Consider the following 288358-nt stretch of genomic DNA (forward strand, 5'->3'; position numbering starts at 1 on the left):
GCTGCCCCAGCCCATCCAGGTAAGGCAGCCTGGACAGCGGGTCCCCAGCCCTCCAGGTGCTCCGTAGAGGCCGTGGGTGTCCCTGGGAGCTGCGGGGACGAAGGCCTGGGCACTTCACCCCCAGCGAGGAGCCAGGTCTGGGGCAGCGCTGTGGCCGGCGCTGCTGGAAGGCAGCTCCGCAGGCAAGCAAGCATCCTCCTGCCTCTCCTGCAGGAGCTGCTGGCTGTCCTGCGGCACAAAGGACCAGCGACGGAGGGGATATTCCGCCAAGCTGCCAGCGGGACAGCGCTTCGGGAGCTGCGCGAGGCCCTGGACCGCGGCACGGACGTCGACCTGGGGAGCCAGCCTGCGCTGCTGCTGGCCGTCCTCTTGAAGGTGAGCGCCTCTGACCTGCTGATGGAAGAGCTCCTGGCTGGGCTGGGGCGTTCCAAGGCTCACCTGCAGCCCTTGGCGTTGCAGGACTTCCTCCGCAGCATCCCCGCCAAGCTCCTCGTGAGCCACCTCTACGAGGACTGGATGGATGCCATGGAGAGGACAAGCCGGCAGGCAAAGGTGGAAGAACTGAAAGCGTGAGTATGGCCAGCAGCCTGCCTGCTGAGGAGGGACTGGCAGAGGCCTGGCACTTGCCGGACAAGGGACGGTCTCCTTCCAAAGCTGTGTTTTCGGGCAGCTGGCCGGGGCTGGGGCGGGGTTGGGTGTCGGGGCAAAGGGCCTGGACGGGGAGCCTTCCCTTGCGTGGGCTTGGGTGAAATCGGGAGCTGCGAAGCAACGCCGTGCTGCCTTCCTGAAGCGCGGGAGCACTGACCGCTGGCCGAGAGCACCTGGAACGCTGCGCAACGCAGCCGCTGGCTCCCACCTGCCTCCTGCAAGCTTCGGGGACGGCTGCGGGCAACGTCTGCTTGATTGCCGTTGTCTTCCTGCTCCCTCAGGGTGGCCGAGAAGTTGCCTGCGGCAAACCTCCTCTTCCTCAAGCGGCTGCTCTCACTGCTCCAGCACATCGGCCACAACGCCTCCGCCAGCAGAATGACCTCCAGAAACCTGGCCACCTGCCTGGGGCCAAGCCTGCTGAGCCCTCCCAACGAGGACCTGCTGCCGCTGGAGGCTGCACTGGAGGTGACTGCCAAGGTACGCTGTATTGAGCAGCCGGCTGCAGCCTTCCCAGCCCATCAGAGAGAGCCTGGCTCTTCAGAGGTCCCTGGCAGACCCCTCTCTCCAAATAATGCCGGTGGGGTGGCCGCCTCGAAGAGCAGCCCCACAGCCACAGCCGCCTTCCGCTGCGCAGGGGCAAGGCTCAGGCGTGGGAAAGGCTGCTGGATACATTTCCAGGCGCCTGCAAGTGTCGAGACCAAGCCTTTGATGTGTGCAGGTGAACGTGCTGGTGGAGTTTCTCATCGAAAACTGCGCTGACATCTGTGCGCAGGAGATGCCAGGCCTCTCCTGTCCACCAGCTGAGGAGTCGCCAGCACCCCTGGACAGATCCACAGGTAGGAGGAGGCACAGAGGGTTGTCACAGCCTGGCCCTTTGGACACCGGAAACCTCCAGGTGGAGAAGACAACTGGTGCAGGGCTTTGCTTGAGGTGTTTGGGGCTTCCAGCTTGAGGTGTTTGGGGCTTCCAAGAAGTCACTTTGCTGCACATGCTTTTGCTTTCTAGAGCTGCATTTGGAAGAGCAAAGTGGCCCCGCAGGCAGAGCAGAGGAGAACCATCAGGCAAAAGCCTTGCAGGATGCGGCCCCCTCCCTGCTGGAGGTCCTCCAAGAACCCGGGGGAGACACCGCCGTGGAGCGTGAAACGGCAGAGGTATGGCAGCCCCACAAACGCTGTGACAACGTGTCTCGGCTAGGAGGGCAGTTTCTGATGAGGCCAAGGAGCTGCAGTGCCTCTTCCGGGCAGCCCATCTCTTCTGCCTTTGGGGTTGCTCCTCCCCTCCCTCCCCCCCGGGAACGACACCTTCTAAGAAAACTGCAAAGGTGGTTTCTCCAATGCATTAGGGACCAGCTTAATGAAACAAAAATGTGCATGATGCAAACCAGCATCTTCTCTGTAGAGCTTCAGGTGGCAATTTGGCAATCGGTGGCTGACTACTCCAGGCTGTCTCTTGCCACCTGTGAACTCCAACACTTCTGGTTTAGGCACCTCGAGCTTTGCCTCCGAGCACCCCCGAGAGAACAGCAGAGTCCCTGGTATGCCCGGAACAAGTGACCCGCCTGCCAGAGGAAAGCAGGTAAAATGAGCTCGCTGGGGTCCAAAGAAGAACCGACTCCAGCGGGTGGTGGCTCTACCTCTCTAATCACACCGTGGGGCGGAAAGGCTTGCAGGCTCTCCTCAGGACAAGGAAGACCAAAGAAGCGAAACAAGAAAAGAGGCCTGGGCAGAGGAGGCGGGGAGCCAGCCAGAAATAAAAAGGACGAAGAGTGAAAACGTTCTGGGGGGACAGCAAACGGAGAAAGAGCAGGAAGGTCCAGCAGCTGAAGAAGCCCAGGTGTGTAGCAGGCTCCGCCGCCCATCTTTCCCAAATGTCAAGGCCCGCTGGCAAGGGACAGTGAGGGACGGTGCTGCGCGGGCTTGGCGAATAACTCCCTGGCAGCTCCCCAGGGGCTCCCCACCCAGCCCTGCTGCGGGACACAGGGGCACCGTGCATCTCTGCACACGCACAGGTCTCTAAGGGCATCGCCCGCGGGCATCCGGCGCCAGAGCCAGCCCCTACTCAATGCCAGCAACGGCTCTCTCTTCTGGGCTACAAACAATTCCCTGCCAACTGTCTTCCCCAAAGGAAGGGCAGACAGGTCATGCCTGCTCCTGCCTTCGTGGGGTTAGCGCTGCCTTCTGACTCTGTCCTTGTAGGTGCCGATTTCCTGTGACCAGATGAACCCCGGGGACTCCTGCTGCCGCCCCACCAGCCTTTGATGTCCGCAATAAAAGGATCTTTTCTCTCTTCTGACCGTGTCTGCCGTACGATATTCTGGACTGGGGAGGTGGTGTTTGGGGATGAATCCCAGGGCAGGAGTTTGGGGTCACCCCTCGTCCCACAATCCTTGCCAGCGGGCATCAGGGCTGAGTGGAGGTGCTTTGGCAGTCCAACCGCAGCACAGTCACACCGGGCGCTGGAGGCCGGATGGGAGCTCTGCAGGGGTGACGGGTCACTCAGCTCCTGCTCGCATTTTGGCTGACGCACAGCTCGTGCGAAGGCCCGAGCTATGCTGGGAGCAGCGCCATTAGCTCAGAGCCAGGGCAACACGTAGGCAGACACGGCGGCCACGGAGGGCTGAAGGTCCTTATGCAGCCACCGTCGCCGCCTGCAGCTTGCTGTCCTCTGCGGCTGTCACCCTTGCATACTGATTGTCGGGCGCTCTCTTCAGAATCCCTTCACGACTCACGGCAAGGGCAGAAACCAAACTTCCACACTGGGCAGTACAAATACGTCGGCTCACCCAAACAGCTTCAGAAGCGGCTCCGACAGCAGGCGGATCGCTGAGGCTTTCGCGCGTCCCGGTGTGATACAGGGGATGCCCGCAGCCTGACGGAGGAGGAAGGACGAGCACTCCCACCCTCCACCAGCTAACTACTTTGCTCACAGGTCGGCGCGGTTTAACCCTGGCCGGCAGCTGAGCACCACGCAGCCGCTCGCTCACTCCCCCTGCCCAGGGGGACGGCGGGGAGAATCAGGAGGGCAAAAGCAAGAAAACTCCTGGGTTGAGATAAATACGGTTTAGAATTAAATAGAAAATTGTAAACTGAAAAAAGAAAAGAAACAAAAAAAAGACCAACCAAGAGTGCTGGGGGAAGAAGAAGGAAGGGAGGGATGTTCAAAGTGATGGCGTTTGTCTTCCCAAGGAACCGTCACGCGTGACGGAGCCCTGCTTTCCTGGGGATGGCTGAACACCTGCCTGCCGGTGGGAAGTGGGGAAGGAATTCCTTGCTTTGCTTTGCTTGAGCGTGCGGCTTTTTAGGAAACTAAAGCCCAGGAAAACCAAGGCATCCAAAGGAAAGCAATTGCTCACCACTGAGCGACTCATGCCCAGCCGGTCCCTGAGCAAGGGCAGGCCCCGCCAACCTCCATCCCCGCAGCTGTATTGCTGCTGAGCACGGCGTCCTACGCTGCGGGATACCCCTCTGGTCAGTGGGGGTCAGCTGTCCCGGCTCTGTCCCCTCCCAGCGTCTTGTGCGCCCCCCGCCTGCTCGCTGGCGGGGCAGGCAGAGCAGCAGCAAAGCCCTTGACGCTGTGGAAGCGCTGCTCCCCAAGAACTAGCGCATCCCTGGCTTAGCAACACTGTTCTCCGCGCCAGTGCAAAACACGGCCCCATATGAGCTGCCAGGAAGAAACTGAACTCTCGCCCGGGCAAAAGCAGTACGCAGGGGCAGGAGTTACAAGTTGCGAGTTTGGAAGGAGAGAACTTGTCCGTTCGAAACCTCAGGAACTGAGCAGTGAATGAGTGAGATCATGTGTTGGAGTGCTCTGTACAAGGGGGACTGAGCCCTCGTGGGCTGCCGTTGTCTCTTTTCCTTCCTAAGGAGCTCATAAAACCCAGGCGACGTTACAGAGTACGCTGTCCTGTCAATGGGAGAGCCCTGGCTGGGATGGGCAGAGCAGAGATGCCCGCTCGTGTGACGCGATGCGGTCCTTACGGGATGCCCACTGAGCAACGCAGAAAGCACAGACGTGGAGCTGGAGTTAAAAAGTTGGGGTTGAGGAACAAAGCGGGAGCTCTGGGCAAAGTCCGTCTCTGGACTCTGTCTGTCACCAAGGCTCGTCCTCTTTCTCCCTGTCCCCGGACAAGGGGCAGCCTTCCCATTTTGGAAAGAGGTAAGATGCACTTGTCACCCTCATCGCAGTGGCCCAGGGAGAGCTGCAGGCAGAGGCAGGGAGGCAGGCTGGGAGGCACTGTGGATGCCCCAGGCACGGGGAAAGCCACGCACAGCCCTGACCCGGGCACAGTGCCTTAGGGACCTCCTTGCTAAGCAGCTGGCCACATGCCATTCGTGCTGACTGGAAGCCCAGGCTGCCAGTGCTTCCCCACGGAAAAGCAAAGACCAGCGCTGTTGAGCACCGCAAGGCAGGACCGCACACAGGACAAGGAAACGCCAACAGTGGCGGTGCCCGCTTCCCTGCTGCCACAAGAACTCATCCAACGGTCACATCTCGGGACTGATTCTGCTCCCTCTTCAAACTCTCCTGGCCTTCACGAGGAGGCTATGCCAGCACTTCAGGCTGCTCTAGGTTCTGCCCATGCTCCTTGGGCATGACGGTCCTAGCAAGACCAGCCTTCAGACATCCCAGGCCCTCGAGACCTGGGGGAAAGGCTGGAGCAAGGTCGAGGTACCCTTAGCGCAAGAGGATCTGCTAGGATGAGGTGGAAGACGAGGAGATTAGAGAAGACTTCAGCACAGTGCCAATGCACAACTCCCTGATGGGCTGCACTCTCCAGGGCTGAGCGAGATGGCAGACGGGCTCCTGAAAGGGAGATGTGCCTGAGGACTGGAAGAAAGCAAACACCCCGTGGGCTGAGGAGCAGGGCACTGCATGGAAAAGTGGCTGAGCGGCCGGGCCCAGGGGCTGCTGAGCAGTGGCACCACGTCCAGCTGGAGGCCGGGAAGCCGCACTGAAGCCCAAGGCAAGGGGCAGTGCCAGCAGGTGGAGGCAGGTGGTCCTTGCCCCGGGCTGTGCCCTGCTCTGGGCTCCCCGGTGCAAGGCAGCCATGGCCATCCTGGAGAGAACCCTCAGCCCAGTGCCCCCCCAGGGCTCCTCCCACTTTCCGTTGGGCTCCCAGCGTTGGTCAGTTGGAGCCAACGGCCCGCACAGACAGCAGCACGGAGCCGTGCTGGCACGCAGCAGCGCTGCGAGGAGGCAGGCTCTGGCCGAGCAGCCACTAGCACCGGCACCAGTGTCCCGCTTCCCATCCCGGTTGTTGCCGCCTCTGACGCCTCCTCTGTGCTCCGCGAGGGGCCTCCTCTCCCGGGCAGGATGGGCCAGGCCAACTGCTGCTGCGGCTCCAGGTAGGCTCCCCCCACGGCTCGGGGACACGCGGGCACGGCCATGCCCCGCAGCAGCCGCCTTGCTCATGCCCGCCGCTCTCTGCTCCGCAGGGAGGCTCTCAGCGAGGCCGAGGCGGTGCTGAGCGTGGACGTGCGGCTGAGCCGGGGCCGCAAGAGGAGCGAGAGGCGCCTTCTCCTCCTCCAAGAGGAGCTGGTGGTGGCCAAGTTGCAGTAAGAGCCTCAGCGCCCCGCTGCCTTTGCCCCATCCCTGGCCCCGGCACCACTGCGGGGACACCTGGGCACCAGCCCCAGGCCCCGGGACCTTGGTGCTGCACGCACCAATGTGCCTCCCAACGGCGGGTAGGGGACAGGGCTCTGCGCCAGCAGCACCCCAGGGAGCTCCCTGCCTGCCTCTCCTCTCTGCAGAGGTGGCACCAGCGTGCGCCCACAGCTCCGCCTGGCCCTGGACCAGCTGTGGGTGCTGAGCCACGGGGAGGAGGCGGCGGGGGAGGAAGAAGAGGAGGAAGGCAGCCGTGAGGACAGGACCTCCATCATCCTCGCCTGGCCCACCGGCTCCTGCGTTGCCATGTTCGGGTGAGCCGAGGCGCCACATCCCCTGGCAGCCAAAGGCAGGGCAGGAGAGGTTCCCAAGCATGCCCCTGCCATCCTGTGAATGGCCTCTGCCCTCCGTCCAGAGCCTGGCCACGGAGCAGGCAGCACGCCGGCAGGGACGGATGGGGGGCATTTCCACATCCTGCATCCCCTGGGCACCTTCTGGCCCCCACAAGGGAAGGGCAACTGCAGCTGCTCTGGCAGGACAGAGGGAGCCAGCGCTTGGGCAGCGCCTCTGTCCCGCCCCACGGGGCGTCCTCCTGCCCCTGTGTCCTTCCCCACGGGGCAGGGCTGTGCAGGCGCCCGACTCTGCCCACGGGCTGGGGGGCAGTGGGGCCTGACGCTCGCTCTCCTCTCTTTCGGCAGCTCCCGGGCGCTGAAGGAGCTGTGGCTGGGCGCACTGCTGGGGTGAGCCGGGGGCGAGGCGGGGGGATGCTCCAGGCGCAGCCCGACGGGGGAACACAGCTCCCCAGCTGGGGACAGATGCCCCTGCAGCTGCGGGCACCTCTCGGGCAGAGCTGCCTGACAAGACAGAAGAGGCAGCTTGGGGCTCAGGCAACTCTCTCCCCATCCCTTCCCGGTGCACAGGACAGCCGAAGGAGCAGAGAGAGCCCGGGTGACCCGTCTCCCCACCATCAAACCCCTGGAGAAGCAGCTGAGCCGCCGCCATGCCGTGAGCGTCTCTCTGGTCGGGGCTCTGTCCCCGAGCGCTGCATCTGCAGCCGAGGAGCAGCAGAGGCATCGCTGCTCACCTTCTGCCACTCCTTCTCTCTTGCCCAGTGGAGGACGTGCAGCGCCAGGAGCCTGGAGAGGCTGCTGGAGGGCCAGGCAGAGGTGAGAATGGCTGCCTTCCCCCCAACTCTGGCTGTGCCGGGGTGCCAGGGATGTGCGCCGACTGGGCTGAGCTTGTGCGGGAGGGAGGGAGGGAGGGTGCCGCGGTGCTACTCAGGGAGCGGAGAGGTTTGGGGAGCCCCCAGGAACGCCGGCACGTCCTGGCTGTTGGCACTGGGAGGAAACCCGCCACGCGGGGCAGAGAGCCCGGGAGGGCAGAGGGTCCCGGCTCTGCCGCGCTCAGGCTGCTGGTGACGGGAGGCAGCTGGCCGGTGGCCCTTTCTGCTGCGGGGCTGCCCTCTAAGCACAGCCTGCTTCTTGCAGCCTGATCCCAAGCAAAGGACTGCGCCGGCCCCATCTCGCAATGGAGGGGCACTTTCCTGCTCAACAGGTGAGTTTTGGAAACAACGGCAACCTCCTGCAACCGCTTCAGCTCTGCTCACTTGTCCCCTGAGTGTCGCCATGCAGGTTGGGCAGCCCAAGGGACGAAGGACGTCAGCGGGAGGAGCAAGGACACCCGCTGGGCAGCGGCCTCTGGACGTGCTTCTGCAGGGACACCCGGGAGCCTCTGCTGCTGCTGCCCACGGCTTGGAGGAGGGCAGGGCGAGAGCTGGGACGGGCTGTCCCGGTGGCACACCGCCTCTCAGGAGCCTCCCAGCCGCAGCCGCTGAGCTGCAGCCGCTGGCTCCCCGCCCGTCCTGCCGCACCGCTCAGCACCGCGCTGCGGCCATGGCAGGACAGGCTCCGGGAGCGCTGGCCTGGCGGTCTCCATTGAGGGGCTCGTGCTCTCTTCTCCTTTGCAGCAGGAGGGAGCAGCAGCAGCAGCAGGAACAGGAGGAGGACACGGCTGCCCTGGCCCTTTGCTCTGCGGCGCAGCCCGGCCGCTGCCCAGGCGCCAGGGCAGGCGGGCTGCGACTGCAGCAGGGCGCTCTTTGGCCAGCCCCTGGCAGCCGTCTGCGGGGAGGAGGGCACGCTGCCCCAGCCCATCCAGGTAAGGCAGCCTGGACAGCGGGTCCCCAGCCCTCCAGGTGCTCCGTAGAGGCCGTGGGTGTCCCTGGGAGCTGCGGGGACAAAGGCCTGGGCACTTCACCCCCAGCGAGGAGCCAGGTCTGGGGCAGCGCTGTGGCCGGCGCTGCTGGAAGGCAGCTCCGCAGGCAAGCAAGCATCCTCCTGCCTCTCCTGCAGGAGCTGCTGGCTGTCCTGCGGCACAAAGGACCAGCGACGGAGGGGATATTCCGCCAAGCTGCCAGCGGGACAGCGCTTCGGGAGCTGCGCGAGGCCCTGGACCGCGGCACGGACGTCGACCTGGGGAGCCAGCCTGCGCTGCTGCTGGCCGTCCTCTTGAAGGTGAGCGCCTCTGACCTGCTGATGGAAGAGCTCCTGGCTGGGCTGGGGCGTTCCAAGGCTCACCTGCAGCCCTTGGCGTTGCAGGACTTCCTCCGCAGCATCCCCGCCAAGCTCCTCGTGAGCCACCTCTACGAGGACTGGATGGATGCCATGGAGAGGACAAGCCGGCAGGCAAAGGTGGAAGAACTGAAAGCGTGAGTGTGGCCAGCAGCCTGCCTGCTGAGGAGGGACTGGCAGAGGCCTGGCACTTGCCGGACAAGGGACGGTCTCCTTCCAAAGCTGTGTTTTCGGGCAGCTGGCCGGGGCTGGGGCGGGGTTGGGTGTCGGGGCAAAGGGCCTGGACGGGGAGCCTTCCCTTGCGTGGGCTTGGGTGAAATCGGGAGCTGCGAAGCAACGCCGTGCTGCCTTCCTGAAGCGCGGGAGCACTGACCGCTGGCCGAGAGCACCTGGAACGCTGCGCAACGCAGCCGCTGGCTCCCACCTGCCTCCTGCAAGCTTCGGGGACGGCTGTGGGCAACGTCTGCTTGATTGCCGTTGTCTTCCTGCTCCCTCAGGGTGGCCGAGAAGTTGCCTGCGGCAAACCTCCTCCTCCTCAAGCGGCTGCTCTCACTGCTCCAGCACATCGGCCACAACGCCTCCGCCAGCAGAATGACCTCCAGAAACCTGGCCACCTGCCTGGGGCCAAGCCTGCTGAGCCCTCCCAACGAGGACCTGCTGCCGCTGGAGGCTGCGCTGGAGGTGACTGCCAAGGTACGCTGTATTGAGCAGCCGGCTGCAGCCTTCCCAGCCCATCAGAGAGAGCCTGGCTCTTCAGAGGTCCCTGGCAGACCCCTCTCTCCAAATAATGCCGGTGGGGTGGCCGCCTCGAAGAGCAGCCCCACAGCCACAGCCGCCTTCCGCTGCGCAGGGGCAAGGCTCAGGCGTGGGAAAGGCTGCTGGATACATTTCCAGGCGCCTGCAAGTGTCGAGACCAAGCCTTTGATGTGTGCAGGTGAACGTGCTGGTGGAGTTTCTCATCGAAAACTGCGCTGACATCTGTGCGCAGGAGATGCCAGGCCTCTCCTGTCCACCAGCTGAGGAGTCGCCAGCACCCCTGGACAGATCCACAGGTAGGAGGAGGCACAGAGGGTTGTCACAACCTGGGGCTTCTTGTTCTAATTTCTACTGTGCTTCTTGTGGATATGTGTGCAAATGGAAGGAGTTGCTTAGCGTTCAAGACTCGAAAGCAGTGCTTTCCTACTGGTTGGCTTCCCACACCATCAGAGTAATGGGATTAATACAGCAAATGTTACTTTTTATGTTCAGCATCTGACCTTCATGTCCACCTTCATCAAGGAGATGCTTTGCGAACGCTGTTCCTACCTCATTGTCATTTCTAGTGGGGCTGGGTATCAACTTCTGCCCTCTTAGTCCTGCTTCTCCCATGGCCTCTCTTTGGCCACTGCCTCTTGGGGTATGACTGCTCTGCTCTGTAATATGGAGTGAGGCTTGAGGGCTTGGTCTGTGACTTCAGAAACTTGCTGACAGAGATGCCCTTTTGCAAATTGTTTCTGTTCAGTGCAGCAGACATGACAGGAAACAGGGCATCAGAGGTCCAAGAAGACCGCTGGTGTAAGGCTTTGGATGGGTTTTGCTTTAGCTGTTGTCTGCTTCCAGGAAGTCACTTTCTTGCATGTGCTTTTGCTGTCCAGGCCTGCCTTTGGAAGAGGAAAGTGGCCCTGCAGGCAGTGCAGACACAGAGCATCAGGCAAAAGCCTTCGTGGACACACCACCCTCTCTGCCTGTCCTCCACAAAGAAGCTCAAGTAGATATGGTGGTGGGATTGGAAATGGAAGAAGTATGTCAGGTCAACAAACTCTGTGACGTTTCTCATGTATAAGAGCAGTTTCTGATAGGTCCAAGTAGCTGCTGTGCCTCTTCATGGCATTAGATGTCATGTGTGTTTGGGTTTTTTTTCACCCTGGAATTATACAGAAGAAAACCCAGAAAGGTTGTTTCTCAGATTCATTAGGCATGTGCTTATTCAAACTAAATACGTACAAGAAATCAAATATGAAAAGACAGATTTAAAAAGAAAAGTCTTCCACCTCAGAAGGCAGTACTGCTGCCAAAAGGATAACAGTAAAAATATGTCTCAGGAGGGCAGAAGAAACTCCAGCAGAAAGAAGCTGGCAAGCCTTTTCTTGCTTTCTTTTCCCAGCATTTTTCTGAGCTCTATCCTACCCTTGAAGGTCCCCCAGTCTGTGGTGCCTCGGCCTGCAAGGGGCAGCCCACCAGCTCCTTCTGCACATCAGCATGCCAGGGCTCAAATGTCCAGCTGCTGCAGCCCCTGTGAGCCCCAAGTGGGACTGCAGCCTCCTGGCTGAATGGCCCCCACAGATCAATTGAGTCATACACCTGTGTGAAAACAGTGTTCAAAAGAAAGGCCCTTTGAAGAAGGGATGTCATTCTTGCTGTAGACTAAAATCCTCTGAAAGTAACAGCAAGGTCATCAGCCTGCAGCTCTGCAAAAATTATGGCTAAAGCTAGTGTAGGTTTGCCATTGCACTTTGTGAGACAATCTCGTTTTAGAATTTGCTCAGCTGAGCAGTCATGGGTGTAGCTGTCAACTTCAGAGGAGTTTTGCTAATATTGCTTCATGAAGTCTATTTTGGGTGAGGGGACCGTGTGAAATGTGGGTAATGCAAACCAACCAAAGGGATCTTATTTTAAGAGCTAAGGTAGCAATTTGGAAAACAGTAGCTTACTACTCCAGGTGTCTTGCCACCTGTTAACTTCAACATTTCTGGTTCAGGTACCTGTACCTTTGCCTCCAATCACACCAGAAAGCACTACAGATGCCCAGGTATGCCCAGAAGAACTGATAAGCATTTCAGAGGAAAGAAGGTAAAATGAGCTCACTTTGGTTAAAATAAGAACTAATTCAAGTTGATCACGGCTTTACCTATCTAATAACACTATGGAATATAAAGGCCTGCAGGGTCTTCCGTGGAAAATCAAAAACAAAGGAAAAGAAAGACAAAACCGGCCTGTGGAGAGGAAAGTGAAAGCATACCAGAAGAGAAAAAGAGGAGGAGAGAAAAAGAGCTTTTGCGTATCAACAATTGAAAAAAATCCAGGAAGGTCAAGAAGCCCAGGTGTGTAACAGACTTTGCTACCCATCTTTCAAAATGTTGAACACTGGACTAAGTATATGAACTATTTCTATGATGCATAAAGATGACTCTGGATAGGAAGCATGCACTTGCCTTTTGGAAAAAAATGTATGTCGGGAAGAAAATGTTGCTCACAGTTTTGCAGTTTTTGTTTTGCACTTATTGAAGTGCTGTTTGCTCACGGGTAATCAGACACCCTGGCAAGCTCACAAGAGTCACAATTCTTAGCTATTTAACCTGCTACCTAAATAAAGAGGCAAAGTACGTCCCACTTTTTATCCATATTAGCTGGCAATCCTCACACTGTGCCTTGTATCGTCTGAATCCCAAATATGCAGCAAGGATTTGTTCCAAGTTACTTTAGGCACTAAGATATTGGCACTTTTAAAGATCAAATTTCACCTGAGGTAATTTAGAGGGGAAAAAATTAAAAAGAAAAGACAAAAACATCTGGTCCCTATACAGAAGGGCTCTACTCTGGTTCCTTCATATTTTTTTCCATGCACGGCCACTAGAGACTAAAGCAGTCTGGGATGGCTCAGTTTTGCAGAAAGAGTGACTTAAGTCCTGGAAGCAATGCAATACCAGCCAGCTATGTCACTCTGCCCGAGGGACCATGTTTTGCCTGCAAACCTGGGTTGCTTGCAAGGGACAACGAGGGATGATGCTGCACAGAGTTGGAAATAACTACATCGTGGCTATCCAGGGGCTCCCTATTGAGCCCTGCTGCGTGGCACAGGGGCACTGCAAACCTCTGTAATCATGCAGGTCTCTAAACAGGTTATTACCCACCCAACAGGTGATTAGGCACCAAAGACCATAGTCAATGCCAGTAATAGTTGTCTCTTCTAGGCTAGAAACAATTCCTTTTAAACTGTATTTCCCGAACAAAGGGGAGCAAAATCATGCCTGTTCCTGCCTTTGTGGGTTTATCAGTGCTTTCTTGACTGTTATCGTTGTAAATGCCAATTTCCTATTACTGTTTGGATTTCCTGGCTGAGCCGCTGTGACTCCTGGAATCTTGCAGGTGCTCTCCATAATAAAATTATATTTTTTCCTTTTATGACTGTGTCTGCCATAAGATATTCTGGAATACGTTGATTTTGTTTTGTAATGAATCATACTGGAGGAGTTTGGGATCATGGCATCATCCCAGAATCCTTTCCAGTGGACATCAGGGAAATGGACAGTTCGGAGACTTTATGAGTAAAACCAAAGCACAGAATCACAGAGAACAGCTGAGGTTGGAAGGGACCTCTGGAGGTCACCTGGTCCAACCCCCCTGCTCAAGCAGGGCCACCTAGAGCTGCTTGCCCAGGACCATGTCCACACACTTTCTGAATATCTCCACGGAGGGACACTCCACAGCCTCACTGGGCATCCTGTAAAAAAGTGTCTCCCGATGGTCAGAGGGAACGTCCTGTTTCACAGTTTTTGCCTATTGTCACCGGGCTCCATTGGGAAGAGCTTGGCTCTGTCTTCTTTACACCCTCCCTTAAGGTATTTACATACATTGACAAGCTCCTCCCTGAGCCTTCTCTTGTCCAGGCTAAACAGTCCCAGCTTTCTCAGCCTTTCTTCATATGAGAGATGCTGCAGTCTCTTCATCATCTTAGTGGCCCTTAGGAGGTGATCCTTTAATACTTAACAGCTTTCTCGGCCTCCTCAACCCTCCAGGGCTTTGACCCTTTAAATCATCAGAATATTTAAATATTCAAGAGAGTCTTTTAAATTGCCTGGAAATTATCTCTAACTAAAGGAGAGTGTCAACAACAAATCAAAAAGCTAGACAAGCAGTGACTCAAATGGGTACAAAATGTTCTCTCTGGTCTATCTTCTTACTGCCTGCATCAAAAAAAACCTTGCAAATTTAAGCCTGTGATGACTGAGGCAATACTCCTATTTCAGATTTTTTTTTACTCAAAGTATTTACAAATTCATAATGGATATTATATATAAGTCAGGAAAAGTAGGGAAAATGCTACTGTTTCACTACCTGATGGTAATAAATATAAGACATTTTCCAGGGATGTAAGCTTATTTGTATTAGCAAGAAAACTGAGAAATTCAATGTATTTTTCTCCCTAGCACATCCACTAACACTCCTGCATCTTTCCAAATAACTACATACCAGTAGCCTATACAGGAAAATCACTGATGGGGACTTTGTCATCTCAAAGTAGAGTGGTTTGGGTTTGTTTCTGCTGACAGTCTCTCAGCACCCTCAGGAAACAAAGGACTGGATCATGTAAGCCTGAACCAAACATGCTACTGAAACATCTATCTTATGACTCAAATGGGAATACAGTGGCATATTTTGACTATTTCTAATTTACAAGAGGGTATCATTTCTTCACACTAAATATAATCAAAGACAGAATACAGAATGCAATAATAGGACTGCAAAACCAATTCCTAGTCTGTTCCTTCAAACTTTTCACAGTGTTGAAATGGCATGGAGGCTTTTCAGTTTTTCATTTATTTTCTCCTTCCCATTAACTAAGGTATATTTCTCAAGATCTTGCAACTTGGTCTTCTGCAATCTATCCATCCATCCATCCATCCATCCATCTATCTATCTATAAAAATTATGCAGTACCTGTTATAAAAGGTTCAGATTTGTTTCTATCAGGGTAATTTGCAGAACTTCCTACAGCAGATATCTTCTTCCTCATGCTCCCAGGAACTCCACCATGTTAACCATCACTGCTACCAGTTGCTGTTTTCCTTGGTTCTTTGGGTAACTTTGATTGGGGTCTTTGTTGTGGAAACATAGAGCGCCATAAAAAACTTACAAGGGTAAAGTGAAGTACAGTTTACAAAGATTAAGCACTGGAAATTTCTAAACAGAGGGTTTCCAAAAGGGGAGAAGAGCATAAAGCTGGAAGTCAATCAGAGTCTCTACACAAAACATGCATACCTGAGGTCAAGAAAGAAAAGCTCAAGAAAAAAATTGTATTTTATTCCTGCCACTACGGGGACAAGCACAAATTCAGGATTGTAACAGGAGATCACTGTCTTCTTCAGACTCCTGCAGGATGCAACCTTTAATTTTTTTGCCCTTATGTATCTACCTCCAAGCAAAGCTTGAAAAGCTGGCTGTATCTCTGAGGGTTGCGGATTTGTTTCACTACTGCTTCTGCTGATTTCCCCAGATGGGGAAGAAAGCTGGAAAAGCCCTTGGCCCTGCTGTTTCTTGCTTTCTGATGTGTCTGACTCTAATCCTGAGTAAGGGTGATGCTCATGAACATGGTATGTGCCTGTAATTCTTATCATTTCTGTTATGACTCAGCACTCTTCAGAGCTGAAATTAATCTACTGCTGCGCAGCATTAAACTACCCAAAACACCAGGAGGTGCAGTATTGTGTGTCAGAATATTGCTGAAACTACAAATCAGAAGACAGCCTTAAGCAAATCTGACTTGGAGAGATTCTACATACTCCAACGTACTAGTGTGATGAAATTCAGCACATATGAATACTTAGTGATTTCTCTGGGGTTTGGGTTGGTTTGTATTAAATATAAACAACCAGCAGCATCATGTTGGCAAAATCAATTCGTCGTAGATTGTACTGAACCGTTTCCTATTTATGCTGCATCAATCTGGATTTTATCTTTCTGTGTATCACTTCGCACAGTTCATAATACAAGTCTTTTCCAGTGGAAAAACAAATCCTGGTGTTTTCCTCCAAGTATTCATTAAAACACTCAAATAATAGAGTTCAGTTACAAAAAAGTGCTAAAAACTTAGAACTATGCTCCATAACTGAAAAAAGGTGTTCTACTTAACTGTTTGACCAAAAATATTAATGTATATTTTAGCTAATTATTAATACTCCTTTCAAAATAGCCCTACGTTGGCAACGGAAAAAGAGTAAGTACTAATGACTGGTCAACTGTCCTCAAAGCAATATACTCAGAAAATTACATCTAGAACCTACTCATAGAAAAAATGGAAAAAAAAATTCCACATGTATGACAGTATCTGATTGCACTGCTTTTGCCCGGGCGAGAGTTCAGTTTCTTCCTGGCAGCTCATATGGGGCCGTGTTTTGCACTGGCGCGGAGAACAGCGTTGCTAAGCCAGGGATGCGCTAGTTCTTGGGGAGCAGCGCTTCCACAGCGTCAAGGGCTTTGCTGCTGCTCTGCCTGCCCCGCCAGCGAGCAGGCGGGGGGCGCACAAGACGCTGGGAGGGGACAGAGCCGGGACAGCTGACCCCCACTGACCAGAGGGGTATCCCGCAGCGTAGGACGCCGTGCTCAGCAGCAATACAGCTGCGGGGATGGAGGTTGGCGGGGCCTGCCCTTGCTCAGGGACCAGCTGGGCATGAGTCGCTCAGTGGTGAGCAATTGCTTTCCTTTGGATGCCTTGGTTTTCCTGGGCTTTAGTTTCCTGTTTCTTGCTTGGGTTTTGTTTGTTTAATTTACAATTTTTTATTCAATTATTAACCTTTATCTCGACCCACAATCTTTCTCGCTTTCACCTTTCTGATTGTCTCCCCCATCCCTGCAGGGGAAAGTGAGCGAGCAGCTGTGTGGTGCCTGGCTGCCCACTGGGGTTAAACCACCGATGTCTGATCCAAGAGAAGACTCCAATTCATTAAAAGAATTAAATGCAGATTGTGATGCTATTGCTTAAACTGAGTAATGCCCTAAGTCTCAAGCTATCATTTGAGCTACATTTGGTCAAACACCCCCTCAACCCCCCCCCAAAATAAAACAAAACCAAAAAAACCCAAAAAATAGAAAAAAATCTAAACCCCATTTCTGACCCAAGGTTATATTAAGCGTGACAACCAGAATCCATTCTAAGCATTACATTTGCAGTTCAGAAAGCCATTCAGACTTCCACTTAAAGTACATATAAATGCTCACTTGATTGTTTATGGATTTAAGCACAGACTGAAGCCCTGCTACCTCCCATTGGGCTTGCATACATGATTAAAATACATACTGAACTCCATTTTCAGTAGCACTTCTGCTCTGAATCCAGGCTGTTAGTCAGTCCTACATCAGATGGAAGACATTGCTGAAATATCTGAGGGAAATCTGAGTCAAAACTGTATGACTATATGGGGTCTATTCTTACTGATAAAGAAATTATAAAGGTTATTGTTCATGCCTTTCCTTGTAACAGCATAATCTTTTTTGATGTGCAAAATACTCTGCTTCTATCACACAGAGAACTCCAAAAGGAGCTTCTTGCTAAAAAACTCAGCTATTTGCAACCAGCTTTATTTTTAACATATCCAAAAACTATAGAGAACTGTGAGCAAGAGACATACGGTGTGTTCTATAAAGAGCAAGCAATCGCCTGCCAACAGAGTTGTTATGATTAATTGCCAGTTCAACAGAAGGTAGGAAGTTCTGAAGTGAAGGAGAAGGAAAAAAAAATGGTCTGGGAAAATTTAAGAGGGTCAAGCAATTTAACTGGCTTGAAAATTATTTGGTAACCAATTAAGGCAAAATAGAGTATGATAAAGATGGGTTAATTCACAATGCTGGGTGGATAATTACAAGTAACTGATGTACATTTCAGACTATGAAAGGTACCTTAAATTTCTTGTCTCTGTAGGTCTGAAGGTGAATAAGCAGACCAGGTAAAATCAGACTAATCCATAATTAACAAGAATTACCTATATTCACTTATAAAAGTAAATGCAGGAGAATTAATATGAAACTAAAAAAAAAACCTTTAAGAAATCAACTGCTCTTCAGTTGTTTCAGTTCACACACACTCACATTAAAAGCATATCTAGCCTACAAAATTAAAATTATAGTCTCAATTCATCCCACCCTTATTCATATGTGCTGTGATCTAGTCTGCCAAAGCACTTTACTTCTTAAGTTCTCTGCTTTTATTCCCTGCACAAGGTCTATGATAGCTTTTGAATAAACAGTTAGACAAGACTTGTTCTTTCTCCTCAAAGCAGCCCTGAGGACTTCAAATCACAGAAAAATTTAGGTTGGAAGGGAACTCAAGAAGTCATCTAGTCCAAAGCCCTGCTCAAAGCAGGTTTGATTAGGGTACTCAGGGTCATGGCCAGACAAGTCTTGAACACCTCCAGTGATGGCGATTCTACAACCTGCCAGGGTAAGAGGAATTGCAGACAACTAGTAAAGCCCCACTGAAGCATTTTCTTCTTGAGGTTGAACAAGCCCAGCTCACTCAACTTTTCCTGATCACATTTCAGGCTCCTGACTATCCTGTTGGCCTACTGGACTCCCTCCAGTATGTTAATATTATTCTTGTACAGGGGAGCCCAAAACCAGACACAATATTCCACATGCAGTCTCACAAGTGCCAAACAAAGGGGATGAAGGACTTTCCCAGACCTGGCTAATAACAATGTAAGCAGTTAACTGTCCTCAAAACAATCTACACTGGCAACTGCATCTGCAATTTACTCAGGGAAACAGAAAAAATATCTACCTTTCTTACTAACACAGCCCAGGATGTAGCTGGCCTTTGCTGCAAGGTCATGCTGTTGGCCCACGGTCCACTTATCCACTAGGACCTCCAGATCCATTTCTGCAGAGATGGATCTTTTTCTTACCCAGATAGACCCCAGTCTGTACTGTTACATGGGATTATTTCATCCCTGATCCAAGAGTTCACATTGACTTTTATCAAACTTCATAGGTTTCTGTCTGCCCTGCTCTCCAGCCTGCCCTGCTCTGTAGCCTGTTGACCACTTCTCCCTCAATTTGGTGTCATCCACAACTTGCTGAGAGGGTACTCCCGTCCCATCAGTCAGGTCATCAGTGAAGAGATTAACTGGAACTGGGCTCAGAACTGACCACAGGGGGCCACTGGCTGGTCTTTACACCACTGACTATAACTCTTTGAAGCACTGCAGCCTGGTCAACTTTCCAGCTTTGTTGCCTATTTATTCAGCCTGCATCTCACCAACATGGTGATAAGCCTACGGAAGACTGCATCAAAGGCCTTCCTACAGCTTTAGTATAGAACACCCACTGCCTTCCCCTTCTCTACAGCATCAACCACCTCATCACAGAAAGTAAAAGGTTGGCCAGGCATGATCTACCTAATTTGCCCTGCCTAAACTAAATCCATGTTGGCTGCTCCTAGTAACAGTATCACCTTTCATGCATTTAGAACGTCTTCTGAGAGTATTTGCTCTCTAACCTTCCCAGCGGCTGAAGTGAGGCTGACTGACCTCAGAGGATCCCATAGTCGTGGAAGCCAAAGCCCTGCCTGGGACTACAGCCAACAGCGCCTGGATGAGCTCACTTCTGTTTGAGCCTTTCCTATGCACTGGAAGGATGAAGGCCACCAATTGGTCTCCCTGTCCATCACCCTCTAGAGTAACTCTTGCAGTACCACTGATGCTCACATAGAAGAACAGAAACTGATACTAGTCCAAGGGCTGGACAAGCCTTGGCGGCATCACTGCAAAATCCCAAACCCCAATCCCTGGCAAGGGCCAAACATTCCAAGACATCAGATGAGCATTGGTGCCTCTGTCCTGCACAGCATGGTGTCTCCTACAGGTATCACCTGCCTTTTCCCCCAACACTGGAGGCTGGGCATAGCTGGCTGTGTGTCCCCTGACAGGTCTTGCTCATCCTCACCAGGCACTGTATCTATTCTGCAGTTACAGCTCTGCAGACGCAGCAGGAACCTTCCTCCTGTTGCTGGAAATCAGAAGCTTCCAGCCCTCCCTGCTCTGACAGCCACCCTTCACTACCTGTCTGGCCACAGCCTCACGCTGAGCCACTCTCCTAGCTCAGGCTACTACAACTGCCTCTATTCCACACAGGTCCCGTCAGTCTCCCCTCACCCTCCGCTGTGCTAAAGGCATCAGCACTGGAGCACACACTCCACGGTGTCAGGAGGCTGCACAACCCCCAGGCAGCCCCACACGGCTCCAGCGGGGCGGCTGGCCCCCGCTGTAGGAGCTGCTCCCTCCCTGCCCGCCTGCTGCGCTACGGGAGCCCGGCCTTCCCCCATCCGGAGCCTGCCTGCCCCAGCAGAGCTGAAAGGAGACCGAAACGAGAAAAGGAGACCGAGACAGCCGCGCGTACTCAGAGCGCCGGCCGCGGGCGGCCTAAGAGAGGCCTAAGACCGCCTCAGCGCCACTCGCCCCCGAACCGCCGCCGGGCGCACACTGCGGCTGCGCGCAGGCGCCATGGCGGGCAGCCCCGCTCCCCCCTCCCCGCGCGCGCGGGGCCGCCTGAGGAGGCGAGGAGCGCGCCCCCGCGCCCCGCCCCCTGCCGCCGGGAGCGCGCGCCAGGCGCGGTGCGGTGCGGCCCCTGCGGGGTGGGGCGTGAACAGTGCGGAGAGAGTCCTCGCCTCGCGTAGGGCGGTGTTGCGTTCAGGTGAAACGTCACGAGTGCCTGCCTCGTGTCCCGTGAGGCGGAGCAGCATCCTGTTACAGGAAGGTAAACGTTATACACCGTGGATATCCAGAGAGCAGCTGTGATCACTGCGGAATTAACTCGTGAGTGGCACAGGTGAAGATACCGCGCTGGTAAAACAGCACACTGTAGGCATTTGTGGAGGAGCGAACCATGTAAAGGCACAGCAATGTGTGTATTCCCTCATAGACAACTGCAGAATTGGCACAAGCTGTGAACGTGAACTAGCATATTATTGTTTAATGCTGGCCCTCTTCCACATTCATCCTTGAGCTGTTAGTGCTGTGATGGGCTTATACTTAACTTTTAACTTTGTGAGACCTGTGTTTCTCCAGAGGGGTTTTGGTATCCTCAGCTCCCACGGCCATCACCCACTCCGTATGCCACAGGACTAAGTCCGTGTTCAGCAGCACTGACGCACGCTTCTTTTAAGGTACTGTTTAGGACTTAACGTGCTACAACATAGTCCTGCTGCTACGTGGCACAGTTTTCTTGGATAATCCATGTCTGCACACGTTACAATCTATTCATCAAAATACAGTACAAAATCCCAGTCCCATTGCACCTTATGGGACAAGGTTTTGTCAAAAAATTGTCATTAGACTTTCCTATAAGAGGTTTACCTTCAGAACCTGGTGTAGGTTCTACCATGGAGAGGGCTGGAGTTTGCCTTGTCTGTAAGTTCTCCAGCTCTCTGAATCCAAAGGTAAAATGTGAGAGAGGAATGTGCTATTCATTGACAAATTACCTGTTATAAAAGATGAAACTGATTATCCTGTCATTTAACTGTGACGTCCCCATAATTTAGACATCTCTTGCATAGGAGTAGCACAGTTAGGAGTTGAGGATGTAACTAACTTTCTCTTCAATTCACTGATGACATTTTCAATTTCTAAAGGTCTTCTCCCTTGTTCAAAAATAGTATTAGTGATTCTAAAGAAATATAACAAGGCAAGGCAAACCAGCTGAGGTGGAGCATGAAATTACATTTCTCAAATATCATTAAGAGTGGGTTAATTTTGTACCACTGGCCATTCTTGACTTCAGTCACAAGAGTGGATTCATTTGCTGACTTCTTGGTCAGTGGGTTAAATTTGGTCATGATGACTTTAATCATTACTTTACTGTGAAAGGTTGTTATTAGTCAAAGGTGATGAGAGCAGCAAGAATAAATAGCTTATTACTAATTTGTGTCAGTTATATATGAACTCAGTGCTTTCCTACTTTTTCACCCATGTGAACTCAAATTGCTTTCAGCAGGCATGCCCCTATTTGCCTTTTAACATGGCAATTACTGTCTTTTGTCTTCCTTTCTCACAACTGTGCCTTTCTTTGCAGATATCTCTTTTCTTCCTTCTCTGCTGCGTGACACCAGAGATGTGTCTATTTTACAGATGAGAAGGTAGGTCTTTGCCAGAAATTCACTATCTTCTCCTGTCAGTACTTACCCTCTGTTTTAAGCTTCTCCAGTAACTTCCTACTTTTCTACATTTGCCTTGCTTATACACATATATAGTAAAAAAAAGCCCAAAACTCACTCAACTATGTACATGACACATTTTACAAACTGATTCTTTAGAGCTGAACAAAAATGTTATTATTATGTTGTCTACTTTATGTCAGGGAAAGGACAGCTGCAGTTGCATGCAATGTGCTGACCCTGACTGTCTTTCAAGGACATACTACTGGTAGTAAAGGCAGCAGTTAATCACTGGAAGGTCTTGCCAGGTTAAGCAGAGGATTTTTCATCACTTAGAAAATTTAAATCAATGTTTGGTTTTGTTCTACCACTGGTTAGTTGAGGAAGTGACAAATTTACATTATCAAGCGTGTAATTTGCAAGCGGCCAGACACGCTACTTACAGTTACTCTTCCTGGACTGAAAATGTCTACCTTTAAATGAATAAGAGGAATGTACATAGATAATATAAAGCAGCAAAGTAACTATTCTTACCATGATTATATGTATGTTTGATTTATAAGTGGTGAGAAGAGTTCCTGAAATTCCTTTTAGTTTTGTTAGGAAGATAAGAAATAACAGTTGAAAAACTTTCCCAGGAGAATTAGCATTGCAGAAGAAAATTAATTTTCTTTTATTTTTTTCTAGCTAAAGAAATAATCAGCTAATACAGAATGATGGATATTATTTTCTTAGTAAATACAGATCAGTACAAATCTTTGAACTCCAGACCTCTTATAAGAGAGAGCTAAGACAGATTCTCAGAGTGGTCTATTTTAATTTGTTCTGGATCAATACAAGTGAAGACTGAGTATTTCTATCCATTTCATCTTAATTAGGAAGGAAAGAAGGACCTAGACACTTTGCTCAGAAGTCAGATAAGATTAAATTCAAAACTGCTTTCAGATCTGACAAATTTTGGCAAATATTCTCTATTTCTAATTTTGAATGGGATTAGGCCCAGAAGCACAACCATAGTACAAGACAACCAACTTTCCTATTCAACTTATTCCTCTGAAACTATGGAACATTCCAATTTTAAAACAGAAGCCTAAGAACATATCAGTCCATTTTTCCCAGTTCTGTTTAAAGAGCTCTTTGAAAAGCATAGTTAACTGCTGTTTCATATGTTAATATTGTATTAAATTGCCTTATTGCTTTGTGATGTACAGAAACTTTGACGTTGGCTTCTCTATTTTATTTCAAGAATTCTTTTTTTCTTGTAAGATTGAAAAAAGAATCTTCCACTTAAATAAGTTGATTGCAAGCAGTTTCAGTAATTGAATCCCTAGATATTTGTCTTTATGCTGGGAGGTTTTGTTTAACTTTTAATGTTTTTTTAATGCTGAAACAGTTTCATTTAAAACTGTTGCCATAAAACATGTTAGAATTTTCTATTTTTGTTGCAGGATTTTTTTCCCCAAAACCTTTTTAAAAGCTGAGGTTTAAGATGATATTATTATACTAAGAAATACTGTAAAACATATTCTGAGAAATGAGAAAGATTTCTAAGACTATCATGCAGTCAATCTGTTGCAGAGTGTTCACCAGTACTAAAATTTTTGCATTTAAATAATATTACTAGTAACTGGAGCATATTTTGAGTGGGAACAAAAATCCTCTGTGACCAAAATGTATAGACTCTAAACCGAAGGTCTGTCTACTATAAAGTTAAGCAGCCAGTGGCTGTACAGCTGCACAGGAGTATCTTACCTCAGCCCACCACCTGTTAAAGGAGGGTAACATACCTCTGCCCCTTGCTTGCTTTAATTGCACTCCCTGTAAAACTGGTCCCAGTTCACCCCGCACTGTTCCCCGGCGTGGGGTGAGCAGGATGCAGACAGCATCCTCCTGTGCTGTGAATCGAGGTCTAATAGGCGAGCGGTTCGCAGAGGGGCAGGAAGGGTACCAGGAATGACAACCTCCGCCTCGCAAGCCCAGGGCACGCTCGGTCCGAGGACAGGTGGGCCCCATAAGGTACCATTTGGGAACCAGAGATGCTGGTGAGGGCTTCCTGCACAGGGCTGTGCTCCACTGTCTGTGGAGGGAAGAGGTTTGACGACTTTGGTGTTTATCAAGATGAGTGCTTTTTAAGTTCACATACCCAAAAAGTACTACTTGAATGCATTTTCTGGGTGCAGAGTGCAGGAATTTAGTTGGTGGTCCTAAACCACCAAGCTAATGCAGCTTAATAACGTATTACCTGTCAGCTGAGCTATGGTAACAACAGGCATGTTCTGATCAGCCTGAGTTGCAAAGCAGCTTGGCTAGAAAAGTGTCTTCTGACAAAAATAGTTTTAAGGGTAGGACAAGCCTTCCATGACTGTCTCTTGTAATTAGTCATTCCCACAGATCTTCTTTTTGACATAGTTTGACAAAATTTTGAAGTGTTCCCAAGACACAGGACGAGTGACTGCATCATAAGAGTACAGATAGTTCAGATCCGGGTAGGTAAATATCCGAACTACTTCAGTTAGCATAAAACTGAATTTTTGCTCCTCACAAGCCAATCACAGAAATGAAAAGTTACTATTATTTTAATATGACGATAGGGAAGTCGGTGGCTTTGTTACTCATATCATCTGGTCCTTAAAAAAAAAATCCTGTTTTCATCTTTGTTGCAGTGAAATTAATTGTTCTCTTTACACATCTTTCAAACTCTCATACATCAATTAGTGTAAGATCAGACTACAGTAATCTTCAAGGAAGAGTTGGTAGCTCATTTTATGCAAAGTTGAAAAATGGCCAAATCAGGACTTCTACAGACATATTGACAAGGATTTTTTTTTTTATTTTGTGTTTTGTTGTTTGTTGGGTTTTTTTTAAAGAAGTCATTCCTAGAGGACTCTCAGCTCTTCCTAAGCTCATTTCCTCTGAAATCAATCCAAGACATTCAACATCACACAAAATGTGTTCTTAAGATCCCGTAATCTGTTCATCCATTATCCTATGTCTTGCTTTGGAGCCATGGGAAAGTTGTTGAGCGGAAGGAAAACCTGTTTTAGCTCTTGCTCGTACCATTCAGCTAATCTTGTGATCATACTCAGGAAGGTCCTTCACTGAAGTCAGAGCAGGTACAACGAAATCAGAATTCTGGTTTTGGCTTCATTGTGCAATTCAAACAGTGTCTGGAGGATGACTGATCATTACAATGATGCATAGCCATTCTGACAGTTTAGCATAATACATTATTCCAAAATCTTTCCAAAATACCAGCTTTTGGACACTCATAAGGTTTTTAACAAAGAACTCTCTAAATGCATTTTAAAACATTTTAAGCCTTATATCAGTAAAAAGGAGACCCGAAAAATTAAGTCATTGTGACTTTGCAATAGTGGCCATGACAGCATACAGTTATTTCTGACATTTACTGTTATTCCCATGAAACCCATAAATATTGCAGACAGCTAACTGGTTGATCAAACACTGCATAGCTTAGCTTCTTCTATAATTTAGGGGTTTTTAAGTTAGGATTTGAAAAAGAAAAACTTTTTGAACATTTCATATTTATTGCTTTGCAATCTTCAACAGGAGAATCATGCACCTCACCCTGTTCTGCTCCATCCAGTGAACAGTTCTTCAAAGAGCAATGATTCCTTTTGTGGCTAATTGGTTCTATAATATTACAGATTAATGTGGAATATATTTTTCTGACTCCTATTTATGGCCCTTCCCATATGATTTCCTTCACACTGTTTTGGGATGTATAATTTAATCATTCAAGACCATCACAGACATTTTGCCTCCTGCAGGAATGAATCCCACAGATTACTTATACATGTCAAATTTATTTCCCAATAATTGTAAAACATGCCTTTTCCTTCCTTTTCTTTGTCTCCATTCACACTGCTAAATACTACAGTAAAAGGACTTCTAAACCTTGTTTTTCCTGCTAGCATTTTAGGTAGTCCCTACATCTTAAAATCAATGAAAAGACATTGAGCAAAGCATGTCAAATGCAACAATAGCATTGAAGAATATAAAGATGTCATATGTTTGATTTTCCTCCACTCGTTTAAAAATATGTTATCTGTATTGTTAACTTCTGGTGGAGGCTCGGCAGAAATTGAGATTGCTATTTATGTTTGCTCCTATGGAGATGTTCTGCCTTCTCAGAGCACAGTAATTGTGCTCAGTAATTGAAGTATGGGATTATTTTAGGCTAATGTGTGTTTACTTACTTCAAGTTGAATTTAATCTCTGCTACTTCTGTTTTCCTCTGAAATATTTCTCAATCCTCTGTGATTTGCACCATCACTGCTGAAGCACTCTTCTCCTGACTCTGTCCTGTTTCTGTCTTCTTCCTTCCCCACATCAAATGTCTGGGTTTGTTTGGGTTTATATTAGAATTTCAGTTTGTATCTAATGCAGATATGGACCATTATATCAGATACTGAGCCAACGTCATGTGGCTTTTGTGATGAGCAGTCCTGTCTCACAAACCTGTAGTTTCTAGAAGGACTTGACAAGTATGTTGGTAAGGGCTTGATTACTGCTTTTCCAGGTGGCTTTTGACAAGATCCTTCACCTAATGCTCTTAAGGAAATTAAGACAGTATAAGAAGGAAGAGATTTGCATGGGTAAATAATTGGGCAAAAGACAGGAAACAGAAGGTAAGAGTAAACGGTCAGTAAGTGGTCAGAAGGCTGTTCGTCACCTTCATAAGCAATTTAGGAATAGGTATCAATGAAAGGTGAGGTATCCATGTTTACAAATAATATTAAGTTATTCAGGATGGAGCAACTGTCAAGAATTGCAGAAGGTGTTTACAAAACTGAATAACTGTTTAAATGAATTTTGCACCCAGATGTTGCATATGTAGTTTTATTTGCCTCATCTCAAAAAGACAGAGCTGGAAAAGGTTCAGAGAAGAACAGAAGGATCACAGGTATGGATTATCTTCCAATGAAGAATGACTATGCAGACCAGGACTCTTCAGCCCGGAAAAAAAAAATTATGTGACACAGCCATATAAAACCATAAATAGCCTGAGAAGGTTTTTGTTTATTTTCTTTCCCAATGGAAGAACCAGGGCTTATCAAGAGAAGCTAGCAGGAAGCAAGTTCACACTGAACAAAAGAGAGTGAATCTTTATACATTATGTAGTTAAACTGGTGGAAGCCTTTGCTATAGGATGCTATGAATGCTAACCCTTTACATGATCTCAAGGGGACACTGTACAAAATCATGGAGAAGAAATCCAGCTGAGCTATTAAATACAAAGGTTTATCTAAACCTCTCTGGAGAAGTCCATAAGCTGCAAATTCTTAGCAAGAGTGCATACCAGGAGGTGTCACTGGAGGCTTGCATCCCCAGGCACCTGCTGGTGGCCACCACTGGCAACAGGAGGCAGGATGAGACACAGTGCAGCACCTCTTATGTTCTGCTCCCTTCAGTAGTGGAGTTGTCATGCTGGTTGTTTGGAACAGCTTCTCTTGTTAAGTGACAATGGATGTTGTGCCTAACCGATGATATAGTAGTCAGCGAAGTTACAAAAAGACCCAGCAGCTGGGAATTGAAGCCAAGTTCAGACTAAAACACAGCTTTTAAACACAGAAGGTAATTTATGTTTGAAAACCTTTATTACAGCCATAGCGCACTCCTGCTTATTGACAGCATTTGAAGAAACATATGGCTTTTCTCTAAGCCCAGACTTGTGTGCACACACCCCAGGGGAGCCCCACAGACAGGTTGTAGGTTGGATGTGCAAGTCCCGACGAGATGGATTTGCTTTCTAGCCTAGAGGCTGGGCACAACTTCGGTCTGAGCCCCTGTCCTAATGTGATTGATGAAAGACAGCTTAAAGAAGTGCCATCGTCATGAACTGCATTCAGAGAGGCATTTCCAGTTGGAGTCAGGCCTGTGTCTTTAAGATATTAGCGTAACTATTTGAAGTATAAGTGTAACTTCACAGGCTTGTGTATTAAAAATGATGTAATTCTTCATTGAGAGTCAGCTAATATATGATGATCCACACCTTTAATTTCTAAGAGCCAGCTTTTCCATAGCAACAAGTAAAGCAGAGTAATTTTTTAAATTTTCAGCTGCTAGGCATTTTGAAAGTTGCATTTATTTAGGCTCTTCTCCCTGATGAGTATTAATATATGGGGTTGCAAGCTCAGCTTTCTGGGTCTTAGTCCCAGTAAAATCAAGAGGATTGTGTGTAGAGTAACTACAACTTCATATAAATCAGCAAGGCAGAATTGTGCCCTGAGTATGTTTTATTTCTTACTTCTTGAAATAAATAGATCCAGATTATGAAGAGTTCCAAACCTAAAATTTTTCAAAAAAGTTGAAAATTAAGAACTGCTCTTTTAGCCAAGTCATATCAATTTCAATATCATCAACGTAACTGAAATTTTACACTATCCAGAAAGGCCCGTCCTAACTTTGCAGGAATGAAATTGTTGGGAGACAACTTCTCAGTATATTTTTTGCCATGAATATGCTTTAATCTCTTAAATGACTTATTTTTTCCTTTTACAAAAATAATAAGCAAAAGATAACAACAGAGAAAGAACAGGCTGTCTTTCATTGAAACAAATTAGTTGACAATTTTTGTGTTATCCATTGGGATCTTTGTCATGTTACATTCTTAATGAGTTTAATAATTTTAGCACCTCAGTATAAATACAGAATTAATATATATTAATCCTAGTAAAGTACAGATCACTGCCAAACTACTATTTAGTTCCCATTTCATGTACTGTATTGGCAAAATTGTGAGCTCAATGAGCTAATAGAATCTGTTTTGAAATATGGCCTTGATTTTGTGAGCAGCTACTCAGTGTTGTAATCTTACAAAATCAAATTCAGTCTATATTTGTCTCCCTGTCTGTAACAAAAGGATAATAATTTACTTCACAGGAGGGGTATAAGGATGGGACTGATCCTGTCAGTTCCTATATCTGTGTCTTGCTCTATAGACAGAGGAGTTCAGTACCTGGAGGAATGCATGGCTGAGCCCAGTATTAACAAAAGGCTTTGGAGATGAAAGCATAGAGTACTATTTTTAAAAGATACATTATTCAGCCTTGAACTGTGAAATCCCTGCTGCTATGTAAAGAAAACATTAATTTTCCTTTAAAAGAACAGTATGTGGGTTAAGCATTTCTGATGGCAGGACTATGCACAGCATGTGGGCTTAAAGCACAGATATAAAAACTAGCCTAGAATACTGTTTCCCGTATAGTGAGAAAACTTGTACTATTTGGTTGAGCTAAATACTTAACGATGAACTTTGAAGTTGACATCTACAAATGTACCTTGACATCTGACTCCTACTGCAACCAGTGGGCATTAAGCACCTAAATACCTCACAGGAGCTGAACCTTATGTCTTGTGGTTGGTGCTCAGCTGGGATTTAGATTTAAATGACCCAAAATTGCCATCCACAGAAACTATTCAACTGCTGTCCAACTCTGGAAGTGCCTCAAGTCCCTAGTGAGATCAATTTTTAACAGTAGAGCTCCAAGGAGACCTCCAGGCATGTGCAGAAATTTCTTCTTAGCACTACAAGGTAATTCAGTATTTTCCCCATACAAGTTCCAGCCAAGTCCACAAACTGTCTCACCTTTTTTTTCCCCATCCTAATCTGGCAAGCAATAACAGCAAATGAACCAGCTCATACTGTCAAAAATATAGTCTTTAAGTCAAAGCCGATGGAAGGAAGATGGTGATGTACCTCATCCCATCCGCTGAAACAGCAGATTCATTTTTAAAGCTTTTATCCAGGAAGACCAGAATTCAGATCTTCCTGTCTGGTGGCATCAAGCCCGTCTCCTCTGATTTCAGTAATCAGCCGGAATATTATGTGCAGTGAGGAACATGTATTCTCAATATTTCCATAGAAGCTATTCTCATTAGCATAGAATACATAGTTAATTGGGACAGTGTGCACCTGGCTCTCTAGCCTAATACTAATGATGTGCACCTGGAGGGGGAAGTCCGGGGGAGACCCTGTTTCATTTCCAAGGACGAGGTCTATATTGTGCTTGTATGTTGTAAAATGCACTGACATTCCTTGGATCTAGGATTTAGACCAAAGATTCCTCCTCCCAGGAGAAAACAGTAACTGTGTACCATGTTTCCATGTTTTGAAAGCAAAGAGCATGTAAGAGTACATAGACATCTACTTGTAGGATAATCCTGTGTGCAGAGCTATTTCTAGATACCATTCAGCAAAATATTTAGACTCCTGCTTGAGATATACTGAGGATTTAAAATTCAAAACAATTATTTTTTTTATTAGCAAATTAAATGGTTTCCTGATCATTTTGGTAGTTCTCAGGTACTCTTTCCAGGGCTGCACAGGGAACCCTAGCACTTAGTGAAGTCCTCTGGACTTTGCTTTAGCAAAGAGGTCAGGGAGGTCACACATATACAAAGGAGGTATCGAGGCATTCAATTTTCTTTTGATACTACTACCCAAAAAAATCTATCTAATGTTCACATTGAAGATCCTGGAAATTCCCAGAGACGCCCATACTCCATTCTCAGCAAACTTCTTTCATTAAATAGTGGTCTTATTTCTGGGCAGGCTGCTTTCCTTTTCTCCTCTGCTAATTCAATGAACACCTGCCCCCCTAAACCTTCACCCTGTATTTATTCTGAACATAGAAGACCATCCCCCAGTCTCAAATCCAATTCTGTCATTGTTTTTCTCTTACTGACATGAGATACAGTGAACCATGAGTCACGGGAGAATCCATATGCACACACTGTGGCTAAGGGGGAGGAAAAACAACTGTTCCTAATTTTCATCTGTTATCAAGTTGATTAACTTTCTTCCAGTCACAATATCACTGACCTCAGAGGAAGGGGAAAAAAAATAGCAATGTAAAAGCACATTTACATTTCATTAATATAGTCATGCAAAAACTTTGGGCATGAATACACTGCAGACAATCAGTGGCCTTTTTCAGCAGAGACAAATCATGCTTTGGGCTGCCGTGGCTACATTGCTGTCTCTACCAGGGCTAGCCCACTCAAACTACATCCCCAGGTAATCCTACCCATGGCCATTGCATGATTTTTTTACAGCCCATAAAGGGTTGAATTTTTTTCAAGTATGGTTTTTTTTTTTTCAAAGATAGAAAAGCAAAATGCAATCAAATTCTCAATCGGATCATTTTGTTCTCCCAGTGTTTTGTTCTGTACGTCCATGTTATACTTGAAGTAGAAGTGACCTGTCACTTTTAATGCTAGAAACATTCGAAAAATCGATGAGAGAGAGAGACGTTCATTCTTCTCTCTGCGGCTGTCTTGCTCCCATTTAGGTGCAAAAGGACTGCTGGTACTAAGTACCAAAACTCCTCTCTATTGTTATATTAATGACTGTGTGATCTCTTCTTCTCTGGTCAAATAGCGTTCCTCTGTCTCAGACTTTGATTATTGTGCTATAATTTCCCCATAGGTATCACTCATCTGACAGCATGCATTCAAATTACATTTCAGTTTCTTTTGAATGAAAAAAAAAATCTTGATTCACACATAAAATATTCATGTCACAATCTCTGGAAAAGTAATTGTGTCCTTAAAGTTCAGACATTGCCTCACCCCTGGGGGTTGTATATACCAGTTTAGATGGTATACACTGTTTTCACCCACCGCTGTGGATCAAATACAACTGCTGGTTTGATTTCTAAGCACTGTCACTATGTACCATATGAATATGTATCAGTAATGTAAATTGTCTGAAAAGCTGGTATAGCTCGTTACATAAAAGGGGTATTTTTTTATTAAAGGAACAATAGAAAATTTAAATGTCTGGAAAGCTTTCTTGAGAGCTGGCAGGTAATCATCATACTCATGGGGAAGCTGATGCAAAGTCTTCCTTCTATGAAAATCACTCCTTTTGAATCTATTTTACCTATACAGCTCAGTATGGAACCATACATAGCTGCCTGGAACCGATATTGCAGTCACAAGCAACATGATCCAACCCCACCAAATCCAGCAGCAGTGGTCTCCAGACCTCATGGGGACTTCAGTCAGGTCTGTGATGGACCAGGTGTGCCAGTGGGTCGGGCTGCACCTGACTATTTAGGAGGGCACGTGTGGGAGGCCGAGTACTGGTGGTCTTCTCCATCTGAATTGTGTGCAGAGGTCAGCTTTGCTTTAAGGACCATGGCTTGATCTGAGCACTTGGATATGGTAGGCAGGGCCACCATCGCCTGCACAAGCCAACAGAGGACAACACATGCAATACTCAGTCCTGCCACAACAAGATGTTTTTGATTCGTTGGCTTGTTTTCAGTGCAGCGGCTCCAAAAACTCCCTTTCCCATGGCTGGCAGATCTGCCCAAATGTGAAAATGTTGGCCCTGCTTACATTTGTCAAACCTCCCCAGTATTGCCTTAGCGCAGTCTGGGACATTTTGCTACCCATCCTTTAACCATCATCTCTATGTCATTGTCTCTATGGCACAGTTTGTGTCAGTGGTTGGTGATACTCTGGCTGGTTAATATTTAAATTCTGTCCTTGCAGCCGTTCACTTCACTGATGCAAATAATCCTGCGTGGCCTGACCCACTGCCCCGAAACCTTTGGCTCAAGCCTGTAAATGCTGCAGTTCACTGAGCTATGCTTCTCTCTCGGGTAACACCCACAAATGTGAAGAAGGAGCATGCTACAGCTCTGTTTAAAACCTTAAAATCAGTATTAAAAAGTATTGACACAATTAGAGCCCAGCGGGGTTTCACTCTATACCAACTCCTATGAATAACAGATACCTTTAATTCATGTGTCTGGTTTCTAACCAATTCCTTATCCATCTTAATAATGTATTACCTCACCCACATTTAGAGAACTTTTACAATAATCTATCAAGGGAAACTTTGTCAAATAGCTTTCTATAAATCCAGGCATATTAGATCTATTAATTTAATTTAATAGCTACTCCACATTGTAGAAGCGACCACTTCCTTTTTCTGTAATGGTGAGAAAAAAAAATGCTTAAAGTCATTACATTAGCCTCACTCTTCTCAGATTATATGATGTGACTGCTTCAAAGAACATTTTTTAATAAAAACTGCCAATTTGCACTTGCAGAAAAACTGTGCTTTGCTGGTTGGTGTCCTTACCTCCTACAATGCACATTCCCATTGAAGCTACAAGTCCATCACCTTAAATAGCTCCTTAACACCAAAAAGAAAAATTGGCGAAGAAAAATACCACTATCTCCACCTTCTTCTTTGTGCCAGAGAGATCAAACTGAGGGAGCTCATGGATCACTCTTTTTTTCTTAAAGTACAGCCCATCAGAAAAAAGTCTCATATTTTATTACAAAAAAAGTATATTCCAAAACCCTGCAGCTGCAGAGAAAAGTTTTAAAATGTTACCCATATGTTTTCAAAACTCACAATATGAACAAATTTGACTCTAAATTCATTATATTTCTTAAAACCCAGGTGTATGGAAATTGGACTCGTATTTAATCAGCTGAGCAGTGGTATTTTTCATCGAATGGGAACAACTGTTGAGATGTTTTGTTTCAAGAGGACAAGGAACCTATCCTTGAAGAGCAGTATTTGCTTCAGCTGAGTATTTGGCTGGTGTTGATTAAAAGGATAGTATCTTGCATTTTTATATATGAAGCCATTTATCTTGTGAATCTGGAGTTAGCAGACTCAGTATTGCCGGCAACTGAGAACTGAAAAAAACATCAAGCCTTGTAATACTGTTAAGAAGGCTTGATACATATCACGTTGAAAAATGTCTTAATTCTTGTTCTCTGTTTAGAGTGACAAGATGCAAGGACAGAGCAGCTCTTCTTTCATCTTGAAAAGCCTGCCGTACACTTTTTCTATCACATACTTGGAATTGTTGACTAGTACTAATCCAGATTTTAAAGGGGAGTTTTTGCCCTGAAGAAGTTGGTACAATGATTCAAATTTCAAAGAGATCAGAGCAAACTCTGTTTTCTTCTTTGGTTGACTTTGCATAAAATGTTAAGATGTGTGAGTCTAATTTCTGATAAATGAAAGCAGCTGATGTTTGAAAATGTACTGTGGAAATGGCTGCCTGGCTGTTCACATCCAGGGTGAGAATCAGCTATCAAGCTTGAAGGCAGTTTAATGACGCTAATGTTTTAATGTTGACTGTTAAATGAAAACGGAGTTTTCATTTTTAATGTGGAATATGGAACTGCTCCTAATGGTTTGTCTAGGACTTCTTGTTATATCTCATAAATTCATACAATCAGATTAAGCTATGAAAAATGAACTATTAGACCATATTCATTTTTGATGTAGTAAATCCACCTGAAGTCAGTGGAATAAAATGGGGTATAACTTTGACCCAACAGCTATATTTATTATAGTTAAGTCTAGGTTTAGAGACATGGTCTTTTTTGTTAGCTGTTCTTTTTATTCTGACAAAGAATTACAGATAGGGCTTCATATTTCTAAATAATCACTATTATAATAAACTAATGCCTGATCCTTTTCTATTATTAATATTGAATGAACTCTCAGAAAACATTCATGGTTGTTTATGATAGTGCATAATTGTTTAAGATAATATTGATGTGCTTTATTAGGAGCCCACACCCTATAGAAGATTTCTCCATCTATTTCAAGGAAGATCAATTTCTAGGATTTAAAGGAACATTGTTAGCACCTTTCTTTTCCTTTAAAAATTGAAGAACTTTTAGACTACAACATTATATATGAATAACTTTTTATGGTTTTTGTATCATCATTCCCTTCCTTCCAACAGGTTGAATGGTGGGTTATATGTACTTATTGTTATTAACTACTCAAAAGAGTCCTGGGAGTTCAACCAAATCTCATATGAGCAGACTTTTTCCTTGAGTCTATGCTACTTTGCCTTGAGTCAGGAATGAAACAAGACAGGAAACTTACATGGCAAAAAGAAGTAGCATTTGAAAGAGGAATTGTGTTGCCCTCATGGTCTAAGACTGATGAAGGCTGGGTACTTTTCCCAGCGACTACTGGTTTAACTCTGGAAAAATCACTTATGTCTTCATGCTACCGTTTTCCCTCCTATGAAATAGGAGCGTAATGCTTCTTTCAACTACCTTCTGTCTCTCACACCCTTGTTAGAGCGTTAATTCGTAGGACTCATCTCAGACTGTATGGCCAGAGGAAAATAAAGGTCTTGATCTTAATCAGAGCCTCAAATTGGTACCTGAAATGCAAACAATGAATGCTAATTCAAAAGGAAAATCCGTGGACTTTTTTTTTTTTTTTTAACGTGTTCAGGTCAAGATTAAGATCATTCTTATTTTACCTGAATGACTTTGTGTGGTTTTGTAGTTCCAGTCGTGTCTGAAAAATATTTGGCACTGTAGTCTTTAATGTTGCTCACCAGGGCATTCTAGGATCATTATGAGGCTGAATACGTCCTAAATTCAAGAAAATAAAAGAAAGATTTTTTTAAAAAATTGTTGTTCTTTCTTACAGGCTGCTGTGTTTAGGCAAAGAGAATACTTCTCAGCTCTGTGTCTTTCGTTTGGTTGTTCCAACTTCAAGCTTAGCAGGCAGAGTCTTTTTTTTTTCATTTAATAGGCCAACCTCAATGTATTGTAATTAAAACAGATAATCTTATTTTAGCATGAAGTATAAATCCGAATTTTGTTATCCTACAGTACATAATGTCACATATGATTTATATGTGGTTGACAAACTGCAAGTTTACAATTTAAAAGACTGAGGTGTTTTTATTCTTTTTTCATTTTTACTCTTTCATTAATTGGGAAAGGAAAGTAAGCAAGAAGTAACTGATCCAAGAAAGAGAAAGCTTATGGGTTTGGGGCATCAGAAAAAGATGCTGTCCTTTTTGCCACTTACTGTTTCTGGTCACTCATGTTTGAAAAGTTCATACAAGTCTCTATTGTAAATCAAAGTTCCTGCCTTGTGATTTAACATTATCATAAATGAAATCTGTAAGACCAAATTTCTCAGGCCACAAGTGCATGTGGCTCTGTATCACTTCCAGGAAAGGTTTTTTTTAACAGCTGCTCTTTGACACCTGAATTAGGATGCTGGTCTTTGCATTTAATGGATGGAGAACTGATGAGATGATTGATTCAGACTCAAGTTGGATCCTGCTCTGAATCACTTCCAGCAGAAGACACACTTTAGATACTAAATAAACAGAAAACCTATGATGAGCAGGTCGGTAGAATACATAACTAAGTTAGGTGCCCAGTAAAATAACTTATTCTGTAAAGTGTTCAGCCTGAGCATAAACTGGTGTTGCCTGAAATTGAGTCCTCAGAGGAAATGATGAGCGCTCTTGGACATCAGTGTTGCATCAAAGTATAAACTAGCTAAAGAAAATGTAATTGCTTGGTTCAAAAATACATGTATGAGAAATAATTTTTTAGAGAAAATAGGGAACAACTTAAATGAGGAATGGACAGGAGCCACAACAGACCAAAATGTCTATTACATTTCGACCCATAGCAGAGGAGTCACAAAGTGTAGAGATGATTTTCCCTGAAATCTTCCTCTAAAACAAACAAAAAGAAACCCAGCAATTTTTGAAAGAACCAAAAAAAGCTTATTTTAGCCTTAAAATCCAAAGATTCCAGGAAATCCTGTGCTTGTTCAGCGCTGCAGGTCAGCTATTCCACAAGTCATATCTTTTATAGTAGGCAATACATGATGCTTCAGAGGAAGTGTAAAGTAAATGACTTGCCCAGAGGGATTTTTTTTTTTTTTTTCCCTAACATCAGAATTAGCGGGCTAGGTTGTATTTGAAGGCTTCACGTTTCCAGCCTATAGAAATAGTTTATCTTTTGCTTCATTCTGTTATAGCTCTATAGTTCTTCTGGGAGCAGAATCAATACAAATAGCAAAGTAGTATGAGAGCCTGCAACTAGGCTGGCTGGCTGAAGTTTAAGTACTAATAAATTAAGCAAAATCTCTTCAGATTTCCAGATTAATTCATTGACAGGAAAGCACTGGAGAAGCACAAGATGACTGACATTTGACCTCCAAAACAAGTCTGCATTCTTCCTCTTACTATATCCACTCCTGCTGTACTCTGCATCACCAACGTAAGCGAGAGAAAGCAGCACACCAACATTTCCTCTCCATCTATTCGCAGCAGTGGAATCACATTCTTCTCAAGTGCTTTTAAAGTTATATTTTTAGCAGATGCTCTTTCCTTTTAAAGTAATTCTGCTAGGAGTGTATCAAGGGTGCCATGTTAGCAAAACAGCTATTTTACTAAATGTCAGAAATGTACCAACAACAGCTATGGCAGCAGGAGGAAAGGCCTTTGTCTGATCGTGAAAGCTGGGGATTGTTTTGACAGAGCAAGATTAAAAGTTCAGGAAAACACTGGGTTGTTTTTATTTCTCCTATTTCTCTTCTTAATGCTCTTGGAGTTAAATGACATCTTTATATTTCCTTTGTTATTTCCTTTTTTTTTTTTTTTATTTAATAAAAATGAACAAATGAAGGCAAAGAAAATACTCTGCTTTTTGGGGTAGATTTCCAGAGGTGCAAGGATAGAACTAAATTATCCAGCAAATAGGGATTTTTAACATGTGCGTATTGATTGAAGTCAACAGGCACATTTGCTGAATTATTCGCACGCAGGAGAACTCCCAGCAACATCAGCCAACTCACACACGCACACATGCAAACACGCAAAGAGCTTTAGGTAGAATAAAAGTCCCTGCAAAGGATGGTACTAGGACTTGGCTTCCATAAAAATTCATCTCTTACAAAGAGGCTGTCCTCCTAATCAGTTCTCATCACTTTGCACTACGTTGTGACCCTTAAGCCATATCATCCATCCATCCATCCATCCTTCCCTCCCTCCCCACGGGTGCAAGATTTCAAACATCCCCTACTGATGCCTGTGGCTCCTGTACAAACCTACAGAATGCAGTCCCACATTACCACACAGATCCCTTGCCACTACAAAAAAGTACATGAGAAAGCCCTAAAGAATTTCAGATAACAAGAATTATACAAGAGAAGCTTCAGAATGAATTGCCACAACTCAGAATGTGGAAAAACTCACTTGCTGCCCCTGCCCAGTTAGCCACCTTGTCTATCAAGTCTAAAAGGGGAAAAAAAGAGACAAAGAAAAGCAAACACAAACTATTGCAGTATGAGTCTGTGGTTTGGGAAGAAAAAAAAACCCTGCTAAATCCCCTCCCGGAGCTCATATATTTCTATAAATATACAAGTATTTTGCACTGCTTTCTAAATAAAAAAACTAAAGCCCATGATGAACCAGAACCACTGCTAAGAAAGCAGAACACATATGAAAAAGAGGAAATTTCTACTTCAACAGGAATTTAACCCTAAGGAAAGCATTTCTGAATGTAAAAGCACTAATCAAACAAATGGTCTGACCTTGCATGACAGAAGATTTGTGAACAAAAATCATTTTAAGCTCCCTGACTAAGCCAATCAATTTGCTATCCTGCTCTTCCTGTGTTTTTTGGAGATGCACTTCCTTGTTAAAAAGTAGGGCCAGACAAAAAAAAATTATTCATAATCTAGGAATCCTTTAACGGCAACGCGTGTGTTTTTCTAGCACAGACACAGAAATCCACTTGACATCCTATCAAGAATGGAAGAAAGGTAAGTTCTTTGTGTTTAGTCCACCCAATTTTACAACAACAAGATCTTTGGGGGATTCAGCACTTAAACTTGGCACAAAGAGCAATTCACATTTCTCATTTATTCAAGTCCTTCTCTGGTGTGCCTTTGAAAAGAGAACAAACATTTCTCATTAAGGAAGGCCATACAAATATTTAAAGTTCTGTTTGGATTAAGATTTTGCAACATGAATGTAAAATGAAATTGTTTTTTTCTCTTTCAGCAGCCGAGTCCTGAAGAACATCAGTGAATGAGTAGCAGCTGACACTGTAGCACTAAATGGAGAGATAAAGGAAAGATACCAGGACAGCCAAGATTGATTCTGCACGGATTTAGATGCCACAGATTTTTGCACTGATGCAGCAAGAAAGCTTGCTCTTGGTTTCAGGTTGGCTAATAGAAAACGATTATTTAGATTACAGTTCCAGTAGAGATCTCACCCCTAACTAAAGTCCTATTGTGCTAAGCATTGTAATATAGTACTGAGTTCCTGTACTGAAAACTTGCTACAACAGGGTTCCGAGGTATTAAGTGAATCACTGCAAATCACATAGCACAGCCGATGCAGGCTCCAGTTCCCTGGAGTCACAGTTCAGTGTCCCATCCAACAGGCTACTCAGGCTTGTGCAAAGGTTTGGGATTGTTGGGGGGTTTAGCTCCTTTACTCTCTTAGGATTTTTCCAAAGGCTGAACTTGTGCTTATTAAAAGTTTAAAAGAAGGGTGTTCATGTGAGCTGAACAATGAACTGGTTGGTCAGTGTACCAAGGCAAGGTTCATTCCTATGTGAGAATAAGTTACCCGTACAGATCCAATTATGTAAGTCATGGTTCTTAAACAGCTACTGAGTTTGGATGTACAAGTGTGTGGTACTGGAATAAACCCCTCCATCATTTCCTCTGCATGACCTTCAGCAACACTTTGCTGTTACTGCAGCTTATAAATATTGAAGAAGTAGTACTAGTTAGAAATAAATTCACTGTTGCAATTTCCAGATTTAAAAAAAAACACAAAAATTCTGTAGCAATAAGGACACTGTTTTTTGACACTGTGTGTCCTATACTAGAGAAGAAAATTAGCTCATTTGATAGAAAGAGGCAAAATTTAAGTTTATGAGTTTAGATCAAATGTTATGAATCAACATAAAACTGAATTCAACAAATAATTTATTGTATGCCAGCACTGTTATTTTAGTCCACTCCTCTGGTCCCCTGCCCACATTTCTCACTTGCCTCTTCAGTCCCTGCTCCCACGGGGAGTGAATCACTGCTCCAGGCAGTATGGCTACAGACCTTCTGCTCCCAGCAGCGCCAACCTTGAACCGTACAAATGCAAGCCAGTCCCTTTAACTGGCTTTAGCATCAGTGTTTTGCTTTGATGTAGCTAACTAATATGGCAGAAGTAACCATAGCCATGCAGACACTTCACTAAAAGACAGTGCAAATGTCTCTTTAGATAATGGTGTCAGGATAATAAATCCCCTAAAGCATCAAGAAAAAATACCTGTTTTTTTTAATGGAGAATAATATATGAGAAAGCTCTCTGTGAAAGGGAAAGTGCCACGAAAATAGCTAAGGAGCTGATGGAACATGTCCTGTACTCCTAAGGCCATGTCCTCAGCTGGTATGAACAGCTTTATGCTGAAGATAGACTCTGAGAACACTTAGATCCAGAAAAGGACTGCACTGTTGTAACACCGAGCATAACTTTTAGGGGCATTGCTGCCTAATTTACCTTCATACCCAAGGTAGTCCTCAAAGTTTGTTTGTTAAAACAAGGCTATTGAGATGCTATATACAAGTTATTATATATGGCAGGGCAAGGGGGACATCAAATATAGTCAGAGGTAATATGCCACTGTAGTGGTCTAAAGCACACATTGACTTTTGACGTGAGGGCCAGATCCCAAAAAGGACATAGGTGTTTGCAGTAGGAAGAATATAAATGTCTAAGAACAAATAAGATTGAAAGGGGTGGGAGAGTGGAGGGAGCAAGTATCTGAAGAGCCACAGGCATCCACGTTTTCCTCCAATTAAGTTACATAGTGGTCAAATTTCTGGTGCTGATCAGACACAGTGATGTTGTCTCTTTGGCTGAGCTATGGTCAGTTTTCCTTCTCCACCTTAGAGATTTGCAGTTCAGGTACCAGCTGCTTACATATCTAAAAGCTGCTAGGGATAGCTCATTGAGAAGGAAAAGACACATAATTGGGAGAGTTTTTTCTGTGCTTTTTGTTCAGTGTGCTTGTCCTACAAGACTGGTAGTGGTCCTACAAGGTTCTGACAATGGGCATCCTTTGACATGCCACCAATTTCATGGAATAAAGTGGTGTTGTTCTTTACACATGCATCCCCTCACGTTAATTCTATCATTAATCCAACAGGATTCAAAACTGGGAAAAGAGTTTGTCTTTCTCCATCACATTTGCTTACACACTCTGTTGTCAACTATTAAGCGTTTAACGGGTCTTTCTCTATTTGTCTCCTGGAACCGTCCTTCTAAACAGTCATGTGGCAGTTATTAAAGTTACAATAGGGAATACTGCACCCTTGCACCACAGACATAAAACACAATTCGAGTTCAACATTGTTTACAGAGAAAATCAATAGATCTTCTAACAAAGCAAAACCTTCAGCAGTTTCTTATCCAACTCACAAACCCCTTTGGTTCAGCAAGTACAAGATGAATGACAGATAGCACTGAGCTAATTTCAAGAAAACAGCGCCAAAGCAAAATCCTCAAATGGCCTATTATTCCTGAAACCATTCAATTTACACATTAATTTGTCATTGTATGTGGGGCTGTGTCCTATGGTTAGGACAGTTATTCTACTGATTAACTAGTACATCAATAATGCCATCTAATGCATCATTATCAAAGCTTAACCTTGCAAGTATGTTTAAAATATTGTTGTTAATACATTCTAAATGAATTAATATTTTATTAGGACAGTGGTTTATAAATGTACTTTTTTCCCAGGCAGTCCACACTTCCTTTTTGATTCTTTCTTTCCTTTAACTTTGCTTTATTGCCCCAGTAATGCAAGGACATACCCCCTCCCAAGCCCACAATGAATCATTGCACTGCCACTTTACACTTATTATCCATATAAGAAGACTTCTTTAAAAACTTTGTTAAGACTTGATTGCTTTCTGCTTACATATGTAGAAGCTCTAATGTTGGCAAAAAGTACAATTGCGTGGTTATGGTAGAAGGCTTAAGCAATTACAGTATGTCAGTCTCACTGACAGTATGTTTCAATACTTAACAGAATCCCAGACCACAAAATTTCCTCATAAGGAGTTGCAGCCAACTAATACCATCATTGCTGGCGTCTTCTGATAACTTTCTCTTCTTCTTCATTTACATATTTCTTCTGTTCTGCTAGCAGACTGCAGAAACTACTTATTGTAGCATCACAGAGGAAGGCTTCACTATGATTTCTGAATCTGTTTTCTTATGAAATAACTTTTTAAATCCATGTAGTAAAGGTGAAGTAAAGGTGATGCTGGTTTGTTGATTTCACTGAGGTACATATAAATTGTTTATTAGATGACTACTCACAACTAGATGTTACACATGAATCTAGCCAGCACGTATCACTGAGATTGAATTCAGCAAGAATGGCAGTACCGTGAAGACAGGATGCCAAGGAGAGTTCTCACTTTTCACTGCATAGCGGAGAACTATGGTTAATATAGCAAGAAGTTGTGAAGTAAAACAGATGGAAGAAACATTCCGAGTGTTAGAGAGGAAGCCAGAGCAGCAAGTAGTAAAGGGAGATGACTTGTTTTGCATGAACAGTCAGAATTCTGGTCAGATTTCTGGGTCAGATTTTATAAATATTAATTTTCCAATCCTATCTTTTTTACTATTAAATCAACAATATGATTGTAGTCTCAGAGAGATTAGTTCTGAGAATGGGTGTTTGTCACTTGTCTGGTTAACCCAAAACCTGAACTTTTTAAAAAACAATTCCTTTTTTAATTTTTTTTTCCCCACAAACAAGAAAACAAAGCCTAATAAGTCTACATGAAAGACAGCTGTGACTTGACTGACACAGTTGCAGAACGGGTGAATCGGGTAGAGGGCTTAGTCCTAGGAGTCCCTGTGCAGAGAAGGTGGCCAGTGAAAGGCTGGAATAATCGGAGGCTGATCATTCACTGAGCCCCATCCACAATACTCCAGAGTCCTTATTGCATTATAGCAATAATATATGGCTGCAGTAACAGTAGCTTTAGCACAATGATGATATGGCTACTGTGCACATTAACCAAACGATAATCGCCTCTTCTACTTCTCCAGTAGGGGAGCAAGGCTTTAGTGTTGTTTATACAGATTATAAAATCAGTACAGGTAGGTGTAATGCTATTGGAGCTTGTGAAAATGAAAATCACAAGTATCTGTAATGGTGTTGTAGTAATGTATGACAGTTTGAAAAATTTCTTATAAATCTTTTTATAAGCTCCATATTAGTCAAGAATACAGAATATCTACTGTTGTTTGACATCGTCACTTATGATTTTTCAGATACCTGACAGCATATTCTTAAATTATTTTATCTCCATTGAGCCTATTACTTTTATGGCTACCTACCTGGATTATAGCCAAGAAAATTCAATCAAATTAGCAAAGGATAATAGATTATTTGAATAATTGTTTTCTGAGCATCAAACTCTTCCAAATTTAATTTGAAACAACTTATCCATGACCACTACAAAATCCCTCTCAGATAATATCTGGATATAATGGCATCAAGAAGGAGAAAAAGACAGGTTTGAATTGAGACCCACTCCGCTGCTAGGACCTGATATAGAAAAACCTTTAAAGTACTTTATTTGCATGGAGAAAATTTCTTGTATTTGATGTGCTGGAGGCGATGACACATTTAAATCTGTCCACTTAAGAAGGTGAGGAACCCCAGGAACTGGGTTTCTGGGCCTGCCCATATGTTTTTATAGTCCTTCTGATTCAGGGACTTCAAGATTTCTCCTATTTCCCCCCAAATAACTCGGAATTTCTCCACTGATCGGGATCAGCATGTGAAAAGACTTGTAATGAGCAGCTAGACACCTTCACTCTAAGGGAGCACCTTACTGAGGGGAGGCTCTGTCTGGCCAGCCTCTCAAAGACCTGTATAATCTTCTGTTTTGTTGCTTGCACTGACTCCTGTACCATACCAATTGCCAACTACTGCAGCAGCCGCAAAGAAGAATCACAGTCTCAGTGCTGCACGGTTTGGCAGAGTTACCATGTTTAGGAAGCTTTCAGGCACTAGGTCTACAGCATCTAGGGAGCATAGAGAGAAGCCTGTTGAAGCACAGGCAGGATGGGCGCTGCCACTGAGCTCCTTCACTCTGTTGCAACACTGCTAAACAGTCTCATCAGGTCCTCCAGGTGGGACTGCTAAACGCTTCAGCAGGTGGTAATCACAAACCCCAACTGCTGACTCCCATGTGCAAGCAAGGACAACATGTTCCCTACCTAAAGGTTCCCTCGTACCCACCGTAATGAACTGGCAAAGAATCATTGCTAATTTGGCAGGGTGAATGCTTGTGGACTTGAAAAAGAGCCTTCATCTGATTTTCCAAAATGCAAAAAAATGTAAATCATGCTATCCTGTTTCAAAGTCTATTAGAAGGTAGCAGTGATGTATAGTTCAACCTAGCACCTTTCACAGTGACTAATATGCAGCTTTCCTGGTGTTCACTAGGATGACTGGTGATAATGATAATGATGAATATCCATGCAAAATATCTGAGGGTTTTGGAAAACGGTTCCCTTTGACTCATTAAGTACACAGGTTTCACCAGCAAGATAATGTGTCAAAAGCTATTTCTGAAGAACACAAGCTACTACGTTGTTTAAACAACTCAGGATAATTTTAAAATGACTGAATGTTGCCTGGGGATTGCAAATGTAAAGCAAAAGTAAATTTTTCCCTCCTTTAAGACTTGTCTTTACATTAGCCAAGAAAACATTAAGATTACTCTCGCTGCAGTCATATCTCAATTTTATACTCATAGAATTTTGTGATGGTAATAAATTCTTTGAAAAATTAGTATCCCCAGTACGAAGAACTGCAGCTGATGTGCTCACTGCATACAGAGAGAACCATGGCAGTTTACTTTAACATCTAACCTGGAAATGTAAGAAATAAAGTAACTCATTCACTGTGTAATCCTGACATAAACCAAAATAGACGCAAAATAATAATACACGATCAAATCCAATGCACGGCTACATGAAGCAGGAAGCGGATGTGCCTGGCTCTTAACTGAGTTAACGCGTAGGCTGCTTCCTTCACTGAATGGAATCAGACGGTAGATAGTTAACTTCAGGTATGATGTGTCTCAAATATATTTGAGCTTGAAATATAATGAAACAAGTAATTGGCATTTACCGAAGAAGTGCCTGTATTAAATGGACGCTCAGAAGAAGCAAGTGGTACAAGCAAGAATAAAAGCTAGCAATGCCGAGGTGATGCTTTTTTCTCCTAGGGAACTGTAAGAAGTTTGGACAACAAATTAATAAGCAGAATAAAAGCATAGAAGAATCAGGGCAGCCAATCTCAAGTATCATAGTAAAGGGGGGAAAAGGAAGGAAGAAAAAAGCAAAAAGCAAATAAAAAAATTTAAAATACTACATTAATAATTGTGAAAAATAATCTTTTCTGTAAAAGGAATTGACTGTATCTAGCCATTCATCTTCTAACATTGTCAACACATACTTCTGCTTCTGTCTTAGAATAGCTGCTTTGATATTTAGGAAGTGCCACTGTCGTTTTCTGGTTGCATCCTTTATGACTGACTGCTTGTTGCTAATGTCAGTGTCCTCAGGGAAAGGAATCATCCCCCCCCCTTCAGTTCCACTCTGAGGCCGGTGAGCATGAAGAGAGATGGCAGTTTGAGGGACTCTGCAGCGTGCAAACATGTCCAGCATGGAAAAAGAAGGAGGACTGCTCAGTAATCAGCTCTTTGGGTTTTTTTCTGCCAGTCAGTTAGGGAGATGTACTGGTGCTTGTATTTCCTCCTAAATGGGAAAATAAAGAGCTGTCACACCTCATGTTAATTACTTCAAACAGAAAAAGAATACCAAAAAAAATATGTTGTGATATTCTTTGAATTAAAAACATTGCATTTATAGTGCATAATAAATTTAGCACATCTTAATCTGCAATATTGCACCAGGAAGGAGAATTTATCCAAACTCCATCTGCCTTTCATTGTCCATTATAAGTGCATTAATAAAAACAGGCTTACCAAATAATCTGACAAGGCCTAGAGATAATAACAAAATGTAATCTACCTTTACAATTATATGGATATGCCTGCACAGCCCTTCTTGTTACCTGTATCCTTGAAAAGCCTGTCCCTGGGTTGCAGCCTGCCTGTTAAACTATGGAGAGTTTGAGAAACACAACTCTTAACAGGGAAAATAGGAATTTCCTGCAAACGTTCCTGGTAGCAAATAGAAGGGATCTCTCTCTGCACATAGAGGACAACACCCTCATCTGCCATCCTGCTTGCAAGCAATAACCAAATAAGTTTACCGGGTGACCAAAAAGTAACTTGCTATTCTTGGATGAACTGCTTTATTCTGCTATGCTCAAGGCTGCTTTAATGACAGTAAAAATACAGACCTCATGGCTACGTGCTAGGCTAACAGAATTGGGCCCCCACTACATTACGACTCAAACTTAACCTGATACATGATGTCAAAGCTGGAAAATCATTTTGTTTCTTAAAGTGGACAGGAGATGTGATTTAAACTGCCTGGGTTGGAGTCCTATAATCAGTCATCCAAAATAAATTTTATTATTTAAGACTTATTCAGGGGCAGACAAGCTGAAAACCTATTTTTATACAATAAAAAAAATTATAGGCTCTCATAAACTTGTAAATTACTTCTTCATACATGTTCTGCCCACTGATTTCTTTTGTTTCATATGTAAGACTTTCCATTGTACTTTGTGACCGTGCTCAGCAGTCTGTATTTGAAAACACCCCACACTGGTGTTTTCTGTGTCATTAACAGCACCAACCTAAAACTACTCTCCACACGTGCCCTGCGATGAAAATAGTACTTTGGTACATAGCTTGGAATTAACATAGAATATTCCACCTAAACTCTCCAACAGCACCTGACTTTATGTAGATACACGTTCGCTGTTGCGATTACGTTTGCTAGATTTCGGTATTGTTTTGCTGCAGATGGGTGCAAGCGAACACTAGCTGTGCCACCTGCGTCCCGAGCTGGGTGATGCGATACGTTGGCTTGCAAAAGTGTTAACACAGGTACACGACTTTCAGACTGAAACAGGAGTGCAGGAGATCACGCCTCCCTCCTCACATGGTCAGACCTACGGGTAGTTCCCAAATCGCACCAGCTTATGTCGTATGAGCATAACGTTCACTTCTCTATCAGTTACCTTGCCTCGCGTGCAGGGGAAGTCTCAAGGGCCACCTCACAGCATCTCGGGGAACAACGCTGGAGCCAGAGCAGATGTACGAGCCTTTAAGGTTTGACTGGACCTCACTGAGAAGCTCAGCTACAAATATTTCCTCTCCAGGCCTGGCATCCTAGAATAGAGGAAAATAACACTCAGTGATATAAACCTTCCAATAAACCTTCCACTGGCCTTAAATGTGCTATGATGTTTTCTAACTTTTATGGAAAAGACAGATTTTTCAAGAGAATGTTTTTTAAATGTTTCCACAACAGCCTGTTTTCCTGAGTTCAGAAGAAAAACAAGAACAGCTAAGAACTACTGGACATGTCTTACTGGTCAAGGGCATTTTCAGAGAAACAGGCAAACCCAGCTATTTTTATCTCATTTCATGCCCTCATGGGTTAGGAAAATGAGCCAAGTCTTTTAGAAAGTTGTATTGCACTTAAATTGGCTTTTGCTTCAAAATGCAAATCTTCTCTGCCAACATATACAGAATGTAAAACTTGCCAATTGGATGACGAGCAGGAAGAAGAAGGTTGCAAATGATGTTGCAAAGATAGGGGATAAAATACACAGCCTAGTAGGAGATAAACGTATAAAGATTACTGCCATGCATATTTACTCCTGTGTAATCTGGAAATGACTGGAATAATGACAGTATTACTTATACAGATGTTGATGTATTTAAACATTTCTTTCCTGTTATTTTAACGGATTACAGGCAAATGCAAGTAAATGCTTTATTTCATGCTATCCTACTACAGTGAACAAAAAAATAGTTTTTAACTGCTGTTTTTCTTTTTGCTTCCAGGTAGTAATCAGGCTTTCTCTCTGGAACTCTTCCTGTTGCTACAGTTTCAGATGTCCTTCTTCCCTTTGTGAAAAAGTGGAAATCCTAATCCTGAAAACATCCCTAGTTGTATCTCTGGACAGATCAGTTCAGAGATTAGATCAGATCTTAGATGATACCACTCACAGACTTGCTCGTCTCCCAGTTGGAGTCACTGATTTGTTCTAAGAAAAGCTAAATTCTACTGAATTCAAAAAGTTTTCTTTAAGTGATTTCATGGGATGCGAGATATTTGTGATGATGCTTTCAGTAGTATCTGATACTAGGAAAGAAAAGGAATTTTTTTTCTCAAACAATATGTATAGCACTAGAAAAGTTCACTCCTAAGTTTGGGAAATGACATTATTTTTCTTTTTTTTTTTTTCTCTCAATGCAAATTTCTGGGCTCACAAAGTTCGAGTGAATTTCATATCTGCTAGGATGTATTCTGTAATCTTTATTAAATATTAATGCTGAACAAGAATCACTGATTCTCTGTGCTTATAAAAAGTAGTTGTCCCTAGAATGTGTCATACAATTGTTCTTTTTTTTCCCTTTAAGATTGATTTAAATACTTTTAAATATGACATCAGCCTTGAAGCTTTTCAAAGGAACAAAGACATATAGGTCAGGAGTGTGTCAAAATGACATTTAAATATCAGACCAGCAGTTACTTTATTGAGATATGAAGTAATGTCTGCCTATTCACTGAGAAAGTATTTAAGTCTATTTCAAGTGATCAAAGACAGTTCTCTAGTAATGATGCCTTTGAATGGCTCCGGGAAGATGTGGAATAGAAACTGAGATAGATTTGATGGGGAGAAATAGTGGGGAATAAAATTAGGAATTGTCTACCGGTCTGACATGAAGTCAACATGACCACATTACATCTCTACTTGCACACCGTATGAATTAAAGCAAAGAAAAATCAAAGAAAGAACTTACTTTTGTGAAGCACTGTAGCTCAAAAATAACAGGAAAGATCAAATGCCACAAAGTTGGGGACAGAAAAGACTTTTTTAACATAGCTGAGCCAACATTGCCTCCACCCATTCGTAATGAAAAGTAAATGCAGCGGGGGCCAGGGACTTATGTGCCAGGAATCTGCAGTCAGAGATGACAGAGGATGGGGAAAGGAAAACTGCTATTGAAATGCAAAGACAGAAAACAGTCTAAAGACTATTAAGTGAAAGGTCTTGCAGTGAGAATATTATGGAACCGCAGGCTGATTTTATATCCCCCAAATGAGGGATTGCCTTACTTGCAGCTTCCCCCTGGCCCTAAGTACTAGTTTGAGGTGAAGACCCTCCTCCTGGTTCAGGCCTTCCCAGCAGGGAAGATGGAACGGACTTCATCTCCCTCAAGCATTGCTCCGGCCACAGGACAGGTCGGGGTAGCGGTGGGTGGCACGCAAGGACCCTACTCCTGGGCAACAGCTTTCTTCATCAGTGCCATCAGCCATCCCTACCTCCTCCCGTCACAATTTTAAAAGCAGGTGTCACACTTGGGGCAGGACTCGCATCCCTGGAAGAAGTGCAGAATTTATCCTCCATTCTTCCAATGACCTCGTACGCACATGTGTGTGTCAGCACCTTGGGGTGAGGTCTATTTCCATGGCCAGGATGTCCTTGGCTGCTGCGGGACCACCGGGGAGGCCACTGACTCGTTCTGGATGAGATGCAGGTACCTGTCTGCTAAAAAGAAAATGGACCACACTCATTAGCTAATTTCTCCTATGCAGGTCACAGAACAGCTGTCAGCTAATTACCTTTCCTGACTGGTAGCCTAAATTGAATTTGAACTAGGAGTCCACAGGTAAAAAAGTTTTATCGTCTATTCCAAATCTCACGCCTTTTGTCCCTACATTTTTGGGGTTCAGGAAGAGAGAGGATGGAAAGTTTCCACATCTTCCTCCCCACAGATTGTTAGTTTTCACCCCAGAAATTTGTACTTTAAAGTTGTTGATTATTTTATGGACAATTATCAGTGTGGTTTTTATGATGTACATAAGACCTCAGAAACTGTGAGCCTGCCATGCTGCACAATACTTTTAAATTATCGGACAATCTGCATTCATGATGCGCTGTGAGTTGACAGTATATGGATACCTTAACTGACAGGAGGACGCTGTCCTTGCACTTACTTTATGCTGGCTCTGGCAAATACAGCAAGCAGACATTAAATGCTGCAGACATTCAAAATACCCAAAGTGCATTTTTCATCCAGTATTATTTTTCACAAATATGCTTAGGTGACAGCTTGTTTAATATACACTGAATAATATGGGTCATGGCATTTGCCAGCAAGTGAGAGAGCTCCACCAGCAAACATTTTATTAGATGCATTAATACTTAGCGTTCACACCATCGTAATATTTACATTTCCTTTTTATTTGTTGAATTACCAAGGGCTACACTGTGGCATTTAGCGAACCCCTACATTAGAGGCTGTGCAAAAAGAGAAGCGCCAAGAGGGTGCATCCCCTAACAGCACACGATGCAATGGAGAGCACAAAACAGTGTTTCTCTTCAAAGGGTGGAGGGTCTACCTTATATTTTTGGTGCCTGAATCCAAAAAGTGTTATAGGCACAGAGGCTATTAGTGACCCTACCAACCCCAGCTGCCTCTGACTAGGAGAAGCTCACAAGCTCCTTGAATTCAGGAGGCAACGTGCTAAGGTTTAAAGAGGGTCAGCCTCGGGTTTACCTGGATGTAGGTTTCTTACATGTAGGTCACTGGGCTAAGGCACGACCATTCTTATGGGGGCTAGAGGAGGCAGGGGCTCGTTATGCCTTCTGCTCTCCAGCTGTATGGCTAGAACAAAAACATGACCTTAGAGCCAAGGGTAATTTAAGGAACATGCCTACAAAAAAAAAAAAAACAAAAACATTCAGGCAAAGCATCTCAGCATCAGGATTCTGGAGTTCTGGTTCATCACATTGAGAGACCTATCCCCACACATCTATCAGTTAAGTTCATCACCTTCTTATTCAATTGAAAATAACTCCACAATAAACTGCCCAGAATATTTTAAAGACTATAGAAAGAAGAAAGAAAACACTCTCTCCATACCTCTATATTCTGGGTGTGTTTATCCCACGCAGAGACATTCTTATACTAGCACCCATACGAGATGTTGCATCCACATCGCCAAGAGCAATGCCACGATGAGATGCTCTCCCAGAGACAAAAGCAGCATAGACACGTTAACACTGTGCCCCACGCACACTAATAAGACCTGTCACTTGCCAGCACTAGCTAACACAGACTGTGCTTTGGGCTGACATAGCTGTGTTGCTCTTGAGGACACTCAGAGCAGTCTGGGGATCTCTACAAGAACTCCTTTGCTCAGACATCAGTATCAGGCCCATCAAAATGTTACAGTCAGGATGTACTCAAGAAACCAGAGGCAGGGTGAGGGGAAAAAAAAGTTTATGTTAGTTTGTAAGCATGGTTCTGCCTGGCACCATGTTCACAGACTCATCGTTCATCAGACAAATAATTCAGATGATCTGGCTCTTTTAAGTATTGTTTTCTATTTTTATTTTCTTCCATTCACTTTTGCTAATGTAAATTTGGTTCATATGCCTCTATGCCGTCGCTGTCCAACACAGTGCCACAGCTCTGAATTTGCAAATTCAGTTCTCTGGAATCAACCCAGCATTGGGTCATAGACAGCTTTTTGAACCCAATTTGCTTCTGACACAACAGCATTGAGATTGTCTGAAGACAAGCAATAATTTTTTTTGCAATGCAAATCAAAACCTGATTTACTGAGCTTCACCCACCCTGTGACACAGCGCTGCACCACCACAGCTGCCCATCAGGATGCTGCCAAACGCTGATTTTGGAACCCAGCACCCCAGAAATCAACAGTGCTGAGAGTAACAAGCACAAAGCTCATATTTTTTTCATGAGAAAGAAGTTTCTTGCCCATCAGTGCTCAGCTGAGTCCTACCATTTGGACCTTGTTTGACCCATTTAGGAGAGGGCAACAGAGTTCCCATGCTATTTGTTCTGCAAAGTGAACCTCCAAATGGAAACTACAGGCATGTCAATTTTTTGTAGACTGTATTTCAAAGGCACATATAAACATAGTTGCATCTGTTACTTCACAATGCCACATTATCATGGCAAGATAAGTCTTCTGGTGGTTATTTGCTCTTAGAAATATTGGTACTGTGGATCTGAAATGAGAGGAGTCTATACCACACACTGAGGTAACGCCGGGGATTGCATTGCATTCATCATTATCATCACCATCCTACCTAGGTCATCAGGGTTGTCGAAATACTATAGAAAGATGATCAAGTAGACTTTTTCTATTTCTTTATACCCCTTTTTATTTCATCACCACCACCATCCATCTTTTCTAATACTGATTAACAGGTAGGGAACTGAGCCACAGAGAGTGAAATGATTTGTCCCCCATCTAGCAGCAGAAGTGACAAAGGTGAGAAGACAATTAGGTCTTCTGGGTACGGGCTGACCATGAGACAACATCACCACCTTGTCCCAAATTTAAGTCAGGCCTACTTGCACAGTCATCAAGCCTCTTGTTTTCCCTCTAATCTCTTCATGGGTGAAGTCAGGATTTCTGTTCAAATTAGCATTTTGATTCTGGAGTTCTGAAATATTCGTCCTGACATGCAGATGACAAGGGGTTGAAATAGTTTGATATACATTTGGAGGGCAAACTGAAACCAAAAATTGTGACAATCCACTGGCAATTAAAATGTCTTTGTTGCTTTATTTAGTGGGTCCTGTTGGTGCTTGGGGAGACTAAAGCTGCCTGAATGCTTCCCTTCTACTTGAGAAGCTGGTTTGACAGGAATTGACTTTAGGCAATTTTGATGTGCGACTTAGCTCCTCTTTTTATCTTGTCTTTTCTGTGCATACACATGCACACCCTCTGGCTTGTACAGATGCCTCCAACCTTGCCAGTCTTCTTTAGACAACTTGCCCCCTTTACCTACACGTACACCCTCCCATCCGAATGCCATGAGCTCTTCTTCCTAAAGACAATCACTGCTAAACATTGAATGGTGTCTTGCCTGCCCAGGTCACATACCTCATCCTCCATCACTAATCATTTGAAGCAAGATCTCAGCTTTCTTGTAATATATTCTTTTCCAAAAGAATTATGAAAAGAATGAAGGTTTGTGGATTTTATCCTAAAATTAATTCTTGTGCCATATTTCCAACATTAGCCTTTGAACCTCTTCCAAGCTGATATTAGTTACATGATACAGGACTTTTTTCCTTTTTTTTTGTTTTATCTTGGAAAAAAAAATATTTCTTTTTATTGGAATTATGGATTTTTTTATTATGGCATTTAATGCTCTCCACTTTTGAGGATCTTGATCTAAGTAGTGTATTAACATTATATAGATGGCTTCTTTTTAATTATTTTGCTTATAGAAAAGCAAACATTTATTTTACCATTGATAATGACAACTTCTGCTAAAGGATGGTATCAATCTACTGATGAAAATGAGAGATAGTGAGATATGAACAAATCATAATAAGGACAAGGAAGTGGGAGTTAAAGCCAGACATATTAAAATGAAAGGCACACCTTTTACCAGTGAGATTAATTAACATTATAATATATTACTAAAGAAAGTGGCAGTGTCCCTAGTTCTGGGTTTCAAGATATTGTTGTTTTCCTGGAAGATTTGCCACTGTGCAGCATGTGTTCCTGGGCTTCAGTAGGAGGGCCTGGACAAGATCCCTGTATTATTCTGGAGGTCAAGCCAGATCCCCGGTTCCCAACAGCAAGGTACGTCTCTCTTAAGGGGACCTTAAAGTGCTGTCCTGGTTTCAGCAGGGACAGAGGTAATTTTCTTTCTGGGAACTGGTGTAGTGCTGTGGTTTGGATTTAGGATGAGAATAATGTCGATAACACACTGATGTTTTTAGCTGTTGCCAAGCAGTCAAGGACTATTCAGCTTCTCATACTGCCCTGCCAAAGAGAAGGCGGGGGGTGCCCAAGAAGCTGGGAGGGGACACAGCCAGGACAGCTGACCCAAACTGGCCAAAGGGACATTCCATACCATACGACATCATGTTCCACTTGCAGCTGGGGACCTGGTGCAGCAGCTGGGGGTCTTGCGCAGCATCAACTTCAGATGGTGAAAAATTGTGCTGTTCATTATTGTTTTGTATATATTATTATTGTTATTGTTATTATTATCATCTTCCTTTTTTTGTTTGTCCTAATTAAACTGTTTTTATCTCAACCCACAAGTTTTATCACTTCAGCTTTCCCGATTCTCTCCCCCATCCCATCGGGGGGGGGGGAGCGAGCGAGCAGCTGCACGGTGCTCAGCTGCTGGCTGGGGTAAAATTGTGACACTGTGGGAGCCTGTTCCGAGCTCACCCTGCTGATCCTAGGCACAAACACCGTGCTGCAAGAGGATGGCAGAGAGAGGGGCTGGTTGCATGACCATGGGTGCTGTCTCTCTGATCCGGCTCTACCTCAAAGTGAAGGTGCGAAATAGCAGCAGCCATGCTGTAAGACCCCCCAAAGGAGAGCTTCAGAGAGGTGGTGAGGAACAGGAAAGGCTGCATGGGTGGGTACATTACACTCTGTGCTTTGTCCTCCCTTCCAGCCCAAAGCCCACCGCACCAGACATCTGAGAGAGAATGGAGACGCAGATCTGAGCAGCAGGGTCTGGATAGAGACAAGCGAGCAGCTGTCAGAAACCACAAGGGCTGGGAGAACAGTGGCCTGGCACAGATGGGATGAGGGGCGGGGGGCAGGCATGAGTGCTCAGCAGTGGGGTAGGGAGACAGGACAGAGATCGTGAGTCCTAACCAACATAGAATGGGAACTGCTGTGCTGACTCTGGTTGTGCAGATGGACCCCCCTCCCCTTGGGATCAGCACTTACCTTCATCACATAAAGGTATAGAGAACATCTGCAGTTTGCCTGGGATTCTGCTTTGCCATGTGTGGTGGATTAGCCTAGGCCAGCAGCCAGCCGCCCACCCAGCCGCTCTCTCGCTCCCCCACCTCAGCAGGACAGCAAGAGAAAACAGGATGAAAAAGCTCATGGGCCGAGTGTCATGCTTTAAAAGTCTGTCTAATCTTGTCCTGTTTCACATGTCTTTACCTCTCTAGTCCCTTAAACATCACTGCTTCAGGAAACTCTGTACTAGAAGTTGGGAGTCTGCTCCTTTCCCTTCTTTCGTTGGTGTGTGAGTAACTCCGAAGGGTAAGGTCACAGGATGGCATGCAGACAGACACGAGGTCCTCCCTCCATGGTTTCAGCTGGCTGGACATGAGCTCAAAACCTGTATTAGCAAGGTGTCATCTTGTGCCTTATCATAACCGCTCTCCCTCCTCTCCCGAAGAGGCCTAGGCTCTTGCATGGTATCTAACTTCATTTCTGTCTGCATCAGTATAGGCAGTTAATCTTGACTAAAGTTAATGGAGGCTTGCATTAGTACTAGCTAGACCTGAATCGAGTAATATTGGCAGAACCAGGCCTAAAGGAAAGCCCGGAGGAACTGATATAGGTTCTGCCAAATGAGTGATAAAAATTACTTAAAAAATTCTGTTCCTTTGACTGATTTCTCACACTGAATATGTTATTACCATATATTATTTCCTTTTTCTCTTTACAGAAACTTTGATATTCAATTTCTGGATATAACTTTCAAACATGAGATTCTTGAACTTTAGGTTTCTGGAAGCTCATGACTGACATCTGTAATGAAAGATGGTAAATACAACTCATAAATGAAATGCTACAGCTAGGAGATGCTTAAAAAATTAATGTTGCTCTTAATTTTTACTAGCAAAGAATAAAATAGTTTATAAAAATTTTTATGAAAAATGCATTTCTAATTTTTTTGCTTTGGAAATAAATGGTGAAAATCAATTATCTTTGCAGACAAACACAAGATTCATGTTTTTATCAATCAATGAAGATCTGATTACACCAAAGAAACAATTAAAAATAGGGCAGCAGATATAAACGTATAAAGCTTTTTTATTAGTTTTGCTAGAATAGGAATAGAAATAGAATGAACAGCAGCACTGCAGAACAAGTTAGCGTTTAACCGGTCTGTTGTTCTGTCACAGAGTAGAGATTCAATTCCAAATAGAGGATATAAGTACTTCCCTGCTTATTCCTATTTTTTTCTTCAGTGTTGGGTAAACATCTGTTTGCAGCACCCTATCTGTGGAAGGTGGAGTTTGACAAATGTTTATAAAGTGGTTTGCATATAAAAAAAAAATGCAGAAAGTTTCCTAATAGAACAGTAAGTATTATCATTAAATTATCTAGTTGCACTGCCAACGTTATGGGTGAGATTGCAAGTGCCTGTACATAACCTATACACGGGATAAGAAAGTGTAAGAGCTCTTTTTTGGGGCCATTCAGACCTTGACTATCAGTAACATAACAGTCAATGAAGCTTTTGCACATCCTCACACACCTCCAGTCCATCCTACGCAACCAATGGGCTTTGTTAGGGAACAGAATGGGACACAGCAAGGAATGGGCAAACAAAGCTCTCCTCTATTAAAGCCCTTTTAAAATGCATATTCATTTTATAAATATCTCTGGGGGATATATCCAAGATAGCCTTCACTAACAGATCACCGAAGTTACAGGTTGAAATTTTTCAGCTCCCCAAAATTTGGCAAATTTCAACTGATATTTATGACTGCTGGAAGCAAATGATAAAGCCAATATTTATAGACAGACTTTCGTTTCCCCTTTAAGAAAATACACAGAGTTTAGTTTCAGTCCACATATTTCAATATCTCCTTGTCTTGCTTGTCTTATTTTCAAGGGTTGGCATCCAAGGGCTGTCATGCTGCTTCTTAATAATTTTGACATCTGGTCAGGTCATTTTTCAGAATTAAATGACATGCAGCTTTCACGTTTTCCTTTTTCATCCTAGATAAACTGATGCTAAAGCTCTCCTTTCACATATGGCAAAAACATTTCCATATCAAGCTCGCCACTGTTCCAGTTTAACTAAACTGCAATATGACTGGGATACATAACAATATGCAGTATCACCCATGTCAGAAAAAAGTATTTTTGCTCTCAAGAAGGTTTGGTATGCACTATTTAAAGAAAAAAAATAAAATTCAGATGCTTCCTGCCTGAACTTTGGAGCAAAATCCCAAGCTATATGCCTAGAGGATTGCCTGCTGAAGGTGTGAGCTTCGGCATTTTTCTCATATCCCCATGCAGACATTATAGAACTGATGCATTTGGCCAAAAATCATCCCCATGACTGGCTAGTAGTCACAGATGCAGAACCACCATGCCTTTATAAACTAAGTCTGCTACTAGTGATCAGGACAGCTTATAGACTTGAACCGTACCATAAAACTTGATTCACTAGTAGCAGCAAAATAATCGCTCAGTTCAGGCTGATGGAGTAACATTTCCATACTAATACAATACTTTCAAGAAACAATGAACAATACATTTATTTATTATCCTAAGAGGTTCCAAAAAGAAACTTGGATATGTATTTTAACATGACTCTCATTAGTATTTCTGTACAGGGAGTGCTTTGGATGGTCCCAAAGTTCTGTACAGAGAGCGCTTTGGAGGGTCCCAAAGTAATTACCACTAAAAGCAATTAGTATCCTTGCAGCGTGAGCTGCCATTCATCATGAGAAAACATCTGCGATCTATTCTTGTATAATTAGTATGCATTTGTAATGCTGTAGATACTTTTATTTCTATGTAATTTTTATGCTAATGCTGAAGGCAGAGACCAAACTCCTGGCTGCTGACGTTCTCCCCACGACTGAAGCCTCTCCTCCAGCTCAGCTGAGAAGGGGGACAGCAACAAGGGAGGGGAGGTGTCTGGGTCTTCTTCAGCGTGAGGGCAAGATGTCCACAGGGCGTAGTGGAGCCTTGACCTTCTAACAGACGGCCATGCTGCTGCTTGACAGTCAGGGCGGTACAGAGACACTGGGCATCTGGAAAACACATTTATGAATAAACCAGTGTGTTGTACTTTTAGGAGGCAGAGCGGGAGAGGCAGTCTTTTTAAAGGAAGGAAGAATCTTTCTGTTTCTCAGTCTTGATCTCTTTCTAAGAGGAGAACTTAGCCTATCAGATGACTATGCAAATCCCAGTTTTCCTTTTTAAGTGGTAATTACAGTCAGTGTAACTCATACCATTATTTGCACTGTGTGACATTATGTTAAATTCTTTTTCAGTTAATTTATTGTTTGCTACTGATCTCTAGTGCCCTTCAAACACTCTTGAAAATAATTATTTGGGGCTCTATTAAAATATTTTAATGAATAAAACCCCTGAAGTACTAGCTGATGACCACCAGCAATATTTTAAACAGGAACAGGCTTGGAGCTTCGGGGTTTTGTTATTTTTAACATTACTGGAAAAAACTGGAACAAAGCTAATGGTGAACAAGCTTTCTAATGCTCTCTAATCTTGTGAGTCAAAAGAAAACTTAATACATTATTTTATACATAGGCACTGTTCTTGTCTGATTGCTGTATTATATTATGGAAAAACTAGATTAACAGAATCGCACAAAAGTGTTAGCTCATCTTTATGCCAATGCAGTGTGTTTTTTAAATCCTTAAAACCTGAAATCCCACTTCGATTGTTGTAAAACAAAGTGAGGTTGTGTACAGTGTAAAAGATACTGCTCTTGTCCTGACTTCCTTTCAACCATGGAAACTGATGCCACCAAACTCTTGAACAGAACTGCATTAATTTGGATAACTTGGAGTCTGAGATGAGAACGGACTGGCTATTCCTGTTGGGACATCCGTCTTGGGGGACAGAAAGACAGACAGACAGACAGAAAGAAAGAAAGAACGAAAGAACGAAAAGATTTCCTGATTCAATTAATCCATTTTCAAAATGGATAGAATCAGTTTGAAAAGGAGATGCTTTCAAATTGGAATTAGGGTACCCAAAGTCCTCATTAAGAGACATTTTTTCAAAAATCAGTAATGAGAAATATTTTTTTTATAGTGGCAAACCTTTGCAAACTGCTGTGGGAAAATTCAGTTATACAAATCAAAAATCAGAAATTCCAGATAATCAATAATGCAGCAGCTAGTTTTAGCCTGACGTTTTTTCTTCATCTCTGTTCAGCTGCTGCTGCAAACCATTCTCACCCCCTGTTCTGAATGGCAGAAGATCAGAGAGTTAATGATATTACCAACGTATATTACATTACAAAATTTCTGCTTCGCAGCATGTTAGCTGTATTTATTCAGCCACCTCCACCCTCCCCTCCCATTTTAGGTTGTGCCTGTAAAAACATACAGCTTGGAAATAATATTAAGTAACAGATTCAGTCACAGTTAAATTTCAAAACTAGAAGTTTCCTGCAAAGCTGAGTGTTTCTGAACTGCATTCTAGATCAGCATGTTAATGATGAACATGAACACTCTTTGCTATGACAGAATTCAAAAGAATATGATTTATTTGCTTTTATTTTCCTGAAAGCAAATAAAGTATGCTTTATATAACTATAATATGCTTGTGAATGGTTATATATACTCATCAAGCCAACACCTCCCTAGTTAGCTTACCATTTACAAAAAATGTTATGTGTACATATGTAGTTATCAAAGACAAAGTCAGCAGTTTATGTTATGTTTTCTTCTACGTCACAAGCAAGTCTGGAAGAAACTGGCATATTCTTAAGGGAGCACACCAACAGTGCAGTGCCAAACATCATCAGATTGTGACTAATGCTCCATTTTACATCTTAAATATTTTTATCTTATATTTGTTTTGTGCTATCTGAAGTTAGGTTTCTGAGTGGGCACTTCAGAGCAAATATGAGCCTGTATGCTTCACTGCAGTTCGAGAGCTCTCTTTTCACCACAAATCCCCTCCTACTGCCTCCTTCCCATCTCCTCACTGCCTTAGCCTCTCATGAACGAGACTCCGTAAGTCATTTAACACCCTTTTCCAAGCTCACACTCTATCACCGTACACATGTGAAACAACAACAAGATGCCTCCTCCAGACGCACTCTACATAAGCAGTATCATGAGCTAATCTCCCGCCTCTGGGAATCTCAGAAAATGACTCACATCCTTCTTTACCCCTCCTTTTATCTCTGTCCACTCTTGCGCTTCTTTCTGTTCCTGCTCTTTTCACTCAACAATGAGTTCGATGGAGTAATGCTCACGAGTCAAGCTGCGTACAAGGCTGCAAAATATGACCCTCCCTGGGCTGGACGGGTCCTTCAGGTCAAGAAGTCCATCTCTGCAAAAGCAGCAGAAGACCATACATCACAACAACTCCATTGCAGTGGCAGGCAATCAATGAAAACACAATAATATCAATAAAATATGTACAAAGGCTATGATGTTCACTGCTCTGGGGCTGCATCATTGATAAGACGTCAGTGACAAACCACTAGTAGTTGCCACAAAGCTGTGACACATTGATTTTCCCAAAGTGAGGTCTCCAGCTGTATTTCTATTAAAAACAAAAGAAAACAGGCATTCTTCCTAAGCACCTGGGAGCTGTTGGCTAAGGAAGTAATTCAGAATTTGTGCTATTTAATTTTAGCACTGCAAACTACCTAAAGCTCCTGTAAAATAGGAGCTCATTAGGGGCAAAATCGACAGTGAAGGTATTTTCCGCAGCTAAGCTTCCAAGCCAAAATGCTTGTATCTAAAAAGATGGGGGGAAGGGCAGGAGAAAGTGTGCTAAAAATATCAGGCCATGTTTTCTATATTGAAAAGGCCCTGCTTAATAGAAAACTCTGCAGCATAAGATTTAATCCCTCTCTGATGTACAGCATCACCTAACATTTTAAGGTGCGAGATTTTAAGAAGCAACCTTTCTTTCTGAAAGATTTCCAGATTCCCTGGAAACAAACCAATTTGCCTACATACTGAAAGATACTAAAAGATTCAAAATTTTTATTTATAACTAGAGCCAACTTCTTGATGTTCTAGTTGTGAATGGAAGAAATGCAATTAGCATGTGAAAATTAAAAAGGGAATATAGCAGTGTATAAATTTGACACCCTTGTCTGTGCTCTGTGATGGTATCTCTGCTGCTTTGGCAGAGTTGACTCTTGACTACATTTCAATGACATTCTGTTTGAAAATATCCTGTCTCCCTGTCTATGCCATGAAGTGCACTTGGCTCCTAAGAAGAGTAGAGACATTCCTACCATCTCTGCCACGTAGCCATCCTAGGGCAGTGCCACATGAGCAGAGTAAAAGAAGACTTAGCAAATTGGGCTATCTCCCTGTTTCTTCATGGGCATTATTATATCCAAATACATATACAGATTTTTTTAATTTTTTAATGCGGCAGCCTCCAGAAGGTAGCTGAGAATGAAAACGTAACTGAGAAAGAAGCTGCCTGAGTTGAGGGGGCAGGGAGGGAAGGCAGAGCTGCTCTCATGCAGGCTGACATAGTTGAGACAAGCAAACAAAGGGAGTCAACAAGCAACCTTAGCCTTGTTCTTTTGGGAGAACTGAGATGGAGGAGACTGAATGATTTGCCACTGTGAAAAAGTGGGGAGGAGCCTTCTACCATGGGAAGTCATCCAAGCTCCTTTTCCTGAGTCTAGTCTAGTAGCATGCCCTCAAGTCAGCAATTCCCTATTTCTCTATTTTAGTAAAATTTTCCAGGCTCAAAACAATATTCCAAGATCAATCCTGTGATGCCAGCAAAGTCTTTACTTGCTGAGCAGAAATACATCCTCAGTAGTCCTTTGATGGAAACACATCTACCACCAGATCTGAAACTGTGGAGCCGGAAAAGGATCCAGTACTGCAGGGACCCACACTTCCAACCAGCAGTGCAAGATTAGTACCAGGGTCAAGACAGAAAAGCAGACATCTCTTTTAGAGAAAAAATAGAAGAGTATGTATTAAGTTGGTCTTTGTTTTTCAACACATTCTTTTTTCTGGTAAGTTCTCTATGGCCTATTAGGAAGACACACTGGTTGAAAGGAAAGGAAACTTGAAGGAGCCAGAGAAATACTGACTGACAGCAGTATGCTCAAAAAGCTTTCTTTCAAAAGAAGCTCATAAAATATGTAGCCCAGCTGTTCTTTACTTTCCAATCAGGCTTTCTGATATAATGAAAGTTCATCCAGAATGACACTTCCTCATTCATGTGATGCTTCTGGCAAGAAAAGGGAAAAAGCAAATAATGGGAAAAGAAGATCAACTTAATATATTTCAGCTTAACTGTGCAGGTAAACTCAGGAGGAAATGATATTAAACTGAAATCTGTGAAATTTTTGTCTCTCCACAAAAATTCTTTTAAACAGCAAATATTTGTTAAAGATTGGCCTGTATTATTGATGCTGCTAATTAGCTAATGAAATGTATCTCTGGTTGTGCCGCTACATCTTCTATCTTCTTAAAGCATAAATAACCGTACTCCCCACTCATAATGCGATTTTGTATTGCGTGCCCTATGTTACAGTCTGCACAGCACTGCAGCACCTTCCCCTGCAAGCATCAGACAACGCCTGCCAGTCTGCTGGCCAGACTGGTGGTCCCAGTGGCAATGGGTTTGCAGAGCATGCCAAATTTAGTCATGTATACGAGCATCGCCTCGCTGACAGCTACAGCGAGATATTCAGGGCAATTAGAATGGTGTTATTAATGGTAATCAAGGATTGACATCACCTCCTGCTCAGCCCATGTTATTCAATATAAAAAGAAGCTCAATTAGTTCTGCGTTCAGAGTTTGGGTTCACATTAAGTTGTGGAAGCGGCAATTAATTGGGGCTTCTCGTTTTGGTAGGTTACAAAAAAAGAGGCATTTGGGTAGTTGTTTTCACTTTTAATAAGAGCACATTTTACTCTTAAGGTCAGAAGTGTGACATATGTTCTATCTCACGTTACAAAAATAATGATGTATCGGGTCATCTGAGATATACAGGGATGAGGGGGAAAAAAGGGAAAAGCAAGACAGAGAGACAGCTACAGGCCTGCTGTTGACACATGATCGTCTTTTTCTGTGCAGCCATCACTAAAATGCCAGGTTGCTAAATACCTTGAAAAATAAAACCACATACTAAAAGGAATTATTTATTGTTTTGGATTGCAAAACAAAACTCTTTTGTAGATCAGGCATTTAAAATAACTGTTTTGATATTCAGGCAGTACCAAGCAGTGAGACAGCTTGTCAGTGCTTCCTTTATAAAACACTCATTCCTTAAAAAACATTGCATTTCTTGTCTGTTAAAAGGAAAAACGTTTAAATCAGCTTGTCTATTTTTGAAATGAAGATCAGCATAAATCAAAACAAAACAAAGCAAGATGTTTCAACTATTTCCAACTTCTATTTATACTTCTTCCTAGCAAAGATATATTTTACCTTCTGATGGAAAATCCAGGAAAGCCCGTATTAAGAATAATTTTATTTTAAACCTGATACTGCTAATTAGGCTATTTTGTTGGCTCACTGGCTGGACAGTGAAGATGCATTAATTTTAGGAGTTAGGAAGACATCAGCAGTGTCATTTCGCAGCGCTTCCTGGGGACTGAGGAGCATGGCCTCAGTCATCTTTTTCCTTCCCATACCTCGCACTCAATTTGCGGTAGTACTTGCACACCCAGAGGCAAAGTAATCTGCAGAGAGGTGACTAATTGTACTATGCTCCCCAAAATGGGCAGATAACCCCAGTAACAGGCTAATTTACACTTATCCAAATGAGGTACTGCAGACCAGACCCCAAGAGAAATTCCCAGCACCTTACGCCATGAAATCAATGGGACTATTTGCAGAGTAAGAGCATGGGCAGACAAGAGAGCTGTCAGGCAAATTGCTCCGTCGGCTAAAATGCTTGGAGGAGGAATCAGCGTGAGCTTGCTGATGTACTCCAACCCAGTGCACTCTGAGCAAATTGGTCGAGTGCCCATCCGATATCAAAATGTTTTCGGCGGTGACTCACACATTTATTTAGAAATACAGTATCTGCTCTTTAATTCATTGACGCTGGCCTTCAGAGCAGCACTGTCAAAGTCAGTAGGGTTACACCAGTATGAGAAGGGAATCAGGCCAGCGGCATTTCTGAACAAAAGCAATGGCTAAGACTAAATGAATACTAAACATCCTGCACAAAAGGCTGCTGAAGAAAATATTTTTAGAAGCTTGCAGATCTGCCGCCTATCGAGTGATTCCCTCCATTGAGGCACCCGTTGTACTGCCTGTTTTACCGTAGGTCAGATCTGTCTCTAAAGGCCAGGTCTGACAGGCTGGCTGCTAATGCCAAGCCAAAAAATGGAAATTTGTGGGGCTTTCTCCACTTCTTGTAAACTGATGACCTTTCTGAAGCGTAACACAACATACAATGTATTGATGTTTGGGGATTGCTCGCGATGATTGTATGCTGCCTGTTTGTAAAAACTCTGTACGGTAACTGTTGTGCTTGCTAAGTATGTTATATGGTATTTTGGTACGATGAGTGTAGTATGATGTAAAGCACACATCACAAAATAGTTGCATCCATTAAAAAACCAGCATAGGTGCTAGCAAACAACCAACCAACAACAACAACAAAGACCAGAATGTTTATCAGTTTTATCACAGTCTTCCAATGAAATGTCTGATAAAGAGAAGAGCCAGATTCCTTGGGTTGCTAGTGTGCTTTTATAACAACCATCACTCCTGTAGCTTCCATCAGTCCTTGTTTGCCCATGGAAAACTAAGAATTGTAACCTTCATTGTAGATTAGAGTATGAAATAGAAAAAAATCCACACAAACAACCCAACAAAGATTGCAACATGCTAGCCAAAAAACCACTTCCAAACAACCAAAACAAAACCCAGACATCTAAAATTGAAACGCAAAGGATGACTGTGATTACAGCATCTTCTTGGGTCAGCCAAATAACTGAGCTTGAGAGTATGCCCTTTAGGTAAGTATTTCCTAGGAAATGAGTTCAGTCATTTAGCAAGCAGGTGTCATTAATTCCCATCCCTTCAGGTGCACCAGCACTGCCCTCAGCAGCACTGGACAATTCCATAACGGGAAAATGAGTTTATGCTTTTTCTCCAGTTTCCTTTCCACCAAATCATTATGATGGCTCCCAAGTGAAGTTGTAACGTCTAGGGATCACACAATTTTTTTTTTTCCTTGGAAATATCTGCAATCTGCTCCTTATTCCGAGTCCCAGGAAAGAAGAAGCAGCAGCTCCAGGAGCATCCCTGTGGACTTACAGTTACGATGGAAGTTCCAAGAGAGTTGGCAATGTTGAGTTTCCTGCTGTCTAATCCCCACCTAACCTATGCCTCTACCTGAATTTCATCCACCAAACTTAAATCTAAATATTTAAAGACACACAAACCAAGAAGAATCTAAGGGAATGATCTAAAAGCATGGATCTAGACACAGGTCAAGGAAAGTCACTAAACTGGCAGGTAAAGATGAGGCACTTGAATCATTATTTATTGTTGTCTAAGCCTTATTGCACCCTCCTGTTATTACAACATTTCGTAGATGACATTTAAAGGAATATGGTGGCATTATAATTACACATAGCCTATACTTATGAAATAGAAGAATTTCTAGTTTGAGCTATTCTGAGTATTTGAGAAATTGGGAGGAGGAGGAGGAGATGTGTGATTATTTCTAATTATCTGAATCCTTTTATTGTGTCACGTGAAAAATTCCTTTGTAATATAAATTTATATGTTAGTTTGTTGCAGAGTCCAAATGTCTCCTCTGCAGCTTTGAGCTGCTAAATCCACATGACAGTATGGTGCTGTGGAAGCATTTGAAAATAGTGTGGCCATCCACGTGTGGAGGTGCATTTCTGTGAAGTTATAAACCCTCTGATCAACTCACAGGCAATTAAATGAAGCATCTTGCCGGGAAACATGGCCCTGTTACTTCTTGAGCTGGGCTGGCTTGTACAGACACACTGCAGGAACCTGCAGAGCGATCCCACTGTTTCTGGTTCTGGGCATTTTCTGTGTCCTACATTGTGGTGTCCAAAATCTTATTTCTTCTTGTTTATGGATTTTTGAAAAGAAAAGCAGTATCATTTATGGTGAGGTAGAAGCACAGCTAGTGGCTGATGAACAGGGCACTGGAAGGAGTAAGCCAGCAAGAAGAAAGAAGCCCTTTGGTGCTGTTGCCTGAAGTTTCACTGGTGTTACCAATTTCTGCCAAGCAGAAGGTTTCACTCCAGAGAAAATCCCACATGTCACCGTATTTCTTCCATTGCTGCTACAGCTGCGTGACATTGCACTGCACTAGGATAGCGCAACACACAACTAGGCAAAAGTCTGCTCTACCTGAAGATTAACATCTATTGTTAACCAGATGCCCACCGAGTCGCACAGAGCTGTAATTCTGAGCTCCCCCATGAGTATCGCTATGGTTCAGTCAAATCCATCGCTCCTAAGAGAGAATGACCCCTCCGAGAGAGGATGCCCTGCATCCCCATTGATGCGGCAGCACTGCAAAATCAGCCGGCAGAGGACAAGGGGACGCTGCAGCTCGCACAAAGGTTTGTACCACCACTGAATGAAAAGTTGTGTACATCATTCCCAAAATAAAGCATAATTTTAGAAAATGTTTTGTTTTCCTCTGACCTATAGAGAAAAAGCAATTTCAAATACAAACCAAATCAGATATTTTCTTTATGGATATTTTCTACAGTAGGCCTTTTATTGCAATCGAGTCCCCATCTGGGAGAAATCATATACGTTAAAGTTGTGGAATATCCACCCGAAGGGAAATCTTCCTTTTCATTCAGCGCCAAGTCACTGTAAACTTCACATACAGTGAAGAAATAATTTTCTATCTGCAGCAATTAGTCTCTATAGTTATGGAATTCAGAATTTTTCCCTGCTGAATTCACACAAAAGATGTAACTTACTCAGTTTAGCTTTTAAAAGTAACTGTTTTCCTGAGTTGGCGTTTCCTGGTATGAATTTGCAAATGTCACTTTCTAACATCCACTGTACTATTCTGTATTAAAAGAGCCCATCCCAAAAGCACTCTAGCGACATAAGCGTATCAGCTTTTGCACACATTTATCCAGCTGTCATTTATATATACGACGTTGTGGGTCCCAGGCCTGCTTTGGCATAGAAAAAACTGCCTGTGATTTTTTTCAATTTTTTTTTCTTGTTTGTTCCTAACAAATAAGAAAGTCAAAGAATAATTAAAGCACAGACCAGAACAAAAATAACCTCATAGTAAACAAGTGTGCTTGAGCAATATAAATGATAATTTATTTTACAAGCAGAGATTAAAAGAGCTTGGCTTGCTCAGCTTCTCAAAACAATAGCTAAGAAGGGATATGACTGTTCCCTATAAATATATCTGGGTATGTAAACATGAAGGAAGAGAAAAATTACTTAAGCAACCAGTAAAATATTGGCACAATAACAAATGAGTATAAACGAGCCATGAATTAATTATGGTTAGAAATTAGGGTAAGTACGTGAAAGTAGAAGAACCTGTGCTTTCAGGCTGATTTATTAAAAAAAAATAAGCTGCCCAGTTGCTCTGTATTCAGCCTGGAAAGGAGTCTGTTGGTCTTACGCCTCTTACCACAGTGCATGCATGGGAATGCATGAATATGTGTACATCCAACATGTATCCCGTAACATATACATCCTGACACGTATCCCATCACATTTACTAGAAAGCTATAAAGGTTTACTTCATTCTGCTTGTGAAAAGAAAAAAATTGAGTATCCTTACACCATCTGTTTTTAACAGAACTAATTTTAGATTCTGTGGGGTCAGACTCTTATTGACCTTCCCATAGTGGAAGAGGATGAACAAGGAGCCTGCCCCTGGACTCCCACACCATAAAAATCCCACTCTGTCCACATGCTTCCCCAAAACTGAGAGCACTCCTTTCCCCAAGGGGGAAAACATGCTCCAACCCAAAAAATAAATTAGTAAAAAATTTATCATGGCACACTTGAGAGGTTTTAGAGACATTGTGCTCCCTGAAGGTAGTGCAAGTCCTCATTTCCTCTACCATGAAACACGTCTGAGCTTTTTTTAACACCTAGAGAATTTATTTTTTTTTTTAACAAATATTTCTTAAGCCTGATTCTTTATTCTGCACCCACTTGTAAACAATCTTTAAATGGATTTTTAAAATGACAGCATTCATCCTATGCTTCAAATTATTCACAAAAATGTCCAATAAATAATTCCTGTTCTGCAGACTGTTTGTAAAATGCATATTTATCTGGAATTGAAAATTCATGCTATGCACCTAATTAGCCTTCACAGAGGCCTTAAGGAGGCCTGAAGGGTGCCTAGGGCTTGTGCTAGCTCTTGGCACAGGGATGCATTTCCCCTCAGTGAATTTACATTTGTAAATTTCTTGGACCATTTTATCTGGAAATCAAATCATGCCCCTCCCCGCCCCCACCCCACCCCCCCATCCAGCCCCAGCTTCCTAGGTGGATCTCAGTACAATATTTGTTTGTTTTGATCAAGTGTCTCCTAGAATAATGAAATATACTCATGCTCCCTCACTAAGTTAAAACATACTTAAAACTGTATCTTAAATTCGGTTTAGAAACAAGTTAGCCAGCAAAAAAGTGTATAAAGAAAATACATAACTTTCACTCAGATTTCTTACTAGATGTTCATATTTGAATTTTCTCCAGTGAATTTAGTTTTCTCCATACTTACCACTTTTAGCTTATTTTTTTTATTTCTGCATGCACTGTGCATTGTTTACCTGTACAACATTAAGACAACTTCAAATGCAAAGAGACTCAGCCACTACTTAGCATGACTATTATTCTTCCAATACCAATCTCATTTATGGATAATACCACATTAGGTTACAATGAAAATATAAGATAGGTAATTTATAAAAAATGAAGGAAATTTTTTCAGTTCCATAATCTCACAAATCACTCCCAACCTTCAGATAAAAATTCTCATTTTTCCCTGCTGGGAGAAAATACACATCATATAAGAATGATTTTTGACTCATCTCTCCCTCATAATTTTCATCAATATTTAGAAAATTCATCAACATCTTTTACTTTTCAAGAAAATGCAAATACTTTCAGTTGCCAAAGCCCTGCTAAAACAATTTTGGCTGGAATATTTGTAAAGAGCGTTGGATGGTCTTTGAGTGGAAAGCTCTGGGACCTGTCAGATCTTCTGAATATGTTATACTTTCAGTGTGCCAGTACTGTGAAAATTTGGGTGACGATACCGGAACATCTCCACTGCACTGGACTTTGGACAAGCTTTAAAATTACTGACCAATATTTAGAAGTATCCATGCTCAGTTGTGCATACAAAGACAAACCGTTAGTGTCCAGGGAAATCAGAGGTTCTGTCAAACAAATAGCCATGAATGCATCTAACTAATCTAATACAAGCTATTAAAGTTATATTTAAAAGAAAATAAACTACCTGTAGATCAAGTGAGCCTATATCAAAAGACATTGCTATCAAAACCAAAAATCTGCCTTAGTAAGGAGAGTAGGACCGGAGAAACTGAGAAAGGTGTAGGTGTATCTAGATTTAGAAACACCTTTTCAGCAGGGCATGTTTATTAATATTCCTAGAAGTACTGGGCCACTTACAGAAACATTACTTTTCAAGACAGAATTGCTGACTAACAAACCTCTGTAGTCCCACCTAGCATTAAGTACCTGCTTTTAACAGTGGCACCTTAAGGAATGAGTCACAACGCAGAAGCTTAGATCACCTGAACGATGTAATTACTGAGAAAGGGCACGGCAGGTAGAGAGCATCCAGACTCCACCTCGTTTTATTTCTGGAGCTGACGAAAGCTGCAATTTGTTACTTAGTTAAACCTGGCAGATTAATGACCTATCAAATTAGAGATGCTATACACTGCATCAAAGTCACAACCAACTTATTCAGATCCCTTACCTATTAAATCAAATCTATAAGCGACCAAACCTCATCACTAGTGAAAAGCATTCCCTGATCAACCACACTGAGATGCTGATCAATATCGTCATCCCAGCCATGGACTTCATTGTACGGAAGTCATGCGGGACATCTATGACAGTGCAATGCCTTACGGGTGGATGAGTTGCTTCGGTGTAAATATGCTCTGCCTATAAACGTGCTCTATCAGTATGCACCATTTGGTATAAATATGCACCATTCCTAGGTTAATCTCTGGAATTAAACTGAAACCCATCAATGGCTACTCAGAACATGAGAATATAGATTATGAACCCCAGGAAATCCTCAGTTTGAAACCCAATTTCAGAATACATCATCACAAGGTATTGCAGAAAGCTGTAAAATGCATTTCTACAGATTAAGCTCTCTTCTGTATAGCACATGTGTGCTCAGTTTGAGGCAGAAAGAATTTAAACCAGCTGGGTGAGTTAAAGAAGAGTCAATATTCCTTTTGCACATACAGGAAATGATCCTCATGTGATTTTTTCCCCCCTGAGTTAGTTCAGGGAGTTTTCTGTGCATCAGGTGAATCTGAGACTCATCAGCACCCAGAACATTAACACCTGAACATGTATAAAAGGGAGGTGTACATCTTGGGATAAAAGGAACAGTGCAAGGACAAAGATGGCAGAAAGAAGGCAGAAATAATGGAATTTCTAGCCACTAAACCATACAAGAACAAGAAAAACATTAGTTAACTTCTTTATGAGACCTTGCAGGGATGGTACCTGCACTGTGCAGGTAGATGCAAGTATTTTGCAGGTGTTGGAGCAAAGAAACATACAACCAGGTTTGTGACGAAAGAAGAAAGTCTTGACCAAAATTTTTCCCTAAGAATTAAATGCTTGAAAAGCATTTACTCCCTGGATAACTCCACTATGTGTCATTAGAGAATATAGCATGAAATGCTCAGCCTGGAGTTCCAACTGTTGTGCTTCTTCTGTGTAGACACTAATTCAGAATCCAGGCAGGAGGAGCTCCAGCATCTCAAAAGCACCACGTGTTTCTGCGAGTCGGTGACTCTACCTGCTGTTGAGGCTAATTGACCAGGAATGAGTCCTCCTTCGTTCCTCGTCCCTGTATCTTGGGGAAAGAGCCTACAATGAAACTCATTTCCAGAACACACAAACTCTCTTTGTATCTTAAAAAAACTGCATGTTTCTGCCTATGAGCTCTGAACCGCTTCTGGATAGCAGGGCTGCCCAGGCTGGGGCTGTGCATAGCTGTGAGCAAAAGCCCACCATCACCATCAAAGCACTGGGACCATCAGGGTAAAATGAAAGGACGGTTCTGCTGCAATAGAAAGTAATTTTCAGTGGGGAAGAGAAACACGATGCTGCAGCTCACTGACTCCATAAGGGAAGATGCTGAAGTGGAGAGAGGGCAATGTTTTCTTTCTTTAGAAACACAACCCATACAGAACCTCATAGCAATCATCCTTGGAAGCCGAGCTCTGGAAGAACGATTTCCAGGATTGAATAGTTAGGTGCAGTATTAATACTGCAATACTTAGTCTGATTCTTAATTTTTTATTTGGACTCACAGACAGGCAATTAATTTCAATTAGGCAGTATCAGAAGGGATGCTGTTGTAGCAGATTTCTCATCCGTTAATTCAGAACTAGCAGCAATAGTATCCAGTCAAGTTTATTCTAATTTATGGGCATATTCAGTCTTCTGCTGAGAAGGAAGAGCAAAAGTGGAATTGATCAGACTTTTTCAATATTATCTTTCTTTCTAATTTTGTAGCACTTGCTTCCAAGTGTCTGGCACACAAACACAGCTGAAATGAATGGCAGAAGCAGTAAAATTCCCAGATTGTTAAAACTGATCAAAATTTGAGTATCCTGGATATTGGTGGAATTTCTTTCCCTTTACTAATGAGCTTCCTACAGTCTATAGGTAGGGATCTTTTTTAATTTGAGTATTTCTTAGAATAAGTATATTCTCCCGAATACAAGAATATGTCGTATTATTTGAAATGTACTTGACTTCCAAAACTATATATCATTTCAGAAAAAGGGTAACGTTAGAGGTGAAAAGTGCCTTACGGTGGTTTTCTTAATTTACTCCAGCATCCTCAGCAGACAATAAAAACCTTACATGAGCAGCCTGCCATATTAAGAAAGGATCTTCACGACTTGCTGTTCATTTTTAAAATGTTATGTTATTGAATCCTGCCTGTGGAACAGATTTTAATATGTAACATTCTCAACACATCTAACTCCCCTTTACTGACCTAGGCCCCTGAGTTGTCCTGCATACATCTTACATCTCCTCGTATAAAGGATACAGATTTTGCTAGAATAAAATCAGGACACTTCCACAATTTTAGCACATAAAAAATAACATCTGTCAAAAGAAAGGCACCGAGGTTGCAAAACTAGTCACTGTAAGTTGAAGTGCCATCTTAAGCCAGCCCCCAAGGCTGTTTATGCCATGAACATAAACATGAACACGCCACGTACATAAACTCCTCCTTCCCACAGGAGTTGTGGCTGCATTCCCCAAGCCGCTGCTTGCTGTGTGGTCACTCTGTTGTACCACCACTGCTCAGCATGTGGCTGCATGCACTTCCTGCGCCCAACTTCTCGCGCTCTGGTTTCTGCAGTGCTCGTCACTGAATTGCCCCAAAGCTTCACAAGTACTGATAGGCCAGTCTGTGGGAGCCGGGTTCATTGCTACCCCTTTTCAGGGGACCAAGGGCACCAAGGAACAGAAACACAGGATCCAAGTGCAGTGCTCGTGGTTGTAACAGCTTACAGCAAACAAACCCACATGCCCTCTGGCATCCTATAGACTCCTGCACAACCTCAGTCAAGCATACAGGCCAGGACCCACAGCCGCTGTTTAGGCAAATAGAGACAAAGCTAAGAGAGAGTCAGTGAAGTGGGAATTGTAGGGATGCATGATGAGCAGGAAGCTGCTTGTAGCCATGCCATGAAATGCTACACACAGACCATCTGTAGCTTCTCATTCTTCTGGAGCTTAAGCTCTTGTTGAAGTACTGCATGGCAAGTCAGGACTCAATTTACCCAGTCTTCTGCTTAGGATGAATTGCTAGCTAGGGTGGGTGCATCTTTACAGCATTTATTCAGCATCATCTCACACATGCAAACAAATACCTAGAAAAAGTTCTTACCATCACATTTCTGAACTTGGATTTCTCACTTGCATGTTGCATGTTAGACACAGAACTTAATTTCTGATCTTACCTCTAAGACCTTGAGATATGAACTGTCTTCTGGAACTGAGCTGAGATTTATCTCTTTGTCAGATCACTTGCTCATGTATTTGAAGATGTTCAGCATTGTACTTCCAGGTAGTTAGGGCAGATACTGGCGTGGCAGGCATACGCTGTAATAACTCAGAGTGAGAGAAATGAGACTGAAGGAAAGGGGCTCAAACTCTCATCATCAGTCCTGACTGCGGTCCACGAGTACTCTCAGGCCACCCATCTTGCCTGCCAGGAAAAGGAGTGACATTCAGAGTAACCGCTTGCCCAGACTGAACGCCTTTAACAGGAAGGCTGACTCAAGAGAAGCAGAATTAAACGCTCTCCACAACTGTTATTCTGCCCCACAGGCAGCAGAATAGCAAAAGCCAATCTGGGAATTCAAAGAAGTGTTTTGATTTTACAGGAAGGCAACAAAGATATCACAGCAAATTGATATTGTTTTGGGGCACTAATTTTCACCTGTAAAAATTTGTGCTATTTTGGTCTTTACTAGAGGAGAAGTTACTTTGACTGTGCCACTTAAATTGACTAAGATTTATCCTAGCAATTTCTTTAATGTACCTTCAGAGTATTATGTAAAAACTGAATAGGCAGAAAAGTCTGCTCTGGAGCTGTATGCAAACAGATGTCTTGCAGTATCTTTCCAAACCCCTATCCCCTGTTGGAAATATCAAAGCTGCAATGTCCACTCAACGAGGCTGTCAAAGTCACCTCTCATCAGCAAGGACAGCAGGACACAGCTTTCATGGAGCAGGTCCAGTAATAATAACATCAACCCCAAACTAGGCTCTCGGGTAGCAGGGCAAACAGCCAAGTGAATATGAGCATTAGGGAAACAAAACTCCACAATCACAACCCATGGCTGGTTTCAGAGGGAGAGATCGATCTCCATCCATGATTTCTATGGACATTTTAATTATATGCAAAGTTAAGAGAGTTTGTTCTGTGTTTTTACTGAGCTCATTAGGGACCAAGAAGGAAATGTTCTAAAAAGCACTGAATTACCTCAAGGACTCATTTTTAAAAAAAATATTTTAACCTACACTACTTAATGGTCCAACCTGTTTTGAAAAATACATAGTGTGTGAGCCAGCATGGGCGGGCCGCAGCAACAACCACAAAACCACGGATGAAATGCAAAGAGTAAATTTATTTTCGTTACCTCGCCAACCAGGGGATCCCCGAAGCGGCACCCGGGCAGAGGCACACGAGCGGGGACGCAGGCACCATGGAGCTCGGTCCACACTAGAGGATCACCGAACCTGCTGTTTTCGCCTGTTTATCAAGGATTCACGCAGGCGTGGTTTACCGCTGTGCTTTCCCACAGCAGGGCGGGAATCTCAAGCACGTTCGATAGGGTGCCTCCGAGCCTGTCACAGGCCTGTGTTACCTGCACACAGGTGTTCTACTTGTCCAACACACGAGGCCAAACAACAGTAAGTATGATATATGTGGTTTTCTACACCACAGCTGCAAATCACTTGAGCGCGTTTACAACCCTCCTCGCCAATCTTCCATTATTTTCCCACACATACTGTACTTCAATATTACATATGTACTGTCCAAATAATTCACTGGTTCTCTGTGTCAATGGTGGGAAGGATATATTCCATACAAAAGGATGAATACAAATGCATTTGTTTGACAGAGTTATTAGGTATTCTAATAAGTGCAGAGGAAAAAAAAGGTATGCTTCTCTTAAATGACAGATTATATAAGGAAATCACATGGTTAAAAATGGTCTTTCAGTGAAGTACTGAAATTACAAATCAATAAACAGGAAAGGATTCATTACATTCCTTTTTCTCAAGAGAAAGTTGCTATCAAAGTTAGGTAGCAAATAGATGATGGATATACTTCACTTGCCAAATAGTTGGGAATACTTCTTCTGTGCCTTTTAAATTGACTTAGGGAAATGAAATCATCAGGTGGCTGTTACTCAGAAGGTCTGTTATACATCATACAATTGTTCTGCAGTGGCCTTATTTTATTAACGTATTGTACTTAGTATCTCAAAAGGAACCTGCAACGTAAAAAAACCCCACTTGTCGAACTCCCAACTCTTCAGTGCACAAACGAGGACAGCAGAGAACACAGCTCAGGCTAAAAAGCTAGATAAATAGTAGATACACTGTATTTCACAAAGGTTCCTGAGATACTGAATGCATATAGTAAAGGAATAAAAAAGAATTCCTTTGCGACATGCGCTGCTTAGTTTAATAACCTCTGTAATGCTGGAAATATGTTTTTCTCTCTCTCTGTATTAACAGAAGTATTGTTCCTTGTACTTCTTCTCTTCTCCCTAGACAAGTTTAAGATGAAAATTAACAGCCAAGGAAAATCTGCATATGAATTTATGGTAGGGTACCACAAATGGCAGCCCGTAGAACTCAGGGGAGGGCTAGATGCAATGCAAATGTGCTGGTCTCCCCAGCAGAGCTGACCAGTGATGGCAGAGCCCTGTAAAACAATACTGTATTTTGTAACAGACTCAGGGCCTTTCACATCTAATTCAGGTATTTCTACAACGGTACTGTATGGCTTTATCCCTAAGGTCATTTCACAAGGATTTATAGACTTTGGTAGGAATGATACCTGGGTGAGTATTCTTTTCAAATTTAACCAGTTAGGTGTTTTTTAAAGAAAAACTTCTCACAAAATGCAACCTTAAATGGAGATGCTATACACACTTTAAAACTGCCCTCTAGAGCTAAGTGAAATTTTGATCTGAAGATTAAACCCCTGTGTTATATTCTCTCTGAAATCAAATAAAAAGTAATAAAGAATCCTCCTGGTGCAAGGTACTATACAAATACAACCAGAGGGGGAAAAAAAATAAATTACAATGTTCTAGTGTTTTAAGACTGCTGTACTATTTTGGCTAAAACTAAGCAAGTAAATACCTTGGTACAATTATTCAAAATATATTGTTACCTTTCCATGTTACTAAGTTTTTAAAAAGATATATCAGACAGTCTTAGAACATCGCTAAGCTGCTTGAGGTTATCTCTAGAGGTAACTGAAAGATAAACGTTAGTATTTTAGCATATGTACATATGTAAACAAATACATTTATCTTTGGATGTTAAGAGCTCTATATTTGAATAAAAAAGAACTTAAAAGCAGACAATTCACTGGTTCTGAATGTATTTGATTTTATATTGATTTGATTTTCTAGGCAATGTACTTGATTCACTGTTTTTTGCATTTGATTTAGCAGATGGTAATTTTGATTCTGTATAGAAGGTACATGGCATGGTAGGTGAAATGGCTGATAAATAGGGAATTCAACTGAATAGGAAGTATTTCATTTCACAGTTGACTTTCTATTTAAAATATTCTTGTTCAAGGGAAAAAAAAAAAGTGCTTTAACATGGCCTGTTGTGTCCTTTCCAGATACTGTAATGTACAGTAAATATTTTAATTACAATATGTTTCCTCAGATTTTGTCTATCTGTTTCAATGTTTTATGCACCTAATATACCAAGCATCACATCCCTCCTGATTCTCCATTCTGACTTTCCCACACAGAGGAATCCCTCTTCCCAGTTTGCCCTCCCTCTGTGCCCGGTCTCTTGACTCAGACTAGAGACAGCTCTCTCATCTCCATCTCAGTGACTAATTTTTTTCTCCTCATCCAGGTTACACCTCTGATTTTCTTCTCCTCTTCATACTTCCTTCTATTTAAGAAAAGCTATTTGCATATTGTATAGCTTGACCTTTCTCCTTCCTTATTGATAGATGCGTACAACTATTATCACTCCTCTGTTTTGAATGCTCTGGGGTATTTTTTTTTCCTTCATTGCCCTGTTTACCCATAATTTTTTTCTAAATTTATTGTAATTTCTCCTTTTATGACATCTTCTTATCATTTGTATCAGTCCAGGTAAACTCTGCTCTTGCCGACACCAGCCCTGACCTTGCATCTGCTACCCTACTTTTGCCTCTGTGGCTCCACAGGCACTCTCCCAGACACCTTGTGCTCACCCTCCATCTCAGTCAAATGATTCAAAGAGGAGTAGAGTATGAACTGGGAATTTCTCACCAGCTACTTCTCACCACAGTTCTTCTCCTTGAAGTTAAATAGACTTGTGTTCATTTCTGCCCTACATCAGTGTGAAAGTTTAAACCTGGAGTTAGATGTATCTGCATCCCACCTCCATGAAAGGGAAGGAATCAGGAAATACAGAGAAGACTTGGGAAGACCACAGAACCATAGAATCATTTAGATGGGAAAAGACCTTTAAGATCATCGAGTCCAACCATTAACCTAACACTGCCAAGTCCACCACTAAACCATGTCCCTAAGCACCACATCTACACATCTTTTAAACACCTCCAGGGATGGGGACTCCACCACTTCGCTGGGCAGCCTGTTCCAGTGCTTGACCATTCCTTACTCCCGAGACTTGGGTCGGACTGCCGGAGCAACTGTGCTGCTTAGGACTTCAGAGAAAGAGGGAGGCTTACAGAAGAGGAAAAACTGGTCAAAAATAAGAGGAAAATGAAACCATCAGGGCAGAAAATCTCATTTAAGAAATATTGCTGAAGAGACGTTGGGTCGAAGGCCACACACACTCCAGCTGCAACACGAAAACATGGACTGAGAGGACATCTCTCCATGGGAACAGTACGAGGACACAAGCTGATTTATAAGCCCAGAAGCAGTGGAAAACATAACAAAATGCTTGCAAGTAAACAACTGAGAAAGATTAAATGTTTCCTTTAACCTCCTCAAACTGTATTAACATGGTTGCTGACAGAAATTACACTGCCCAAAGTGGACCAGGTCACTTTAAACCATTTCATGAGCCAAATCCAAGGTTTCCCAAGTCATTTTTAATAATATAAAAGTGTTCATATTCTGATGATATCAGATTTGTCTCTGAATCAGAAAAAACATAAAATGTTTGAAAGAGCAAAGGCACTGTTTGATGCATATTGCTCTGGGAAACCTGGGGCAACCCCGAGGAGAGTGGAAAGACGGCAGAGACGAGAAGTGCATACCGTTATCGTAGTACGGCACACCAAAGCTGTTTAAGAAGCCAAGCAAAAGCTACAGCAGAGGTGCCTGGAGGTTACATCAAGAGACTTGACCGCGGAAAATACATCTTCCATGAAGCTCCAAAAGCAAATATCATGAGTTGGAGCCCAAACAAAACCCATGTGAAGAAAAGGAAGAAAATGAGCTCAAAAGAAATGGAGATTTGGTCCTTTTGGGTCAAATACTATGTTTGTAATGCCTACACTCCCATCTACACTATCATTTCACGGATGAGCAAAAATAGAACATTTCACTAGGCAATATGAGTAAAAAATCTGAAAAATGCCTCAGATCCAGGTTTTCAAAGGAATCTATAGACAGAATAGGTACATAAAAAAAATTCAGGAGTAAGTGCTTTCATATCTCCTTTTGAAATTCGTTAAGTGCCATGTAGGTGATTTTCAAAGTCTCACTAAAAGCCCAGCTACAGTTTTAAGCATTGAAGTACATTAGAGAACATGGGCCAACATTTATTAGGCTCATTTCAAAATGAAATTCAATTTCTCATGTTCATGGATTAGCAGTTTTAATCCTTCCAGCACCAAAACAAAGACTGTTAGGGTTAAAAGCAGAGTTTAAGATAGTGGTATATTCCAGTTGTAGAATTCTGTGTAAATAAACAGAACCCTGAAGCAATACCAGTTGTTCTGAAATTTCTACCAGGAAAGGGTACCTAATTAATATAGAAGAAATTAAAAAAGTGCATTTTATTCGGTTATATTTCATTAGGTAAAATTATGCAAGCTGACAGTGGAATTATAAAAATGCATATCTAACTTTATATATAGATACCTGACTTTTGGAATTCTATGTTCATTCCATCACTGGATTACTTACATATTGTATACATGAGGTATGGTTCTCCGTTTTCATCATTTTGTGATATATTTTTCATAGTGATGACTTTTAATAGCAGTTGATGACAGTTTTGAAGGTTAATACTGTTAGAGGAAGATATATCATGCTGTGTCCAACAGCCCGAGAGGGGTGAGGCTGCAGCTGCTCTACGGCCCCCGGTCCAGCCAGCGGCGAGGCTGAAGGCGTGTTCCCAGCAGGCACATCCGCACACAGGGCACCTATACACCACGTATGTATAGATATAAGATCACAGACACTCAGAGCACTCACGCGAAACCAGAATGACCAGCGTACTGACCGGCCCACTATTTACATGCAATTGGAGCACCTAAACCTCTCCTTTCTCCCACCTTTTGTTCCTCCCCTAAACATCGCATAATAAGCCCTGTGCAATCCCAAACTGCATTTCCCCTGCATCCCATAATACGTCCCACACACCAGTGAAGGGCCTGGGAGTAGCCGTCAGGCTATTATTGGGGAGAGTTGCCTCTCTGAGCACCTCTGTGGGTGTGCAGAAGAGCTTTTATTGCATAATCTGACAAATATACTTTAAATAAATATATATGTAATGTGAAATGCAGCTATGTTTGACAAGACAGCTACAAAGATCTGGTAAAGAACCCTATACAGAAGTCACATCTACTTTGACTGCAAAATTACTTAATTTTTTTTCTTTATTAATAATCTAAAAAGTGACTATATAGAGAAGTATTTAAACTGCCACAAGTATAAACAGAAGTCACCTATGTTCACACATGCACATTACTCTTGTATGACTGGAAGGCTTTGTTATCATGCTACTTTGACATTCACAGCAATGGCACTATGCTGTGGTGTACCTAATTTTGCAGAAATTCACATTTGGGATTACCACTCTCAGCACACTCAAAAACATGGCAGTCAGGTTCACGCATTTTCAGCTTAAATACTGCTCTTCCATATTTCTGATTAATGAATTTCAGTTTAGGGTTCACTCTATCAAGTACCTAAAGTTTAAACCTGCTATCAAATCAATAAAGCCCTTCATTATTCAACTCTCAAATGCTTTTCCTTCCTTATCGTTTCTCCCTGCCTTCTTAGGTATATTAAGCATGTTGGAGAAGTGCTGTAAAGACCCTAGCATAAGACAGAGTTACTTTTCAAAGTTTATGTTTAGACTCCCTTTCTTAACAATACAAACTTAAATTCCTCAGAGTTGCAAATGACCAATTAACAGTACAGCATTAATTTAAACAACTTACATGTCCAACTTAGGTCACCCAGGTACCCTACAGATTGTATGATCACAGATACACCTTCAAAAGTAAGTGGCTACCATGACATGTTTCTGTGTTGGGTCACTACTTCAGTTTAAAGATTGTCACTAGGCTTCATCCATATCCCATACCCCAGTTTAAAGTATTTAACAATTTGACCCCTGTAGAAAACATTTAATCTAAACCAGATGACACTGTAGTGACATTAAAGTTGTGTGTGTATATGTATGCAACTTTATATATATATTTATATATATGCATACATAAGATATATTAAAAAAATTAAACATATATATATATATGAAACCCTAAACCCATCAACAAGAGGGTGTACCACGTCTTTGTGATTGATTAATGGCTTTAGCAAACTTAGTGTTGGCACAACAAAATTGTATGAGTATCTTCAGTCAGGAGGCACACTATGTTTAGCCTCATTTATCATAATTAGCTTAAGCAATTTAAACATTATAATAGAGGCTATGGAATAAATTTTAGTTGTTTATTTATTTTAGAGAAAATATTTTCCATTTGTCATCATCATTTCTGCTTTGCACTTGACCTTTTAATCAAAATGTGCACAATTATTTCTTTTCATCCCATGCTTATTCACTGATTACTTTTGCTCATGGCTTACGTGTTGCCCAAGTGCTGAGTAACCAACAGCCAGAAGGATGACTCATTAGCATGAGACACAGCAATTATGCTGTTCTAGGAGATGACTGAAAAAACAGGTGCAGGACTGCCTACCTTCTTGCACCTTCTCTTAGTCTGTGGAACTGCAAATCATAATGAGAGTGATATGACAGAAACTGCAGTTTTCTACTGCCCAAGGAACTGATAAGGGAGTGCCTGAGCTCATCTCAGGGATAATTAATATTGCAATTGTGCTTTAAAAACTTTTTTCTTTCTGTGTTAGTTGCAGAAATCAAGCTCTGTGAAAACTCAGAATCTGTCCAGAAATATAAAAACCCCCTTCTTTAGGAAAAAAGAAAAATTAAAAAAACCCCAAACTCATTATCAAATACAGGGCAAGTTATCTGTTGTGCAGCTATCATTAAAAGGAATCAATCAGGATGAATATATTAATAAACCCACCCATAGTAAAGATTAAATCTTGTATAGGCTGCACTTCAATACAGAGTGTAAAGTCATTAAAAAAAGCTTTCCAATAAGCATTTTGCAAAACCAAGTAACTAACTCCCTTGATGTAACTGATCAGTGTTGACCTGTAATGCCTCCTTACTAGGTCAAACCTGTGTTGGGTTTGCGTGGCAAGGTTTTGGTAGCGGGGGCGCTACAGGGGTGGCTTCTGTGAGAAGCTGCTAGAAGCTCCCCCTGTGTCTGACAGAGCCAATGCCAGCCGGCTCTAAGACGGACCCGCCGCTGGCCTAGGCCAAGCCCATCAGCGCCTCTGTGATAACATATTTAAGAAGGGAAAAAAAACCCCAGCAGTTAGAGCTTTTGCAGCTGGAGAGAGGAGTGAGAAGATGTAAGAAACTCTGCAGACACCAAGGTCAGTGCAGATGGAGGGGGAGGAGGAGCTCCAGGGGCCGGAGCAGAGATCCCCCTGCAGCCCGTGGTGAAGACCATGGTGAAGCAGGCTGTCCCCCTGCAGCCCATGGAGGAAGGATGAGGGGGTGTAGAGATTCCACCTGCAGCCCATGGAGGACCCCACGCTGGCGCAGGTGGAGGCACCTGAAGGAGGCTGTGGCCTGTGGGAAGCCCATGCTGGAGCAAGTTCCTGGCCGGATTGGTGGACCCATGAAGAGGGGAGCCCACGCCAGGGCAGGTTTGCTGGCAGGACTTGTGACCCCATGGGGGATCCCATGCTGGAGCAGTCTGGTCTTGAAGGTCTGCACTCTGTGGGAGAGACCCACGCTGGAGAAGTTTGTGAAGGACTGTAGCCCGTGGGAGAGACTCACGTTGGAGAAGTTCGTGAAGGACTGTCTCCCGTGAGAGGGACTCCATGCTGGAGCAGGGGAACGATGAGAGGAGTCCTCCCCCTGAGGATGAAGAAGCGGCAGGAACAACGTGTGATGAACTGACCGCAACCCCCATTCCCTGTCCCCCTGTGCCGCTGAGGGGGGGAAGGTTGAAGCCAGGAGTGAAGTCGAGCCCGGGAAGATGGGAGGGGTGGGGGGAGGTGTTTTAAGAGTTGATTTTATTTCTCATTCCTCTACTCTTTTTTGCCTAGTAATAATTAGATGAATTCCCTCTCTAAGTTCGGTCTGTTTTGCTCGTGACAACAATTAGTGAGTGATCTCTCCCTGTCCTTATCTCAACCCACAAGCATTTCGTTATGCCTTTTCTCCCCTGTCTAGTGAATGAGGGGAGTGAGAGAGCGGCTCTGGTGGGCACCTGGCCTCCAGACAGGGTCAACCCACCACAAACCTGAAAATTAGACTTCCCATTAAGTAGAGATTTTTTCCAACTAAAATAAAAAAAAAAAGAGAAGTATCTCTGTAAAGTTGTTCAAAAGTTTGCCCAAAGGAGCCTTTCAAAGGCTGGATTGGAAAGAAACATGGTCCACTATAAACAGATACAGTTACAGAAGCACTGTAGGCAATGCAATCTTGCTCTTACTCAATATACATGGAGAATATTGATAGTGGAACTCAATTATGAACGACAGAGAAAAGTACTGAAAATTAATCTGAATAAAATGAAGGCCATTGATCATTGTCAACAACCCTGAAAAGCCAAAAAGAAAAAAAAAAACCCAAACCCACCCCAGCTCAGCATATTCGGGGAGATAATTGAAAAGCAGAACAATAATCTGCTGTAATAGCCATTTGGGTCAAATAGAAATCAGACAATAGAAGTCAGGTAGAAAAGAACCAGTCTAACCACAAATGGATTTGCAAACATTAAAGTTAACATGAGAGTATTCTTCCCCAAGTCTTATAAATAATGGGACCTACAGTCAGGACATCCATCAGGCAACATATGGTTCAGAAAAGGGATGCAGAATTTAAAGGAGCCATAGCTATACTGTGTAATAAAACAGAGTTTGAAAATGAGCAGAAAAGAAACAAAGCAATTAAATTCAAAAACTTTTAAAAGGGAAAACAGCACAACTTTGCTCTAGAAGGAAATACAGTATATATGGTTTCCAGCTTCTGGAAAGTACAATTTAGTAGTATTGCTTGAAGCCTGTAACTGTAAAATTAATCTATTAGCCACTGACACACATGCTGAACAGCAGTGTTCAGATACAACTTGTATTGATATTGAATTGAGGGATAGAGAAAGACAGAGAATTTTACCTGAAACTCCTGCTACAGGAATTTTATCTGCACCTCAATTTCACTAGAATGGGAAAGTTAATGTGTATTTTGTGTCCTCAGCCTGAGTAAAAACAATGAAGGATTCATTATTGGGCTTGGGTAAAGGAAAATCTAGCCCTTGTCATTATTCCTGCTGATTTTTTATTCTTCTTATTTGCACAAAGCTGCTTTCATCTATTATTATTATTATTATTATTATTATTATTATGTAGAATTACTTAAAAATGGTGAATTATAAAATTGTGGTAACAGGTCTTTAAATTAATGTGAAGCAGATTCACAATATACCATCTTAAAGGTATCACTTTTCAATACCTTTTAAAGTTATTACTATCAAAGGGTAGAATTTCCTCAAATTTTAAAAATATTAAATGTACTTGGAATAAAATGGTCAACAGAGCCTTAAGAGGTGAGAATGTAACTCCTAAGTTTACACAAATTATTTCTTAAAATGTTGCTTAAGAACTTTAGGCAGTATTTATCTTTCCTTCATATTCTGAAAGAAAATAACAGTTTTAAATGGTACTAATTTTAAGGGCAAGAATAGTCTTAAATGGATTTGATTACAGTGATCGGAATTTATCCTTTAGCTTACCACTCCTCTACAAGGCACAGAGCTGACTTTGCAAATCAAGAGATACCTTTGCTAACACAAATATTAGCTAAAATACACCAGAGACCTGGCCTTTAGTTTCTTTCCTCTGCAAAACATGTTGAACAGGTCTCTTAATCACCTCAGGAAAATCTCATTAGATCTTCCTCTTTTTTTTTCTTTTTTTTTTTCTTTTTTATTAATTTGGTTAGTTCCACACCTTAGCACAACCAGCCTTTTCTTTTCTGCCACTATTCCCTTAGAGTTCAGGAAGAAAGGATCACTAACCTATGAGCATAAAGACAACAAAAGGAAAACTCTGAATTTATCTTTAATCTATGGGAGAGGGCTGTCCAAATGCAAATGAATCCACAAATCTCTTTGCAGATCCATGGAAAAATTGATAATTCCAAAACAAGAGCTAATAACCCAATCTCTGTGAAGGAAAAGCCATCCTTTGAGGACTGTTTTTAGAGTGGTCAATATCAGGGAAAGTTTGAGTAAAAAAAAAACAAAACAGTATTACAAAGTATATTGATAGTTATAGTACAGCAATACGTAAGTGATAAAACCGTAAGTAGCCCTATAAAATACTCTCAGAAATACCTGTGAATAAGATCTCCATAGCATACCAAATTCCCAAGCATTCTACTGCAGAACAATGTATATTTTCTTTCCCTGCTCTCCAACCTCCGTTCCACAAACGGATATCAGACCACTGCAGCAGCATCGCACTTCAAAGAAGAGAAAAGGAAATGAAAACGAGTTGCCAAAGAGCATTCAAAGAATCAACAGCAGGGAAAAAGGAACAAGATCTAGGTTTGACACATTTCAATTCACTCTGTGACACTGCCTGCTCCCAAACTTCTACAGGAATATTCTTCTGAAACCCTTTATTGAAACTAATATTCATGTGCTTCCAGTAGCTCAAAAATGACAGGAACCAAAGAAGAAAATTTCCTAATTTTTGTCGCTTCCAAAAATAACCTTGAAACATTTTTTACATAAATAATACATAACCCCTACAGCATGTGCATCAGCTCAAAGACGGATAAAGGGGAGTGCGGAGTGCAACCAGCTGGTCCCAGGCTACCCTTTCACCTGGCATGAAGAGCGCGCATTAGCCATGAGACCTAGTCAACTGCAATTTATGGATTTTCAAATACTGGATACGCTCCTTTCTCTATTCCAGATTAAGGAGAAATATACACACTACGCTTGACGAAGGACAACTCATCTGAACTGTTGCTTGTTTCCTTGTAAAGGGCAGCTTTCAGAGGAACAGAACATTCAAAGGAGCTCTTTCCATAAACAGAGCATCTCACAGAGACAATGAACAAATGGAGAATTCCACTTGTCAAATTATTTTTTCATGGCTGCTATGTGAGATAGTGGCAAGCAGAGTCGATAAACAGCCAGTCCACAAATCTCCAACACTTTTACCACTCCTTTTGGGAAACTACTCGTGCCCAAAATGCAATTAGTCCAGACAACTGCAAAAAATAGATTCCCTAGCTCTCCTGAAGCTGCCCCTCTGGCTGAGCCACGGAGGCTACATCCTTCTTCAGAATTATCCTACATCTTTTCTCCTTGTCGAAAGAACAGAATTTTCCGAATCCACTATGACAAAGAACTTAATCACCCTCTGTCATATTTATTCTCCTATCGCACTCAAACCTTCTGATAGGGTTGTAGGATGAGACTGCAGAATGAATGTGCATTTTGACATTGGAAAGTGTTTTTGACTTTTCCGTTGTCCTCTAAATCTTCTCTCCTTATTTTTCATGCTGTTAATCGCCTTGTTTTTGCTTCATGGAACGGAGCTCACTCGCTTCTAACTGTCACCATTGAGCAAAGTCCTGGTGTAGAAGGTGGACCTTGATTATTTGCTCATTTTGTGTAAACATCAGCTGAAATGCAAGAGGTTGATTCCAGCCTCACTTCTACTTGTTTTACAGCATGACAATGAAATTGTCTTCATTATTTCTGTGCTGTGCCAATGAGATCAGAAAGAAAGTTCAGAACACATCATCCTACACAGTAGTCTAATTTATTCCTCTAGATTACTGGGAAACTTATTTTGTCACAAGCTCATACCTATATGAATGGTGTATATGGATGTTTATTTTTCCCAAAACTGGAACCCTGCCTAGCTGTATTAGATGTCTTTCCTTCACAGTTGCGAACTCAAGTCTTATCTAGCTGGAGTTTATGGCAGCTAAAATAACCCCATTTGACCGAGTGTTCAATCTCATTGTTAGTTCAGGCAGAGATTATAGTCACAATGTTCACATTGGGATGGCTAATGTTGCATCAACGCTTTCATTATAAACCCTGTTCTAAAAATTCATTCCAAGATGAAACATGATTGGCATATCAGTTCAATACTTGAAAGTCTTATATAAAAAAGTTGAAAACAGTTTGACTATTTTTAAACTGTAAGAAGAAGAAAAGCAAAAGAAAATCAAAACTGAATTCGCATTGTTGTCTATACATAGAGCATAAAATATTTTTTCTCTTTGAAGCTGGCAATTATTTCACTTAGACTCTGTCCACTAGATTCACTCTGAGTCTTTACATAGGTGGAATGAGAGGTATTAGGGAAAGAAAATTTGCACATTAGGAAGAGGACACAGGTATCGTGGCAAAGTAAGGGGAAAGCGGAACTCGTTCTCTTCCACTATGCAAGCTTGGTGTACTAGCGGTGTGAGATAAAAGTGATGGACTTACAGCTCAGTCTTACTTTAGAGTTTCCTAGGTGGCAAATCTCTTCCATAACATGAATCATGTGTTTCCACTTCAGACAACCATTCTGAGTGATACAGAATATATTAATGCCATCAGCGTTTCAGGTTGAGTTGATTAGCACGCAACCCAGACAGAAGTGACCTGGTAGAATGTGACCATCACAGCAGGACTTCCGATTCCAGTATTGCTTTCAGGAGGCAGATGACTTAAAACTGTTCAGCCAGAAGTCTTGGCAGACTCCCAGTTTCATTCAGCCAGGCTTACTGAGGAACTTTCTAGATCAATATAATCAAAGAGAACATGCACAGGAGGCTCCCTTCTAATTCCAGTCTACAGGAAAACCACAGTTAAAGTTACTGGCATTTGCTTTAAAGCATGTTTTGAGACACATTTCTCTGTTGTTGACAAAAGATCAAACCGTCTCACTTAAAGAACAGCTTAAGAAAGCAGTTTATTTATGCTTTTGATAGTAACCTTTGCCCAAGCAGCATGGCAGGGCTATCTTTCCCTGGCAGGTGAAGCCCTATTGAGGAAACCGATTGACAGATGCTATATTCCCAGAGCAAGGTAAACTCCTGACATGGCTGGCTGAATCATGTTCTTTCTTGGCACTTGCCATATAAAAAATACAATAAAATAAAAAATCACTGTACTGTTTATCACAGATGTCTAGAAAACCTTTCCAGTCAGAGGAAGAGCTTCCAGCTTCAGCAAACAGCATGTTCTCTGCAACCAAGGCGTCCAAGCTGTTGGTAGAGAACACACTTCTTGTAAAAAGCTTTCAAAGGCTTGTTAGTTTAGAGGCTGCAGATGTAATCCAGTTTTAAACGTGCACAAAATCACAAGGCTTTGAAATTCACCGAGGCAGCAGCTTTCTGGCTGACAAATGGCCTACTGGTGAGTGAGAGAGGATTCACAGTCATGGAGCTCACTGGGACCTCTTCTTTAGTTACTTCTGCCCGGACTTTGGAGCATTTTTTGCTACAGCAAAGTGTTCTAATACCTCAAATCTCAGATTTCCTCCTCCTGCTATCAGAAATGAGTCAGAATTCTTTTTTTGTTGTTGTTTTTTATTAGTTGTCATCTATTCTCTCTGCATTACTGCCAACAGCAGGGATGTGCAATGGCTATAATGAATCTTGCCGGTTCAGTTGAACAAGAGCCAACTCTTTTAGCTACCTCATCTCGATACAAGTTGCATCAATTAGCTCACAGACAGGTGAACATATCACTAGAAAATCTGACCTAGCAACTTCTTGCAGGATGGATTAGTAGTGAGATAAACTGAGATAAAACCTTGTTTTGCCAGGTTTTAAAAGAAAAATAAATAGCCTATGCATAAAGAAACCTCCTTAAGCAACAGGAAAAAGAAAAACTGCCAGTGAAATGGACAAAGTCATACTGCAAACATGCAGTCAGACCTCCAGTGGTAACAAATAATTGAAATTTCTCCTCAGAACCTTAAACAAAGGGTGGGGGAGAGCACCCTTGGCACTGCTCCGTATGCACACGGGGGTACTCTGCTTGCATCTCCAGAAAGCAGGCTGGTATGAATTGCAGTATAGCAAGCAATTTAGAAGGAAATAAAAAAAAATAACTTGAAGTTTATCAATATACATGCCACCCTTACAGATAGATACAGTGACAAAAGCTATTTTTCAGAGTGCATTTATTATACAAAGAGTTGAGATTTGTGACAAGATACTACTGTTGTTCTCAAAGATCCTGCCTGCCCTGAGCTCTGCCTGATTGCTGTGGACTGGCTCCACGTGCACAGACTTGGGAAAGGAGTTTGCAGAAGATGAGAAGGACAGTTACTTCTTTGTCGTTTCTAACTGAAAGTGGCCCTTACGAGCACTGGAAGCAAAACTCATCCCTGCATTCCCAATACTGGTTCCTCCGCTAGTATAGAAGAGAATGAGTGAAAAGCTTACCATGCTCAAGTGAGAAGGCAAGGAAGAAGGATGAATACAGAAAGAAGCAAAGGGAGAATAATAAGCACATACTGGTGGAGATTGCCAGCAAGCGGGGCAGAAGGGAGCAATTGGAACGGAAACGTCCGCCAGAAGCAGGAATTGAAATGTGGTCAGGCAACAGCTTGGGAATTTAGCAGCCGAAGCACATTCCTCATCCCTCTCTAGTGCCAGATCTGCAGAGAGGATGACTTCATGCGGCAGGTTTCCCTGTTAACTCAAATGGCTTACATCTGTGCTACTGACCCGAGAGTGCTGATTGTAAGGTATTGCACTAAAATGTTGAGCGCTGCAGAAATGCCTGCTCTACTTTGCATAATCCAATCTCAAGGGACTGCAAGATTCCCATTGATCTTCAACTGTAATTACCCTATGATCCTATGATCATGAGACCAACATTTTGATACAGGTCTAGCAGAAAATACATTGGTTGATTCTGAAACTTCCACCTATCTCATCTTCCTCCAGCTGAAAGAATATGCTTATGGTTGGCTGCACTTACCTTAAACCATCCAAAAAGGTGACAGGGAAGGGTTATAGATTAACAGGTCTCAATTCAGTTGCCCAGCTGTAAGTGTCTGACTGCCATTTGAGAGGCAGTAATCCCAGAGACTGCTAGGGTCCAAGACTGTTAAAACCTGTGATAAGCGTTTCACAATTAGTACACATCAAATAGTCATCTAGAGAGAAGACCCATTGTGACTTAAATGATTAACCCCCTGCCGCAACAATAACAAAACTGAAGTAATTTTGTGACTATTTTTGCCAACATGTAACCAGCCTAATCTTCTGAGATAGCATCCAGAGCCTTGCACTAACAACATGCATTTCACACTTAGGTTTTGTGTTTTCTGTGTAACATTATGTAATACACTGCAATTTTATTCTACAACCTTAAAGAATTTCATGCACATTAACTAATTACTCCTGACAAGATTCCTCTGAGGTAGGTGTGAATGTATAATTTGTATTTTATAGGTGGGGAATCTAAGACAGAAGAAGATACTCCTGTGTCACACTGCTGTAAGCCCATTGAAAAATAAATCTCTATTCACTAAGGGAGTCCCAGACTCAGCCTAAATCAATGGCAGAGCTCAGAGCTGTACATTTTGTTCTTTTCACTGTATCTGTGCTCACTCTAAAATATCACAGAAACTTCCTCTTGTTCCTGTATGAAAGCTTTCAGTGAGGGTCCCCTCCTTTCCTGAGCAGTTGCTTGAAACCTGACACAATATAAGCCCTTGTGGTAACCAGGGCTTTGGGGTTAACGTCGAAAAAGATGTCAAATACTTTTGAACTAGGTCTGGTTGAAAGTTTTTTGATGGATGTGCCTCCTCTGGCAGAGACACTGCTGAGGAACGTGATGTCTCTACCAGAACCACTGGCAGGGAGCAGGATGGGGAGACCTGGGGGTCCCTCTGGGGTGGCACCGAGCAGCTGGGATGCCCTGATTCCCGATCAGGGATGCAGGGTATTCCCTGGCTCTCAACCCTCTCCCCACCAGCTCCTCGCTTAGCAAGCTGCTGGGCTCCACAGACTTCTGAAGACATCTCCTTTGTTTGCTTCACTCCCCAGGCAGTCAGAGTCCTCTGGCAGCTCCAGAGGAGAATATATAAAGTGCCAGGGAATATAAAGCAATTGCTTATGGAACCACACAAGGCATTCCACTTCTTTGGTTCTTGCACAACTCCCTTTCCACTCCAAATTTCCTTACATAAGAATAATTAAAAAAAAAAGGTAGTAAAAAATAAATTGTTTCATCCCAATATAGGATGATTATTTTATTTTTTTTTACTCTTGAAAGCAAAGGGAAATTACTGTTTTCATCAACAATTAATTCACAGAAATCCCACACTTTTTAGTTTATAACATCTAGAACTGTATTTCAGACTTCTAATACTTCAAAGAAATTGCTTACTAAAGCTTACTGATGCCAAACTTTGGATCAGGCCAACTACTAATGCTGAAAAATGAAGGAGTTGAGAATAGTTAGGGGAGTAAAAGGGAAAGAAAAAACATCTCTTATTTCATAAGGGAAAGTCTCAATTTTACTTCTCTAATAAGTGTCAACGGTCTGTATCCAGCTACGTGGATAATTGCTCATGCACACCTACACTAACACAGTTGAACTTGATGAGGCTTTTCTGGGCACAATTTTTCCTGATTGGTCTTATAACTCAAGAGAGTTCTAATCTATTACACCAAAACCATTGCAGGTTCTGTGCTTCAAAATCAGTATTAAAAATAAAGAAAAAAAAATCTAAAAATTATTCTAAAATATACTTGCCTGGAAAATAGCAGTAAGTATGAACTTGAGCAGCTGGGAGGGACAGGCAGGGAAGATGGGTCAAACAAATGGAATTCCACTCAGTATTCCACTTTTTAACAACAACTGAAAAACAGGAGTGGATTTTTAACTTATGTGCATTAACAGAACTAAAATAGACACTTTTCCTTGCAACCTGCATGTCTCTACAACAGGGGTTGTTCACATTCCAGGCAGGCAGCTGGGTAGCAGAAATGGCTGAAATGCCATGCTGTGATAATATCTGAGAGGTCTGAAATAGTGTGATGGGTGTTTTTTGGTTTTGTTTTGTTTTTTTTAATCTTTTTTTGCTTTTAGCTTTCTTGAAAGCTGGTATGTTTTAGGGAAATGAAATGCCCCTGGTGAACATTTTCTGCAAAAACAAGGTATGTGGAAAATGGTCACTGCGTACATTCGCTTTTCTTGGTTGTATTTTGCAAAGCATGGAATGAAGGGCTTATTTACTCATGATTCACCCATCTGGAGTCCAAATGCAAGTCAACTGCTGCCTGATTTCTGTTCAGAAATGCAAAGATACAACTAGGTAAAGAAATACTTAAATATTAAAGGGAATAAACCCACATTGCACAGGCATGCCACATCATAGCTGATCTGATGTGGCACTTCTACAATTTAATACAATGCATCGAGAAACAATACAGCATATGACAAACATCCAATTTTAGCAGATGCTTTCTTTGCTACATTCAAGCCTTTTCCTGTGCCCTGAGATATTTATGGAAGACTCACTTCCACTGTAATCCTGGGTAAGAGGTGATACATAGCACTAGGATGTGCGGCACCATAAAAACAGCTCTGCAAGCTGACTAAATTCTGTGAAAAAGACCCACTGGAATAAACATTGTATACGGAAAAAAGGTGATAGATGTCAGTGAAAACTGCAAGAAATCTACTATCTGCATACATCTTCCCTGTGGCTAAATCTATTGCTTCCGTTGGCACATAAAATGCCTATACTCTAGGGAAAAAGCAAAGCATTAGACAGCTAGACCAGAAGGATGAAACACAGCTTCAAAGTTCTTGAGAAAGATGAGAGCAAAGCAAGCTCTATATGGTTGATTGAGAATGGATGGAGTAACAGATGTGTTGTGAAAGAATTCACAGCCTTTACTGAAAAGCAGTGCATTACTCCGAGACCCTTGCATACAGCCCATAAGGAATCCAGTCCACACAACTATGTCTGCATGTCTATTTTTGTTCGACAATAATAATGAGACAGATATTTTGCATATATCGTGATGACAAAAGAGGTGAATGCAAGCTTTGTGCCCCATTAGAAAGTAAGGGCAGAGGAGTGAAGAATGATCATATATAAACTAAGTTAATAATGCAATGCTGAAATTTGGGGGAAAAAATAGAAATAACTGTCATTGGAGGTTTTTTTTTTAAATTAATAAATAATCTCTAAGAAAATTTGTTGATGTGGTATGCTTACATTGGCTTTGCATAATGAAATTGTATTGGCTGTCCAGATAAGCAGGGGTCAGGGTTGTAGAACATCGTGAGAAGAGCCCAATATTAGAGGTTCTGTGGCTTAAATTCTTATGCTACTTCAAACTCTCTCAGGATCTCTTAATTTGGTCCAGTTTTAAGCTATTAAAACACTCCAGCTAGCAGGGCTTCTACAGGTATGTCAGCCAGAAAAGAAAGGTCACAGAGAGAGTACCCCCCTGATGAACATAACTGGTAAACTGGTAGCAATGGACGAGGAGAAGGCTGAGGTACTCAACAACTTTTTTGCCTCAGTCTTCACTGGCCACCTATATTCCTACACCTCTCGAATGGATGGACCACAAGGCAGGGACTGAGGGAGCAAAGTCCCTCCCACTGTAAGAGAAGATCAGGTTCATGACCACCTGAGGAACATGACCATACGTAAGTCTATGGGACATGATGAGATAAATCCCAGAGTCCTGAGGGACTTGGCTGATGCAGTTGCCAAGGCACTCTCCATGATATTTGAAAAGTCATGGCATTCAGGTGAAGTCCCCGGTGACTGGAAGGGAAACATTGCACCCATTTTTAAAAAGGGTGGAAAGGAGGACACTGGGAACTACCGACCTGTCAGCCTCACATCTGTGCCTGGGAAGAGCATGGAACAGATCCTCCTAGAAGCTATGCTAAGGCACATGGAGGACAGGGTGGTGATTTGAGACAGCCAGCGTAGCTTCACCAAGGGCAAATCCTGCCTAACCAACTAGTGGCCTTCTGTGATGGGGTGACTACATCAGTGGACAAGGGAAGAGCTACAGATGTCATCTATCTGGACCTCTGTAAGGCCTTTGACATGATCCCCCACAACATCCTTCTCTCATCATGGATTTGCTGGATGGACTGTTCGGTGGATGAGGAATTGTTTGGATGGTTGCATCCAGAGGGTAGTGGCCAATGGCTCAATGTCCAGATGGAGATTGGTGCCAAGTGGTGTCCCTCAGGAGTCCATACTGGGACCAGGACTGTTTAATGTCTTCATCAATGACAGAGACAGTGGGATTGAGTGCACCCTCAGCATGTTTGCAGGTAACACCAAGTTGAGTGGTGCGGTTGACACACCTGAGGGACGGGATGCCATCCAGAGGGACCTGGGCAAGCTCAAGAACTGGGCCCACGCGAACCTCATGAAGTTCAAACAAGGCCAAGTGCAAGATCCTGCACCTGGGTTGGGGCAACCCCCAGTATCAATACAGGCTGGGGGGATGAAGGGATTGAGAGCAGCCCTGCAGAAAAGGACTTGAGGGTACTGATGGATGAAAAGCTGGACATGACCCAGCAATGTGCGCTCGCAGCCCAGAAGGCCAACCGTATCCTGGGCTGCATCAAAAGAAGCAGCGCAGCAGGTTTGATGGAGGTGATTCTCCCCCTCTACTCTGCTCTCGTGAGACCCCACCTGGAGTACTGCATCCAGCTCTGGGGTCCCCAGAAGGGCATGGGCCTGTTGGAGCGGGTCCAGAGAAGGGTCACAAAAATTACCAGAGGGCTGCTCTGAGGAAAGGCTGAAAGAGTTGGGGTTGTTCAGCCTGCAGAAAAGAAGGCTCCGAGGAGACCTTACTGTGGCCTTTCAATACTTAAAGGGGGCTTATAAGAAAGATGGGGGCAAACTTTTAGTAAGGCCTGTTGTGATAGGAGAAGGGGTAATGGTTTTAAACTAAAAGACAGTAGATTCAGACCAGATACAAGGAAGACATTTTTTATGATGAGGGTGGTGAGGCACCAGAACAGGTTGCCCAGGGAAGTAGTAGATGCCCGGTCCCTGGAAATGTTCCAGGTCAGGTTGGACAGGGCTCTAAGCAAGATGATCTAATTGAAGATGTCCCTGCTTATTGCAGGGAGGGTTGGACTGCATGACCTTTAAAGGTCCCTCCCAACCCAAACTATTCTATGATTCTATTATAGATTGAACCAAGGCTTGTGAGTGAACCTAAAGCATGCTCTGTCTCCTCCTGTCCCTGTCTCCAGGTGAAGTGAGGCCAGGACCCATGGGAGAACTAGAGCATGTTCCAAAGGATTCCTCAGTCTCAGAGAGACTGGAACCACAGGAAAACATTCATCTTCTGGAAAACTAAAAGGAAAATATCAGCACATTTTAAAAATTGTATTAATGTCACCATTGTTAATATTTATTATCCTGTTATTTGGAATAGGGCAACTTATACAAAATCTCCACTGGAAAGAAACACAAGAGTGTACTTGCTACATTTATACAATCACAATGAGCTTACATCCCAAAAATTACAAGGGAAAAATAATAGAAAATTACTTGCACCATGAACAATTCAGGTCTATTGGATGTCACTATAGTTATTGTATCCGAATAGATGTAGACAGCTTAATAATTTGCTCCGATCCACTATCTTATTTCCCAAAGAAGTACTCAACGTTAATGATTACCTGCATGACACAATGGAACTCATAATTACTTTTCATTTAACAAAAACCAGCAAATGTTAATGAGGAGTTCTGAGTATTTCCCATATCTCAATATACTGCTTTGGGACTCTTAATCAGTCTATAAGCCTGTTTAGAGCAATAAAGATAAACCCAAAGACTGGTAAGATTAGACTCTTCTAGTGACCCCTAATTGTACAGCTTCAAACAAAGCAGCAGGGAAATAAAAATAAAAAACCAAAGAAATAAAACCCCACAGCGTGGTATACCAAATGACAGATGATTATAGTGGAGCACACAAGTGCCAAGGCTAAGGACAACTTTTTAAAATGCTCAGAGAAAAAAGTACATCCATGAAGAGACTTGAAATTTCATTGAGTAAACGGAGACAGAGAAGAAGAAATTATCTAATAAAAGGAAAAACCAAATTTGATAAAAAGAGATGAAGGAGTAAATTAATTTCATTTTAAGATAAGGAATAGTGCTATGAAGAAGGCAAATGAAATGACAGCTGGGAAGGGGCATAGAGGAAACTATATGCACAAATTGCAAATTATAAGTTTCATTAAGTTTTCCCAATTTCCTGACTTCAAAGACGGAAGGGGGTGAGAAATGGAGGTTGGTTAAAAACTAGAATAAGAATAAAGACACAGTGATTTAGATGAGCTCAAAACCACTAAAGATTTTTGAGAAATCAGTTGGAAATGACTGTAAATTATTACCTTGGGAAAACTCTTATCTGTGGAAAATTAGTGGTGGTTGTATACCAGCTCCTAACAATAGTCAAAATATCATCTTCATGTTGGCAAATTTGTAAGAAATGGCAAAAAACCAAACAGCTGTGAAACAGTCTTAACTAACTTCTTTGAAGACGATTTGTTCTCAAGGTCACCCAAGCAAATAATTTGTTGTGAATTACTCATTAGGCTTTGCATTTTTTTTTTATCCTTTTAAAATTTCTACAAACAATTTATTTTGCAAACTGTATTTAAGAGTATTTGTTTGGTAACCCTCCTAATTCCTAATTCTTCAACATTTAAGGCTTGAAAAGTGAGCATTAATGACTGATTTTATTTGTACACTTAGCATCATTCTTGCTGAGAAGACCATAATCTTAGAAGAGATTTGGAACAATTTCTGAAATAACAAATTAAAATAGCTTTTAACAGCTTTATGTCCCGGTTTTCCATAAACAAACCAGAAATATCTCCTTACCTATTTGTAAGAATAAATTTCTTTATGTTGCTCAGTGACAATGCAATATTCCACAGTGACAGTTGCCAGGTTAATTTATAGGTAAATGTATAATTTCTGCCAGCAATAATGTTATCCAAAATAACTTTGGCTCAGGTAAAATACATAGAATTTTAAAATTAAAATAAATATTACTAAATTCTTTGTAGAGGTCATAAGGTAGAGGAAGAGAAGGAAGAAGCTGGTTTGGTGCAAAAGAAAATGTAAGAAGTAAAAGACCCTAACTGTGCAGTTGTGCTGTCCTGGACCTATTCTGTAGGTGTAGAAACAGAGTCTTAAGTAAGAGGTTTTCTAGAAAATGCAAAGCCGTAAATTCAATGCATTTAGCCTTCATAAAACCATTGAGCATAGCGCCATATGGCAAACTGATAGGGAATAGAAAGACAGGAACTGAAAGATGGATAAAGAACCTAAATAAAAAATTTCAACATTTATATTCATAGGAGCTATAGAAGATTACCAGCAGAGTCCCTCAAAGAGGATCTCAAGATCAGTTTAATCTACTATTTTCATTTACTGCTTTGGCACAAAACATTGGAGTGGACTCCTAAAACTTGCTCAGGACATGAAGTTGGAAGGTACTATCACTAGAGGAGTAGAGATACCATCCGAAAAATATAAATTACCTCAAAAGCAGAAGTACTAAAATGGGATGAAATTCAGTATGAATTGTAAGTTCATACACTTAGGAACTAATACAAAATATCAGCCAGGAGTTCATCAACAGAGGAAGACAGAGATCAGCATGTGAGTCTCAGTCTCTCAGCGAGTTAGGTTTTGTATTTTCCCATACGCAATATCGACAAATTCATCCCATCCTAGAGCAGAAGAGCGGACACGAGCTCTGCCCTGATACTTGCGTTGAGGGAAAGAGGCTGGGACTGGACTATTTTATTTCTCAGTAGAGACTCAGCCATTATTTCCAGTAGTGACTGGGAAAGTTTGTGTCATTGCAGAAGGCACTGATGTTAACTCCTCAGCTAAAGTATACAGACTTCTGGTTCCTCAGGCCCGGGAAAGATGGAGGCAAGCTGGGGCAGGTGCCAAGATGATTAGGAGGATGGAAAGTCCATCCTACCAAGGAACACCAGCTTGTTCATCCTACCCCCTGAAAGCCTGTGACCAACTGTAACTCTTGTCTATGAATACCTATGGGTAAATACAAAGAATGAGGCTAAGTGCAAAAGGTAATGTTGGCAAAAGAACAGTTTAGTGTGAACTGGCTATTAAGATGTTTAGGCTGAAAAGTAGAGGGAAGTTTTAAGCTGTGAGAAGAGCAAAGGTTCTGTAACAGCTTTCTGAAATGCTCCCATGGCAGAAGAGGACCAGGTTTCAGAGTCTGCTGGTCATGTAGGTTCCTCTTCCCTTGGATTCAGCCTCGAACCCTAGAAGTATTAAAATATCAAAGCAAAGCTGTATGCTGCTTTCCAAATTGTGGTTTACCACTGACATTTTGGTAAAAGCAAGGAGGTGATGATTAATAAATCTCAAAAATAAGGACCTATAGTTCATAACTTTGTTTCTTGGTCACAGTGCAACTATTCACTGCAAATATACCAATCATCCAAGCAAGACATGAATCTTCTCTGGGGCATCTCCAAAGCTGTGCAGATAACTCCCACTGGAATTAAAAACCACCCCCAGCCTTAACTACCTTCTGCTTCAGTGCCCCAAATACAAAGCACATTTTTACAGACAGAGAATTGGATGTATTCATTTCTTCGGTATTAAAAAAGTAACCCAAAATTTAATATGTACATAAATCTTCCATGAAAGAATGAATTAAGCAAGAGAGAAATATCATTTTATCATACTGAAGTACTGAAAGAGGCTTAGCATAACTGTGAAAAGGTGAGTAAAGAAACCGTGATAGAAAAGTTGCATCTGACCTACTCTTTGTACTCCAAATAAAAATGAAAAACATGAGAGTGGGATCGTTTTATTGGATGATCAAAAATGAGAGGTTCAGAGATATAATCAAATAACATATCAGTAAATCTTCATATAAAAACTCAGACAGGCTCTCTGCATAATTAGTATAGTCAGTGAGGAAAGATTTCTTCTCTGTTTTTCCTTTACATGATTCCCTTAAATAACAACAAAGAAGTAATTCAGAGATTACAATGAATACTGTGAGGTTTTGTCAAATATATCCTGTTGCAGAGCATCCTTCTCAATGAATGAATAAATAAATAAATCCTTAACAAGCAGGAAAAGAATACAGATTAAATCTGGCTACTTCATTTTAATTGAATTTACTATTATTTAGTGACTGTGTATGAAACAAGCATAGAAAAATGGCATAGAAAGAAAAAAAAAAAAAAGACAGACACTTTGGGATTCTAGGGAAAAAGGGAGGAGCAGGTTTGATACCCTACTCACCAGTGACAGAAGACTGAAAAAACAACAGTACCACCATTATGACAAAGGCAAGGAAATTTCTTCAGTGATGCACAGTTTTGAATGTGTACACCAGTTGAGAACCCTACCATTGATACCACAGTCGTGGCTAAACATAACTGCTTTTTTTCTGTTTGCTCTCAGATTAGTAAGGATGAAGTTCTCTCAGTATGATATTTTACTGGAGAAGGAGTAACTGAAATAGCACAGGTTTTGTTCCAGATAACAATAGCATGGCTAGATATAGATTTCTTGACAAAGTTGCTCAGTATGTTTGCACAATAAATTAAAACATAATTTCAAGGACATTAAAAAAACTCAGATGAAGAACAAAATTCTGGTCACTCACTATTTTCTTCCTACAAGTTAACTTACTATGCTGGTAAGGAAATCAAATGAAATCCAGAATTCTGCACTTTCAGCAGCAGGAACTGTTTTAAGAGCATTATTTACTCACTTTGTGTGGGCAGGAATCACTGCAAATGGTGCAGAGCTGCAGTCACAAAAAATTTGGGAAAGTTCTGCTAATCTTTTAACTGAGCTTCAGCCAGATTTTCAGCAAAGAGTGACTAATGGTTTTGTATGACATGCAGACTTTCTCGCAAGACTGAAATGAAACACACGCGATAAGTAACATGCTTCACTTCAGTATCTCATGACTGGGTTTCCTCAAGCACCCTCAGTCAGAGGGTGAAAAAGCTTAATCCTTTGACGGCACTTTGAAAAGCGCACGCACGCTCAAATATACGCACATACCTACACACAGATACACCCCTACACATACAGTCCCTTACCTGGACACTGTGAAAATGTGCACAGTCTTAATTTTTCTCCCAGCAGACTTTTGATACAAAACCTGTGAATTTCATGACCCTTACCTAAATGTTAGTCAAATGCTTCAAAAGGATGGGGCCTAATTACAATGTTTTTAGTCTAAATAAAGCTTTGGAGGAAAACATGTAAAATGTATTTTTATTGATACCTTAAGGTTACCTGAAGAGGGGTTTAATTCACTTAAAAAAGAGATACAACCATAGAGATCTTTCTAAACCTAATAAAGCTGGAAGAGAATGGAAAACCTAGAGGGAAATAACGGGACTAGATTAAACCTTGAAGGAAGATTGACTCTGAATTTCACATAAACTGCAATGTACAAATATGTGTACTTCGGGCTTTTCTGGTCTTGCAGTTTACTCTAGATGAGATATGCTGCAAGCTCTAACTTGTATGAACATTATATTAAATTGGAAGGTTATGATACTCACTTCAAATGGTATGAGTGTCATATCTTGCAGACACAAATGCTGCCCAGGCTTAATAATCAGCAGACCGCAGAGAATTCTTCATTATATAAATTTTAACAGGTATGTAATTGTGTCATCTCTATAGGCATTTGAAGTCATGCTTTCATTTTAAACGATGTAAATCCAAAAAACATTATTATAACCTTATTATCTTTCTGCCTGTTTGTTTTCCATCACTTTCAGCCCTGCAAGCCTCCCATTAATTGAGGCACAAAAGTGATAGCTTTTGAATGGGGATAAATACCCTTATGGTACTCTTCATGGAAATGGTATACCCAAATGTACTTTGCCTGCACATAATGAATTTCTTAATGATAATCACCTATTACTAATACAGAACTCTCCACTTGAATGAAACTTTATGAATATTGAGTGAGACAAATTCCCTACCAGAAAGTGTTGACTATTTAAAATAAGAAAGACAATATACCTTTCTTACAACCCAAAGAAGGAGAAGAAGAATCAGCTGAAAGAGTTGCAGTTCAAGCCAATTAAAAATCGCCCTTCCCCAGCCATGCTGCTTCCAGTATCTGTGGTTCTGAACACCAAAAGGGAAAATTATTCTCAAATTCTGCAGTGATAATCCCTTATGTGAAACTTCTGATTAAGCAATAGTTAAGAATTCATAGAATTTTTATTTCGACCATATTCCAATATTTTTCTGTGTTTACTGCAGGAATAGTCCCATTGGCTTCAATGAAAATTCTCACTGGAGCAATCTGGAGCTATTGTTCTACTCACAGTAAGAATATCAGGCTCTCTTTTGTAATTATTTTCAATTCAGAAGAATTTGCAAACAGAACTTCAGCTGAATACAGAAAGGATTTTAAGTATTCTCTTAATTGATCACAGAAATATTTTTTCACTTGCAGGTGTCAGAACTATTTGTCCTTTGGACTGCTTGCTGCTCCAGATTTGTAGGTGACCAGTCAACAACACATCATCAGGATATTATATAATCACAAAAGGCAGGAGAAGAGAGAAAGCAGAGGAGGTGAGAGCGATTCTCTTTGTCAAAGGCAGCGGTGAAATCAAGACGAATAAGCTAGAGGCATGCACCTTAAATTGATCAAGGAGTAGCTCATTAGGAGACTTGCTTCATGCTGCTTCTGAGGTAGGGAAAGGGCAGAAGGCAGACAAGAAAGACTTGAGGAGAGAGATGCAGAGGAAGTCTGTGCAGCACAGGGGTTTTGGAGATAAAGGAAAGGAAATGAAAGAGGAAAAAAATAACCTGAGACTCGGGTGGGAGCTAGAGAAGTTTTGTTAATGTAAGATACCACAAGAGCATGCTTTTAGGCAGTGCTCAGTTACAAGCTGGGAGAAAGGTAAGAGCCTTCAAAATAGGCAGGAGATGAGGAAATTGAAGGGACAGGTGAGACTCCCCAGAGGAGGATTCAGCTGGAGCATCCGATTCTGACACTGTGGTGAGCAGTGGCAGATGGGAAGAGATAGGAGGGAAAAGGAAGAAAGGTTCAAGGATGATTCTGTGCACTTCAAAATAGAAAGGGACATCAGAACTGGTCACATAAATTTCCTATGGAGACATCAACTTTATGACCTGGGGTGGGAGGAAAGGAGAGCAATCTCCCTCTCATTAACTGTTGTTTGTTTGGGGTTTTCAATTATTCTAATGTGCAATTTTTCCACCTTAGAAGGATGATGATAACCCAGAAAAGGATTTGGAAAGGTTTGTCTGAATGCATTGCCTGCTTGCTGACTAGAAGCAAGGTCTTGTTCCCAACACAGTTAGGAAATAATCAAGCAAAGCTACTCGATGCATGACAACAGCCTTTGTGCCCTTCAGATTCTGCAACAGTGCAAACCCCACGAAACTGTAACTCCAGTGAAATACAAAGTGCATGAATATTAAAACCAACAAAAGAGCACAAAAACCTGGAATTTAACGCACAACTGGCTGAATAGTCTGGTTGTTTATAATGAGAAATCCTGTCATTGTCTCCCTTGTTTCAGGAAGGTGAGATATATTAGCAATGGTCCCATTAGAAATCTCCCTACTGTGACAGGGAACCTGAAGTGACTGCCTTTTACCACAAATCAGAAGAAATTGATCCATTTTCATGTCTACAGATAGGGCAATTATATCCAAAGCAAGTAAGGATTTGGGACACACATCTTGAAGGGCTTGGCTGTAACCAGGCAAACACTGAATATTTCTCAGTGCCCAGATCCTGTCCATGACTTCCTACATGCAAGGTCAGAATTTACTGATTAATGAAAATTTTCTCTCTCTCAGAACATGCTGCCCAAATATGTCTCTTTGCCCTATGAGTGAGAAAGAGTTTTCTCACTCATATTTAGAAATTTTGTCACAGGTGAAAGAAATGCAGATTGAAAAAAAAATAGCTTCATGACTTCACGGTAATAAAATCAATCCAGAAATAGGAGACTTTTGATCAAGTAATAAAAAGAATGCCCTACAACGCACAATCAGAACTAATTCCAAGTTTGATATTAACAAGTAACTGGCTTTATTTGCAACAACAATGCTTTACTCTAAAGAGATTATCTCCACAGTCATATAGTGACAGTCTTCATCTATAGTCTTATAATACAAAAAAAAAGATTGGATTATGTCTTTCAATCAATATCATTATTGCTTTTAATTAAAATGGAATGAAGAGACCTGGGAACTCATTTAAATAACATATCAATTGGGTATTAAAGATTCACATGCAGTTCATACAGTGACACTTGTATTGCAGAAACAGTTAAAGTAGTGGAGTCTGGGGCTTCCCAAGGCATCTAAGTTGGTGTTTGGCCCCTTTACTGCTGAGACCGCTGAAAAGGCCGCTTTGCCTAGAAGGCACTTTGTGGAAATGTAGACGCTGTCACCAAGAGAGCACGTGAAGAGAAGGATTCTTACCTAGTGGTAACTAGCTACAATATGACACAACATGGAAGTCACCAGAGAACTTTCTAGGAGCCAGGCACAATTTCATCTCGCTACCAGTTCTCCTGAATTGCTTCTATTTTGTAACAGAAACACCTATGAAGTATTCAGAAATAAAGACCCCTGCTAGGCTGACTTAAGGCACGTACGATATCACCTGCCCCTGATAAGCTCTGCTCTCTGCTGGACAAAGCAAAGGCACCGTGCAGCACAGCACGGATCCCCGGACAGCGCGTGGTCGCTTTTGCCAAAAGTATGTTGTACCGCTCCAATGTACCTTCCAGGGAAAGCTCGAGTTGCAGCTGGGAAGAAGGCAAAAGACTTCTGCTCGTGTAAATCTGTGCACGAGGCCGCCAGGGATACCACAGTCAGCAGAGTCTGTGGTCCCAGGAGCTCTGTGCAGCCTGGGGAGCCACAGTTCCCCCTCCCAAACCTCACAGCAAACGTCCGCGGGCATCCATGTAATGTATTCAGGGCTACGCGCCTCCTGCTAAAGGACATCTATCAGCACCACCGCCGCAAACGATTCAGCACTCAAGCGACTTTTAGTGGAATGGAAAACAAATAACATGGTAAGACAAAAATAGTTTAACACTTATTTATAGACTGTCATTACCACTTCATGCCAGATGGGAAACACAATGAGCTTGCAGGTGAGAAGCTGCCACCTGTCAAAACCAGGTCATATGAAAACCTTCATTTTATCATTGCTCCTTTGCAAATTCATTAGCAAAGCCTGAGACACTGGACTTTTAATTTTGGATTTTTTTTTTCTTTCCCTTCATTACACACCTGCAGAGGCCAGCTGAAAATGGGTGATATGAAGCATCAAAATGTTTCGAGGGACAGGGGAACAACGTCCTCTACAAAACATTAACATGTGATCACCAAGAAGACATATTCAATGCATTTTGTTTGACAGAATAGAAGCAGTGACAACAGTGAAATACAGAAGCTGAAACAACTTCCAGGAAATCTGAAAACAAAATAGCACATATAAAATGTCATCCCACAAACGTCTAGCCTATATGGTACCACAAACTCAGTACTTCCTTCCAGTTTGGCTGGAAGGCGGACTGAATGCAAAAGATGATAAGCAACAGTGACATGAAGGCTAACACCATGTCACAACAGAGGTATCTCAGCATAATGTGTCAAAATGAGGCATTTGTCCTTGGGAAAACAGAGTGGTCTAATTTTATATAAATGTATTTATAGAATTTGAGATATTTTTGCATATATTTATACACGATGGTATGCACACAAGTTGACTTTACATGCATGCACACTTCTGAATAAACAGACCACATCTGTGAGCACACCATATGATCTCAATCAAGCACTTCAAACAGCCCAGAGGGATGTGAACATCACTGGAAACCCGAGGAAGTCGAACGCCTTTCTTTCAAAGTCCCTTAGAAAACACAGACTGTGGGCGCATTACGTAAGAAATTCAAATCCACGTGCATCTAAAAAAGCTGCTTTTGCCATCAACATCGCAGCTTTTCAGCAGAAGTCGTCAGGGAGGCCCTTGGTGGTGCATGTGGCCCCTTCCATGGGCCGGCGGAGGGATGCTCTCCTCCGGGGCTCGGCCAGCCTGGGTGCCCGTGGGCTCCTCGCCTCCCGGTCACACCTACCCGCATCAGGGCTCTGTCACAGCGATTTTGTTTCCATGTCCCTTCCAGCTCTGAATACTCCTCTCTCTGAATTTCTGACTCTACAAGTGCCAAGATTAGATTTAAAGGGTAGTTAACGGGCTTTTTGTTAAAAGTGTTGCTATCACTTGTATTTATAGTTTAATCCATCAACAGACTCTTGTTTCTGCCTTCTCATTTTATAGCGAGCTTCTTTCTGGGGAAAAGAGATCACAGCTAGAGCAATGAGTTCTGTAAGGACACCCCAAAACAGCATTAGAGGAAAAAGAATTCAAACCATCCCTGTGTTTCCTTATGCATGTTTCATTAGTACTAGTTCACTGAGGCTCACAAAGCTTTCAGACATGAAAATAAAAGATTTTCTTACTGAAATCATTGTCACGGGTTCTTCTTAAGGCTGGGAAATGGGAACACACATGACTAAGCACATCACTGTCCTGAAGATCTCACTTTAAGTATGGGCTATGGGGCTACCACCAATTGGGGTATTTTTCTGAGCTGCAGTCTGGAAGCCAAATTTGCAAAGAAATATTTAAGCTTTTAAGATGATTATAGGTGACTGTGCAGATTTATGAGAAGGTCTAATGGAGTTAGGTACCTTATTTCCCCTGACGTTCAATGTTTTTTAGGTACTTCTCTCCTTATTAGATGCCACAATTTAATTTATTCTTCAGCTATAATTTCTTCCTAGTACCAAAGTAAAACTTTCTTCCAGTAATTCTTCTAATTAAATGTTGTTGCCTCAAATATGTTGCACATATCCATTTAAAAAAGAAAAGAAACAGAACATGAGCATTTTATTTGTCACACATTCACCTATTCATATTAGATACTACATCTGTCTTGGCCATTTTCAGGTCCCTCATCCTTAAGTAGAAATAAATAGAAAAGGTTTTCATATTTCTGGGGAAAAAATCCTCAACAGCTCGTTCACTTACAAAATGGCAAAAACCTGTGAAAACTAGAAGCAACACGTATACTTGTTTATTCTTATAAAGTAATAAAAAACTGAGCTCTGCTCCTCGATGAACTGTCTGCTACAAACTGTCAGCTAAATATAAATCCATCATCATCTTACGCATCCATGCTACAGACTTTTCCCGCAACCTTTGGGAAACATACCTTGTTCCCTAACCCCCAAACAAATAAAACGGATTTCTACGAGGCAGCTGTAAAATTTTTATGCTTGGTTAAAATCTTGTCGTCCTTGAGAACGCAGAAAACACAGGAATTGCCATATCTGATCAGCTCAATGATCCATCTCACCCACTATCTCGCCTCCAGCCCTTGCCAGTACCTGAAGGGAGCATAATGAAGCTGTTTTTAAAAGGGTGCTTGTTATTGCTGTGCAGCGTGCCCGATACGCCATCACCAAGGAAGCAAACAGGCTCTTCATCTTATTCAAATTACAGACGGGAGAAAGATACAGCCAATATTTAGAACCTGCCGAATTTCACGAGCTAAGAAACGGGTTGGCAAAAAACTTGATTGAATGAAAGAAAGCAGATCCTTGTCTATACTGAGATCAATTGAGTTGCAGTGAGCTGAGGATCTGCTCCGAATCATCAAACTTGGAACCTTCAAAAGTGATTCTTCTTTTTCTTAATTAGGTTTTAAACATAGACAGCCATCTAATAAACTAATAATATTTTAGGGTAAAAGTTCTTAAGTAGGTTGCCAACTCTGATTTACTATTAGTCTCAGGAAGATTATGAAAATATTTTAGAAGCAGACGGAAACTTGTAGGGAGGAGTTCACATTAGGAGGTTACAGCAATATGTTAAGACGACCTCTTTTTTATAGAAAAATATCCTCAAAATATTTCCATGCTTTTTACTGAACATCCGTTTTGCAATACAAGTAGGGCATCAGGTAGGAACACATTCCGATTTCATGCACGGCTTGACTATGAAGATTAAATTGTTACTCTGTGACAATATTTAAAAAAAAAAACCACACCGCAAAAACATGCACATATTTAAAAGCTTTTTTATACTCTGACATGTGGCATGGATTTAAGCTTTCAGAATGGCAGCATTTGCTCAAAGCATGCATTTTTTGAGCCATGGAAGAAAATACTAAATAATCCAAAGATTGTTTAAATAATTCCAAGAGCCTCAAAATCTTCCTAATTCTCCCTTGAGTCACCCTGCAGGCTGCAACTTGCATGTGTTACACTAGGCTAAAGCAGCACTGGAAGTAGAAACCCTGCCCCTTCCTTTCCTTTCCTCTAGTCCCTATCCCCATGAAAAGTTAAAGAGAAGATATTTGAAGAGAAGAGCTGGAGCATCCTCCTGCCCATCTCTACCCATTGAATGGTCTCTAGACCCTTGACAGAAGATGAAATACGGACAGAGAAACTGAATTGCACCTCAGGCCGCTCTTATCAGGATGAGAAGATGCAAATACAGCTCAAAGCCATCCACTTGATAGTCTTGATTTAAATACTGAAAATCTAACCAGTAAAACTAGTTATTCAAGCTTATGAAAGCTGGTGAAGACATTTCCAGAAGAGATGCTACAAGGAACGGTGATGGCTTCCATGAGCAAGTTCCACTAGTGGCTGGCAGTTAGGCTGCCACACCTCCATCAATATGATGCAGCCACAACAGCCCAGCCAAGGGCCCACGATGGTGGCCAGGGACACCCCAATTCTGCTGCATCCCGAGTCCCTCCAGGCCTTTCAGGCAACCTGCTATGGGGGGGTCTGCTGAGTTATCTGAGTAACGTGTCCGGGCTCTTTATTATTAACTGCTGGATCTCATAGGAGAAGAAAACCACAACATTTACTGTGATAAATCCCATAACCATAAATGATTCCATATTGATGAAATAAATTATGATCTCAGCAAAACCAGCATGAAACTGAGATCAGAACTGGGCCAAATACATTTGCGTTTGTGCTTTAGGTAGAGGAATTTTGCTCTAACTAAAATTCGCTCTACCTAGTAGCAAATTTTAGGCACAAATATTTAGTAAGGTCATTCTTCAGCTGCAGTAGCCTATAGTGGCATGGTTCATTTCCAAAATTAACTATTTAGTCAAGAAGTGGGCTAGTTTTGCAGCTTTTCTTTTTTCCTTTGAATTAAATTATGTGCTGCCATTCACCTATGAAGGCGCTTTGAAGCCTTGTGTACATGATTTAAGGTGATTCCTGCAAAGACAGGAAAGGCTGTTGTGATTCTACAGGAGTTATTTATGTGTTTGGGGAATGAACTAAGACAGAGAGAGAGGGGGAGAGAGAGAGTGAGTGTGTGTGTGTGTGCGCGCCCGCGTGCAAGCCCTCATTCCTGAACAGAGGAAGTGGATTCAAGAATAACCTATCATTTTCTTAATTGTTTACTAAACGGAGTTATAGAGAAACAGTTGCCTATCTGTATTAGATCAAGGAGGAGAAATCTTACAAATAAATGAATATTTTCATCCAAGATTTTTAAAATTAGTGCCATTTCAGGTATCTTAAGGTGGAAGAACCTTTTCTTCTCTTTGTAAATCAGATATTCTTTAAACAGCTAAGACTGAGCAGCTCAAAAAATAGAAGGATTAAGACCTGTAGCTAGTTTCAAGAATGATCTAAATAAATGACACGAACATTTTATTTTTCCTGGGTACCATTTCTCCCAGTTCATTATTTTAAGAAAATAGTAGAGGCAACTATTTAATCTAGTTGGTGAAAAAGATGCTGTCCACTCTGCAAAACCACATCTTGAAGACAGAAATGGATCCACAGTGGATCAGTACTGACAATAAAATTCAAATTTGCCTTTTCACAAAGAATTTCAGTGTACATATCACCTCCTTCCATACGCTATAGACAGTTGTTTTCACAGAATGGCAACCTCCATCTGGAAGAAATGGCAGTAGGAGAATCCTGTCTTTAGGAGACTTTCTGAGGGAGCTATGTATCCCCAAACTAACCCAGACCTAACAATTAAAACATTAAAAATGCTCAGCATCTTGAACAGAAGCAAGCAGCAGATGGGAAACCATTATGAATCATAAGGGCAGCTAACCATTGCAACCGCCAGAAGGATGTAAGCAACCATAACAATAACGCAATTTGTTTTCTATATATCAAGCCTTAAAAGTAAGCTGAGTCAAGAACACCAGACAAATCCAAAAGAACTGAAGTATTCCAGGATTATATTTCAAAGACAGCCTACATCTTGTACGACAAATCTCAAATTTTGAAGGGAGTCATTAGTTTTCTGTTCATTTCTTAGCCTGCTCTTTTCAAATGGGTTTTCACAATCCACAGGGAATAGCAAATCAAGAACAGAAATAATAGAAAACCCAAAATGATAGAATAATTGTAGAAACAATAAGCATCGATAACAAAAAAACCCAAATCCATACGCAAATAGGTGGTAAAACTCAGTTCAACAGCCAGCTGATGAAAATGAACTTCTTTTCTGGTATGGACCTATTAGTTACCCAAAGAGAGAAAACAAAAGTTGTTTCTCCTGTATGGCCTAACATTGTCAAAAAACAAACGAAAATCCCATGCATTTCTCATTTGCTGAATCAGTTTTAGTGAGAAGATGTTGAAGGTTTCTTTGATTAATTTGCCTACACGATATTTGAAAGTGAGGAAGACTCCTGAGAGTAGCACTTTCCCCCCCCCCCCAGTTTATTTCATACCCTTGAATGAGGCTGGGAAGCTCATTCTCTAATTTAGTTACTGGATGTCCTGGCCATGACTGTGACCAATGGCTAATAGCTGTCTTCTGTTCAGATTCTTGGAAAGGGCTTGAACTATTTTCAAGATTATTGATTAATGATCATTTATTTTATTAAAACCCATTAAAAGGAATTTTGTCCTGACTTACCTACTATTATAGACTATTGAGTCAATGGAAATGCACAGTGTCTAAATTGGGAGAGAGTCTGATACTTAGGTTTTATTACATCCATCATTCTAAATTTAGTGTAAAGGAGAAGGAATATGGTCTCACACATTCGTTCTCAGAGACAACTGAAATCTGTTTTTCATATTAGCTTGCTCTATACAGCAAGGTGGTATGGTACAAGAGACATCCTTATCTTCTGGGAGTTTAACCCAGCTTGCAGTCCACAGCCTGGATTATCTGTTGTGATTTACTATGATGTATTCTGTACCTAATAAACCATTTAATTCAAATAATTATTACATTATTCAACTAAAATTGGAGTGATAATAGTATGTGGATTCCTCCACTGAACTCATTCCCTCTGTAACAGTTTCACAGAGCAATGTCATTTGAAGTAATAACTTTTTAGTGTAATAGCTCAGTAACCATAAATTATTAAAAGCTACATTAAATGAATTAAAGTGACATAAACCAATCTGCACTGAAAGGGGAGGGTATTATTTTCAAGGAAGAAAAACAGGAATACTGCCTCATTCAACAAGCTATTCAGTCAGTACACTCACTAGAGGGATGTGGAACACCCATCTCTGCAAAAACCTAAAAAGCAACACAATAAACCAAGAATTGTTCCAAAATTTAGGAATTTGGCTCATAAGCCAAACAGATGTGCCTATAAATTGAGCAACAAAGACTGAAGAAAGACCTGAGCTAATAAATTTTCCTTCCCATAAATTTATTATAAAAATACCTAAATATAGGTGTAAAAATTGGTAGAGTGGAGATCACACAAACAAAAAGCAACTACCAAGCACAGAAAACACAAGCACGCTTTTGTTTAATTTTCCATGGTTTAGTCCTGAAAAGTGCTTTGTTCTTCAAAATGTTAAAACCCAACAGCATCATTAAGTGTTACTTCTGAAGAACTATTCAGAAAAACTGTTGTCAAGAACAGGGACTTAAACCTGGAAACAGTGTATGTTGAATACTAAAATGGGTTCTACCACAGCAGAAGGAACCTGTCAAAGTTTTCTTTAGGAACCACTCTTAAAAACAATTTTTCTCTCTATTTCAAGGTTCCCCAAGCTTAATTATCACTGATATTGCTTCCTCAACACTTTAGTTTGACCTTCTTGTTGGTCTCAGCTTTTAACTTAATTCCCTTTGGCTGCCTAATGGCCAGCTGCAATATCAATGAGGAGGAAGCTGTAGCAAGGGTAGTGTAGAAACACAGCACTACAGCTTCATCTTGGAGATGTCCATAGCAACAAAAGCCAAGAATGCTGAGGAATCAATACCCCAAAACATAAACAGCACTGCAGAACTAAAGAAAGAATTCAACTGAAAATAACTGCCTTAGAGTCACTCATCTCTGTGACTGAAAAGCAAACCCCATCAAGATATTTCCTCATTTAAGCAGACTGTGACAAGCATAAGAGCGGGAGATTCAAGCTCATGTCTACATGGCAACCAAACAAGAGAACAGAAGATTTGGAAGTAGAATAAGGATTGATCTTCCAGAAAACTAGTGTTTGCATAAAATATATCCAGAAGTGTGATCCACATCCAATATGTCCCCCTCTCCCCTGAGAGTAGAACCTGTCTGGAGAAAGACTGCCCTCAGGCAAACACTCTAGCTCCTGGACTAACAGAGATCTCTCTGGACTCAAATCAGGCTTTTGAAATAAAAGTTGCGAAGTTGAGGCACAGAGTAAAGTAACACATTTTTAAACCAGAAGAGACCATCAGTCTGGTCTGACATTCCACAAAATGCAGGCGTAGCATTTTACCGACTGTTGACAGGTTTGCCTTTCCCTGGTACTGCAAGACAAGAAATAACCTTTCCAGTGTGTCAGTGGATGTTTGGCTAGTAAAGAAAAAAATTGGCTTTCCCTAGCACATAGCAGCTACTGCCAATTTATAGCTGTTATAGGAATAGAGATTTGTGCATTTACTTGACACTGGTCCAATATTTGTGCATTTATTTGACACCCCCAAATTTAGCAACACTACTACAGGCTTCAGAGAGAAAGAGAGCCTATGAATACTTTTGTGGCATCTTTCAGAGGCTGGCTCCCATAAACAACACAGTCCAAAACCAACCAAGCAAACAAAAAACCACCCTCTAAGACCTCCCCTCTATGAATCCATCCGTCCTATCACCAGCCCTCTTTTTTGTTCGGCATTAGAAACATTTATTAAATCTCAAGCTCCAAGTAAAAATGTCACACTGGAAGAGGGCGTTCATAAGTGAAAAAGTAATGACATAAAAAATTACTCCAACAAAATAGAAGTTAACAGCATGGTGTTAAAGGAGAAGGGAAATATGCTCATTTTGGGTGCTGGCCAGCAGAGATCAATCTTACTATACCAAAGATGATTTTGGCTTATTACAGCCTTGGGAAAGCATCTTGTTACAGGTTACCTTCATAGGAAGCCAAAAGAAAAAATAGTGTGGAGGAAAAGCTTTAATAATTTCTCTGTCATCACCCACCCACCCCATCTCCAATTTAATTTTTAAGTGTCTGCTAACAATGGCACTTAAAAAGTTCAGTTTAGTTCAGCGAAGTGGAAAAGGAGAGTTCAGACATTCTGGATTGTTGTAACTCATCCATCTTTTGTTGTGCCTGACTCTTAGAGGTAGGAAAACCTCATAGCTTTTTAATGGTATGGCATGTTGATCACCTAGTTTGTAGGTGAGTGCTTGCAGCTTTCTTGGATCAAAGCATCTTTAAACCTCTTTAAACCAATAAAAATGTCTGGTAATTTCTTAGTTCAGTATAAAGGGTGTGTTGGAATGCCAAATTAGTGCAAGAAACTGAATGAATGCTTGTATGAACAGTAACTGGGTTGAAACTCTTCACATAAAAACTAGACAGTATCAGTTTGCAAAAAGAGGTCCTCGTCTAAGAATTCGCACAAAGGAAACAGCCCGTGAAAATTCAGACTGCTTTAAATACCAATGAAGAAATGCCCAAGCCCAGAGGAAGCGATGAAGTGATAGGGAAGCATCAGGCTGGGGCATCAGCTCTGGGTACACATCTCATTCCCATGCTGACTTGTTATCACTTCCTGTCAAACGGCTTAGTAAATGTGCCACGATTTCTTGACAAAATGGACATAATTTTATTTGTCTTTGAAAAGTTATTTTTTCAATATCAAAATGACCTTTTAAAAGACAGGAAGGAAGCTTTGGCTGGTAAATTAGATAATCACCTTTAACTTAGACAATGCAGTGTCATAGCTATGCTCTGCTACTTATTTCCTGGTTAATCCTGAGGAAGTCACTCTAGTACTTTTATGTCTCATTTCCCTAGACAAAATAATAGTAGGAGTACTGGAAAAATAAATGCATCCAGCCAATTTTTCCTACTCGGATCCGTCCCCACTACTGCCTGTAATCTGACAGTGTTGCAGGTACTGTTTTCTGCTTGCAGGATGATGACATTAGCATGATGTAATTGAGCATTTTACTCTAATGATATGGCTTATGTTGAGGAAGGAGGAGAGTCCAGCTGGATTAATTTAATTGTTTCTTTATTCTTGCAGCTTAAGAGAAGTATTGTGTGATCATCTGACTAACTGATATCAATTTCAGATGAACGTACAAGAGGCGCAGCCATTAGTGTCAAGGTGGCAATTCATGACCACTTGGGATAGGCAAGTTACCTACATTTCTCTTCAGCATTTGAATAAACCGTTAGCCCTGTCTGCAGTGTGTATCTTTTCAGGTAAAGATTTTCCATACACCTGCCTATGGTATTCATTTAATTTATGGAATGTTTCCTCTTATGTCTCAGTACAAATTCATACAGCATCAATATTCATACAAATGTACATATCAACAGCAGGTTCAAAATAATAGTACACGGAATACCTAAGTATGCCTCTTCCACTCTGCAGGCAAGAGAAATACATTATGATGCAGACCCAAAAGATTCAGATAAAAGTACATTATTTTTGCCCACAAAATGTTTACTAATTTTTCTTCTTAAACAGATGTAAATTTAAAATTACAATTGCTGTAGTGAGAAGATAAGATTGGTGCTTTGAGAACTTTTTCTCCATTACGGGAAGACATTCTTACAGATTAAATCTGCTGTTGACAAAGACAAAAGCTGACCTAAGAAGGGCTGATGCCTGTTGGGAAAACTGCATACACCCATAGATGAGACCTGTCAACATAGCTTACATTGATAAGGTCAGACAGATTTCATAGCTGGTTTTGTTGTCTGGTTTGTGTTGTTTTGGGTTTTTTTAACGATCTTTGCATTTGGTAAGCTATTGTGATCAGAACAAAAGCAATTTTAGGAAGCAAACACTTTTAAAGAAGCATTTTGTCTCCAAGACTAATCAACTTAGCGTATTTACAGTAACGTGGACAACAGTCCCTGTGGCATCTTCATAACAAATCGGCACAGCCGTCAGGCATAGATTGTGAACAATACCAATCACAGGGCTGAACAAACACCGGTATTCCAAAAAGCTTCCTTATCTCTACTCAAATCACAAATCGTTTTTGCAATCTCCTGGGAACCTTCTTCTGGAAAAACACTGCTTGAGTTCCTAGCAGTATTATTCAAAATTACTACTCTTAACCCAAAAATACCTGGAAGAACCTATCCTGGTGGGAATTATGCAGATGAAGCAGACTCTTTCCTCTCCCTCTCTCTTACAAAAATTTACTGTTCTTATTGTGGCGAGAAGGGATAGTAATGCCCCCTGAAAATACTTAATGACCAGCTCCTGTTGCACAAGAATGATCCCTCAAAATGCCAGAGGTTGAACTTCCGTGGTTTCCAGTTGAAAATGCACTCCTAGATACACAGAAAGCATCTGGGAAGCCTAACTGTAGTAGATAGCTATCCTTGAGAATGCAAATGAGATAAATACAGCCTGGCATACATCTGGTTAGGCAAGTGAGCATGACTTTGTGTCAGAAACCATCCTCTTTCTGTCTTCACTTGAAAGTGAGAACTATTATACTGTTATCGTAGAAGTAGGTTTAGCATCCCAATATTTATTTTTTCCGTATTTATACTGTGGAATTCAGTAAACCCAAGTGCCCTTTCACATAAAAATGCATAAAACTCCCTCTGGAAAAAGTTCTAGCCCTATTGGTAAAATGCACACAGCTCTAGAAACATCTCCAAGTGCTACAAAAGAGAGCCCTGGCATCACTAACTAACCTTCAGGAACAGAGTGAGCTAGCAAATCTGTAAAAATGAAGAGTATACGCTCTGGAAAGCATTTGAAAGGAACAAGTGTAGTCACCAGCAGAAAGCCAAGAATGCCCTAATTTGCTTGCTGTGGTACTCTCTAATCTGTAAATAAGAGCAATTAAATCAGAATACTGCTACTGGCAGAATATTGCTTTACAGACAAAGGCTCACAGTTCCACTGGGCACACAAAAGCATGGAAATTGGACTGCACTTCATTTTGCTTGTACAATTGCTGAGGTCTCTGCTTACCCTGCAAAATACACCGTCATTGAGGGGGTTTCTGCTCAGGCACGAGAAATACAGACAGTTAACTCTGAGGCCACCAAAATATCAGAAAACCTGATATTCTATATTTTAGCAGAAATGTTTCCTAGATATGCAGGCCGCAGACAGATCACCTCCATCAGGATCCAGTGGTTCTCTGGAGACTGCCTCACTAGTCTCAAGAGTAAAGTTAAACTACAAAAGCAAAAGATTTGTTATTTTAACAGGGGAGGAAGAAAATAAAAGCTTGATTCACAGACCTCAAAGGTCTTAAAGAAAAAGACAAATCACCCCCCAACCTCCAAGAATATTGTGACTAGATGACCCAAATCTTTCGCATACTGAGAGTACACAAAAACAGTGGCTCTAAAAAACAGTGATGCTTACAAAAATTACAGGTTTTAAAAGCATTGCCCAGCACGACCAACAACTTTTCTACTGAAGTCAAGTCTAGAATTGCCTCTAATAATTCCTTCAAGTTTGGTGGGAAATGGGCCCATTCTTTTTTCATATGTACATGCTTCCCCAGTCATTTAACTCTTGTGCCTCTCAGGCCACAGAATCACAGAACAGCAGGGGTTGGAAGGGACCTTTGGAGATCATCTAGTCCAACCCCCCCTGCCAAAGCAGGATCACCTAGAGCAGGTTGCACAGGATGGCATCCAGGCAGATTTTGAATATCTCCAGAGAAGGAGACCCCACAACCTCTCTGGGCAGCCTGTTCCAGTGCTGTCACCCTCACAGTGAAGAAGGTTTTCCTCATATTGAGATGGAACTTCCTGTGTACCAGTTTGTGCCTGTTGCCCCTTGTTCTGTCACTGGGCACCATTGAAAAACATCTGGTCCCATCCTCTTGACACCCACCTGTTAGATATCTATAAGGCATTGATCAGATCCCCTCTCAGTCTTCTCTTCTCCAGGCTAAACAGACCCAACTCTCTCAGCCTTTCCTCATAAGAGAAATGCTCCAGTCCCCTAATTATCTTTGTAGCCCTCCTCTGGGGAGCCCAGAACTGGACACAGAACTCCAGATATGGCCTCACCAGGACAGAGTAGAGGGGGAGGATAGCCTCCCTCAATCTGCTGGCCACACTCTTCTTAATGCACCCCAGGATACCATCGGCCTTCTTGGCCACGAGGGCACACTGCTGGCTCATGGAGAGCTTGTTGTCCATCAGGACTCCCAGGTCCTTCTCTGCAGTGCTGCTTCCCAGCAGGTCAACCCCTAACCTGTACTGGTGCCTGGGGTTATTCCTCCCTAGGTGCAGGACCCTGCACTTGCCCTTGTTGAATTTCATGAAGTTCCTCTCCACTAACTCTGCAGCCTGTGCAGGTCTTGCTGAACGGCAGGGCAGCCTTCTGGTGTGTTGGCCACTCCTCCCAGTTTTGTATCATCAGCAAACTTGCTGAGGGTACACTCTGTCCCCTCGTCTAGGTCGTTAATATGTTGAACAAGACCAGACCCAGTACTGACCCCTGGGAACAGCGCTAGCTACAAGAGGTCAAGAGAACTGCCCCAAGACCTATGTTATAATCCCTCTCAAGGGCTGGTCTTACCTAAAGTAAACATCACTTTATAAGTCTTACCATTTTTATCCTGGAGGGACAGGATTTCTTTGACTGTTTTTATTTAGCCATTTGTACCAGCCATGCTATTCTGAACAGATTCAGACCTTTTGGCAACATCTGCTCCCTCGTCCATGTTTCTTACTTTTCTTAGAACCCTATATTCCAATTATATTTCAGTCAAATACAATGACAGGAGAAATACGACCATTTCTCCTGAAATGTTTCTATGCACTTTCAAAATGTAAATTACCATAGATCTTAGAAAGCCTGTATTTGCTGTAAGCTTCATCTGGAATAATCACACATTCCATCTTTGCGTTACAGTTTCATGCATATATATGAATGAAATAAATATGGATACATAGACACAAAATAGTAAACTCCTTATGTTTTATTTTCTCCACTCTTACTTTAATGAGGGAAATGCTTTTCCACGTCGGCATTAGAAGAAGCTGTCTTTTGAGTGTAAACTCCACCATCAAGCCAGAGTTTGTATCATACCCTCTACCCTGAAGACATACTCACCAAAAAACACCCTGTAAAAGCAACATTTGGGAATCTTCTTTCATAGTGCCTTTCCTTAGTATACCTTTGCTCCTCCGTTTCATTAATCATAAACAATCTTTATGTACATTCCTCCTCAGTTTCCTCTCCAAAGGCCTCATGCTGTTCTCAGAGACCTCCTTTCCCTATGGTTGCGTTTTCACGTACCACATCACAGTTAGGACTCACATTTTTCTGGCTGCTACTTTCAGATCACTCAACTTCAGTGGGAGGCAGACAGGCAAACTTTTATTTTACTGTTGGTCATTTCATCAACAATACTTTTCTCTGTTTCCCTCAATCTCCAGCACATATCATTTGATGAGCTCTGTTACTGAATCGCCGTGAAATAAATTGCCATGTTCCATTATAATTTGCAAGGAAATCTGGCTTACACAGAAAATAACTGCTTTTAAAAATCATAATTCAGTTTATGTAGTAGTTATTAACAGCAGGCTGCTTTTCCCTCTTCCTTCTACTTTCAGGCTGCCACTTTTCTATCACATGTGGTTAAACCTGTACTGAAATTTTTTAAAATGCAACTCAATAAACACCCACAGTCTACAACAATAAAGACCTGTTCTCAAAGTCTCTAGGCAGCTGAGGACTACAGAAAGCAGTATGATTAAAGAGATTAAGTTTGTTGAAGCCCATTATTAACATCAGGACATTTTCTCTGAAACAATGAACCATTACAAACAGTGTGATGAATGTACAGAAGAGCAAATTCATCACAATGAGGTGTTTTTGAAAGTATTAAAGGAGTAGTATTTGTCTGTCCCTTGCCTCACTCATGCATAACTAACAACCTCTCATTGAAGTTTTAAATTCTGAGTGCTTTAATAGCAAAAGTACTCCTATCTCAGGTATCTGGCCCCTGAGCCATATTCCAGAAGTAACCCAAGGTATTATACTAATTTGCATATATTGCTATAAACATCAGCAATGCTTTTGTTTCTGCAAGCAAGGCATGGTCATCAAATCTAAAAAGCTGCAGAACCATTTTATTTCTTAGCCTGCTTCCACCATCTTCACTCAGCAAAGGCCTGTTTACCAAAACCATGCAACTGCAATGAGCTCATTCATTCACATCTGCACAGTTTAGGGCAGGATGTATTTCTATAAACCCATAATCCAGACTATTACTTTTTTTTTTTAATGAAAGAGTAAAATAACTTGAGAGCACTGCTCAGCAAGTCCTGAAAATGACATAATTTTACATCCAAGGCATTTCACGCTTGGATATGTATTTTGAAGCAGATGGTAAGTCTTGGAAGAAGATGAAGAATTGGGATTCAGCCACAGCTAAATGTTCTGGAAAATGAATGTAGATTATAATGCAAAAAAGTACAAAAGGTGGGCGTGATTGATATATTAATCCTATCTATTTTAAAGTGAACTCAAGTTAGAGTTACACAAACATAAGGCTACGACTGCATAGTCACAAAGAAGGTGTCATTTTAAAGAGCCATAGGGGCTCTTCTCATTCTTCAATGAATGGGAATCAACCCCTGCTCAGACAGTATGGTACTGCTAATGTTTTCCAAGCACAGTAATTACTGGAGTGCAAATCCCAAAGCAGTCTCTTTGAGTCTAAAATCTGCTGCAAAGTGAATTCCTAGAAGCTTGCTTAGGTTTCAACACCAAGAAGTTACAGCCTGATGTTACCCTGAAATCGTTAAGAGAAAGCTCAGATTTCTCCACTCAAAGCAGTTTCAAATATCTAATTCAACATTCCTCCTAATGACCTATGCAAAACCTTGAGAATTCTAATTAAATTCCTGATGATCCATAATTGAAAAGCATCATCAATACAGAGATTCTGAGTATCTTAAAGAGAGAAATTACGAGCTTGAACCTGCAGTCCCAGAAAAAGAATGAGATTCAATCAGAAAAATGCAAGTTTCTGCATAATAAGTAATAAAAAGAATTACTGCTACATGTTGGAAGCTCATTAGGTAGCAACTACAGAGAGGAAAATGCAGTGGTGCTACTAGTTGATGACAGTAAGGGTATACCATGCACCTTGCAGGTCTGAAGTCCTGCTATTCTAATAACAAATTTTTCTTAAGACCTTGCACAGGATTTGCAATAGTTCTCTGCTCATGAGAAAACAATACACCAAATTCCATAAAGTAATAAAATCCTTGTGAAGTACATCATTATAAAGAGGTAGTCATTGTCTACTAAAACCTAATTTTTATACTGCTATTGGCAATTACTGCACTGTCCTAGAACATCTTATTTCCTAGTAGGTACAGAGAAGGTCGTTTGGCTTTGCTCATTGTTTCATGAGAATAATACCTGCAATACGAATATCTGCACAAGCTTCAAGGTAAAGATGATAATAAACTTAATAAATAAAAAGGTGCAATTTTACCTGATTTCACAAATCTTCAAGACATTTTAACCTGTTTGAAAAATGTTTTTCTACAAAGCATATAAAATGTTTCCTAGTTTATGATCATAGACTCCCTAATAAATAATCATTACTTTGTTACCCATTTTACATTGTCCTAGAACAATAACATACCCTTAACATTCAGCATTCACAGTATAACTAACTCTCAGAACTTTATTCTAACCAGTGTTTTAAAAACTGAGGTACAAATGTGTGACAAGTCTGAAGTTGGAAAAGCCGACTGCTTTTAAGTCAAAACTCATAAAGAAATGAAGTAGAAACATATTTTATAAAACAATATCTTGATTAGGGTTTAACAACCTGTCATAACTCTAAAAAAACTGTTGGTAGATTGTTTTAAAATATTAGAAAAATCATTTTGAGTAGCAATAACGGGTGCCGAGATTCCTCAAACAGGAAGGCAATGTAAGGATAGATTTGAGGTGGAAAACAAGAATTCTGGTCCTTCCTCAGGCCAGCACCTTCACTAAGGAGGGCACGTGTGTTTAAGTTCTCACTCAGAAAGGGATGGGCTGTGGGAAGGGTAAAGTCCAGATGATTAACCCTGTGCTGTGAATGCGGCCACACAACTTGGACACAGAATTGGGCTTTTCCATTGTTTGGGGTTTTGTTTGTTTTTGGTTTTTGTGGGTTTGTTTGGTTTGGGTTTTTTTTTTTTTTAAATCTCCGGGAATACTAACAGGACTTCGTAATATTTACATCCTATAATTACCTTGAACAATTTCCTAATGGCACCATCAGGCAAAAAGAAAAGGGCTTTTGTTCACAGACACTGTTAAACAAGGTACGTTTTTAGTTCCTCACAAGGGAAGAGGATGTGTACTGAATCACACTGATGTATTCTTGGCCCAGCATGAAGCTGATGTGATACTAAACTAACCTCAAAAGTAATTTGATATGATTTCATTTCATACAAGAAGTTGATTTAGTTTTTAAGGCTTTGCTTGGTAGGTAAACATGTATAAGACATTTTATTAAGACAAAGGGTACAAGAGATACTTGTAGCCCAGCAGGGAAGTAAGGGCTGTTACTGGACTTGAACAAACATAATTTAAGTCAATATCAGATCATTTATGTTAAAGAGCAAATTTAACTAATGATTTTCTATTTCATACCACACCAGTTACCCACCAAGAAGGATTTATGTACTATTTTCAAGAGACGAGTGTTCAGTCTTTTGCTATTTCTACCGGAACATTTTAATGACTCAGCCAGACCTCGAAAAACCCTGCTTGAACCTGGTGAAACTGCTTGCCATTTTCCAACAGATTTCTTTCAAGCGAATGTTCATTCAAAATGAAATTAATTTGCTCACTTCTTCCATGAAGATATTTCCCAGTCTCCTGCTTCCATGTTCATCTTTCTTGAACTCTGTGCTGGCTTTCAACACTGTTGGTTGCTCTCTCCTCAAAGGTACACCCTTCAAAGCTTTTTCATTCCCCATCTTCTGATTCCCCTCCTGATTGTCTCTCTGCTCCCTTTCTTGGTCTCTCCTTTGATGGATCAGTTTTCTATTTTCAATCTGATTATTTCTGCAGTGCAGCGTAGACATTGCCAATCTTGCTTTAAACAAGCTAACTCCCATAACTCAGTCTTACCATAAGAGCATAGAGCTCTGCTCAGGCTGTTTGCTTTCTCTTCTCCCCATTTCATGTTTTCATATTTGCCATACATTGGGATTTTCATTTAAAAAAAGTTTCTTGTTAAAGCATTCTCCTTTGCTTTGGCAATACTAGCCTACACCTCCAATCCTCTTATTTAGTTTTTTAAAACCCTCAAGGCTCCCTTCTACAAGCTGTCCACAAACCAGGTGGTTAAGAGGAGAAGCAAATAAGAACAAACAATATGTAAATCATAAACAATGCTGCTGTATTTTTTTTTTGTTTTTCTCTCAACTGAGTTTTCTATCATTTTTAATTACTAGCTGTGTGAAATGGTGGGGATGTTTGCATAACAAGTGGAAAGCATTTAGTTCAGGGTAGTATAGTGTAGACATCAAAACAAAGTTCCTGCTACGTTTCATGCACAGTCTCTTTCCGCAACATGATTTCTTCCTCTCTCCGTGCCAAAGAAGGTTAGGCACATTTTTTACTGTCAGCTTAAACTCACATTTAAGGTTATTTGAAACAAAGCCTCAGGCTTCATTCTTGCAGCTTGAGACCAATTCTATCTGTATTAATGAGCTCTATAATTGTCTTGTATAACATAGCTTTCAAACCTGTAAACCTTTTAAAATTATTTAAATCTCATTCTAAACTTACAGAAATACTTCATGAATTCTGCTTGCACTTACCAGAGAAGACTTCTTGCTAAAAATGCTTAAGCTGTATTTCTTATTTAATGAAATAGTTTTAAAAAACAAATATTTGCAGCCAAGAATTAACTTTTGTTTATTATGCAATGCTACTCCTCAACAAAATAACCTTCGATGTAAACATGACACATTTTTATCCATCACTTTCTCACTCTCACAAGCGGGCTCTCAGTCATGCCTCGGTTATTTCTGTCTGTTAGCTCTTCGTTCCAGCATGTGCCCGAGTCTGCGGGTATCTAAGAATGAGCGAGGTCCGAGAGTGGGCATGATAGTCAGAGCTCAGGCCACTTCACACTTCAGCTCAGACATTATGTATGTGTTAATCAGAATGCTGCAGGTAAAATAGGGCAATTACTCATAATGATCACTTTAGCTGGCCCAAAAATCAAAACTCTTTGTAGCTCATCTTACCATTAAAATGCAGAAGCTAAATGGTTAATAAAGATGTTTATATAGTACGTCGGAGAGATCATTTTCTTTTACAAAAAAATATCCTTGCACCACTGAGCAATCAAAGCATTTCCCCCAAATTTACTACACTCATTATCTTAAACTGAGTGTTTGATCTCAACTCACAAATTAGAGTGACTTTAAAGAAGCTTGATCCCATATTAAGAGTCCAGTAGCTCAGATCCATATTCCCTTCTTTCTTTCTGTAGTCTCCTTCAACAGCTTTGGCTAAAATCTAACAAAAATTCACTGAAAACAAAAAAGCAGTCTGCAGAAAACCAAAGTTCCTACAGACTTAGACATTTTTTGAATTGCTACTTGACATTTTATATTTCCTAGCAAAACCAGGAAAGTGCCAAGTTCTGTTCCTAGTTATACTAGTGAAAACTGGGAGGAATTCAACTGATTTCAGAAGAATATCCATGGAATTACATTGGCTGGGAAGCTCTTCCTTTGAAATTTTGCTACACTGTTTATTCCCATTGAATTCCAGTCATCCATATGACATGAGATGGTGAGAAAACCTTGTAAATTGGTAGAGGACTATCTGAGAGGTCAGGTCCTATTTCTGAAATTACTCTCACACCTATGCAAACATGGCAGTATTCACCAGACTCTCCACTTTGAGAGGTTAAAGAGGATCTCAACTTGTTCTGTTGTGATGGATTCTAACACAGGGGTCACAGCTTCACGTTTTATCTACGCGTGCTCATTCCTTCGGTTTTGTCTGTTCATGTGTGTGCCGAACAGGTACACTCCATACACAGTATTAAAAAAATGTTTTTCTTGACTTTTCTATTAATCAAGAGATACTGAAGGGGTTAATCTATAAAAGTCAGTAGCAAGAAAAACAACAAAACAACACAGGCACAACTGCACTTTAGAATTATCACCAAGTATGAAGTATCCTCCTCAAATCCTTCAAAGTCATATTCAACTCTGCTTGCTGCGTACACCTGAAACTGTCTGGCAATGATAAAAAAAAAAAAAAGGATTGCTGTAAGAGGTTATGAACCTTTATACCTAAATGAGTTAATATCCTTCAAACTCCCTCCTCACAACTACTTCATAAAACTCAGAGTTCAAGAACACTGAACTGAAAGTTGGTCCTCAAAGTTGAGAAACATACAAGTAAGTTTTAATTAAATCAACAGATATAATGATACCTACCCAAGGTCAAAATCTGGCTCAGAGTGAAGCCAGGTTTCCTTTCATTTCTGTAAGCTGGAGGCCTTAATTCTCCATCTTCTTGCACCATGCATTTTTCTGTGCTTAAAGTGAGAAAATGTTAGCAGTGTATTTTGCAGGTGCAAAGGGCTTTGAGAAATGCCCAGCAATGAGGGATCACATGGAGAGAAGGGATCTCAAGGCAATGTTTTTGGTAGGCTATTCTAGAAGAGCATCATTTATTCGACTGTGGCATTCCAAAGAAATTCAAGTTGTACATTATCACCTACAGTCCATTTACATGCTACAATGCTGTTTAAAGCCAATGGTAGACCCATGAGATATTAAAATGCAAGTTTCATTTTTTTCTATTCAAAACTTCTTAAATTCTTTGATGGAAGACACTGCATCTAAGAAGGAAAGTGAAACAAAAGCCCCACTAAGAGACTATATTTTTAGAGTCATATCATTAAAGGGCCAAAAGATTTTTCATACTGTCCCTTTTACCTCTAATATTTTTTTTCCAGACAACATCAGACAGTGAGTCACTTCTAGGTTTATGCGTGTGCTTAATATTGAGGGAATACTTAAGAAGTGCTCTGCTGCACTGCCATCACAGTTTGGTCCTGTTTTCTTCCCCAAGAACAGCAGCCCTGCCCCACCGAGGGGAAGGTATGAAGACACTGCGCCATCTGCCACATGTACCAATTACTGCTCTGCCAAATATAACACAGTTCATCCTTCATCCACTGAGAGACAACCAAAGTTTCATGATTTGTGCTTAAACAGTACCCTCCAAGTAGGAAGGATTAAGATTTGAGCGCTCTTTTTCTTTTGGTTTCTTTTCCCAGCTTTGAGAGGTTGGCTTATCTCTTGACATGCAAGATTTCCAAATAATGCAAAATTCAAAGTCCTGTTCATAGAGCAAAGAAAGCACGTTCAAATTCAAAATCCTGTTCATGGAGCAAAGAAAGCACATTCAACTCCCCCTGCCTCCCACCTTCCCCAAGACACAGTATCACCAAACAGCCAATAAAATCTCAATAATTTGCTGGCATCCATTGGTGTATTAATACATTGTTTCATGTATCCATTGATTTTAACAATGCTTGTGACTACCTTCACATACAAGGCACCAGTGCTGGGAGCTATTACTGTTGTTCAGCATCAAAAAACCCACCTCTGCCTGGGACTCACTGGCCATAGCCATAGGCTCAGGTCATGGCAGGGCTGACCTGTGTAGGCTGGGGAGAAATGTTTTCCTGCTTGCAGAAGCAGAGCCTAAGAAACAAGTCTAAATATATGATAGAAGTAGGAGGCAGGAGCGAAAGAGAGAGAAAGGCTTCTTGAGGACAGATGTTACTGGAGTAGCAAGCCTGGTATTTCAGAATAGGCAAAATGTCTGATGGATGTTTCTCTTGTATTCTGAAAAACAGGACCTATTTACAAAACAAACACACTGAGATTGTACCAAAAATATCATGTGGTCATGCTACCAATTCCTCCACCTACACAAAGTGTTCTTACAGGGTCTTTAATTTTGCCCAGCTGCTCAGGTTAGTGGAGTGGTGGTAGTAAATTCAGCTCCTGTTGGTATTTACAGACTGCTTTCAACATTATGAGATAGCGATATTGGTATCAGTTAATCAATGTTTTCCTCAATACCACAAAAGAGATTTCCTGAGCTTATAAAAACATGGCCATCAATATATAAGCATTGTTTTCTAAAGTCTTTATCAAGTCCGTGTCATTGCATTTGCAAATCGACACAGGTCTGCATAGATACTCCAGTACTTTCTTGTGCAGGAAGCTCAGCATTTCGGCAGATCACAGACACAGATTAAATATCATGCTTTAGGGAATAAAATCTGGTATTCTTCAAAGTAAAGACACTGTAATAAATGTAAGCAAATCAGATATGACCTGCAGAGGGTGCCATGGCAAGCTGTGTATGAAAAGAGAACATAATGATCAGGTGAGTTCTTTAACATGGAGTGAAAACATACACTCCACCTAAAAGGGATAATTAATTTCATAGAGGGGTTTGGGTTTTTTTTTTTTTCCTTCTTCTTCTTTAACTGCTTTGGTCTCTTTCTTTACTAAATCTGGATATACAGGATGGAAAGAAAAAAAAAAAAGTCAGAGCACGTTATAAATAAAGAACCAAAGTTAGGAGAGCTGATAAAATATGAATACCATTCCAAGGAGCTTAATGTGTCATAGCTGCATAATAGAAAAGGGAGTGAAGTGCGTATGTGCCCCTGCTGCTTAACAGTAGGTTTCAAAGAGGCTGCAAAGGCAGCACAAGTGGAAAATTCCCTCGTTGGCTGCTTTCCAAGGCATCTATTCAGCTTATGAAAAATATGATGTTTTATTTGATATGAGTGTATGGATTTGGCTTTTTGTGTTTTTTCTACAGAGAAACAATTGGAGAACGGAGCAGGACACTGGAACCCAGTGTCTTCTGCCTTTCCCCCTGCCCCCTCCCATCCAGTCCTTTATTATTTTTAAACCTCTCATCAAATCTGTAAAATGCTTTCTTCACACAACATAGCCAGGTGTATATGTGATGGATAACATGAAAGTGCATTTCTGTGATCATCTTTTCTGGTCTCAGAGGTGAACAGTAGCCTAGTAACCAGGGGCTGCTAAATACTGATACCTTGATTCAGTGCTGCTCTGGTAAGCCTGCCATCTTCCATCTCCAGGGGAATCACTGTATTAAATTTACATTAAAGACGGCTGCATGACTGACCCAAGGGTCATATTAGCATTTTTACTCCGGTAAGTTGGTCAGCGGAACATTTCTGTACCATGAAAATTATTCCGGTAGTCTATTGTTAGGAATTAAACATTTATGAGAAATTTTGTAAGAGCATATTAGCAAGAATGAGCTGGTAAGAAGTACAATAAGGACAGAGCAGTATCAATATGTAGATCTGAGGAGGAAAATCAAATCGGATTCTTTTCATCTCAAAATGAAAGTAGACACCAGGAAACCGGCAGGAATGTGAGTGAAAGGAGAGCTCTGTTTACTGGAAGAGAGGCAACCAAGGTAATGGTGACAAATGTGCTTAATCTCGTCTGCTCTTCTGCACTCACTGGGCTCCATTCTCATGCAGACTCTTTCATCAGATTCAAAGTTTGCCAGTGTAAAACAGATAAATATTATAGGCCAGAATCTCCATTTTTAGATGAGCACAACATGCAGAGCTACTTGGATTTTTACACCCTCGAGATTCAAGGATCAGTCACAAAACAGACGAGGGACTAATTGACATTTATTCTGTACTTGAAAGGAAACCAACAAGCATATGTTAAAAAGGATCAGCTAGGAAAATATAGTAGAAAATAGAGAAAACTCTACCTTGCAGCTGTATAAGTGCAGGAGGAATGAAAAGGAACCAGCATGACTTGGCATTCAGAATGGAATAACAACGGCTCTCACAACCCATTAATATCTATTTGTCTATACCCTAGATAATTCCATATGGACGAGAATGACCAAAGAAAAACACTTAACAATCTAATAAGCACTAATAAGCACATTTCTTTGCACTGAACAATAAATTTAAGACCTGTCCAGCGAAGAATTCTATTTAGAGGAGATTTGGCTACTCCATGCCTCTTTTTTTTTTTCCCTTTTAACCCTTGTGGGAAAAAAGCTTTTATTGGCAAGGTGACATCAACATGCTAAGGTAATTTCAAGCATCTCTGTTCTCCATTTCTAGAAAAAAGGAGTGACTGGGTGGTTTCCAACCTGGGAATCTGGCTCTGTAGACACTAGCTCCTGGCTTGTACTTCTGCCTCAATCGCCCCTGTGTAAAATGAGAAAGGAATAGCTCTTTAATACTTCAGAGTTTTAAGAAAATACCTCTTCCTCATACAAAGAATGTGAGATGATACAATGTTTGGAAAGGGGATCATCAGACTTTTGTCAGACAGTTTCTGGCTGGATCTGGAAGGAAAAGGATGACTTCTGACAACAGGAGAGGCAGAAGAAAGTAAATGCTCTCAGACACAAAGCCAGGGAATTTAAATACAGCTATTCCCATCAGAGATACAATGCCAGCTCCTGGAATATCTCCTGCATTATACAATCACTCAGCCAAGAATCTATTGGTTAAATAATGTGCTAAAAAATGAATGTGGAAGAATCATATGTGTCTATATAAAAAAAAAAAGTTTAGAAAGAACTTTCTAATCTCTATTCAAGCCAAAAAGCTCTTTAAAGCTAAAATCAGTGAATGTGCTTTAATGTGCCAACTTCCAAACTAAAGTGATACATTTGAAACGAGCGACTGACTTGAACTAAAGCCCTGTGTTCCTGGAGGAGCACAAAGACTGCACAATGAGCCTGTACCTACCTCTTTAGTGAGCTTTGAAAAAGCTTTCTTTATATTAAAAAAAAAAAAAAATACTTTAGCTTACCACGTATTCCTTTTCTCCTAGACTTCAGGGGGTTTTTTGGGGGTTTTTTTGTTGGGGTTTTTTTTTTTTTCAGGGGGGTGTTTGTTTTTTGTCTTATTGTTCGCTGTTGAAGGCTTGTCTCATGATATTCATGCCTTGTTTTTCTAGGGGTGGTCACTTCATTCCCATCTTCTCTGTTCAGCATCTCCAAGTCATCACTCCTATCAATGTGTGTTTGTAACCATTCAGACCCCTGACAGTCTAAGATTCTATTCAGACTGGAATATATAAAGAACCGAAGCCTTTCAAAAGCATTTGACACAAACGGCTATTGCAAATGCATACACGGTTTCTTCCTGAAATGCACGACATTTCAGTTGGAGCTGGGACAATGGCTTGCCAATGGTAGAATTTGCAAGGTAACACTGTCATGTTCACAGCACTGGAAAATTGCTATTGAGCACTAGGAGTGCTCTCAAACCCAGTCGTCATGATACCGTGCCAGACTCAGGGGAATTAAGCCACGTCTACACTGTTTGCCTTCTGGGGGTGGCTGGGCACTGTCCCAAGCCCTGGCACAAAGCAGAAGACACTAAAAATCTGCTCTAACTCGTACCTGAGTGCCCACCGCTCCGACAGCCTGTTACAGCAGCAGGGACTGGCAGGGCTCGGAGGCGTTTCGGCTGCAGCCCTGTTCTTCTCCAAACACTGCCCACAGCAAGAATAGACGGTAGCATAAAAGCCTTGATTCTTTGCCACCAGGAAACCCCTTTCCACTGAAGAACCCTCCTGGGGCCGCATCCATGGCTGCTGTGATTGCTTTTGGAACTGAAGGAGATGGAAGGACACGGCCAAAACAAGCCAGCAGCAAGCGTATTCACAGCCCTCTACTTGGGATAGTCATTTTGCAGAGAAGACTTAAAGCAACACTACTACAGCAGGCAAGAAAATAATTTTAAATATTTATGTACTACTTCAGTTTGGGCATAATGATTGAAAAGTTTTGTAACTTTGCTGAACAAAAGGTTTAAAATTCTTTTGAGAGAGTCAGATTTGAAAATAGAGAGGAATTTATTTTTGTGTCTTATTTACACGATGATTCCATGGGTATCATAAACACCCTCCATTTGGTTTTGGCTATTCACGAAGTGGTTAACTTAGCAATAATCTTAGAAAGACCAATTATCACTTCAGAAATTAAGGCTAGACTTTCAGCTGGGCTGCTTCCAGTTGAACCACTATGAATAATTTTTGGAGTTTTCCCTTTGGTGCTTAGCTGTCAGCTGGGGTAAAACCATGACATCCTTTTTCCATGAGAATGCAGGTTTTCACAGAGCACAGCTATTCGGTCAGGTTACAAATAAAAATGGAAGCGGAGAAGATGTGTCTTCCCTTTTTCACTCACATGCACACAGGTTACAAGCAGCAAATCTTCAGCTCCATCCTCTACTTGAAGAAGTTTGAACCTGCATATCCTACTACCAAAACAAAGACTCAGACTAACAGGCTATGTAATATTTCAAGGGTGGCACTTCAATAATCTTTATACTATAAACTATTCCAATTTCTATGAGGAGTGGAGTATGGAGAGAAAGAGTAGATAAACATGAGCAGGAATCACCACATCCTGGTGATCTCAGTAGCACCTAGGGAGGAGCTGACCCAGCAAGAGCTTGTTGCAATGACTGCATAATATGAAGTATATACTGGACCAGGGACATGAACCCGCTTCATACTTCTCCCAGAGAGACCCCCTAGTCATTAGGCTGCGGTTGTATTTTTTTCCACTCCAGCCCAATAAATTATTAATTACTTAAGCGAAAGCAGAGTGAAAACCTTCAAGCCTGTGTCACTCAGGCATCTGCCACTGTAGAGCAGCAGGCAGGTACCGCGGTCAGGTGCAAAATGGCAGCAGACGCTCCAACTTTAGAGAAAATGAACAACGGGTTTCATCATCGCTTCTTCCTTTTGCAGCAGTGTTTCATTAGGTGCTTTCCTCGACTCTTTCTCATACCATAAGGAAATCAGACTAGAGATGGATGCTCTCCTGCAGCACAGTTTGTTAACTTTGCTCCTGAGAGGATGAGGGTTTCAGACATATTCCCCTCCAGCACTTTCTGCTGGTTAGCCTGAGCTTTTAAAGCACTGGTTTTTTATGCACTCAGCTCCCCTCCTGCATTACATGGAGGACCCTGGCACTCAGGTCAGCACTCTTGAGTGCATCAGGCAACGAAGCACTTCAAAGTCAAAGCTGCAGTGTTGGTTGAGCCCTGCCACCTCCACACACACACCAAGACAAACAAAGTGGATTTAAAACAATAAAGGATGTGACAAATCTATGCCTCTCTGTGAAACAATATCACTAATAATTCCCCCCCACACCCCCCCATCAGATGTTTCAAAGACCACGTTGGACAATCTGAAAGGTTTGTGACAAGCCATGGAAAATCATGCTGTCTTCCTGCCTTTGTTAGTTGAGTCATAAAAGCCGTCAGAAAAAAAAAATTGGTTTTATTTTTGTGCAGCGTACAGGCTACAAATCTGCCTTTAATATCGCTCTCCAGGGTTTCAAGTAAGATCTTTTGATCTTTCAGCAGGTGCCTTGTATAATCTCATATTGTTAATGGTTTTAGGCAGCAACAAACAGCAAACCGTGCCTGACTCAGCAGTCTCTCACTTTCTATATGTATCACCCCAATGAAAAATGCAGCATTTCCCTGCTAGCTGTTCATTTGAAACTTGAATTGTGTCTTCAAATAAACAGAGAGAGGAGGGCAGTTGTAAGGGGGAGAGAGGGGGAACAACCACCCAAATTTTTGACTTGGAAGCTGTCACATTGATGACTCTCAAACACCTCCCTGCAAACAAAAAAAACCCAGACCTAACTCAAAGAAAACAGATATGTATGGCTCACAGAAATATAGGTGATAGTTCTGCAATCAGGTAGTTCATGTGAACTGCAAGAGTGTTAGTAGAAGGTTTCAGTAGGACTACACATCTACTTGGAGAGGCCATGTACCTAGTCACAGCTGAATCACAACTTAACTGATCAGGGCAAAATATATTCAAAATGCACTAACATATCATCTAAAATTCACATGACACTGGCCTACACAAAATAAGTGTTTGATGAACTGAGGCACCAAGATTTCACTCAGAAAAACTGAATCTCTACCTGACAGCTAAATTGTTTGAGATATCTACTTCACATCTGAATCTTCTGAGGCACTTAAAACAGATCACAACACAATATACCTCTTCTTATAATATAATACTCTTAACCTCTCCAAAGCAAAAAAGAAGTAAGCAGCTCCAAAGACTCGTGACATCATAAGAAACTCAAAAAGGCTGTAGATGAGTTCTGGGTTTGTCTTTTTCGATTTCCCTAGAGACTCAAATTTTAAGAATTGAACGCAAAGTCTCTGTTAAAGGAATTCTAGCAACTATGAGAGAGCAATCCAAAAGCTAAACCCAAGATGAATCCTATGTGACCACAGGCAGTAGAGCAGCAGAGCGGCAATTAGCTTCAGCATAATTTCACATAAAAGTGAGAAGGAAAAAAAAAAACCCCACAACCTAGAAAAAAGAAATTCAGTAGAGTCTGGAACTTAAAGCTAACCTTCTCCCCAGCCTTTAAAACAAAAGAGATGGTGAGGAAAAGACCCACCATTGCTTTCTGTTGGAGCAACCATTGATTCTTCAGAAAGTTTAGAATTATTTTTGTTTCCCTGTTTTAAACAAGACCTTCTGCTTTGCTGCGTTACTGATGTCTCCCCTAAATCTTTCTTCTTTGCTGTTCTGATTTTGAAAGCATTGCGCGCAGTTTCTGCATCTTACAGACCAGCTGTGCCAGGAGAATCTATAGCTCAGTGGCAACTCCAGTCATTCATCTCATGGCTCTAGTTTTCCACTCACATACATCACTTTTACAATGCCATAATCCCACTGACTTCAGCGGAGGTGCTCCTGATTTACACTTACATTGCAGAGTCAGGTCATGTAGTTTCTACATAGCTCGTTAAGCTGCGGACAGATCAGAGCCTGCTGGACCACTGTGGAGCAGATGCCTTTCCCCTGACAAAGTCTTAGAAGAAGTGCCAGTCGCAGTGAGGGATGCGCTGCTGTGGGTTCAGCATCTAAGTGAGGATAAATGTCCACAGTCTGTGGAAGCTTCACCTATGCAAACATCTGATCTGTGGAAATACATGCAGCCTCACTTCTCCCTCTTGCGAATCACACATCTCCTACGCTAGACATTACTTCTGTGCCTGCCCGGGGGGTGAACACATCTGCTTCTGCAGGGAATCCCACCCATGGCACAAATGTTTCTCAACATCAGTCATTTTGTCATAGCGGGATCCCCAAGATTGGCAACTGGCAATATCGTCAAAAAGATTTTCAACAACTGTCTGAACACTGCAGCTGCTGCATATGATCTCAACGAAAAACTCAACTGTTAGGATTCTAATAGGATTTATGCACAGAAAAATTACTACTTATTACATATATGGGGTCCTGTCAGCCCAGAAAAAGTAGAAACCTATTAAAAATAAAATAAAAAAACCCAGAAGTCTTTCAACCAGCAAAAATGTGCTAAGTGAGGACTAAAAAGCCTTTCAGCTGGAAGAAATGTGCTAAGTGAGGACTAAAATGGCCATGCACATTTAGAGAAGACTCCTTAAGACAGGGGAAATGAATACACCAGGAAATTAGTGAAGAGAGACTGGGTAAATATTAGTAGAAACGTGTATTATCAAAGCCATTTTCTTCTTAGATAAAAAAGACAGAAAGAGTATGCTACTGAGCCCGAGAGACCCGTTTAAGACCAAGGAAAAAGAGGAAATGTCAAGTCATATTGTGCCCAGGGCGAGCAGGACTAAGCTGCTCCCTTCCCAAAGTCATTTCACACGTCTGCTCTCAGCTCTCTAAACAGGGCTTTGTGGCATCAGCCCTCAGCTACAGCATCTAAGGCCAGTCACAATCTCATATGGCGGTTTGGTGGAAAGATTGCTTTCAGGTGCATTTTACATTTTCCTACTTTATGCCTCCCTTTTGAAACAGCCTTTTCAGCTTTGTAGTCAGGAGCTTATCTCTTGTTTTAATCTTATCTACTGTTTCAGGTAGACTTAAGTGAATCCGACAGTCTCAAGACACATGGCTTTTATGAAAATGACAAAATCCAAATAAATTGGTGGTGCTGACAAACCCTTTGGGCAATCTGCAGTGAAAGCTACATTTGGCAATCCCAGAGGTAGCCTCTGGTTAGACCTCCTGCTAGCTTGCAGAAGTCAGTTTGAGAGCAATACTGCAAGCTACCATATAAAACAGATGATGTTTCCTGTAACGGATTTTATTCAGTACCCTTTGGCAAAGCTCAGACAGTGGGGGAAGAAAACCACATTGCCCTTCCAGCATTTATTCAGCTCAGAAACTTCCGACTCCTGCACCCTCCATCCCGTTTTCCCCACTGGTCCTAAAGGAAAGTTGGTTTCCTCTCGTCAGTGCTGCATTTTCCTAAATTGCATCTGAACATGATGCCTAAAAATAGCCCTTATAAGCTGTTATGTACATTGGATTTAAGGTATAAGGGTATTACTATACTTATAGAGTTGCAGGCTTTTTTTCTGAGTGTTCGTAGATATTTTTGATGTCCTGAGATTTTTAGTCCTTCAGAGCTTCGGTGAAAGAGAAAGTGCTGCAGCAATGGCTTGCCAAGGGGTATTTGGAATAGGAGAGCTGCAGGCTTCAAGAACAGCAGCAATAATGGCATCATAGGTGGGATTCTGGAGCTTGAGTCAGCAGTTGTACACGAGTTTAAAATAAGATTTATAATTCGCAGTTACAAGTTTTATATCAAGACACCTGCAATACTTCAGTCTTACAATAGATGAGTTCCCATTCAACTACCTTTAACTTTATGATAATATTACACCGTAACCATGAGACACATTGAATACAAATATTCCAAAACCATATCTGGGAAAGGAGTACCTCCTGCATTCCTTAAATATAGTTAGAAAACAGCCCATTCTACATTCTTCCATTTCCCAGTTCGAGCTGTCTTCAGTGTTGTTATTTTTTAAGCAGCTATCAGCTTCAGCCTGTTTACATCTGTCAGCCCATGATCCTCCAACTCTCTCTCAGCCATAAACCACAGATGCTTCACACCCTCTGAATGCAAATGACTCATTTTCTAGTGGTTCTGATGGATATTAAAACATCCCCTTGATGTCTTGTCCCTTCCTTTTTGCTGAGATTTTACGCTTTTTTTAAAAAGCAAACACTCAACCTTCAAGCTCCTAAGAAGAGACTCTTGGTTAAACCTGTCATAGAAACTATAAACAGATAGATAGATTAGAATAATATTTTACTACAACTATCTTGCATATTGATTTTCCTTCTAGTTTAATTATCTTTGTGAACAGAAATGTTAATGATTTCTGTTTATCAGATTTTACAGTTTTTTCTATTTATGAACATGCACAGTTCCTCCACTTCATTACTCACAGGACTCTTGAGATTGTTTCTTATATAAGTAGGTCATCTATTTGCTATGAACCATAAACTCAGAGTATGTAATCACTGAGTACTCCGTGAAGCTGAGTGGTGTTATTTCTTTCCTGAATGAGCCACTCAGAAACACATGCATTTAAAATAGTGAAACTCACTTTAAAAAATAATAATTAAAAAAATAATAAAAAATACTATTTTGGTGAAAACATTGATAAACCACCACTTTGACACATGTATGTATGACAACCATGTGACAAAAGGTAACCATGAAAACGTGGAAAATGCTCTGTGGCTGAATTTTAATTTTCAGCTTAGAATGAATGTTACCAACATACTCTTCCTACCACTGCTGCAAAGTAATGTAACTGCCTAAAGCTTCATTCATGGTTTTCTGACACTACTTCTTATGGAAAGCATCCATCAAAAATGTCAACAAAAATTATGTTAAGAGGAACAGTTCTAAAATCCAAGATTAAAACGAGTCATCCCACAAATATCTCAAGTACAAGCAGTCTGTACAAAGCATTTGAATAGATCTTTCTGAGAGTGATTTTCACTGTTAATTGATGTAAAATGACAAAATTAGAGGCGCAGACACTCCCTAAGAAGTTTTCACAAAGGACTATCAAGAAAGTGCTGTGACCCTTCTTCTCTTAGATACAAAACAGCAGCAAGATGCTTGAGTCGCTTAGAAAACTAGTCGGATTTTCGCACACAGAGTCCACATTAGGCAATGACTTGAATAACATACTGCTTACTGAGAAAGCTTTTACATCTCTAAAGCCTTGTGGCTTGGCTAACTGTTTAGATTCAAACTTTTCTGAGAGAGTAGTGATACAGCAATTCCTTGTTTGTGTCAGTTGTGATGTTTTACATCTGATGGCTAGTTTTGGTGAACGGAACAATCAGTGTGTGTCACTACAAGGCCTGAAAAATGCGGGCTCTGAAAAGATTAGGATTCCTTTTAAATGATCAGTGGGGGAAGCTCAACCGCTTTCAGCACAGACACCCGTTAGAAGTCCCGACTGCACAACCGGGAGCAGATCCTCAGCTGGCGTAGATCGTCACAGGACTGCTGAAGATGCTTTACACCAGCCAAGCATCTGCTGCCATGAGTTTTCTAAAACTGCCCACACTTCTACATGCATCATTGGGTGGGCTGTCGAGCAGGAGTGGATGCTCCCACTTCTTTATGCTCCCACTTCCACTTGGAGGGAGCACGGTGCGAGACCGCTAGCTTCAGCGTACAGAGGCGCAGTTGCTTGCGCTCTCGGTACGAGGTGAGAAGCACTGCAGTGCTCACGGGTGGGAGAGGACTGTCTGGGCTGAGGACATCCACCACGCTTTAGCAGAGCACGCTGCGCCCCTCCTGTCGCCCACAGTGGGGAGATGCCAGGATCTGCTCACCAAAACCTGAATTCTGTGGGGTCCCTCCCATTCCCTGCTCAAAGTCCTCCTGCAAAATGTAAAAAGGCGACGTGCTCATTCTTTGATTGCTGGTGCCAAGAGGAACAGAATGCAGCAAATGCAGCAGCTTTTCTCTGACACCTCATCTGCCATCACTGAAAGCAGGAAAAAAATGGCCAGTAGTATCCAGAAAAAAATAATACACTTTCAATTAGTGCTTATGTTCAAACTCAAGAACACCTCCTGAAATGTTCTCTATAGATTTCCCCATTCCAGAATAAACACAGTGAGCCTACTCCAGCCAAATTTGTCTTTGATAAGAGAAGAAAGGCTACATTATTAATATTTGAAGTCAAGGAAGGATAAACAAGGATGTTGAAAAAATTAGACATCAATTATAACTACTCTTGCTGTACCTTAGAGTAAGCATACCCATTTCTTCTACTGAGGCAATCAATAAAGCAAACAATATAGATTACTAGAATAAGAACAGAGGAAAAAAAACCACAGTGAACATCATTATGTCTCTGCATGTATCCATAGAGTGCCAGTATTTTCAATAATGCCGCAGTCCTGGTCCCCCCTTTCCAAAAGGCTACAGTAGAACTGGAAAATTTTCAGAAAAGAGTGACAAGAATGGTGTAGGCACAGGACAGCTTCCACATAAGGGATGAATAAATGGGCTACGAACTGAACCAGAGATGTCTAAAGGGAGCTACGATGGTGGTCTACAACATCATTTGTGGGACCAGAACCGAACAGGAACCAGCAGTTCACCCTCCCACTGCAGGGCACCAGCAAAGCTAGCAGGCAGCAGGAGGTGGTCCAAACAAACAGGAGGAGGTGACTGATCACACAACAGGTACATACGTCCTTACCCCACAGTGTTGTGGAAACTAGTCTTACACACGTTTCCAGGGTAAGATCTATACAGGGCTACTAACACAGAGATGTTGGAGACTAGGAGAGTATTCTGGGGAAGTGCCATGATGTGCTTACTCAGTTTTTATACTCTTCACTAGATAACTGCTAGTAGCTTCCATTTTAGACAGGACAATGGATTATTCGGACTTTGGCTTTGATCCACAGCTGCCATTCCCTTATTATGTGTTTTGCCTGGGGATCACTCCCAAACATCTGAGGTCCAGGAAAGTAATTGCAGAGGTCATACTCTTCTTCTGATGGATTGTTTTGGTTTAATTGGGTTTGCACAGTGGTGTTTACTTTTTGGGAGGAGAAAAAACCCCACCCCAAACCAACTACATCTTTGTTCAGCAGTTGAAATCATGCTAAATTATTTTGTAGGATACAGTAGCAATTTCAGAGGTTTAACCTCTTCATTGAGCAATATCTATTGGAATGTTACCTCCTTTCAGTATCCTAAAACATTTGGAGGTAACTCCCTTGAATATCTGTTCTCTGCATAAGAGAATGTACATTTCAAGTAATTTCCACGTACAAGTTTTATGTCCTTCTGTTATTCTCTGCAGGATCACCGTTAAGTATCCTGAACAGGTAAAATCAATGAGGTCTTTTAAATGTTAAGAACGACACAATACCTTTTCAAATGGTCCAGTCCTCTTTCCACCAGGGGAATGAGCACTATCACAGCTCAGCCAGTGCTATTCTGGCACAAAGCGTGCTAGTGAATGGCACGGATGCTTTTCTTTGAGTTGCCACCACTGATGCTAGTCAGCCAGCAGCACTCAGTACTACTACTTCTGGTCATCCTACCAAACAGCAGCAGATCAAAATGTCCGTACCCTACTGAAACTGCTAGAGCAGCCAGAGGACTCTAAGCTAGATCCTCTACTTATGTGACTTGCAGTAGTTTGACTTACTGAAGTGCCTCTGATTCACACCAGCTGAGAAGCTGACCCCTTTTTGTGTTTCCCATTGCAGTTTATTCAAGCAATAATTCAAGGGCAAAAATATGCAAGTGCTTTTTAAAAAAAAAAATTAGTATAAACACTACATTTTGATACCAGTTTGCCATATTTTTTAAAAAATTTTTCCAGCTGAAAGTCCCATAATTAAAATTCCCATTATTATAGTTTGCTGTTGCAAGAAAATAACATTATTTTTGTATAAGCAATTAGTACTGTATGAACTGGAAATTTAGACAACTTTATGCTGAAAATCTTTTCTCCTGGATGTGTCAAATTTGCTATGAGTTTTAATTCCACAGTATAAATTTTAGTTCATTAAAAAATTACTGGCAGAAACTATATAAAAAGATTGGAAAATTGTTGAGCAATCAAATTTTCTCAAGAAGAGAAAAGTATCTTTGAAGAAAATGTGGTATCTACCTACCAATTTAAAAAAAACAAACACACAAATCCCAACCAACCATAATTTAAAATGAGGAAGAAAGAAGAAAATTTAAAATAGCATGATATTATGCATTAAGTGGTTTAGAAAGTCTTCTCAGTACTCTACTAAATACAAAGGGAATTTTGCTTTACCAGTAAGTAACGGTACTTTTACCTTTTCTGTGAAAATGATCACCTTTGAACTCAGATGGCTCCACAACATCCGGTATCGACACATTATTCTCTTTGCCAGAAATGATTCAGAGGACTGCCTTTCCACTAGAACTGCACCTCCCCTCGAGATAACATCACTCCCTCACAAACTGAAACCTCCTGTGTGAACTGTAAGTTCGGTACCATTTTTGGGTACCGTTGTCAACTACTTTTAAATGACCCCAGAAGACAGTGAGGTCATCCTCTGGACTCTACCATGACAAATTTGGTGTAGAAGCACAGGGAACTTTACACCAACTTTGTGGCTGGGTTTTAACCAAGGACTAGTCAACCTGTGGCGAGGCAGGAGCATTCCCAAGCCTGTCTCAGATTAAACCATCACAGCCTGAAACGGAGAAACAACAAAAGAAAGCAGCTATGACATGCAGCAGCTCCTTACTACAGAACCACACTGAAGCCTGGGATCGCCTCAAATGTTTATAAAAAATTATTTTCTTATACATAGCTGGTTTTTAATATATAGCTGGCTCCTGAGAAGTTTACTCACACTCGCATCTGGACAGCAATATTTGCTGAGTAAAGGCTACTCAGAATGAGCAGGATTTTTACAATCTCACTTTTAGACTCAAAACATGATGATGATAAAGATTTGGTTTTGCTCCAAAGAACTTACATTGTACTTATGTGCTGGGCAAAGGTAATTTTTATTTGAACATAAAAAGAACAGTATTATATCAGTAGAAATATAACAGATATTATGTATTTCTATGCCAAAATCCTTTCAGTGGAGAATTGGCTCATCAAGAAACCAGTTATTTAAGCAAATCTGCTCTTGGTCTGTTTTCATGTGTTTTAAGAGAAATCTGAACAATTCTTCTAGCTTGTGTCAGTTACTGGAAATACCACTTCTCTTCTGTCTGCGCTTCAAAAATCCACCCTTGGTGATGTGTGGAGAGGGAGCAAGGGATGGTGGAGCCAGTCCCTCTCTTTGATGCCAGCTAGACATCTGCAGTTCTGTTCCAACTGCTTTCCACAGCCTTAGCAGGACGGAGTGCACAGGACGGAGGGAAAAAAGGCTGACCGAATGTGCGAAAACTTATTCTAAATGTTATTAACACTTCTACAGTTACTGGTGTTATTTTTCTCCTTGTTTAAAAAACACAGAATGAAAATCTACTGTTCCTGCAGATGGTGGAAATACACAGAAAATAAAAAAGAAAGGCTCATATATCAATAACACTCCTCTCCTTGGTATTGAGTGTAAGGATGCTTTGCACTTTGTGGCTCTAGAGCCAGTAATAAGAGTGCTGGGTCCTCAGAAATGCTTTAATCTGAGAGCATGACTGCATTAGCTTGCAACAACAAAGATTGCTATCACTACTTACAAAGCGATACATATCATCTCTGTCTTTAAAACTCAATATTTCATGAAAAAACTACTTTCTTCGGATTACAATAAAGCAAAATGATATAAGGAAGATCGTAGAAGAGAGGTGTAGAAAAAAAATCACTCATCCCTTATCAAAGAAACCATACGTTCACAAGCATGCAAGACTGTGCATCTTGCACTGTAATCATAAGTGAGGGAAGATCCTTGAGAAAGAAATGAACTTAATCTTCATTTAAAAAACAAAACCCACTTTCAATACCTTTGTGTATTGGTAACAAGTTTTTCAAGGCTGAACCATAGCACACAATGAGAGTCCCACTGGACAGATTACTTGGCATGATTTAGCTCTCACATGTTCTGGTCTACCAACAGATAAAACCCTGTTTAGGTCCCACTTGAGCCAACTGAGTTTGGCCACAAAGTTGATCATATTCTCCCAGTAATATTACCTCACCAAAGCTGCAAGTCCAAACTCTTTCACTGTTGCTGTTCTCCCTGATTTAAAATTAAGTATCAAATGTTGACGAGAGTTTCCTGTTAAACACAGTTTACATTTTTCTCCAACCACATGAAAGTAGACTGACTGTACAGTATAAATATGAGTTTAAAAAGAATCCATTTTAAAAGTTACTACAAATCACTGAAGCATTCAAAAATGCTTGAGCAAAATATTCTCACACACACAAATGGCTGAAGATTAAATGATCTCTATCAGCCAAAGGGAAAATAAAAGGAAAAAAAATACAAAAATGCAGTTTTTAAATAGATATCAAAGTGAAACACCTGAATTTTATGCCTTACAGCATTTTAAAATCAAAGACATCTTATTTAAAAAAAAAAAAAAGTTGTTCTTTACTAAGGGAAAAGAAACGTATTCCACTTTGAGGCCAGATTAAATAAATTGATCAAATATGAAAGGTTTTTTGATTATTTTTTTCCAGAGCTGGAAAGCTACATAAATTTTTTTTCTAAGCAATATTACCTACCAGATCCTCCCTTCGCTTTCTTTTCTAGTTCAGCTAGTAAGGGAAAATATCAAGTGTTTTTCTAGGGCTTCTTGCATAGAATATGTTTGAATCAATTTTTAAAACTCTCTATTTTTTTAGCATATTATAATTTATATTTGCATGACTTTTAATGTTTGAAAAATCAGTGTTTCATGAAGTGTTATGTAAGTATTGTATTTTCAGCACAATTCCAAGTTTGCCATCTAATATTTTGGCACAGCTAATCTCGATGAAGTAATTCAATTAATTAGCTTGATGAATCAGCTGGACCTACAGTTTCTATCTGTAATCAGCCAGTTAACCTGTGAGACAGACAAAATAATTTGAGAGTTCTTAAGTCTGAACCGATGTCATGTCTCTAATGGCAACTAAACAAGACTGTATTAAGTAGAGGTGTTAAACTCATTAATAACAAAACATCCTAGAGGAAGTGAGGCTGCATAATCTTCTTTTAGTTTTCAACACCTTGCAATGCTAAATATGAGATATATTGCAGTGTAGTTTAAAAGGTGCAGACTTGCAGTCAGCAGTAATACAAGGTAGCAGAGCGCATTAGAACCTGACCGCCTGGGAAGAGGCTGCCCAGGATCTTCCAGGGATTTAGTCGATAGCAGTGATGTTACCTGCATTCCTTCTTTATTATACGATACCTAGGAAGGAGATGGTAGACATGAGAAGGACTGGTTATGCCATATTCCCTGAAGATGACATTTTGTTTCCTTCCTAAATTGGAAAGGAAAAAAATGTGCTATCAACCAAATGCAAAACAGACAAGTGACTCAAAGCAAGATTAACTGGAAAAATAAAAAAATAAGCCCTTAGCAAGCGATACATTTTATTGACTAGCCATCTTTCCTCGATTTGCTCAGTGCTTCATGTGAACATCTGCCTATCCTAGGCGTACGCCCTCTCAACATTGGATCAGGTTGGATTGGGGAAGAACCGGGTTCCCCACCCATCTCCCCTGAATCTCTCCTCTAGGCTCTCTTGTGATGCTCTCATTTCTGTTGAGGATCAAGTTACTCCATGTATAGAGATGCATATATATTTATATATTCTGCTGATGCTAGTGACAGCGTAACAGTCACAGTGATGGTTAAATGAGGGGAATACTATGATTCTTGTAATGAGAAATAATAAGCTATTAGAGTAACTGATATGTTCTAAGAACAAAGAACTCACAGCAAAGAAGGATGGGATTCCCTTTGGATATGTCCACATCAGCATTTTATTTCAGAACAGGAGTCACTTTTGAAGTGAATTGCCCAATTGTCTGCGCATAGCATTTCTTGGTTTACATCATGGAGAAATCTCGATGCATGCAAACTGAGTTTCTTGCAAATGAAATGCAACCAGAGAGTTTGCACCAGGACCACACCTAATAAACTTCCATCATGAACGGGGAAGCAAACCTCCAAACCAATAAGCAGGTTGCACCTTCAGCACCATGCATCCTCCAGCATGGAGCAACTGCACCTGCACCGGCAGAGGGCTCTCCAAGCACTGAACACTGAAGTGACCATGAAGTGCCTCTCCTGGCCTACCAAGTTACAGTGCTATGCAATGTCCCAGCGATACAGTTCTGCTCATGTGAGAGGGATGAAGGCTTTTCTGATGGGAGAATAACCCAGCTGCAGTGTCAGGACCACTGTAACCTGATGGCAGCTGCCATACCAAAGGGTGGCAGTCAGTATTCAATGAAGTTTAAGAACAGGAACGACCAGACCTCAGGGGTGGCATAGCAGATACATCCTGACCACGTGAATTCAGGTGGGAACACATTTTTCAGTCTGCATCTGACTGATTATTTACATTGCTGGCCTAGGGACTGTCACGCACAAATGCCTGCAGGAGAGCCTGGAGGCTGTGAGCTGTAGGAGAAGTCTCTGCATAGCAGCTGGCAGCAGCCTCAGAAACTACCTGGCCATTCACAACCCTATACAAGTTCCTAGCTCCATCCTGGAGACTAAGCAAGCTGTGCCTGCAGCCCGCCATGCTAAGTGCAACTCTCACAGCCCATCAACTCTCTCCCGCACCCAGCAAAGCGGGAAGCAAACAAGCCCTGTCCAAAGCTAGACCTTGGATAGCCTTTCTTTGGTTCCTTTTTTTTTCTTTGACTTTTTATCAGCCATAAAAAGAAGCATTAAGGGGCATTAAGGGGATAATACTAAGTAAAAATTGGCTTCCTTTCACTATCTGTAAAAAAGAAATGAAACAATTTCTGAAGAGTACTAGAAAAATCAAACTGTAATATCTGAGGTACCTGGACACCTGTCATGGTTTAACCCAGCAGGCAGCAAAAACAACCACACAGCCATTTGCTTACTACCCCCCAGAGTGGGATGGGGGAGAGAATTGAAAAGAAAAAGGTAAAACTCGTGAGTGGAGATAGAGACAGTTTAATAGGACAGAAAAGGAAGACAATAATAATAAGAACAACAACAACAACAGAATATTCAAAACAAGTGATGCACAGCACAATTTCTCACCACCCAAAGCTCAGCTAGTTTCTAATCCATGCTGCCTCTCAGCCCACCCCCTAGTTATATACTGAGCATGACATCATATGGTATGGAATATCCCTTTGGCCAGTTTGGGTCAGCTGTCCTGGCTGCGTCCCCTCACAGCTTCTTGTGCATACCCTCGCCTTCTCATTGGCAGGGCAGTATGAGAAGCTGAATAGTCCTTGACTGCCTGACAACAATGAAAAACATCACTGTGTTATCAACATTATTCTCATCCTAAATCCAAAACACAGCACTACACCAGCTGCTAGGAAGAGAATTAACTCTATCCCAGCCGAAACCAAGACAACATCATAGCAGTAAGTATTAAGGACTACCCACAAACATACTTGGTCTAGAGAAAGTATTTAATGAACGTTTTTTCTCCTTTTCAGCCATCAGATAGCGATAATAATTGTGGAGGTACATGAGACATTTCTCATCTGTCAGGAGATCATAATTCACTGGCTTTGGGCACACAACTTAATAAACAAATGGTGGCAGGACAAATATTGTCAGTTCTGTCACTTCTTCTTGGGGGTGGGGAATTATCCAGTACACGGGGAAAAAAAAATACATCTGTCAGAGGCTGGTCTGTGCAGGGGGGAAATCTGCTACACAGGTCTGTTAACAGCCCTTAACAGTCCTGTTCCCTAGACAAATCACAGAGCAGTATTAACAGCAACTCAAGAGGTAGCACTCATCAGTGCCTCTCAGCCAGATGCAAGATCCTCTGCCAAGATAAGGTTGAGGAGAACTGATATAAACAAAATAAAGGATGATTATGATAACATCCACAATGCTTTTCATTTCATCTCTCCTTTCTTTTGATATGAAGGGGGCAGATCTTCATCATGTATAAGCTGACATGGTTCCACTGCCTACCCTAGAGCCACACTCATTTACCGTGAGCAAAGCAGCAGGTCACGTATTATTCTGTCACCCTCATTTGAAAACATGTCCTATCTTAGTCCAAGTGAAGAGACTTCTGTATATGGAAGACTTGATCCTAAGTCTAGAAACTGTTCTTTATAAGCATTTTTCTCCCCCAAGAGAGGAGGAAAGAGAGATCATATCACCTCTTTCTTATCCCAAACCCCAGAATGGCTTGATTGGCTTAGTTTCTGTTTCCCGACTGAATAGGCAACATGCAATAATAAGCTTTTCAGTTGCAAATACCTCTAGGAAGCATTTAAAGCATAACAACTCATCCAGAGAACGGAAAGGCTGACAAACAGGCTTTCAGCTTCATGGGTGTAACACTATTAACAAACCACAGGGAAAAAAGATTGCCCTGGTTGTGAGGAGAACCCATAGTGAATGAAGTTCTGCTTTGGTCTTCAGAAACATTAGGAGATTCAGCTGGTCAGTACCACATACTAACCCAAGTATGTCAACTGTTGAACTGTGGTCCACTGCTACAGAGCATAAATAAAGGATCAAAGCTGTCTTTCAGAAAACCTAAAATATCTTACAGCTCAGCTGTAAAGATAACCAATTTTGCACATATTATCTTGTGAAGGCTTAAGGTGCTGAATTGAAAAACAACATGTAATTAATGACTTGCCTTGAAACACTATTGTCACACTGATATAGAGATTAAAAAACCACAGCATGCTCAAAAATAAGAATGCAAAAGCTGAAGTCACCCACAAAATTGACTGAAACCACCACTGTGAGAACACAGCTGGGGCAGGAACAAAAATACATAAGAGGTCATTTCACATCTGCCATATTGTTCAGATCTGTTAGCCAGACGTCGGCTTCCTTACGCAGCCAGACACAAACTCACAGAAGTTGGCCAGACATAACAGAAACCTGTGGCGCTGCCTCGCTAGTACTCAGCAGACCTGGATTTGGGTTCCATTCAGCTGGAACCATCTGTGATTGTCCTACTACTTCCAATTTCTGTAGAAAGCAAGCCCTAGAGAGACCGGAAGGGAAGGTCACTCATACAGTCTCAATGTTTAGAGCTGCATTAGCACTGAAAATTATGATCTACCCTTGAATGTTGCTTCCTTAGTTGTGAAGACACTATATTCATACCAAATCCTAGACTTCACATTTCTTGGGTTCATCTACCTCTCCCAGCTAACATCAACAGTTAAACTACTTGAAAGCAACTATACTATTTAAGAGCCTAAACCCATTGACTTTGTTGTGTGCCAAATACACCGTGGAATATGACAGCTAATCTCTCAAAACAGAAGTTCCTTTGACATTTCCAATCATACTTAATGTACAATAATATTTCAGTAAACCTCAAATGTTTTTTTTTTAAACGTGAAATTCCATAGATGTCAGTGAAGTTTAACAAAGATGAATTCCAGCCATTATACGGAACAGAAAAAAAATAAAGTCATGATATAAAGGCCAGCAAAGTCTGAAGGTATCCTGCCAATGATCTAACTGAGTAAGAGTGAAAAAAACTTTACCAGAAACCTTAGGCTAGCCTCATTATTAGGCAGCTACATTTTGATCTGTAGAACAAAATACTATTCCAGTGCATAGAAAAAAATTTATGTAGTGCTCTTCTGCAATTTACAAGTTTATAAAAGAGCTACATTCTGGGATTTGGATGACTCCAAGGGCACAGCATTGATTTGCTCATGGTATGAGGAAAGTATGCCTCAGGTAAACCTTTCTTGTCTATCATACAAAGGCTTGCATATAGATCTTTTGCAGACTCAATTCTTAATAGATAAGAACACACAAATACTTTTGGAACTGGAGGTGAGTCAAAAGAAATTTCATTCCCACAGCAATCCACACAAGTTGTTAGAAGAGACAGATGCTGCTTCAAAAATTTTATTCTACAGGGTTTGGCAGACATGAGCTTGAACTAATAACCAGTTAGCACCAGAGGAAAAGAACACCAAAAAACCAGAAAAAAAGAAAAGATGCTTCTTGACTGTAATTTTGCTGCCTTCTCAAAACTTGAGAAAAAACTTGTGAGATATTATTTATTATTTCACTGTGCCAACAGCATGCACTGAAACATCGCAAGATGAGAAAAGAAACAACTGCCATTTATCTTAATAGCAAAGATTTTTATTATTAAAAAAATGAAGGTACCTGCATTCAATGTAATCAATTCTGAAATGGGAAGCTAAAGAGAAGCATCACAGAGGAGAGAAGGTCCTTGAGGATAAGGCTTTAAGGACCTGACACCTCAGTTAATTAAAACCTTGCCTGAGTAACGAGTGCACTATCAAGACCTCATTAGTCTCAGTTTCATTCAGGTAGGCAATCACCATGAGAGGGCCATCAGAATTGCTTTCCTTTTTGGCACTTTAAAGCTTAAGGCCAGGGATATAAGAGGCCAAGAAAAGCTCTGTCTTTCACTGAATTGTGCCTCTCTACGCAAGGTTGCAGGCAGCGGTGCTGTATGGAAGTGCCCGCTCCTACCACCTCACGCTGCCCATCAGGACGTACGTTTCCAGCCACGCTGCCCACTGCCCTGCCACTCCACGGCTCAGGTCAGAGGCTAAGGATGAAAACAGGGCCAGGGGCACTTAAGCCAAATAGCCTGCTCTGTCTTTTTTTTTTCCCTTCCCCTCAGTATATTTACAATAAGAGAGTTTAAGAACTGAAGAATGAACATTTTAATAAAAGAATGTATTGTCACTAGCCAAAGAGTTTAACTTAGACCTCTTGGTACATCTTAAGCCTAACACTTCATGTTGTCAAAGCCTCATATGCTAAGTGTTTTGTTTTTTTCTCTGTGTGCTCAGAGAGTCTCTCCTCATATCTCTGACGTCAGAAGATGGTGAGACCCCACCTGGAGTACTGTGTCCAGCCCTGGGGGCCCCAGTACAAGAAAGACATTGAGCTGTTGGAGCAAGTCCAGAGGAGGCCACAAAGCTGATCAGAGGGCTGGAGCACCTCTGCTGTGAGGACAGGCTGAGAGAGTTGGGGTTGTTCAGCCTGGAGAAGAGAAGGCTCCGGGGAGATCTAATTGCGGCTTACCAGTACCCAAAGGGGGCCTGCAGGAAAGATGGTGAGGGACTGTTCATCAGGGAGTGCAGTGACAGGACAAGGGGTAATGGGTTCAAGCTGAAGGAAGGTCGATTTAGATTAGATATTAGAAAGAAATTGTTTACTGTGAGGGTGGTGAGGCACTGGAACAGGTTGCCCAGAGAGGTTGTGGAGGCCCCCTCCCTGGAAGTGTTCAAGGCCAGGTTGGATGGGGCTTTGGGCAATGTGGTCTAGTGGAGGGTGTCCCTGCCTGCAGCAGGGGGTTTGTGTCTAGATGATCTCTGAGGTCCCTTCCAACCCAAACCATTCTATGATTCTATGATACTCAGTCTACTTCAAGATTTATACCTATTCTGCAGGATTAGAGCCATTTTTTTTCCTGCCTAAACAGGAAACCTCCATACCTGTACCAGCAGATCAGTCTCTCTACCACACAAGCGTCCTAAGGAAATTGGCTAATGTGTCAGTAGATGGACCCTTTAATTTTAAACATTTGCATGGGGTGGCTTCAACAGTGCTGGCATGGGAAGTCCTGTTTGCAGGTCATCATCTGCTCTTTTCTCTAAGATCCCTTGAAGGAGCAGATACCAGCCACTAATAACTGATGTTGCTGCTCTAATTGCAGGGGATACAGATTAAATTAAAATGAAGGTTTATCAGGAGTACACATACAAAAAAATATAGAGAGGCAGAATTTCTGCCAATTTTTGCATCTGAGAGACCGCTGTGGTTTTGCAAACAAATCTGCCTCTGGATGAACTTGTCTTCCAAGACTACAGTCCAGATTATTCCCTCTTTTTTCTTCACACACTGTCAGCTGGTTATGGTGGAAAATAGTCTTTTTTTCCTAAAGTGTTAATGTTTTGATGGTATGAGGCATTTGGGGGGTTTGGGGCTATCTCAATTCCGTTTTTCTGATGATATTTGAAGTGATAATTAATAAAATCTCACTTCTTTTTACAAGTGTCAGGGAGGTGGAGTGTCAGGGAGTGGCAAGAAAAAAAGGTTACACAGAAAACCCACAAACCAGCAGCAGTCCAAGGTGCTTTATACTACAGAATAAAAGAATATGAAACTGTACCAACTACAGTATAATTCAACATTTTTCTGTTGATTCAGTAGCATATATATGCACTGCATTTTGCTACTTAAAAATAACTTTCATAATTACAGACCTCAGCATACCTATCAAAGGTCATACAATAACTAAAAGAATGCTAAGTTCATAAACTTAGACATTGCCTCCTTTTCTATATTTAACTTTCCTACATTAGCTGTTTTATGGCCTCAAATATCCGAGAAGAGCCAGAAAGAATACACAAAAAAAAAAGATAAAAGGAACATAAAACCCAAAAAACAGTGTTGAACCATGTTCCTAACATGTTGCTCCATTTCCATCCATAAACCTAAGATGTTGAGCTGAAGTGTATTCAGATTTAAAAGTCTGAATGGTAGGTTGATAGCATATAGTGGTATTAGGAAGAAAAATGCTGCATAAATTGATTGCACCAAACTTCAAAATTACTAAACCAAAAAAGCTTATGATTTCATTGAATGGTACTAAAATATTGCAAATTCACGTCATCAGTGCTTTTTTGAACCATCATCTACTAATTTTCTCTTTCCCAAACTGTAAAAATAGGAAGACCAATATCCAAGAAACACATTCGACTATTTCCAATCATGAACAAGAAAAAATGTCATCCAAACTCAATCTGACCTGGAACCAGCTCATGCTGTACTGGGAGTCCTCAAACCCACTGTATGAAAATCCTTGCTTTAAAAGCATTAACATGCCAAAATTGGAACAAAGAAAGTCCATTTTATACTATTCAAGACTATGCCCTTTGTAAGGCAGTAATGAGATAACAACAAAACTATGGGAAGTGAGCCCAGTGGCACTGAATTTGGCAGAAGTTAAGCCAATGACAAAAACCTTTGTTATATTACATGTACTTACATTAATGTTCCTTAGACTGGAAAATGTGTGTGGATCTTGTGGAGGATTTGCAGCTGCAGTAACATAAAGGATTCTTTTATAATTCATTGATATTCATTGGAATTCAACCCAAACTTTCCCATATTTTCCCACTTTGTGTCGAGAAGACTATTCAGCCATTTTTTAGTTAATACCTCTAAAAGTTAACTGTTTAAAAAATAGTTTTCCATAGTTTTTCAACTACACAGAATAAGGACACATCAAAAAACAACTTTGGGCATGAAATTCTAAGCCTAGCTTTTTCATAGTAGATAATTTCAGTTTTTTTTGGCTGCTATATTTCAATATAGGCCAGTACATGATAGCCATAATGTTAACTGGCATCTGTGTTTTAGAATGGCCAGTTAATCAGGTAACTGATTTTGAAATTGTCCTAGTTCCTTAATGCACTTACATCGTCATATTTTGATGTTAAACTACTGCTTAAACTTAGACAAAATGATAGCTCTTATAAAAACACATAAATATAAACATAACTGAAGGAATAATTAAACTTCACTGCTAATTAAATAAACACTAATTTCTTCCCACTGATCTGGTTCTTTCAGGAGTTTGATTTTTCAGTTTAAGTGATATACAAAATATATTTATTATAGCCAAATGCTTAACTAACATTTAAATTTGTCATTGTACTTGCTCCAAAAGGCAGGCCACAGTGAGAACAGACTCAGTTTCTGGATATCAGTGAATCATAAGAAATACTTAATTAAGAGTTCTCCACAGTAATATAGGGAGCCAATCATCATTAAAAGAAATACTCTCTGTAATTGAGAATTGGCCAAAAAATAGCTTCAGTATAAATTTTCTTTATCAAAAATGACTAACTGAACAATCTTGAAGGAAATTCTTTTTAACACTATAAAAAGAAACCATGTAAATGGTAAAACAACCCTTTCTTACAATTTCAGAATCGGAAGATTAATTGCCTAATCCAGAATTGCTTTGTTTAAAAGTCTGGTCTTTTAAATAGTTATAGTAAAAACTGAAACATTTCAACTGACTAAAAAATTATAAATGCTATTTATTATATGTTGGATTTTTTATCAAGGTTAGAGTTAAAAATGTTAAATATCAAATTTCCAAACAGTGGAAAATCCATTGCTAACTGGTTCTACTTGGAGCTGCACCTTTAGCTCCAAGGCTATGTTTGACCGAACTTTTCCTGTTTCACAAGGTTCACAAAGGGCAAAAGCCAGTCTGCTTCCTCACTAAGGGAGATGTTACCGAGAAGGGAAAACTTAAGACCTTAGCAGGACTGGGGGATGGCGGACTGCGCATCCATGGCTGTTGTTAAAGCCTTGTTTAGGATGGAAAAATGGATTTCAAATCCCGCGCTCTGCTCAGCATATTTTTGGGTCAGTGCTTCATACCTGATGGGAAAGGTAAAGCTCCCTGCATCCTCCTACATAGCTCATGTACAGAAGCTTCATGAAATGGCAGATTTGCCCCTTCCTGACATCACAGAAGATGCTGCAAAGCCAACACCTTAAACACTTATTTTTCCTCATAATTACCCACCATTTCTCCATCCAGTTGGGCAGTAAATACCAAACACAGGAAGACAGCAATAAGACCTGCAGTGGCTGGTCTCACCTCCCTTTCATCCACCTTTTTCAGACCACCCCCAGACCAGCAGATTAGTATGCCTGCCATCTGGCAGACAGGCTGCAAATTAACCATGAGCTGCAGGTGGGTTCACCCCATAAAGAGCTTGGGTACTTCAGTCAAAAAGTGCAATTACTATGGGAGGAACTATCCACCTGAGAGAGGAGAGAGACACTTCTGGTAGAATGTTTTTCTTTTTGCTTCTTTTAAAGAACAGGTATGAAGTGACAACGAGCAGGCTGATGTGGAAAAATACAAGTCTCAATAGAAACAGCCTAAGGAGTCTGTATGAATCACACCCTGCCCATTGCTTCTGCAACATCTAACTGGAGACCATGGAGGAAAACAGCACAGACATAAAACTGAGTCACCTAGAGTGAAGCTCTGATGGAAAATTAATACCTGCAGGTGACTCAGCCATGGGAAGATGAGGAAGGAGTCAGAGACCAGCTCCCCATGCAGTGCCCCAGGGTGGCTGTCACCACCAGGAACCAGGACAACACAGCTGTGGGGCTGGTGCAAGTGGCATGTGTTTTGAAAAAAAAAAAAAGGGAAAAAAATAATAAAAAAAAAAGTTTCTGATAAGAATGGTGTAACATTGGAGTCACTTTGAGGCAGTGGAAGTGACTGTGCAGGGAAGAGAAGAACACGCAGGGTAAATTACACTTTAAATCTACTGTGGCTAACTTAATATAGAGAAGGAGGGAAAGGCTGGGAGAATGCAAATATGGGCAAGTACTTTAGTATTTTGAATACCACCACAAGACAACTACTGGCAAGTGCTGCATTGTGCTTTGCTTTAAAGTAGAAAACAGTACATTTTAACTAGAATAAGTAGGTAATCTTAATTACCATTGCCAAAGCAGATGCTACAGACAGAACACCGCACAAACACGTGAGGAACAACTGAGTGATACAAGAGCCCAAACGCTCCAAAATGAAGGAGGCCCAATTAAGCTGTCTCTTGAGGTTTTTCTGGCTCAGATGCCTAAAATGATCTGACTGAAGCTCTTCTCAAATAGGTGGGTTTTGATCCCTCCAGCTGCCTCTCATTTTGGACCTCAATAGCTTGGCTCCCTTATCATCAGTAAAACTCAAGACTTAAAACTCAGCTGCTAAATTTGCTCAAGTTTAGATCCAATCCAACTAGAAAATATGAGAATATTATACACAATATTCCTTCTTAAGACTACTGAATGAAACAAGAAGTTGATTTTTTGTTTGTTTGTTGTGGGAAAAGAACACAAAGTAAATTAAATTTAAAATTCAACAACAAGGGAGGAATAAGTAAGCATAAAAACCCAGAGTGATTCATATTTTTAAAAGCCTGAATGCAATGAAGAAGCATTAATAAGTCTTTCTGCTTCCTTTAGCACCCACAGCATGACACTGTTCTTTAAATGAGGAGCTCACTGCAAGGGGCATATCTCAACTGTAACTAAATCCACGGAGGAGGTCAGCTACCAGGAGACAACGGCATACATTTGCAGCGCTTTAAGAAAACGATTACAGGAAGCTTTTTTGGTGTTGTCTAATTGTCAGATAGTTATTCTAAATTCAAGACAGGCAAGCACATACAGAAAGTGAGTAAACCATCTAAAAAATGAAAACGTTTTTGTTCTCCTTCTTAGCTGCTCAGTAAACATCACCTGACATTGTTTATCATCATTTGCTTCTTGCCTACTCGACATTCATCATCTCTCATCATTCATCTCCATTTGTTCATGTCCACTTAACAATTGTCATCCAACATTGTTCAGCTTCATTTGCATCTTGTCCACTTGACAGTCATTATCTGACATTACTTATCTTCATTTGCTTGGCAATATTTCCCCAATATTTATGTTCAAGGATCCATCAGTGCTTTGAATTTCCCATTTTTTTCAATATGCCAAAAGCCCTATCTATAAGCATCAAAAGTAACCACTTTTAATGTTCTGACACATTTTGAAAACTGGTTTTCAATTCCAGTAAATCTCATGGAAAGCAATGCCCTCTTCCCCTGCTTCACCATGATGAATACTCAGTATTTCCCATTTTTACTTCATGAGGGGGAAAAAAACCCCCATATTATTTAATTTATATATATAAATATGTGTATATATATAGATGCACATAAATATATATATAACACATCATAATTTCCAGGATAAACAACAAATATTCTCAGATAAATAATGTATTATCTTGACCTTCAGCCCTCAGAGTACAGAAGCTGTCAACCAACAGTACTGTATTTAGAAGTACAACACATTTAGGCCTTTCTTAAGCTGAAGAGGAATATATTTCATAATTCATTATCCCCTCCTGCCTTAGTATTTTTTGGGAAAAAAACCCTAAATAAATAGTTCATAATAAATACATAAGCAAATATGGCATCTCCCTACTCTTGAATTTTCTTCAAGTGCCTCACATTTTTTTACATTAACTTCTTAGAACATACTGGTTTTAATCTGAAGATAATAACAAGAATTCTTGCACATTTGTAATTCCTTAGTCAAAGTAACTTGAATCTATTCAGTGAATAAAATAACCTCTTTATATCACGCAGAGTGTACCTCCTAGATCCAGATATCTGATGTATGTCCAAAAATAGTATTTTCAATATTCTCTTAAATATATTTCTATGAATAGTCTTCAAATTAATTTGTTTGCTGACATGTCTGCAGAAGGTGACCATGGAAGACAAATAAATAATTTATACAATGTGAAGAAAGTTATTATAACTGTTTCATGAACTGCTCCAAACAGCACAAATCTGTCTTGCCTCAAGGCATCCATTACAGTTGTTATCATTTATTCTGGCCAAAGACCTGGTCAAAGGCTCCAGAAGTTGCATCTCAAGGTTTCTTGTGATTAGAGGTCGCTCAGTGTATTAAAATGAAGGAAAACTACAGAACAGGATACCATTAAGGCCTCTTCAGATATGACCACTGCTGCTTTTAGGTATTTAACTTCATTTCACATACACAAGGCTGTAGTCATAAGAATTGTATTAGCTGCAAAAATCACTCCTTTTTCAGCCAAGTGACACCAACCTTCAAGCTAAGACGGGCTACGAACAGGCCTCTCCCCTTGCATTACACCTTTCTCTCCCTCCTCCTTGCATACGGATTTCTTGCTTCCCTTTTGCTAAGCTGCAGCTTGCTGCGCTGTGCAATGAGTTCATGCATTCCCCCCTTGCTCTTCCGTTTCCCCCTGTGCACACGGGCTTCAAATCCCCACATTCCCCTTTCCACTTCCCATTGTAGCACGGGCCATATAAAACTCCTCTTTCACCAACTATTTTTGCAGCTCTGCCTTCATAGCTCCCCCTCCAGGGTATCTGTACTTCAAGTCTAATGTATAGTAAGTGTGTTGTAAAGCAAGCAAAATGTTTTTTTCCACTTCTGGCAGGTAAGCCAAGATGAAACATCACTCCGAGCCCTGTTTCTTTAGTGTGTATTTCCCTGGTTCTTATTACAAATCCTTTAAAGATGATGAGCCTGTGGCCGACACAGAGCAGCACAGACCTATGGAAGATAAATGAGATAGTTTGGGAAACTGCAGCCTAAACTATATCACATTTGCAAATTCCTCATTTGAATTCAGCTCGGTCTCTTTCTGTTTAATTATGCCAACAACACATAGAAACTGGCCCTATAATATCTATTAATTCATCACAGAATTAGTATAAAAACTATATTTTGCAAAGCTTTAAAAAAATCATATCACTAGGATATAATTTTGTGACCCTCTCATGCCCCCCAGCTGTCATAGTGTAACATTCCCAACATTATTAAAATCAACTGGTGAATGTGCATTTAAAATTCTCTAAGGATGACTGGTTTTAAATAAGAGTGGTCCTCTACCTCCTATAAAATAAAGTTTCTTAAGACTAGCTTAAGCTGACCCATAAAAAAAGAGGCACAAGAGTCTCCTGGAAGAGTGTCAAATAACTATATTTCTATTAGCATATATGATCTTACTAAATTCAAAGTTTTTCATAAAGATTCATTGATTTCAAGAACTTGAAAGGAAGGTGTGTTTTTTTTAAAGAATTTGGATGAATGTCATGGCCAGTTCTGAGCAGATTAACCATCCACTTCCTTTACTTCTGATCAGAAATAAGGGGAAAGGGGAAGAGTATTTTTATGCTCGAAGAAGTAGTAAATTGTTCTGTCCTTTTTTTCCCTTTAACTGTGAATACACGGATAGAAAATATGCATTGTGACATTGTTCAGCCTTATCCTTCCATCTTCATTCAATTTTCTATCATTAGCTATCCTCATCTTACTGAAATTCATGCATTTCTTCTAGATGGGGATTCATTATAGATGTTTCAAGACAGTTATCAAAGAGCATATGACTCACTAGAGTATTTGAAAGGTGATAAAGAGCTTTAGGAAACAAATAACAAAAACTTCCTGCTGGCAAGATCTGTTACCATGTGAAATAATCTTCCACGATAGGCAGTAGAAACCTCATTATTAGAGATGCTCAAAAGAAGGCTAGCACAAGCACTAGAAAACACAGTGTATTAAATAATCCTTCATTGTTAAGAGAAGGTTTGACCAGATGACCCCGGGGGATCCTCCCCTTACCTGGTTTGCAATATCTAACAGTTTAGGAGACAAAAATACAATAAAAACAGGCTGAATTAATTTGTGAGCTATTCAGACTGTGCATGAGGGTATAATATTAGTGTGTTAGTGTGTGTTAGTCACACACAAGAAATTAGTCACAACGCTCCCTCTGGAGTTTAGGTAAGTAAGTCCTATAGCTGGGTGAGTAGACATGCTGTAGAAATGTAACATCACCAGGTACTATATGTTTAGGAAGGGTTCCCAAATACTTCACTTGCTCTACACCCCAAACAGAGGGCTGCTATATTTTCTTTTCTGGGTTTTTAAAATATGTTAGGAAGATGTACAAAATGGTTAATTTCATGTGTATCTGTAAATTATCCTATGGGGACCCACAGGCAGCACACAGTTTGCTAATTTGTGCAGGACAGGATGGGTGTTTAGTGTGTGCTAAAAGGGTATATGTTTTGGTTTTCAAATTAATTTCTCAGTAATTAGAAAGCATCTCTGCCTCATGTGAATTGAATCAAAGAGCTTATGGATCGCAAGCGTCTCAGTGGATAAGGACAACTCTTTGTCTAAGAGGGATTTCTCCTTTTGTTGTTGTTGTTGCAAATCAGTCTTATTTCAAGCCAATGAACTTTGCAATTTAATTCAAACACTTTCTGTGCTTTTGTGGGGTTTTTTTTAGATTTTTAGATTAGATTTCATATATTTACAAAAAATTTCTAGAACAACAACAAAAAACCCACCCATATTCAGCTGCATAGACAATGTCTTCCTCAAATACAACACAAAAATCCCATCCTAGATAATTTTCATTTCTTCCGATGCTTGAGCACTTATTTTTGAAACACTATCCCCAGGGAAGTGACATAGCATGGAGAGCTTTCAAAGAAGCTGAGCTTCAAATGGAAGCTAACAGAGCTGCAGGTGCTGTGCACCTCCACCCACTAGGAGCTCGGTAATCCAAGCTCAACTCCTTTCTAACTCAACACCTCCCACAAGGAAATGCAAGATTTCTCCATCCCCCCAAGCCTGCCTGCACATGAATCTTTAGCGAGGGCAGTCTGCACGATCTCCCAGGTGCTGGCACTATTTCTGATCTACTAATGCTCTGGTGAAGGCTCTTGACATGGCAAGCTGGGTCTGGCACAAGCAACTTCAATCCCTTGTTTAGAGCTGGTTTTAGGGCTGGTGTAGTGCAGGTCTCCACCCTGTTCAAAACAGGATTTCTGCTGACAGCAGCACTGTAACGTTCAGAATGTACAATTACATTTAGGCAAACTGCATCTCATTATACATCATTCCAACACTGCTAGAGAGCAATTCTTTCACCTCTCAGCTGCCGTTTCAGCACAGACTTCAAGCAGTTTAAACAAGAGTCTAGTGCCCAGAGAGTTCCCAAAATCTGAGGGACTGTTTAACTTGCATTGCAGGGTAAGTGTCTATGAAATGAACAGCTATCCTGTAAATGCAGTTCTGTAGCAAAAAAAAAAACATATAAGGAAGGAAGAAACAACTGGATACTTTTCACAGATAGCTGGAGTTTCATTCAACCCTTAGAAAGACAGATAAGTGCCACTTTTCAACCTTTTGTATATCTCTGAACTTGATACAGGACAAAATTTAATATTTGCTGTGGCAATATTTATCATAGCTTGCTGAGTCAGTTCTGGTTTAAATCATTATCTTTGATTGTACCTGAGGTTTGGTGAACAGGTCCGGTATTTCAATTGAATCCTTAAATTTGTTGTTGCAATTCTATTTATTCCAACTCCAACACAAGGGTGGGGTTGAGGAGGGTCCCTGTGGTGGACTTTTACTTACCAACTATGCTTTAACGTCCTCATTCAGCACTACCGTGATTGGTGAAAATGCTGGTCAGACTTGTAGAGCAGATTAAACTCCATGGGGCCTCAACCAGCGTCTAGTTCTACCGGTGTTCCTCATCTGGCGTCAAACAGCGTTCCTCATCGACAGGTTATGACAAAACCAATGATCAGAGCAGCGTCGGAGCAGAGCCACTAGTGGCGAGACTGCAGCTCCTCCAGTCCTGAAACGCATTTTCTCCCTAGGCTACCCAGCCCTCTTCCACAAGCTATGCTTAAGATTTCTGAGGTTTTGAGTATAACCATTTGCCAGGAGGAGGAAGAAAGAGATGATTCACGCCTTATCAGGCTAGCCGTTCCTGCAAATAACAAATAGAGTGAGAAACAGGTTTCCACTGTCACCGAAACCCCGCTGAATACGTGATGCGCGACTCCATTATCTTCACCTCTTTCAGTCTCACAATGGCCGTGCTGCATTCAGACATTTGCCTTGATCACTGCCTAATGGATTATATCCCCAAAATAATAAGAAAAAACAAATTGATCTACAGTGCATTTCTAAAGTAGAAGCAGAGCATAGAGTCTGGAAGCCTTTCAAGTAACACATTTTGTTTGCATTTTTATGAAGGAGTTTTTTTGATCACATTTAATTTGGCAGTACGGTTTACGAGTCAGGCATAACTGTGCTGGAGAGGAAACCAAATACATTTGTAGTTTTCATTTTGGGAAACCCTAGGAAGAGATTAGGAAAAAAATAAACATCAGACTTGTCTCTGCCTCTGTAGAGATGCTATTGGAAGTATAAGAAACAACAGTATTGGGAAGAATTTGTTATTCCATCACCCAGGAAAGTACATGTTAAAATGCTGGAGTTCAAAACAAAACAAAAGCAAAGCAGCAGCAGGCTACTGAAAAGACATTGTACTTCACTGAAAAAAGACCCACAGCCATGAGAATAAAAGGTTAATGTTTATAGTTAACGTTGCTGCTAGGACTTTGGCCACCAGCTTCCTTCAATTTCTTTTCTCCCCTGTTCAAATGCTGCTTTTTTTTTTTTTTTATTTTTTTTACAGACTTCATGAACTGCTGTAGTGAATCACAACCATAAACTATCGACACGGCATCCTCTCTCTGACCCCCCATCAACAGACAACCTCTAACTGAATACAGCTAATTGGTATTTATTCTTTGTTACAGACACACGGCCAACCAAAAGCGTAAGTTTGAAAAATGTCTGCTCATAAAATGGCACTGCAGCAAAATTACATGTTGGGCAGGAGGATGGATGCTACCTTTTCTGAAGGAGATCAGTGTCTGCAGGCTTTAAGAGCTTTAGTTTCACATGAACTGAGCCTGATGTTGCATAAAAATTTGTCATGTTGCAATCCAAGGTAAAGCACCCTGTCATATACACCCATTTCGCAGCCTTAACACTTCATAAGAGGATGAAAATAAAAATGCCATAGCCCAGGTCTTATCCATCTCGAAAGACCACATCGGTGGTCTGTTCAAGCCACTGAGTACCTACAAGAACGGTAGTTATTGAGACATTAAAATATGCTGTATTTGTATTGCCTACAACAACATGATAGCCATTATAATGATTTATATCTAGTAATCACAATAATGCTTGAAAGCATGGGGCTTTTGAAAAAAGTTGTGTTATAAAAATGACAGCTTTATGGTGCCTATTCATAGCTATGACTTATTTTGTTTGTTGAGTTTATCAGTTTATTAATGAAGAGTTTCTTTGGAGGGTTAACATTTAGGTTTTGGACATCTGTGCATATTCCTTGTGTTTCACGCTACCTGGTCAGTCAGCAGCATCTTACAGAATGCCCGAAATTTTAAGCTACCCCGGGAATAAGCAGAAATTCAGCCTGAATTTTAGCAGGGTGCTGCTCTCTGATGCACTCAAACCAGACATGCTGGATTTGGACAATTATACTAGGCTTCTCTCACAAAGACCTTTTTTACACCAGTCCCTCAGGTGCTGCCACTCACTGTAGCCACTTCTAAAACCACACCAAGCTGCATCAGCTGAGGCCCAAATCACCGTGTATTTGCTGCCTGACGGAAACACTAAATTCAGCCATACTTTGGTAATAACGATTTTTAGACTTCCGCCAGTTACCTGAGTAACTCCCAAAGAAATCCAACACACTTGAACTCCCAGCGCTCATTCCAGTTTGGGCTGGCATTAAGTACAGTTTCACAGAGCTTGTATAAGAGGAAAGAGCACATTTCCCCTGAAGCATTACAAAAAGTAACAACCATTTCTGCTTTAGTAAGATGAGGTTATTACAGAATGCAAAAAGCATATGCACCCCACTACATGCACAGACAGGTAGTAGGACCTTCACCCTCATGGAAGAGCAGCTGTTCTGGGAGCGGTCACGGGGAATCCTCAAAGCCTCACAAAACTTTTCTGGCGATGCCATTTTTGGGGGAGGAAATAAAAAATAAAAAAATTGTTCTTACTTTATGAATGAATTAAACTACTCAAATATTTTGTACAAGCATAAAATAAGAATTCTGCTGAATTAACCAATTCTTGAGTTCCCTGCTTTGGTTTCACATTTTTGTGTTTATTAACCCTAACATTAGAAAACAAGAAATGGAGTTTTTCTTAACACCAAGCACAACAGATGCAGGGAGTCTCTTCCCCCACGTTACAACGTTCTGGATTTTCTTCATTTCTGCCCTATAGCTCGTGCAGTCATTTTCACTAAGACATTACAAGGGAAAAACATTTGCAAAATGTCAGAGAAATGGCAGTACCCTGGGTGAAAGCTTATGGGAGGAGTAGTGGACCCGAACTCAAAGGTCTTATTTGCACAGGCATGAAAAAAACAGAATGCCTTTGCTGTCAACTCCCTATGCCAACTCAGCTGCCGTTTCCTTCTCTCGTCTCTCAACTTCTCCTTTTCCTATGGAAATCGAAAATTTCAGGACAGTTAATAAAAAGGCAGGTATATGTCTCACCATGTATACCAGCTCTACAGCCCTAATTGAGCCGCAAAACTTCCCTTTTGACTGCATTCTTGCACACATAAATGCAGTCTGCACAAAGTGTGAAGCAAAGCCAGTGCAGCAATTTTTACTGGTTTTCCTCACTTCTTTGTTTTGATACAGTGCCATGAATAATTCTCAAAGGGGAGAAAAAAAATAATAATCCTAGTTTGTTAATATTTTTCAATACAAAATTAATGTTGATAGCAGCAGGCTTCAGAAGCTCACAACCTTGAAAACTGTGGTGACATTTACACTGTGCCACTTAGCTTTAGTTTGGATTGATAGGAGCTATATGATTCTTCCTAAGAAGCTAATGAGTGCCTGTAACACCGATTGAAAAAGAAACATGAACTGGAAAAGAGCTGTTCTCTGGTTTCTCATCGTTTCCGTTGCCAGGGAAACAGCTTCCCCATCAATGGATGGCATGGGGTCGGACCAGCTGCTTCCTCCCAAGGCTAGCTCCCCAACATCACAAGGCTGTGCTGAACAGATTAGGAATAAAACAGAATAAATGCACATCTCTCTAAAAAAGACCAGCTGAAACAAAACTCAGCAGAATTATGGATTTTCTAATTATGTCTTTTGAGCATGGCACCACAAGAACTGTCTCTCAGAGACATCATAAATCCAAGATTCCGACAAAACATGGTCATTAAAGATCCCATGCCATCTTTTCATAAGATTAAACACATTGTTAGTCTCACTGCCTTGGCTGTGCTCCAAGTTGAATAATTGCATTCTGGATAACATACCTAAATTCCCCTGCCGCTTAAACATGACAAGAAAGTTTTCATCGCTTCCTTTTGCAAAGCACCAGGGGTCATTGCTGGTGCCGTTATAATGGCTTTGTGCCACCAAAATGCCCAGGAGAAGTGACACGCTCATTCCCGAGATGACACAAACAAACAAACTTATAATTCCGTTCATAGCAATAATACAGTCTGCTACGCAAAGGTCTCTTACATATGTTCTGTTTAAAAAAGATGATAATAATAAAAGCTAGACATGAATAATGAAAGACTAAAAAATGATGGGGAAGCTGTAGGGAACATGTGCTTGCTACAATTTTTGATACACCCCAAGGATTTAGTTAGATTTTGGTTCTGACATTTCTTCAGGTCTCCACATCGCTGATTATTACTTGCAATCTAAGTTCAATTTCTACTTCACAACAATGTCCTGGGAACATACTTTAAACGTTCTTATTAAAAGGCGATGAATATGTTATATTTTGCCTTGGTCAGCAAGTGTGGCCAGTGATACAAGATAAGAGTAAATTCCTTTCCTAACTCCACACTTTTAGATGCTTTTTAGATACACAACGGCATCGGCAGAACCTGGGCAGGCTCTTACTCCCACGCTTCATTTCCTGGTATTTGTCTGATAGTGTTAAGCCATCGCAAAATCTTACAACTCACAAAGAAAGCAATGTGCAACAGGCGGTGGAAGGAACAGATTGAAAAGAAACCATCACAAAATGAAAAATGAAAATACAGGAGATATAACCAATCCTGTTACATTTTGTGACTTGTTTCCAACATTATTTATGTTTACATATTTTGCTTTGCTCCTAGTGTTTAAATCACTTGAAATATAAGAACTGCTATCATAAATTGTCCAATATGAGTTTGGGATATTTGTTTGCTTGTTAGCTTTTTTCTCCAAAGACCCCCTACGCTGCTCTCATTCATCCTGGGATAAGAAATGACAGTGAAGTGGTCTAGACTTCCATAATTGCCGACAGGATCACAATCTGTCCCTGGTTTTCTCTTTCTCGATTGTGACATATTCTGTTCTTTAACTAGGCACATGATGAGATGTAATTTGAATTTACAGCGTGGAAAAGAATCCCCGAGCACATTACAAACTCATCTGCCAACTGCACACAGCAATTGTTCCTCTCATTTCTGAAACGCAACCTCTTCTGCTGGGAAGCACACTGACTTTTAATGGCATTGGAACTGTTTAGGATGGAGAAGAAGATAGACACCATATCCAATGATAATATCCGAGAGTTTTTCAAGCTGATCTGCGTTCCTTCAGTGCCTCTGAGAGCACTTCCCGACGGCCTGTGGAAAACTGCCTGAGTGTATTGTGCAAGTCTCTTCTCCATTTGTTGTTTTAACCAGTCTCCCAGTTCATCTTTGGAAAGAAGAGACCACAAGTTTTATATTTGACCCCTGTATGGAAAAGCCACATCCAGCCAGAGGGAAAAAAAAATATAAATTTTTTTACTAGATGAGAAAGTACAAAAGGAAGCAGGCAAATATAATGTGTGAAGAATTATTAGAGAACGGCACAAGCTATGGGATTATTCATGTCTGCAGACTTTCTAGAACACATCTATTAAGTGTCCAGAAAATCCTACAGCACTTGTCCCCACTTCAACAATTAACTGCAGGAAATATTTTTGAAGTCCCAGAGAAACCAATTAAAAGGTGTTCCTGAACTGAGGCTCGAGTCACAATTAAGTTTCATAAGACTTTCTCATACACTCGACTGAGTTATTTTAAAAAAAAAAAAAAAGTCACCAGAAATGACATTTTATTCCCATTTTGGCAGCTGTGAATCACTTTGGCATATGAACGGACCCTGTGATCAGTGACCACAGCAGACTGAAGAACCTGCCAGTAGGATTTGCAGGAATTTTCTATAGCCAGAAGAGGCCTTTTGCATACACCTCACAGTGCTTCTCTTGCTTTGGTGGCATGCAGGGAGAACTTGGCTGCATGACAGATAGGGTTTTGCAAGCATACTTGCTGGACGCTGGATCTGCATAAGAGATATGCAAGATATACAATTGCACAGAAACTGATTTGTCCAGTGTACAGCAAGTTGCAGAAGCAATGAAGAAAAAAAAAAAAGCTACATGTCATCCTTCCCCCAAGGAAGCAAAGATTTGAATACGTGAGGATTAGCAATAAGCTGAGGAAGAAACAATGCAGAGAAGCTACACTCTGAAGAAAGAATCAGTCAAAAGAACAAATCCCCCTTTCGAAAACACAAAACCTACCACACTTGGCAGGAAGGAGACTATCAAGGACTATGCACAAGACAATCTCTTGCTGCCAGTACAGAGGAGCAAAAAGATGCTGTTTCCCCATCAGCAAGGACCTTCGTGCCACAGAGGGAACATCACCAAGGAAAGCAGAGCCAAGGACTTTCCATTACACTGAGTTATGGCATCGCAGGGAAGCGCTGAATCAAGGCTAATTGCAGCTACTTGTAGGCCTGTGACTTAGCAATTGATAATTTTTGTGGCATGCCACTCTTCACTAAGCAGAAACAAAGTCCCTCTAAGCCCATGGAAAAACAGATCAACTTATGGTCCCTGACAGCTCCTCCAGTTACGCCTCAGTCTGTATTCATGCAAGAAAACGTAACAAAAGGGCAAACATGAACTTATCCTCATAGCTGAAACCCTTTCCAAATTCCAGCCCCCGCTACCACTCTCAGACCTGGTTTTATCACTGCACCAGAGATGTGACGATGGTGGCAGAGGTGACCGAGGTTGCAGGGTTCAAGTTCTTTTGTTGCTGCTGCCTCTGCCCTTGTTGTTTAGGAGACACAGCTGCAGGGCTGGGTCTCAACCCATCAGTTTATATTTCACAATCTCTTCATAATAACAAAGGATAGACAAAAATCAGATTTTAGGTGTCTAGGGAGCTAGAACAAAAGGTGATAGTAAGAAATCCGCCTCTCTTCCTGTATCTGAATCCTTTCCCTAGGTTGACTATTGTATAAAATAATAGGAGAAAAGGGTTAGTTGGTATTTTTAAACCAAATTTGTAACAAGAGTTGACATAGAATCTGCTTACTAAAAAATACTGTATCATCCACTGTAAAAGAAATGAAGTGTGCAATGGTAATTTTTGTCAAGCTTTCACCAATCCATAAAGAACGTTTTAACAGTTTCAAAAATACAGCCAGATCCTTTTTGCTAGGCAATTTGTGCAATTTGCAAAATTCTCATTCTTCCAAACCTGAGATGAAGTGTTACTCATTCCCAGCCTCCTAGGCTGGGAAAGCAAATGGTGAACAAAAAAGCAGTAGTTATTTGTCACTTACTAAAAAAATGTGCTTTTTGTTTAAATGGCTAACTATTTTACCATTCACTTTCCCATGGCTAAGCACACTGCAACAGATATTAGCATATTTTCACTCATGTTGTAAATGTATTTATTAGCTAATAATCATGTTACTATCACAGTTAAAACCTGCACTACATACATGGCCGTGAAAGTAACACCATTAAATAAATAATATAGCTCTAATACAACGGAAAAACAACCTTTGTGAAAGGCTACTGATACGAAATACCTTCATCCTTACTTTTATTTTTACTACAAAAGTCAGATAGTGAATATATGTATATCCATTTCTGTTCAAAGTCCAAAGTATTGAGGACAATAGGACTCTATTCTGACTTGTAGATGAATCCCCATTTTATGAAGCTGCCTGAGCAAAAACCAGCCTTCCAACCTTTACTCTCTTCAATTCCTCATTCCACTTTTCTACTAGGCGCACATGAATCAGCTCTGAGTTAATAAGAATGGCCCAAATATACCAAATTATCTTGAGATCAAATCCATACTGAATCTCTTCTGAGATTCAAAATATTTTATTTTCACTTTTCTCATAGCTGTTCTCATTTTAGATTTGCCCCCAAAGGAATATGTTGCTATAAATTACCTATTCGCAGAATATGTTCCACACTAGAGAAAATTAAGAAGTCCCAGGAGAAGTTCTGCTGTGAGATTTCCACATGAATTTTCTATAGCCTGGAGGTTTGGTTAAGAGCTGGAAACATGTGGTGTTAAATGGATGGAGCTTCCAACTCCACAATGCAGAACTGAAAGGAAGGTCACTGATCACCCAGGTGCTATTCAGCAGTGTCCTTTGGACCAGGTTTGGCAATTCCTCAGCACCATAAAGCTGACCATACAGTCTGCCAGCCAATTTTCAACAGCAATAAACCCCAAGTAAAGCTTATGACTCAAGTAACTGCAGCTGGATATTAATGTCAGTTGGTTGTTATTCACCAACAGTCAGATTACCAGGAGAAGGAAGGGAAATTAGCTCTCACACTAGTACAAGCCACCAAACCATATGGTCCTCATCATGGGATAACACTGTATCCTCATACTGTCTCATCAGATTTGCCTCTTAGTGCATCCCTCGCCTGTGCACCGTGCCTAATGCTAGCCTATTTCTAGAACTACAGAGAACTATAAACCTTCCCCAGCAAGCCTCTAAATTGAAGCCTTGATCCAATGCTTAGGTCTCTAAGGTCGCTGAAGTTTAGATGGGGTTACATCACAGCACGATGTTCACCTGGACTGTTCCCATGGCCCAGATACAGCTTGATTTCATCCGCTGGAGTTTTCTCTACATTTCCGTCACACTCTATTTGAGGTCTAGAGTTATCTCGGCAGGTTTTAATCATTCAGGAGCAGTTTAAGCAGATCATCTTTTCCCAATATCTAAAAAGCACGTTTTTATTTCCCTTTTACTGTTCCTGAGTCTCACTGTACCTTACTGCTGATATATGGCACAGCAGTTATACCCTAGGGAATCTGTCTCCATCTGCTTTCCTGCACCCCCACTACATCCTTGTGCAGCTTGGTACGATGGGGCTCATCCTTCAATTCTGCAAATTTTATCAGTATTTTCCATGGATGGATGATAATTTTCTTTTTTAAATCATGTTATTTTTCCCCATTTCTACATCTTTAGCACTGAAATAGCACTTGTTGTTGCACATCTCAGAGGGCAAGACCTGTATTAACCTCCTAAGTCAAAATTTTTCCTAATTGTCAAGAACTCTGCTTATGTTCACTCACTTTGAGAACCTGGTTCAACTGTCCAAAATCACATGTTAAGAGAGTTACTGTTAAGAACTGATCTCTATCATCTCCACCCCCACCCCCAGAACAACCCATGATATAGGAATGCCAACCACTGCTGCAGGACAATGAAACAAAGCATGATTTACAGAAACATCACCCAAGGAGAGAGACTTTTCATAGTGAAATTGAAGACTCAGAGCTATGATATTAATTGACCCATCCCATAATCAAGACAGGAATGAGATAAGAGAGATTAAGAAAAAACCCAAAACTACATAAAAGGTAGAATGTACCTCTGCTACCAGTAAAAGTTTCCCCTCAAACTCCAGCAGGGCTAAGCAGAACCACCACAGCTAAGGATCTAGCACATGCATGAGTTAAGGAAGAAGAAAAGCCGGTGCTAGTTAAGACACACTTTGAGCTGTTTCAGAGAAGTTTCATGCACCTGAGAAGGACAGACACCCACCTCTCATGCAAAGATTTATATTAATATCCTGTGAATTACAAATCATTTGCATGTACTGCATCTCTAATGATTAATTTCCTTGGTGTGGTTAAGCCACCTTTCAGAAGTGGAGGGTAAGAAGTACTAGCATAACTAATGCAACATTCAAAAGGCAGAGCACCATTTTCTTCTTCCCATTTGCTGTGGTAGATTCAAAAGCATTAATAATGAAGAGAAATGGCACACTCCTGCAAGGCACTGAATGGCACAGAGCGAGACAGATGTGCTGAGCATCATTATTCAGGAAAACAAACAGAATAGGTACAGCCAACTGTGTGCTTTTTGCTAGAGAGCATTGCACTCGTTCACTTTCTATTGCAGATGGAGTTGTACTCATTTGCTTTCTCTTGCTTCACTCAAAAAATCAGTTGAATGGAAGGTGACTTAAACTAGACGGTCAAGTGAGGAGAGCTGAAATAAGAGGAGAGTTCTGGTAGTTCAGCATACGCAATTCCTAACTCTGGTTGTGAGAAGCATCTTGCAGAGCAAGCACAACACTTAATATTAACGTGTCTACACTGTAGACCACAATATGTTGTCAGACCAGAGGTAGCTTTAAACTTGCTTGCTGGCTGCTGGGAGCAACACTCTAAACAGACAGAGCCCAAGACTTGCAGGATAAGATCAAGAGGCTGCAAGTCTGCTCAAATGCCAAGCAAGCAGGTCCTTTTTATAAACAGGGAATTTATTAACATACTTAAGACATGCAGCTGACAAATATATTATTATTTCCTTTACAGTAGCATTTAGAGAGGCCTCCAGCTGAGATAAGGACTCCCAGCTGCGCTAAACACTATGTAGGCATATAGGAAAAGACAAGCTCCATTCAGAAGAGCTTACAATGTACAATGTACTGTGCAACTGTTCACCCAGTTCTGCTTGTCAGCAATGCTGCGCTCTAAACCCCATATTTCACATCTGCATCTTCAAGCAATGACTTAAGGATTTCATGTAAAAATGCTGGCTTGCCAATCTGATGCTCTTTTATACCCACCAGACCCCAAATAACTGATTTTGATGGTACATTAAACACAAGGAAAGTCTAAAACCTTTGTATTTCTTTAACACAGTATTAAATACTGTAACGGTAACTCAAGTGCTAGTTAGCCTATTCTGTTTTACACAGTCATATGTCAGTCTTCTATAATAAACCATGTGATGACTCATAAACACCTAAAACATTTCCCTTGGTGTTCAGTATTTTATTACATAGATGCCAATTATGTTCGAGCAGCAGACTGCACAAGCCCGAACAGTCATCTATTATATGAATGGTTCCATTGATTCCTAAACTACAGAGGGTTATGCTTTCATATATCATACTGAATAGGATTTGTTTCCACAGACACTGGGGGTAAACTATCGGTGAAAGAGCTTTCTCAGGTTATAGGCACCACCACTGTGCTCGACCTTACTCAAAGATTTCCCAGGCTTCGAATAATAGACCTTCCCCTCACCCCAACCTCCATCGCTTTTTTCTTTTAAAGCAAGCTTTGCTATGATAAAAAAGCAACTTATTTTACGGATATACAGTAATAGCCATTGTGCTCAACACAATTGATCAGGACTGAGTTAAAGAAAGGAGCTTGAAAATAACCTAGGATGAACAGCAGGTTGTCCTCTAAAAATACCTAGTTCATGGAGCACTCCGTAAAGAAAAGCATCCAGCTCATGCAGATGTATACAATACAGGACCTTGAGATACACAACACAGTGAAATCAGAGTAATGGTCTGGAGATTACAGTGCTCTGCCTTTAAAAAGAAAATATTCAGAACCGTGTTCTTCATTAAGAAGAGACACGACATTTCTAAGTCACAGGTAAGCGTAACATGGCAAAGGTAACACTCTGAAACCATGAAAATATCCAGTCACATACAAGACATCTGTTCTTGTGACACCGACATTCATCACTCACAAATGTCACATGGCTGCTTTTAACAACTCAGCTGCTTCCTTGGCAGAAGTATGAATCCCTGCTGGAGCATCAGGCCACAGGCAGGAAAGATGCCCCTCGACACAGGAGTGCAGGGCACAGAGCACCGCACTATCACACCCTTCTCAGCATTAAAACCACTGAAGCAACCTCCAAGAGAAGGCAAGAGGATAGGCAGAGGCCCAGGATTTCTCCCGGAGCACCTATGCCATTCAAAGTCAGAGGTTTCTCTTCCTAGTCTCGCTCCAGAGAGGGTGATCAAAATATTCCCTCTTCCTCCTTTGAGCTGAGCCTCCATTCATCACTGCCACCTCAGCATCTTTCTGCCCTATTATATCAGCAATGCTAAAATGGGTCCATGGACCACTCTTTGTAGGTCTTCAGCTTAGTGCAATCAATTCCTGTCTGTTATGTGTGGCAATTTTGGCTCCACCTTCAGTAAACTAAATATTTCCTGTCAAAGGGATTAGAAGGCTAAACTAAGCGTAAACCCCTATTGTCAATCCAAAGTGAGCTACTAAGGAGAAACACGAGCATAAATACCACAGAGCTCACTAGCAGGTGGGGTCAGGAATCTGAAGACCCTGAATGAGCCCTCTTCCTCCATTGTAGTGGAGACAGATCTTCTCAGTTCAGACTGGGATAAGACTGGGCTAAATGAGAGTCAGAGAAAGGTGCAGGATGGCAGACAGCAGCTTCATTTCATACTCAGGAGACTCAGACAATGTTGGTGCTTTATTTTCACCCTTCATTTGTAGCCTGCAAGCCTTATGAGTGGGATACAACAATAAAAAAAAATTCATCACTCTCTTATTTTTGCCTGATTGGTCTGGCTGACTTCACTAGAATGACATAGTTTGTTTAAAATATCATTTTAAAGTGGAAAAAAAAAAATCTTTATTCTGTTGGTTGCTTTGAGACTCTGGGGATGAAGTCTACCACTAAATACCAAATATTATCAAGTCTTCTCCAATGTCTCCTGCACATCTATGCAGACTCTCTCTGTGTTGCTTACACGTGCTATGAAGCTCTCAGAACTATCACTCATCTATATGCTATAGCCACCTATGTGCTGCTTTTTTTTGGGTGTGTGTGTCTTAGTCTTCCTCCTCAAAAAACTTCCAACTAACCTCATGTCAACCCAGCTTCCTTCTCTATTTCTCAGACTATACTTTTTACCTTGTCTCTCCAACATCAGTATCTACTTACCTTTCCCTCACAGAGGCAATCTCAAGCACTAACAGGTGCTTCCCTGCTGTTTCTTCACATTTTATCGCTTCATCTCCTGTAGCTATCCTGCCACAAATTATTTTCTGCCTGCCTTTTCCATCATTGCTTTATTCTGTCTCAGTCCATTGTACCATTAACTCTATTGGTACCTTTTCCGCTTCTAGAAATACCTTTGAGCTTGGTTGGTGTCTGCAAGCCCAGCATTCACAGCAGGGAAGAATTTTGCCCCACTAGTGAGAGGCCACTGTTGCTCAGCACTGCTTTGTAATAGTTTGTCTAGTCCATGCAGAAGATGTAAGCAATGTATGGCTACTGTGCCGTTTTAGCTTTTTGAAAGTAATACATGGAAGGCAAAAGCTCATGGGACTGTTTCATGACAGATCATAAAAGCCCTGGATGATACCTCAGATATGTTGATCACAACTGTACCAGGAGCATTCATAAGGCACCTGTAGAGGCTCCACTGGGCCAAGGTGCCATCGTGCTGTGCCCTACTTCAAGTTATGTGGCAATTATTCTTGGTTTTACTGAGACCCCCTGCAAAGTATAATACAGCACTCTGCAAATACTTAAGATAAAAGCCCAGCTGTGAAATGCCAGGTATCCCTTATTCAGATTATTTCTTACACCTGGTCAAGCCTAGGCTCAGTTCTGCATCCTCCAGACACAGAGGTGGCTCTTGTTGGAAGACCCACGATGGGCAGCACGCAGAGGCCAGTGATCCCAGAACATGCCAACAGAGCACAGCTGCGAAAGGGACTGGCGACAGTAAGCGCTGCCCAAAGCATGGGTCAAAACCTGAAGCAGTTAAAGATGCATCTTCTCATCACATCTCCACCATATAGGGATGAATGAAGTGTAAGACTGCAAGAGTTAAAAGGAGACTAATCATTTGTATGAGAGGTAAATGCTTCCCTAAGGAATCAAATTCTATACATGCTTCTACCATAGAATTTCTACTGAGATCAAGCAAATCACTTAAAATCGATCTTTTGCGAGAAGTCATTGAGATCTAGAAAGTACCTAAATACCTTTGCCTGGAGACTAGGTATGTAAAGAACTTGAGGAAACTGTACTTAACTGTGTGTGCCTGTTTTCTAGGAAGTCACCTGAAAATCACTGGATCTAATCAGCAGAAGTACTGAGCACCCACAGACCCAACAGAAGACAACAAAAGCATTATTTCACTTTTATAAATAGATGATGTTGCATATCGGTTGGACGAGCTGCTAACAACTGGTGGGCACTTCTGGCCTTAACCTCTCCTCTGAATTCCCAATCTGTAAAACAGGAACTTTGCCATGACTTTACGCCCCAGGCTAATTTGAAGATAAAATTAGCATCTATAAGGCATTCAGACACTGCACTGAGGAGCATCATAGAGAAACCCATGAGATTATTAATAATTTTTTATCGTAGTACATGTGCTCATCAATAAATAATCAAGCAGCATTCACCTTTTCTACCAGAACAGAAAGAGGTCCTACGGGAGGTGTGATTAAAGGCTGAATCATAACGCACATGCACAAAAGGGCCGCATTACAGTAGCCAGGGCAGTTTCTCTTCACGAAAAGTTGCAAAATTGGGATAAAATTGTATGGAAACAAAATTAACTTCTGGGAAAAACAAATCTTCTAAACTGCAGCTCTTGACTTGCTCTAATGTGGGCTTCCTTGTTTCAACGTTGTATATCTAGATGTCCATAGGGAAGCTGCTGATGGCTTCACTTGTTCTGAAGATATAATGAAACACGTAGAAAGAGTAGTGACATTACTTTCTTTCCCTGTAATTAAAAGGCTGTGCTAACTATTCCCTTTGGATCACAAATTCTTTTAAAGGTAGCATATAGTGCTGTTGTAAGATACAAGAGAGACTTTCTATAAATTACTATGTCTGTAAAAATCTGCAAGAGTGTTTATTCTGCATGCAGGGCGGGGCGGGGGGGGGGTGGCTGGGCAGAAGAAAGCTATCACGTAGCCAAATGTTGTAAGTAACATGATTCACTGCTTATTAAAAACTAAGGAAATTTCTTTCAAGCTTCTGTAATTGCACCAGATTTTGACAGCGTGAAGACACTAATTTATGTTTTACAAATCCAACAATATGGCAAAAGGAAAGGAGAAATCAAAAACAAACAAGCAACTCATCATGTCATACAGTAGTCTTACAGTGGGTAACCTGGTCATGTAACTAAGCACATAATTTGTAGGAGTTACTGGGCTAGATTTTCTGAAATACACACTTACAAAACATACCGAGAATAAATCCAGATGCTTGCTGCAACCTAAAGTGTAGAAAAATGTTGGATATAGAGAACTGAGGTTTTGATTTTTTTTTTCCAGATATGGCTTACATACCAGCAGAAACCAACACATGGCTTTAGAAAGCCAACAACTCAATTTTTCTGTGACTGAAAGTGCATCAGCAATGTACACCGGATGTTAAAAGCCCATGAAATCTCTCCCACTGCTTGTGAGTCCAATATGCATGCAAAAAACTAAGAGATGAACATCTGCAATTAGGAAGTGCCTTGGAATAAAAGGAACCCAAGGTGCATGGAAACAGCACTTTGTGAACCAGCCACCTTCAGAAATGCAGATGCCCACCCAGGCGCATTCAGCGCATTGGCTTACACGATGTACCTGAGTATGGTGTGTCACAGCAATTATGCAGCAATCCCACACACTCTGCAGAGTATATTAATTTCGCTGACAACAGTATTAAAGTTATTATTCATTAACACAAAGAGACATCCTCCTTAGTGATGATCTTAAATACTTGAGAGGAAGAATACAAAAAGACAGGGCTCCTCAACTACTTCTATCAAGAATGACCGCACTGGATGTGGGTGAGGAGGAGGGCCTGGAGTAGGTGGGACAGACGTATTTTACTCACTGTAAGGGGACTGCACCCAAATAAAACTGAAGGTTTTTCTTAACTATCTTACTGAATCAACACTTGCCTCTCTCCATTTATCAGTATCCTACCTATAAAATAATATTGCTTTAGCTCGCAGATAAGTAATATTTTGAGTGCAATTTTTGTAATGTGCTAGATCCTTGCCTAAAAGGCACTTAGAGAAGTACCGAGTATTAGAAGATGCATTCACTAACACAAAGTTAGCTTGACCCTTTTAATGTTTGGCATCACAGTGGGAATATGCAGATGCATTTACAAGGCATGCACGGCCTCAAACGTGAAAAGGAGCTAGCCAAGAATAAACAAACTTAGCTGAACTGAATATGCTCATAAAGCCAAGTAAATATAATCCAATGCAAGTAGGAATTTTACGTGCATCTTTCTTTTTTTTGCCTGACAGGAACACTTTGCAATAGTTCTTAATCCTTCAAGCTATTCTGCTAGCTGGATGGAGAGTTTTAAATACATTTCCAAACGCTCAACAGGAGCTTACACTTGTCTTTAAGAGCCAACCATCCAAAGCTGGATGGTACATAAATACAGTTCTTAAGACTGAGACCTTTGTAAAAGAAAAGATCAATTGGGACCTGCTCCTTTTTCAGGTTTTTAAGGAATAATTTCTACTCATACCTCCCAAACTACAACTTTTACCTACTTCCACACTGAATCCCCAAATGAGGGATATACAAAGAGCAGACTGGAACTAGATGCCAAATTTAACATGAAGGCACCACATGCATCTGAGGAAGGATGCATACATGGAATATATGTAAAGAAGAATTATATAACAATGTCTGAATTACAGAAAGGACTAATCTGCCTCTGAAGGCTAATAAACACTGATAATCTGTGAACGACCTCTATTCTCATTGCACTAATAACGCAATGTTCTTACCTCTCACCTGACATGCTCCTTTCAGATTGCCAACTTTCCCATACATGTTGATTTTTCTGTCCGGCTCCTTAGTTTCGATAGCTTGTCCCTCCTGCTACATCTCACAGTTTGTTATGTGACAATCCCTGCAGTGACAGGTCCTTGGTTAGGAAGGAGACCATGGCTATGATGACATTTTGTTTTGCTCTCCAGTAAACTGTGCTTCAATATCCTCCCCTATAAAATAGAGACAGAGTTAAACTCAGAACGCTCTATGGTTCTGTTTGTTGGGGTTACTAAAGCACTAAAAACATCTAAAAGAACATACAGGCGCTATGCATTAATACTTTTAGGATTGCATACTTTGTTTTCACATTTATATATATCTACATCAAATTACCTTTGTCACACAAAACTGGTTTGAAGAGCAACTGTTCTTTCCACAAGATCAGTTGTATGGGAAGAATAGGCATTATTCACCAGCTATTTTCCTCCTACTGAAAAGCTGGGGAAGCTAGTGAAAGCAGAAACAATCACATGCATCTTCCCAGTAAAACATCAAGAGCAAGGAGTCAAGAACCATTCACAGGAACCCGCAGTTCAAAATTTATGTGTATTAAATGTTCTTAACAGTAAAAAGCATTTCTTTTTTTAAACAGAAGAGAAAGTTCTCTCCTTTGGAGAAGAGCTTCACAGTGTATAATTCAACTTCTGTTTCAAAAATGAAAAGCAAAACAAACAAAATTCTTCACTGTTCAAACTACAGTTGTAGACCCCACAGAAAACAAGTCTTCACAGCATCCAAGAAACAAACCTGGACAAAATCCTCCACTCTCCATTAGCCAGAGACTGAATGTGGCACTTCGTGCCCCACCTTTCAAACCCAGTTTATCTGTGCTGGCAAAAATAAAAATGCTTGAACACTGCCTCCTTCATCCCATAGTCCTCTACACCTAACTGCATTACCATGACAAAAAGAGTCCTCATGATTCCTCCTACACAGGAGTACAGGAAGAAAAACTTGTAAATTGGCAGTGACATCATCTGCTAGAAAGTGATTCACACTTCATGAAACAGCAGGGAAAATTAAATTTACTCCCAACCACCCCAAAGCTCTTTCACTGAATCAGTGTGTGGCAGAAATGATAGTAGGAGACGTAAATCCTTTCTCTATTTTAGAAAGACAAGGATTGTGTAATGAGCTAGAGTGCATAGAGCAAAATTACCATATACTGTCACTGAAATATATTTCCCCTGTGGTTTTGCCAAAAAAGGTATGAAACTGGGATAGAAAATAAAACAGGTGATGCTAGAGGCAGAAAGTGGATTAATACACATCACCAGTGGTATGTGACCGGCTTACAAAACGGTGGGTTGTATGACTGACAGTACCAGAAGACGAGCTGTTTAATATTCTCTCTGAAGCTGCCCTATCCTCAGAACATAGCCACACCTGAATACATTGCAACTTTCACATCCCCTGCTTTGCTGACAACGTGCTGAAGAAATGGAGAAAATTTTAACATGTGAAGGATAAATGTTCCCCACATCTCTTTGAACCCTGCTGTACCCTGACAAAAAGAGAAATGAAATCATTGTCTAGTTCTTCTACAGAATTCTTCAGCTGTAACTGCTACTTCCATTTATATTATAGTGGTGCCCATGATGAGCAGACATTTGCAGACAAATGTGAAGGATCTTGCCTTGCCATAGACTATAGCTGATTGAATTACGTGACTTTCAGACTAGTATCATTTTCTGTCCATGGGTCAAAGCATTGCAATCTCCAAATAAATTGGGCATGAGCACCACACAACAGGAGAGAACTTCTCTAAAAAGTCATCATTTATGAAGATAAATCAAGTTGCCTCCACTCATGTAAATCTACCTTCAGCGAGAGCTACCACATGCTGAAAGAAGTGATATTTATCTAGCTCTGCAGACGAGACAAGCCTGAAGTTCCATTTCTGTGTTGAAGAGAAGGAAAGAAGGGAAGAAAAAAAAAAAAACCAACCCACCTTAAATAGCTGTACATGAAGTAGCCTACAGCCTTCCTCTTAGCTCCCAATGCTATGGTCCAACGTGACATAAGGACCCCATGCATGGAAGAGCATACAAGTAGTTTGGGTCAAACCTCAGTAATCAGTATCTGAACCATACAAAGGTAACGAGGCTCCATGATTCCAGCAAACTATTAACCTAGACATTAGTTAGAAGGTTTCCAGAACTTTGTGAACAAACCTGGGCATCGATTCAAGCAAGCAAGACCTTGAATACAGTTTTGCCTCAAAACCACATGAAGCTTATTGTTTCATGCAATTTTGATGGAAAAACACTGCTGCACTGACAGCTCTTGTCATGATTCAATGTCCTTTTGGAGCACCTCATTGACAAGCTGGCAACTAGCCACAAGCAAATAAATGAAATGTACCTTCCTGTTTCCATCCAATTCTGAAAAAGGCACTTGTTCTGCAGTAAGTGATAAGTCAACTCACATCTGCTATGAGTTTCTTTTTTACACTTTTCTTTTAGTCAACTATCAATTTTAATAATGTAAGGGTTATATAAAGAATTGGTTCAGTATAACCTTGTACACAATTTTAAGCTCCAACAGAAAAATGAAATTAAAACACTATCTAGAATATACATTGATGTAAAAGGTGCCTAAGAAACATGCAAATTAATCTGATATTCACATGGTTTTAAGCCAAGCTCTGCCTCTTCTCATGCTGGAAGTGGAAGAAGAGTCACACAAGCCTGGCTCGTCACCCAGGCTGGTCAGCCCTTGCAGGAAGGGCTCTCCATTCATACAGCACTTTCCTGGGATATAAGCTTCCACCTGTACAACCTACTACACTGCATCATGCACTACCCAGCACCTGATGGCTGCACTGTACTTCTGCAGGCCTTACTATGTTTATACTCAGGCAAGGATCCCTTTGTTTCAATAACAGTTTTGCTATGAGTAAAAGCTTATGCTTGTTTACACAGTTTTAGAAGTTATAGTAATGGATATTCTCTGCCATTTCATAACATTTTTTCAATAGTACTAAAAAGTCAACCCAATAAATAATTATGAAACATTCGCATAATACTAATTTTACTATTATAAAACTGTAGAAGTGGAGCCTCCCTGATCAATAATGGATAAAAGGAGAGGCAAACCAATTACTGTCTCTTCTAAACAATAACTTCCCCCTCTGTATACCTCTCCGTCTGCTCTGAGAGTAAAGCAGAAATATTAGCTCTATGTCACACTGCTACTGTCTTTGGTGGCCCAGCAGAGGAAGAACCACCAGCGGACTTGTGGGTTTTGGGGTTTTTTTTTACTGGCACTGTCAGGGTCCAGTAAACCACTAAGCCTGGGATTAGTAACAGAAGGGTTTGGATTTTATTTTTCTTTTTCTTTACACCTTTTGCACCTCAACGTCAAAACCAACAGAAAACAAAACCTGTCCTAGAAGATATAGTACTGCTTAAGTGCTCAGCAAGACAGTTCAAATGAAATAATGGTTTCCCACAGCTTGGAAAACACAGGAATGGTGTCCCTTGATTAGTTAACTTCTATGCTAATACGATAGTTTGCAACAGGGCTCCTGGGACAATGCAGTAAAACTATTTAAGCATAACAGTTAAACAAAACAAAAAGGAAGAAAACAGGAGCATGCGTGGATACAGACCCTTCCATACACTACATGAAGCAGAAGATAAAACGCATAATGCTGTTTCTTCACAGGAAAGTGATTCTTAGTTTTCACAGTGCTTGGTGAATGACTCCACGAGTCTCTTGCCATTCCCCTTCTTTGCACGTAATTCTTCTTGTGACCCCTCTCCAGAGCAGTCAAACACAGTGGCCATGGGCTCACAACTCCCCTTCTCAAATCCCCCACTCCTGGCCAGCTGGGTTCCCCGCTCAGCTCTGCTTCTCAAACAGCTCTTTGTTTCAGATCTCAGGGCACCTCCTTTGAACTTCTCCTGCTGTGCCCTGCCCCAGCCCAGGGACTGCAGAGGGGTCCCACCAGTGGTGGAGAGGAGGAATAAACTGGCAGCCCACTCACACGTAGCAGTCAGCAAAAACTGAAGAATTAACCAAAATAACTGAAGTTTTCACCTTGCTCCCCATTACATACAATTTAACATTTTGCATTCTTCAGCTGCAGAAAAATCACCACCTCATCATCACTATGCTTGTTACGTCAATCCCTCATTATTATTATTTTTCCACAATATACCCATCACTCTAATATTTACCACTAATGAGTCACTGTAAATCTTAACTGTAACTCCAAGGTTACCTTTATTGGAAATGTCAGGCCCTACAAAGAAAAAACTGAGCCGGAGGCAGAACAACCAAAGGGAAAGTTTATCTGGAGATTCAAGAGGATGGCAAGTCACCTTTTCAACAAAGGGTTTATTTCAGGATTCTGGCTCAGCTCAGATTGTCACCAACAGATTTTATATTAAAGAAAAAGCAAGCTGATCCTTCCAAAGGTAGTTTAATAAACAAGATACTCGACAACCACCACACTGCAAACTAAACAAGGAAGTAACTATGGTTTTCCTGCGTTCCTGAACTCCTAGTTCTTGCCACTTATCTCAATACTGCCTTGCCTTGGTGCTCCTAAGTATTAGATACATTCCTTTTGAAATGATGGCCAGAACTCAGGCCCTAGCTGGCAGTGATTCCCTGAGTGAAACCCTGCCACCCAGTCAGTGGTTACTCTTTTTAAGGCTATCTCCAGACAACATGAAATCAAGATCTGGAAACTCCATCTAGGAAGCACAGATTCATATGTAATATAAACTTGGGTTTGGCTTACAAATGTGTTTTTAAAATGCATAATGAAAACAGGCTCAGAATCTACTTCCAACATTACAAAAATGTTTCCATTTTAATAGGTATGTCCTCTTTCTATTAACCTACCATCCTGACAATCCCTGGACTATCTGAATCAATATATCATAGAATCACAGAATGGTTTGGGTTGGAAGGGACCTCAAAGATCATCTGGACACAAACCCCCTGCCATGGGCAGGGACACCCTCCGCTAGACCAGGTTACCCAAAGCCTCATCCAACCTGGCCTTGAACACTTCCAGGGATGGGGCCTCCACAACCTCTCTGGGCAACCTGTTCCAGTGCCTCACCACCCTCACAGTAAAGAATTTCTTTCTAACATCTAATCTAAATCAACCCTCCTTCAGCTTAAACCCATTACCCCTTGTCCTGTCACTACACTCCCTGATAAACACTCCCTCACCATCTTTCCTGTAGGCCCCTTCAGGTACTGGTAAGCTGCAATTAGATCTCCCCAGAGCCTTCTCTTCTCCAGGCTGAACAACCCCAACTCTCTCAGCCTGTCCTCATAGCAGAGGTGCTCCAGCCCTCTGATCAGCTTCATGGCCTCCTCTGGACTTGCTCCAACAGCCCCATGTCTTCCTATGAGCTACTGCATTCCCTTGCCTGCAAAATTAACTGTGTGTGTATCCCTGTTTCCCGCTGAATCCCAGTAGACTGTTGAATCGAGTCACTAGAACAGCTTTCTGCTTTGCTGGCTGAGCACGGTGATTTTACACATACTCCTCACACTCCAGAGCAGCAGTCCTCGAGGACAGGGGAGAACACCCACAGGACAGGACCACCATATGTCCAAGGAAAAGACAATTTGAACAGTTCTAACATTTCTGTTATCCACTTGGCATACAGTTGCAGCTCAACGCATAGGCAAAGCTGTTGCAGGTGCACAGAATATGTGCGTTGTCTCCTAAACAAGTTTGATAACAGCTTCCTTATCACAATGTGGCTATCTTAATTTTTGATTAAAGGGTGGTTTTGAAACCATAAATGGGCTGTTTTGCGGGAAAAGGAGATATATGACCATGTACAGTTTTTCTCTAAGGGGTTAAGTGCAATATTTCATGGAGTCCATTCCAAAATTTAAGAAACTACAGCCCATTGGAGTGCACAGTTTTAACTATTGCTGCCCTTATACTTGAGTAGGAGTGCCTCATTAGGAAGCTATCAGCTATAGCCACTGGTTATCAAAAAAATCCCACTGTTTAGGGGAAACTTTTCTTTAAAAGCAGTCATACCAATCAGCCTGGAAGCACTAGGGTGACACTTGGAAGCAGTCTGATCAAAAGAAAAATGTACAGAACTCAGGACAACAGATATCAAACCATAAAAGGTGTACTTTTGCAAGGAGGAGGAATATACATGGCTTTCCAGCATACTCCCTGGCAACAGACACCTGGAGCTCCCATCAATAACAATAACATGTCCCAAAGAAGGAGGAAACATCTTGGCCAATATAACACTTTCCTTTGACAGTGGTAATACATCATTTTATTTGTTACGGTGACTGTTCCTGCAGTACTTATGTTGCAGGGAGCAGAAGTAAGACAATTCCCCTCTTTCAAAAATTGCCCCAGTTTTCAAGTAAGCACAAGAGAGTCTGCTCCAAGGCAGACTAATTTAGAGAAGACTGAAAATCCCAACATGCACTTTTGCCAAAAAAAAAAAAGCAACCAAACAAACCCTAAAAAGAGTATTTTGTCAAATTTTTGGAAAAGATGAAAAATGTTTCAGTGTTCTGATCCTTTCTATTCAGCTTCTTATTGACGTAAAAAATGAGTGGGCAGATTCAGTATGTTCTTTGCCAGTCTACTCTGTTCCCAATCTGTCCACAGTTTCTGTCCATCCTGAAGAAAGATGGATCAGACAGGAAAAACCAAACCAAAACAAAAAAACACTACGGATTTGTAAGCGTCTCCTTCCAATTTCAGAACGCCTTAAGACCTATTAACCAACTCCTTTTACTAGTAATAAAAAAAAAACCTCTTATCTGCTAAAGATGCTCTTCTACTACCTGTGTCATCCTTCTCAGAGCAGGACCTTCCCTGGACCGGCGATGGCAGGCATTGTGCCTCTTGAAAGGGTCACATAACTCGACAGTAAAACTGCTGAATCTTAGGTATGGCTCCAACCTCTGCTGTTTGAAGCCCCCACATAATTATGATCTCCTTTTAACATAATTACCTTGATAAGCTACATACTCACTCAGCTTTGGGAGGGTCATCAGTAATGATTTCTTGCTCAATCCTTCTGTTTCTCATTTCAAAACAAGAGTTGCCATCCAACATATTTACTCATTTTCTGTTATAAGTCATCACATGGGAGAATCAGTATCAGGATTGCTCTACAAAAGAGATGCTTTTATATGCACAAATTGCTACTTAATAAAAAACCATACATCAATAAATAATGTTTAAAAATATAAGGAAGGCTTAGAGGTTTTACAGGAACCAGCAAACATGGCTACACAATATTGGTGGCTTCCTTTATGTAGCTTTTTATGGACACCCAAAAAAACCCCACCCCAAAACCTCAAACCAAAAACAAAAAAAATACCCCATATATTTATTCTTTGCCCTGTAAAAGGTCTTCCCCTATCCTATCTCTCCCTGCTCCTAAACAGAAGCCAGAAAAATATATTTTCCTCACTGATTTGCAAAAGCTATTTTTCCCATCTGGGTTCTTAAGCCGCACACTGCACCCTGTAAAAAATATTTAGCCTGATTTACAAAATCTATTTCTCTCCTTGGGCCTTTAAGCTGCTGTTGCAAAAGTGATAAAGGTGTTCTCATTCAGACTTTTATTGTTTCTGGGCCCCTTGCCACCTGTTTTTATTTTCTCCCTCTTCCACTTTCTTCCCATCTCTTTTGCACAGGCACCACACTCGTCCGTCAGAGCTGACGCTGCGTAACAGGAGACACGCTTTCACATGATATCTAATCCATAACCAAGGGGTAGGAGGGAGCGATCCAACTGATATGCCTTAGCAGGAGGTAAATTTGATCAGAAAGTAACATTAGAAAAATTGACGAATATCAGTTTATCATTTTTATTATACACGCTAGAATTTGAAAACAGCTTTGCTTACATTTAATTTGATGTCTTATATTCACATGCAAAACATTTCCCCTCTGTCATCACCCCCCCATGTCAATCAAGGTGCTCTTTGTGAAAGCCCAAATGTGCTTGAGTTCACTCTGAGCCTCACATGGTTAATTTTTTTCTTAACTCTTCTCTTGTTTCATTACAGCACCTCATTTCAGAAGCAAATTTCATATAGATTCAAATGGCTACCATTGTTATGAGTAACAATTACAAAGTTACAAATAATTTTGTAAACTGCACCTGAGGTCTTCATTTAGAGGCAAGCTAAAGTGCTAAAGAAACCATGAAACAGTCCAGGCTCAGCGAACTACAATTTCAATGACTACCGAAACCCTGGAAAAAAAGCAATGACCTGAAATCCTCAAATAAGCTCATTTCTGCTCAAAAGCATAAATTGTTGCAACTATTAATTAAAATGCTGTCCTAGAGATTAAATTTCAAGTTCAATCAAATTTACATATATTTAAATATAATCCAATTTAGCTTTATGTACTTGCAATTATTGTCTCCTCTCAGACCATAATTGCTCTTTGATGAACTGCTTTTTAAATCATCCCGTTTGTCACTTGTCCCATTGCATCTCCTCTGCTCTGGCCTGGCAAGCAGGGGGAGCGCACCGGCACCCGAGCAGAGCACACCCACTCGTAAGGTAAGCTGCTACCTCACAACTAACGGGATTCTAGACATTGCGCTTCGAAGTTAACGTCAAAACCATTAAAAATCAACAAAGCCATTTAAGATGCATTTATTTTTTTAGCACTACATACTTGGTCTTCTCCTACTACATCAAAACTCAAATGCTCAAGATGCTTTGTTGCTATGAAAAAAAGTTCAAATGTTAATGCTGCAGAAGGCCTGCCAGTTGTAGAAATCTTTAATTGCACTGCACAGTGGCTGTAAGCCTGTAACGCCCACGCAAGGTGGTATGACGTGGGGCTCTAGGCCATGCACCGTGCCGTACGATGACACTTACCCAGTCTGCAGTCCTGGGCTGTGCACAGCCCGTCTCGCAGGAGGCTACGTGCACCTCATGCCTCAGAGCTAATGGCACCTTAGACGTCACGTCGTTGGGGTTTCCTTTGACGGAAATCCATGCAGTTCCTTTCTTTCAATCACAATCTGATTCATTGAAAAGCAAAACAAAATACCCCAATATTTTCACAAGAAGTCTTTCATTAAAAAGATTAAAACTCCTTGGAAAAAGATGCTGCTGTATGAAGCTTCTTTGCCCTTTGTTTTTCCAGAGGAAAAACACCAACCTATTGAACATATTTTGCATTTGTGCACATCATGCTAATTATGCACATGGTTTTGTCCATAAAATTCACATATATCAGTGAGTATGTAACGTAGAAGCAGAAACAGATAAAAATTAAAAAAAAAAATCAAAAAGCTAACACAAAACAATTAGTCACTTGTCAGCGCATTTCAACTAAAAGTTTACTCAAAGCACACTCATTTCTTATCGGATAGATCTACCTCCACTGTAACCTCAGATGAGAAAATAAATGTGACTTAGTATAAGTATCTTTTTTCTTAATATCTGTTCTTATTAATATATTCTACTTCAAAGGAATGGAGTAGTTCATACAGAGTTCAAATGAATATGGTTTGATTTCGCAAAAAGTATCTTTTCTTTGAGTGTTGCCACTTACTGCATCACTTCAGCATGAATTAAACATGAATTCATGATAAAATCATCAAAATGCAAAAACAAAGAGATGGTAGAGGGATCAAAGGCACCTTCTAGTTGCCAGAGAAACCAAAACAGCAAATGAATTTGAAGTACACAGTACTTGCACAATCTCCTAGGACAAGTGTACATGAAGTGTATGAAGAAACTCTTCATCTATGTGTTTCAGCAGCAGAACTGAAATGAACAGAGAATAAATTCATTAATATTATGCTCAGATGGGTTAACAGTCATTGGATTAGTGGGCGACACTTCTGAAAGGCGCTGTGGCAGGTCACTGAGAAGTTCACACTGTCACTGTGCAAGTCGAGTGGGTACAAGAAATTCAGATCCAAGTTTTTCAGAGTGCTATTAATCAGGAACGCATCATTTGCATCAGTTCTGAGAGCTCAGAAGAAACTACATTAAAGAGTTCGGATTCACAGGCTGTGAATATGAAGTGCAGCTTTCTAGGCTGGGCATTCAAAAACATCACTGCACAAAAAAGTGTTTAGCGTAGGACTGAATTTTTCTCAGGAGTTCTCACTTCCCCCATGTTCCTCTCTGCTAACTTCAGCTAGCACGCAGAGGCTCCGAAGATGCCTCTTGTAATATTATTTTATGTAATATGGAACCTGTCCAGTCTACTTACTCATTTCACAAAGACGACAGACCAAATAGCATATAGTAATGATTTTCAGTCATGGCTGCCCTTGCTGGGATTTGAAAGGGGAAAGGCTCTGTATCCATTACGGGCTCCCTGAAAATCACATTTTCCGGGGAAAAAGAATTGTCTCCTTTGTTAGCTATTCTAATTCTCTGATTAATAATGATAGTTTTGATTTAAATATGGGCAAGAGAAGCAGCAAAGCAGTATCAGCACAGTAGAAGTGATTACAAGGCAACTGGCAGTGCAATGCTGCTCTGGGGGGACCCAAAAGCCCCCAGTGACCCACACAGGAGCCATTTTGCAGATTTTATTAGGCTAGCTGTTGTGGTACATGCCTTTACAGAGAGGTCTCTGGTTGGGGCAGAAAGAGGGGCATGTCCCCCTGCTCCCTCCCTGTGGGCAACCCTGGCTATGAGGATGGGCTTTGGTTTCCCATGGGGGTGAAGCCCCCATGTGCCAGAAAACCACTTTCCCCAGCACTATGCCCCTGGGCTGCTGGACCTCCTGGGGCTGCCCCATGGCTGGGAGCTCCCTGCCCCTGCAGCATCCCACCTGCACCCATCAGGGCTGCCAAAAGGAGCAAAACCTGGAGAGGTGGAAACCAGCTGCAAGGAAGGAGATCTTCTCCTGGAACAAGGGCAAACTCCTTTGAGTATGATGTCAGGCAACAAGGAGGCAAGTAGGAAAGACTTTGCATGCCCTGGTTGCACCCAGTTACCTGCTGTGGGTCCAAACACGATGTTGGAAATGGTCAAATCATGAATGTTCTTTACTTTAAAGCATAAAAGAAGGATAACACGCTAATGCTCTTTAGATAACATTTCAAGGAAGAGAAGTACCAAAGGCAAACATTCCTGAAGTTCACCTTAATGTAGCCTGTGCAGTACCCTTGAAGGACTAAGCAGCGCTGGCCCTGGCATATTCATCATTCTGCTCTTGCCGTGGCACTTGATAGAATGTTTTTTCAGGAGGTAGAAATTAAAATGAACCAGAACTAATTGAAGGTATATTTAATAAAAGCATCATCATTGTAATGAGTATACAACTGCTACGTTAACGCTGAATAATGTTTAAGCTACTGAACAAGTCCATATTGTTTCATCTAATGGGATTCACCAATTACCAAATAATTAATTCTACTCTAATTTTGCAACACCATGTGGAAATGTGAAACCCACTCATAAATTAATTAATGTTCAAGTCAATAAAAGAGACAAGTGTCTGGGACTTACTACTGCTTCTCCTGAAATCAATCAAGGTATTATCACTTACTTTGAGCCATACAGGATTAATTTTGGTTCTTCAAGCATTTGGTCTAGTTATTACATTGTAATCATGTGTAATACAAGTCTGGCAGACATGGGCAAACACTGAGCAGCCAAAGCTGCTCTGAACCTTTTACTCATCTTCAGTTACGCTGATGTCCCTTTTCACAGCTTCAAAACTCTCTTACTCGCATTCTCACTATTTTTCCCACCCTGTCACATGCCGCTCGTGTAGATGCCCTGCACTTCTGGTCAGGACATTGAATCTGAAGATACTGTTATGGGTCCTTAATTCCCATTTTCCAGTTCAGTTGCACAGGCTATTGGCACATTTGTTGTGGACACTGTTTACAGAGCCAGGAAAGTAAACAGCCTAACAGATCAATTCTTAAAATTCAACTATTCTTGAAAATAAAAAACAAAACAGAAACAAACAAAATGAACAAAAAAAAAGGTAAATTAATTAGCTACACTTGCAAGTCACAGCATATATCCTCATTCCTGGAAATACCTTTGCAAGCAGCCTCCAGCCTGGAGCCACTCTGAGTTTAATGGAGATTGGTGTAAATTCAGCAAGCTGTCTCTAGGTTCATTTGTGTAGTCCGGGCCCTAATTATTATAAGTTAGGACCAGTGTGTTTTAGATTTCCTCCTCCATCCTTTTTACCCTATATAATTCACAACTGCCAGAATAGGCAGCACTTCATCCAATCAAAACCAACAACTATTGGGCCCTATGTACGATCATGCAGAGCTGGCAAGTCACAGATATTTCTGTAATCCTTCCAAACCCAAACAAATTAACAAATATATAGGAAAACAAGGGCAACCATATTGGTTTTCAAATAAGATGGGGTAAAAACTTTCCCAGTTAGGCAAAGAAATGGTCCTGCCCTTATTGGTCTGTGTTAGATGAAAGGGCACCCACGACCTCATGGTTTTTCAGAGCAGGGGACTTGTCAGGGTGGGGAAGAGAGGACAGGAGAGCAGAAGGTTGCTGAGATGCAACAGCTGCCCCCATGGCATGGTGTGGTATGTAGTTTATTGCAAGGCCTGGGGCGCCCTGAGACAAGGTCCCCCTCCATGGCTTATTCCTCTCCACCGCTCCGTTATCGTCCAATGTCGGCATTTAAACTCGGGCTCTATTTCTCATTCACTGTTTATGGGTGTTAAACCATTTAAACTAATATGCTTGCAAGGTATTTTCCAGATCTTGAGCTATAGGAACCAAGTACTCAGCAGGTCTTAATAAGTGATCCAAAATATCTTACCTGGGACCCACCACGAAGCCCATGAAGCACAAAGCCATTGCACACATTGGAAAGGCCTGAAGATAACCGGAGAAAGCGGTATCTGGGCTATGCCTGCTTTGGTGGTGAAGCTGTTGGCATGGCACAGCAGACACTGAAGCAGAAGGGCAAACCATAAGTGATTCCCTACCCAGCTGCCCTGCAGCGCTGGCGGAGAGAGTGCCAAAAGAGATTTTAACATGGCAAAGGCTGTAGCCAAATGCTGCTACTTTCATTTAATCTCTCTAATTATATAAACCCAAAAAGCTTTCAATCAAGCATTTCAACAAGCACTTGAGTTCTTCATTCTGTCTCACAACTGCAAAAACACCTTTTTAGGGTCCCCAGCATTAAAAATAAAACCCAAAACAACAAAAAACCCCAACATTTGCTGGTGCTCTTTATTTCTCCCTCCACAGCTTTTAAAGGAAATTCCAGAAAACTTTGAAGTAGTCTCAGAAGCCTTACAGATAACAGACAAATGTCAGAATCCTGCAAATTTCCCTCCTTCTGCCCTTCAATGCTACCAAAAAGCCATCCAGCTCCCTTCTACACGGCTGACTTGCCTTAATTAAATTATGAACCTCATGGAATGGAAACTTGAAAAGTTAAAGCTTGTTCAAAATGCCAGAGCCAAGACAATGCAGCAATCAGTGCTACGCAATGAGTTCCGACATCATATATGAACACTGTGATTTGCAAACTACTTTAAAAAAAAAGAAACCAAAACCCCCAAGCCTCAAAAAACTGACATGAATAATCTAAGTTTTCTCATGTACATATTAAAAGAAAAGTAAGAGAAGAGATATTTCCCATAAGATGTAGAAAAACTACTGAGGTTTTCAGGTGTCTATCTCCTTCTGGTAGCTTGACACTTCTTTTTCATTCCTAACATCATATCAGTCCTAAATCAAAAACAGACAAGCAGCATAATAGGTGGCAAAAAACATCTAGAAGGTGAGATAACTCCAAAGGAGTGGAGCTGGCTATGGCAAATAGCCGTTAAATTGGCAAAAGGAAGTGAAAATGAAAATAAGCAACTCCAACCTGGCCTAGAAAGCAGACAGAAAGCCAGGGCACATCCAGCCTCTCTGACTGCCCTGGTCTGCACTGACACCACATCAAAGGAGGAGTAAAAGGCAACAGATGAGTAGTTTTCCTTTTTTCTTTTAAACAAGAGACTGTATAAATCTTCTCGATTCCTGTCTCTTATTCCTGATCATAGAAATTTTGAAAAAAAGGCTCTTCAAGATCCCCTAAATAGAGAAGAGGGAAATGAAAAGACTATGGCTGGTTTCTCAATTGTCTTGGGTTTTACAAGCATTCATCCAAAGCCAAATGTGCCCTACAACACTTGTAATTCAAACAGGCAATAGCTGAAAAGCAAAGATTACTACACCCACCTAAAAGTGGGAAAACTAGGGTACTCGGTTTATCTGGAGCATCTGTAGCAGAGCAAAAATGGAACTGAGATTCCTGTCACCATTAATCACAAAACGATCCTTTCTAATAAAATTGTTCTTAATTACATTATTTCTCTTTTTTTTCTGTGCTGTCCCCTCCATAATATTAATTGTACTAATAAATAGTAGAAGATAAGTGTATTAATTTACAGTGTAATTAATTAACCATTTAAATGAATCTGTAAAGAAACTGTTCTACAAGGCAAATAATTATAATTGCCCTACAAAAGTGAGCAGATTCCCTCTACCTAACAGAACTTTTCTTGCCTGGCCCCACATATTTCCTAAACTGATGTCTTATTTCCTCTCAGTCCACGAGATTTACAGCAGGGGTTCAGGATGGCTAATAAACATAATATATGGAGCTGGATTCTGTTCTGAGGGAGAGAAGTGAAATATCTCACACACAGGTCAGGGACACGTGAAAAGGATTCAAGACTCCTCATCATTGTATCCGTAATTCAGTTCAGTCCCTACAGAGCCCCATTCAAAGTCTATGGAAATCAGTGGACGTCTTTCAACTGACCTCAATTTTTATATCAGGCCAAGGTCTATGGGAATAAAAAAAGGCAGACTAATTCACAACTAAAATCTGCTCTCGGAGTCCCTAATTGCTTAAGGAAAGCAAATAGCCAGTGCTTGATTAATGCAATTATTCATCACATACAGGGCATTAAAACCCAGCACTGCTGACATCTTGGCACAGATCTGAATTAGCCCAGACTCTCCAATGAGATGCCCATCTTCTTCAAATGCAGGTAGGTTATCAACAGCCCTTCCTCCGATCTGAGAACTGCTTAGCACACACCGATAAATACACAGGCTGGTATCAGCTTGGGAGGTTCCTCCACAGGAATATTGCCTCTGGTGTCTGGTACGCTCAAGTGCTCCTTCCCTCTGGGTGTGCTTGTGTGTGCGTGTGAGCGTGACCACGTGTGTGGGGTTTAGATCTTATTAAAGCTATTCACAGGCATAAAATATTTATTGCAATAGAGGCACTGAGAAGGTCAGAGGCTTGCATTCGGTTTAGCTCACTTTGTAATTAATACTGGGTTTTTTGGAATAATTTGCCTCTTAAATTTTTGTTTGTTGAGGAAAAGGAGTAATTTCATTTCCCATAACAGCTGTGTTCAAATTAATCGTAATCCTCTCTCTTTCACCTCTTCTTTCACTTCTCCTCCCCTGCATACACATACCCACACGTGCACACACACGTACTCTCTCTCTTTAGCTGGCCGTGTGTTTTGCTCAGTGGCCATCCTGGGCAGACTGGAAGCGTAAGGTCGGAATTATTTCGGGCAGAGAACAAGTTCCTCTTTTGAGTTAAACCACACATGTGGGGCTTCTTGTTCAATGATGCTCAGTCAATGAGGTCCTATATAAAATCAGCAGTCATGCCATTTATTTTAAGGAATTGCACAGGAAGAAGTCTACCTTTGTTTAAAGGGAGTAACATTCACTCCATACCAATTAAGTTACATATATTGGGCAGTATATTATGCCTTTGCTGGTATAAATTAGAAAAGCATCATTAATTCCACAATATTCATAGCTATAATGGATAATACAGTATAAATAATTAAGGTAAGGAAGTAGCTTTGCTTGTTTTAATTATTGAAATCACTGGAATCATGGTGATTTACATGAGGTAGATCGCAACTTACTCTTTCCATAAAAAGAGAAAAATATCTTTGTAAAGGTTAACGGTTTAGTATACTTTGAACTAAAACTGATGATTTCTCATGCCAAAATTTAGATATAAGATGACATAAAAGCAAGGATTGTGTCTTTAATATGATGATGTGAAGGCATAAGCCAACGCATTTGATGGCCTCCTTTTAACGTATTAGCAACTAATGTTGGGAACAGCCTTCAGCAGACCTTAGGCAGAAAATTTCACCTCCATGACTCTCAAGTTTGGCAAAGTTAAAATGAGAAAGAGATTTATAATCTCTGCCAAGTAATCTTAACAATAGATGCTTCTCTCACTCCACTAAGACAGAAAGAAAATCCCTAGATTGTTTATACTGAGTAGATGAAAAAAAAAAGGCAACCTTCCACCTGCAATTTGCCAATTTTAAAGGATGAAATTTTATTTCTTTTTTCTGTCTTATACATGGCCTGTTGAATTATCCTTCAGAAATTCCATCTCACCAAATATTCCTTCCAATAACATACCATAAATTAAAATCGCATGAAGGATGGCAGAACAAATTATTTTTCTTTGTTAGTTTATCCATCTTACTAGCTCTATTTTGAAAGCTAATTACTAAAGCGAATTATTATTCAATACATAGACATTCTATTTAAACAGCAAATTATTTTTCCTCTTCCACTAAAATCTTTTTCCATAATATAATGTTTGCGCTGGTTTGTGACCATTTTAAATAATCAAGATAAAAATACCTTACTAGCTGAAGAGCCCTAGAAAACATGATTTAGGAAATTAAGGCTGGTGATAAAGTACCAGAATCAGGCAATATCCTACAAGATGAGCCAATCTTAATTCTTTGGAGAGGAAAATAATAGTTAAATGCAGTTCAGCACTGTTCTTTATGAGCATTCACTGATCCCTGTACACACTCACCTCTAAACAGTACCAAGGCATTACTCTGGAAGTAAAATGATAATTTGTGATTACTCAGTGATTTGGTGATTACTCCTTGCAATATCTTTCCAGATGACACCTGGAAAAGCCCAATACATTCACTTCTTTCATTTTTCTATACCTAAGGTTTGTATGTGGTATCACCTACCTATTCTGTGAAACAGTCCAGAGTTCTCAGAATATTCCATTTTCTTGGACTCCTTGGACTGCTAGAATTCTTAAGATTATTTCTGTAGAGAAATAAGATTTTTTTCTTTCTAAATATAATTAAATAAGATTATTTCTTATTTGTAACTGTTCTTCAGTATGCTGAAAGAGAACAGAAAGAAGCATCTAGGATAGCACTATAAGAGAAAAAGTAAAATAATTTAGGAAGCACATTATATATCTAAACAAGATAATGCAAATGCCATCGTGCAAATTCTTTCATGCAAAATACTTGGAAATCCTATAGGAAAAAATATTTCATTACTGAAATTTAGCAAAAGAAGGGTTAAGATAATAGAGAACAACTTTGTAAAGTTTTGTGAGCTTTTTACATTTTTAATAAAGTCCGAAACATTCACTTACCAGAAATCAATAGGGATACAAATATACAGAATCGTATGTAATAAAGCTGCAGCACTGATTGCATTAATAACTGTAGACCTCTGAAGACTTCTGTATAAAAAGTGTTCCTTCCCAGCTGTGTATATGCCACATTGATTTGTGCCATCCACCTTGATCATGATTAGGAAAATGGAACTTTCTGCTCACAAATGAAAGTTTAACCTTTTTGCATACATTTGTTTTGTGAAGACACCCCAGCTATAAGTTCTACCATTATAAAATGCAGAGTGAAAATGTATTTATCACCTAGAACACAAAGCTTTATTAATTTTATTTTTCTTTTGCAGTTTCATGACTTTGTATACACTATGCTAAACTACACTTTTAAATTAATTAAGGATGTGATTATCAGTAAGATATAATATGATTTTAGATACAGTATGTGATTATCCTGTTGCTATGTATGCAGAGATGAAGATACAGATCTGCATATATACTTATTTATCTGTAATTGGTTGCAAGTTCCAAAACAACCAATGGGACCTCTTAAACGTGCCAATTCAAACCTGTTTAGACAGTCACTAAAACCTAGGAGTAAGCCATTTTGTGCTATTTCTCCATTGCATCCAGGATGAATTTGATGACTTCACCACTAGTCTGAATCCTCTGTGTCTCCACACCATTTCCTCCTTTTTAGTTTCCATGTCACCGAGTTAAATGCTGTGGATAAGCTATTTATATATTTACGCAGAGTGATGCATCACTGAACATAAACTTTAAGGGTAGAAGTTTTTTAAGGCTTTTTTCTTTTTTCTTTTAAAAAAGATTTCTTCATTTAAACCGAAAACAGCTGTGCTCTTTTCTGGGTCATCTTCAAGCTACCCTGTATTTGATTTATTTTTCTTTGAGGTCTGACTCCTAGTCTAATTTTTCCCCCTATATTTTCAAAGTTCATGCTGTGTGACTAATTTAAATCAATATCTAAACCCTATGGAATTAAGTGCTTTTGCAAATGTAACCTTTTGTGACAGAATATCTGCGTGCACTCTGAAGTGGATTCAGTAAAAAATAAAATAATCTTTGCAAAATTTGCAGCCAGATCCTTCTCATTTCCCTTTAGTCACTAAGTCCTTAACTGGCACCGTGGGTTTCTATGCACAGTCTAGCTCGTCTTGAGTCACAGACATTACAGATGGCAAGCCAATAACTGAGGTACTATGGTTCCAGCTAGCAGAGAACAACTATGCTGTTTTGCAAGAACTCATGGGATCCTCATTGCTTGAGTGCAGGAGGCATCCCAAAAGACGAGACAGTTTCCCACAGTGCAGAGGCTTCTTTCAGAGAAAGATCCGTCCCAGAGATGCTCTTGCCAGCTGCTTTGAGAGATACATACCCTGCTATTCAAACTGGGTTGACTTTCCTTCTGACTGATCAATGTCTATCACCCCATACTTCTGAAGATAATAAGCAGTGGAAGGCACTTTGCCTGGACTGTTTCAATTTCTAAGTTGCCCTTTCTTGGGTAGAAACAGGTGTTACCAGCTCTTGAATTGAAAGACATATACTAAACACTTTACTCCCCGTGAGTCTCCACCTTACCCATAACAATCCTTACTGAAATGCTGCTAAACTAGAGACAAAGCAAGGAGCTAATGCAGAGTATTAGCAAATTCTTTCCTTAGAGAATCTCTTGTTACTTTTATTTATTTTAAAAACAATAAAAGTTCCAAAAAGAAGCATGTGATAGTGAGGTCATCACCCTTTCTGATCAACCTGCTGGAGGGAGACATTTCAGAACGGACAGTGTCTCATTTTAGCGTGCTGAGCGTCAGACACTACAGCAGTGTTTCCTGAAGGACGAGGCACTTTCATCCAAAAAGTGCAAGAGACGGCCACACTCTGCCCACACAAGCACCTGTGGCCAGCACCTCAGAAGCTCCCCGAGCTCCTCTGAAACACTGCGCTTTCTCCTGCCGGAGACCACATCCCTGCCCACAAAAGTGATAAAAAGAACACACACCTGATGTTCAAGACTAGAAGTTTGTCACCTTGGCTGATCTTCAGATGACTGATACTCCTCCTTTTCTAGCTTTAAAGATGAGCAAAATATTTATAAGACCTGCTTGTGATTTTAGGGAGATCTCTTGGCAAAAGGCAGCAACCACGGCCTGAGCACGGTCCCCTCTGCAGCAGCGTCCCTGAGATGCAGCCCTAATGGTGGGGGGGGGGGGGGGGGACGACGGGGACGTGGAAACCTGAGCCAGAGCTGCCCTAAGAAAGCAAACTTTTCTTCTCCCGACAGCGTCGCAGACAGCCAGCTCCTGGGTTCAGCAGGAGAGAAGGCAAGGCACTCTCTCATTATCACTTCCTGCAGCAAAGTAACTGGAAGGAGCAAGCTATTTCCTTCACCCAGGAGGTCCGTGGCCATCACTTAGTGGGGAGTAAGGGGAGAGGAGAAGGAGAGGACAGGTAAACATCGGATTTTCCTTCCTCCCACATGTAAGAAAAGGGCTCAGTCCAGACCATCACTGACAAATAAACAGCTATGGGGAAGGAAACAAAATCAAACAAACTGTTAGCTTTTTAGTTAATTACACTTTAGATTTCACTGCTGCTTGCTCTTCCCAAAGCGCATCAGGCTGCTCTTGAGCAGCCGTGTTCATCTGGGGTGCAGATAGGATTCATCTTCAGACCAATACTTGCAGCTACCTTTGACCCAATGAGGCGTCAGTTGTTTTCAGATGTACAAATGAGTTTAATAAGGGTCTCAGCAAGACTCTGAAATCATGCTTGACTTGTCACACCTCCAGCCCCCCAGGCTACATTTTGTTATTGATCTGTTTATTGCTTCCACTGAGCGAACACTGTCAATCCACCTATGTCAGAATCCAGCCTGCAGCACGCAGCAGATACTGTTATTACTATTTAAGTGATAAATGAGACATGCATTTCATTCAGCATGTTTGTGAAGCAGAAAATATTCATTTTTTTAAAGCACTGATATGCAGAAAAGTCAGCAAGTCCCTTCCTTTTTGTCTCTTGCTGCAGGTAATAATCAGTTTTACCGAGCTCCAGGTAGAAATGCATGTACGAAACAAAATGTTGCTATTAAACTTTGGTGGTTTGGTTGAACCTCTTTGGAATAAATATTACAGGATTATCAAAAGAAAAGAAAAAAAAGAAAAATAAGGTCCCGATCCAAGACCTGATAAAGTTCGTGAGAGTCTTACTATGTACTTCAATGACTATTTTTTTACAAAAGCTTGCAAAAATAGAAAGATTCAGTCCAGTCTCAGAGTTCATGTGTTGCTCGCCAGTTCCCTCCATCACAGGTGGGAGCACTGCAGTTCACACCTCTCTTCCCTGCGCACAGAGAGGGAGAGACTTGCTGCTGCCTGGGGACGCCTGCTGATCCGGCCCCTCCTGGGGGCTGCTGGGGAAAGAGACGTTTCAGACCTTGAAAGAGCTGGCACGCTGCCTGCATGGCTCGTCCCGTAATTTCTCTCACAAGGCTCTATGTTGAATGAACACCTCAATCGTCCAGACCCTGAACCAGCGACTCGCTGACTGGCACGCAAGGGGCTTACGCCTCAGTGAAACCACATGCCCAAAGCTGAACGCACAGATAAGGATTATGAGCCTTGCTGAAGTCACCTCATTAGGAACGGAGGTAGAGGGGGTTTAATTATTATTATTATTATTATTACTGTTTCTCCAGTGGCCCAGGAGATCCTGCACTTTCAGTGCGGGTTTGTGATCTTATTAAAGGCTTTGCTAGACATTTGTTTCTTCGCTGTCTTGAAGCAGATGATGGCTAAGACACAAGAGGAAACAAAGCCTGCTTACATCTGAGGCAGGTTCTGCCTCACAATTACAGTCAGAACATATTTACATTCAACTCATACTTTGTTTGCTGCTTTAAATCATTCTGAAAAACATAGAGCGTATCCAAAGCAACAAATCTCAATAGCTTTTGCACTTTCTAAAGGAGATCAAGATGAAAGAAAAGATTGTGTTTCTTCCTGCTCATCACATTCTTCCTTGTTCACTAAACACTAGTTGCCCACTGGAAAAGGAGTCATTTCCCAAATTAATAATGGAAAGAGACTCTTTTCATTTGCATCAACTGCATTTTTTCAGCTTAACTCCGTATCAGTCATAGAAACCAAGGCCGATTTCAGCGCTGCAGTGTACCTGAGCAGCCATGGGTTTCCCTGAGAAAAGGACTATCAAGCCCTCTTGAGACTAAGGAGCAGGTGAGACTCTCAGCTGCTCTGAGTGTTGTTGGCCTCTCTCTTACAGAGGTATCTCACAGGTGTGAGTATTTTAAGGAAATGTGTGAGAGCTAGAGGCATGGACAAGTTTCCAAGCGCTTGCTGAATTCATTATGAACAACAATCCATAGCTCTCCTAAAAGAGCAAAACTCACAGGATGCCTTTTTTTTAACCTCCCAAACAGCATGTCCCATGATTAATGGAATAATAAGAAAAAGAAAAAAATAGAAAATTCACCCTTGGTGAGAAAAATGCCGACCCTGGTCTGGTGGAACTGATGAGAACCCTTGACATCAGTAAGTGGTGAATCAGACTTCAATTTCATAGACATTACAAATTACCACTACAAAGTCTGTTTGGTTTGCTGTGGTCCGTCACAGTACAGGGGCTGTTAGCCTGAGATTTCAAACAACACATAGAACTCAGTAACCTTCTCCCTATAAAAAGATCCATCTAGAAAATGTGAGAGGTGACTCCATATTCTTACCCAAATTGCTAAGGGCACATTATCATAAAATTAAAATCTAGAAGATGTTAAGAATTTATTTCCAATTTATTTCCCACAATGCTCTGAGTTATGATTCACATAAAGAATATTTCCAAGCGTTAATGAATGAGCAGGTACCTATATGTTTTCACTATGGCAATGCCAAAGCATTGCTGAAGGAGATACTTAACGAAAAGCTAAGGAAATTTTTTCAGAGGCCCAAGAGGAGAAATGTTTGAATGATTCTTTTATTTCCCTTTTTCAGTTACCTGATTCTTCTCCTCTTGCTTAACAACAAAGATTAAATATGAACCTAACAAACTTTAAACTTTCAGGTTTATTTTTTGCTGAGATAGTAACTTCTCTTTAACATGCCTTCCGGTGTCGTATTCAGACTGACAAAAAAACATTAGTTTTTCGCTCACTGAGGGACATTCAAGCGAGATGACATTAAAATCCTCGTGTCAGCCAGGGCTGCCTCCCACAACAAGACAAGATCCTGTGTTTCTGCCCCCCGCCAGGTTCGGCATGCTGGAGGGAAGGGGCTCAGAACCAGGCTGCAGAGTAGGAGGACTAAGGACTTCTCCGCAGGAGGAAAGGAAGTTGTGATCTGACCTTTCCACCACAGCGCTCTCAAAAGCCACCTTCATACATTAGGAACAGCTAAACTATTGCTGGCTATCAGCCAGGATCATTAGGGTTAAATATGCTTGATCACAGGATTTAGAAGCTATCCAGCTAGTTGCAACAGCTGGAAAATTTATTCCATACCAGTTCATTCACTCCTAAATCATGACAGACTAGTGTTTTCCTCACCTTTTATGCTGAAATCGTGTAACATGCTCAGTTTCCCCATCCCCTGGGTACCTTTTCTGTTCCTGATAAAACATGATAAACAGCCTCTTACCTAACCTTGAGTTGACGAGTCCTTTAAAGCTTACAATATATAATTCTTCCTGGCACTGAAAACGTGGAGAGTACTGACCCGCTTAGACAAACAATCTAAAACCAAACTAAATCCGCAAGTGCTTTTTCCACTACTTAAACTTGATTTACTGCAATTATTGACAAGGCTGTTACACAATACATGCTATCGTAGTAGATAGATAAACCCGAAACCAATTAAGAATTAATGTTAAACATTGTTAACATTCAATATGCCCTGTATATATCTTATTTAATAGAAAAATCAGATTTAACATAGCACTTTTAAAAAACTTTTCCACCCCTCAAGCAGTCCTAGCCTAGTTTTTGAAATACAAGATAAAAAAAGCCTTCTGTTTCAAATTCTGAGAGGAGGGCTACACTGAGACAACCCTAAAAGGGTTTTTATATGAAAAAGAAAACATGAAAAAATACAAACAGCATCCGAGTGTGCTTAGAGCCCTAAAATCTGCTATTGTATCTACTGATCCCAGATCTGGAACAGGATCCGTGACCAAAACAATGGCTTTCAGGTAGGATCAAAGCAAGCTAAAAGCTGCACACATTGTTTTACAAAACCAAAATGGAAAAAGTTAATTATAGGGTCAAAAAAAATCTATCCATGGTCTTCTCCTTCCAAATATTTCTATTTCCATAACTTGGTTGGTTTGGGGATATGAAGAATGGCAATTTTACATATATTCTAACTAGACCTCATGCTGTATTGTGAAAGGGAAGCAGAAACCCCAATTCACATATAGCAAAAGAAAGATGATGCAATTAATCTAAGGTCTGCGACAGAGACGTGAGCATCGCCTTCTCTGCAGCAAGTCCTTTGAGTGCAACTGTCCCTATGCGCCTCGTTCAGACACAGGAGAAGCAGCAAGAGGAAGACGGCAAGTGGCACTGCCCTCTCTGCTAGCGCTGGGGAACACAACCAGATCCCTCAGAGGGGCAGGACAGCCGTGGGATTTTTTGTCATGCCCTAAAAGCGTTGCCCCTTCACGTTTCCCTGGTACAGTGCATTTCTGCCCCAGGTATAAGAGGATCCATCGCTTCCCACTGCTCATTAGATAGCTGGTTTGCCGGTAATCAACAGGCACCCTGGTCAAGTTATAAACTAAAAATGAAGGTTTATGCTGCTGGACAGTTTGCATCCTGCATTAAAGACAAACGGACAAATATCTCTCTTCAAATTGTACCTCCATACTTTCAAAACTTCACAAAACACTTCTCCATCTGTTTGCCCTGGCTTTATTGCCAGTTGGTTGGTGATAAGCAGATCTGTGCGTGACTTCTTATTTCCGATACAATGGGAGGATAGCTATTCTCAGTAATCATCATATTACAGTGTAACTGAGCTGTAAAAAACCACCTGTTTCTCCTGCGAGATGGAACTGAATAATCCCCAGCTATGGTCAGTCTGCTCCTGTTGGGAAACGCTGCAGAGAGCTCTGCTGTCCAGCCTGGGTTTGCAACTGCTCTCCAGCACCTCGATAACCTCCAGCAACCCTTTACGGGGAGGAACAAGCAGATGGGGGAACTCTGCCTGGAGACATTTCTAGCAGAAGTGAAGGAGCTTCTTGGAGAGAGGTGGAACAAAGTGGCGCTCTGTTGGGAGAAACTATCTTGAGAAAAACAATTATGGGAGCAGGAAGTCTATTAGATCTGAGAAGAAAATGAACGCATCAGTTTGGGAATGATTACCTTTAGGGAAGGACTGGAGCAAGTTAGAGTAAAGGGGGAGGGAGGGCTGGAACCAGACTTTGCACTTACAGGATTTGTTTCTCATATGCTCTGTGAATAGTTTGGTCCACAGAACCACTAAAATGTGTTTCTGTCTTAAAACATCCCAGAAACACTAAAGCAAAGCAGTATTATGTACTGCATTAACTAGTATATCTCTTTCTCTCTCACACAATTCACAGTTAGGGATTTCACACAGCATATTTTAAAAATACATTCATCATCTGTGATCTATTAAGCTTTCTATCTAGAGCAAGATAATGAGATTTTTTTGAAAACTATGCAGCTACCATCCACATCCAAAACTATAGACAGAAAGGATTATACCCTAAGGTGCATTCACATATATAGCACATGCTGTTTGGATTAGCACAACAGGAAGAATTTACTGAGATGTCATGGTACCATAACCAGATTATATTGTTTTCTAAGACATAATCAGTGAGGGGGTTAGCCTTTTCCCACAGATGTAAAAGGAAAACCTTTCACTAATTATTTTTTTTTTAAAGTAGGATTGGTCCCTGAAACATCACAATACACAGGACAAGAAAATCCCCTTGTTTATGAAATGAAATGCCATGGGTCTCAGTGGCCATAAGAGATCCAAAATAGACCTGAAGATAAGGGGATTTGCATGAGGGAAAATAAAGAAGAGGGGAAGCAGAGCGGGCAAGCCACAGATACCATACCACAAAGCTGAAGGCAAGATACGGATATAATGGGGCTGGGGAAAATGGTCTTTTGTCTGCCAAGTGCAGGCATAGGGCAGGAGGAAAGCCTCCAAAGCAAACTGCTACTAATTGTCCCGTGCTCCAAGGAGGGCTTGCTGCTCCACAGCCATGTGCCGCACAGGGACAACATGGTAAGTGCTAGTCAAAATGTCAGCAAAAGCCAGGGGCTGGTGGGCTAGAGGCCAAAAATGCCGCAGGTGGAGGATTTGCAATAGAAGCAGCCATCCCTTTGGAGTGGGCATGAAGCTCTGCGGAAAGCTGCTCTGAGACCTGCCGCAGGGATGCCGACAGAGATCATGTCCAGCCCTCTCCTGTGAGACCGCACATCCTCCTCCACACGCTGCCACGGCCAGACAGAGGGACAGCAACGGCCTCTTCTCGGAGAAGGGACTCACCAAGCCCAGATACTCAGCTCATACCACTGGGTAACGTTTCATCCTATTTTTACTCTGAAATGGATGTCGCCCCGTTTGCAGAACTGCCTTGTGGGTAGGTTGAGAGGGCAGGAAAACAAGCAGAACACCTCATGAAATCATTCATGTTTTCCTTAAATTCCTGTGAATTGTTTCATTCTGATAATTGCTGCAGAGCTGGCAAAGCTGTAACCCAGTTCAGGAATCTAGCCACCAGGTTAAAATAGGTATTTGAGTCAAACTGCTGGCAGCAGAAAAGCCCCTTTCCCTCTCTATAGAAAATAACTACAGCTGAGGTGGTTCTGGGTATAGTTATCATAGATGTAGTTTGCACCTGTTCTCTGTGGCAAGCTCAGTTATCAATATTTCAAACACATCTCTGTGGGGTACCAAGTACTAAGTTGATCCTAAAGTAATTTAAAAAATTAATTTAATAAAATAATAAAATTTAATAAATTGTGTTATTTCATTATAGATTATATTGTCTCTTAATTATACATCCAACCAGTCCCTAGGTCTAGCACCTTCTCAGTTCCATTAGCAAAACATAATGGAAAAATAAAAATGTCATTGTCCGGGCATGGAGACCCTTCACTGGTCCTCCACTGCGAGCTTTGTCTGGTAGCTTCCACACCTTTGCTCAAATGCAACATTTCCACTTCACTTGTTCTTCTTGATTTAGACTGGCCAAAGTGCTTTTAATCTCTCTGTGGGGTGTGATCCTGTGAAATGTTTTATGACCACATAAGGATGAAAGAGAAGTTCTTCTCTGGTTTACAGCAGGAGGAAGGGCAGCAAGAAATCTTTATCTCTTCAGCACACGGTATATAAAAAGCATGGGAAGATTTGCAGCCCGCTCCTTGCTGCGCGGTGTTTTCTGTCTCTCCGCTGCTTTGGAAGGATGGATAGGTAAGCAGCGAGCTCTGAAATAGCAGATGGGCTCTGGAACAGACTGAGACTTCTCTTGTCTGCTTGGTCTATTGCCTCTGGAGGAACTAGAGGATTGCAGGCCAGCCTGGCGTCTGCTAATGTCTCCCAAGAGATGAATATTGTTGAGGAAATAGCACAGAACTTCAACAAATTTATTACTCAGTTCATCTGCTTCTACTATTCATCTGGATATTGTAATAACATTACTTATGTGTTACCTTATTCCTAGAAATAGTACTTTCTTTCTTTGCCCTAGCTGCAATGCTATTTCCATAGTATTTTTCCTTATAATTTAGGCAATCTCAGCAAACATAGTTAGGCTCTTTTGTTGTTAAAAAATGCCATCAAACCATGTGGGCTTTTCTATAGCAATAGGACAGACAGAACTTCCAGTCTCACCGACTCACCGTACAGGTTCGCAATGCAGCTTCACCATCTAACTCACAAATACAGCCTCTAACATCCATGGATCATGGGGATTTTAGTGCAGCCCAGCTTATTTTACTATGATAATGGTGGGCACAAAGAGCCTCCACAGAGAGCATATTTGCTATGAACAATTAAGTTACAAAGAAAAGTTCTCTGTATTTCAGCAGATATTTTCCGTATTTCTTACACTTTCCTGTTTCGGTTGTTAGGTTTTGGGGGTTTTGTTGTTGGTTGGTTGGTTTTGTTTTTTTTTTTTTTTTTTGGGGGGGGGGGGTTGCCAGTTTCAATGAGTCTAGAAGACAGTAAATAAGTAAATTATGAAGTGGCATGGTTTTGCCACATCTCACTCCTGAGGCATGACCTCATTACTTGGAGAAAGCCTTAGTGCCTTCCGTCCAGATGGCGTTCGCCGGTCTGACACAGGGGTGGACACGTTTCCCACAGATGTCCAGGGCTTTTTAAGACAGAGTGGAAGAGTCAGACCCAACGCTCCCTGCTTTTGGCAGGAAGGCGCAGTTGAAATCAATGCTCTGCATCTGAGTTCCCCCACCTTTATAAAAACAGTCCGTTAAAAATCTAGACTTATCAAAAGGAATAGGAAAAGGAGATCACAATGAAGAATTTGTAAAAAGTATATACAAGAAAATATAGAAAATACTGGTGGATCTTCACAAAGAGTCAAACAGGTAACTTCACTGAAATAACTCAGGTCTCTCTGTTCCTCTGAAATGAAAGATGGGAGCTTTCTACTTTTAGGATATTATTATGAATATTTACATACAAATCAATGGAAGAACACACACAGAGACAAGAATCCTAACTTTTCAATAAATTTACATCCAAGATTTTTGTCAAGACATCAGTAGGAGAAATTGCCACCTGCAACACATTTTGATCCTACCCCATTTCAAGAACTTATTTCTGATCATACTCAGGATTTGAGTACAGCCCAAGCTCTCAAGTCAACACATCGTGAAAGAACATTTTGGCTAATTTGACCATAAACATACACCAGCTGAAATGGGTCTATATTAAATTATGTAGTACTCTTCATGCACAACATCAGCTTTCTTTTAACCTCTGTCCCCAGTGGGTGTAGTGTCTCATAATGTTTAAAAGAAAAAAGCTTTTAAGAAACAGCAGTACTCAGAAGTGTACAAATGTCTTTACTATTTTAGAGTTATCTGAGTTTTTATGTATTATTCCTGTTCCCAAAAAACAGCAAAAAGTGTAAAAGATAAATAATTTATAAAATTATAAAATAATAATAAAAATTTAGTTTTTTAAAAGGTATAAACTTGTAGTAGTGTAAAATCAGACCCAGTGTATAAACTTACATTAACAGCAGACTACATTTATTATTCAATGGTGATCATCAAACCCAGAAGAAACTGCCTGTGTAAAGACAGTGTTGTGTTGAACAGTTAACATGGCACAACCCACAAATGCACTTTTTTAAGAGCACTGAAAATAACATTGGTAGACTGCATCTTGTTTTTAATTTGCACTAAAATTCGGCTGAGAAGCCATTATGGCCATAAGGGCTAGTAGAACAGCCTAATAATACTAATCAAATATAAAAACTAAAACAATTTTAATAGTTGAGCTCTAGTTTGACATTCAAATACATTAGTTTGATGCATCAACAAAAAGCCTAATACGGCAGAAAATAGATAATGCGTATTATTCTCTTCCCTGACTTTTTCTGAGCAGGTCACCAAAAATATACCAAAAATCACTGAATACCTAAGGAAGTGGTTCTGATTTGATGTTTGAAATATCCCTTATTTCTCTTGGCCTGTACATCGAAAATAACTTAGTTTACTGGGAAAAAACTTGCTAGAAAATTTAAAAAACTGTTATGCAACAGTTACAGCGCTGGAACCTCAGTCAACTCTCATTTGATCCATGATAAAATCATCACCATCTTCATTAGGAAGTAGAGCTGGGCAAAACTATTTCACAAATAAGAAGTTCACCAAAACCTACAGGTTTGGAGAAAATGGAAGTATGAATTGGGAGAAATTAAACTGATCACCTATCTGCTAGCAATTCATGAAATAGTTTGAAAAAAGGGAAGGGATTTTAGAAAAGTTTCCTGATTTTCATCTTTAAGAATTCACAATGTTTTATAGTTATATTTGAAAGGAACATTTCACCTATTATTCCAAAATAGTCTCAGTCTGAAGTCCATCCACAGTTTTAAAATACATAAATTGGACTTAAATAAAGAGGAAGAAAAATATTCACTTTGAATGTATGCAAATATCAGTCCATAACAAAAAGATTATTTTCTAGTCCATTTAAATTATTTGAAATTATTTTGGTTTACAGCTGAACTATAATGTCCACATTCTTTGAGCTTTCAGATGTGTTTGGGTGATATTTTTAACACTATTTTTTGCCTTCTGGATTTATTCCTTTGCTTAAAAAAAAAAAAAACAAAACCAAAACTTAAGTGATGGAACAACTTTATTTCTGGTTAAATAGTGCATTATATAAATGCAAAAGCATGGACAAAAGTAACATTGAAAATAGGTATCACTGGTGACTGGTACCTGAACATTAAAAAAAAGAAAACTTTTATAATAAATTCTAATTTGAAATTATTTCTTTTAAGGTATACTACTTCAGAGAGAATTATTGCTTTTGTTTTTATCTTGATCCATTAATAGCATAGTCTAGCCTAACATATTCACCCACAAAGCCTTCTGCAGTAGGAAACCTTTTATTGTTTCTTTTATCCTTTTTGCTCCTACAGAGTTCGCATTGTGCAAAACCTCACTGAGGCAATTTGAAGTTTGCTGGCAATACCAAGAAGCTGGTGTTTTATTAAGTAAAAGTAAAGAGTTTAAATGTTCGGCTGAAGAGTAATATATTTGTGTGCTCGCAAAAGTTATCTTTGACTCTGCCATTTATTTTTCTGCTTTTAAAATGTGGATAAGGTTACTGACCTTTCAGATAAAAAGAAATTTCACTAGGTAGTAGCTCTGGAGCATCAACACTGGGTCCCTCCCCTCAAACCCTTCTCGTTCTTTAAACCTCAGGTTGACTGACTGTCAGCTAGCTCATGCACACATTTGTGTAGGTTGTGACAGACACCTTCCAAATATTTGTTCCAAGCTATAGAAAAAGAATTGTTCATTTTTTCAGAAGAGAGGGAGATAGATAATTCTTTAGCTGCTAAGCTTTTACTGCCTAAGAGGTCAAAACACAAAGTGTGACACGCACACCCCTTACCCAAATGCAAATAATTAAACAAAGATGTATATTCCTTTCTTCGAAATTTTCTGCAAACTGACACGTAGAATTAAATGCTCTTTGGTTGTAAATATCTGTCACTTTCCTTCATTATATTTTCCTTTTTTTTAAAAAAATCTATTTAGAATCTGCATAAAAAAATACCTGTTTCACCCAAGGCTTTAGAGCTTTTACACACAAAGCATCTAAGCCAATGCATCTTTGTCAACACACAAAAATTCCCCAGGGTACATGAGCTAATGACTCACACTGCTATGCTTCCTCAACAAGTACCAGTTCCTGTAGTGCCTTTCCCTATTCTGCAGCTCCCAAAAGGAGCTGGGTCTTGCATCATGCTCTGCTCCGAAAGCTAAAAATTATAGAACAAAATAGTTCAAAGCATAAAACTGTATTTTAAAGTTCATGACAGAAAACTCCATGAGAATTTTTATACCCCACATTATTATTCTACCATCGGGAATCCAGACTCAGCACCTCAGCTGACATAGAAGGAAAAAACCCAAATGCCATAAGTTTAAATTGAAAAGCTGTCATGTTACACAACACCTGACCATCAGGAGGTCATCAAAGAACCTAGCAGAATATTGGATCCATGCTCCAGCCAAGATATGTATCTAATACATTATTTATATCAATCTCTTTTAGAAAGCAGGAGGCTCTTGCCTTAAGAAGAAAATACAAAGAATTAGCATGAGAGGGGAGGGAAAAACTTTTAAGCTGTCCTCAAGAATATCAGCTTTCATCGGAGAAGAAAAACTAGTTTGGACTTGAGAAAACCTTCTCTAAGGAAACCAAACTGTTATCTATGATGCAGAAGTGCTCTCCAGTCCCCAAAGACCTTGAAATATTTATCTTCACAATAGGCTGCCCCGTGCGTCTTTGAAAACATTAACTGTTTATTCAAGGCATGAAAGGAAAAGATGAATTATATCAGAGCAGGAGACTTGAGAAAGGTTAGAAAAAAATGACACAGAGGGTCAGGCAAGCAGGGAGAGAAGATGTTATCAACATGAAGTGAAGCTGAAGGGAAGTCACAAAATAAACATTTTTTTTTCAGTTCAGAAGTTTGGGAAGCATTATCTAGGAGTAGCTGAGCTCTGCATGTGCATGTATTCCAACATACATGTGGAAGATGCCATGTGTGGCCTGAATGATGCCAAGAACACTGCAGAAAATGCAAGTCACTGAGGAAACTTCTCCCCAAGCTGATGACCAACCCATATAGTAAAAATTACTAAAATTTGTACCACATTTTAGACAAAGGTACCAACTGAAGACAGCCCAATGCTGACCTTACACGGAGTAATGAAATGAAGCTTGTTATAAACTCTGGACACAGAGTGGGAAGTAGCAGCCACCCTACAGAAGGGTCAAGGCTATCCTTTAAGGCAGCCAGAGGCCCCTGCCCTGCTTGGCCAAATTGGGGTAACCCATTTCAGAGTGTTTTGGCCTTTGCCTCAAAAGCAAAGATAAAAAATTTAAGCAATAGGTAGGATTTTATGCAGTATGTGATGTGAACTCCCATAGTTTCAAAGTGGGAGATTCCCACTGAGGTTTTGAACAGGAAAAGGGTGTTTTGAATTCGAGCCCCTGCAGTGATTCAGACAAACTACTCGAGCAGAGGGTTGCGAGCCTGTTCTTAGTTTACAGCGACCAACTCACTGTGAAACGTTTCTTATATCTGGTATTATAACTGCTAACTTTTCTTCTGCTGAAAACATTTATTTTCTATCATGTGTACTTCTACAACACTTCATGCTTGCAAAAAATTACTGATGGGGTTTTTTTTTTGCTCATCTGGTAACACTGACTAAAGCTCTTTCCCTCTGTGACCCTCAGAGACTTTTAGTCCCTACAGTCAGCTCCGTTTTCTACCTTGTTTTTTTCCTTTAATCATACCTGGAGTCACTCAAAATGGTGCAGTGTTTACAATAATGTGCTGAAGCTTTTCAAGTCCATCTGATGAAACATTATTAATAATTCATAATAATATAATAAATCATTTAAGTTTGTGCAGAAGGATTTATCACACTGTCTTGCCTGAACCTCTTCTCTTTCGAGGTCCTATTTGTCATACACAAATACCGCTGGCAGAACTCAATTGGAAAACATGTTTCTGCCAGTCAGACCTTAGGAGGTGTGAGTGCTCCCTGATGACAGGATCCTTTTTGTAGGGTAAATTCTGCACAACTGCAAAACTTCTGAGGAACATTTCCTGAAATTAAAAACCCTAATGAAGACCAAAAGTTCAGTAAAAGAAATACAAAGGAATAAAACGGTCTTCTAACTATGGATGGGGGGCATATGCAGAGGATGTAAACTGAGCATCAGTAGCAGTTCAAAATTTACACCCTTGCAAAACATTGCAGTTAAGAAGATTTCATGGCTTCCTATCAAGAACACAGGATTGGCCCCATTCCTTTCAATATATTAGGTGGAGCAGTGGTTTATTGCTGAAGAACTTTCCAGCCATCATTAGAACTAATAAAGAATCTAGACCACTTCTTCAAAAACAGTATATTCATTGTACAACACCTCTTCTTGTGCAACACAAAGACAGGTCTACAGAAGTCCCAAGCAACTACAGGTCTTATTGCCTTCACATGGGGTTGTGTCTCTTTGCTTCTGACAGCACGACCCTCAAGGATTTTATTTTAGGTTTTCTATTAAACACAGACCATAGAAAATGGGGTTCATGGTCAAGCAATGCTTTTTCTTTCCACTCTCTTAATATTTTTAATCAGTCCCCAGTACTGCCATAACGGTGACTGCTTTGACCTTGACCAACACTTTAATCTTGTGAGCACAATATAGATTCCCATTAAGTCACCAGCAGCTGCTTAACTGGCAGCAGCATTTGAGCCAATTACTGCACTGTGAAAGGGGACAGACAACTCCCACGGCTGTTCAACTAAAATAGAAAAACCGAAATTCTCTCACCAGTCCTCCTGAGCTGAATGAGATTCAGCAAAATAAGACTTTATTTCAAATCACTGTTTTCTTTAAGCCGTTAGACAGAGCTCAGTTATTATTACTATTCTGCAAGACCATGCTTTCTTTAAATGAATGCTTGTTACTTCACCTCCACTTTTGTAAGCTCATATTCTTCAATCTCAGTTTGTCTCTGAGGCCTATCTTTCCTAGTGAGGGAAAAATCAATAGTTGTCTGCATTTTGCCAGAACACAGTGGCTATTTCCCCCCAATAAACTCACAGTAAATTGGGTATTCCTGCCTTCCCTACAGAAGTGACAGCAAAGTGTACAGTGAAGTCCACTGGAATCTCCAGACCCGGTATTTGAAGGTTGAAGGTCTTTCTCAGGGATGGTCTGAACTAACATCTGAAGAAATTTTTATTCACTTTGTTCTCATACGAGGTAACCTTGTCTGACTCTTTGATGCCACGTCTTTCCTCTGTGAGCCTCCTTTCATTTAGCAGCATGCTCATAGGAACTTAACCAGCTCCATAAAAAGAGTTGAGCACTGGAAGACAGCTCTGGCAGGTAAAAGGAATGAAGGACTGAAAATTTCAACAAATCTCCAGGAACTGCAATAACACTGAATGCTCAGCACATTGTCATCTTGTCTGTCATTCCTAGGTCAGTAATAGAAATCAATTTCTACATGAAACCATCAGAACCTGGAGAGCTAGAATATTGCTGCAGGTGTCGGATGTCCTTTTTTTCGAAAGCCCTCTCATGCCAATTTTTAACAATCGGGAGTTCTCAGTTCTGCACATAAGGTAAGACTTTTTTTTGTGCACAATATGAGAATTCAATTACTGTGGGACCTATTCAAAGAACAGAACTTGAAAGCTTCAGCATAAATTCAAGTGGTGTTCAAGATGGATAATACACTTCAGTCACTAACATCTGCATATCCAAAATACTGTACTATCCAACAGAGCAATCAAGTCCTTCTGCATGAACTCAGCAGGGCTGCTCTTCAGTCTGCTGGCTAAAAGGTCAGATGTTAAACTGATTTCACAATATTACAGGAAAGCTTAGAAACTAGCAGAAGAAAATCAGCCTTATGCAGACGACAGCAAGGGTTAGAATAGTATGTCATTTGAAAAGAATTAGTGACAACAGCATTAGGGTATTAAGATACAGTAAACACTTTGCTGGCTCTTACACTATTGATAAGTCAAACTATACTGAGTCCATTATTTCAATTTATAGAATATACAAAAATACGTCTGCATTTTATCTAGTCCCTTAGCTTGGAAACGTAACTGGAAAGTGCTGATCATGACGGATTTTTACTACATATTTATTTCAATGAACTGAGACATATGAGAAAACTACCATTTTTGGCTGATGCACAATCTTATTTCCCCCTGCCTCTAATGTAAAAGCTGAAGCACTTAAACACCTTAAGAATATATCGAAATCCCAGAAGTACTTTGGCTATTCTGCACTGCTGCAGAGGTTAACATTGAATTGCCTTTTGATTTTAAGCCAATTAACTCAACCATACATGAAGAATGAAGTCTTAGCAAGATAACCTGGTCCATTCTAAAGAGCTATAAAAACATAACACCATCCCTGATTTAGCTATGTCCTTGTGAATACATCACAATAGCAGCTGAAAATCATTTGGTTCCATCCTGTGAACATGTAATACAAAATCAAAGGTGATTTAGCCCCATCCCAAGAGTGGCAAATCAACTCCCAAACAAATCATAGCTCAATTTACTTTCCAAACATCACTTTTCAATGGGCAGCCTGTTTACGTGTCCACAGATGCCATAGTATGTTTTACTCCAGGTTTATATCTTGAATATCACCTCTTCATCCTCATTCAAGCTACCCAAGATGATGTATTTTACCCTTCGTCAACACTACAGATCTAAGACATCCCTCATGGTTCACAAAAAGCTGTTTAAATACCATTCATGGAGACATTAAAGCCTTACCTGGGACTGCTAGATTCACTGCCTGTGCTGTCTGCCTGTACAGAAATGGGAGTTCACTGTCAGGTTTTCAATCCCAAGCACTGCAGAAAGGTTACTGAAGGGTAACAGAGTACAGGTGGCTGTAGGAACCAGTTTACCAAGAAATAATCCTACAGAGCTACCTCTAACTGATTAAATACCACAGAAGCCAACTGAGGGTCCTAAGCACTCAAAAATACATTTTTAGTTGATTTTCAATGAATCTCTCTGCTCCCCCTGCCCCCAGCACATCTTGAATTAGATGCAAGGATGAGGAAAAGGCAAAGGGCAGCCAAGAGCAGAAGCCTATCCATCACATCACATTGGACAGTCTTTCTTTTGGTAAGTATGATGTATGATGAAGGAAATATACCCAGCTTGATCAGAGGATTCAGATAAAGGACACCATGTTAATGCTGAAACAGGCAATTAAAAAAAAAAAAAGTCCACCAGTAACACTATTTTTTTTAAGTAGAAATGGTAACAGGATTGATCAAATCAATGGACTATTATACCAAAGGTCCTTAATTTTTGTTAGCAACACCCTATCTTTGTTACAGTTCAAAAGGAATTAATGGATGTTTTCGATATCGTAGACCTCTAAGTGTGATTTTCCTTTAAGTGTTTTGCTTTTGAACAAGTAAGAAGTACTGTGAATACAGTTCTGCTGTGATTGCTTCCCAAATATACAGGGCAATAGAAAGTAAATTAATTCTAAGGAAAACTCAATCATTGCTATATAATTTTCCCCTGTATTTTGTTTAGTTACATATATTCATTCTGTAATCAGTGAAAACGGAGAGGTTAAATAGAACAACATTTGTTCTGCAGTATTGCCTCTCTCATGCTTGGGACAAATGGTTTAGAAGAAAAAAGCCAAAAAAACTACTGGCCTATTGGTAGAATAGTGTTTACTTAGAAGTATTCAGTGGCTATTATGTTCTCAGGTGTCATTTATGCAAAAAAGTGTTTGCTGGACAACAGAGCAATCTCATCAATGAAATTTAGTTTTGGGCTTTTGAGGTATTCCTCATCAGAACTGCGCTGCGGACGGTTGTGATTAAGCACCCCCCCGTTCACCTCCCCCAGGGGTCAGGCACATGCAGAACGACCCACTTTCCTCCTCGAGGACCAGCCGAACCACAGAGCAAATACTGAAAACACTCTTCATGGCAACCTTCTGTTAGCCATCCTAACTGCTGCGAACATAGTCATCAATTGCAAGATCTTTAATCTTTTCTGCATGTCAAGATGCAGTTACATCACAAACTTTTTCACTGTTGCTGCTATTAATTTTTAGCTCAGCTGCTCTGTTTTCCACTGGAGATAATGCTACAAAAAAATGACATTAAGATATAAATACATGTGAATCTATTAGAGTTGAATCATATAGTCACCAAAAAGTATTTGTCCAGCTTATTGTTCCATTGAATACCTTTACAAAGTATGAATAAATATATTTCCCAGCTTAATCCAATGTAATGCACAGAATAACTCAATCACTGAAAGCTGTTCAAATAATGATTACTTTTATTTCTTATTCTAATTTTTCAAAGTCGGGGTTAGCAGATACTGTAATAGGCAACAACACTTGTTACTATTTATGGGACTAAAGACTCAAATGGATTGCACTAAATGGTTCTTTTTATTATATATTGCTACTGATACTTGCTCACTTGAAAATCCATTAGCGGAATTCCCCTGCTGTGAATGAAAACACTAGTGGTCCCAGTCACCTAGCATTCTGTGTACCTAGACATAGTAGCAAAACCCAGTACACAATACTGATGGACTTAGTCATTTTGGTGCTGCAATGCTTGTTTGTGAGAAAAACAGTGGAAGGTAGCTAGTGTACAAAGGCATTTATTTATTTGCAAACTTCAAGGAGCAGTGAAATATAATAGTGACCTCAGTTGCATTGACACTCACCAGTAGCAAAATTTCTAAAAATGAGATTTCAAATCCTAGAGTGGTTTTGTTTTGTATATGTCTGCTTCAAGATGAAAAGAGTTGTGGCTTCTGCAGCTTTCAAGCTTTATTTACCTACAATGTTAAGAACAAAATTTGCTAATTGCATGCAAAAAAAGGCAGTGAATTAAGCTTTGTTGTTTAGTTTTTGATCTAAAGCATTCCATATTGTCAAAAGGAAGAGGTCCTAGCAGGAAAAATTATAAATAATGCATAATAACTTCAGAAAAGTAAGAATAGATATTATCTCAGTAATCTCTGAGATAATCATTCTCTGATACACGTATAAGAAACAATGCCATCATAATGCAAATTTCCTTGCTTCCCGTCTCAGAGATGGCAGCAGACCTTCAAAAGGTTTGGCTAGGTTTCTGCCTTTATTCTTAATGTAAAACTCTACCAATATTTAGTCTAATCGAGGCCAACAGATTAATACCATTCAGTCTTTTTTTCTAGCATATTTCTAGTACTTCTCTTTTCAGCTTGGAATTATCGAAAGAATACCCCTGATTTAGTAAATGAAGTTACAGTTACGTCAATAATTGATTTTTCAGTTTGCTAGCTTAGCAAATTAAGTCACACCTTCTGGTCAACTGGAAAGTATTTTGAGCTAAATGAAAGAATTTACATTGCTTTGCTTTGTAATTTTTATGAGGTAAAAGTAAATTTTTTCTCAAATTCCAGTAAAAAAATACTTCATATTTTAATATGAAATTTTTCATTTTCCTGGATATTTTTAGTCTTAGTGTTTGTCCTCCCCTCTTTCCTTTTTGACAGCTTGTGTGTGTGTGTGACAGAAATGGCCACTAAACTCAGCATAATTTGCGGATAGTTTCATATAATCTAAAAGCTATAAATAATTTACTGGAAAAAAAAAGCTTTATGAAGCTCTTTTCACAGCCTTTTAATTACAACTGGGCAAAACAGAGGAGAGGTGAGAAAATTGAAACATGATTATTTTATAAACAAAACAACAACTGTGCTCAATTTCTAATGAAGAGATTTCACTAGTTTTCCAATTCATTTGGGTCCTCTTGTCTTTGAAAGGGATGTCACCCCAAACATAGTAAATATTTCTTTCCAGAAAAATGACCTTTATGCTAGCACACACAATCTGCATAGTAACAGTAGGTTATGTATATTATTTACTGATCCCTTGGCAGCCTAAGGACTGGCAGTGGACTGTTTGCAGTTCACCATAAATTAAAAGCAGTCCTTGGAGTCCCTATCATTAAAGGTATAGATTCTGAACAGAGACAATTTGTGGACAGTGAGAGTAGCCCATATGTTACCAATTCAGAGATATATGGGATATGAGATCTGGGGTGTCATGATGCTCTCACTGACCTTTTGTAGAGATACTAGATGAAGTATTTGTTGGAAGTATTTTTACTCTCTTGTGTTTGAAAAGTGCCACTACCCTTGCAGCAGGGCACTGGACACTAAGAGGATATTTGGGCAGCACAGCATGCTCTGGTCAAGGGAAATGTCCCGTTAAGCAATTATATTAATTATAAATTGCCTCTAAGAGGCATACACTTGCACAGCAGATCATGTTCTCAGAAAAGAGGGTACAGCCAGAAGAAAAGGCTGTTCCTCCCAAAACTCCTACCAGATAGGCTTATCAAATTCAGGTGTTCTCTCTTCATGAGACTATTTCTATCCAGTAATTTAGTTTGAATTAAATAAACTACTTATATCTTGGCGACTGTCAATTAACTTAATAAAGGCTTGCATTAAAGAACATACATGTGTGATACCATAGTTTTAAGACAGGGTTTATTGCAACAAAAGAAGACTCAGATTAATTGTTGATATTACGCAGCATTATTGACACAACGTTGTGATGCTTTTGTTTGACTCAATAACAGATGGCTCCCGTATATTCACTTGGAGCAATATATCCTGTCTATCTAAATTCCCAGCGTGCATCCCTATTTTTCAGTCGTGACAAAGACCTGAGGTGTCTTTTTCAAAGGTGCCAAACTAATTTGGAAATTAAGGAGTTCAAAAGACAGTTGATTAAATGAGCTCTGAGACTGACCTGTGGGCCTATTCAAACCCAGTTTACATAAGGGTGCTGGCATCCCCGGGCCCAGCTGGCTGCTTAGCGTAGGTGTTTGGGTGTGCAAATTAGGCCCTGGATATAATTCAATACCTTGCATTTCGCAAATGATAGATGAGCTTGGGTTTCTAGCTGAAAAGCTGATAGAGTGACATTCATAAAAATAAACAAGCATTTGTTACTGAGAACATGTCCTGGAATATATTTCTGAGCGTCGTCAGAGAGACGAGGAGGTTGATAATGAGGACGATTTGTTTGCCATTAATCATTGTAAACACCATAAGAGACAAAAGTTTAAAAATAAATAAAAAAGTTGATGATCTGAGACTGTTTTCTGTATTTTGCCCTCTGCTTTAGCAAGTTGCTTTATTTTTAAGAATTCACTTCGTTGTGGGTGATAACGGAAAGTGTGTATAAAATCTTGATCACTTATGAACAGAGCCCAACTTCGTACTTTGTGACTTTTCAGTCAGGAAGCAGAAAAAGATGTATTTCACGGGAAATACCGTCTGGCAACGAACTTGACCTTTCCCAATTTGTGCCTTTAGAATAAAAGCAGAACTGGACAGAGGGTATGTACTTAGACTCGCAGACATGCAGAGCAGGCCTGGATGAAAATATTCTCTTGTTCCTGGCACAAGAGTAGCAGAATTAGGAGAAGGTTTTTAGAGGAGTTGAAATTTCAGTTCCTTGCTTTGAAGGGATATTGGGAAGCCCCTTGGACCCCAGGACACTCCTGCAGGCTACGGGCAAGCAGGTGGGCAAGAAGAATGGGGAATCTTAAACCTTGCCTCTGTCTCCAAGTCCCTGGGCAATGAAGTAGAGTGGGCAAAGAACCAGCTTGTTTTATGACAAAGTAAGCGAACAGAGGTCAACAGCAAACTGCCACAGTTTAGTAATATCTATGCTATCAATGCCAATCATAAGGACATACAAAGTGATGCAGTCTCCATGTCCATTTCCCCAACCCAACAACTACTATGGAATCCAGCAGCAGGATTTTTTTTCTTTTTTCTACAGGGAGATTTCTTCTAGCGCCACACAAATGTAGCCTGCTGCTTTGTCATCCACTGCGACACCATTCTCAAAAAGTCAGCAAGCACTCTGTCATGGTTCTACACAGAAGAAACTATTATTTTGTATCTGCAAGTCATCTTTGAAAAATGGTCAGCTCTCCTGTCTCTCATAGCCCAGGAAACAACCGACTTGCACATCAGTTCTTGCAAGCAATATAAAAATAGACCCTGCCACCACCACAGAGCGATGCTGTATGCACTCTGTGGAGCTCTTAAGTATGTGTGCATCGATACAGTCAGAGTCCACACACAGGTCATATTCCTGATCATATTATTCAAAGACTGTTTTGCTTCTGTAAATTTGTCTGCTATAGACAAGATAAACCTTGGAGCCCTCACTTTTTAATTTCATTACTGCAGACAGTACGTCAGAATCATGTTTCCACAAGCATTGCTGTCATGAATCATATGAACAGCTATCACAAGAATACTGTCTATTTTCATACAACATTTTAACCACAAATTAGTGGATTGAACTACCTAATTGAGGGATGCGAGTACGAGCAATAACTAAAAGTACCTGCTGTACCAGAGTAGCTCATCTCCACTTAAAGTGCCACCCTATATGGGACCCAATACTCAAATAAAAGAAAAATGCGTTCCTCCTAAATGTAATCTAATGCTATATCATTGTTTTAGGGAAGCACAGGATATAAATTCAGTCTTCTTCAGCTAGGAAGATGGCTGAGGGGATACCAGAGTAATGTTCAAAATAGAATGCGAGTTCAGAGTGAAATACCACCAAGTATTCTTCTTTAAAGAAAGCAGTGCCTGATGGTTTTCTGGTGATGCTGATGAGTGCTAATACAAGAAAATTAATTGTGAATTATTCAAAAGAACTGAAAGTTGTAAAGAATATTGCATACATGATTAAATAAAACCCAGAAAGCTATGGTTGCAAACACATGGAAAAACTGAACTGTTGGTTCATTCTACATGTGGGAATACCCAGTGCAGTGGCTGATCTCTAGTGAAAATGCTGCAAATCATATACAAATTAGTATGAATATTTATCAAATGTTTTAATTAAAATTATCAAGCTGTTAAGATTACGTTCCAAAAAAAATCAAAAGAGACAACAACCATGAAGCAGAAACAGCGTAGCAGAACAAAAACTCAGCTGGAACCCCCATCAGCAGCCAAGGAAAAAATACGTCATGTGAGCATCCCACAGCCTTAATTCAATAATACTCAGAAAGCCTGCACATCCCAAAGGGTGCATGTTGCTTGAAAATGGAATTCATTAATGCTCAAGCTCAAAAATCAATACAGGAAATCCACTGAACCAAAAAGCATATGCCATGAGTCAAATTATCATCATTATAGATTAACTGTTTTCATATTTTTGCTTTTTTTTGGTCTAACCCAAATAAGACATCTTAGGGCAAACAGCTTTTGTTCTTGGGGAGCTCAACATTAAATTAGATATAATAAGATGTAAAGCAGCTCAAAACCCACCTTGCACCCTGATGCTACAATGTGCTAAACTCTTTCTGCTAGTCAGCTGGAAAAGAGAAGAGCCATCTTCTTGCAGAGCATGACCCTCCCTGTTCTAGTTGACAATCTGGCACCACACCTCCCTTCCCAAGGAAGGACGTTACCAAGCCACGTTGGCTTGCAGTATTAATGCAACCCCACACAGTTAGCAAACAAAGCCAAAAGGAAAACTGAACATGGGTTACAATTTCTGTGGCACAGAAAAAAATCCCATAAAATAAGTGACTGAACAGAAGCCATTTAGGGTGAATGAATTGTTTTCTTGCATGTTCCTGTGTATTTTGGCAGTGGAAAACCTCCAGAACTGGGGCTATGTGTTCAGTGGCAATCCTTTCACTTAAGAAACTATATTTACCCTCCAATTTAGATGAAAACTGAATCTAAATACAGTATTTGCTCATAAAATTATGACAGCTCCCTCTTTCAAGCATGCTACAAACACGATTGCTACAGAGGACACATTAGACTGCTAAAGAGACCTTAATTCAGAGACTTCATATGTAAATTTTTCACTGTAGATAGATATGAATTATAATTCATAATTTGAAAAACATTTAAAATTATAAATCGTATCAGTAATACAAAATCTCATATTGGGATAAATAACACATTAATAAATAGGATAACGTATTAGGTAAAACAGTATTATTCAATTCTGCTAATACTGGCCTGAAGAAATGCTCACTTAATGGTGAATACAGGGTACACAGCACCAGCTCATTGGTTTTAATGGAAGGTGCAAATTCTCAGCACTTCCAACACAGCCTTGGCTCTGTGTTATAATCTTGGTACTGGGAGGAATGCTTAAATGCTCTTCTATTACTGTAAACAGAAGAATTTCCTGACGAGTTCAGGCTGATGGGCAGTCTGTTTGCAAATGTGTCCTGCCTAAATTATAGATGCAGAAGCCACAATTAATCAGCTTCTATAGTTCTCATTAAAAAGTAACTGCACTGCAAGGTAAAAATAAATTTGCGGACAGCTACCTCCTGATTTGCCTTATATTTTATTTCAGAGGCAAAGAAAAGGCGCCATTATTAAAGAGAGTCTCTGTGTGGAAAAGATCCTTAGAATGAGAAATTGCATCAGAAATGAAAATGTAGAAAGCTCCCCATTTGCAGTTTCATTTCATTTCCTCTCCAACTGCTCTGGATAACCTACTATTGTGTTTTGTTTGTTTTCTTTATGTCTCAGAATAAATACCGTTCCAGATTCATAAACAGAATTCACAGATCATTTAAGGCTGAATCTGTAATAAGCCTGACTCTGTAATAAGTCCCAACATCTTTAATTTGCTTCCTTCTTCCTCTGGGTTCTGTAAAGCTTTTCATTTTGCAACTATTGTCCTTTAGATTGTATTCCAGCCAAAGCATTTTATTTGCCAGTTGATTATCTTGCTGCTTTTGCCATGACCACAAACACTGAAATCCTGCCTCATAAACCCCAAGGCTTTCAAGAGACTGGACAGCTAATATCTGACAACAAAGTTCACTTTCCTCTGTGGCAGCTAATATGTTCTAGCTCTAAACCCTAAGGGGCTACAGCTATAGACTACCAATTTATAACATGCATCCTATGTGAGTTTTCAACAACAGGAGAGTAAGAGTCAGCTCTTTCTTCTTTAAAAAAAAATAAAATTACATCTCAAAATCTGGACAGACCCATGTAATATGAGAGCAAAGTGAGCATTAATGACTCCAAAGCATTTTTTTCCTTCTTGTTGCCAGGAATTTATGCCTTGTTGTTGGCATAAATGTATCAGTTTGAAGCAAATCATCTTGATAATAAGCTATTATTAACATTTCGTGCAACACCTCTTAGTTGACTGGAGAGGAGCCTTTTTGTCTGTTGTTTCTTTACTCATTGCATTACCTCAAAGAGTATCTATATAGGCTTTTGGCGCATTCAAAGACTGGTACCATTAAACACATAGATTATCAGAAAACTTTTTGCCAATATTAAGTTTATTAATTAAACCACCTCTGATTCATTGTTACTGTCCTGGGCTTTAACAAACAATACCTTGCATCTTGCTCTTTCGAAGCGTTTTAAAAGAAAGCCAGCATCATCGTATCTAATTTGCACAGAAAACCCAGAGGAAGTAATTTGTGCCAGATCACCCAAAGGCCAGCAATAGAGACAGGAGTAGCACCCAGGCTCCGGAGCTTTGGGACAGCATTTTAGCTGGCAGGCCATACCTACAGATTGACGGTCACACACCTTTGCAGCAAAATTCACATTTGCCAGAGAAATCCCATAACGTTTCAGGTAACAACTCATATATTTTAAATTTAAAAGGGTGCCCATACAACTGACTGGGTACCTTTTCTACAGTGGAGCAAAACTGGGATAGAGCGTTAATAACTTTAACGCAGTGGGGTTTGGCATCATAAGTCCAGAACAAAACAACATCTTGCTAAGAGCTAACACCATTGCCATTTAGTAAAATGCTAACCATATATTAGAACATTTGCTTCATTATCATTTATTTTATTTCCTTTCATTCCTAACTTAATTTTGATGACTGCCTCATAATAGCTAGATAAGGAAAGAAACATCTCTGTTTATCAGGCAAACCCTTATGTGGCTTTTTGCTCCGTTGTTATGAAATTAAAGCCAGGGAGTGAATGCTATGGGCAAACTGGTAAAATGTGTTTATTTCCTCTGGGAAAATATGTCAGCAGAAAAGTGAACAACTATATGCACACATATTAGAAAGCATTAATACAACTTGCAATTCTAGAGCTGTTTAAAAACTGCCTTTGGTGTTCACGGACTACTTGCATCTGAACATATATCTATCTGGATATACGCATATTTTTCTCTTTCCTAATGGTAACAATAAAACTATATTTATGAAGGAAATGCATTTTTATAAACGGATTACAAGGCTGTCCACTGCATTTCTATACAATTTAAAAGGAAATTGCTGTGTGAAGAAAAGATGATGTAATCATTTCCCGAATTTGAAAACCCTACATAGGTCACGACAAGGGATTTTTCTCTGGCAAAGCTTTCATCCATCGGCCCCGACACTGCAGGAGGAGGAACAAGGTGACTGAGACTGTGGTTTAATCAGGTCCTAAATCTATTCACTCAACAAATGCAGGAAACAAGCTGACAATAACTCATCTGTTACTGCTCACTCTTCATCTTTCAGTAGGTGAAAGGATCAGCCAAAAAGCCCTCAAAGCCCGCCAAAAGGTGGCGTACAAGGCTGGCAGTGGGGAAGGCAGTCCTAGTCTCACCTTGCGCAGGAGAGCAGCCCTTTCTGCCTTAGCACGGCGGCCTCCTGCTCCAAAGCGGGGCGTAAAGGAGCCCTTGGGCGCAGAGGGCAATGCAAGCACATCCCCTGCTCTCCCAGATGGCCTCCACCACCGCTGGTTCCTGGGGGAAGCAGAAAATGGACACAAGAAAATTAAAACAGCTTGAGATTTTAACAGAACTCCTATACTGTGAGGGCAATGCGGGAGGGTGTTTTTATAACCTCTGACCACCACCCAAGATGTGCCACTTGACACTAACAGCCTCTGTGAAGTCAAAGCAGTACTTGTTTTAATGCTAATTGAACAGCAAATGTAAGATAAAACAGCAGAGCAATGGACTCAACATAAGCAACTGGAAGGGAGAAAGAATGTCTGCCGCTTGGCAGAAACAATCCGCTGAGCAAGCCCGGGAGTTATGAGGGACGGTACAGAGAGCACTGAAATGCCAAAGCAGGCACCACCTTCCCTGGGTTTTGAGCTTCGCCATTACTCTAGACTTCAGCTAAAGACGAGAGAATTACATCAGGCTCAATAACACAGCAAGGTAAATCATCGTGCAGGAGCCAAGCAGTGAGTTAATAAAAGTCAGGTGACCATAAATCTATGGAGGATGAATTTCACAGAAATCTCTCCATTCCTGATGGTTGCGCAGTCAGTCGCAATCGCACCTCCAGGTCTGTTCCCAGGCATCCCACGTTCTGGGCTTGCATCACTGCAGGCACATGCACACGCACACATATATATCTAGCACCCTCGCTATAGTTAACCATACCGAAATTCCCAGAACCAGTTAGCTTTTTATCGAAGCTGGCGCTTGATCTGGACTATCAAACAGATATTGGCAGCTGATGTTTGGAAGGATTTCCTGCAGTAATTTCCAGGCAAGCGAAAAAGACATTAATTAGACATTATCACGACATATAATGGCAACACGAGATGTCAGAACTTTGCTCAAGATAGAAAAAAACCCAGAATACAAAACCACACATTTTTTTAATTAGGCCCACTCATAACATTAGTCCCAATGCTACAAAAGATATTTGGCACAGCAGCAATGTATGTCTACATGACAAATTCACTATTACTAATACTGTGTCTCTTGCAACTTATAAAAAGAAAACCAACAAACTTCTAAAACACCTCAACACTTTCGGAATTAGCAATGCTCTAAAATGTGTTTGCAACTAAGTGCACATTCACGAGTTATTTTTAAGGCAGTATTTATGGGAAAATGAAAATAATCCCAGTTGCTGTCAGCATCAGTTTCTTCCAAACTGTTGACTAAGATGTGCATGTTGAAGACATTTGCAGTCAGTGTAGTTCAAAGATGTGAGGACTGCTCTGCTTTCCTTGCAGGCAGGCAGAACCTTCCCATTGATTTTAATGGAACTTGAATTTAGTCCACAGAGAGACACAAAGTGAGGCTTTTTTAGCACTATTAGTGATAGCATCTGCCACTATATTTCCTATGAAAAGAAAGGCTATGCAATACCTTTGAGATATCTGAAACAAGCTGTTAATGTGTAAGCTTTCAATTTCTACTAGAATATTGTTTGCAATCTCAAAGTCAAACCCAGTAGCAAATGCAAGCTGGAATTTAATGCCATAGTACATATTGAAGACATTTAACACTAGATGTCAAAATAAGCATGTATCTGTTAAAATTCCTATTACAAATACATCCACTGAAATTCAGATGCTGCAATATAAAAGAAAAGTGTGTCTGGAATGCATTTAATGTCAGGAAGGATAAACTAAACTGTGAGAATGCTGTTTTTTTCCCCAGACTCAAGCTATGTTTATCAGATCACCAGATTGGGGATAGAAGTGACGTAGTATTACATCAAAACAAAAAAATACCATTGATATAGCACTGATAGTCTAATCACAACCCACAAACGCAAAGGCAGAGCTCAAGCTAAGCACCTACCATTTATTTGTCACAGCTTTACCCCACTAATTATTAACAAAATTTGTTCTAACCCACAGGCATGACATGTCTCTCTGAATATCACATTTACCCCAGTATCTGCTTATACAGCCTATCAAAATACAAGTCTCAAGTCTGACTTTTCACAAATTCAATTTGTTTTAGGATTAAAGCAGGGAATTATTCTGTCTTTGGATAAAAGGGTTTATTTGACACTTGTCTTCGCTCACCATAATGCTCAACAACATTTAGGCAGTAATGACTTGCATTTATACAGTCTGCTCAAGTCCTATTAAGCTGCAGTCGAGTCAATTTTAACTCAAGTTGTGGAATACACAATAACATTTAACTGTATAGCACAGCAGTACACGCTATCTAAATTGCAAAATGCACGACATATCATTGTCTTTGACAGATAGGAGTGTGCATGACAAAAACTTGATGGATGTGAATTTTGTCCTATTGCTTTACATTTTGGTGGTCTCGGCTTCTCTGAAATTGTAGAGGCACAGCTCAACTGCAAAAGAATAAAGGGCAACTGTGGAAGCACAGAGATACCTCTTGTCCAGAAATGTACTAGCTCGTAAGATATCAGTCTACTTGTTCTAGAGAAGGTAAAATAAAATGCTTCCCTAGCTTCCAGAATTAGGATAAAGACCTAATTTTTTCCCCATTAAACAGTAACTATTACATGAGGATACAGGGTAGTTCACCACAGCGTGAAGCTGCAGTTTGCCGAGCTGCCTCTGCTTTCCCCTGTAGCTTGTTACCTCCCCTCTCTACTGCCAGCAATGTTCAGACCTATCTGTAATTTTGTTTTCCAAAAGGAAAGTACAGTAAATAAGCTTTGCCAAGGGAAGAGAAGGATGTCAACCTGCCTCATAAGGGATCATTATCTCAAGAAGATGAGAGCATTCACCTTACCATTACATTATTGACCAATTTTTATTTGCAAGCAAGTGAACTCTGGGCACTTTCCTTTGGCATTGCCATTGCTGCAGCTAGTCCCTTCGTCGTTTCCCACACACTCTAATTGCATATTCCTGTCTCCGAGTTTTGCTCTGAATTAAGGCAAACATTTATATCACCTTTCATTTTAACTTGATCTCGTCTATGTCAAATACAATTCTCTTTTTGTTGCGCATGCGTGGGCTGCATGTGCTCTTACTGTTCCCAAAGGACTTTTATAACACAACCAGGGCTGCAAGACACACAGACAGAGACAAAGGCCAACAGGGGGATTTTGAATGTGTAAGACAGTTTGTCTCCAGTTGGCTTTCAGGAGGAACCAGATGCCATTGCACTGATGTTAATCCTCTCACCTTTAAAATGAAGCCACTTTAGGCTTCATCAGTAGGAGCTGCTGCTACCTGCAAAGGGCGGTATTTCTGAAATAAGGATCTTCATATTGTTTGATAGGAAGGTCTCCAAAGAAGGTAGCAGAGAAACAAACTTTTGCCAGCCACGATCTCAGCAGACACTGAAAACTGTTATCAGAAATGAGGTTGGGATATTCAAACTATGCACAGAAATGTGGAACTATGATGAGAAACTGAAAACATAATTAATCTTAAGAAAAAAATAAAAATTAGTGCAGCAATGCAGTAATCTGCTCATCCATTTCCATAGCTGCTACCCAAAATAAATATTTATATTAAGACGTGCCTGTGTATTCCCACACAATCTTCTCAACGAATGGCTCTTAGATATCAAAAGATAGAACTATTTAAATAAATCTGCCCCGTGTTTGTATAGGATATCTTTATTTATAATTTCTTCTCACTGGATGCCTAAATACATACGTGCAGAATTGCTCATTCTCAGGACATTTTCTGTGCAGTTATAGAAGAGCTACTGGCTAAAAAACCTGTGGACTCAATATTTCTCTGCCTCTTACTTTTCATGGTTGCCAAGACCAGATCCAGTGCCCAGCAAAGGCAATGGAAAGATTCCCACTGTTTTCAACGGGCTTTGGTTTGGGTTGTGATCTCTCCTTTACAAAATATAAATCTCATTCAGATCAGACTGGCAGTACATAAACTGGAGAATGAAACTCCCCAGCCTTTAAAATCAACTCTTATACACATAATATAGCTTTGGAAATATGTTTCCTCTGCTAGCATTTACTGCCTATGAGTCATCCTGCCAAACTGACACAGACAGGAATGCTTATTGGGGTGCCACAGGGAACTGAAGCCAGTTACTCCACGAGAATATATCTTCTCGAGGCAGCTGGCAACCACCCCCTTCCCCCTGCACAAGTGAACACCAAGGTAGATGGAAGAGAGATGCCTGTAAGATGCACAAGTAAATGGTTAATACACCAAATGAGAGAAAAAAAGATGAAAAGCAAAGATGGAGAGGCAGTAAAGACAAAAGAATCAGCAAGGGATCGCTGAGATAAATGCAAAAGACCATATGGGAATGCTCCAGAACAAACAGCATGTTAAAAATCACATACATCATCAGCATATTTTCCCAATAAGACAGTATCAGCTCCAATTCTTGAACAACAGATTTTCCTAAAAGACATCTTAACACACTGTGAGGTGCTCATTTTCTTTTAAAATAGCTATATCCTGAAATTAGCTTTAGGAGAAATTCAAAGTATCACATGATTCATCATAATTTCCTCTACTTCCCCATGCCCCTCTTGCCACTCCCACCTTGTTTTAGAAATATAAAGGACAAATCTCTAAAACTGGGCATCTAAGTCTGTACAGAGGTTATAATTTCAGCAGTTGGGAGCATACGGACACCCTGCACAATATCAAAAGACCTTCTTGACATCTAACAATTTATTGGATCTTCAGAGAACCATCGTTTAAGTCATTTTGGTCCTTTGAGCACATTCTAGTGAAATTTTGGGCACCTATCCTCATCACTGTGGAAACTGTGCAAGTTGGTTAGCCAACTGTAAATAATAAAATATTCTCAGTGAAGAAAACAGCTCAATATTTAACAGCTGCCACAATCACTGCTTTCATTTGCAAGGGTACTCCACACTAACTTGGTACCTGGCATCCTCAGTTTTGAGAATAGCTGGGTAGAAAGTGTTTGGTAAATCATAGCTACTCAGAGATAATCTGAGTGTCGTGACCAGTGTCCATGAGCTTTCCACTCTCAAAGAAAAGGAGGTAACCTGGTATTCCTCAGATCAGCCTGAAGCAGTTTTATTACAGGGGAGATTTAAAAATGGAGTACCAGGTTAGGAGATTGGAGCATCGGCATCGAAGAAAAGAGAGGAAAATTGCACCGCAGAGTGCGTGCCTCCCTCTGCCAGGCCGCTCTCGCAGACTGGAGCACGATGCGGCAGCGCTACCCCGACGGCAGGACTCACAGCAGCCCAGACCGCTCTGACTCACGAGCAGCAGGCAATGCAAGTGGGGGAACTGCTGCTTTAAATATATTTCCAGAGACTATCAGGTTTCCTTGCAATACAAATGGAGTACCAAAGGGCCCTCTTGGGGATGATGCTTCTCTTGTTCTTCAATTATAGAAAAAATACACAGGTATTAATTTTTTTCCCCTCTTTCTTCTACAAATTCAAATTATATCATTGCATTAGAGACTGTGGCCAGGGAAAATTCAAATCAAGCAGCATCAGGTTCACATTCCCGTTTGGTCACTACATTTTTACTCCCCCAACAATGTAACCGGGGCAAGAAAGCTCTCTGCCCTAACCCCAGTAGTTTGACTAAATCATCACGCTTTTGGTGCCAGCATCTCTTAGCCACCTACTCGCTGTTTCTTCCCAGCTTCCCACAGAAAATAACCATGACATACAGGCACATCAGAAGATGGTTTTGAAAACAGGGAATTGAAGTGCAGACCCTGCTGCTATCAGTTTACTAGGGGACTCTGTCACATCAACCAGCGGCCACTCAAACTGCTCACTACTTCTTCAGACAGACTAAAATTAGATTTTGGACATTGGGTCATAAAGTGTAATTTGAAAGTGTATGTATCATCTCTAAAGCCACAGACAATGTTTCTAGCTTCTGTAGGTTCAACAGTATAATTATATACCATACAAAATAGCAGTAAAGCCGAGAAGAGTAAAGTTAAAACAAACGCTTTAAAAAGATATGTCTTTTGTAGATCTCATATAGTAAGTTACAACTTTGCAATAGTTAGTCCTTGGCTTCAATACCATCATATGTATAAATTAGTCACAAGAGTAATGACTCCCAAAATATTCACTCAGTTACACTGGCCTTGAAATCTTCATCACTGTTAGCAGTTAGGTACATTCCTTTTCCTATCTTTAAAACAGAGTTGTTGCCCGCTTTGGATGACACAATGGCTATTGTGATTTTTCTCAACCAGGCAAAAATGTATATGAATCTTTAGATAAATATATGCTAATTCAGGCTTTTTTTAAGCCAACAGATTGGCAAACACAAAATTATATAACTTAATTTCTCCTTAGCTGTCCCTAAGAATATATATTTTTAAGAAGTTGGCCTTTTAGAATTAGAGTTTAAATTTCCTCAGATGTCTTGTTCCTCTGGCAACTCATTTCTTGTCTTAAGAGGTTTTCTGTGGAATTGAAAACATCTACCATTAAGTCTGATGCCATTATCTGACCTCTATTTTGTCTCAGCTGACCTTAGACTCTGAGCAATTGCCTTTGCTTGAGGCTACCTCTTGCTTCAAAGGTTCCAGAGGATCCACATTTCATCAAGACTCGGGATGCAATATGAATTTCCTCTTTTGTTCAAATTAATCAATAAAATATCATCGTTTGTTTCTTTATGAGACTTTGCTTCTACTTTCTCTGGCTGTGATGGTTTCCAGAATGCAAGTGTTTAACTTCTAAATCGATGTTAAGAAAATTCTTCCTTGGCTAAGCTACTTACAGATGTACCAATATGGCCACTATTATTTAAAAGCCCTGACCCAAACCAGTTCATGGCTGGTCCAGATAATAGAAACCCGACAAAGGCCAGACGTGAGAGCAGCTCCTTCTGGTGATTTCACTAGGACAGCTCCCAAAACTATTAAAGATCACATTTCTCAGACTGGATAAGAAACATCCCTAATGCACCCCAAGGCCTAAAAAGTGTTAGCAGAGGGTGCCACAGGAGCAGCAGGCCAGAGGTGCCATATTTTCAGCAGTGACACAACCGAGGACCCAGGCGCAGCCACAGGAGCAAGCTTCTATTCCCAGATTGTAAGTAAATCCCTATTTCCAAAGGTTCAAGCCAACACAACCCATGCTGAAAAAGCAGAAAAAAATCCCAGACAGATCCTACACTGCTCTATAGTGACAGTAACGCACTCTGCAAAACACGGAAGCTGGTTATTATTCTTTTCCCAGTGTTAGTGAGGCCTCCCCTGGAGTCCATTCTAAGAGAAGAAATAGGTAAGAAGCCAGGAGAAGGAACCAAAATCGACAAGCTGCTTTGAACGAAGTGGGTTTTCATCATCTAGCCATGAATAAGCATTGAAGGACTTGGGTGTGATGCTCTACAAGAGAGACAGCTAGGGAGGTACACGATGCTGATGTCTCTGTTCGCAAAAGGCGTTGAGGAGACGATCAATCCATCGCTCCGCCCGTGCACAGGGGGACGGGAGCAGAGGAGTGCGATTTAAACATACGACTCTACACAGCTGTGTGAGAAGTGGAGCAGGCTGCCAGTCCAGGTGATGAAACCTTCTTCACTAGGATTATCAGGCAAAGGTTGGACAGGCATCTGCCAGTCAGCACCTACGTGCCACCTCTCCGGGCACAGAAACGGCCTCTCCAAAGCCTCCTCCTGTGATAGAGACTTCCCATGTTTTACCACGACTCTCCCGTATGTTTTCAGAAGGTAAGCTCCTCGCGTTCAATTTTAAACAGTTGCAAAAGTAATAGACATATTTAAGTATATGTTTTTAAAAAATAACTTGCCCATGGCTGCACAGTTGTGGCTGAAGCTTAATGAAAAGATCACTTATGTAATCTGCAACTGTGTGTGTTTGTTAACTAAAGAAAAATGCTTTGCATCAATATGGAATATAAAACACACCCTGCAAATTCAATATAATTATCTTGAAATAAGTCATTTACAGGTAGGAATTTAAAACAGCCTGTACATCACAGACACTGTCTGGATTTTTCACATGTTGAAATCTAAATCTATCTGATTTTTTTTTTAAAAGTATCCTGTGATGTTATTTACTAGGATAGAAGAGACCATCAAGGCTTATTCTTATTAATATTGTCAGAACTTATCTTAAATTCACTGTGCTGTTAGGATCAATATTTCTTTGCTCAGCATATCTCGCATAGAGCAGCTGAACTGATGCAGAATCTTTGAAGTGTGCCACCCCTCTCACCCTCTCCAAAAGCAAAGGCAGAGGCACAGTAAGCCATTTACATTTATTGCCACATTTTCTGTGAGTAGCATTTTATCCCTCTGAAGATGCATCTTAGTCTCTTTTAATTAAAATTTATTGTTGTAATTTACATGATGTATTGTTGTCACATACACTGCCGCCCTTTTGTCACCATTTTTAAGAGCTCTTTGAAATCTATCTGACCTATGGCACATCTAAATTTTTCCACAGGTCAATGTGTAAGTGTTTACAACAGGTATTAAACTCAGCAAGTGCTTGAGCTTTGTAATTTCATCACATTAAGAGAGTAAAAATGCAGTAGTGTATCTGATGAAAATACACACACTTTGTATATTCTGATGAGTAAATCCTACTCCCATGCAAGACAACAAGAAACATCTCGCCCACTACAGAGAGTGGGAAAAGAATTTGGTTTACATTGGATAACAATAACAGGCATAACTGGAAATGTAATACTCGCTCTTGGTCCCAAAATGGAACTGGACACCCATCATGCTGGATGCTTTACAAACACATAATAAAATTATGATTCCCTGATCCAAAGACCTTTCATGGTAACTGTAGAAACAGAAACCACAAATTAATCTACTAAACAGATGGCAACGATGAGAGCATCAGATGACAGGTAAATGTATACTGCTATAAAATACTGTGGGTAGTCTTTAAGTGGAAGCGTGCAAACAGGCTCCTTACCTGCAGAGCACGCTGTGAGGACAAATCACAGCATGTCCCTGCTGCACACCCGACAGAAAGAGACAACACTTCTGCCATGTACCCAGCAAGCCACCACCGCACCCGAAACAGAGATGCATAAACATGAAATTGGGGTCCAGGCAGATTTGCAAAAGCAAAACACTGTATGCACAAGAACAGAGGACAGCAAGTACAAATAAACTTTATTCTGCCTGTCCATCACATCTGCAGGTGAATTACACGCAGGGGCACCTCGCTCTTGGCAGGGCATGATATTTATATTCAGACCCAGCTGCCTCTCCTTTCCCCCACCTTCCATGCTTGTTTTCATCAAAAATCCACAGCCTTCACCAGCAAACAAATAGAAGAAACACTGGCCTTTCAGTCAAAGAAAGACATAGCCTAGAGAAGAGCTGAGCTCCAGTCACTTACCTGTTGAAGACCAGGACTATTGGCTACAGAAATCCCAGTGGATTCACGTCCTGGGAAAAGAACTGTTTTCCTCTCTATCTTGGGTCAGTGCTCTTCGACTTCTTTGTTTGATGTCTGTGACATATCTCCACAAGAAATTGCAATGTTCTTAGAACCTGTTTCTCTGGCACGCTTATGTGCCTGTACACTGGCATACATTAATACAAATGAGTTTACATTGTCTTTCAGTTAATAGGATTTAAATGCGACCGTGCAAAAATCTGCACTGCAACTAATATGAATTTGTTTAATTATAAGGTTCTCGAAGCTCACTTTCTTTGTGTTTACAGTCCTGTATCCTGAGTGTCTTTGTGGCTTGGTGCAGAAGGAGGGCATAATTAAACTTTAACAACTTTTCTTTATTAATTTCACTTAACAGTCCCATAGAGAGAAGAGACGATCTTATCTGGAATGGCTGTAATTTATTGCCTGCCTACTCTGATGTTGCCTGCTGTAAGGAGAAAAGCTATAAAATAATACTTGGTATCAGACTTCCACCTGGACCTCAGGGCAAATGAGGACATCCTCCCCTCCTCCTCCTCTTGTCTTACGGGCAAGCAGCACACACCTCCTGTACCTTGCAGTCCAACTACATTCCACTTTTTCCAGTCCAATCAACGTTTCTCCCTGACCGCTTCTGTGGTCACCTAAAAGAAGTTTTAACATACAAGTGAATTAACTGCAGGTTTCAGTGTATCATCCCAAATACAGCACATTCTGAACTTCCATGCCTGAAGGCTAGTTCAGACTGATGCAGAAATGTACTTGAGCTCTTAAACAACAGGTCCCCCCCCAAGAAAAAACTGCCACCATAATTACTGTCACTCCTGCTGGCAGTTAAACAATCAGAGCACTAACAGGTGGCAAAGCCGAGCACATCACCTAGTGTATCCCTCTGCAAGTCCATGATTGTTCTCTACATTTCTTCCACGCAGCTTGATAAGACTTGTTAAAAGTGCCCAAAGCAATTAAGTTTCAATGTCTTCCTTTGGGAGACAATTCCAGGTTGTAACAGATTTCCTTGTCTCGACGAGTTCCCTGATATTCTATCTAAATTTTGCTTCTTAATAATTTCCTCTCATTATTTCCTTCTTCAGACCCCTTCCTCTTCATCCAGTGCTACATCTTTAAGGTATATAAAAGCATTATCTACTATTCTTTCCTAATTTAACCACCACGTTTTCCACATCATTTTTGCTCCTCTTGGTGACAGAGCCAAAGAATGAATTTAACTTAATTTTAAATCCCCATGCCACCTTTCCTGAAGGCGCATTAGCACACTGTGTCAGGACAACTTGCACTGTTGTTGTTGCGTGCTTACATTGTTAGTTTGAGAACCAACATGAACACTGTAATTTACCTAGATAGTTGTAAAGAAATTCATTCAAATGGCAGAAATATTTACTCCCAAACACTTCCCTGAAACAGCATGAATCTGATCATTTTGGGGCACACTGCAAATTTCACCTTTTTGCAAAGAATATAGAAATTACGTGGGAGGGGAAGATTAAACCATACAGTTGCAGAGCTATAGCAAGGTGAAAAGTTAACTCTACCTTCATTCCCATCTAATTTGGCTTGCATACATTTACCTAATATGTACATATATGTCGTGGTTTAGGCCCAGCCGGTAGCTGGGTGCCACGCAGCCGCTCACTCACCCCTCCCCCAGCGGGATGGGGAGGAGAAGTATAACAAAAGGCTTGGGTCGAGATAAGGACAGGGAGAGATCACTCGCTAATTACCGTCACGAGCAAAACAGACTGAATGTAGAGAGGAGATTCATCTAATTTATTACTAGGCAAAACAGAGTAGGGCAATGAGAAATAAAATCAACTCTTAAAACACCTCCCCCCACCCCTCCCATCTTCCCGGGCTCAACTTCACTCCCGGCTTCAACCTCCTTCCCCCTCAGCGGCACAAGGGGGCAGGGAATGGGGGTTGCGGTCAGTTCAGCACACATTGTCTCTGCCGCTTCTTTGTCCTCGGGGGAGGGCTCCTCTCAACATTCCCCCGCTCCAACATGGAGTCTCTCCCACGGGAGACAGTCCTTCACGAACTGCTCCAGCGTGGGGTCTCTCCCACAGGGTGCAGACCTTCAGGAGCAGACTGCTCCAGCGTGGGGTCTCTCCCACAGGGTGCAGACCTTCAGGAGCAAACTGCTCCAGCGTGGGGTCTCTCCCACAGGGTGCAGACCTTCAGGAGCAGACTGCTCCAGCATGGGGTCCCCCACGGGGTCACAAGTCCTGCCAGCAAACCTGCCCTGGCGTGGGCTCCCCTCTTCACGGGTCCACCGGTCCGGCCTGGACTTGCTCCAGCGTGGGCTTCCCACGGGGTCACAGCCTCCTTCAGGTGCCTCCACCTGCTCCGGCGTGGGGTCCTCCACGGGCTGCAGGTGGAATCTCTACACCCCCTCATCCTTCCTCCATGGGCTGCAGGGGGACAGCCTGCTTCACCATGGCCTTCACCACGGGCTGCAGGGGGATCTCTGCTCCGGCACCTGGAGCTCCTCCTCCCCCTCCTTCTGCACTGACCTTGGTGTCTGCACAGTTTCTTACATCTTCTCACTCCTCTCTCCAGTTGCAAAAGTTTCCGTTAACTCTTTTGTTTTCCTTCTGAAATATGTTATCACAGAGGCGCTGATTGGCTTGGCCTTGGCCAGGGGCGGATCCATCTTGGAGCCGGCTGGCATTGGCTCTATCAGACACAGGGGGAGCTTCTAGCAGCTTCTCACAGAAGCCACCCCTGTAGCCGCACCGCCCCGTTACCAAAACCTTGCCACGCAAACCCAACACAATATATGTAACACTATAGATAGTAGCTCTTAATCATTTTCAGTATTCAATATAACAAACATATAGCAAAAAAATATTGCTAAGATTTCTGATGAAAGACCGCTAGATACATCATGTTCATTTACTTTCTGCCCTAAAAAACAACAAACAGAAACAGCAGATGAGGGCATTTGCATTCTAAACTCCACAGACAGCTGAAGTTCAGCTACATGCCTCAAAAATAAGCTCTTGAGCATGCCCTTGATGACAGAAGAAAACCCATTAGTGTATCTTGAAAGTGCCTGCTAGAAGATCTGATCATTTCAGCTTGGTCAGCTATCATTCATCAACTGTTTGATAGCAGATGTGAATTCAAACTCCCCAGATCAGATAAAAAATGTGCCTCAGAGTTTAGGACATAATCAACATAAGTACATAACAAATAGACAAACAATTTCAAGAGCCATGTTTCTGTGACTATAAGGATGCAAGATCTTGTATACAACATCAAAAAATTACCCTGTCAGAAGAAGCATGCAGATGGCCTGCCTTCGTGTCAGATGGTGAAATAACAGCACTTTGCTGGTGCAAAGCAGACAAGGGCAAAGAGCAATCTGGCGGCACGATACTGTCTGTCCCCACCAGCTTAAGAAGTCCTTTTAGCCAGCCAGGGCAGCTCTGACCACAGTCGGAGTCTCAGGTAAGTTATCAGCAAATTCTTTGTCCAAGAGAGTAAATGCCATAATACATTTGGCTATTATGTAGCGGTACAAGTGATAAGACAATCTCTGTATCCTTTCTTCCCACTCATGGCACAAGAACAGTCAGGCACTATCCTGCTTTTAAAATGTGTTTTTAAAAAAAAAAAAGCAAGGACAACACTAGGAAATTGAATTTGGTTGCATTGTGTGACATGGTATGAATGAAATTTCTCAGAAATGCTGCAACAATTTCAAGTTCAGAAAGTAACCTAATTAAGAATTTCAAGCCTACATAATAAAGATCCCACCTCCTTTTTCACTCTTGTTCATCAGCCCCACTGAAGTTAGCGGGAGGCTTTTTCTGGCACTAAGAGTATTACATCTCAAGTGTCTATTGTGTTAGTTAAGGCAGTGCAGCTTGTGCTATCACACTTACGCACATCTGTAACATTCTGCTCCTGGAGCAGCTGTATTCATGGCCTCCTTTCTCCACATGGAGCAATAAATCAGCCTTCACTGCATAACAGCATATGGCCAACTGCAAAAGCACTGTCCCCTCCCTTATAACCCAGTAAATGTGATTTTTGCCATAAATAATAAAAGGCCATAGGTTTTACATTGCTTTGACAGTGCATGGTCTCTGCAGATGTCTGGGATTGCCTTGGCCTCAGCTGGCTTTAGCATGTGTTAGCAGTTGTCTAGTGGGTCGAGTGATAATTCCCTGATTTGTTTTATCTTAAATTCTGCAAATATAATAATAATAATACGTGGTAAAAGTCTGACAAACCCAGGTAGTGGCTGCATAAAAACAATAGTCCTTTATGTTAGTTGATGCTGGGAGTGCAGCTTGCACATTTGAGCAGGAAACCAATGAAAAGGAAGCAAACTCTAATGAGAAACATATTAAAATAAACCCAGACCAAAGACCAAGGAGGCAGAAATTCCACAATGAACACCATACAGCTGCTAGTGATGACGTCGAGGTGGCCCGAGACTTGTCACAGCTCCCCTTCTGCTCTGCTGGAGGCAGGCTGAGGCTGCTGACCACAGGACCCAGAGCTGGGGAGTAGAGCAAAGCACTAGAGAAAAGGGGTAGAGAGAAAGGAGGTCTTTGTGTAACAATTTTGTGTTATTAATGAGGCTTTTCTATATTCATTTGATAACTTGGAGTACGTTAGAGCATTAATTGTAGCATGAATAAATTCTTTGCTCCATATATATGGTGCATAACCTTTTTAAGGTTTTTCCTGTTAGGGTTTTGTATTTTTATATATATGTATATACATATACACATCACAAAATCATAGAATATCACAAGTTGGAAAGGAAACATAAGGATCATCAAGTCTAACTCCCTGCTCCTTGCAGGACTACCTAAAACTACACCATATGACTAAAAGTGTCGTCCAGACACTCCTTGGACTCTGCCAGGCTTGGTGCCGTGATCCCTTCCCTGGGGAGCCTGTTCCAGTGACCGAACACCCTCTCAGCAAACATCGTCTTCCTAATGTCCGATCTGAACTTCCCCTGATGCAGCTTCATTCCATTTTCTTGCGTCCTATCACTGGTAACCAGGGAGAGGACCATGTATAACCCACTAGTACCCTTCCTTTTACACCATGCAAAACTTAACTGTCTCATAAAACCTTTGTATCACATGCTTTTCAAATGATGTGTAAAGTTTTCTTTATGATGAAAGCAAGAACTACATGGGAAACTGTTCATCAAATCTGCCCTTCTGGGTCATTCTACTGCAAGACAGTGCATCATGTTTCTAGTAATGAAATAATTACATCGCATGACAATACACATAACAAATACCATTTAATTAGTAAGGAAAGAGATGGAATTAAATTTGCAGGTTTTTCTAAATGAACATTTTAGAAATGATTAAACTTGACTACAGTGAGGTATGGCCCCTTGCTAGAGCTGTAATACCTCAGGAAAGCTTCTTGGCAAGCAAAGTCACTCCTCATGAACATAGTACAATCTTAATCACAGCTAATGGATAAATTTACAACGTCAAAATTAGGGCAGCAGGTTAAGTGAATACACTGGAAAAAAGAGTAATAAGAAAGAACAGTAGGAACTGAAAAATCAGTTTCCTTATTATATTAGAGATCTTCCTGCTCTCTCAGTTTTCGTCCTTTAAGCCTCCTGAATCAACCTGCATGTGGCTTTTTCAGCAGACAGACGATAGGCACTGAAAGAAGACAATTGAGCTGGCTTTCAGCCGCGTAATGGTGTCCAGGCAAGGAAGGGCACTGAGAAGCTCGAAGTGCCTCATAACCATACCATCCACTGAGCGGTTTGCCTTTGTGAAATATTATCAACCTAACCTAAAGAAAATCTGAGCCTAGCAGGCAGGACATAGAAAGAGCTCAGGATATGCTATCCTTTCCCTGTGGAAATGAGGAAGGGCATAGCTGGTTCCACACCTTCCTTTTCTTATGTCGTTTCAGAAATTGAGAGAAGTAACATAAATCAGAGAGATGCCTTACACCCTCAGAATTGTTTGTAAACAAATCCTGAATTCATCTGCACATCAGGACTAGGCTTGCCCCTGGACCAAACTGCAGAGAAGATTTGCTGAATAGGGCTGGTCACTGTAGGGAATATCAGAGTCATTTCAGGCTGGCCAGGACCAGGTCACCTAGAGCAACCCTATGTCCAAAACAGGATTGACTTCCAAGTTAGAGCAGATTGCTCAGGACCTTCTCCAGCTGAGTTTGGAAATCCTCCAAAGATGGAGATCCCACAATCTCTCTGGGTAATCCATTCCAGTACTGAACCACTCTCATGGAGAAATCTATTTTTCCTTTATGTGAAATTGGAATTTCTCTTGTTTCAACTTGTGATGCCTTGTTTTCTGTACTGCACCCGAGAGATGTCTGGCTGCCTTTCCTCAACCCCCCCTTAGCATTTCCTCATTTGTAATGCCATCCCCTGACCATCTTCTGGTTTCCCTTACATACTCTTCTCATTCGTCAACACCTCTCTCACATTGAAGGCACTGCTCCAGAGGCATTATCTCCAGTGCCAAGCAGTGCTAGTCACTGTCCTCTGACCACAGACCCCCATGCAACCATCTCCTAAGCAAGCCTGGAAAGAACATCAGTTTTGTCAGTTATTCTGAATACACTAGAGCAAGCCTTAGAACTGAACAAATGCTCAGACATCTCAGCTGTAAGGATCACAATTGCTCAAAGGGGGGCTTGCTTTTGCGTTTGCCCATTACCTCAAAATCATTTTAAACTCAAATGAGAGCAAAACATTAAAGCAAATAGTCATTTATAAAATGTAAAGCAGACAAAGGTTTACAGATATATAGGTATGCAAATAAACCCTGGAAGCTACTTGAAGACAGTGTGCACATGGAGCCAGGTTTATGTTATCCCATATGGATCTACACAGCTCATAGTGCCAGACCAAAGATGCAATCCTACGTTTGTGCAATGTTTCCATGGGACAGCATCTGCCATGAAGGGAACACGTTCTGCTCTAGAACCCAGATCTAGCTGTATGCACTACTCAGGTTCAAGCGTCTTCCCTCTTTCCTTTCCCTACTTTTCACCACATTTACATGAAGCCATGCCGGAATGCTGACCATCCTGGCACACGTCATCACCTCTTCCTCTACCTTTGGTTGGACTTACACAATCATTAAGCTGCCTTAATACAGATGGGGGTCACTACTAGCACGGGTGCCCTGCTAGGGTATTTGCAAACTGCCAACCTGTTCTGAGGTGAAATGCACTTCTCTAAACCAGATTTATTTACACGGTTCCATACCTCTCATCCAATGTAATGGGAATTGCATGGTGAAGCAGGGAGGGAATTAATTTTAATGTATAATGGACCATGGCAACGTAAGCTGGATGAGAATCTGTCCCAAGCACACAAGACTTGAGCTATTACTCAGAAGGTATTGAAAGTAAAGAATTGAATCCTTAAATACTATTCATGCTCCTTCAGCTCAGAAGAAAGTGTTTATTAGCCAAGGGAACAAGATTCATAAACAATTGTGTATTCATTTTAAAAAAAAAAGGGGGGGGGAGTTTAAGTAATTTTAAAACTGTATCTTTAAATATTATGCAGAGCTACTTAAGCAGTCAAAACAATTTCTACAATTGCTACCCTTTCCTAAAATGATTTCTACTGCACACTTCTCAATATACACACACTAAGTTACTTACAATTTTGTTTCCCCAACCTCATAAATATTGACTAGCCAGACATGAGGCTCCGAACAGTTTGGAGCACAGCAGAGAGGAGGAAATAGCACACAGTGACAAGAGTAATGCCAGCTGAGCTGATGCCAGACCTGACAGTCTTAAAATGACCATCTCGTAAAAGATGTGTTTCAAACAATGGCAGACAAATGGACTTTACTGGATTATTCGCATTTTGAAGGCATTCAGTGTCAGGAAAGGCAACTTGCTATGTGTGACAAAATTGTAAATAGGTATAAGAAATAATGCATTCAACTTCCCTTATCCTGCCTTCTAGCTGGCACAGTGTTGTTGCCTCTAAGACTGGAATACAAACAGCTGTGCACCACCCAGTGCACACAGACACTGTATTAAATGCTAAGACAATTGGAATTAACTGGTACTGGACTTTTCTTTAAGCTCCTTGTGTAGCTCAACTGTGATGTTATTCACAGGAAACTGGAAAGATTAGGGCTTGTTCCACTTTCCCTGTTACTAAAAAGCTAGTGTGGATGGCTTAAAAGAAAAAGGGGAGGGAAGAGGAATAAGTAGAAGAAAAAAACCCTGTTCTTTAAAAACCTAATCACATTGATTTGCATGCAATCAGTAATTTACACCACTGGATACATCATGAACACTCTCACGTGACAAAAGCAATACGAAACTCAGTAAAGCTCAGGAAGAAAGCAGCATTAAGGCAACTAGATTGTTTCTAGTACTCAGGTTGCATCATTCGAAACTAGCTTATGTATTTTTATGTAAGGATAGCTTGCAAAATGAAGAAATACCATATGACTCAATGCAGACCACTGTAAGAATCCACACAAACTAAACAGTGGGTACACCTGAAGCTCCACACAAATTTCTAATCACTAAAACATCCCAGAATGTTCATTTTGAAGACTTTTCTTGGATCTGACAGGCTTTAGTATTTGTAGAAATTGTTACCTCTAATTTCCTAATAATGAAAAAAGACATGATTAAGAGAGAGGTGCAGAAATTATGTCACCTACACTGTATTAAGCACTATCCTGGAGCAGTGTGACACATTTTACTGACAAATGGTAGCCAGAGAAATTATCTTGTCTTAATGCTCCTCTACATTATCAAAATTCAGCCCATAAAGTATTTGAAACTTTCTGGCAAACCTAGGGTCAGTTTTAAAAAATGCAGGGGGTTTTTGTCAAAACCATGTAATGCTCAGAGTGAAGATGAAAGTGAATGAAACATGGGAACACTGAATGAACATTGCTTTGATTTTTATTTTTTTTTAAAAACAACTCTTGTTCATAATATTTTTCATAACAAAGGAAAAGGTAATTGTGTGTCCCAATGAATTTGAACTAAAAATGCTGTGCAATTCTTACAGTCGAATACCTCCTAATCTTGAGAGGGAACCACAGATCCCTAAATACTTATTATCCTTTTTTTTTCAATACAAGATTATAATTTTATAACAGCTACTAAAGTATCACATAGGAAAGGCCAGTCTTTCAGTTTCATGGTCCCAGACCAGGTTCCAAAGCAGTCTGCAGAATCATTTACAATGCAAAGGGGTTTTAGCTTTTTTTAGGGTAGATTTTCAGCCCTCAGCAGCTCTAGTCTGGGTACCTGACTGAAACAGTTGGATTATCAGACTCTTGCAGTGATACTTTTGGGAGAATCAAGGGGAACTCTGGAGAACTTTTGAAAACCTAGGAAAAAGGAGAGTATCTGGCAAGAATGTCTGTAACTGTGAATAACAAGGTGTAACAGTTAAGAAGCTCATTTTAAGAACAGATAGGGGAAAATCTTTAGCCTATTCGCATGCTTTTTAGAAATCTAAAGCTTTTAATAGCCCACATTTAATTAAAGAGCCTCCTATTCAAAACTCCTGTTTTCAAAACAATATTACAGCTGTTAGTCATTCAATTTTCAACTTGGTACTTTCAGAAAAAAATTAGATATTTTCACATATAAACTAAAAGTGCATTATCTAATTACATTTGTGCATCATACGTGAACTATCAAGATTAAGGTAGATGTGCAATGAATACTTAATAAATTGAGTCATTCACTCTCTGAGGTTCTTCATTTGACATATTTCATCACCAGATTAAGTTTGAATTTTTCGTTAGTATTTTTGTTGTAAGGATTGGATGCTGATAGTAAAACCCTGAGAAGTTTTTGAAAAAATAGATTATCTGTAAAAATGGCACAAATGTAAGAAAAGTTCTGAACAATATACTACTTTCCTGGCAAGAACCTTTCCACAGCCTGGATCCGTATGAATTCCTATGGATCACTTTCCCTATTATTCAGTTTTCTGAAGGAACACATTTAAAAAAAAAAATTTAAAAATCTTAGAAGTCTTTTCACTAGACTACAATAAAACATGAAACCTGCTTTCTCCTTATGCAATATTACAGCAGGTAAAGGTTTATTGTCTCCTAACGTATGTTCATCTCATGCAAACAATTTTTAAAATTTCAGAAAAACAATACTTTCATTGACATAATATGTGTAAGAAAAAAGCTTTGCGGCCATTAAATCAAAGTACTACAAATATTAATTCCTAGCAGCATAATGAAATCTGTAGACTTCAAGAATCTGTATTTTGGATAGTACAGATGTTATCTCACTTGTAAGAATGTTAAGAAACTGGTAAGACACACATGTTATCATACAGATGACAATGGAATAGGGACTCGTCTGTTTCTTAGCACCCATGCAGAACATAAGAGCTATTACGACTCAGAAAGGAGTGTTTCTGGAGAATTATACATATGCAAACCTGTTCGTGCTAAGCAACTACGTTGCAGGGCGTATGTTAACACAATATCGCATGGCTTGTTTTGATTATGAGCTATTTTTATATATCGTCAAACGAATCAAAAACAGCATACTACAGAACAAACTGTTGATGGCAACCTTGGCCAACATTATGGTACCACTTCAGATGGAGAAGTGCACGTCGGAGCACATCGTTGTTCAGTGAGTGTTACAACATGCGTGGCATTTCGTAGGAGAGGTCTGACATCGCAAGGAGACCTTCGGCAATGTGTTTGCCAGTAGTCAAATGCAGAAGAGAAAGCCTTAAACAGCTCATGAATCACATGCTGTTCACAAGCTCGAACAATGTTCTTCCAATCAAGAGATCAAGGTCATTTACTTATTAAACATATGGTCTACCAAAAAAGGCACCCTCTTCCCAACTCCAAGTATGTGAACAGAAGGAACTGCTAACATCAGACTGTAGCATTCAAACTGTTTAGGAACATCTTTATATCAACCCTTTCTAAAGCACAAACTACACATCAAAGCAGTACTTCGCTGCCATGCTGTTAAGCAGGTAAAATGACTTCTCCATTAGGTAAAGAGAAAAAAAAAGCAACAGAAATAGCATGATCTGACATAGTCTGGAAAAAGGAAAGAGGAAGCCAATCATGAACTCTCTGAAATGTTGCTGAATATCAAGCTCTTGGTGAAAAATTAATAGGAAGACTTGATTTAGAAAGATATTCATATATTTAAAGGACAAAATATTCATAGCAAATTATTCCTTTTTGCTGGGCTACCTACATATTACAACCTGATTTCAGTACAGCTTTCAGGCCAAGATTCCTCTCTTTTCTTTGACACACACATTTTGACTACATTAACTGAGAAATAGTATAGAATATTTATGGACTGGTGCATGCGTCTAAGATTCACTCACATTTTTTAAATCAACATACCCTTTCATTCAGATCTGGACAACCCTGTCTGAAATCTACTTAATAAAGATTAATTCAGTTTGGAGTGGCAGTCAATGTATTATGCTGTTTCTCTTGAACATCCCACTGAAGAAGAGCACGCTAGAAAGACTTTATTAAGTAGATCAGTTAGAGAGATCCCACACGGCATATAAAATAATGATTACACAGCAGGAACACCCACAGGTACCTCAGATGCTAGCTTGAGCTGAAGTACACACTTTTCCATTGCTGATGTCTCCATATTCCTTACCACATTCCCAATATTTCTTCTTAGGAAATACGGGGGTCCGTCAAGCTGCCAATAGATCCTTCCTCATCTCCACTCTGCCTCACTGAAGTCCTGCAGGCAGCAACCTCTAAACGCACATACTGTTATTCCTTCCCAATCAGACTATTTTTAAAGCTCTCTATATCAAAGGCATGAGGAGATAGTTGTGAATTCTGATTCTCATTCGTCAAATTGTTTCAATGAGAAAGTCTTAAAAAGACATATGACTGAAGGAGGGAAGGAGGAAGAGGAGCTGGGGGCTTGGGAGGACTCAAAAATTATATTTGTCCAGAATGAAGCACATTCAGATTCAACCAAAGGAAAAAAACAAACAAACAACAAAAAAACCCACCAAAAAACTGTTGCCTGTTCAGGTGGGTAGTTTTGAATCTTCCTGCTTCTGACTGGTTCCAGAATCTACTTTCTAAAACTTTCTCCTCTTTATTTTCTAAAAAAAGAACAGCTAAACAACATTAATTATCCCTTACAGAAGTAAATTAGAATTACCTAGGCTTTCTCCCCACTCTTTTTTTTCTTTTCCTTTTTTTAAGTAAATGCAGCTTTGTAAGCCATCTCAGTGGATTCCTTGCATACTGTTATCAGAAATGAAAGCGGTGACCTGCTGTGAATTTAGCTGCTCTCAGACCTTCCAGCCCTCCTCCGCTGTTAGTAGATGCCGAGTGTTTTCAGCAGAGCAGCCCTGAATGCCAAGCATGGGGACTCGCTGGCATTCATTTACAAAAAGGCAAACATGGAGGTTTTCTCATCCAGAAAACGCTGCAGCTGCTCCCGGCACCAGGATAACATCTAACACCAGCAGTGACTATGAATCCTATTGCTCTCCTGGCAGCCCTGCCCCAACCTTGCAGCGATGAGTGCACCAAGCAGCCCAGCCATGACACCAATTACAGTTTGCCAAAGTGGTAGGAAAAGAGGTAGAGAAGCGGGCAGAAGCAGGCTGTGCAGAGCCTGCATCTACTTTGGCACCACTCTACGGCAAGTTAAAAGTCCTCTCTTCTCCTACAAAACATGGCCTGAACCATTTTGACCTGTCCCCAGAATTATGTCAAGAGCATTTATAACCTTGACTTTTCTTTGGCGGCTGTCACTGCTGACTCCAAATTTGTATCATCTGTGCCCTATTAGCCCTGCAGAATCTGACATTTCATTCAATGCATTTATTTTTTTTTTTGTGTGAATCTTTTTTTCTTCAGCAATGCTGTTTCAAGGCACCAAGAAGTATTTGTGAAGTTTGGTTTGCATTTGTCAAATGATTTCAAAAGGAGGGGAAGACGAATGAAAGGAGAAGGAGAAAGAGGTCTTGGGGGGCGATAAAAATTTGTTATAATTGACCAGAATGAGGCGGATTCAGATTCAAAACCTCTTTGCACCTGATGAGATCTGAATCCCAACACCAGCTCCTACAAGACTGCCATCACCATCACAATGTGGGGTCACAGGTACCTGTATCTACTGGAGCAAGGAATGGAAAAAGAAACTTATGCTTCCCAAACGAATGCCTTGTCACCAGGCTTTATGATCTTTCTTGATTGGTCACAGCTTTTGAATTTGAGAAAACACAGCTTTCAAAATTTTATTTTTTTAAAGAGAAAGAGGAAGTTGATAAAAATAAAATCAATGTAAATATATTCTGCTGTCTAGCTCAGCATCTCACAGCCCTGGACGAAGCCTTACCCTTTTGATTCCTTCACTGCCCAACTCCAATTCTATCAAACTCAGTGATCAGAAAATATGATGGACTGAGAGCTTTAAAGCTCTGCAAACAGTCTGCATTTCCTACTGTAGACCTCATCGCTTTGCAAAGTAGTTCTGTGAGCTCACCTTGGACTATTTACCAAGTGTAATGTAACTTATTTTCTTTAACTTTACAGTGTATCTAGCAAAGACAGTACAGCACCGTGACCTCAAGGCCTTTCTAGTCTTTCTAATCTACAGTAAAACTGCAGAGATCCTTAGAGTGGAGAGTGCTGGAATGAGGGAGCACTTCTTCCAGACATGCTCAGCATCACCACGGATTATTGCACACGTATGAGACACCTAACTGTACAGGGTCACCGCCTTCGTCTATTGTTTTATCAGCAAGTCATTCCCAAGGTGACAAGCGCAACAACTCATTTCAAAAGGAGAGGTAGTCAGGGAAGAAGAAAAAAAGGTTGAAAATCAGAATCCAGTAAGAGTTTTTAGAAGCCACAGGAGCAAATATAATAGAGCCTAGATGCTGCTTAACACGTCTCCCGCTTTACAGAGCAGGGTTTTATGTGTTTTCCTCATCTGTTTCAAAACACATTTAGCAGTGGCACAGAGTTCAGCTTTGTAAAAGTGGTTTTACTGGTGGGGAAAACGGGGCATGGAGACGTATAACGGCGTAACCAGTTTATCAGGTATAGTTGGTGACAGAGCCAAGAGCATATCCAATGCACCCTGCGTTCCTGTCCAGCATCCTGGCTGCCCTGCTTAAATTGATGTCAGTAAAAGTGGTATGAAACAACTGAAAAGGTGAGCCTTAATGACCTTTGCAACAATCTCCAGTCCATGAGAAAGGGGAGGCTTGCTGACCCTAAAAGCTGAGCCCTTCCAGGTTCATTGCTTTAGTGTCAGCAACAGTCAGCGCCTCTGTAACACAGTCTGGCTTCTAATGGGAGTCAACACTGCTAGCAGAACTAACACATTATGGTTGCGTGAAAATTTAGCAATTCTGAGAAATATTTCCAAGGAAAATGGTAGCAAAGACATTTTTTGGTTTTGAGTCTATAGAGGGAGCTGATTTATGGACTTTAAGGGTTATGTTGATATATTCATTTAGAGTTATAATACTCAACTAGAGTTATAATACTCTAAATATACCTACAGACGCAGCCAGGAAATATTTCTTTAAATGTTTGTATACCTGTGGGTGCCCCACAAATCCGAACATCCCTAGATTTAATCCCCCTCCATACCTCTGCAATAGGTACTGACTGCAGTCTCACCCTCGTAGCATTAACACAAGCTCCAAAACCCAATTCAGCAGCACAGTAAATACGTGGAAGGTCAGTACACTCAGCCCTGTGCTCCAAGGGGCAGGCTGAAACCAGGAGACTTGATTAAAGTCCATTTAGCAATATCCACATCACACTGCAATCACAAACTAGGTACCCTGCTACACTCCTGCTTGCGCTGTAAACTGTGTGTGCATCTTCTCTAACATGAGGCAAACTAATCTAGCTTCTGTAAAGACCCAAAGGATTAAAATACTTGCATAGTGAACAAATTTACGCTAAGATTTCCACATGTTGCGATGGACAAGATATATGGCACAATAAACAATCCCTTTCCTAGGATGTGTTGCTGCAGTTAACTTTCTTCTTAAGTGCTGTGCTCTGAAGGGCACTAAATAATCTCTCTTTTCTGGCAGTGGAGCACACTAACAAGGAAAATAACAGAGGAATGGTGCTGAAAAGCTGAGTGATTTAGATAGTGATTCAGTCTGACGAGAACTGTAATGAAATAATTTTCACTCCCGGTTGCCTTCTGTGACTATTTGAGACTGAAATTTCAAAAGGTTAAAAGCTTGCACTTGGCGTCAGATCCTCATATCAGACCAAGTCGCCAGCCTACGTGCTTGCTAGGTGATAAGGGCGCAAAGAATTGGTCTCCCTCGCAGACCAAGCTGCAGAGGAGCTCCACAGCTGGTTGGTGGCCATGGCTACATTGTTCTGCTGCAAGAGCTCACGGTGATCTTCACCCTGGGTGCTCTTCACTGCAGGACCACAGATTGGTCATCAGTGATCTTCCCAACTCAACCAGAGCCTCTCCTATCGTTATTCCATGAAGTCTTTGAATAAAAGCAGTGGATTAAAGCGTTCCTCTAATCCTTTAACGTTTTGTCAATGCTACAATACAGCAGGTGGTTTTTTTGGTTGGTTTGTTGTGGGTTTTTTTCTTGTAGTTTCCTCTAAGGCCTCTGAAAACTAATGCACCTGAGACTAAATTTTGCATTCCTTTTCTAATGGCATTTTATATAGAAGATTTGTGAACTGGAAAATTATGCATTTGTGTTTGCTTATCATCATATCGATAGGAGGCTAATTTTGTTGTCTTCTCTATAAGGTAATTTGATGAATACCTAACTAGCTTTGACTTGTCTTCCTTATTACTATTTTTTTGTATTAAAATTTTATGAATTGAAGAGCAATAAGTGCGTATTTGCTTATCTCATTAATGCACATACTGAACCCTGAAGGTATTTTGCCCACTTACACTAAATTATCAAGGCTGGTTTTTGGCAATATAACTGACTGATCATGCAGCTCTACTTTAGTTCTAGCTTATATTACAATTCTCATGGTGAACATTAACTTCTTGTCTGTTAGCATACATTTTTGTTTCAGGAAAGCTTGGTAACTTGTATTTAGGAAGTCTTCTGTTTGTGCACTGGCAATTTAGAGAACGTGCCACTTGTTTCAAGGTGATTTCTTTATTACAGTTTTCACAACACTGAAAAAAGTATTGCAAAGACTATGTCTGTGTTTGTATTCCAAATTCAAGCCCCTGCAGAAGAAAGGAAGCAAAGGTTTTTCAGGCAATCTTTACACACCTGCCCAGTTCTGCAATACAGATTCAGGCAGGCTGGTACCACCGCTCAGGGAAGTACTTAAGCATGTCCATAAATTCTACAGTTTCCAATGGGAATTCAACACATTTAATCCCTGTCCTATATCCTGATTTTCATTTCACAGTCTTTTTCCTGCACCTCTGTTGAAATTTTATAAATCTAAGGCTAATTTTTTTCCCAAATACTATTTCTTTCTGTTAATGGACAGAGTCATCTATGCTCTCTATTCATATACCCCAGTCTCACATTGTGGAAGTTTTCTTCATTTTATCTTGCTCTCTGATGGGGAGAACTGGATCTACCAATGTAAAAGTCATTACAGGAGAGCCAGATTTATAAGCTCTTATAAACAAATCTTTGACAGATAGCTAATTACAAATGAAGTGCGATGGCTTTTACTGCACTGAGTAGCACCTATTAAAGTTCATTTCAAACCGTTAAATTGTAACATACATAAACAAACTCTCAAAGTTCACTAGGTAGGAGGCAACTCAAATGTGAGTGGCAGCATGTAATTAGTCATTATCCATACGGTCTCCAAGAACATTTTGGCTCCGTGTTGGGACCCTGAGAGAGCACAACAGACATGCTTAGTTCTTCTCCTGCAGTAAACTCCTCAAAGACTCAAACACCCCAAAGAGGTGTTTCATTTTTTCTTTCTTTCTCACCATCCAAATCTATTTTAATTAACTAAAATAATAACACAATTCAATATCCAGATGACACAGCTGCAATTAGTCTCAGGCAAAAGGGCAGTTGTACACGCTGTGCAAACTTAGAAACTCCCTACCTAATCCATAGGGAAATAGATTGAATATTCAAAGGTAAGCAATATTAGCTAAAATTTGTGGCCTTTCAGTACTTAAAGGGGGTCAAATTTTTTAGTAGGGCCTGATGCAGTAGAATAAGGGGTAATAAACTAAAAGACAGTATATTCAGACTAGATATAAGGAAAAAAATTTTTATGATGAGGGTGGTAACACACTGGAACAGGTTGCTCAGAGAGGCGGTAGATGCCACATCCCTGGAAACATTCAAGGTCAGACTGGATGGGGCTCTGAGCAACGTGATCTAGTTGAAGATGCCCCTGCTCATTGCTGGGGGGGGGGTGTGAACTAGAGGTCCCTTCCAATCCAAACTATTCTATGATTCCAGAAAATGTAGGGTTGCTGCGAAGAATCTCACTCATGCAAATTTTGCCACAGAAGACTTAAGTGGAACGGACATACTATGAATTTTAAATGGGGGCTTGCTGTGCCAAAATGACTATATAGCATAAAGACAGGGGCTGAGGGAAAATTGGAGAAAATGGTCCAATATCTGACAGGGAAAAAAAATGCAGAAGCCAGGCCCTTAATCACATATTTTTAAGCTGTGTCAAAAATCATGACATCGAACAGGCTATGCATTTTGCAATATTACTTTAACCCTTTAGGATGCCCCAGTCACCAGCTAAGATACAATGCCAGTTGGGTGCCTTGTTTCCTTAAGGTTTCTTGGAACATACCAGGGAAAATATGCAGATAGTTCCTGAGACACAAAGGAAAATAGTAATCTTGCAAATAGGTTAAGCTGCTAAGGTAAATTCTGCTTCTCAGCTGGGGGTGAGGGACTTTTCATGAGGGACTTTTCAAAGATCATGTTTTCCAAAGCCAAGGATGGCCCTTGCAGTAAGTCAAGCAAAGGAGGTCGCAGAAGGTCTGCATGGATGCACAAGGAAGTTCCGACAAAAACATAAAAAGGAAGCATGCAACGTGTGGAAGCAGGGTCTGGTCTTCCCAGTACAAGAGAGACATGGACATACTGGAGTCAGCCCAGGGGAGATCCTGTAAATGTGTAAAAATACCTCACAGAGGAAGGAGTAAACGAGATGAAGCCAGATTCATCACAGCGATACCCCGTGACAGTAAAAGTGGTAACAGGCACAAACTGAAATACAGGAAAGAACGTTTAAAGAAATAAGAAAAAACTATTTTACCAGGAGTATGATTGAACACTGGCACAGGTTGCCCAGAGAGGTTGTGGAGTCTTCATCCTTGGAGATACTCAAAGCCCAACTGAACAATGTCCTAAGCAAGTGGCTCCAACTGTGTGGAGGGTTGGACTAGATGATCTCCAGAGGTGCTTTCCAACCTCAGCCATCCTGTGATTCTGTGATCCCATTACCAGAACACTGTATACATTTATTTGAGACATATGCAGAATGCAGACAGTTTTACTCATTACAGGCCATGTTACCTCTTTCACAAGGGCAGTAACTATTGAAAAAAAAGGATGCCAGTTGAGAAGAGCTCAAAGGCACTGTACTAGCCTTCACCATTACAAAATGGAGATCTCAAGTCTGCTCAGATTTGTCTAAATTGCTCCAAAAGAGCATTATTAAAACAAAAATAGACTCCTCAATTGACAATTCTTTTGACTTGTCCTGTTCTCATGATCTTTCCAGAAATTAATAGCCTTCATTTTAACCTTGACTGCACAAGAGAATTGCTGTCTTTGAAGCTGAACTGCTGGAAGTACAAACAGCCCAGAGCATCCACTCCAGCCTTGCCAAATTGGTTGCAGTTTTGTTCCATGTCTGCACTAGCTCTGCTCTGAGTCACAGTGACCCATGTGGACATGGGAAACTGTGGATGCACCTGGGAACAACACATTCTCTGAGGCTTGGCAAGATCAATAGTCCCCTCAAAGACAGTCGAATGAATAACAGCAATTTATTGATAATCGTATTAATTCACACTGACTGCATTACTAAACCTACTGAAACACTGTCCATTCTAACTTGCTATTACACATTTCTTAACTCTTTTAAAGTGTAAAAGTGAAACAAACCTTTAGGAATCTTCAAATTGGATTAATACATCAAATAATGGCCAAACATTTAATCCATCAACTATCAGATTTCCAGATGTGAACCTAGAATAACACCAAACAAAGGAAGTTTGTTGCTTCAGTGATTTGTCAGATAGGAGCCCTTCCCCAAATTGATCCAACAGGATGTTGAAACTAACAGTGTGGACCCATGATGGTAGCAAAAACTCTTGAGTACACAGTAAGCATAAACTCTACCTCAGCAAGAGATGTGAAGTTGACAGAACCCGACAAGATTGAGAGATCACATTAAATAGAGCGGGCTTTTGGGAAAGGTACAAACAGCTCCTGGAGCTCTGCACTGGGCAACCAAACCTTGATGACATGCACTGGTGACTGCACATTTCATTGTAAACAAAACTCAGTCTTCTCTAATGTCCAAATTAACAAGTCAGCCTGCAGCAATAAAAAACCCCAGAAAACTCTGTGTATATATGTGTGTGGGTGGGTGTGTGCTTATGTAAGACACATGAAAGAGCAAGGGAAAGATTAAATGACGCAGGTGATAGCAGTCAGCTCAGTGAAGTGCAAGCAGACATAGATGTGTAGCTCCTGATGCCATAATAACAAAGTGGTAGATAAGATTTACAGCCATTCTTTCAGGCAGAACAGTAAAGCTAGTGCACCTGGCTCCCGACTCCTAGGGATCCTTCTTAATCTATTTAAAATAACCAAATTATGTAGAAAAATACATAAAACATCTTCACACATACACAAGCAACTTTCAATAATCTCTTTAATTATCTAGAGTTCACTAATCACTGCAGCTTCAGTTCTGATTTTATTGCTGAAGGATAATAATGAGAAAGGGGTCTATAAGGCTCCAAAAGCTATGTAAAGATAACAATTCTATTCATTGAAGTGGCGGGGGTTTTTTACCTTTCAGGTGTATGTCAGACGTGTTTCTGCAGTACCGGGTCAGTGGGGAACAACATACATTTTCACATTGTCTTATTCATCTGGCTACTTTCCCCTGGCTTGGAATGATCCACTCTGTAAATCTAGTACTGGAATTTATTATATATTTGGGACAAAGTGATAATACTGCTAGTTGTTGGTAGAGACTTTCTGTAGGGGTTTTGTAACCATACTGACTACCCAACACAGCTAGCATAATTGTATATGAGTAGATATTTCAGTACTATTGGATTTATTAACATATTTATTCACAGAAGTATGGGGTTTTAGAGCAATAAATAAAATGCTAACAAATATGAGGGGAGATATCTTTGTGTTTCATAAAGTTTCACCGGTGCTGTAAAGTAGCCTTCTTTAAATTATTTAGGTGGGTATATCCTATTCATATACTTGAACATATTTCAACACCGCTGGGAAACACTTACCTACCATAGCAATGCTCCCGAATTCTGAGTGCTTGCTAACCTGACAGCCTTTGGGACTGGCACCGGAAGACACACCACTGGTCGGAAATATGCCTGTCAGCCTCTGCATCTCCCCAGTCACTTTAAGAAGCTCATCCACAGACCTGAATTCATGTTTTCACATTGTAAGCTATCAAAGCTTCCAAATGGATATTTAACTAAGACAAAAGGTTTACACAGACTTAATCAAGTATTTAAACATATGAGTGCTTGCATATTTTGTTATGTCCTTGTCCTTTGCTGACAAGGACTTGAAAGAAAACAAAACCCACAACTGTCCAAATGTCAAGGTCCACAGCATATTGAGGAGGAGGAGAAGTTGCAATTCCATGGAGGACTAATCATCATCATGTTTCTGTGCTCATTTCACTCAGAAAAACAGATCCTGACAGAGTCAGGTCTCCACGATTCTGTTTCTCCAGTCAACCTATGCCATGCAAAGAGTGCAACTATGGAGTAGAAATTCATGCTTTAGTGACAAGATGCTTAAACATTTAGTGAATTTTAGAACGCCTTCTGACTCTGCAGGACCTCTGCAAACTGGTGCAGAGAGCCCTCTCCACCACATGTGAGAGCAGCGAGTTTTCCAGAGAAGGAAGGGAAGATGCTATCTTAGGTCCCTTTGCAGGTTAGGGCATTTTTCCCGGTCAACGTGCATTCGTGCTCAGTAGAGCAAGTCTCATAATTGACTCCATAACCGTTTTAAACCCAATAATACCCAGGCCATTTCACTAAAAATCCCAAGAAATCCTGCCCCCACTGCAGCAAGACTGAAAAGGTGGTTTGCTGCCCGTCGTATAGGCTGATGTATATGGAGATTTCCAACTTCTAAGAATTCAGGCACCACAGATGCATACAAAATCTGTTTTGAAGCTGCATAAGACATAAGGCAATGGAAAACAGTGCTTCAAATGCAAATCTGAAGAGGTCTGCTGATAAAATTTAGTTTCAAGTTGATTTTGTGTGAGGCATAAATTCAGGCTGAAAGCCTTTGGACAAGACCACACAATGGATGTAGCATTCTATATTAACTTTTTCATTTACCCTTAATCCTGACTTAAAAGTTAGGTTCCTGCATATTTTTCAGCTGGACTTCAGTGTAGTCTAAGCAGCTCCTGACCTTTCAGAAGCCAAATCAGATGTGCATGGTCTCACACGGCTTCCACACCTTCCTTTACACACATTGCTGTTCAGCTCTAGACATCATTATTTAAATTAGGGTTTTGAGCTTAGACTTCCACTGCATCCTTTTGTTAGAAATGAGGTTTCACAAGCAAGATGCCTGAAAGTTACACGTGCCCCCTGCAAAATACCCACAGAGTCTGAGCAGACCTTTCTGCAAAGCTCCAGTTTATAAGATTTTCCAGTTAATGCCTGAGCCCTTTGTGACCACCAACTGCTTGATGTAAGACAGAGACATTTTAGAAGGATTACTAAACCAATCATTTTTATTTTGCGACAACACAAGCGATGCTGATGTAAGACAGACGTGTAGATGCTATTCCCCTTTTCAGTTTCAATGCGTGACTGTTAAGGATTCCCAAGAAACAGGATTTTCTTGGCTAGGAAATAGTTAGCTCTTTGTGAAAGCATTGTCTGAATGGGTGATTCTTGAGGCTTGACAGTTTGCTGATTCAGTGCAACATGAAGTCTCAGTGGAGTCTATAGCATGGCACAGGGCAGCTCTGCAATCAAAAATGCCTTTACAAAGCAAAATGGAGGTAACAAATTGATACAGCAACGTATAGATTTGTCTCCTAATCTGTCACAGGTTTAAAAATAAAAGTGGATTCTATTTTGTTTTACTGTCAACACTTCAGATACAGAATAACACCACTGTTAGTAATATGTTGTATTTAATGAGCCTTATTCGTTCTCCTGTGCTGCAGTAAACTCATCCTATTACCTATGCATGCAGACTCCTGAGCACTGGTATGGGCCTCCGGGCAATGCTACCAGACAAAAAAACCCCAAGCAATAATACCTCTGTAAAGCCTCCTTCCTGAGAGATCATCTTTTGAATCAACTCTTGAATTAATATTTACCTATTTTACACAGCAAAAGGCCCAATAACCAGAGGTGCCAAGTCCTTGCAGGTCCCACTGGAAGTGCGGTGGCTTAGGACACGCGGGGAGAAAGAAATAATCTCCCAAAGCTACTGTTATCAGAGGCTCCTGCACGCTTCCTACTGCAATAGGGAAATGCCTAACATGCATTCATTTGACTAGCATTTCATTTCATCTGCTGAGCAGTTGTTCACATTTGGAAAAGAAACAGGTCCTCTAGGAATTTCAGATCGCCCAGGGCAGACGTGTCAGGACAAGACCAGAGCAGCGTCACGCACCGGTGTCAGAGTAGCAGCTTCTCTGCTGGTTCCCACGGGTTCAGAGCAGAGGGAGGCTGAGCAGAGTGAGCTCTGCTGCACTCAGCAACTCTCTTAGTGCTGAGGATAAAACCAGCGGGGACCCGGACACCAATACGGCATGTCCTCTGAGCAAACCCTGATGTGGCAGCTTGGCTGACGTTCTTTCAGAAGTCACCACCAGCCATTGAATGTGTCTCACCTTTCTAGTGAATAATTGCAAACTAAACCTTTCCTTTTGCAGAACTGTAATTATTATGATGCAGTTTCCCAGAGCTCTACTGCACGGCCACAGTGGTTTTTGAAGTATGTTGTAAGCTATCCTATAAGCTATCTCTCAGTCTTTTTTAAGGCAAAGAAAATAACTATTCCAATAATACCTCCGAAAATCTTCCTGAAAAGAGCTAACTTTGAAAGATGTTGCTATTTAAGATTCCACAAGCAGTAGGCTCATTTATTTTCTTTATAAAAGCATTTCCCTTATACAGAGTCCTATGGAGTTGTCCCAGTGGGAGATGGAAGCAATCCTCTCCTCTGGATTTCAGGCTGATGGAGAAGATAATGGCATTCACCATTATCCCAATTATATGGCAGCCTGAATACAGACTTCTGAAATCTACAGACTTCACTGTATTCAGGTATGAATTCCCACACCATATTGCCCTCTTGCTGCCTTTGTGCACAGGAAGAAAAATAAGCCGGTCAAGTCAGAAAGTCCAATAGTATCTCAGACGATCCAGCAGCCTTGGGTACAATTTCTGAATAGGCACAGGAAATCCAGTATGTCAAACTGTATACATTACACACTGGCAGAGGGGAGAAACTCTAGACTGCGTACTCAGTGAGTACATTTGCACGATAGGCACAATTTAAGCCAGCCTGCACTCTGCACGTAGGCTAAACGCATCAGTGGATGTGTAGGACAAGCCAAGAGATGGCCTGGAATAAACCTTGAGAAGCTACAGCACAAAATGAATCACAGACAGTTCAAGCTTAAAGGCAATAAGAAAAAGCTCTCGATAAAGATGATAATAATAAAGACTGAAAGAAAGAAGAGACAGCTAATGACAGACACAGAGAAGGCTGAAGTGTTCAATACCGTCTACACTTCTGTCTTTGCAAAAAATGTTCAAATTGCTTAGCACAATTAAGAGAGGAGCACAGGCAAGTGCAGGGATAGAGAAGGGTATTTAAATAAGTCAGATGAATTCAAACCAGCAGGGCCTGATGAAACTCACCCTGGAGTGCTCAAGGACTAGCTAAAGCAATCTCCAAACCATTAGTGATTATCTTCAAGAACTCATGGAGAATGGCGAGTTCCCAGAGGCCTGAGGAAAGACAAATAAGTGAACAGCTTTTAAAAGTGGGAAAGGAGAACCTGGGGATTTGTAGACAAGGTAGCATTGCACTGATACCTGGAACGATACTGGAAGAAATTATTAATAATCTGTTTTTAATCCCCTCAGGCATAATAAACTGAAAAGAGTCAGACAACTTAGATTTGTCAAGAGCAGATCACATCAGACCAAACTCATTAACTTCTCTGACAGTATAACTGGCTTTGCAGAGCGTGGAGAAGCTGTAGATGTGATGGATTTTGACTTTTGTAAGGCTTTTGAGACGTAGCACGGCATTCTCCTATGTGAAGGAAGAAAACCAGTCACTAGATTAGTCTAAGGTGGATGCATTATCCTCTGTACTTAAAATTATCAACGGTTTGCTATCACTTTGGGAGGGTACTTCAATAAAGGTCTAGCTGAGGCTTAGTTCTCTTCAGTCGTCTCACTAAAGACTCGCATGATGGAATAGAGGATCGAGCTACAAAATCTGAGGGCAACAACAAGTTGGGTGAAAGCACTCTGGATGAAATGATCAGTAATGATCCTGATCAAGTGGAGAAATTGTTTCAAATCAATAGGATGAAATTCAATACAAACTGCAAAGTAAATGTAGGAAGGAAGGAAGAATGCACAAACACAAAATGTGCAATAACTGGCAAAGACTGTAACATACTCTGGGCTAAGTGAGAGTAAACAATGTGCTCCAAAAACGGCAAGTGTCTTTCTGAGATGTACTAACAGGAGCATTGTGAGTACAACAAGGTCAGTCATTATTCCAGCTCGACTTGTCTCAGTGCAGACACAGCCTTACTGAAGTACTTTGTCCCGTTCTCCTCCACACTTTAGAAAAGATGTAAACAAACTGGAAAGATCCCAAGGGAGGGCAAAGTAATATGAGATTTAAAAATATGACTTCTCAAGGTGAAAGGAACTGACGGAGAAGGCTAAGAAAGAGCCTGCTTAATTTCCTTCGCTATAAAAAGTCTTTATAAACTTGATGGTTATCTATTGTTCTCTGCATTTACCTGTGAAGTACGGATTTTTAGCAAGAAGAAAAAATAAGCTAGATATGAGGCAGGACTTTGTAATTATGATGCAAAATAAGCATTAGAGCAGGTTATAGGTAGGGAGGTTGTAGAATATCTATCACAGAAAAGTTTTAAACGTGGATTGAAGAAACATCTGCTAGTGAACATTTACACAGAGGATAGACTAGATGTGCCACTGAGGTCCTTCCATTTCTGGTTGGCTGAACCACAAATACCCATAAAGCTTGTACTTGGCATGGGCAAGGACTCCACATATGACGGTCCTGGGGTACCCTCTCATCTCCAATATACAGACATCCCGTTTTCTGCGACTAGGAACCTGTAAGATCTCCACCAAAGTCAGTAGAGAAAGGGATAATAACATATATTATGGAACATAAATCCTATTCCCATGATGCAAATGTGCTGCTTGTTTTCCTCCAAAATTGTATAAGCTTTTGGTTGGTTTCATTTTTCCATTTAATAAAAGATATTTCTTCTTTCTACAAATTTTGCCTCACTGATGTCCTTTGACAATCCTACCACCAGTATGGATCTGAATTGTTAAGACATGCTAAATTACTGTGGCTTCCACAATTCAAATATCTAAATGATGCAAAATGAAAGCTACGCCATATGCGTAACTGCACTGCTGTGCTCTGAGGAAAAAATATGCCCATGTAGGCCTTTTTTTCAGTTGCATCCTTTTCATTAAGCACATCCACTACTAAAATTATCATAGTAGACATGCAATTTTCATCTTACCAAAGATCTTAGAAAAGCAGTGTCATGCTACCCCACGAACAGTCTCTTTTTACCCACTATTCCTTACTCTGTTCGGAGGACCCAGTCATGTTCTAGGCTTTTGTAGGGTGAGATGAACCTAGACAAACATTTCTTCATCTACCTTCTTAGCCTACTCCAAAAATCTCATGATTTTTAACCATTTCTTTGCCATTCAAGCTTCTTATGGAATAGACCAGCAAGTTAATATTTTCTTCATAAGCAGTTGCATCTCTTTCTCATGCTGCCGCATCCTCTAAACTGCTGCAACACAGTATTAGTGGAAATTGTTACCATTATGTCTGGGCAATCAACTGCTTATGATTCTCTGGCTGGAAACCAATGCTGTATTCATAAGGGCTAACAGTTAACAATGATATTTCATTACAGGATAGGTTCAAGGATTGGCAGCTTACTCTGCTGCTGTTATGCAAGACCAACCTTCTCAATTAAAGCTCTGTTAAAACTAGCAGATTTGCCTTATGTCTGTCATTTGTGGCTACCTCTAAAACATCCTTTCTCTTGTCTTGTGTTGTTATCCACTCATAGATTATAAAGTAAATTCTGCCTTGGAGACAAAACCACATATAAGCAGCTGAAGACAGAATTTGGCCCTCTATTTTCAATCCACCCAAAACCAGATTGTTTACTTGATTGACACTGTGTGAATTTTATTAATTACACAGTAGTTCCTTAGTCCTATTTTCTGAGCTGTGAACTGCATTTTTTTATTATTTTTCCTACTCTTTGTATTTTTCCCTATTACAAAGTATTATTGTTATCTGTATTTTCTGCTACTGATCTATTTCCTTTTCAACCTCATTTTTGATATGTAGCCAACAGCAATGAACCAGCACTTTGCTTAATTTTTCAGTAGAATTCTGCAGCTGGTGTAAATTATTGTTACTCCATTATTAATCAGAAAAGCTTCACTGTGGACATATTTGATGTTACCTATCTGATGCTATGTAAGTACTTAAATTCTCAGTATCTGGAGAGCTCAACTCTTGTTTTTAGCATGATGCAATCCCTTGTTCCTAACACAGTGTTCTTTATAATCAAAGTTGAATCCATGAGCAACAAATCTAACATCATACCAAATTTACCCTTAATTCACATCAGTATAAGTACACTAGAGCCACTTTTTGTCATTTTATTTCACTCTCAGTGTGACACAGACAGAGTTGGAACAAGGGCAGTGCTCCAGCCTCTATCTCCTTCCATCCCAACCTCTCCTTTCCTGAGAGGAAAACAGCTGACCTCTGGGAAAATCACCTGGAATCCATGTCATACAGTGAGAATCAAGAAAAAACCAACCTACAAGACTTTCCATTGTATACCCATGTGCCACTAACTCTGTACTCAACATTATGTCTTTGTGTACTTCCAGAAAGAAATGACACAAAAACGATGGAGGTTTTGTTGCCTGGTCTGAGAACAGGGCAGTTCAGCGGTGATAATGTAAAATAATTACAAGTGACCATCTGGTAGAGCACTTGTTTAGATAAACTTAATTGAAGCTGCAGTCAAATGCTAGCACATACTGGGAATGCTGCTTCAACACACACGCTACCACCTTTGTCAGAAAAACCTGTAGGGTATTTAGCATCTCAGGAAAAAGTAAACTTCCACAAAACTGAGGCATCTGAATCCTGCAGAAATCAGAAACACAGAGTAAGATATAAAATGGAGGGGCTTTAAACCCCTCCCTGCTCCCCGAAACATAGGACTGCAGACATAGCGCTTCACTGCTGGGGCTGCCATGCTTTGGAGCAGTACTTGAAGTCAAGAGAAGCAGATTTGACTGTGACCCTGCAGCAAGTCTTTTCACCTCTCACTGCCCAAACTTTCTCTATCTGTAAGATGGGGAAAAAACAATATGGTGACATTTTACTTTGAAAACCTATAAGCATAAATTACTATAATAACTTTTCTTATGTAAAAGTATGCCAGCTTGCCAGTTTGCACAGTGGAAACAATTTTCAGAGCCCCTCATTAGTCAGAGCAAGAAAATCCTCTCGCCTGGTATAGAAGTATGTGCATGGCTGGGCTGCATCAGAAACATCCTCTCCCACAAAACCCTAGGAAAGGCTGTTTCTTTAGGATTTTTACGAGATGATAATTTGGCCTGCACAGCTTGCTTAGCAGAGCTCGAGGGAATCAGTGATATCACAAGGACTCAGCATGCATTTTATGAGCCAGCTCTGTGAACGCAGATCACAGTCAGGTCAGGAGAGGCAAGGGGCTGCACTGACGCCTCTGTCACCACCTGACTGCTGCTCCAAACAGTGAAGTGGAGGTCTCTTTACCTGGCATGCACTCAGTCAGGCACTCAGATGATGGCTCAGTTAATAGTAACTCACTATTATTTTGGCCTCCTTTCACAGGTTTTTTGACTAATATGTCACTATCTACTTTTGAACACAGCATTATACTAACCACTGGTCAAGACAGAGAAGAGATGTGTAATTTCAAATTCTAAGTATGCAAAAATAGCCCCAAAGTCTCCATTTATACAAAAGGCAGGCAACAGTTCTCTATACCAAGCTAATCTTGCTTCAGAAATAAGCAAACACCACAGGAAATATATCTGCACCAAAGCTTAATTCCTACATGGGTAATGTTTGCTTGCAGCATCTCCAGAATGATACACCAAGAAGTGCTGACTAGCAGATACATACACTCACTTCTCGTAAATTTTTAACCGGTCCTCCCAGCTTCTGCTTAGGCAGAACTGTACACCTGTACTCCTTCAGCTGCATTTTTCAAGATGCAAACCCCTGGCAACATTTCTAAATAGCATCCACTATCCAACAACCATGTACAAGCCAACATGCATCAATACTTTTACTCCCATTGTCTGCAAGGACAAAACTGCAACTTCCAATACATACACTTTTGCTCTTTTGGACACAGGTAATGTACTGTACACGCATTAGATAGTAGCACAGATGTCAGCACCCACAGAAAACTAGCAGAAATATCTGCATATCTGAAAATATCCTCAGTAACACTCTCCCATTGTAGAAATGTTGCCTTTGAATTCGCTGCCACAGTTTAGAAGAGTTTATGAGGACGCAAATTCATGCCATCGGCCTCTCTGCTTCTTGAACAGCTTCACATCCCCAGGCACAAAACTGCATTACCCCCACGGTCAGCAATAACCCCACTCTGGGTCTCAGCACTGAGAGCTTCTCAGCTATCCATGGCTGCCCTGTGCCAGAACTATGCCACCAGCCCTGAGACCAGCAAAACTGCCTCTGATTTATTGGCAGAGTTTGGGGTTTTGTTTTTTTTTTTTTTAAATTAGACCACAGATACGAACCCAAAAGCTCATTTTAAAAATTCTAGAAGGGTTTTCAAAAACAAACCCACTTTTTCTGTAAATAGGCAGGTCAGAGCAGGGATAAACAGCTTAGCAGCATGGAGTATTAAGTTAAATGGAGCATTCAGACCAGTTAGATCAGCTTACAAGCCACCACATATTAACTGCTTTGGACTATGCAGCATTATGCAGGTAAAGGATTTGATGGAGAGCATAAAACTGATCTGTGATAGTTAAAAAAAAAAAAAAAAAGACTCCTAAATGACATCAAGATTGCCACTTAGGAATTCTGATAACCTTTCTGTTTTTCCTTCCAGAGTTGAGAGGCTTGAGTTATGGATTGCTAAGAGAAAAATATCTCCATAAAGGACGACAAATTAAAAGCCACACAGATAGTCAAGCAGGGATGCTATTTAAAACCAGACTAAGACAATTTTGATCACAGCAGATATTCACGAAGGCTTCTCTTTTTAAAGGACTTTTTAAGAATAACAGTCAATATAATTCACATGGAAGTACAAAAACTTGCAAATATTTATTGAGAATCACCTTCTATTTTTTTCTAACCTGCTCCTATCCTTGATATTTTAATGGAAATGCTGAGTTAACTAAAGAAGATACTTAGCACTGAAGCCACACATCTTAGTGGAAGAGATATAAGAGTTTGAGGTCAGGTGTCTGCCTGGCAATTGCTTACTGGAAAACATTTAATGTGAAGGAAGCCTCTGGAAGCCCACAGGATCATACATGGATGATTTCCCTAAAGCCGCCTTCTGTGGTCACAGCCAGAAGAAGGATGGGGCTGATGGTGAGCATGTCACAGCAAGTTATGGGCAGGGTGTGGATCGCGCATTACTCTGAGGCTGTTACTTTGACGTGTGTGGGAAGCTGCACACCCGTTTCCACACCATGCCACTTGCAAAGCACAGCCAGCTCCTTACACAGACATTTCAACCATTTCCCTGCTGAAAAATAGGTAAAGGAATGGCCTTTTGGCAGTGTCCTATTTTCAGCTCGGACAGAGTTAATCTCCTTCCTAGCAGCTGGTATAGTGCTGTATTTTGGATTTAGAATGAGAATAACGTTGATAGCCCTCTAATATTTTAGTTGTTGCTAAGCAGTCAGGGACTTTTCAGCTTCTTATACTGCCTTGCCAAGGAGAAGGCGGGGGGCACCCAAGGAGCTGGGAGGGGACACAGCCAGGACAGCTGACCCAAACTGGCCAAAGGGATATCATCGTAGAATCATAGAACAGTTTGGGATTGGAAGGGACCTTAAAAATCATCTAGTTCCAACGCCCATGCCATGGGCAGGGACACTCTCCACTAGACCACATTGCCCAAAGCCTCATCCAACCCTTGAACACTTCCAGGGAGGGGACATCCACAACTCCTCTGGGTAACCTGTTCCTGTGCCTCACCACTCTCACAGTAAAGAATTTCTTCCTAATATCTAATCTAAATCTACCTTCTTTTAGTTTAAAGCCATTACCCCTTGTCGTATCACTACATGTCCTTGTAAGAAGTCCCTCTCCAGATTTCTTGTAGGCCCCCTTCATGTACTGGAAGGCTGCTATAGGGTCTCCCCAGAGCCTTCTCTTCTCCAGGCTGAACAACCCCAACTCTCTCAGCCTGTCCTCATAGCAGAGGTGCTCCAGCCCTCTGATCATCTTTGTAGCTGGTCACACTTCTTTTGATGCAGCCCAGGATATAGTTGGCTTTCTGGGCTGCAAGGACACATTGCTGGCTCATGTTGAGCTTCTCGTCCACTAACACCCCCAAGTCCTTCTCCTCAGGGCTGCTCTCCATCCATTCTCCACCCAGACTGTATTTGTACTTGGGACTGCCCCAACCTATGTGCAGGATCTTGCACTTGGCCTTGTGGAACTTCATGAGGTTCGCATGGGCCCACCTCTCCAGCCTGTCAAGGTCCCTCTGCATGGCATTCCTCCCTCTAATGTGTCGACCGCACCATGCAGCTTGGTGTCATCAGCAAATTTGCTGAGGGTGCACTCGATCCCACTGTCCATGTTACCAACATGCGCCAGTTCCAATACCGATAAACAGCACTAATCCCAATACTGATCCCTGAGGAACGCCACTCGTCACTGGTCTCCACTTGGACATCAAGCTGTTGTCCGCCACTCTTTGAGTGTGACCATCCAGCCAATTGCTTATCCACTGAATGGTCCATCCGTCAAATCCATGTCTCTCCAATTTAGAAACAAGGATGTGCGAGACAGTGTCAAATGCTTTGCACAAGTCCAGGTAGATGACATGCCATATCATATGACGTCATGCTCAGTATATAACTGGTGGGTTAGCCAGGAGGCGGCACGGCTCAGGAGCTAGCTGAGCATCATCTTAGGGTGGTGAGCAATTGAGATGTGTGTCACTTGCTTTGTATATTCCTTTATCATTATTATCATCATCTTCATCTGTCCTATTAAACTGTCTTTATCTCAACCCACATGTTTTACCTTTTTTATTTTTGATTCTATCCCCCATCCCACTGGGAGGGGGGAGCGAGCCAACAGCTGTTTCAGCTGCCTGATGGGTTAAACCATGACAGCCAGTCCAATTTTTTGCTTTACATAAACAGTTGTACTGGTCCTTAATTTGTCCTTTTCTGACACAACAGACCTGGCAGCTCTGACACAGTGTTTGGCACTAACTGTAGACAGAGCAGCTGTACCAGGCACAACCTAAACAGCTCCTAACAAGGCAAACATGGTTGATGACTCATCTCTGATTGCATTTTAATACAGAAACTCAGAGTTTTATCTTCAGTTCCTGGTAAAGCCAATACCCGTCAAAGACCAGTTCAACACAGCCATAACCCACAGAGCCTGTGCACATCACAGTGGTGGTCTCTGATTCTGTGGGGTTTTACCTTCCTCAACCAGTATTTTGAGCTTCTGAAACTAAATGTACTAAGTGGGGATTTAGCTTGCTGTTTTCAGTAACATTCAAAGCATTGTATGCTCCTATACTAACTTATCCATGTGTAGGATTCTATAAACATACAGGCTTTGCACTAACCTTTACAGTATTTCAGAAGGACTCATCTGCTGTCAAAGTGCACTTCTCTCCCACCAAACTGGGAACTCAACATCCATGGATGCTAAAACAAAGCTTCAAAATGATATTGCTAAGGGTTCAAAAAATACCTCATTGTCCATCTCCCTTCAACAGATGCCAAGCTGTGAACAGCAAGAGAAAAGATGCCATGAGTGTCAACTGTGGTGGACCTGTTACTTAAGAAGCAAACTGCAACTGCCAACTTTCTTCTCTCAGTTCTTCCCAAGTCAATTTTGTCATAGCTGAACATGTTAAAAGAATAATAATTAAAAAGAAAAAAAAAAAAAAAAGGAAGAGGAAAGTAACTATTTCTATCTAATTCTGCTCTAAAGACCTGATCAGTCTGTCTGGTGCTCTCCATGGGATTTGGGTTGTGACATTCCATAATACTCACAGAAGAGTTTATATTTTAAAGGAAAAATAAATAGGTGAGATTTATCATTTTTATATTGTTTCCACTCATTTACATTTATATCATTCTTTTATATTATGACCATTATTTTATATTAGATTGTATGGGAATAATATAAATGTGTCTAAAATATGAGAAACTGCTCACTCCCATGAATAAGCAAGGCCTAAGCATATATAATAATTTAAAACTGAGTCTTTCTAGGAATTGGATAATACAATCAGCTCAGTAAAGCATTCTTGTGCAATGACTGTGCTGAAGAAATAGTGTTTACAGTCAATAAAAGACACAATCAAGGCAAAATTTATCCTAGAGCTTTAAATCACCTTGAAATGGTTTTGTCTGAAGTATAAGCTCTATTTCAGGAAAGGAGTATTTCGTGTCTTATTTTTTTACATATAACTATTTCATGTTTAAATTAAGAAAAATAAACACTTTAGAAGAATGTTCTTGACACACAGTAAACAGCAGAAAAAAAGAGAAATAGCTTAATTGATCCATTTCTTAATTCAGCTACATGCCACGCTCACTCTTCTTTTGAAAGCAATTACAGTATGTGTACCAAAGTTTATAGATTGAGTGGTGTTCTCCAAAATGGTGAGCTACACCATATGTATCTTGTTTCAGAAACAGAATGGCTTTCACTGTTTTCATTAAGGCAAAGAAATGAAATGAAATGTTGACTCACAAATGTTTTCCCTTGAAATCTATTTTATGTGAATTACTGGAGGCATAGCTATATATACAATACCTAGCAAAAGATTTGTCACAAATAACCTGCAATCTTTCACTATATTATCAAGGGGATATCTTAATAAGAAGAAGGTGTTAATGTGTGTATTTCAATGGCAGCACACTAAATGAGACGCAGATATATTACTATCAATGCACATTAAACTCCTGATACGAAGCTCCAGGTTATAAGGACATATTTATTTTCTTATGAGTAGTTTAAAAATTAAGTATCAGACTAAATAACCCTTTCCTAAACTATGAAGGAAAATAAAGGCTAGTGTAATCCCTTACAGAACTTAAAAGCTATTGGTATTTAATGCTGTTCTCAACAGCAATGCAGACCCAACAGGTAGAGAAACCTGTGCAATTCCTTCTGTCAGCTGAAGAGCCACCATTTAAGACCTGGCTACACTGATGCTATGCCACAATTTAACTACACTACAGATGTGCTATCCTGTTCTTGAGGGATGACATTACTCTGAGCGTGCATTAAAGGTTCTTTTAGAGGAATCCAGTATTATGTTATCTAATTCTTTTTGAAATTCCACTGGAGAGGAATGACAAGCTCTTTAGGTCCACTTCGATGAGAACAAGAAACAACATTTTCATGCACAGCTATTTAATACGAATAAGTTGCATGAGTACAACTTGTCAAATAAATCCTAGCTGATGTTAAAGCATCAAACTGGCAATTGAAATTGTGTTTTTACATCAAGCACACAGTGCTTGAGTATCAAAGGTATCACTTTTATAATCAACTAACGTAATTACCTATGTATATTACATACATGCTTTGTATGCAATGGTGATGACACAGTGTATTAACATACTATATTTAGACACATCATCAACCTTTGTGCAGTTCAACTACCTGGACACATCTCTAATCTTCTCACTTGCATAATGTTTCATTAAAATTAATAGTTTACAAAGGATATTGATTAGAGTTCCCTGGATCTGAATCGTGAAAAAATCAGAGTCAGGAAGTGATACAACTGAGAAAAATAAAAGAACACGTAGAGAAGCAATAGCGATAGAATTTCCATCAGTTTGTATTATTCAAGTTTGACTGCATAGATCAACGAGACCATAAAAATCCAGCTTTCACCTCCTATTTGTTCATTACATTTTGTGAAGACTATGCGGTAACTGGAAGGAGGCAGAAAAGAATCTCACCTCAGTGAAAAAGCCTGCTGTCGCTATTAGATGCTGGTGTCCATCCTCATAACAGCTTGTGACAGAAAAGATCTTCCAGGATTTGGTTTGCTGGTAAGTTTTCACCTTTTCCCTTTGCCACCTTGGATCAGCACTTTTGCACCGAGCCAACAAAAACAATCAGATACATAACACAGAAAGCTTTATCAATAAATCTGTGACACAGTCCTCATGGATAGTATCGACAAACAACAAGGACCTTGCTTTTCAGAAAGCCAAGAAGGACAGCTCTTTAGTGAACTAAATGAGAGTGCTCGTTGTGTGTGAACTCCTGCTAACGCAAACCACACATGCTGGTTATCCTGCTGCAGGTCCAAGGCAAAGAGGCAATGGTGTAGAAAGCAGATTGGGTAACGTTCTTCCACGTCTAGTGGACAGAAACCTAAGAAAAGAGAGCTGTAGTATCAGAGTCCCACTTTTCAAGTATTTCTGGCAACCTTCTGCCACCTATGATAACAGGTTGAGAAACAAGCTCAAGAGAGAAAGTTGAGATCCTGGACAAACATATTCTGCTCCACATTCCTGGGCATCACTCAGTCAGGTTGTGCTTGGCAAGACAGTGGCTTACAATAGCTTCTGGTAGGGAGAACCATAGCACATTCCTGTGCCCTGTCTATGTCCAACTCACCCAGACCGAAGGCAGCCTGCAATACAGCACAAAATATGTTGAACTGTACTCCCAACATCATCTCTAGGCTTGTGCCTAAGTAATACTTGTGAAAAAATAGGAAGAAAAGTCGGCAAATCTAGATTTTAAAACAGGCTTTTTCCCCTGTTTGACTGACAGGGCAGACAAACCCCAACGATAGTCTCTACACAAGCCAAATGAAACAGAAATAAGGGATGGGAAGGGTCAACACAGTGGCATGTGTAATACACATGCGTACTAAATGAGTAATATATGCTCCAAAAAGACTGCATTGCAGATACTAGCATTCACACAGAAAACTATAGACAGAATTTAGCCCCATACTGAGCATTTTGGGAAAACAGTCAGTACCTCTCAGAACTGCAGAACAACTGCTTGCAGCAAGCTCTGATGATGGATCTATATATTAGTAGTTACCTGCTGCTGTAGGGCATAACAGTCCCACTAAATACTGAGACATAAATTGACTTTTCCAGTGCTAAGTAGCAGTAGTATTTAAGAATTAATAATTCATTATTAATTACTAATTTTATTACTTGTAATGTAATTGGGCTCACGAATATTTATTTCCCCACATATACTTCACCATCCTTTTTCCTTTTTTTAATCTTAGCACTCCTACTGTGATTATATGTCTTTTTGTTATGCTAAAAATGTTCTTCTGGTTTGAAACACTCACCTCTCAAATAGCCATGTACTCTTCCTGTTATTTTTCTTTTGTGCAAAGCCATGTAAAAACGGGTACTCATTTTCACTTCAGTGGGAGCTTCTAGCTTCTAACCCCTGAGTTTTACTGAAATATTTCATGTCTGAGAACCTAAAAAGTAGGGCATCCAAAACCAGCGGCCCCTTTGGAACACATAGCTCATTATCTCATCTTAAACATCTCGCTTTCCAGTCCTCAGTCAAATTCCTCCTCCTGGGTCAGTATCTGCTATCTGCACTACTGGCAGCATTACAGCTCTGATCCAGGGCACAGCTGTGTAGAAAAAGACTTTGTTATCTCCTCACAAAACTAGGGCTACAGATGCCACATGAGGCTTTTATCCAGTGGTGACCCAGCATGAGGCTCCCCAAGAGGTGGTGGAGTTCCTTCCACCAACATTCCCAACCGGAGCTCTTCTCCCACACACAAACGATGACGCTCCCCTCACGAGCTCGCTGTGCTGATCAGTACCACCCCATCTGCCAGCCTACTACCGCCATAGGAATCAAGGCACCAAGAACCAGCGTAACCTTACAGCTGCTACCTCAAAGAAAATCAGACTTAACAGAGGCACTTAAAACAACCAAGTCCTCACCCACCTCCCTTCCCGCTTCTGTTACCCAGGAAGGGTAGCTGGCACAAGAGGCACGTAGGCTGCCTAGACGCTTATGGAAACCTTCTCCCATCACTCCCATCTCACCCTACTCCATTTTCAATCTTCTGCTTTTATTCAGCATTTGCTTTTGCACCTTCTGCTTGCACACTCTCTCCGTCAGAGTTGGCATCTTCCATCCTATCTTCACAAGCAAGGCCCTGGGACTCTTCTGAAGTGCCATGTATTACCCTAACATAAATAGCAATATGCCGCAAGAGTTGGACCATTTCCTTTGCACCTTTTGGAACTACTTTTGGCTTACAGATTTATTTTTCATCTAGTCACCTTTCTTAGTTGTCCAGTGCCAAATTTAATATATACTCATTAATACAGTAAGTCTCTAAATTTATGGTATAGCTTGTGGCAAACTGGAATATAACCTCCAAACATACAACTCCCTGTATCTTGCCAGGGAGTAGGCGGTCTCTTACACAAATCAAAATGGTAAAAGAAATCCTTTGTTACACTAACAATGTGAAATTCATTGCCCCAGGGTATGAAAACCAAGCAGGGTTTCAAAAAGGATTTTGCAGACAGTAAGAAAAAGGAAAAAAAAGCATGTAACAGTGAATACTTCTGACTTGTATCAATCTTAAAATGCAACAAAAGCTTGGCTTCTAACTCATGAGAGCTACATGGGCATTAACTAACTAACTTATTATCCCGTAAACAAATTGGCACAAAAGAGGATGTTTAGATCAGTGGTCTAATACAGCAGGAGAATGCCTGTGCCAGGCTTTGCCGTAACTGGAGTAGAGTGGTGTGGCAGAGAGGACATCACAGGGATTTTCTGATTAGACCACCCAAGAGAGGTTCCTTACAAGCTCCGGAACATACACTGTAAAACGACCAACTAATAATGTGGTAGCAATACCTTCCTACTTCTACAGTCTTGCAAAAGTACGTTGTTTAATGCACATGAAATGATGGCCTGTAACGATTAGAACTGCCGAAGAAAAGCCAACAAAAAGTAGTTCATAATGTCTAACTATTTAAACGACCTCAGTGCATTTACTAGAACTTTAGTAAGACATTACACACTTGATTAATGCAAAATAATTCACTTCCTATGTTTTCACAGGTTTCACTCCTCATCCATGCAGAATCTCCATACTATTGGTAAATACGCCCAGGAAAGAGAGTCAACATTAGTCCCTGGGACTTCATCCACCCTTTCTGAGAATGAGTATGGCAACTTTTGAAACAACAACAAAGTTCTTGCAGAATAGACTGTAGTGCGTTAGTAAAAGAGATCCTGATTCCATCATCACATCTGTTCAAGTTAAAAGCAACTCTAAAATAAATTTCAAGTCCTGAAACAGAGCCCTCTTGATTATTAATATTGTTTCGTTCTCATTACAGAGATCTGATATTGCTTATGATACAGATGTCACTGTTTATGCAACAGGACCTGCCATGTCTCACCCTGTTACTGTGGCTTAAGTTCATGTCTTTAAATTTTCATTCATGTGAGGGGAGAAGTTCCCACATATTTTGTTCATTTCATTTTGTTCATTGTGTTCATTTCTTCTTCTTTTGCTTTTCTTTTCACTGTATTCTGCTGCCATTTCTGTCTTCATTTACCTCCTACACTCAATGCATTTCTAGCAAGAGATTTTAAAATTCAGTATTTTTATTTCTCATAAAATAAAGAGGAAGGTAAAGAACATCATCACAGTGAAGAAAAATTATGTGACAGATCTTGAGTATTTTTTTTGCATTCATTCTCTATTTTTCCTTAATAGGAAAAGAGCTGGTAGCTCTTTCCATTCCCATACACTAACCACTACTAATCACACAGGTATTGATTCAGCCTGTGAAAATGTATTGCAATGAGAAGTTTACCTTTTGACCTTCAGTCTCTGCAACTGTTTTGTGCTGAGTAAGAAAACACTTACAGTTCCCAAACCTAAAAGTGTTTATATGGAAAAAATACAGGGAAAGAAAAGGTACAGAAGATGCCTTCTAACCCTGTCTTGTCAGAGACAGCACTTTTGCTTTTGCAGTAGGCACCTTCCCTTTCTTGATCTTCCCATCACTTCTAGCTAGGATTTATCATCTCTGCTACTGTCAGGTTTGTTTATGCCACCTCTTCATGCAAATTCTCACAAATGACTCTTAAGAACAACTTGTGAATTTGCTAAATAATGAAGTCAGAATGCCTGTAGTTGTAAACATCTACAAAGCTGTGAAGGCTGATAGAGCGTGGTAAGAAACTCCTACTAAACGTACTCATTTTAGCCAGTAGCAACTAGGGCTCCCACATGCCTGCCCTGGGCAGCCTGCTTCCCCAGAGCGCTCCTGCTTCTGGGATCATTTGGGCACTACGTTCTTCAGCCCAACGGGCCTGAAACTACCAAGGGCCAGGCTTGTAAGGTGGGTCTGCCCCCCGGCCACAGACCTCAGCCCCTTGGAATTCAGACAGCCCTCCTGGCAGCATCAGCTTGTGGAAAAAAAGGGCTACACTTATATGGCTAAATTAAAGGTATCCCAAAAAGTTTTCTGGCAGGAGAACACAACTGCCACAACCATGACATTGTCAAAAGGGTCCCTGGCATGGTTGTGGCCCATTCCGATTAACGCTACTTCCAACATTTGTAAGGCATGACTGGAGGCTTAGTGTGTGCCTGAGACTAGTCCCAGTAGTGGTTTGGATGTGGCTACCCTGCCCCATAGGATAAGAGAGTTCCATGGCAGAGGCAAGGACTGTTCTGCCCCAGGTGGCCTGATGCTGCATTTCCCTCGCCAAACAGCACAGCCCCTTAGAGCAGATCTGTAGAGGAGAGCAGCTCTGCTGGGGACCCAATGTCTACGCTGTACACTTACATGGGTCTCATGTTTGACAAGGTCTTTTTTGCTCCTATGGACTGAGTGTCCATTTGCTGCTGGAGCACATCAGGTGCCTTCCTGAGAATGCATTTTGCCATTTAGTTTCATCTGAAAGGAATCCAGCTGATATGCTCCAATCCCACTCTGCTTTGTTACCAAAACCAGCTGTAGTGGTAGGAGATGCACTTCTAAAAATGAGAAGTATTTTCCCACAAAGGAGTGTTTCTGTCCTTTATCAATGGTTGTGCATGTGTTCATTCTAGTGCTTAGTGCTGTTTTTCACCCATGTTGTTTCCTGCCTGCACTTGATGTATTCGATGAAGTCAACTGTGTACCACAAAACGCACTTACAGCTCAGTTGCCATTGTGAGGATTGCAGAGATGTGTTGGTGCGCTTTGCATCTTGGAAAATGGAAACATTAGATTCCATTTGGTGTTTGTTGATCTATGGCTATTTTGCTTTCAGTGATTAATCTGGTCAAGTTTAGGAACTGTTTGAAGACTGAGAGCAGATATTCTGGGGAAAAAATAAAATCATAATCCTTTCCTACTCTGTCTAGTAACTGCTTAATTTTCTTCAGACATTTGAGTATTGCATAGAATGAATTAACATTTATATAACTTTCTGGTGTTTCATTCTAAAGTTTGATGTATTTTGATGTAGAAATGATCTTAGGAGTTAACAGTAATCTTCAATTACAATAAATGTTCTGTTTAGGATAGATGCTGTGTTATCTGAGGATGTGGCACTTTAACAAAAGAGGAATGATGTATGTTTGGGAGAGCTGTTGGGTTTTTAAACTGATTTTTCTATAGGTAGCTTTGTGCCATTTTTGAGACAGATGATGGTGTCTAGAGATAATGATGTTGGAGTAAAATAAGTGATTAAATAAAAGTGGGTTTTTGGAGAAAGCAAACTGAATGTTTGCCATATGAACAGTTAATATATTTGAATGCTTGTATATTGTCTCTCATGTTTTTATTTCCATTTTAATGACAAGGGGGCATTAATGACAACATTTCTGGCACATATATATAAACAAAACATTGATGTTATCTCTCTGGTTTACAGATACAACTAGGTACACAAGGATTTGTACCCGTGTATCCCTACCCACATGTGCAAAACTCACCTTCCACATACAGAAATTGAAACTCCTTACTTTTGACTATCACCAAAATGAATGGATTTTGTATGAGGGAGAACTGTAAAATCAGGCTCCCATATTTTGTATTGCATCTATTTTCTGTATTATGACTAGGAACAGAGGAATCCTTATAGTAGATCATCTGGAACTTGTGTCAAAATAATGATGTCCATGCAGACACAGATGACATGATTACAGTAAAAAGCAAATGAAATGTCATATCATAAATCCATTATGTTTAAAAAGAAGGGAATAGTGCAAAACTTGCTATGTCAGACTTGAAATTTCAAGGGGATCACTATTACTACTCCTCTAAGCTTAACTTTCAAGAGCTTGGTTCTTCTCTCCTTTTAATTAGCGTACCTTGTACGACTTCAGCAATTATACCAGTACACATTGAGAGGAGAGTTTGGCCCAACATTTTCAAGACTATTGGTATAGTTTGTGATACAACCAAGTCAACACATACAGCCAAAATAGTCTGCATGGCATTCCTTAGCATCGAAGTCTTCAGACTTAATATAGTGTATAGCTATATATGATCCTCCACTGGGTTTATGTCAATGACCTTAGGATATTATTCAAGTCTGAAACAGCCTGGTCTTTACCAGTATTTTAAAGATCACGGGTGTTATTTCTGTTTAAAAATTCAGCATGATACAATGATGAACATGGGTAAGATTTGACTGTACCTTGTGAATTTAAATGAAACAGGTTTCTTGTTATGAACCTGGGAAAACCATGTGAAGAAATTAATTAGAGGGTAAATTCACACTGCGTTTTGTAGTGGTTGCTCATTCCACACTTATCCCAAAGAAATACGAGTATGTGTCCTGCTGGAGCAAAGATTGCTCACACAGGCAAATTACTGCAGAATTGCTAGAAAAATTCTACTGAACTTTACATTACACTTTTTTCGTTACATGGTTGTGATAATGGTTTTGTATATTACCTAAATTATAAAAAAAAATAAATAAAAATCAGTACTTTTTTATTCATCTTGCTTAGGTAAATTTGTTCAAAGCACTTGAGTGTTTCTCCTTCCAGAAAATGTGTATTAACTATGCAGCATGGATGAAGAGAACTTAAAATTAATTTTTTTAGATACTTTTCACTGGAAAAACGTCTACCCATTCTGCTATTGGTTACCCTCATTCTAAACAGTGGATGTGCAAAAATTCCATATTACTGTGAAAGTATTGAGTTAGAATGAAATTTTCAGAACTCTCTGAGAGAAAAGGCTTCAGGAGCCACTGGACAATTAAATCCTTTGCATTTATGAGCTAAGCTTCTCAGTCAACCCTTTCAATATGAACGTGATAGGATATTTTTGACAAATGTTACCACTCATCAAATAAAATATTTTCAACAAAAGGTATTTTACCAGCTCAATCGGCCACCTACTAAGATAATTAAGGATCTGTTTACAGTTTTATTCTCATTTTAAAGAGCAGCACATTTCGGCTAAGACTTAAACAACTTGTCATTTTGACTTATGCCCAGAGTGAACAGCATGCATTCCTACACCAACGGCCTTGGGCACCATTCACATTTGCTCCTGGGCTGAATTCCAAAAGACGCAGTTCAAAAATAGTGTAAATAGGTGTTCATACAGATTTTTTTATGTATTGCTTTCCAATATCTTAGCCCCGCTTGCAGTGTATGTTTAAATAAAAAAAATCAGGGTTTTAATGGCCTTGGCTTGCAGTCAAATACAGCTCCTGCCAACTTTAACCCATGCTACCATTGCAAGCAGCTGAGGCTGTTTGCTGTAACACAGATGAATGTTCTTAAATAAAGTCCGATTTCCGTAGGCTGCTCAACTATACGATTAAAACACCCACTTAGATAATCAAGTGTGAATACACACAAACTCAGGAGTACCTGACAAACACATGCCATTGTGCAAGCCCAACTGCTCAAAAATCAACTCCCTCAAGGACTCGCCTAAACCAAGTCAAAACCAGAGCTGGTTCCCTAGTCCACAAGTTTCCCTCCATTAGAAATATAACCCAAGTCTGCGCAACACCCAGTTCCTGAACTGAGCTGTTCCTCATCCTCCCAGGAGAGAGAGATTCTTGTGAAGCAAAGTCTTAGGTGTTTCCTCAAGCTTGAGCAACTATGATATAAACCCTTCTCTGCTCCTTTTAATTTTTTTGGTATCTTTGAAGTTGTGGAGGTGGCAACATCTGCCAAAGTGCATCAGACAAATTGGCACTCACAGCTGAGCAGTGGTTCTCTCCTAAATTTATTTCCAGAACTTGATGTGAATGCAGTATGAACAGATAACTATGATGAATCTATCTACTCATAAAGATTAATTGGTTCTATTTGCTGCTTCTACTATTATTATTTAAAGAATCAACAACCTAATTTTCATTAATATTTTGCAGAAGAGAATATGATTTAGACTACTATGAGTATTCACCATCTCCCTCAAGAAAACTGCCAAAGATAAAATTACAAATGCGTAGGTAATTTATTTGCTCAGCCATGTGTATCAAAACAAAATATGTTTCTCTGCATATTCTGACCAACTAGCTGCCCAGTAATGTTTTAAGACTGTGTAATATCAAAATTAAATATGTTTTCATAACTGCAGTTGTCAGGATCATAGCTCAATGTATTTTCTTTACACAAAACAGGCAAATTTGACTGAGATGGTAAAGCTAAAGGGTACATTCGCCTTGGGATTTAATCAACAGCCTATGTGGAATATGCACATTGAATTCCTTTTTGCTAAAATAATGGTGAATATGGAAATTTTCCATGTTTTAAAAATTAACACTCCTTCAAGGAACAGATGCAGACATACAGTTTAAACTAGGAGAGTCAGAATAATCAACAACAACATACACGTAAAGCAAGGCATGCTGTAGGCCCACAACAGCATGGGACACAGGCAGAAGAACGCTCAGCCAGGTTTTACCTAGCACGACGGAGGTGTTCTTTGCAAGTGATAGACAGTATGAATAAAACACCTATCATCTCAGCCATAACTGAGTGGTTCCAGGCGGGAAATGAGAAGGTCGTTGAAGTATCAGCTGCATTTGTTGTTTCATTAATCACCGTTCACAGGAATAAGCGTGCATGCAGCCAGTTTGAATGGGGCCAGATAATATCTCAGAAAGATGCATTAGGAAAATGTACTCCTTCGGTTCTCAGCAAAATCTGTGCACCTAGGGTGGATTTATACCTGGAATATCTGCATCCTCCTTTATTTTTTTAAATAAGTGAACCAGAAAAACCCAATCCAAAAATTGGGATCCAAAGATCCCTTTTCGAGATCTCAATAAAGAGGATCATCCAACCACAGTTGCGAAAGACTGCAAGGTGAGACGTGCAGTGCCACAGATGAACACTCCAAAAAAGAAAACTAACCGGTATGAACTAAACCAAATGCAATGCATGCAAATTAACCTTGATCACTTTGGTTAGCAATTGTGTTCATTTTGCTCTTCCATATAATAGATGATCTCGCTACCTCTCCTAGGTACGGTTAGTTGTCCTAATTTCTTTCATTAGACGACTTGGCTTTGAGGCAGAATTGGAGCCAGGCATGCCACTTCTGTCTGATCAGAAACTGTGAAGCAAGGAAGAAGAACTAATCTCAACTAAAACTTCACCAGTCTATTTTGTGTGATAGATAATGCATTTCTACAGCCTCCCATAAGAACTCATATGGAGGAGGTTTAGTGGGATATCAACACAGTTTGTAACTCATATCACATCACATTAATCATCAACTTACATTAAAAAGGCCACCTGTCCTTGCCTGTTTGTTCCCTACAACAACAAATGTTCCTTTTTGTTGCAATTGTTCAATTAAGCTGTATATTTATTAAAAGATTTTGCACATTAACATCTACTCATACTGCAACCACTAAATCTACAGCTCTTCTTGTCAGAGTTTATGCCTCTGTTTTCAGGTATGAGGGAAATGAACAGAATAAAATGACGCAAATTGCATTACTTCTGTGCTCAATCTCTGATTTTTTTTTAATTTTTATTTTTTTTTTTTAGATCTGAAAGGTTCGGATAAGAGTCTTACAGTTCTGCCTCCCGGTCTGGACCTGATGGGGAGATGCCATAAATTTCACAGACAAACTTGAGCTGATGGAATTTCTAAGCTCACTTTTGTATGCTGAAGCAACCTGGATAAGCTTCTGAGTTTTCAGGTATTTACCCAGAACAAACCCAATCTCAGCTACACAGCACAGGTCAACCAGGCACACAGTTTCAAATACTGATCTGAACTTTTTCAAACATTAGAAGGAGGAGGGCATTAGATCTCAGATCTGTACCGTTCTGCCCTATCTCCAGCCTGACCGACAAGATGCTATAGGGACTTGTGCATCTCTGGGAATGTAGGTTTAGGATGACAGAAATCTAAAATAATGAAAAATCTAAAACCAACAGGAAAATGCAGGCATGCTCCTCCACACCACTCTCCAGCCACCACATAAGCAGGGGAGCTCATCCTGATAGCCACAAATGTCCTTGTTACTTAAGACTCGGTCACTTACCACAGCCGCTCCTGGGTTATCACTAGATTTACACTATAGGATAAAGAGAAAAAAACAAGCAGTGGAATTATGATGCACACTAAAGGTTAAAACAACAGGAGATGGATTAAGAAGGCGTGCAAGGAAAGGGATCAAAGGATGCTTTGTATGTGTGATGACCTGGAACAGATCCTGCAGCTTGCAGCAGCCAATTATAGCTTTTATTTTGGTGTGATTTAACAGCTAGTTGAGAAGCTTGCATTAGCAGATTCAGTTATTGTGGCTTTCAATAATTTTAGCAGATAGAGAACTAGAGATGGATGCTAATTATTTTGTTTGTGTAAGAGCTGGCTTTTTTTTGTTGTTGTTGTTTGCAAACGCATATGATCTAAGAGCAATTTTCCAAGATATGAAGTGGTAATGGTAAATAGTATTATTGCTCATGTAAATATTTGTAAAATATACAAAGGAGAGTTATTCTTCCCTGTGGCAGTACTAACTGTTCACCAATTAGAAGGGAGCTCTAAAGCCTGCTGCTTCTATATGTATGTTACTAGCTGGGTATTCACAATAACTTACAAATAAAATATAGTTTGAACTATACAAGATGCCTCTCCCCTTCTTTTCATGGTTACAAGAGGAGAGACTGCAGAGGAGCGGGGAGAATAGGTATTAAACACACAATATAGGAAAAATAACAGAACACTTACAGAAACATGGTCCTATCTATGCTATCATTTTTGTTTGTACTTTAGCACTTTTTCTTCATACTTCACATGACTATAGAGGTAAGAAAACCAGCACTTCAGTGAGTGATTAAAATAAGCTAAAAAATACATTATGGTCTTTACAATAAAATCCAAAATTCAGTCCTCAATGATTTGAGATGGTTTAGGTACCCCACTAGAAACATAACCTACATAAGGAAAATTGATTCTTCACATTAAAATGGGAGGGGGAGAGAGGAGAGGAGGTTGTGTTGTTTTGTCGTGGTGGCGGAGGGGGTTAGTGTTATTGTTTTGTTTCAGGTTGGTTTGGTTTTTGATGTTTTGTTTGTGTTTTTTATGAAGTGCATAAAAATGCCTCTTATTGTTTGATTTGGATTTTCTTTAAGTTGACCAGCAGCTACACTTTCCCTTCTCCCATGATAATGACCACATCAGGTTCTGATTCTACATGCAGAATCATTTTAAATTTAAACTTAATTGATCAAATCATCAACCCTAAAAAATCTTAGCCCTAACTTGAATTTCTTTTTCACATAAAGAATACATATAAACACTTAGGTTTTTAATGTTTTACCCCAAATCATCGAATAAATAATACAACAGAATAATCTATACTCAATTCATCCTTTTCCAGCATTAATGAAACTACTTTGGATCCTATTTCAGAGGTAAGACTTCATCCCTAGATATAACTAGCTCAAATGTAAAATAACGTAGTGAGATATCTTATTTTTGTCTCTAAGTTCCCTTGTGTGGAAATAACTATATTGTCCTCATCCTGCTCTTCATTTTACATACATCTCCTGTTCCTGTTCTGATGGACTGGAAGACTGCAGGCAATGTTTAGGAGATGAGTTTACTTCAAAACCAGAAAAGTAGACAGTGGGATTGGCAAAATAGGAAAAAACAAGAACACCTACTACTGCTGTGATGGGTAAAGTCTGCTCCAGGTACCCTGGCTGTGGTGGTCTCTGGCCAGAGAGGGAGACCCTGGCACCACTGTTGGAGCCCTTCAGAAGCATTTCTAGCCCCAGAAAAGGCATTATCCTGAAATAACACCTGGGCAATAGCATATATATGGAGGTACATCAACATAAGACTATAAAAAATGCGCAAAGGAAATAACAGATGGAAATGTACTGTCCACCACCATTAAACACTGGAGGTGAGGGCATGTTCCTAATGCAAAATCATAATTTCAGCAGACAGCTGCCAAGGCCAGAGGTGTTACAGCTGTTTATAGCAACTCAGGGCCTATTTCATTCTCCTGAAGATGAACAGGGGCCTGCTTTTATTCAGAACAAAACACTCACGATGCAATAAATATGGCAGGGCAAATGCTCACCCAGTGTAAACAAACACAGCTTCAAAAAAGCACTGTACAGCTGCTAAGGACTTAGTCCTGTGCGTAAATGATTTCCTCTCATCCAGATTTATTGCTCGTGAGTGACAAAGGATCAATCTTTAATCAAAAATGTAAGTATTTAAATGAATTTAAATTAAAACTATAGAATAATTTCTCATCTATTGCTCCAGTGACAACCAAAACCACTGAGGATCTGGAACACAAACAGCAGTGTTCAGCAGTTTTCATTTGTGCTCCCATATACATTCATTAAAGCAGTTTTACTGTTATTTCCTCAAAAGAACTTGTAAGGTTTGCAAGAATCATAAAATGTATATTCCCGTCATTCAGTGTTAAACCAAATCCCCCAGCGACCAGCCTCACTGCAACACCACGGAAACTGGGGTCTGGAAATCCCTGTTTGCCCATCAGGTGAACCCTTCGCTGCAACACAGCAACAAGCAAACAACACGCACCGTTACAGTCCTCTCCCAGAGGGTATGTACTACGAGCATCCTTGAAAGTCAAAACAAATTTGTGGGTAACAAAGCTCCCAAAGAACCGGGGGTGCATGGAGGGGAGCTGACCCCTGGCCTTCTGCTTTTCCTGCTTTTTCCAGAAGGAGCTGCATGGATGGGGAAAGGAACAGATGTGTGACATGTTCGCACTGTAAGAAAGGAGCTGTGCGCACATTATCAGCAGCATTCATTTTTTTTTAATGCATCTTTAGACTTACCAGCCATTCCAAAATACAACTTCTACGGTAGAAAATGATTCTTACTTAATAGGTTCTTCGGGTTTACTTTTTGACAAGACTCTTGTTTTGAAATAGCCGATTTTACTTTAAGACAGATGCTGGCCTCATGTGGACCAATACTGGCACTCATTTACAGCCAGGTTAGACCATAATTTTGCACACTGCTAGGAAAAGTAACAGGGTTCATCTCTGACGTGAGCTAAGAGGGAACCGGGGGCTCACTCTCACACCGACACTACCTGGACCCTTTTCGGCTACGGTGAATTCAGAGCTCTCTTGGGCGAGCCGGGCATTCAGCACCCAGTTTTGCTGGCAAATGAACCACGTCAAACGGGGCCATAGGCTCTGTGTCGCCAGAGATCGCGAAGCGCAGCCCTTTTCCATAAATGACTGCGCAGCACAGTCACCCACTGGCCCATTCAGCGCCTGCCTGGGCAAAGCCCGCTCTTTCCACGGGTAAAGCCTTGGCTGTCGAAGTCTGCCGGAGGTCTGCTGCGAGCAGCCAGAGGAGCCGGCCAGCTCCCCTTTGCTTTGCCACATCCAAAGCCCGTGCTTAAAATCTTTGCCTTGCTATTAATTCTTTCCCAAGTCTGAATCATTGCCTGAGCAGGCCATAAATAGTATCTAATACAAAACAATATTAACTATAACAATATTATGGGGGGTTTTGGGTCATTTAAACAACAATTATTAAGCCCAGATGGATAAACTGTGAAACTAACTCTCAAAATATTTTCTGAAACGGTAACACAAACCTACAAACATCGCCAAATATTTGAAAAGCTCTGACAATCTCAATCTCACAGAGAAAACACTTATTTCAGAACAAAAAAAAAAAAGTTTTAAAAGGAATAACCCACTCTTTTCCATCAGAATATTTGAGTATATTAAAGAAATTCATTCCAAGTAAATTATACACATTAGGGCTGTAAGCCCAGAAAGCTACATGAATTTGTTTCACTCTAGGGCAGATGACCCACGCATTGAAGTCAATGGAAAAAATGTGGTACGTAAAGTCAGTCACACACCTCTGAACCTGGGGAGTGCCAGTGTAGGAGTTCCTGCCTGGAGGACTGAAAATACAAAAAATAATTGAATACTGATCCAAAGTAATAAATTAGTTTTATTTCAATAAAATTTTAAAGTTATTTTACTTTTTTTTAATTCACTGAAGAATATATATAACACTTTAAAGAGTCAGCAGGGAAGAACCTTTCCGAGAGCATTTTCTATTTTATTTTCCACTTTCTTGATTTGTAGAAGAAAGATTTTGCAAGTGATTCCTACAGTACCTTTATTTCAACCCTTTCAGTGTTCACTCACATTAATACTCCAGGCTGTGAAGTAGAGCAGCTGAGGCAGCACTTCATATCTTGCTCTGTCATTCTTCCTCCAGAAATGGTAACCTCTAAAAGAAGGACTAGGATAACAAGCAGGTGCCTTAATGAGTCAAATCATTAAAACTAAATCTATCAGTTTGTTTCTCAGCATGCACATCATGTATATGCACAGGTCCACACATAGGTAGGTAGGATTTACAGAAAGTAAGTCTCCTGTCATTATAAGAGGATTTATAGAGAGAAATCAAAAGGATGAGAAAAAATTATCTCCTTTTCATTTTCAACCCTATTAGAATTGTAACTCATTCTCTTCATGTGAATATTACATATCCTGATTTTCACAAACTTCATCTTCAATTTCATCTCCAGCAGTTCCTAAGCAGTATTGCTCCTTTTGGCTAAGAGACCTTGTTTAAAGAAACGCTTTAGAAATTATATCATTCACACTCCAGCCCATTATTCAATAAAGCTGTAACCACGTTGCCCTAAATCTGTTTGTCCCACACTGAATAATCTTTTATCTTTTCCACTTGAACAGACCCTGCATGCTGTTGCACAATCAAGGGTAATACCATTCTTCCTAAACACGATTGTCTTCATTTTAATTTCCCTCTATTATTAAAATAACAGAAATATTAATTTTGCAAATTATGCTTTTCTTTTCTTCACCACTAGCCCCTTAAGACCTACTTCAACAAATTATTAAAATATAACCAGCTTCTCTATTCCTTTTTTCTTCCTTTGCAGGAGAGTGTCTGGGAATAAAACATTACTATGCTAATGTTTAGATTTGTATTTTGGAATATCAATAATCAGTGTGACCAAAAGCAATTGTTTTTATGATCTTTTAAAAGCCTCAAAATTATTTTAGGAAGAAAAACCCAATTTCTGCAAAAGCCTTTTTTTGTATAGAAAACATCAACTTTTTTTTCAACTAAAGTGTATAATACTGCAATAAAAAATAAAATTTATTGTATAAAATTATAAGAATATACTAACACAAGAATTTTGAAGCATGGAGGATCCAGTCATTGCCCTTGCACACACACACACACACAAAGTATTCGGTTGCCTGATGTTATCCTATAGTTTCCAGGACTCATATACGTGAGTCCCGACTTCAAAGCAATCTGCAGTCCAGAGGAACTCCGTATGCTGCAAGGTGCCAAGAAGATGCAGGTAGTTCTGCAGGATTAGGGTTTTCAAGCAATTTCTCTTCTGGGCACACGCTATGCACAGCAGCTGGCAACAAGCTGTTCTTGCTACACCACCTTCCAAAAGCTGGCTAGCACCGCAACAGAATTTATTGCCATGCATTCAGGGCTTTTTCAACCTTAAATGGACTTGTGTGAGATTTTTTTTTTTGTGCCTCCTTCCCCTTTCATTTTCTGACCACTATGAACTTAGCCAGAAGTCCATTTGGTTTAGTCATTTCTCATTAAGAACCTACTCGAGAGCAATACATTCCTCATCATCATCAGTAAATTTCCTCCCCATCCCTAAATGAAACATGCACAGTCATCAATTCTTGGCCATATATTTTCCCCAGAGTCAACTTTATCTGCACTGAGGGTCATTTTTGTCCTTCCCTCAGGCCCTTCTCAAAAATCACCACTCAGTCAAGGCTTGTGTGAAATATTTATGTCAAAAATGGAAACCGTATTGAGCGGTTTCCACTAAGGCACAAACACACGACCACTGACCGCTTACGTCAAAGCCAGAAGCATATTCTTTTGTACTGAGACATTTGACCATGTTACTTTTGCTCTTGGGCAAAATACAGATTGCTAAAGGCTGTATTATATTATGTTTTTCCCATGCACATACATCTCCAAATAAAGCCATCACATCTGTTCCTCCTCCTCCACAAAGCTGGCATAAAATGTTCAGCCGGACACCAGTTAAGGAAAAAGAAGGATAAGAAACAGAGGCAGCTAAAGCAATAGGGCTCCTAGGTGATAGCAGCACAGTATTGATTTATGTTTTGAAAACAATGTTGAATAAAGACAGAAGTTATCTGAAGCCAAAGCAGAAGCCTTAACAACTAGAAATCGTAAGTGTGCTGATCAGGATATAATCAATATTAGCTTACACTGAACCCAAAAATAAGTATAGTAAAAAGGCGCAACCAACAGCGATACGTAAGCATTTTTCAACACCGATGGCCAAGCCAAACACCATGTACAGTATCACACGTACACCAGTACATGAGTAACCTGACCATCAAGGGTTGAAGACAAGCAGTTGCAGAGAGAACTACATAGTACGAATTTAGTAGACTTTTTTAAAAGTTCAAATTTTGTCTTCTAAACACTTCTATTAATGTGATCTCCAATAGCCTGACAATATATAGAGATACATAAAAATATATATTCATGTATAACATGTAAGGAAGCCAGGATTTTTAGAATCATGCTTTTCTTTCTGGCCACAGCCATCCTGTTTATTTTTAATGTCACACTGTATGTTTCACATGATGGGCTTTGAAATTCAGTAAGGTTTTCCAAGAGCAGATTACCATCACCGTAGGGGAAGAGGAGCCATTATAGCTAGTGGTGCAAACTGCTGCTTGAAGCTGTTCTTCTGAGAACAGTGCTAATCTGGAATGTGCAAATAAAAAGCGGTAGGAAACAACGGAGTAATTGGCTCCCCATCAACAGTGAATGAATGGTACAATTCTTTACCCATCTTTATTTTTCACACTCAAGTTAATTGAGAGGTTGCTATAAAATAGTCAATTAGTAACAAAGTGTATAAGGGCATATTAGTCCCTAACATTATCATTAAGCATGCATGTGTGTTATACACCGACGAATCAAGTACTGTCTGAAACCTAAGACATCATGGGGCACAACAGCAGCATTCAAAATCTATTCTCCATAGGTTAACGAAGAATACAAAAGAGTTAGAAACAGATTAAAAGAACTGACAAAATGCTAAATGTCTCACATCTGAGACTGCAGACTCGAGCCCTCTCCCAAGCATGGCTACCCAAGACACCTCCCACCTCCTGCTTGTTCCTCTTCCCTCTGTTGCAGGGGAAGAAGAGTGGGATTCTCCAGCCCCTCTGGAGCAAATGTCTGAGCTGCCCAGAAGGTCCCTCCATGACCTACTTCTGTCAGGAGGAACTACTTTAACTGCTTGAATTGCTTATTTTGACTGTAATGAGACTGGAAGTTCTCCTATGCCTAACCGAACGGGTACCTCTAATGCTCAACAAACCCCAGCACAGAGGCGGCAATAAATGATAACCTACTCGCAACACATCTGCACCCAGAGAAAAAGCTGACGTTGGCTGTACAGAGACCACGCTTGAATTTCCACCTAAGAGCCATTCGCAGGATGATCTAAAAGAAACTGCTGACTCCACGTCAAGTTCTAGGGGGACACAAAACAAGTTTTCTTTAGTAGAGAAACGAACGAGGATGGGAATGACTCCCACGGTACCACAGGTGATCGCTGGAGAACAGGGTTGCAGGACAGAGCATTTCACGCTGCCCCTGCCTGCGCTCTCCTGCGGTAGGTAAGCCAAAGACTCCCAGCTGCAAGCTTGAAAAACCAGGACTAATATACTTGCTAAACAAGCAAACAGGCCGGCAGCAGAACTGCTCTGCCCGTACCTCTGAGAGCTCCACTACCTTACACAACCCCTGCAGCATCAGTAATAGAGCATTTGCTGAGGTGAACAAAAATAACAGTGTAAATCAAGCAACGTCGGAATATACATGCCACATCATGGTTGCCAGCTAAACCGTTTTTTGCTGAAAATTGTTTTCTGTTGAAAACTTTGCCAGGGAAAAAAAACAAAAACAAATAAAAAAACTCCAACAAACCTCAAAACAACCCACAAAAAACACATGTCAAAATACCCCTTTCCTCTTCAAAGTCCAGCACTTGGCACTGTTTACTGCTGGAGGCTTCCTGAGCACAGATCTGACCTTCCCATGCTAGAGAGGTCACCGGCTGTGTTCCACATGAGCTCTCCAAGTCGCATCCTTCACAGTATAAAAGAAAGGCTTCCTTGCCCGTTGCCTCCTTCAGACATGCCTTTTACTACCACACACATGAAGGCTAGGGATAAGAAATCACTGTACATTTGTTACATTTTTTAACTGCCATATAAATGTAGCCCATCAAGCAAAAACTGCTTCTACACTGAATGCAGGGGAAAAATTGTGACTTACAAGAATTATTTAACATGCACATAATCAATGATACATGATCTTTGGATGTAGACATGCATTGTATGTCATTAGAGATGGTTAAAAAGGCAACTCTCCCTAAAACAAATATTCCTTTCTGTTTTCTAAATTAGTGTCACAAGCTAGCATTTTTTAATTTCAGAATAGATAAAGATCTCAACACGTATCGGAGAGGCTGCTGTTGGATTGAGTACACATACTTCCTTCCAACACAAGTCAAATACCAAGAATTCCTTCCCAATGAAATTTCTTCAAGTGTTATCTTCTTGTTTCTTTAATATCACACTGGCTTCCTCAGTTATCTATGCATTGCTGAGGTGATGGTCAAGCATTTAGCATTCAGCTTATCTCCATCTGCTGTCTACAAGGACACATTTGCTGTACTGAAGGAAAAGGGAACTCTGATGTTAAACTCACGGTCTACTGCTTTATTTCAAATGAAAAAATTAATAGGGCAACAAACACAATAAGAAATGACCAAGCAACAGCCTAGAAAACCCATAGCGAAGAGATTTAAATAAATCAGTGTTTTTTAATGAAAAGAACTGCCTTGAAAACACAATTATCTTTATAGAAAGTAGCACCACAAATAATTATCACACCCTGGGGGATCACAGGTTTCACAGATGAGGTAAGAAAGATGAGCTGTGTAAGTCACTTTTTTCCTCCCTGCCTTCATACACTGCACTGACAAATGTAGAAACAAGGAAAATACCTAGTACCATTGCCACAAAAAGTGCTTGGAGAGCTGCCCGAGTACCCATGCATTGGCACATCTCTGTGCCAGGGCACGTGGTCGCAATTCAAGCTCTATAGCGCATATGCTGTAGGTCAGAGGACGCATTCGCTATGGGGCACACGCTGCTGCTGCAAAGCAGTGACAAAGCCTACCTCGTTAGGTGTTTATCACCCCTGGTCTGACTCCAAAAACCTGGACCAGATAGACAGGGATTAATCTCCTCCAATATACTGCTATTTCTAACACCGATTTAAGGGAAAGATTTACCCTGATACAAACACAGTAGGAACTAACATGGATTGAACTTTAGCAAAACCTTAGTTGCAAATTCCTTACTGCTGTGTTACAAGAAGCTAACAGCATAAAAGTCCTCATTTATATTAGATGAAATGTCTTCATCTCTCCATTACACAAAGAATGTATAACTACCTGCTAGTCAAAAAAAAAAAAAAAAAATGGAGCAAGATCTCTGTGATCAACTCCCTCTGATTTCTGGAGTACTTGCAATTTTTTACTCAAACCAATCCATATAGTTTTCCTTCTATTTTGCGTTCAGAGAGCCTACAAGTCTAGATCAAGCTGAAGCACATCTGACAGAACCAATTTATTTTCTAAGATTTCTGTTTGTTATGTTTTAGTGGTATTGACCTTTAATTGCAGTTTGCACAAAGGCCCAGACCTTCAAGCTTGCCAAGATCTAATTTATCCCTAAAATTTAATATGCAGAATTGAGTGGAGTGAAACTCGGCTGATTAAGTACATAAGCCTGGCATATAGGCATCTAAGCTATTTTAACATTACCCTTAAGTGGTTAAGCCTGCAAATCTATGATCATAATAATTATATTTTGAGGTAAATCAGATTTAAATAAAAAGGCTGGAAAACTGGCACAGCCTCTCAATTTCTAAAAACATAATATGTTTTATTTTATTGACAAATCTTCACATTTAAGAAGTCTAATCATTATGCAAGAGCTGACAAGAAACAATAAGGCACACATTGCTGCTGACATATGAAATGCATTTTCTTGCCCACTCACACTTCTGGGTTTTATCCCCCCCCCCCCCCCGCCCCTACCTGAAGGAGCGGTTATTGTTATTTAGACTCAAGTCTGCTCAAGAACCTGCTAAACTTTGAGGATTAGTTTCATGACCAATAAAACTAATCAAGACTGAATTCTTACTAATTTGTGTCTCCTGTGGCTTTCCCTTGTGTAGATTTTGTGATGTTTAATAAAGACTGAATTCTCATGGGAACCTTCTTTCAGTCAAGGCAGTAATAGGTTCTCCTCCTTCTGGCTGCTCATTCTTATAAAACTTCTAGAAATGCAGTATCTCTGAGACTACTTAATGTCTGAAATTTGGTTGAAATTATCCAATAGATTAAATACGTATTGGAGAATGGGGAAACAAATAAGTGCATACTTAAGTTCATGTTTGCGCATGTATGCAAGACTGTGATCATACAAGTCTTCTTTCCTGGGGAAACCAGACTAAAGCATGATTTGCTCATTGGAAGAGCGCAGTGCTAGATACCGCAATTTGCTAGATCTTTAAATGGCAGCTTGAAGCATGTGTTACCAGCAGGGCCTTTCGCAAGCAGGGATGCATTCTCAGGAAAATTACCTTTGCCCAGAAAAGACCCTGTTTTATGTGTGACTTTCTTCAGTAATGTAAGGAGATCTTCAGATCAGTTAGTTCTTCACCATGTCCACAAATGCTTCTCTTGCCAGCAAAATTTTCACTTCACCTTTTAATGCTGGCAACTTCCAAACAGGTCTCATTACAAAAATGTAATGTCCTCTCATTACAAAAACTGGTCACACAGCTCACGTTTTGGATGCATGCCTTTGCTCTGTGTTCAGTTAACCTCTTCCTCTCATACTGTCAGGGACTGAAGATTCAAGCTGATTCTGTCAGAGCCCCATGACAGTCTCCACTTTCTCCTTCTCTCCACTTGAATGTCAAAGGTCATCATAAAGGGGCATTTTCATCTGTAATGACTTCTACCCTTCTCAACACATTGATCTGAGTTGTAATAAAACAATGAGGGTTCTTGAATTTTAGACTCCGCAGCCTGGAAACCTCATTTTACAAGTCTGCCCAGATTACCAGTTGTCCTCCATCTCTGAGCATCATTTCCTAATTTTGAGCATCTGACTGACAGAATAAAAGAAAATAGAATACAACTTGCCCGAATTACCTGCCATCTTTCCACTCCAAAAGATTCAAAGCAAAAACAGCGCTCACACACAAAAGTGAATGTATTTCAACTTAGTGTTAGGATGTGAGGTGGAGGAAAGGAAATTAATGAATGAGAAAGAAGCACATAAGGGGAAAAATATGATGGTTCCTAGGTTTTCATTGTTTTCTTTTGCCCAAATACACAAACACTAAAAAAGATAAACGAAGACTTAAATCACAAAAAATGTTTTTCCCTAGGCACATATCTACAGCAGCATACTTACTGACAGTTGCTTGGTTCAAAGGATGTTCTGTTTTACAGATAAACTCCATCTTTTATGGGGAAAAAAGAATTTTAAGGCTGAAGTCATGAACACAATACACTCACTGGTGGTTATCTGCAAATTAAAATCGACTCCACACAACGAAATATTTAAAATCATTTTTCTTCCCTGAAACCCTATATTCTGAGCATACATCTTCCATACCAGACTCAGTGAAGCTGCTGGCCTCTAGGCAGAAAAGGACAGCTATTTCTTTTCTTTTTTCATATTGCTCTGCCTTGCTCAAAATAATTTATAATGCCATTAGCTATTATATAGGGGAATATGAAACCCCGACTTTAGGAAGGAAATTAAGTAGGTGCAGTTTTTCAACTGTTTAAGCAGAATTTGACCACAAGAAAAATGCTCACATACATTGCAATAACTAAGGAGAATTGCTTTCACAAGTGAGTTAGGTATGGAGGCACGTTAGTGACATTATAGTCCAAAAGGAAATGTGCTTACAACTTTTTAAGTAGCTTTGGAAGATACTTTTGGCTATATTATCTCTGATAGTCAAATATGTATGCAAATATGTGTATGCAAAATCACATACAGTCTTTACAGCTCTTATAATAGATTTGATGTGATGTACATGATACACATATATGTACACATACATAATACAGTTTTACATTAAAAAATCCAGTGAAAAGACACCCCTTCTCTGGATCTATTCTGGTATTTATACAAAAGCAGGAAGAAGGGATTTCGCTTGATTTGAAATTTAAAATAATAATAAAAAAAGATTTCTCCTGGAGAATGAAGTGTTTGTAGAATTCAATCAAGAATGGGAAATATAAGTAACCCATTTCTAATATTAAACTACTGCTGCCACCAAATTAGCTCTATTTTTGCAGTTTCTTCCTAAATCAGTAGTGGTTCATTAGTGTCGTACCTTAAAATGAACTGGAGTACAGCCTACATCATTAAAAATATGTTTGTATATCTCTATACGTGTGTATATAAGATATTATATATATACACACATAGACACACACATTCATGTGTATACTAAAAACAAAAGAGCTTCTACAATGGTGTACATGTCAGAGCTCATCAGAAGGCAGCTGTTTCCATGAAGGGTATCCAGGTTTTGGAAACTGGGAAAGCTGACAAAATCAACAAAATTTAGACTGGAAATGATTCTTTCCTTCTTAAATGTATCCTAATCTAATTGCTTAATAGTTGGTAAAGTCCCGAATAGCCAGAGACAAAATTAACATGCTGTTCCACGTTAACAGAGAAGTTTCTCAAAACTCCACCAAGGAGACACTCCCTCCATCCCAGACATCATTATGTCTACAGAGTGCTCACAATTTTAATTGCTCAAGTAGTTATATTCTGCACCGAGGGCAAGATCCAAATTGATACTGACACATTTCAGATGCAAAACTGGCAGAAATTGTGTGCCTAAATGCCAAATTTGCATCATGCGTGCACAAAGCTGCTACCCAACCTGTTTAGGCATTTGAGAGGCTGCAGGTTTTACATTTCATTGCAAAACCCTGGGCATTCAAAGATCTGCTCTTGAATATACCCAGAGCCACCTTCATCTTTGCTAAATGGACCTTCTCTCTAAGTTCCTCTCTTTTGCCTAAGCCAGTCTAGAATTTGCAGAGCGGGTAACCCAAGCCAAACCATGCCCAAAAGCTACCAAGCAGAAAACATACCTGGAGCACACTGAAGCACTGAGTTAAACCAAAACCACAGAAACTACAGCCTCTATCATTCACAGACATGACCAGAGAAAGCTGCTTTGTATTGCTTATCCAGCGACCAGCACACGAACACCCTCAGGAGCAGAAACTCAAACCCCAGGTCTTCCCCACTCAAGCTGCATGCCTTCTACACATTAAGGTCAAGCTCTTGCTTGACTTTCTCCCCTTGAAATTTCCTTCTTGGATTCCTGTCAATCTGATGTCCAACTTCAATAGGAATGATGATGGATGATCTCCAGAGGAATGTAAGGGAGTGGTGAAGACAATTTCCTTGCAGCAGGTAATATATAGGTGATTTTCTCAGACTGAGGAGGGAATTTAACCCCAACCTCCCTGTTCCTGTCCCCTGCTGCTGTTGCTGTCTCGCAGCCGTCACTGACTTCACTTTCAAATAAAGGGACAAGCCTGTCATCTCTGTCTGATGCCTGTGGTGGCTGTGACATTCCTGTTTTACATTACACCTAACTGAAGGCAGCAAATATATGCCTTAGTCTCAGAAAAATAACAGAACTGAATTTCAGAAACTAAGCTCTTCTCTCTGGTATTTCTAAGCTCCTCTCTCTGGTATTTCTATCAGTTAATTTTGAAACCTCTGTCTCGGCATGCTAGAGGTCATGAATTTCATTCCCTGAAACATTGAACATTCTCTGCTAACATTGCAACATCTCAAAGCCTATAAGATATGGCCCAAATTCCTTCCACATCAGTCAAAATATGGAATGTCTGTATGTTTTTCATTGACTACCAAGACAGGTGTGTTAGTGAAGACCTACCTATACATGTTGTTGGATTAATTTCTCTCCTGTAGTTTATTTCTGTTACTCAAAATTTACTTATCTACTTAGCTGGAGCCACTATTCTCATCTTTGCCAAAATGTCTGGTTGCCTTTGGGTATGTATTGTTCTACTGGTTTTCCCTAGCTAAAAAATTCATCTGTGTAAACCTAAAGCCCTCTATACCATCAAAAATGTGTTAAACCTCAGGTGTTGAACATGATCCAAACAGCAGCAGGTTGAAACAGCCTCCCCAAAGGAGGTGCTGAACACACACAAAGACTAGCTCAGTTTGCTAAAAAGAGCTGCCAGAACCCTACTGCTATGCTCGTTGTAAAATATCTATCTATACATATATATAAATTAAAAAATTTATATAGAGATATATTTGGCATCACAGTTCCAAAAATCTCTTCCTTTGTAGGTGGCAGAAAGCAGTGGTTTTTAGTCCTCCTTTTTTCCCCAGAACAAAAAATTAATATATCCATCCTGTTGTTTCTTCTATTTGCTAGTCAGTTTCCAAAGCAATAGGCCTGTGCAATTCTTCTCTTTCTGCCTTTTGGACAGAAGGATGTATCCTCGGGCATCAACCATGTGGCAAAGCTGAGATTTTTCAGCTCACTTCACTATTCTGCTGAGGGCTTTCCCTGGATGATGTCTCCAAATTTCTTCAGTTTTCTTTCTCCTGCCAAAAACTTGTTCTCTTGTTTAACATCTGATGCAATTTTAACCCAATGATGGATATTGTTGTCTGTTTTTTCTGGTCTTAGCACAAGTTGAGTCATTTTGCCTTTCCCACACATTTAACATGTATGTTCAGTGCACAGAAATTCAGCTTTATAAACCTGTTTTAGTGTTTTAACCCTCCGGTGCCTCTGGCTTTTCTTCTATTGCTAGAATACAATTTGTGGCAATAT

At 40.7% G+C, this 288358-nt stretch overlaps 1 long non-coding RNA gene across 1 annotated transcript; it reads right to left on the reverse strand.

Annotated features, from left to right (window-relative positions):
- Positions 1-43007: 43007 nt before the first annotated feature.
- LOC129205211 (uncharacterized) lies at positions 43008-51534 on the reverse strand. The gene is made up of 5 exons (XR_008576652.1): positions 50702-51534; positions 49222-49323; positions 48575-48733; positions 46780-46930; positions 43008-45380 (listed from the first exon to the last, which is right to left on the reverse strand). It is a non-coding gene; the product is annotated as an uncharacterized LOC129205211 (long non-coding RNA).
- Positions 51535-288358: the final 236824 nt, after the last annotated feature.

This window comes from Grus americana, chromosome 3 (genome assembly GCF_028858705.1).
Source record: "Grus americana isolate bGruAme1 chromosome 3, bGruAme1.mat, whole genome shotgun sequence".
NCBI classification, from domain to species: Eukaryota; Metazoa; Chordata; class Aves; order Gruiformes; family Gruidae; genus Grus; species Grus americana.